Source organism: Pezoporus occidentalis, unplaced genomic scaffold (genome assembly GCF_034315485.1).
Source record: "Pezoporus occidentalis ecotype Australia unplaced genomic scaffold, CSIRO_AGI_Poc_V1 ctg210, whole genome shotgun sequence".
Taxonomy (NCBI): domain Eukaryota; kingdom Metazoa; phylum Chordata; class Aves; order Psittaciformes; family Psittacidae; genus Pezoporus; species Pezoporus occidentalis.
Window position 1 is genome coordinate 1 of NW_026913965.1, and position 288,358 is coordinate 288,358.

At 37.7% G+C, this 288,358-nt stretch overlaps 5 protein-coding genes and 4 long non-coding RNA genes across 26 annotated transcripts in view; 5 read left to right on the top strand and 4 right to left on the bottom strand.

Annotated features, from left to right (window-relative positions):
- Positions 1-590: 590 nt before the first annotated feature.
- BTAF1 (B-TFIID TATA-box binding protein associated factor 1) lies at positions 591-44,934 on the top strand. 2 transcript variants are annotated; one of them, XM_062619399.1, is made up of 38 exons: positions 591-965; positions 8,848-8,971; positions 9,957-10,071; positions 10,576-10,722; positions 13,189-13,352; positions 13,618-13,754; positions 14,392-14,503; positions 15,784-15,852; positions 20,000-20,089; positions 21,583-21,678; positions 21,919-22,095; positions 22,620-22,760; positions 22,879-23,003; positions 23,959-24,079; positions 24,165-24,269; positions 24,859-25,008; positions 25,606-25,748; positions 25,918-26,092; positions 26,586-26,789; positions 28,907-29,336; positions 30,355-30,545; positions 31,499-31,652; positions 31,746-31,855; positions 33,864-34,065; positions 34,465-34,613; positions 37,259-37,411; positions 37,910-38,031; positions 38,116-38,283; positions 38,450-38,527; positions 38,608-38,737; positions 39,353-39,494; positions 39,659-39,789; positions 40,185-40,310; positions 41,058-41,210; positions 41,784-41,995; positions 42,153-42,312; positions 42,926-43,096; positions 43,338-44,934. In XM_062619399.1, the coding sequence occupies exons 1-38, from the start codon at positions 952-954 to the stop codon at positions 43,482-43,484; spliced, it is 5,538 nt and encodes a 1,845-aa protein (XP_062475383.1). In that variant the 5' UTR covers positions 591-951; the 3' UTR covers positions 43,485-44,934. The 2 variants fall into 2 exon arrangements, with proteins under 2 accessions (XP_062475383.1, XP_062475382.1); XM_062619398.1 differs by lacking the exon at positions 591-965 and adding an exon at positions 5,826-5,869.
- On the bottom strand, positions 38,415-41,018 carry LOC134164043 (uncharacterized). Its single transcript, XR_009964977.1, has 2 exons — positions 40,697-41,018; positions 38,415-40,019 (listed from the first exon to the last, which is right to left on the bottom strand). It is a non-coding gene; the product is annotated as an uncharacterized LOC134164043 (long non-coding RNA).
- A 19,967-nt stretch (positions 44,935-64,901) lies between the features above and the next one.
- On the bottom strand, positions 64,902-158,080 carry CPEB3 (cytoplasmic polyadenylation element binding protein 3). 9 transcript variants are annotated; one of them, XM_062619430.1, is made up of 11 exons: positions 157,978-158,080; positions 149,170-150,083; positions 125,828-125,987; positions 113,796-113,852; positions 102,828-102,851; positions 98,130-98,297; positions 96,211-96,300; positions 77,631-77,749; positions 76,230-76,344; positions 73,359-73,540; positions 64,902-70,636 (listed from the first exon to the last, which is right to left on the bottom strand). In XM_062619430.1, exons 2-11 carry the CDS (start codon positions 150,070-150,072, stop codon positions 70,409-70,411), a joined length of 2,046 nt encoding a protein of 681 aa, XP_062475414.1. In that variant the 5' UTR covers positions 150,073-150,083; positions 157,978-158,080; the 3' UTR covers positions 64,902-70,408. The 9 variants fall into 9 exon arrangements, with proteins under 9 accessions (XP_062475414.1, XP_062475415.1, XP_062475411.1 ...); XM_062619431.1 differs by lacking the exon at positions 157,978-158,080 and adding an exon at positions 157,862-157,943; XM_062619427.1 differs by lacking the exon at positions 157,978-158,080 and adding an exon at positions 157,214-157,555.
- On the top strand, positions 96,081-98,379 carry LOC134164054 (uncharacterized). Its single transcript, XR_009964982.1, has 2 exons — positions 96,081-96,418; positions 98,055-98,379. It is a non-coding gene; the product is annotated as an uncharacterized LOC134164054 (long non-coding RNA).
- LOC134164051 (uncharacterized) lies at positions 150,777-152,767 on the top strand. The gene is made up of 3 exons (XR_009964979.1): positions 150,777-150,910; positions 152,280-152,444; positions 152,626-152,767. It is a non-coding gene; the product is annotated as an uncharacterized LOC134164051 (long non-coding RNA).
- An 80-nt stretch (positions 158,081-158,160) lies between the features above and the next one.
- Positions 158,161-188,858, top strand: MARCHF5 (membrane associated ring-CH-type finger 5). Of its 3 annotated transcripts, none has more exons than XM_062619437.1 (6): positions 158,161-158,296; positions 176,723-176,925; positions 181,461-181,591; positions 184,603-184,786; positions 185,206-185,372; positions 186,552-188,858. In XM_062619437.1, exons 1-6 carry the CDS (start codon positions 158,253-158,255, stop codon positions 186,666-186,668), a joined length of 846 nt encoding a protein of 281 aa, XP_062475421.1. In that variant the 5' UTR covers positions 158,161-158,252; the 3' UTR covers positions 186,669-188,858. The 3 variants fall into 3 exon arrangements, with proteins under 3 accessions (XP_062475421.1, XP_062475420.1, XP_062475419.1); XM_062619436.1 differs by lacking the exon at positions 158,161-158,296 and adding an exon at positions 158,599-158,697 and having other exon boundaries at positions 181,491-181,591; XM_062619435.1 differs by lacking the exon at positions 158,161-158,296 and adding an exon at positions 158,605-158,697.
- On the bottom strand, positions 177,957-180,264 carry LOC134164052 (uncharacterized). Its single transcript, XR_009964980.1, has 2 exons — positions 179,744-180,264; positions 177,957-178,267 (listed from the first exon to the last, which is right to left on the bottom strand). It is a non-coding gene; the product is annotated as an uncharacterized LOC134164052 (long non-coding RNA).
- A 17,370-nt stretch (positions 188,859-206,228) lies between the features above and the next one.
- IDE (insulin degrading enzyme) lies at positions 206,229-277,240 on the bottom strand. 7 transcript variants are annotated; one of them, XM_062619407.1, is made up of 25 exons: positions 277,030-277,240; positions 266,263-266,447; positions 264,670-264,877; positions 263,344-263,513; positions 260,079-260,201; positions 255,130-255,242; positions 254,555-254,717; positions 253,884-253,976; positions 253,258-253,349; positions 251,633-251,713; positions 247,116-247,219; positions 237,184-237,286; positions 236,092-236,214; positions 233,610-233,692; positions 229,366-229,510; positions 226,528-226,638; positions 224,378-224,498; positions 221,974-222,065; positions 219,605-219,716; positions 218,363-218,530; positions 215,697-215,969; positions 213,647-213,708; positions 211,960-212,032; positions 209,993-210,060; positions 206,229-208,897 (listed from the first exon to the last, which is right to left on the bottom strand). In XM_062619407.1, exons 2-25 carry the CDS (start codon positions 266,420-266,422, stop codon positions 208,802-208,804), a joined length of 2,937 nt encoding a protein of 978 aa, XP_062475391.1. In that variant the 5' UTR covers positions 266,423-266,447; positions 277,030-277,240; the 3' UTR covers positions 206,229-208,801. The 7 variants fall into 7 exon arrangements, with proteins under 7 accessions (XP_062475391.1, XP_062475392.1, XP_062475390.1 ...); XM_062619408.1 differs by lacking the exon at positions 277,030-277,240 and adding an exon at positions 276,501-276,635; XM_062619406.1 differs by lacking the exon at positions 277,030-277,240 and adding an exon at positions 276,165-276,436.
- Positions 277,241-283,323: 6,083 nt separating this feature from the next.
- The window catches only part of KIF11 (kinesin family member 11), a 16,119-nt gene continuing 11,084 nt past the window's right edge, over positions 283,324-288,358 (top strand). Inside the window, exons 1-6 of the mRNA XM_062619400.1 lie at positions 283,324-283,504; positions 286,010-286,142; positions 286,270-286,367; positions 286,451-286,529; positions 286,866-287,051; positions 287,144-287,268. Of these exons, the coding sequence (XP_062475384.1) occupies positions 283,413-283,504; positions 286,010-286,142; positions 286,270-286,367; positions 286,451-286,529; positions 286,866-287,051; positions 287,144-287,268 (713 nt within the window). The 5' untranslated portion in view covers positions 283,324-283,412. The remainder of the gene's footprint in view (positions 283,505-286,009; positions 286,143-286,269; positions 286,368-286,450; positions 286,530-286,865; positions 287,052-287,143; positions 287,269-288,358) is intronic.

Here is a 288,358-nt window from a genome sequence, read left to right on the forward strand (position 1 = left end):
GCCTTCCGCAGCGCGGCCGGGCCGCAGTACGGCTGGCTGCCTCAGCTGAGGAGACGACAGGAAGTGGAAGGAAACGTGGTCGGTGACAGTGCCGTCACACGACAGCCAGCTGAAGTGCCCCTCACTGCCTGAGGGCTTGTGCCGGCTAACACACCTTGTGAGTAGCTGGGGTGCGCGCACCCCACCGCCTAGCTCCCTGGGGGAGGCGGAGGGACGGCCCGTCACCCCGGCGGGCGGCGGCCGCGTGGCGGATGCGTCCCCTCGCAGAGGGCGCGGAGCTAGGCGCACTGCACGCCGGGAGCTGTAGTCTCCGCGGTCCGGGCGTGCGAGCTGCGGCGCTGGGTGTAAGCTCACTTCTCCGAGTGGGGAGTGTTGCGTGAGCTTTCCGAGCTCTCCGTCGCCCTCTCCCGCCATGCTGGTGGGGGAGAAGCACCATCACACTGTAGGCTGTTAAGGAAAAGGTTATAATTTGCGTTTTCATGCCTCTCCTCTTCCCTTGGGTGGCCGGTCCTGCTCAGTCCAGGCGCTGCGTGCGCCCGCCCTCTTTGCTCTTAGAAGCTCTCTCTCCATTGGCTACGGCTGGACGCTGCTGCCAATCAGGAAGCCGCTATCATGGAGGAAGGGAATAAATACAAGATGGCTGCTCATATAAAGCCAGGCACTGGGCTTCGCCCTGGCGATGGGCGAATAGAGCCTTTAACTCGCGCTCTGAGGCTTGTGCACCGCTCCCGCCCGCGCCGCTGCTGCCCCGCTGGGGGAGAGAGACTTTGACCGTTGCCGGCCACAGCTGCGCTCAGCCGCTCCCCGCGGATCACCGGCGGGGCCGAGGCTGGGTGCGGCGCCCGAGAGGCCTGAGCTAGGCCCCGCGCCCTCCTTCCTGGGAGAGCGGCGCTGGCCCCCCCGCTCACTGTCCCGCCGCTCGCCTCCAGCGAGTCCTAGCTCCGGGCGGCCATGGCCGTCTCCAGGTCGGTAGGAGCCGGGGAGGGTGGGCGAAAGAGGGCCGGCAGCGGCGGCTCGGCGACCCGGGCCTTCCGTGTGGCCTGGATTCGGGGGGTGTGGGGGTGAAGAGGTTCCCCCTCCTCTCGTCTCGGGAGCCTGCCGAGGCTTCTCCGGGGACTCCACGCTCCTAGGCGGCATGGGCCGCCTCGGTGAGATTTGGGGTGGCTGCGTGCTTCGGTGCCTGGCTTGCTTCCTGGCCGGGGGTCCTTCCCGGGCCTGGCGCATAGGGAAGCCCCCTCCGTTTTTCAGGCCGCAAGGGCTCTGCCTGGGGCGCCTCGGGCTTCCTGCTGAGCTCAACGCCTTCGTTTTGTTGGCCAGTGCTTCCTTCGGCTTAAGCTGCTAGGGAATAGGGGGTAATGATACCGAGTCTCAAGAACTGGCAAGAAACCGTTTTGCTTTTCAGAGCCCTTGGTTGTAAAGTAACCGAAATAAAATAGGCTTCCATGAAGAAAAGTGATTACTGTGTTCTGGCTCCGTCTCAAGATGTTGGGTAGTATCTGCTTACACACATGTGCGCTGGGGTGTGCCAGCGTTTAAAGTATTCAGAGATACAGAGGTATGGCTTAATAGAGCTCTTTTATAAAGAATGCTGAGCACAAATTCCTGCCATCTCTTTTTGTGTGTGTGTTTCAAATGGGCACGTTAAGCTTCCCGACAGGATAGTTGAAAGGAAACAATGAATCCAAATTAACCTTGTGATAAGCTTCAAGTCATGTGTTGATAGTATCTCTGTACTTCGAAGTCCTATACCAAATGTAAATTCTGTTCCTGAAACTGTGTAGGAATAACTGTACAATTCTGTAAAATAAAAAGTAAAGGTATGCACACTTATACTGGAAATCCATTGTTAATCAAAATTTAGAACAGCAATATGCCTTTTAAGACTTCTAGTAGCAGGTGTTTTAGCTTTGCAGTTTCTACAGAGTGTCCATCTTATTTTGCTCTTTATTTTTTATCAACTTGTTCTATATTAATTGGATTTGGGTTAAAAAAAAAAAGTTGGCTCTGGTTTCTTTTGTTTGCTTGTTTGGGCTTTGTTTTTTTTCTTTATTCTTCCCCAAAGCTGTCCATAAGAACTGGAAGTAGTAAGGATTGCTGTGACAAGACTACAGTGTATGTGAAAATACTACTGTAAGCCAGCATGTAAAATAGAGTAGCATTGTAATTACACTAGGTGTGGGGCAGTCTGCTTAAGTAACTGTGCTAACATACATGTGATATGGGGGCTAACTGGACTGTCAAGATACAGCTTTCAGCTGTATGCCCAGGTGGTGTGTACTGTAAAGATTGGTTTCAGATTCAGTTACCAGTGTTTCTGTAAAACCACATGGCCTTAGTGAAAAGCAGCAGTGCACTATGCAAAGATTCTCTAACGCCTGTTTGGTCTGGTGACCAGCAGGACAAAAACCTGTGTTTTGGATAAGACCCAAGGTTCAGTGTGGAGCACTAAACAAGTTGGTGTGTTAACCATGATAACATGGTACATTGCTTTAGAGTACAGTTTTAAGATCAAAATATATACAAGTTGAATGCAAGGGATAGAACTTTATTAAAGATGTTGTAATACTTGCGAGTTCATAAAGTGGTTCCAATTCCACGTGTAAATTAGGTAAAAGACACATTTTAGAGTGTTCTAACATCTAGGTTACTCCTGGGAAACTCTATTGTTTCTATAATTGTAAGAAGCGGTACTGTGTAAATGTGGCCTTGCACATGTTTTTTAACAGACACAGCAAAAACAGCTCTTATCCCTTTGAAGTTACACAGCGACTGGCCCAATGAACCTTTTGGCTGATGGACCATAGGAATGCTGATGATATAATGTCAGTGTTGCTTTTGTAAAATAAAAGGTGTTATCTTCCCTTTTTGCTTCAACATTGAATTTCCAAGGTCCTTTCCTTCAGACATACCACAGATAATTTTGTATGCTTACATACTACATATCTCTGTTTTTTGGAGGGTGTAGTTGTTCCAGCTTCTGTGCCAGCTCCACTTAACTGTAGAGATCTGCACTTGTCCTTTAGAAAGTTAGTTACATTTTATGTTTTTGAAGGTCCAACATAAGACTTCATTGTTGTAGAATGATTCTTAACTATACAAGTGTGGAGAGTGTGGGAGAAGATGATTCAAATTAATCTTTCTCCAAGGACCATAGGCTTTGCTGAGTGCTGTACTAAACATTGATATTAATAAAAAGCTTCATTAGGGTTAGTTCTGTATAGTAACCATATTAAATAAAAGCCATTTTTTTGAGGGGTATTTCTGCATCTCAAAGTAGTAAATTTAAGGGTTGCTTTCTCAGTAAAGTTTAGTTTCTGCTGTTTGGCCAGTTTAAAACCTTTCTTAAACCCCTGTTGTGCTCAGCAACATCTAACCAATTATAGTGAATGCTTTGAAATACCTCAAAATCAGATTGAAAATTCAAAGCTTTGCTGTTAATAAGGGCATCTTAAAAATAATTGTCATTGATCTAGAATCTGTTGACAAAGCAGAGTCTGTTTTATTCTGCATTATATGTGTAAGTGTTTGTTTTAGCAGATTCTGCTTTTACATGTACCAGCCTGACTGAAGACCTGCTTGTATGTGCCACTTCTGTGATGATACGCTCGAAAACGGACCCAAAAGCAGAATAGTCGATACTTCATACCAAAAGATGCTGCAGAATAGTTGCTCTGAATATGCTCATGTCTATGGTAGTTCTATGCTGAAACAGTTAGCTAATGAGCACCATCCTCCAGAAGTATGTATAGGTGGGTGGGAAGGTTGGTGTTCTTTCTGCGAATGCACAAGCTGATTTGGTAGGCTTTATCTCCTGTCTCTGATCTTGAAAGTATGAAGTAGTACAGTGTCTGCATAGCTAATAATAAATAAATAAAGTAGAACTGAGAAGGAAAAAGGGAAGTGAAAAGTTTCATTTCAGCTTCATTCCTACAAAGTATGTGATCCAAGTGAATGCAGTGGCTCACAAGTGATCTCTTGAGATGCTTTAGATGAAAAAGTAATACTGCCAGGAAAATGACAACACTCATGGATTACTCAGGGTGATTAAGTTTCAGTAGATAATAAAGTGTTGATTGTCCCTTTCAATATCTAATAAAACTTTTTTTCCGGTTTCTTTAATGTGGTCAAAGGCACCTCATGTATTGTTCAAACACCGAGGCTGTTAATATCTTTCACCTGTTTTTAAGGGCCTTCAAGTATGAAGGAGAGCAAACTTGCTTTAAAATGTGATTAAATGCACAAAGCTGGTACGATGCATTAAGAATAAATTATTTCAATAATATTTTAATAGTATATCTTTAAGTTCACCTTGGAAGACCTTAAAGACAACCTCTTCTGGGTATTTTCAAGTCAGTTCCTTAAGGAAGTATAGGAGAGCATAACAACTGGCTGCTCTTGCAGGCATTCTTGATTTGGTCCTAGTAAGTTTAGTACTAGTTTCTAGAGTCTTCAGTGTTTTCATTTAATTGGAGTTCTATATAATTGTCAATATGTAGATAAGAACCTAGTTTTTAATTTAAAATAAAGTCAGAAGGTTGTGTTAGTAAAACTCCTGGAAAATAATTTGTCCTCACTTTCTTGGTTTTTGACATGTAGGGCTGTGACTTCCCAAGAACAAATGGCTGCATTGGCTGGCATCATTACATTATAAAACATATGAAACATTTCAAGTTTAATACTGCATCATTTGGAGGTTGAAGTTCTTACTAAGATACAAGAATTATCTGACTACCTCTTTTATGGGCCCTGTGTACCTTTTGGAAATGTTCTTTTGGGGTTATCCCAAGCTTTCTGAAGAAAGAATTTAGCTTCTGACCTGTTGGAAACTATTGCTTCATGGCTGCTCTTGCATGAAAAGCAGGAGTTAAACTGAGCAAGGAGTACGTTTCAGTACTGTTTAAAGGCATATGCCTGTATCATTAGAATAGCTAGATGCTCTATAACGAGTGTGATTACAGCAGTTATCTTGCAGACTCAAAAGAGGAGAAGAAAAGTGTAACTCTTCCCTGGTTGATGGAGATGAACTCGCAGACCAGGACAGTGGGCTGCCTTCCCTGTTGCTGTTTGTGGGAGGGAGCGCTGACACAGTCACGGGGAGGGGGAGAGCCAAAGTAGTATGTGCAGTACTGCCCAAATGAGGTAGAGCTGTAGAATTTCTCAGACACCTAACAGACTGAAATGAAAGTTGGAAGTCAGGATTACATTCTGATGAGAAGCTTAACCTGACTCAGCAGCTAGAACTTGAATGGTCACCAAGGTATTCCCTGTGTAACTTGTTAATACATTTCTTGTATTAGTATATTGCAGCTATTTTAATTTTTTACTCTTTGTCACAGTTCTTGTAATGTGATTGGTTGTATGCTTTTGGGCTGCCTTGTTTGATGTCCATACATACGTAATAGTTTACAAATAAAGCTTGTACTGCCTAATACTATGGATTCTATGATATGAAATACGCTAATTTTAGCATTCGGTTGGCTTCTGTGTGCAGCATGCAATACTGTGAGCAGTGTGGTCATGGAGGTCATATTTTACTCAAGGTGTCCCTTCCACTGCTCTGTAGGAAACAAGACTATTTCTCTTGTCCACAGCCCCACCTTCATAACTACTTTGTAGTCTCCCACCTATGAGAAGTAAAATAACAATCCATTCTTTGTGTTTCATCACACTTTTTTTTTTTTTTGGCCTGAATTTTGTTCAGTGATTTTTCTCTTGCTTTCTGATTGTCTGTTGGGAAGTTGTTTATTTGATTATTTTAATGGTTTGTGTATGCTTTATTAGGGGTTTGATTTATTTATTTTTTTTTAGCTGTGAAGCTGACCAAGCTGGAATTTGACCAAATGACAAAACACCACAGAAGGACTATCAGGTCAAGAAGAAAAGCTGAGGCATCTCCTTTTGTACTTAGGTTTAATTTCACCATGGTTGTGAGCCCTTGTCAAGTCTAAATTTTGGTTTATCAATGTCTTCTATATTTCGAGGCTATTTATGTACCTAGAAACCACGCCTGGGAGGAAGCTCCTGGGTGTTGAAATACAATTTATACTGTAAATGCCAAAGAGTATTCCCTTGCCTTCTGATGGGTGCTAGATAACAGTTTTCCAAAGTGCTCTAGGCAGAGTTTGACATTCAGAGTGTTTCAGGGACTATGCTATTGAGATTTTTTTGACAATTGCACAATTCTAATGAGTTGTAGAATATGCTGGGGTAGTTGTGAGCTGTTCTGTACCAGTTGGCATTTACTGTCAGTGACTGCTCCCTGGCCACCTGAACATACTGGTGTACCACAGGTGGAGAGTCCAAACAAATCACTTCACTGGCAGCAGTGATCAGTTCATAGTCCCTTTCAAGCCTCGGCTCACTGAAATCAATAAACTGGAAGCTTCCCCATCTGAAGTTCTGTGGGGACCCAATCCAGTCAGAATGCTTACAGTGAGATGATGAGGATCTTTACACAATTCAGCTACGTATGTCTTCTTTTGGAAACATTTTGGAGATACTGATGATAACCTCTGTATCCTGACCTGGTCGTTAACTATCCCAGTACTAGCTTTCTAATGCCTCTATTAGAGCACTTCACTCTGCCACACTGATTTGCACTTTAGTGTTAGGTTTGTGAACTGTGTGAGCCACGCAGTGCTCTGCTTGTAGCGCTGTCTAGCATGAGAAGCAGAAAACCACATGCCATTAGAAAAATCTTAGTTCTCTTTGGCTTTAATTACTAGTTTAGAGATTGTTAGTCTATTCTGAAAATGAAAACCTTGCAGAACTTAGGAAATTTCTTTCTAAGCTGTGGGTCCTCAAAGTTAATTTGTTTAGTATTTTGAGTATTTTTTCATGTGTAATGAAGCTAAGAATGAAAACCTTAAATTAAAAAAGCCCTAGTGCTGCTTATCAGTGGCAGCTTTCTCAGTGCTACCCTTCCAACACCGAAACCTTCATATAGTGATGCGAGACAATAGATTATTTTGTTTTATTTTGCATTTGTGTGTCAGTTAAGCGTATTGCAATTTAAAACCACAAATTGGAAAACCAAGCATACTGCAGGTTAAAAAAAAACCCAAAGGAAGTAAACAGCTGTGTTTTGTAGGTAATACACCTCAAAAAGTTGTGCATTTTAAGGATTGAAGATCTAGTGTTGTAACAAAGATTGTAATTAAACTAGAGGTTTTTTTGAGGGTAGGCAGTCATAGTGGTTTCCTCCTGTCTCAAAACATGAGGTGAGGAAGTGGTCTAAATTGCACTTTCTGCTTGAGTTTGGAGATGGGGAAAAAAACCCAAACCACCCAACTTTGATAGTTGAAGGAGTGGGTGGTGCTAAATGGCAAACTTGAGTATGGAACATTGAAGTTTCACAGTGAGATGAAGAATGAAAGGGGTGAGAACAAGCAAGTTGGAGCAAGCTGTGGTTGCTCTGCAAGCTGGCATATTTTGTACTGAATAATACTGAATGCTGCAAATCAGGTTGGGTTATTACTGTCAAGTGTACTAAAGAAAAAATGCTGGTAAATGAGTATCTGGTATGTTCCTCCTGACTAGCCCACTCTCAGTGTTTTGGAAGAGTTGGATCTGTAAAGCTTTCGCTTTTTTCTTGACTGTCTAACCACGCAGAACAACTGATGTAGATATGTTTGGGTTTTCATCTTTATGGAACTTGAAAACAATTTACAAATTACTAAATCACAGCAATTTGAAACTCCATTTTTTATCTACAGGAATTGAAATGCGTTCACCTGTTTTAGTAGTAGCAAGAGAATTATTTCAAAGCTGGCCCTTATCAGAAGTGTGTCTGAGATAATAGAATAATTTAAAATACTGTCAGGTTGGGTTTTTTAATCTAATGGAAAATATTGAGTCTAGTACCTTCCATTGTGAGAGCGTTTGGGGTTTGGAACTGTATTTCTGGCATTACTGCCTTGGCTGTGTAGCACTGTTGTTTCTAACGCATTTTAGCACATTTTACAAGATACATGAGTAAGGCTTGAAGGAATAATTCTGATTGTGAGTTTAGAATCTGTCCACCTCATACTGCCCAGTAACTAACAGATAAAGTAGGTACCCTGTGAAGAGAGTTCTGTCCCGCTTAAGTGGAGGTAGTAATGAGCATTTGTTACTTCCATAATTGATTTGATTAGGTAGTCTCTGTTTTTATATGCTTTTTATATGATGAAGAGTAGTTAGCTGTTTCTCAGTTAATGCTTCTGAAAATACATGATTAGGCTCTCTTTCACCAAATACAGAGTTACTGTGAAAAGAGATCTGCTGGTTAAATTTCTGTATTTCCTGGAAAGGCCAGAGGTGTTGGATTCTCTCAAAGCTGTAAATACAACAGCAGGTTTGGTCTTTTATATTTCAGGTAGTTAGGGAGAAAATATGTGAAAAGTAAGAATTTGTGGTGTAATGGAAAAGTGGAGTTTGATATTGTAAATGACAGTAAGTCTTCAAAAGAAATTATAGTGCGCAATACAAGCAGTTGAGCCCTTTGCTTTCTCTGTCAGTCAGAATTTGATGAAGATCATTTGCAGCTTAACAGTGTTTAAGATGGAAAATGTTCTCTATCACAGAGCAAAGAAGGGAATAAGTTAAATTTTTCCCTGTAACTGCAGATTTTAAAAAACTAATGTTTCTAACAATTTCTATTTTTTTTCCCTTACCCAATTAAATGTTCTTTTAGAACAACTATGCTTACTATTAGAAGGAAGTATGTTTGCCACCCTGTCAGTTGACGGTGTTCATGCCAACATTTCTTCTGTTTGCATGCAATAAACTGAAAAATGTGGGGGAATATTAATAGAAATGGGCAGCTGAACTATGAATAGCGTAACGTTTTGGGGTTTTGTCATTTAGGCTTGATCGTCTCTTCATTTTACTGGACACCGGTACAACACCAGTAACAAGAAAAGCAGCTGCACAGCAACTTGGGGAAGTAGTGAAACTGCACCCTCATGAACTGAATAATCTCTTATCTAAGGTAAGCAGCTTTTTTGTTTCATTTTTCTAGTACTTTAATGGTGAGAATAAAACTAGTTTAAAGGTGTGTGGGTTCTGTGGGAAGGAGAAAAAGCATTGTAGTTGAAGAAAATTAAGAGACTAATTCTGTTAAATTTGCTGTTTGGTTAGCCTCCAAAATGGTTACGTAAGTGAGGTTTCTGTTATTAAGTGTTTGCTGTAAATTCAGATTTTTTTCTATAAAGAGAAACTTTTATCGCCTTATAAAAATTCCTGATTCTGCCTTTAAAGATTGTTATTTGTGTGAAACATCATTAAAAATATAGGAGGCTGCATATCTTTAAAAGGGCTGGAAAATGGAAAGAGATTTCCATTAGATTGAGACTTCAATCTGGCCAAGTCTAGTAAAAACAAAAATAGGCTGTATCTGACAGCTGGAGATGGCTGAGTGACCTCAATTCTACTCTTACTGAACAGGTGCCCTCACCAGAATTGATGGTGCCAACAGTCGCCAAGAAATCATTAATAGCAAACCACTTTCAGAGAAAGAAATAGTTTTTCCAGATTTGAGCCAGTGCTGAATTAGAAGAGCATATATTGCTTCAAGTGACCCATGTTGTCCCTCTTCTTGGGTTAAATGACTTCAGAGTTTTAAGGTCTATTAATCTCTTTTTGAACACTTCCTTTTAGAGAGAATAAAAGAAAAAAAAAAGTCTTGTTCAGTACCTGGAGGAAATCAAGGTCGAGTTTGACTTATGGGAAGAGCTATATCTTATAAATTCTTAATGTCTGGCTATGGCAAGATTTCTCCTAAGCAGTGAGCAATAGAGAAGGCTGCTTGCATTTCTGTGGCTTGATTCCTTGTACTTCTTTGTTGTTGTTTTGAAAGTTGTCTTAATCCATAGCATAAAAAGTGAGTGTATTTTAATAAAGCATAATAGCTGATGGATTTTGTGAAAGTATATTTTTAAACAAATAATTATTTATATATTAATCTCTCCTTAAAGGTGTTAGTGTATTTAAGAAGTACGAATTGGGATACCCGTATTGCAGCTGGCCAGGCTGTTGAAGCAATAGTGAAAAATGTACCTGAGTGGAATCCAACACCAAGATCAAAACAAGGTATTTCTTAAATGAATTATACAATTCATTGTTCATCTGATATGGGACTTTTTAAGGCAGCTCTGTTATTCTGTTTCTTTATGAGCATAGACTTTTTTATATGCATGGACTGTATTAAACCTCTTTAGCTTTAGAAGTTCATATTCAGTTACGATGATATGCGTGACCTTGTACTGACTATGTACTTGGGAGCCATATGCAGTTCAAACTGCAAGTTGTCCATGTGTAGAGAGAAGGCCTAGTGGTATGTTAATGTACAAGATTTAAAAAAGCTAGATTTATCAAGGAAAAAAAAATTCTACTCAGCTAAGTGCATTAAGTGAGCTTTTTCAGTCTGTGTTTGTGAAATGAAGCCTTTGAACTTTGTGAATCAAAATGCTCTGTCTGATTCCTTTAGAGGAGAGAAACTACTTCTTCCTCTTTCTCTCGCTTAATATTCTGCCAGAACTTTGTACAAAAATTTCAGTACATTGTCCTTAATACTGTTTTCAATGTCCTATCTAGAACCAGGCTCAGAAAGTCCCATGGAAGATTTGCCTTCAACAGATCGGTTGCGTTTTGACAGATTTGATATATGTCGGTTGTTAAAACATGGTGCATCTCTTCTTGGATCTGCTGGTGCAGAATTTGAAGTCCAAGATGATAAATCAGGTATATCTTTGTATTTTACTTGCAGACAAGACTGATTTGAAAAAGTTTGTGGCAGTCCTATGAGTTTAGTTATCCATGGTTTCTCAGAATGCTAGGAAATAATGGAAGAAAATACTCTCCAGCATAACTGGTTTGTATCGTCTTAAGTTAAACAACCCTTTTGGGGAGTGGGTATTGTTTCTTCATGTGTTCTCTCATTAATTAGTACATGTAGAGTGGTAAGAGGAGAGTGTAAACCCAAAAGAGGGAGCAGAAAAAGCAATATTAAAGACTTCTGTAGAACTTCTATAGACTTGTAAGAGGTGCAGGAACTATCGCCACTTACTCTTCATTAAAACAGCATTCTCAAATGCAGTAGTAGGAAACCTTCAAATTATAGAAAGATTGAATGAGAAATGCTGTGATAAAACTGTTAGAGGTGGAAGGTCAAATATCAATGCCTGTCTGATGTCTTTGGTTTCAAGTGATTTGTCTGAAATATTTCTGTAACTTTTAGCTCAGTTTGTATCAGTGTAGTAGCATTTTAATATAAGGGTTTTATTGCTATTACTATACTTCCTAGCTCTAATTCCAGTCCATCGTCTAGTTTCTGCACCAAATGAAATGATGCTATAGATAAGAATCATCTCTGACTGCATAGCCCTGATTTACTTGTTCCCTGTGTGTTACGCGTTCTGTGCAGTGTATACAGATCCCACTAGCTCAGAGAGGAGCAGAATCTATGGCTGCTGACTATTAAGCAGTATCCTGTCTGTTAATCTTGACTGCTGTTTTATTGCTTGCCGTATTTTATCCTAAAGTGGTGTACAAGTTTCATCTCTTCTAATGAAACTCTACCTGTTCAGAAATCAAGTAGATGCACTAGGACACTTTAGTTCATAGAAGTCTGACATTTATCCCAGTGTCGTATGATTGCACATAAATAATTTTATGAATTAAAATAAATGAAAAAATATAATATAGAAAACTAAGGAAATGAAACAAAAATTAGGTTTAGTTGCTGCATTTTGGAACTAGGTGATACTTAAGGTCCCTTCCAACCTTAACCATTTTATGATCTTCTTTTAACTGGTGGGAAAATGTATATTCTCTTCATTTTGTAGCAGCTTTCCTTTTCAAGTAAGTAGCCAGCATAAATGCATGTAAAGCAAGTTAAATAACCTTTAGAGTTAGCAGTCTTTGACATGTTTTCCTAAGATGAACTTGTGAAGGGTAAAATATTTTTTTAGAGAGTGGAAGTTGTTTGCATTTCTCTGCTTGCCAGTTAAATGTTATTAAAAAAAACAAAGCCAAAAAAAACCCAGAACAACTTATTGGTATAGATATAATTAAGTACTAATTACTGCTCAGCCTGGTGTGTACCCCAAAACTCTGCCAGTATTGTTCACCTACTTGCAAGTTTATGTGCACATATTTGCCCCCAGCCTCCCCTTCCTCCCCCCAAAATCTGTTTACTGGCTTCCATACCACACGTGTAAAAAGAGGGTAAAGTCCAACAGCCCTACAAGCTACAAGTTTTGGTTTACTTGAAGGGTTTATTCTACTCAGGCACTAAAATATTTTTTTATGTAAATGTGAGTGCTCCTTAGTCTAGGTGTTCAGTAGTAATTACAGTGTTGAAGCTTCACAGCATTCTTGAGGTAGCTTCTATTAACTTCCTAAATGAGCCTTGCTTGACATGGGAAGATTGAGGACAGGATTGTAAATAGGCTCCAGCATCCTAGGAAAATCACGCTTATGCTTCAGTCTACATTACAACCAGGAGTTAGTGTGAGTAGAAGGAAAGGAGACACCTGGGTCTGGTGCGTTTTACAAGGAAGAGCAGTCTAAGAAAACAAGTTCCGACTCATCTTAATACAGGGTATTGGATTGAATATTATTTGAGGGTTTTATTGGTGGTTGTTATTTGTGTCTGTGTTTTCCCAACAGAAGGTAAAGGTTAGGAGGAAAATAAACCTTAAAAAAAACCACCCACACAACCAAACCAGACCCGCCCCCCCCCCCCAAGAAAAAAACACCCCAGAAACCAACTGCCAAAATCAGCTGATCCACAGTGATACATGTGCTCAGTAAAAAAGTGCTAGTTCTTGAATCAGTTGCTGGACTTAATATTTAGTGTGTTCATTACTTTCACAATACACTTTCTTAAAAATACAGGGAAAACTTAGTTTTTTTTACTTCTGTCAAACAAGCGTTATTTAATGAACTGCAGGGGAGCTATTGCTCAAAAAATGACCACTGTTTAAGTACTGGTATAGCTATAGCAGCAGAAAAGGTCTTCCTAGGAGTCAGCATGATCCGATTTAAGAGATTGTACTGCTGTATTAGCCAAGTACAATTCTGTAACCTTAGGCTTTATGTTATTTCATTGAGCAAATCTTCAGTAATACATCTGGTTGGAAATATGACACATCTTCCCTTTTTAAAAAACACATTTTTTGGTGTTGGGGTTTTGTTTTTTTTTAGGTGAAATTGATCCTAAAGAGAGGATAGCACGACAGAGGAAACTGTTACAAAAGAAACTTGGCTTAGATATGGGTGCTGCAATTGGGATGAATACTGAAGACCTGTTCAATGATGAAGATCTGGACTACTCTCCTTCTTCAGTTTCACTAGTAAACAAACAACCTGTAGGTAAAACCTCTGGCTGCAAGGAATAATACAATGGGTTTGCTTTATTTGTGCTTCTGCAGTTATAATCTTTATATTTTGACGGTCAACATCTCATATGGTATGCTTTGGTTTTCTGAATTCTGGTTTAGTGTTAGTATTATTTGATGTCAAACTGTTACTCTTGAGTGTCAAGTGGAGGTTTGGGGAGGTTGAGAGCATTGTGCGTTTGAGAATTTTTAAGGACCTTCATTGTAAGAAAGTTGACAATGACTTTTCTTTCAGACTCTTCAGGCTGCCGAGTTAATTGACTCAGAATTTCGAGCTGGTATGAGCAGTAGACAAAAGAATAAAGCCAAAAGAATGGCTAAGCTATTTGCAAAGCAAAGATCCAGAGATGCAGTGGAAGCTAATGAGAAGAGGTATAATAGCAAATTGGTTTGCTTTTATTTCGGTCAAATCACAATTCAAGCTTATCTGTTGAAAAACTTCTTACAGTCTTTGTGTCTTAATCTTTTACGTGCTAACTGTGCTGATGCTAAAAAGCTGTACTTTTTCCCCAGTAGAGCTTTGTTAAGAATGTAGCTTCAGAGAGATCTTGAAATAATGGGTTGCTACTGTTAGTTTGTGGTTTGTCCCTATTGTTAAATAGGGCTTGAGAATAATGCATGAAAAGGGGGGACTTAAGAAGATAATAACTAAAAATTAAATATAACGTTCTGATATATGCTGTGTTTCTCACTGTAGTTTATAGTAACGTTTTACCTACTGTATTTATAACAAGCAGTAAACAAAACTCTCTCCTTGATTTTACGATGACTATGTTTCTTGGAAAAGGCTGAGAATAATTGCCAGTCTTGGACAGCATTCTGCTGTCTCCTACCAGTGGATTTTATTTTTTTTACATGTAGGCTTATCTACTTTATGTATTTCAGTGTTAAACCTCTTGGGTTTGTATTCTTGCCACACTCTATTGTATTTGAACACTGCAGCTGTAGAAGTAATTACTTCCCCATAAGCATACTTTCCCCTTACGAAGTTTTACTTGTTTCTTCTTAGCAATGATAGCACTGATGGGGAACCAGAAGAAAAGAGAAGAAAAGTTGCAAATGTCGTCATCAGCCAGCCTGCCACAGACTCAAAAGCATTGGTAGAAAATGCTCCAGAAGAGGTATGATGTGTTGTTCTGCTGTTAGCAGGAATGATCAGGCAGTTTATCAGTGATGTAAATGAAAACTTATTTGTGCTCCCAAATTCTTTAATCATTTTTATGTTAAGAGAAATGGAGTAAAGGGTGCCATTGCCAGCTTACTTTTATATGTAATGAAGCAAATAAGCTTCAAACTGCGTATAGTATTCATATTTAATCCATTGGTGGCAGTTTGTGACCCAAATGAACCTAAGCAGGTGGATTACAGGTGTCAGACCTGGGTATTAAGCTGTAAAACTGCACTAAACACTTAGATGATGGGATTACACTGAGCCATAAATAATTTGATCTAAATGTTCATGTACACTTTAAATAATCTTTGCCTTACTTTAATTTGGCTTAAGTTAGAATTAAGTTCTATCTTTAGTAGTTGAAGATTTAAATAATTACCTTAGTCTTAGAAAATCTTGCATTTGTTTCAATAGGCTGAAAAACTGAAAAATTGAGAAATGCTAAATCAGAGTGCAAATGGTACATGGAAGCTTATTTATCTTGTTCAGTCTGTATGCTACAGAAATAAGGGCTTTTTCCAGTAATTAAAATTCTTATTAGTTAAATTTTCATTTGAGAAACGATGACTGGAAAATGAATTTGAGAGAGGAATGGTAACTGCAGGCTGAATAGCTGATGGTTGCTACCCCTTCAAATGCTGTGAGTGTGTGAACTTACTCATGTTAGTATCAATTTCCTTTCCACGGCCATACAGTTCCCGTGTAGGAATTTTTGGAAGAGTGGATATGCTTCTGGTTTTCAAAAATGTGGCATGTGTTTTGAGAGGGGTGGTGTTTATTACAGCATTAGTTGACACAATTTGGTTATGTAGTGTATTTTCAAAATGAGACCTGCCAGTTATATTCTTTATAGGTAAAGTTCTTAAACTTACAGAATCACAGGGGAGCATAAGAAACTTTACTTAATATGCTGTCTTAGCATGGTTCCTAAAAGGAGGCTGAATTCAGAACATAAAAATTAACTGTGATAGAGAAGAGGTTACGCTACTAACAGACAAACTTCATAAGCTTTTTAAAAGATCTGGTGCCAATCAGCATAGCTTCTGAAGTGTGGAAGAGAGTTGTTAGGTTTTGGTGTTTTTTTTTTTTCAATTCTGTCCTGTAATGAAGGAAAATACTTAATCTGTTGGAAGTCTTTGTCACCTTCACATATTTGAGTGTCACACAGTATAAGAAGTGATTTCCTGGTACCTTTCTCTTTTAATCTTTTTTTTTTTCTATGATTTTTAGCCAAATGAATGGCCTCTGGAAAGCTTTTGTGAAGAAGTGTGCAATGATCTCTTTAACCCTTCTTGGGAGGTAAGATGTATATGCAGTATCTAAAGTGTAACTGTAGATTAAAAAAAAGGCTTCAGCAGAAGCGCAAAAATTGTTCATGTAGGACTTAAGGCCATTTTGTTAGATATCAAAGATTACATCAATAAATACAGATTACATAGCTGAGACAAATCTGCTTTTAGAGAACTTACAGAGTTTTTAAAGACTCATTTAAAGTATAAATGAAAACAAATGTGTAATGTAGAATCGAGTGGACAGTGAGAGATATGTAAAAGCAGTGATTATAAAGTGAGAATTCTGGAAGTATTGAAGCTCAGGCAAAATAAAAGCACATGAATCTCTGGTCAACAGATGAAGCAACTAAAAGGTTTAGATTCATCAGGAGTTTGAGGAATAGTGTACAAGTGTCGCTGATGACAGCGACATGTTTGTCTAATGCTAAACAAATAGAAAAGGTAGGGGAATCATTCCTTTTGTAACTGGACAGGCTACAAATCATTACTTGCTCTCTTCATTTATAAAAAAACTTTTTTTTTTCTAATGTAGTAAATACCAACTACAAAAACTATGTATTGGGTTGCCTAGACAACTGATTTTCAGGATTCAAAACCTGTTCTGCTCAGCCTTCTAGTCAGTTCTTAGACTATTTTCCACAAACTTTGATACCTGTTCCAAGCAAAAATAGGAGGTAGCTGCCACTAGCTTCTCTTCCTTGGACAGAAGATAGAAATAACAGTTGTCAACTAACTTCAGTTTTTTTAATTTAAAAAGTTGATCTTTTGAATGATCAAATGTTAACACTAACTGTAACATACTCAGGTATATCTGTAGCAGAGTTTCAGTCTGAGTTTAGGTCTGCCTACATGGACCTAAAACTTGGAAACACAGAGCTAGGTCATATGCAGCCAGCCCAATTATTTTGGGCGCAGCAAAAGGATAATTGTATTTGTTTGGCACATCACTGCTTCCGAGCTAATAATCCTCCCCTTGTTTGAAATCCGGCTGTTTGCAGTTGAAGCCAAAGTCCACTTGTCATATGGAATGCAGATATATTTGCACAGCTTTCTTAGTAAATTTGATACAGAGTGCACACATCTTAATTAAGGAAGTAGATCTAGAATCATTATTATGGTATGTTCTGGGTGGAAACCAGGTTAAACTACCTCAAAATACATGTTTATAAAATTGCCCTCTGGCATCTTCTTGCAATGTCTTGAGGCAGTCTTAAATGACTAATTCACATTGCTTGCCTTGCTTATTAGGCAGATGAAGTCAAGCAAGATGAATCCTACTACTGGTATTTCCGTCATTTGCCTTGCTGTTTTGTGTTTGCAAAAGCTGAGAAGTTAAATAATGAACTGTTCCTCTTTTGGCTTGTAAAATCTAGCTCATAAGCAGTCTTGGACCAAATAAGCAAATGATTGGTGTATTATGAGCAATTAAGACCTAAGACTAGGCTTTGTGACTGTTTTTACTGGCTTACAGCTTTTACTAACAGCCACTGAGCAGTACATGTGGGATGTATATGCTAGCATTTTATCTAAAATACTCTAAGGAAGGACCTACCAACTACTTGGTTCTAGTTGTTATTATCATGAAATGACATACAATAATTTTCTGCTAGCAACAACCATGTATGTGAAGTGTCCTTAAAAAAGAAAAGAAGAATAAGTTGTGCTATAACCTATGTAAAGGCCTCTCATTGAAAACCCAGTCCAGAATTCTGCTTTTGCAACTTCTGTGTATCTGTTGAGTGGGCTTTTCTTGATGAGCCAATTACTAGTGCAGGCGTGTATCAAAAGTACCAGCAACCGGTGCCTCTGTAGCACAGATCTGGTCTCCTGCCATTTCTAATACTTCTTAGTGTGTTCAACTGTCTGTGTGTGGTGGGAACACAAAAGTGGCTATAATTTGCTTTCTCTTGTCACTTGTTCACTTCTAGTATTTAGGCAAACAAGGCAGGTTTGTAAGCTGTGCGGGATAGTAATTCTCAGAAGTTAGTTTGGCAGATCCCAAAATATTCAGTGGGGATCCAGGCTCTCTTTAAGAAATACGAAGAGCTCTAGAGAAACAGAAATGTAACACTGTCCTGGGTTCAGCAGTAGCTGAAACATGACTGCTACTGCTGAACCCAGGACAAACACATAATACAAAGAGAATACGGAGTGTTTAAGAAATATAAGAATATTGCTTTTCTTGTAAACTTACTAAAAATGCAATACCTGCTAGTTGCTCTTTCTGAAAAATAATGTCTTATAGTGAGATAAAACTAAATGAAAACTCTTCATTGGTTACATTACTACAAATTGCATTACCACCCAAGTCTTGGAAGGGACTGTGAGAATGAAGAACTTAGGCCCACTGTAGGAGAGAATCTGGTTTGAGACCATCTTAAGAGCCTGAATGTGCACAAGTCCATGGGTCCTGATGAAATCCATCTGTGGGTCCTGAAGGAGCTGGCAAATGAAGTTGCTAAGCCACTGTCCATCATATTTGAAAAATCATGGCAGTCGGGTGAAGTTCCTGACGACTGGAAAAAGGGAAATATAACCCCCATTTTCAAGAAGGCGAAAATGGATGACCCAGGGAATTACAGACCAGTCAGTCTCACCTCTGTGCCTGGCAAAATCTTGGAGCAGATTCTCCTGGAAGGCATGCTAAGGCACATGAAAAACAACAAGGTGCTTGGTGACAGCCAGCATGGCTTCACTAAGGGGAAATCCTGCCTGACCAATTTGGTGGCCTTCTATGATGGGGCTACGGAACTGATGGACAGGGGGAGAGCAGTTGATGTCATCTACCTGGACTCGTGCAGAGCCTTTGACACTGTCTCGCACGACATCCTTGTCTCTAAATTGGCGAGACATCAGTTTGATAGGTGGACCACTCGGTGGATAAAGAACTGGCTGGATGGCCGCACACAAAGAGTTGTGGTCAGTGGCTCAATGTCCAGCTGGAGACCAGTAATGAGTGGTGTCCTTTAGGGACCGGTCTTGTTTAACATCTTTGTGATTGACATGGACAGTGGGATTGAGTGCACCCTCAGCAAGTTTGCCGACGACACCAAGCTGTGTGGTTCGGTTGATACGCTGGAGGGATCAGAGGGACCTCGACACGCTTGTGAGGTGGGCAGATGCCAACCTTATGAAGTTTAACCATGCCAAGTGTAAGGTCCTACACTTGGGTTGGAGCAGTCCCAGGCACAGCTACAGGTTGGGCAGAGAAGAGATTCAGAGCAGCCCTGTGGAGAAGGACTTGGGGGTGCTGGGCGATGAGAAAAGGAACATGAGCTGGCTCCAGTGTGTGCTTGCAGCCCAGAAAGCCAACCGTATCCTGGGCTGCATCAAAAGGAGCGTGACCAGCAGGTCGAAGGAGATGATCCTGCCCCTTTACTCTGCTCTCCTGAGACCTCACCTGGAGTATTGTGTGCAGTTCTGGTGTCCTCAACATAAAAAGGACATGGAACTGTTGGAACAAGTCCAGAGAAGGGCCATGAGGATGATCAGGGGACTGGAGCACCTCCCGTATGAAGACAGGCTGAGAAAGCTGGGGCTGTTCAGCCTGGAGAAGAGAAGGCTGCGTGGAGACCTCATAGCAGCCTTCCAGTGTCTGAAGGGGGCCTATAGGGCTGCTGGGGGGGACTCTTCATTAGGGACTGTAGTGACAGGACAAGGGGTAACGGGTTGAAACTTAAACGGGAAGTTTAGATTGGATATAAGGAAGAAATTCTTTCCTGTTAGGGTGCTGAAGCACTGGAATGGGTTGTCCAAGGAAGTTGTGAATGCTCCATCCCTGATGGTGTTCAAGGCCAGGTTGGACAGAGCCTTGGGTGATACGGTTTTGTGTGAGGTGTCCCTGCCCATGGCGGGGGGGTTGGAACTAGATGATCTTAAGGTCCTTTCCAACCCTAACTATTCTATGATTCTAAATATGATAACAATATCTTCTATGCTAGTAAATAGAAGCAGTTCTTAATTGTTTCATCCACAAGCTGGGAGATAAATAGGGAAAAAATGGTTTGTTTAGGACAGATTAGTATATGAGTTGGTCTGATCTTGAAACATTTCTGTGAAGACTAAAGTAGAAGTGTTTCAGTTACCCAGTGTGGCTTTTATCTTTGTATTTGTTCCTAAGTATTTAAAATTTTACTTTTGATTTCATTTTCTAGGTTCGACATGGTGCAGGTACTGGACTGAGGGAGATACTTAAAGCTCATGGTAAAAGTGGTGGTAAAATGGGAGATAGCTCTTTAGAAGAGGTAAGTTTCCAATCATGTAGACTTAATATGTTTACTTAAATGAAGTTTAGAAAACAGACTTCTTTAAAATACTTAAGCTCTGCAGGAGGTGGCTGATCAGGGAGAACATAAGCCATGGGATTTGTCTGCTCAAAACAATCTGGATGAAATCATTGTATGCACTGTATCCTTTTAGAAGGCCTGTTCAAAAAACAGTACTATTGTATGAACAGCCATTAAGATGTAGACTGTGTGTAAAGTTACTAAACAGTAGCTTCCATACTAGAAAATACTGGTTTTGAGCACACCCTTACTATGACTGAAAGTTAATCGTGTCACTCTCGTGAAGTGTCTCAGGCCATCTAATTCTATCCACTTAACTAGTAAGGTGACTCATATCAATCTGCTTGCTTTGTTAGTATGAGAAAAGTTATTTAAACAGCCTATTTAAAAGGAAAACTCTTTTTCAAAATATCCCAACAGTAACATCCCATTTATTAATAGTGGATCTCATCCGAATTCATACTGACTTCATTGCTGTAAAAGCAGCTTGGAGAGCTTGTGGTTTAGAGAGTGTTAAAGAATGAGATACATTTATCAAATGTAAATCAAGCTACCTCAGCATACTGTATATATAGATAAAGCAAAAGCTACTATCTCTCCTCGCTTCCACATGGACTGGTAGTTGTTACGTAGAGATTGCAGGGTAATAACACATGCTACAATGGTAAGATACTTTAAGCATTTTCTTACCTATTTATGGAAAGAGTATGTGTACTCCAGGCTAGCTTCAAAGGCTGCTGTGCATGCTTTATGCAGGCTGTAATTCTTTGACATGTATGGGAACATGAAATCCATGATATGATTAAAGTTTTGTTTATTAAAGCGATAGCTTTCAAAGGAGCTGGTGATCTAGTAGGCAGGCAGTGGGGATGAGAAAGATAATGTCTGAGCAGTTGCTTCTGTGGGCTTTTACTCCAAGATGCAGAGTTACAGAACTGTTGGGTCTCTAACAGATGCCAGACAAGCTTGGTCTAAATTGTTTGTTAAATCTGGAGGAGACATGGCTTTAAAGCAGGTTCCTTTCACTGAGTCTTCCACAGTGATGTACTGCTTCATAGTTCATGTTTATTTGTAAATTTTCTTCAAGTATATTAATTGACTTGCCTTGGATGTATTGACATTAGTCAGTATGGATTAGCTGAATGACTCTTACCTTTGAGTGCTGTGTATGTTAAATACTAAATAAAATTATCTGTGTACCTTACAAGGTGCTCTCTAGCCTTTTGATAAAGCTACCTTGTGGTTTGTTTTTTTTTTTAAATAAGACGTTTGTAATAAACCAGGTGAGCTGAATTAGTGCTATTTTACTTTGACTATCTGTGTGAGATGGCTATACTTAGTCAGCTTAAACATGTTGCCGCATCTCTTACAAATTTTAGTTAAAGCAAGCATATCAGCAATCCTTTATGAGTAAATACAGTCAAGGTGTTCAATTTATCTCTTTTTTACAGATGGTTCAGCAGCATCAGGAGTGGCTGGAAGACCTGGTTATTAGACTCCTTTGTGTGTTTGCATTAGACAGATTTGGAGACTTTGTTTCAGATGAAGTAAGTTGTCTCTGAGTGAACAGGTCCATCAGTAGGTTTCTGTGGGAGACAATACTACAGCAGGCCAGCTGTGCTTTGTACAGTGCTGCTACTTGTCACTGCTCACAGATGCTTATTACAAAGTAGCTGAGAGATTTCACCTTGTCTGTATAGCAGTTTTGGTCATCTGACTCTACTCTTACTGGTTTCCAAGTCAGGTTTCATGCAGAAGTAACTGTTTTATGATTTACTTTATCCTAGGTGGTAGCACCAGTACGTGAGACTTGTGCTCAGACTTTGGGAGTAGTATTGAAACATATGAATGAGACTGGAGTTCACAAAACTGTGGATGTTCTTCTGAAGCTGCTAACACAAGAACAGTGGGAAGTGAGACATGGTGGTCTCCTAGGAATAAAGTATGCTTTGGCAGTACGTCAGGTAATAACCCTCACAACAAATTGCAGAGAGCTTTGGAACAGAAAGCTCTACTTGAAGTAGAGGATGTGACTGAACAGTATGTAGATATGATAAAGCAAGCTTGCTTGCACTGCAGTCTCGTATGAGTTATAAGATGTGTGACTGCATTTTTATATCCAGGCTGCAGAAATCTTCATGTATGTAGCAAAATTGTACTCTTGTAATGTGCCAAGTTACATTACAAATATGCTTGTCTCATTTTGGTGATGCTTTCATGTGTGAGGTTAACACTGCTACAAAGTTTTAGTGTGTTCATGATACCATTTTGCAAACACTGAGCTTTGTTTATATACAAACAGTCAGGTTACAGTTCATTCAAATTTATAACCTAGGTTTTAGGATATGAATGGTAACTTAAAATATTTAGATTGTTGTCTTGGACCTGTAGCTTCTGGTTTGTGCAACAAATGGATTTATTCCCACATCTTAATTGCTTGAGGTGTTACATGCTTTACGTTCAAAAAAGCTTTTGATCTTTTTGGCAGGATTTGATCAGCACTTTATTGCCTAAAGTGCTGCCTGCAATAATAGAAGGTCTCCAAGATCTGGATGACGATGTCCGAGCTGTTGCCGCAGCATCTTTAGTACCAGTAGTGGAAAGCCTGGTCCAACTTCAGTCTCAGAAGGTGCCTGAATTGTTTTTTATCAGTTCTGATGGAAAAGTTCACTTTTGGTCTGAATGAAGAAAATAATGCTTAGAAACAGCACTTTTTTTAAGATGACCTCCTCTGCTTATTTGTGTAGGTGCCTTTTATTCTTAATACCTTGTGGGATGCACTTCTGGAGTTAGATGACTTGACAGCTTCCACAAACAGTATCATGATCCTTCTTTCTTCCCTCCTGACTTATCCTCAGGTCCGCAAATGCAGGTAACTTTTTCATTAGTATTGCTTCAGTATTGCAGGTGTGACTGTCCAGTTATTTTCAGATTGGAATAATCAAAGTTGCTTTCAATTTGATGCTAAGGAGATGCTTGGTATAAATCGGCTTTGGAATTTTACTCTTGCTTTTCCTTAAAGTGAAAGACAGCACTTCTATTCTCATTACGTCAGTAAAAGGCAACAAAATAATCAAAAGGTACTAGACATTGTTTATATACGATGTGGTTTTTCTTCCTCTCTCCGTTCATCTTGAGTATTTTAGTGAAGGATATCAGCTCCACTCATAGTGATCCTGCCCACAGACTGTCCGCTTCTTGTTGACAGACTTCAAACTGTATACTTTAAAACACATGCATGTATCTGTAGGACTTTGTTATTTGAACAGTTCTAAAGGAGCTACAGATGTGAAAATTCACATCAATAGGACAACCAGTAATTCTATGACTGGTTGAAGATAGTGCCTAGTTTGTATCTGTTTGGGACTCTGTCAAATTAGAGGAATTACATGTTGGTATGTTAACAGTTTTCATAATCCACACGGTAAGCTCACAGCATCTGCACTTAAAGGTAGATACTTTACACATCTTGCCTTTATCATTCTGTATGATTGTCACTGCTCAAGCTGGTTTTTGCCCAAATCCAAAATTAAGAATGAAGTTGTCGCTAATGCCATCTTTAATTCAGCATGTGCTGCTTGTGTTGAGGTGCAAGCTCCTGCAGAAAAGATCCAAGCTTGGTTTTAATTATTTCTAAAATCATAACAAAACCAAAACCCCCATGTTTTGCCAGAATACTTTAACAAAGCCAAAAGTATAATCTGGGAAACAACATCGTGAAAATACATTCTTGAAATTTATATCTAAACAAAATTAACTTAGCTCTGTGTGTTTATTTTTGGGTTTTTTCCCTCTCATGGCTTCCACATCTCCACTTCATGTACTAGTATTCAGCAGTCACTCACAGTTTTGGTCCCACGTGTGTGGCCGTTCTTGCATCATACTATATCTTCTGTGCGAAAAGCAGCCCTGGAGACATTATTTACACTGCTGTCCACCCAAGACCAGGTAAGAATTTAGTGTTACTGGTGTTTTACAATGATATGTATTGGAATCTGCTTGATCATATAATCATAAGATATCCTTGTTTCAGAGCTCTTCAGCATGGCTGACTCCAATTCTGCAAGACATGTTGAGGCACATATTTCAGTTTTGTATCTTAGAAAGCAATCAAGAAATTCTGGATCTTATTCACAAGGTATTTGCATGACTTATGACCTTCCTGTATATTGCTAACATATCCTGCTCTTTCATGTCCTCTGCACTTTCGTACAGATAAAGAACAGTGTGTTCATGTTAATTATTTTGTAGTTAGCCTAGTTTTACTATATATACTGAAGGTGGATAGAATCATTGAATGGCTAGGGCTGGAAAGGACCTTAATATCATCTAGTTCCAACCTCCCTGCCATGGGCAGGGACACCCCAAACTAGACAACGCTGCTCAAGGCTCTGTCCAACCTGGCTTCAAGGGATGCAGCATTCACCACTTCTTTGGGCAGCCTGTTCCAGTGTGTCACCACCCTCACAGTAAAGAACTTCTTCCTTATATCTAACCTGAACTTCCCCTCTTTTAGCTTGAACCTGTTACCCCTTGTCCTGTCATTACAGTCCCTGATGAAGAGTCCCTCTCCAGCACCTTGTAGGCCCCCTTCAGATACTGGAAGGCTGCTATGAGGTCTCTGAGCAGCCTTCTCTTGTATGGTTCATACAGTTTATCAGCACATATATGATCTTATGTACACCCATACAAATTTGTCATTATTTCCACTATTGTTCTTTCCCAAGGTATGGCTGGAACTGTTAAACAAGGCATCTGTACAGTATGTGGTTGCAGCTGCTTGTCCATGGATGGGAGCCTGGCTCTGTTTAATGATGCAGCCATCTCATTTGCCCATTGACTTAAACATGTTGCTAGAAGTAAAAACCAGATCAAAAGTAAGTGAAATGTGAGCTCTAATTATTCTGGGAAAAGTGGGAAATTGATTAGCTGTATATAAAAGTGCTCTAAAGCTGTTAAGAGGGGATTGGTGGTGCCTTTTTACAACTCTAAATGTAGCCTGTCATGCAAACCTCGAGTCTGTAGAGCAAAACGGTTCTTGTCACGTTATCCATGAGAACTCAAAGTTCTAGCATGCAGCATGCTCCCTGTGAATCCTTTAGTAGTTCCATGTAACCATCATGGTTTGACGCATCTGTTTGCAGGACTGAGTTAAGTCTGAAAGCATTGTGTTACTTCTGAAAACATGCTGAAAAAGTTTTCCTTTTTCCTCTATGTGGACTCAGTTTATCAGCCAAATGTTGAGTGTTAGTTTTAATATTATCTTGGAAGGAACCATATCATGCACTTAATAGAACGACAGAAACTACTAGTGGAGAAGTGATTTACAGTGGTCAACTACTTTATGTCAAGTCTGTTATTCCAGAAATGTTCTGGCTTAGTCCAACTTCTGCAGAGGATGTTATGGAATATGAATTAATCTTTTCTGTCACAAATACATTTTACTTCCAATCTCTCCCAAATTTATTCCATAGGAAAAGGCAGGTGCTAAACTGCGTCAAGGTCAAACCCAGAATAAAGAGGTGATTCAGGAATATATTGCTGGGGCAGACAGCATCGCAGAAGATCCAGCAACCAGGGATTATGTTGTCATGCGAGCTCGGATGATGGCAGCAAAGTCAGTTTACTGGAAATCTTAAAAAATATTTTAAAACAATTTATCTTCTTGGTTCTGTGGTGCTTTTGCTAAAATCTAATTATGTAGACATTTTTGGCATCTTCATTTTGAATCATTAATTGCAGGGTAATTGTAACACCGAGGTGACTCTTCTTTCTCTTTTTGTCAGGTTGCTGGGAGCACTTTGTTGCTGCATTTGTGACCCAGGTGTAAATACTGTTACTCAAGAAATAAAGCCAGCTGAATCATTAGCTCAGCTACTGCTCTTCCACTTGAATTCTAAGTCTGCCTTGCAGAGGATTAGTGTTGCATTAGTAATCTGTGAGTGGGCAGCCTTGCAAAAGGTAGGATGTTTCTGCAGCAAAATTAAATTTTACTCACTATCTCAATGCACAGCTTGTCAGCCGCTACTTAGCTTGAAATGAAATTTCAGTTGATAAGCGATAATCGTAATTACGCATCTAAATACTAAAATCTTGATTGTAGGCAATGGGGGAATTCATTACTCGGTAGCTAAACCAACTCTTGGAACTGTGAATCAGTAAATATGCTCACATTTCTTCTACAAATATGTCTGTTCTCAAGAAGCATGTTATTTAAGGTCAAGGCTTCCTTTTGACATGACTGTATTCCCTGTTTTCACTGTCTCTCCTTTTCTAGTGGCAGACTTAAGGTTTTGTTAGTAAGCTTTTATATCTGGATTACGAATATTAATGGTCCCCCTGGAAACTGGATTTTTTTTTTTTTTGTAGGTAGATTGCCCTTTTTAGTGCCCAAAACTGAACAACAGAAGTTATGATTACTCAGAAATAAAAATGACATCTTTTCCTGTTATAGGAGTGTAGAACCGTGGCAGTTTGTGTGCAGCCTCGCTTACTTGGGGTCCTTTCTGAACATCTCTATTATGATGAAATTGCTGTTCCTTTTACACGAATGCAGAACGAATGTAAACAGCTCATCTCATTGTTAGCCGATTCACACATTGACATTGGAAACAGAGTAAACTGCAGTGTATTTACAATAGATCAAGCTAATGAGCTGGTAAGTAGAGGCATGCCTGCCCTTCCTTCAGATCTATTCCTGTCTTGAAATACGTCTTCAGCATAATTATTACACAGATGGCAACTTTCAGAAATAATGTAGTGACTTTACACCTCCTTTGACATGAAATATGTAATGGATACTTACCACTTCCTCTGTGGTGTTAGAGATGTGCCAAAAACTGAGTACAATACAGGTAGATGCTAGAGAAGAGATTGACGGTGTCCTGATCCCAGGTTTTAGATTCACTATTGAAATCTACACAGAACAAAAAGCAGGCTGGAACTCCTTCAAAAAATGCTGTCAAAAGACTAGTAAATAAACTGTGTAAATTGTAGACTTCCCCACCAACTCCCAAGCATGTGGTTTAATGTGGGGGATTTTTTTTGTTTGTTTATTTTTATTTTTTCTTTTTCCTGGCTGTTCAATTGTTTTGTCTTTTCTTAATCTGAAAACATCAGTGTTAGATGTGCTAATGAAAGATAGCTCTTGACATTAAAGCTCTATAACCAAAATAGATCCGATAATGTTGGGGCAACAAATTAAAAGGTTTTTCTTTCAACCAAAAACTGGCCTCTTAAGCAGAGAGAAAGATGGGTACAGACAGATGAGGCAGGATGTAAATGAAGAGCTTATGGGTTTGAGAGCCTGCGAAATAAAAAGGGGTGGGAGAGGTGTGTGGATGTAGGAGGAATGAAGGAACGCTGATAGATTTAGTGCATCTTGGGGAAGGGGATGAGGAGTATTAGGATCCTGGATGTGTTCGTGTATGCAACTTGCATGCTAAGAATTAGGGAAGGTGTAAGTTTGTACACTTATGGCCATGATGACATGACTATAGCATGATAGATCTTGAAATTCTCAGATGGTAGTATTTATGTATAACATGCAGTAGCTTAACTTGGAAATCTCAACATACCTCTAAAGTTATAGACAATTGTGTATATGGGCTGAGGGGATTTTGGCAGCCAGTCTGATTGTGACTACCATCTACAATGAATAAATTTCCAAGGTAAGGCCAGACAGAATAATGTGAGCTCATAGTCTGTGAAGTACAGGAATCTTCATGTACCTCAATTGTTTACTCTGGAGTTTAGTGATAGGGCTGCTTGACCAATGCATGTGTATTTTTCAAGAGATATCCATTGTGGATTAGAAGACTTATTCCATAGCCATAGGAAATAGCAAATAGTTATCTTCTGCGCTCTTTCAGCTCTTCAAGTTTTCTCGCAATATGAACAGCAAACCTGCTCTGCATTGTAGTATGGGTCTTCATGCATTAGATGGAAAAACTCTGTGCTCTTCCTCGCTATTCATATTTTTTGCACCTTTTGGTTATTCCAGTCATCAGGGTCACGTGGAATAGAACTTGAGATACCTATAGAGTGAAGCAGTACAAGTCCTGTCATTGAAAGATATGACCTGAACATTTAAAAGTAGAAGGCAAAAAACAACAAAAACCAAACCCCTCAGACCAACCCTCTCAACAGCTGCCATCATCTTTCCTGTACTTAGAGGCCTAACCATCCTATCAGTAGAATAAGTTTAGCATTTCCATGATTCCATGTTGCTTTTAACTTCTTTCCTGTGAAAGATTTGAGTAACAGTAGTTACCCAGTAGTCAGAGGGTATGGCAAGTCCTGCAACTACTGGGTTTTGCTGTGTTTTTCCTTACATTTTTATCCAAGTTTCTCTTTCTTCAAAAAGAGCATAGAAACAACTTTTTCACACAGGGGCCCTTGCACATCCTTTCTGGCCTTATGAATCCATAGCATATTCTACTTTGCTTATCTGTCATGTGCTTACGTGTTGCCAGAATATCTGGGTATATATGGCAGAAATAGGACAATCTAAATTTGGAGGAGAACATCTCTTTTAGCTTTCAGAATCTACACTCAAAATGTTCATAATATGCCTGATTTTTTTCCCCTTGAGCTGCAGTTGAAAATTCCAGAAACTACTTTTTGCAGCATTTCCTGATATTTGTTGGAAAAATAGAAATGATAATACCTGGTAAAGTGACTTGTATTCTGCCAAAAAAAACCATGGTTTTCAGAGGATATCCCTGTTTACAATAAGTGAAATGGATTTGTAAGTTTTTTCTTCCTTTTTATTAGGTTACTTCTGTTTTCAGTGAAGCGACATCATCCTTTACTTTGAATCCTAAAATTCTACAGCAGTTGGATAGTAAACGGCAACAAGTCCAAATGACTGTTACAGAAACAAATCAAGAATGGCAAGTGATGCATCTGCGAGTCCATACATTGGCTGCATGTGCAGTTGTGAACTTGCAGCAACTTCCAGAAAAACTAAATCCTGTTATAAAGCCCTTAATGGAAGCTATCAAAAAAGAGGAGAATACACTTGTACAAAACTATGTGGCTTCGTGTATAGCAAAGTTACTTCAGCAGTGTACAACAAGATCTCCTTGTCCCAACTCAAAGATTATAAAAAATCTCTGCAACTCCCTCTGTGTGGATCCACATCTAACCCCTCTAGCAGCATGTCCTGCACAGCCTCAGGGCAGCAGCTATGAAAACTCAAAAGGTATGATACCTTAGACTGCCAGTATTCCTAAAAATGCTTGTGCTTTTCTCTGAACTGTTAAAATGGGTATTTGAGTGCGTCTTGGTTTTGGTGTTTTTGAAATGCCAGCAACTGAGTCTTCATGTTTTAGTAATTATTTCATTTAGGTATCGTAAACTACACACTGTGTGCAACTAATGATGTGGATGGTTTTCAGAAAATTTATGTTAAAAACCAGCTTCGTCCCAGTTTTCAGTTACTTGCTGTTATTATCCACTTACGATTACATTTCATTTACATACGTTATGAAGCTTTTCATTGAAATTGAGTAAGTTAAGAAATTAGAGTAGCCTGTTAGAAAAAAAAACCCTGACTTATGTTACATTCCGTGGGCTAATACCAAGATATCAAAAGAGGAGTACAGTCTTTGAAATTAACAAATAATTCTGTGTACCCTGTTCCTGAAAACATACAGATTGAATGAACAATACTAAGACCTTAATACTGTCAAAGATTCTAACCTGCTTTAAGGTTTGACCATTATACATAGTACTTCTTTTGTAAAGTCAGAGTAGGGTAATATCCATGTCCAATTGAAAATTAAGCTTATCAGCATAAATGGAAACATCAATACATCCAAAGACATTGATGGCATGTGCGCTTGTATCATGGTAGAAGTCATAAACTGTTTGTAAAGGACACAGAAGATAAGATTTTTTTTTTAAACTTTAGAACGTAACGTGTTGTCTTGCACAAAAAAAAATCTTGTGCGCTTTTTGTATTTGACTGCAGTTTTGTTACCTGTGTTTCCTGCTAAGTAATTTGTGTAGCAATTTACACACTTCAGTTTTGATGCCAAGGCTGTAAATGTGCTCTGAACAGGCTAACTCTGTACCTGAATTTTCCATCCTTGAGAACGATGACATGGTTTAGTTTTCTAAGGATATTGAGATCTGCAGATGGCTTGTAGCTAGCTATCACTTCTGCTTATGTTTTAAACTGCATCTTAAATTGTCAGCTCTTCTTTCTCTTCCTTCAGGGCCCAACTCTGATAAAGATGGGATGCATCATACAGTTACTAAGCACAAGGGAATAATTACACTGTACAGACACCAGAAAGCTGCTTTTGCCATCACAAGTCGGCGAGGTCCTACTCCAAAAGCTCCAAAAGCCCCAGTTGTAGATCTCCCTCCTGGCAGTAGTGGAAGCATTCCTACAGAACTTGATGAGGTAAAGTTCAACAGCTTGCATTCGCAACTTGCATATCTACACACACCCTCCCTCACATTACTTTTGAATTCACTGGAGTTGACAGCATTATAATAGGGATGTCCAAGATTTATTCATGAGAGAAAAGAGTTCACATAAAGTTTTGATGCAAGCAGCATATGTTTGTTGATAATGAGATTTTAAATCTTCAGTGTGTCATTAAGAATGTTAGTAACTCCTGAAATATTTCATGTTTCGTACAGTTTATTAATATCTCAGTACAAATCCATGCAAATGGATTTCCCCAAACTGCTGTGTCCTTACCCATGTTAGTGCTGATCATCTTGATGCACAATAGGTGCTCTGAAGCATTAAGAACAGTATTTGAAGTATGACTGGTTTTACGATATACGTATGTGTGACTTCCACACTTGATATGCTAGATTTTTTGTTACTGTTTCATCATATAAAATGTCAGTATAAGATGCTAGTCAGGACTGTGATTCCTTAGCAGTGTTGTGAGGTTTCTTCCTAATTGAAGTGATTTTTAACCATTCCATTTTCTGAAGAGTGTGGGAGAGAGGGCTTAACAAAACAAATACTGCTTTTGGTAAGTCTTGCTAGTGTGTTACTGTTTGTGGTGTCCCTATATTGGCAATATCTGAGGTTCTGAAACTGGAACCAGTTGGAAAACCTCCTGCTGAAATGGGCCTGTGTCAGCAAAAGCCTAATCCCAAAATTTACAGGATTTAAATAATCTGCTACAAAACCCCTTTTTTTGTCTGTCTGTTTGGTTTTACCTGTATAAAGAACAAAGTAAATAACTTGCAAATTAAAAAGTGGATCAGCAAATGTGTTGTAAATACCTATAAACATAGTCAGAATAGAATGCTTATGTAACAATGGGAGCCTGTTTGAAAGTAATTGCTATTCCTAAATCTGTTCTTCCTGTTTTTTAAATTGTTTAATTGTAGGCTCAGAAACCTTATGTTGTACAGAGAAGAGGAGCTGAATTTGCCTTATCTACTATAGCTAAACATTTTGGTGCTGAAATGGCAACGGGATTGCCACATCTCTGGGATGCTATGGTTGGTTCATTAAGGAACAACATTCACATAAATAATTTTGGTAATTACACTTCTGATTTAAGGTGGGGGAGGTCTGGTAGGCTGGGGGGCAGTATGTCAGTCTTGAACTGAACACCTTTTCTGTTTTTGACAGACCGAAAGTCCTTACTGGAAAAAGGAGATGCCCCTGCCCAGGAGCTAGTAAATTCTTTGCAGGTTTTTGAAACAACAGCAGCTGCAATGGATACTCAACTACATCCTCTGGTAATTATATTCCAAAGCAGCTTTTTTGTAGGAAACAGTTCAGTCTGTTCATTGCCACTGTTTTAAATCTTTGTTTTGTCAGGCTTCTTTTTAGATGTTTTCTTAATTTTGCTTAAATAGTGTTCTTACTCATTTGCTAGCCTGCCTGTATCCTAGTCTTGATGAACTGAAGACACAGCCTTCTGTCCTCAGCAGTTCAACTGTTACGTTCTAAAGCTGTTTTTTCCCTGTGTTCTGTAGGATGTTAAATTCTGTATTTATTTGTGTAGGGTTGTAGAATAAGCCCACACATAAATAAATCAAGCACCTACCAACAACTTAGCCTTGGCCTACCTTCTTCAGATGGTCAGATGGCCAAACAAGATTGTGTCTGAAGTCTGAATTAGGATAATACTTATGCTATTTTGTTACATTGAAACCAGCATCTTGACTCTGCTTTATCCTAATTCCAGATTTCCTGAATCTGAGGGAACAGAGTGATAATATGGTGCCTTCTCTTTGTTAGTGAAGTACAGATAAAAATGCTGTTAAGCTGCATTATGTGGCTGACTGAAACAGGTTTGACTTAATTGACTGACATGTAGTTTATGCGGCCAGAGTAGTGGGGGGAAATGGTAGTAATAAAACTACACAATTTACTGCCTGACTACTGTGGAACAGGCTGAAGGTTGTCAGAAAGGCTCCCTGTGCAGGCAATGAAAAAGTTATGGGAAACTTCAGTTTACCCCCAAGGAGACTGGATCTTGGGGGGTTTTAAATTATTTATTTTTACACACCACTCAATGTAAAAGACTTATCATCTTGCATGCAGTAGTGAGCTTTGAACTGCCTATTTCTACTTGAGAGATTGTGGAGTTAGGAGAGTTTTGTGAAAGTATCAGTAAAATACTGGTTAAAAAAAAAAAAGAAAATTAGAAAGGAACAGAGCAAGAGGGACATCATTATGCCTGCATCTGAACACAGTTTTCAGTATTAGCTTATCTGCAGTACTACATTTCAGAATAAATATAGTAGCAGTGGAAGAGGCATAAAAGAAGGGCAGCAGGGTAATAAAAATACATGGAAAGACTCTCATGGAAGGAATAAGTAGACCAGAACTCTGGAAAGAATACGATGGGAAAGGATGGGTGTAAGGAATGGATGTAGCGTTCTGAGCTAATGGAGGAGATTCATGTGGAACATATGGAATTGTTTGTTATTTATTTAAATACTGAAGTGATTTTGAGTGAATTTAGCATATGAAATGGAAAGGGTTTTCTAGTACATCTACGTACTTTATACTTATATATGGTCTGTAGTTAATGTGTAGGTTGTTTTGGGGGCTGCTAATACTGTATACATATTTAAAAAGAAAAAAACTTCCATAGGAAGTAAAAGAGGGTGAAATTGGCTCATCAAAGCTAATATTTAAGGACTTCAATGCTAGGAAAAAACTGACCATCTCTTTAAGATATCTGACATAAAAATGTGTTTGTGCTGATGAAAAAGACATGTACATATACACATCCTTCCTTGGGAAGATGGGAATTTCTTTCTAGGTGTCTTTCTTGTCACACAGAGTTCATAAGACTCCCAACACAGAGCTCATCTCCCTAAACATAAATGGGAGGAGGTCAGGATGAATTTGCAAGCTGGAAATTTTTAAATCTATGTATCTGTATTTAAGCAATGACTTTTTTTTTTATGAAGCTCTGAGTACTTAGTACTGTATTTTTCCAGTGTGAAACAATTGCTTAATTACCAAGGACTTCCTTAATTTTCATTTTGTCTAAAACTAAATATTCTGTTACTCAGAATTTTAACTGTACTGGGGAGTAATATTTGTTCAAAGTTCAGTTGTCAGCTTCTAGAAGAATTTTTCAGTGCTAAACAATTAAACCTTGTGAAGGAGCCATTTCACGCATTCTTCGGGAGGCAGCAGAGACTGTAAGACTGTTTAATTGAAAATTACTCAGTAATTTCTTTATAATTCATATTAATCTTTTCTCCACCCTTTTCTTCTGTTCAGTTAATACAGCACTTGACTCATCTTTATATGTGCCTTCAACATCCCAGCACTGCAGTGAGACACATGGCTGCTCGTTGTGTAGGTGTTATGAGCAAAATAGCTACCATGGAAACAATGAATATCTTTCTAGAGAAAGTTCTGCCGTGGTTGGGAGCAATAGATGACAACACCAAACAAGAAGGTGCAATTGAAGCACTTGCATGTATCCTTGTGTGAGCATTCAAAAATGTGGAAACTTCTTCGCAGTTGCTTAATTTGGGGAAACAAAAACTGCCTGAAAAAATGGGAGGAGGAATTAAATAAAATCATAAACTATGTTCCTCCTGTAAGCAAGAAATAGAAGAAGCTTTCATTTCTATTGCCTTAATTTTAATGAAATTTTGGTGGAGATAATTCAGTTCCTCAAACCATGAAATTCACTGGGCCAAGTCTGGGTGGATGAGACCTCTCTCTCTCTCCTCTCCACCCCATTGCTTTGTCAGTAGCAGTCTTGTTCATGTAATGTATTAATGACTTTTACCTGTTGAGTGGGAAATCTGCCAGGTATATATTCATGTCAGACAATCCTGGTGAAAACTTATTTCCTTAATAACTGATCCAGGTGTAATGGAGCAGCTGGATGTTGGTATTGTTCCATACATTGTTCTTCTAGTGGTTCCAGTTCTGGGTAGAATGAGTGATCAGACAAATAGTGTGCGTTTTATGGCTACTCAGTGCTTTGCAACACTAATTAGACTAATGCCTCTTGAGGTAAGCTGAAGTTGTAAGTAGATTGAGTATGTGAACTGTCCTCTGTTCACTGTTTCACCAGCCAAAAAGTCCAGGCTTCTGGCTTACTCTGGCTACTGCTGAGCAAGTAGCTTTTTATAGATGCTGAGTCTGTATCAGATATTTAAAGATGTCCTTTATAATGTAAAATAAGTAAAATTGGACCCTTTGTTAGTAATTTTCTAAATAAATGTTGAAGTAAAATTTCTCTTTATAAGAAACTGTGTACATGAAGTTAAAATGTATACTCATCTTCTATGTAATGCTGCTTTTGCTAGCTTTATCTCAAAAGTCTCACGAGTTACATGTGTGCTCACTATGTATGCCTGGTGTTGTGTATGTGGTCAAGTCCCACTCTGGGGACTAGAAGGTTTCCAAGTAACTTATTTTCACCACCAGATGGTAATAGAAGACAGTTCAGAATTTGTTTGCATGTTTCTAATGAGGAAAAAAAAAATATTGTTGGTTTAATGGATTCAGTATCTTATCGCAAATTTAAATTTAGTATAATAACCTTAGAATCTGATAACTAGCAATCTGCATTAAATGGAGCACTTAATTTCTGTATGTTTACACTGAAATGTCAAAAAAGTTAAAAGTGAGCAAAGTAGATATTAATTTCTGGTATGCTGCTGTTCATACCAGTGCTCTTCATGTGCGTTTGGATAGAGACTTATGGGATACATATAACTTAGGTTATATGGGTTTTTCTTAAGCTATTTTAATAGAATTTAGTGAGCATCTCTTAGAAATGTAGAATACTTGTTTTATTAGTTGCATATGTGTGCATAATCAGTTCATGTTTCTTTTCCATAGTCAATCAAGAACTCCCTTAAGTCTTCACTTTCCAGTTAAGGAAGTTCAGTATTAGATATTGAAATTTATTTAATGTGCAGTCTGTGAGTGAAATAAGCTAATAATGAGTGAAAATACCAGTACTGTTGTGGAACAGTCTTTTGAATGACAGCAATTTTAAATACTAAGCCAAACAAGGAATATAATTTGGTAACTGTAGAGGGGTTGGAGTCACCTCAGTGGAAAGAGCAGGGGGTGGACTGATAGGGACTGGGGAAATGTGTTATGAGACAATACTTTCTGAAAGCATCCTTTTGTGAGGTTGAAATAACTTTATTACTAAGTTTTCATAGTTAAAATTTCATGAATGCTTTGTGTAAAAAAAACAAAAACAAAAAAACAAAACCACAGAGTGGTACTTTAGGGATACAGTTCTACTTTCTTAAATGGGAAGACTTTTTAGGGTAGCCTTGCAGATATTTTGTAAGACAAACTCTTACAGCTTTCTGTAGTTATAGTGGTGGTATAAAAAGAAAAGAAGAGACTCACTCAATTTCGTGTCCTTGAAGCATGACTTTTAGTTCTGTAACAAAACAAAGAGTCTAGTCTTCTGCGTTTATTGCTGGCATTTTATATACTGCCTAAAATGCATGACCTGAATTCAGCTCCTGGATAAGTAAAAGTGATAGAGGTCTGAATAAGCTTTGAGTTCCTAATCTGTATCTTTGTGTTGGTTTCTAACTGTGAGGAATTGGAAACAATAGCAGTTAAATGAGTTGGGAGAACTTAGTTTGCTCAGTTTCCTGTACCTTTATTCTCAATTTCATTATTCATTCAACCATAAAGGTGAAAATATGACTGAGAGAAGGATTGCAAGATAAATGGTTCAGCTTAATTTGTCCTGTTTTATTGATAAGCATCATACTGCAAGTTGACAGTATCCTTGAACAAAATTAACTGGCATGGTATTCACACTTCAGACATGTTATTTTCAAAGAGAGGATGGGAAGAGCAGTTGTTGCCCATGTGTATGTGCATCTTAAATACCTTGTTGGAGCCCTTCTAACATCTGAAATCTGGGTTAGTTTTCCACCTTCCTTATTAATCATGTACACGGTGGAACGGTAAGTTTTTCTTCTCAGCCAGGAGTGCTCCCCAGGTGATCAGTAACTTGGGTTTTGAAGTAAAACTAACTAAAGATGGAGGTGGCCCAGAAAACTGAGATGACAGATGTGATGATGGGAGAATATTACCATCTCTTTTGCTACAGTGTGTTATTAGCAAGCAAGAATGTCTGGGCATATTTGCTGTCCATATACCCATCCACAACAGATGGGTGTATGGCCTGGTAGGGAAAGTATATAGGAAGCCAGTGTCTGCTGCTGCAAATCTGGAGGAGTTTAGGTTTTTCTTTTTCCCAGGAGTTTCCAACTGCCTGAATTCATTCTATGGCTCCCAGTATCACTTTAGATCTAATTCTGCTAATATCTGTGGGAGAAAAATCCATCTCACTTGGAATAGTAGATTTGGCTAAGAGAAATGAGTGTCAAAGAATTCTCTAGCCAGCCAGATAAACTCCCTGATTAGAGGTAGAATAGCTCAATCTTTGTAAAATCTTACAGGCATAACCAAGATTTCCCATCTTCTGTGTGATTCCATCAAGCTTTTCAGTATGTCCTTTGGGGCACTGGGTTTGGATTTACACAACTGAGAAGACTGCAGATCTTTGCCATCTGTTCATTTAAAATGTCTAAGCCAGTATGACTTTTTCTTACTCTCTGTGAATTAAGTACTGTAGCCTCTACATTACTGCTTTAAAAATACTTTCCTAGGCTGGTATACCAGATCCACCAAACATGTCTGAAGAATTAATCCGAATGAAAGCTAAAGAACGTCACTTTCTGGAACAATTATTGGATGGAAAAAAACTGGAAAACTATAAAATTCCAGTACCAATCAAAGCAGAGCTCAGAAAATATCAGCAGGTAATAACTTATACTTTTATTTTAAAAAAGCAATATTTTCCAGTCCAATATGATTTTATGGAAGGGTAGGAGTTGTTTGGGTGCTGGGGTATTTTGCTTGTGGGTTTTGGGGGGGATTGTTTTGTTTTTAGCTGTGCAGTATGTATCTAGTGTTCTTGGGTAAGGAAGAGCAAATCAAGTAATGTGTACCATTTATACAGCTTTTCTTTTCATGATATAGTTTTTTCCCCTCTCTCATCTTTCTCAGGGCATGGCCAATGGGCTGTGCCTTGCTTAGACTGATTGTAGCTGCTCTCCACTGCAAAGCCAGGTCCCCTTGTGCTGTTCAGCCACTTCTGTTTCTCCCTTTATTCCCCTCTACTTTGAGTGAGGGGGCTGTAATGGATGCATTTATGGTGGGAAGCAAGCTTCTAGTTTGGCACTGGTGTATGATAGAACATACAGCTGTTTGAACTGAAGATGAACTAGGCAAAAGCTCTTTCTGTTTTCCATTTTCAGGATGGAGTGAACTGGCTGGCATTTCTCAATAAATACAAACTTCATGGAATTCTTTGTGATGACATGGGCTTAGGGAAAACTTTACAGTCCATTTGCATTCTTGCAGGTGATCATTGCCTCAGGTAAGTGTAAACAAGTAGCTTCTATCTTAAAAGATACTCTATGAAAAACAGGTTTTTATCAGACTTGTTTTTACATTCCTAAAGGGCTCAGGAATATGCAAGAACAAAGCTGGTGGACAGTGTCCCTCTTCCCTCTTTGGTGGTGTGCCCTCCTACACTCACAGGACACTGGGTGGATGAAGTGGGCAAATTTTGCTCAAAAGAATATCTTAATCCTTTGCATTATACAGGACCTCCTACTGAGAGAGCAAGGTAGTGTATTTTGCATTTATGACTTGGGTAGAGTAAAATACAACACAATTTTGCAATTTACTGCTGCTACTGAAGCATAGTTTGTAGCATGGTGAAGCTTTAAAATCTGAAATAATAACGTGTAAGCGATGTTTTAGTTATCTCCTCTATTTTATTTTTTCTTAAGATTACAGCACCAGGTGAAAAGACACAATCTCATAGTGGCTTCATATGATGTTGTAAGAAATGACATTGATTTCTTCAGGTAAGAGTTGGTTTGTTTTCTGAGGTTTTTAATAGCTTAGAATTTTAAATGGTACTTAAGCCTGTATTCTTCTTTTCCAGAAATATTAAGTTTAATTACTGCATTCTTGATGAAGGCCATGTAATTAAAAATGGAAAAACTAAACTGTCAAAAGCAGTAAAACAGCTGACTGCCAATTACAGGATTATTCTTTCTGGGACACCAATCCAGGTAACTGCTTCTCTTTTCCTAAGGAGTTGGGTGAGTGGGGTGAAAACAAGTGAAACAGATATATTTTGCAGTCTGATTGTGCTTTTTATTAGTCGTCTTGTTTGAAGTATATACATTTTATTAAAAAAAAAGAAAAGCCTTTCACTGCTAAATACTTGAAACTGCATCTTTTTCCTTTCCTAGTATACCCATGTATCAGGGAATAGGTGCAAGATCCATGGTACTAATAGGAGCTCAAAAGCTGGCAACAAGACTTTCTCTACCACTTGTTCTATAAGCAGCAGGCAGGGAGGGAACCCCAGACTTTGGGCTTTCTCCTAATGCCTTGTTCATGGAGTATCTGTCTGAGGCCACTGGTATCTCCTGGGGTTTGTTGTTGAGTGTGGCTTAATACATCAGACACAGTAAAAAGTCTTATGTGCCAAAGTATAGGTGCAGGTCTTCTGTAACTTAGTTTGATGAAAAAGCCACCAATTTCCAAGAGCTCAAAAGTACATAGAAATGTTCCATTTGTAGTTTTATGGGCAGTGTTAAATAGGCATGGAAATGTTTGTGATAACTTGTAACAACTCGTTACTTCTGAAAATAATTTAAAAAATGTTTCGCCTATGCCAGAACAACGTCTTAGAGTTGTGGTCATTGTTTGACTTCCTCATGCCGGGATTTTTGGGTACTGAACGCCAATTTGCAGCTCGTTATGGCAAACCAATACTGGCAAGTAGAGATGCCCGAAGCTCCAGTCGAGAACAAGAGGCTGGTAAGGATCAAATGTTAAATTTTTGTTTTCTTGTTTTCTTCCTTTAAATGAGAGTTTCACATGAAAAGAGAAAGTGTGATCAGTTCCAGTGTAAGAACAGGAGGTGAGAGGCGGACATTTCAATTTTTTTTTCCCTAAAATGTGGCTCCCGTTGTCTCCTCCAGGGGTTCTTGCAATGGAAGCACTGCACCGCCAGGTTCTGCCATTCCTCCTAAGGAGGATGAAGGAGGATGTACTGCAGGATCTTCCACCCAAAATTATTCAAGATTATTACTGTATTCTCAGTCCTCTGCAGGTATGCTTAAAACGTTGCTGGAAGCTTAGTGTTTTCAGCACAGTAAAGACCACAAAGGAACCACTTCTGTATTCCTGGGTCAGTCTCATGTCACCTCTGACATTCTTTGGGACCATGGGACTAAAAGGTTTTTTTGTAGTATGTGTTTTAAAACTAGTATCAGTCCAGTTACAATAGAGGATTTCTTTAGCTTAATTTCTGGCATTGTTCTGTAATGATATCTTTCCAAGCTGAAAGAAAATTGCAAGAGATTGCACTATTGATCATGTGCTTTGTGTATGGTTTTCTTGATTTATGGTAATTCAGAACTTTAAACTTGGAACTAAAATAAAAAAATGGCTGTTTGTCTTATTTCTGTCTGGGAAAACATACTCATTCTCTTGTCTGCTGTACAGGTTCAGCTTTATGAAGATTTTGCCAAGTCTCGTGCCAAATGCGATATTGATGAAACAGTTTCTTCAATTTCACTAAATGAAGAAACTGAAAAACCAAAGCTTAAAGCTACAGGTCATGTGTTTCAGGTACAGATGTCTTTTTAATTTTTACTACGTACTTGTAGCTAACTTGTACATTTATGGCCATATGATCCAAGTAAAATACTTAGGGTTTGGATCATACTGCCTGAAAGTGATGTACAGCTATTTTGATTTAATTATGTTCTTGGGGTTTAAGTAATATAAAACTGTCTTACTTCTTAATATGCTGTGTTTTAACTGGTGTTCAGCTGTTTATGGATCTTGGATACTACTTTTGATTAATAACTGATTACCAGAAATGCAAAACCTCAAAGAGAGGGAACTAATTTTGGTTTTACTAGTTGTTACAGTACAAAATTAAGATACTAAACCATGAACAAAATAAGTTAACTTAAAGTTAGATCTGAATTTATGAAGGTTCATGATCTGACAGAATTGCAGGTTAAGTCTTGGCTACTTGGAAACAATCATTCTCAAAGCCTCTGCACAGCTCCCAAACCCAGCTACTGTATCCCACACTCAACATGAAGGTGTGGGAAATGGTAGTATGCATACTTTTCCTGCAACAGGAACCAAGATCATTACACACTTAATAGTTATTTGATACAGTTCGAAATACTGGTCTAGTTAACATAAATGTGTAATGTTACCGTAATGAAAATATATCCTGAAGTCCAAATTGTGGAATGTAGCTGAGTGGCCCCTATATACTTTATAATCAATTTTGTTCATCATTTTTCTATAACTACATTATTACTATTTCTTTGAACTTCATTTCCTAAACAATTCAAGGCACTGCAGTACTTAAGGAAGCTATGCAACCACCCAGCATTAGTGTTAACAACCCAACACCCAGAATATAAAAGAATTACAGAGCAACTCGCAACTCATAGTTCATCCCTTCGAGACATCCAACATGCACCTAAGCTGTCTGCTTTAAAACAAGTAAGTAGATATGCATATTGTGCCTTAATTTCCTAAATGTGTCTTTACTGATGTTAAATTTAAAAAGCTTAAGACTTCATCAATATGAAAATTATCTTAAAGCTTCAGTTAAGTATCAGATGAAATAGAGTACAAGGGTTTTTTAGACATATGTCCTATTTTTCCTGTTCAATTCGAGGGGGAGGGGGAAGCACAAGCTTGCTTCATGATGTTTACAGAATTTTTGCTGCTTTGCCGAAAACCTTACTTTTATTCTGTTTCTTACTCCTACCCCCCTTATTACAGAAAAACATTTATTATATGGGAGACTGTTAGCTCGAAAATGTTAGATTGCAATACATACTTAAATTCTATTTTAAGTAAAACAAAATGAAGAAAGTGACTATTCTGTTGACTCTTAATTTTTCACTTTGACAGTAAAGCCAAACTTTGCATTATCATTTAAATGACTGCCCCAGACTTCCTCTAAAGTTTGTTTCTCTTATTTCTACTTTTAACAGTTCATCAGTGTCAATGTTTACGTGAGATCTACTGTCACTCTGATGATATGCTTTAATGCTCTTTTACTTTAAGCTGCTGCTAGACTGTGGTTTGGGGAATAGTGGATCTTCAGAAAGCGGTACAGAAGCCGTTGTGGCCCAGCACAGAGTACTTATCTTCTGTCAACTTAAAAGCATGCTGGATATAGTGGAGCACGACCTTCTTCGACCTCAGTTACCTTCAGTTACTTATTTACGACTAGATGGCAGCATTCCTGCTGGTCAGAGGCATTCCATTGTTTCCCGGTAAGCATATCCCTTCACAAGCAATACGAGGAACTGTAGTGAGCTATATTATTTATATGGTATGAAATTGTTCTTTGGTCTGCCTCAGAGCAGTTGAGGTTCATGAGTTCATCATTTATATAAAATTTACCATACTTAACTTTTTTTATGTGTGCAGGTTTAATAATGACCCGTCTATAGATGTTCTTTTGCTCACAACTCATGTTGGTGGACTGGGACTTAATTTAACGGGGGCCGATACAGTAGTATTTGTGGAACATGACTGGAACCCAATGAGAGACCTGCAAGCCATGGATCGGGCACATCGCATTGGGCAGGTGAACAACTCTTTAATTTCCCATAAGTTTCTTCTCTTGCTGAACTCCTGGGTTTTTTGAATTGGGATAAGGTTGTAGCATATGAAAACTGATGTCTGAAAAGCTTCCATTCGTACTGCTTCCTTGCAAGTATGCCGGATGAAGTGTATACTTTCTTATCCTATCCTGAACTTGGTATGCCTTCTAATTCTGTACTATCTGAGTTGCTGAGGAGGGGCCAGGGAAGAATCACCCTTCAGGGGAGGAAGGTACTCAACTGAGACAAGAAACTTGAAGGAAAGCCCGCACAGGGTTGTCCTTCTCTGATGCCTGGACAGGGAAAGAGTGACTGCTGTTGGTCTCCCTCTACAGCTGTAAAAAACAATGAATTCTTAACTTCCTGAGTACAGATGCAATTGCAGGTGCCTCTACTGTATGCTGGCATAGTCTCATTCTTTTAATCTGACACCAGTCAGACTTACTGAGTAAAATTACTGACGGGTAACTCCAAGCCAAACTGCTTCCAGACTCTCCATGATGAATACTAAAAAGTTATGCTGTCTTGAATACCTAAATACCTAAGATATTTTTATCATTTTAATTTCTTTTGTGTGCTTTTTTTTTTTCCTTTCAGAAACGTGTTGTTAATGTATATCGCCTGATAACCAGGGGAACTCTGGAGGAAAAGATCATGGGTCTTCAGAAGTTCAAAATGAATATTGCAAATACGGTGATCAGCCAAGAAAACACAAGCTTGCAGAGCATGGGAACAGAACAGCTTCTTGATCTGTTCACTCTTGACAAGGTAAAAAGCTGTTTTACAAATACCTACCGAAAATAGAGTAAGCTTAGGGAAAAGCTTTGCTTTGAAATGTAAAATTTGATCACACGAACACTAGAGGTTGGAATGATGGATATTAGATAGCTCTCCGAAAAACAGGAGGATGTGCTGTTTCCCCGAAAGAACTGTAAGATTTTGAAGAATTTTGCATATTCCTGAAAATATTATTTGGTATTTTAATTGACTTTTTTTTTTTTTTGTGAAGGATGAAAAAACTGAAAAAGCAGATACCTCTACCTCTTCTGGGAAAGCATCAATGAAATCAGTCCTTGAAAACCTTGGAGAACTATGGGATCAAGAACAGTATGACACTGAATACAGTCTTGAAAACTTTATGCATTCATTAAAGTAACGATCATATATTCATAATTCAACTGCTGCTAGTTCACATTCTCCTGCTGATATTCAGCAAACTTCAAAGCATATATAGTGAACCTTTAGCTTAATGTGTAAATAGACTTACTGAAAGAAGAATCTTCAAAAGAGTGGCACTGAGTAGTGTCACCTGTTTCACTGGGGAGTTACTCTGTCTTAAACATTTGCACTGTATAAAAACTGTAAATGTAAACATCGTGAGGTGGTTTGAATTTTACTTGTTCTGAACAGCTACAAATTCTTTCTTGGTAGAAGAATAAATCAAAGCAAGTTTATACATACGTTAACAAGTGTTCCTTCTGTTTGAATTTAAGTCCACCATTATTTCTTTCTGTATCTATAATAGTTTTGTACAGTTGTTTCAGTGAGTACTTCAGGTTGTTCAGTGTATATTTTTCTTTTAAACACAACTTGCTTTATGATGTATTAAGGAACAGTTTTCAACTTCAAACTTTTCAGATCATTTCAGGACTTGTATCACCAGAGGCAAAGCCTAGAAGCCTTGAAAGTATTGAATAATCATCTGGCACTAGGTGTGTGCACCCGCCTTTGTATATTGAGTATAAATATCTTATGCTCTTCAGTCTTTTGACACCATCTCGAGAGAACAGCTGACTTGAACTTTTTAATGTAATGAGCTATATTAAATACAGGTAATGGCCTATTTGAGGCCATGTTTGCATCCTATTAGCAGGGGTGTACTTTTTTTAATTTATCTATAAGGCTAGAGTATAGCCACTTTGAGAGATGCACGTATTCAGTATGTTTCAATCCTATATATTTTTTTTAACTAAAAGAAGAAATGAAATATACAGATAGACGTTTTCCAGAAGTAAATTTTACACTGTCTAGGATTCTGAAATCCATGCTAAAGTGACTGTTTACTAAACTGATGCATGATTTAAAGCTTCTTAAAGGAATAGGGAAGACTTTTTTTCTTTAGGAGAAAACATACATAGAGGATACCTACATTCAATTTGAGGTAATTGAATAGTTTAAATGGTGTAATAAAGATAGTAAGGGACTTTAATAGCAGTGAATGAGAATAACATCGCTGTATGTTACGCAGCTTTTTATAAAAGGGAGGCAGTAGTAAAAGTGTGTTTCTAGATGTGCATATGTACCAGTATATGCACTTTTTATAAATATTAAATTATAGATAACTTACAGCAGTTGTCTGGATACATAGAATATATGTATAATATAAAACCTAAGGTTTGTAGCTTGCTGTGTGCTTAAGCATCAGAGCTTAAAAACCACCAGAGACCTCAACTATGTAAAATAAGATTGTTTTAAAACAATATATATAAATCAAGACTGTTCTGCAGCATTGGAGAAGAATTTATGTCACATTTCAGTAGTTCTGAACTGCCATATTGTAACTAAATTAGCATTCCATGAAAATAAACAAAACTGGGAATATATAACTTGTATGTTGTGTATGTCCACATTTAAGTTTATTCTGTAGTGAAGACTCACTGTAGCTGACTAGGTGTAAAAACTAATGCTTTGGGAAATTACAGTTGGATTACTAGTAGTATTCTTAGTCATTTCTGCCTTCATACGTAAACATTTCTGTTGTGCTTTCAGCTGATAATGCAAGCAAGGGGAGAGACAAGATGGGTTTGGAGTTCTGTTGCAGAGAAATTATAATACTGGAATACTGGGTACTTTTAAGATGGCCTGGAGCAGTAATCTGGTGATAGTGTCCAGAAATAATATGTTTGAATAAAGAAACCTCTTATTTAGTCATAAAACACTGCATATGTTTTTCTTCAAGAGCTTTATAGGAAACTGTGTGGCTCCTGTTGGAAAAGAAATACACAGCCAAGGACTGCTTTAAAGCAGTCATCACGTTGAGGTCGCTATGCAACCATAATACTCGTAGTGATGGCTCTCTTGGATATGATACCAAAAAGACTTCTGCACCTGGAAAATGAGGGGAACAAAACCTAGAATAATTGTTTCAAGATTATTACATGTACTGACTGATCGTAAGTGTTCTGTGAATTAACACTTTCAAAATGAAAACCAGCAGGAACACTGTACCAAGTACATACAGAAAAACATTTCCAGTTAGTTACCTTAATACTTAACTATGAGCATTTCTATGTTTTTCAAGCTGGCAGACCATTTACCAGGATCTGGCTTTTTAGTGCATTTTTCTCACTGGATTCACTTACAGCAAAACCCAAGAAAGAAACGTGCTCTTGGAATGCCTCTGACCTGCACTGACCTGTTTAATGGGTATCCAACTGGACTGGACCAGGATCTGGGCTGAAATAGAAGTATTTTATTTCTTGGTTGAAATAAAATCTTCAAAGATGGTGCAGGGATGCCAGGTTGTCAGCAGCAACAATTTCATTCTAGAGCTCTGCCCCTACTACAGTGTATTACTTGAGGACAACTGCAAATTCAGTCATTGCAGGCCCCAGAAAACATGACCTGTGAATAGAACCATGCACGTCCAAGGCTTGATGAATTGTGTGTAATTTACACTGAATTACTACTCCGTCTCTGTTATTTTAATGGCATCAAAAGAACACCAAAGCCATACCTCCAAATTAATGTAGTCCCAGATTCAAAGTCTGCTAATTTCTGAAAACTAAGTACCTCTCACTGGTGGGCTGGAAGAAATACTTTGAAACAACTGTATTCATAATGGTGCTTTTCAACCAAATTTTTAAGGATGCTTGAAGTCCTACTCGAAACTAAATGGAAAACTACCTTCTTCAAGTCATGCCTTTTGAAGTGTCTGTTAAGCTAAGAATTTAATTTGACAAGTCTGTCTTTCTCCATGCATGGCATTTTTGGAATCCATTTAAGCAGAACGCTGTTTTTCTGCAAATGTTTTCTTTTATTGGGGGGGGGGGAGGGTGTTTGGTTTTTAATCCTGCTCCCTAATGCTTTTGGAGGAGATGGGTGCACCACTGACCTTTCATTAGAGCAGATCTGCTGCTTAGCACAGTCTAACAGGGTTAGACTGAATTTACGCTGACTAAAAAGTTGCCACTCTAAATCCATTTTACTGTGTGTGTATATATATAGATGTGTGTGTGAAAGACTAAACAAACTAATGCTAAACTGCCAAATCTTGAATGTTTTAAATGGAAGAAGCAAAGTGCTTAATAGCGTATAACACTAGGGAACACAGATGTGGATTTAAGAACCTTTTTAGGCTATCTTTCCTTCCCCCAAATCTTAAAGAAGTCACACACTCAAAACCTGTACTGCTTTCTTAGCTTGTATCAATAGCTAACTCAGTGGTTGGGTGTCTGCCATTAATCTATCAAGTAATCTATAAACATACGCTCTTATAGACGATGACCTGCAATTAGTTTCTTTTAAATTCAGACCAGGATTTGCTAAGTTGTAAGAGGAAAATTCCACATACAAAAGGAAAATGTTTGCTCCTCCATTTCCCTTTTTAGATGACAGAAGGAAGTCAATCCAGAGAGCAACAACTTCAATGCCATGAATTCAGACTCAAGTACAAAAACTGCAGCAAAAGTAGGGAGGGGTGAAGTGCAGATATGGGGAGAAAGGAAGAATAATAATCCTGCCAAAGGGCTGTTCTAGGAACGTGGCAAATTGAACTAATCTGCAATTTAGTCAGAGGCTCAGAAATAGCTATCAACACGCTGGCCACGTCTTCAATGCACTCTGGGTCCCGGGGCCTTTGCAGGCTGAAGCTGCGTTGTCCATGCCAAGTCTGTGCCTGCCAGAGATTTCCCATATGTCAGAGTCATTACATTTCATAGTTTATGCAGGCTGGCTGCTTAGATATTCCTCCAAGAAAACAGGAATACTTATCAGTATACTGGCAGCAAGTGATTTGAGTGGTAGCTGTGGTATGCTTTTTACTACTGTTTCTCTGTTACTTCTCTCTGAATAAATATTGTTCTCTGCAGATACACTTTTATGTATTCTGACCCTGTTTCACATGACTCATGCTGCACTTATGGTGATTTAATTATCAATCACAGCCTAGCATCCCAGAAATAAAGACTTCAAGTAGAAATCTGTTAGAAGCCAAGGAAACGGCTACTGCAGATGTTCAAATCTAATTGCATTTGCAAGTTAGTAAAGAGAACTTGAGAAAGTCGGTTGAATTGTGCACAATCTCTGCCACAGCCAGAGAAGGAAGCCATTAAAAAGACATCAACCCCCAGAAAACAACGCAATCTGCTTCCTGCCTCTCTTCTCAATCAAAGCTGTTTCACATAGGAGAAAACTGACTTTTGACTGTGCTACCAAAACAATGTGGCTTTAGGAAAACGCTGCCCCCATCTCCACTTAGTCTAAATTATAAAACACTTCTGAGACATTTGCAACTGTTCAACTTTGGTGCCTCTATCTTACACGTATCACTCACAGAACACAACAATCTTGCCAATCAAGCTACAAGTACTGACCTGCTATTTCCTGTTCATTGGAATCTTTGGGTACACCTATATAAACATTGTTCCTATCCCTGCATAGTGTCAAAATACTGCTCATACTCATTCTCCTAGGAGAATGTATTTTCAAGAGGCTGCAGATAAAAGCTTGATGCACGCTAACCAAACCAACAGTCAGTGCCAGCCCATCAGTATTTGTTTATGATTAATTTACCGCTCACCCACTCAGGCATCATATCAGTTAAATTATCAGTTCATCTGCAAAGCCTGAAAGGAAAATGTGGCAGAACTCAAAAGTTGATACTTCTGTTGATACGTCCTTTGCTCCCCTGTGAAGAGCTGCAAGATGTGATCAGCACTTCAGGCTTTACAGGGCCAGCGCAGTCATCAGTAGTTAATTATTGTTTATAAAATGCAGAACTGTGTGTTCTCGCAGTTACAAGTTACATCACTCTTTTGGCTGTGCCTATTATTTCCCAGCCAAAGAGCAAGGTAGCAAACAAAGCAAGAAAAGTGGGGGGGGGGGGGGGGGGAATACTGTGACAGTTCACATGGGCTGTGTGGCATAAGGGGGAGCAAAGGAGGAGGAAGGGACATGAGATGCGCTTGCCCTCAGCCCATCTTGCAAGACACATTTTGGTTTATTTCTCCCAAGTTCCTACCGTTCAGTATTTTTTGCCTCCAATACAGACGTGGTCAGAGATCCCGAAGCCACCCCAGAACCACTGTGTAGAAGATTGGAATGCCTTACGCCTGGGAGCCTCGTGAACCCTAGTCCTCTTCCCTCTTGAGCAGGAAGAGTAGCTCCAACCACCCAGCGCAAGGCGCCCGGTGTGCCACCACCAAATGAGGTGCAAGCGTAACTAAGCTTAAACGGCAGACAGCTTTATCTTGCACCTGCACAGACACCTGCAGAAACCACACCACTTACACACGGACTGCAAGGCCCGCGGCCGGCAGCACTGCCGTCACACCTTCACCACCCCTCATGCTCCACCGGAAACAAAAGTAGCCATAGGGTAAAAGGCCGCCAAGCCGCGGCCTCTTACTCGCCCTCCCCCGCTGTGCCCTGCGGTCCTCGCAGGCGGGAGCAGGAGCCGGCACCGGCGAGAGGGTCCCCGCGGCCGTCAGTTTCCGTTGGGCGGCACGCGGAGCCCGCCCTGCCTGTCGATCCTTCCAGAAGCCTCCGGCCCCTCCCCGGCCCCGCTGCCTGCCCAGGTAACGCCACGTTCCTCAGGGACAGCGGAGGGATGGGGCAGGGTCCCCCCGACAGCCCCCGCTGCTCTCTGAGGCACCAGCAGTCGCCGCCGCTCGGTGCGAGCTGGCCTCGAACCACCCCAACAAACCCCAAACCACCTCAGAATCCAGGGCAAGGTGGGTGAGCTGCAAAACTGCTCTGCTGCAGCTAGAAAAGCTGGGGAGCAGCTAGCACTCCAGTGGGTTTTCCAGCGTTTTTGCAGCCCTGCTGGTAAATTAAGGGTGCCTGGCCCGAGAATGTGGCCTGTGTGCTGTTGAAGTGTTTGTAGAGCAGCAAAAATGGCCATTTTCTTACGTATTTCGTCTGTTTCCTTACAAGTGAGGATCAGTCACAGTCTGGGGATGTGCTGTATGCTTTATGAGTTTATTTATCTATTCAAAGTCTCTAGAGGTAGGGAGACTTCCTCCCTGTTTCGTTAGCCTGCCGCTGATCTGTCATCAGCCCATAAGACTTGCATCGGTGACAGAGATGTATTCAAGGCACTAAATGGCTTTGGCAATTATTAGATGCCTTTATCAGCTTTGCTTTGGCATTTAATCAGCCACAAAAGCTATTTATTGCCTCATAAACTCCTCTGCAGCAAACATTATCCTTTAATTAATCTCTGAAAATTACAAAGGCTGGTAAGGTAACCTGTTTTTCACACCACACAATGAAGCTTAGGAGAGTTTGTTGCTGTTTTCCCTTTCACTTTGTTTTCTGACACTTGTCAGCTGACCCAGCCAGACCGCTTGCTAGAACAGCTAGTAGCAATTTAACAGCATGGCACAGGTAACAAATACCAGCCACATCACTGAGTTGTGAGCATTATTCACAGCTGAGAAACTTCAGAGATTAATAAAAGTTAAACCCTAATTTAACTCACATTAAAATTGGAAGAGCAATCTGAACAGCATGTGGCTTCAGAACTAAATGATGTTACAGACTCATTGAAAGATTGGAGGACAGCTGCTAATTAGGAGTATTTGAAGCTAAGGACACAATGACAGAAGTAGGTCTCTTGCATACTGAAAGATTTCAGATGCGTGCTTGCTTTGTATATAATGAATTTTTGTATATCAGCACTCAGAGATTCAAAGCAGCTGAAAAGCATCCATATCTATGGCTAGAATAACTCAATACCTGAAGATATCCTAGAAAATGTTTTCTAGCATGAACAGAGGTGTTTTTTTTTTTTACAGCACAGGCACGAAGTTTTTCTATTTCCGCACAGCCTATACCTCTAGCAGAATCAGATTAGTTTTAAACTAGAGCAGTTCATAACAGAGCAAAAATGTTAGGTGTCGAGTTTTCAAACTTCCGTCTGGCCGTATGAGGACTACATATAGCTAGAAGTTCAATGATCTTGTTTAAACTTACTGATTCTATCAGAGAGCTTTACTAGGGGAGAAGGGAGCTAGAAATATTCCCCTAGGTATTTGGGAGTTTGCAGTGCTGAGGCCTATGTCATAGCTTCCCATGAAGCTGCTACAAATTCTTGTGGAATTGCCATTGCCTGCTTGGAAACATGATATCAAGAAAGAAGATATTTTCATACATTTATCCAGGTTAGTTAATGAGTTGCAAAAAGGTGTTGGGATCATGTAATCAGCCTCTACTCTGCAGACCTACAGCAAATGTTTCATTAGTTGTGAATTATATTCTAGGAAGTAGTTAGTGATGCAAGGTATAGACTTTGTAGCTAAAGTAGTACAAATCTGATAGAACACATGACGTACAGGAAGGGAGGTTGCTGCAAAAAATGTTACAATAAATTTCCCCATCAGCATTTAAAGTTTCAAAAGAAAATTGTAAAAGGAAAAAAAGAAAATAACCCTTGTGTTTGGCAAATGGGAAAAGAGAAAGATAAGTGGAAAAAAAAAAGATGTTGCCTCTTGTGTCTCTTATGGCTTTTTAGTTTTCATCACTGGAAGAAAAAAAAAAAGTAAATAAAAACAAAACCTTGACCTTGCTCTAATGCTAGCTCCCAGCTGCTAGGGAATTTACATCTCCTGTGGCAGGTGCTAATTATGGTGAGACTAAAGAGCAGTTCCACTTCGGTGACTCTTTCTATGTGTTAGTAGGTGGTAGCATAGTCAGGACTTAAATTATAAGAGATTATGTTTTCAGAGATGTATTGAAAACTCCAACCTAGTAATTATATTTTCTAAAGTAGTCCACTTGTGCTGTGTTACTGCTGGAGACATTCTGCATTGCCTGAGTGATGTGTTCTTGCTGCCTGAGTTTCTGAAACATACGTATAAAAAAAAAAGAAGGAGGTGGATCCTGTTGAAGTAAAACTTTGGAAGCTAGAAAGTCCTAGACTTTATGTCCCAGGAGGAGGTGTGGTGAGGCAATGTAGTTGTATGCTGTGATAGATGGTACAGTTATCAGCTTGCTGTATTGAGGGGGAATGGAGGGCAGAGCCATACAAAGCTCGGGAAAAGCAGGTCTCTGCAGTGGTGAGTACAGCAGCAGTTCAGGTCCCAGGCTAGTTTGGTCTCAAGAGCAAATACACAGGCAGTTTTACACATCCCACAGTGCAGTAGCACCTTGGTTTGTATAGTCCACAGCTCACTGAAAAGAAAATAATAATAGTAAAAAACTTAGCAGTGGGACTTGGGGAGTTTGTTGGGAAGGTGGGTAACCAAGTTACTCAGTTCTAATTCAAAATACAGCTAGACAAAGTGTGATAGTGAGAAAAGACAGTCAGAGCAGCAGTGTTGACAGCTCACTCACAAGCCTGTATCTTGCCCTTTGGCTAGAGATGAGGGCAAAAGTCCAAAACCTGTAAGCTAACATCAGCTAAGAAATGCTGGCAGAGGTCCCTCATTATGCCAACTTTGGTGTTTCTGAGCATCTAATTTCTGCTTTCTCATATGCCTGTAACTTTTCTGAGCAGTTCTGTTATTTTTGTCTTGCCTTAACCAAAGCTAGATTCAGAAATAAGTGCTCCTCCTCCTTGTTGCATAACAGGACACAAATACCTGGTAACAGCTGCTATGCTTCTCTTTTGAGACTGCAGCTGGAGCACCAGGGGGAAATAGCAGTGCTGGTCTCCCTATTTTTCTTTTTACTGACTTCAGTGCTTGTTCAGCAATGTTAACATAAAGGCAAGCAACTCACTAGTGCAAGAGTAGATCCATGTGGGATTCCTTTCTACGCTGGAACTCTGCCAGAATGCAAAACAAATTCAAGTATCATAAGAGGCTGAGAGTGTGTAGGGATCTCAGACTGCTCTCTGTAGTCTGGCATTTTATGCGCTTCTCAGGGGAGAGACTATAGTTGTGTCTCTGCATCATGGACTGTTCGGTTTCAGCACATTAAGCAAAGCTAAAAAAGTTCTGGTTGTGCAACTGCTGCTTACCGGTAGTTACTTAAAAAATCTCCTGACTGTCTAGTGGATACAGAAACAAAACAAACATAAGGAAGTTTGTTTCCTCCAAAGTACATCACATCACTCAAATTTCTATTAAGCTTCTTTTCAGTGTAAATTAAGAATATTTCTATGTTTCAAAAAGATGATGGCATCGTACTCAGTGGGCCAAAGAAATTATAATGCCTCTTACAGCCATTTGGCCTGCAATGAGGAAATCAGTCTTGTTAACTCTCCTGCTAAGAATAAAGCAAGACACAAAGTTAACACAGGGGTCAGAGTTACATCCTGTAGAATGTAATTCATCAAACATACTAATAAAAACACCACTTTGTTATCATATCGTTAATATACTGGTTGGATCAAAGAAGCTTGAAGAATAGGAACAATCTCACCATATTGACCCTAGGACTTGGCAAGATAAAGAGAAGCTGAGAGGTACTTGAACAGTCTTCATCGCTGAACTCGGCCTGCCCCACCATAAAACCTCTCATGAGCAGGAAGCTGAAGGTAGTCTCTTTGTGAGCACCACCAGCAGGGGGGATTGTCTCCTACAGCTCTAGCAGCAGTGCGGTGCAAGAGGCAGACAAAGGCAATACTATTATTCATGCTTTATTTGCTACAAACAATGCATTTTAATCTGCCCACCAGAAATCAAGCCAGACTGAGTCATAACTTGTGAAGCTGGATGCCTGAATTGTTCCTAATGTCTGAGCAAGCCTTTTTTCCTGCTTCTGCCAGTCTGATTTGCAATCCAAAGGGGTTCATACTGTCAACATAAGTACATTGAATAGGTTTTGACTAATTCAGTCTCAGTTGAAAATGAGCGTGTATGTAAGGGGATATTTCTGAGAAGAAGCCTGTGATGTTGTTCTCTTCTGAGTACAAGGTTTGTTTGAATGCTGTCATAGTCTTTATTGGACATCATAGCTTTGTCTTTGAAGCATTGTCCTAATAAAATCTAGTGCTGGGGGTTGCGAGCCAGTTAAATGTGAAACAAGCATAACCTCTTTACCCAACACAAGTGATTATTACAAGTGAGACCAGCACATTCCTGACTTGCTGAATGATCTCAGACAAGTCATTTATTTTTGGTCCTTCAGTTCCTTCTATGTGCTCTGTTTGTTTTGCCTTCTTAGACTGAAAACACTTAAGGACAGAATCTGACTCTCTGCTTTATGTGATGCCAGACCCAACAAAGCTCTGTTTTACTCTGAGGCCTTCAGACGCTGATGAAATTTGAATACTTCAAAAGACAATTAGCTTTGAATGGGAAGTCATAGCTTGGCCTGAAAAGGAGGAAATTTTACTGCTCTTCCCTATCTGCTGATTAGTACTGTCTTGGAAAGGAGGAGAATGGGAATTTTTCAAACATTGCAAAAGTTCAATATACTTACAAAGTTGTGGCAGACTCTGAAAAAGGGGGATTGTGAGTGGTTAGTTTGCATTTGGCTGAAAATCAAATTAGCTTCATTGATACCTGTATGCCTCAATAACAGAAAAAGCCCAGGAGCAGTTTAATAAAATTTAAAGAACCCTCTGCCCTAAACAGATGCTCAGGATTACTTGTAAAATTTAACCATCAAGTGCCTCAAGGGAGAGGAGTGGTAATACTTAGGCTGTAAACCAACTAATCAAATCAAAATACGCTTTACTCTGAAGAGTTATATAAATCTTTCATTCCTTCCTTTATATTTTTGGTTTTGTTTGTTTTTTTTTCTTCACAATAGCACCTGAGAGTCCCAGTCAGCATAAAGGTCAAGGTACAACCCTGCCACAAAAAGACTGTTGCTCCTCCAAAAAGTAGTTGATCTCAGGGCACAGTGAGAGGGGCAAATTATGTGTTTTAGAGATGCCTGGCCTGACTACAGGTTCAAACCTTTTTGTCTCCCAAAGTTCTTGTTATCTCAGTTCTGCCAGTTGATCTACCTTTTTAATTTATTTATTTATTTTTAAACTTGACTCTTTTAAAAGAGTCAGGTGCCTTCTGTAGTAGTTAGATGAATAGCTGAGATGGGTGGAACTCGGGCAGAGATGTGGGGTTAAGTATCCAGGGAGTGGAAGCCTCTCAACGTGATCAGCAGCAGAAGACACAGCAAATGAACATGCACTGATTAAGTCAGCCATGATCTCACAGGCATGGAAAATAAATGCAGTCAAAAATTCCTTCTCACTGATTTGGTGCCAGGCTGTGATGAGGAGGAGCACCTGCAAAGATAGTCACTGTTGAGATTATGTTGGCCTTTAATTTCTTTTAAAAGCTAAAGGAAGTCCCACCAAAATTATTTTAATTAACAGAGTGACTGATGTAATCACAGAAGGGCACTTTTAAGTGCTTCATCCCACTTGTGGTGTACAAGGAGCTTTTAATGTAGGTGATGCCACTAATTATTCCACAGATGCAACACGAAAGTTGTGTGTGTGTTTTTGTTCAGAAGATTTGTGCCTGCCAAAATGTCCTCCATAAGCAGAAAATATTCCTGTCATGGGAGTGGTCCAGGTGTAGATAACCTGTTGGTATCATCATGATGGATTGTTGTAATTCACCTTCTAGTTCACTAACAGGTATTCCTAATAATTATAATTATTTCAGAAATAGTACCAGATCACTAGACCTCCTGATCTTCAAGGCAGGCTCGCTGTTCACTTGCCTAGAGTAGAGGACCTTTGAAGGTCACTTCCAACCCAAACTGTTCTATGATTCTGTGTAGATGAAGGTAATACCTCATAAATCCAGTAAGTTAGGTGGATGTTAAGTAGGCTGTTAGATACATGTTAGATAGTTGGAGAATCCTGAACCTGTACAGTGTCAAGGGCAGTTAGATGCTTTCATACTTTGCAATGCAGCTTCACTAGAGCTAACTAGCAAGTGGAGAGCACACTCCTGAGATCTTGCCCTTCTTTAGCCTGTGAGGGTATCACTTGGAATTCACACTTGTGTGTCCTTGCAATCATATAATTTTTTTTCTTTTTTCCTAAATACGTCTATGTAACTGAAGCTTTTCTTATGAACTGTGAGAAAAGGCAGAAGGTGCAGCTTCTGGGTTGGTGGAGTGAAATGAAAGTGTGCAGAGGAGGTCTACAAAGGACTTGCTCTTTGGATTTTGTTACTGTTAAAGCAGGTACTATATACTGACCTGCTCTGCTTTGCCAGGACAGGTAATTCTGGGTCTGTGCAGAGGCAGCTTTAGGCAACTTGGCTACAGAGTGCAGACAGCTTCAAGGTTATGCAGCAGCTGAGTAGGAGTTTTCAAGAACAGTTTTGGACTTTAATTTTTAATTACATTCTTTTTTATTTTTTTCAGTTTGGCCCTACAGTGAAATTTGATTAAGGCAGTATTAGTTTTCCACACCAACAATTTCACCTTCAAAGGCATTTGCAGTTGTGACCTCAGACACTGTCTCTGTGTTTCACTTATTTTTCCTTTGCTGACGGAAGGAGGAATTCATGTTCGCTGTTCATAAATAGGATCATGCCAGAGAACATCCTGATTCTTTGTGCAGTCTCTCTACCTGCAGTCTGTCTGCTTGATCTGCCAACCCTGCATTTTCACCTACCCACATGATTTGATAAGGGGCAGGTTCTAGATTTCTTTCTGAAATTAACTACTGAATTAACAACTCTCTCTTTTAAGCGCCACAAATGGAAATGAAGGGCTAATTCCCTGTGCTGTGGTGCTCAGACCTGATTTATGTGGCAGGCACTCTAAGTAATGTACATGATATTCTTAGAAACCAATTTGATGAGGTGCCACTGCATCAGCCAGGAGCAAATGCAGATGAAAAAGCTCAACAGATAACAAACTAGAATTCCCTTCAGTCTGAGGTTCATGTCCTTATTCAGGAGTTAGATTTGGAATTTGCTTGTCCTGGGTATCATCAGAGCATATTTTGAAAGCATGGACACAGCTGTCAAGAAAATCTGAAAGGATTGCTGGCCAGTTCCTTTTTTTTTTTTTTTTTGACAGGTTGCATCCGGCTTTGGTGTGCTGCAAATACACCTATTTGGTCTATATCCAGGTCAACAAATGCCTAGTTTAATATTTAGCACTAGGTCCTTGATAGCCTCTCAGTCAGGGCCTTCAGTTGCATCTTAATGGTACAGGTCTTTGTGCAGGTTCAATAGCAGAAACATTGGTACATAGTGGGGTAGGGACTCTTTCTGGCTCACCATGTCAGATATAGCCATTGGCCCCAGTTTGGCAATTACTTCAGTGTGCATGTAATTCTAAGCACATAAGTAATTCCAGTCAGTCAGCCTTGTGTTTAAAAGTTCATTGCTGACTGGGGAATCGCTGGCTCCTATTGCTCTTCAGATCTTGGCTCCCAGGAGTCTTCCTCCAGATGTAACAGCATTTCTGCTTTACTCTCTTGTGGTAGAAAACTGGTAGCCTGCTCCTCTGTCAGCAAAGACAGTGAATCTGCTTTAGCTACCATCCTGTGAGGATCTATCATTCATGCATTGAACAGATAACTTGATAGGAATAAACACCCTATAGTTAATTTTGAGAGGCTAAGCAATATGTATTGCTAAAGCTGATGCGCTTTAGCTAGTGTGCTTGAAAGTGCACCTTAGCCAATTGGCAAAAATTTTACACAAGCATTTTTGGGAGCTTACTCTGCAAAGTTCAGAAGTTTACAGAACCTAAATAGGACAGTACAGAATGAGAACCAAGAGACATGTTAGAGATGGAATTCTCTTATGCTGAGCTTGGGAAAGAAATGTGTAAGCTCCTTTGAACTAGTTGAACCAGAACATGAAGCTACATCATCTCCATGCTATATATGACATAAATATTGTTTAAGGCTGTAAAGGAGAAGCTATAGCAGAAGATACAGCAGCTTAACTCTTTGGGGAGAGGAATGACTTTTGGGGGCATTTGTAGGGAAGGGACATGTATTTAAAGCTATCTTGCTATTCCTTGTCCTGATCAAAAATATAAATAAATAAAATAATGGATCATTCACTTTACCCTAACCTAGATGAATGAGGGAGTTTCTCCTTTCCTCTGGGCAGTGATGTGTCAATCTTTTTTTTTTGTACTCACTTGTACTAGGAAATGTTGCCAGGCTTTCTGCCACTGGCAATTATCTGAGATGGGATGTGAAATAACGATGCTCATTGGCTGTACAGGCAGCTCCTAAGCTCCTGCAGTACTGTCTGTGCCTTTCAGTTGTTCGTAACTACAGAAGGCAACTTCACATTAGAGGCGGTCTGGCTAGACTGAGCACCAACCTCCCCACTAGGTTTTAGCTTCAGCTCTTCCTCCAGGCACTCGGAAACACCACAAGTAGCTGGGGAGTTGTGGCAGCTGTAGCTAGTGTCTTCTCTGCTGGAAAATCCAGACCTGTTCCCAGGTGGAGCCCAAATATCTCCAAGCAAAGCAGGAAGCAGTAGGGAACAGTTTATGATAGTGTTTTCATGGCTTCTGGTTGGACTTGATGATCTTAAAGGTCTTTTCTAACCTAGTTGATTCTGTGATTGATTGCAAAATGAGAGCATGTAGCTCTAAGGGTTGCATCATACTGGTATTGCTTTCTCGTTTCCTCAGCTGTGCAGTCCTGCAGTTGAGGCTTCTGTTCACATGTAAGAGTGAGGATGGTCTGAGGAGACATGTGTGCAAGGGTCTATAGCATAGCTGGGACTGCGCTCACAGGAAGAGAACTGACAGATGATTTTGATCACCTTCTGATGCCTCAGAAGGGATATCATGTTCTTCAGATCCAGAGAGAAGCGTAGTCTTCACTGATTGCCTTGTCCCACTGCCAGGATGAGGCTATAACAAGTAAATGGCTTGGTAACAGGAGGAGTTGAAGAAGGGCCCCAGGAGTCCAAGCAGGTGGTACAGCTGGTGATGACAGGCTTAGTCTGCAGGAACAGTATGTGTGCTTGTGCTGGAGATAGCCAAGGAGAGCTCATTTTAGCAGGAGCCAGGCAGACTGACAGTCACATGGGCCCTGGCTCAGCTGTACAGCCCAAGCCTTAGGAAGCTGAGAGGGCAAAGTTTTCAGAACTTGCATATTACAGCTGAGTGACTCTACAGCACACTGACTCCCTTTCCTATGGGGTCTGTGGTGTTCTTCTCATAGCCCTATTTCTGAAAGGATCAAAAAAAAGGAGGACAAAACCCACCAAAACTTATAATCTGACAGTGTATTTGTAATTGGTTCAGGAATTGGGCAACGATTCAGTTTGAGTATTTGATATGAAGTGTTCACTTCTGGCTAATGCTATTTCTGTTACATCCTTTCTTCAGAGCTTGATTTAGGAGGACTCTGATAGAAAGGCACTGGCACTTGCTGACTTTGCATTAGCTCCTCCAGGATTTTGAATGCAGCTTAATTCCCCTGTGAAAAGGACTGACACAAACAATCCCCATGAACTCTTCACACTTCACAGAAACACAAGTGAAGAGATTGATCCATAATAATTAGGAAATTGGGATCAAAAGCAGCCAGGCTTAGCCCAAACTGGTTTGCTCAAAGGCAATACTGCAGCTTATAATACACAACTTAATTACTAGAGAACATAATTTCTGCAAGTGAAGACAGTTTCCAGAGTGGAAAAGCTGCTATAAATACAATTCTAAATTCTACTTAAATTAGGTTAGCAGACCATGAGTTTGGATACTATTTAAAAGAGCGAAATGAGAATCTCATGTAATGATCTCCTATTTCAGGCATCACTCCTCTGTGGAAAGGCCATTGTGACCTTTCTGGCCTCATATGTCATTTAGAAACAAGAAATCAAGAGCAAGACAGAAATGGTTTTCCTTAAACTCATTTCCCAAACAGAAATCATGGTGTTACTTTAGAGCAGTGGCAGGCATCTTCACTTCAGAGCCAAGGTTGCTCTGTCAAAGGCATGCTGAACTATGCTTTCTATAAACAATTATTTTTATGCCTTAGATACTGTGTTAACAAAAGGCTAAACTGCAAGACAGATTCATCCTCTTCCACACTTTGCCGCTTTTACTCTTCATACACTTAACCTACATTCTGTGTATTCTGTACAGGGGAGCTCAATCTCATAGGATGGATGTGACTTTAAGATTTAGGGGGTTTATATATTCTATGGGAATGGTCTGACAAATGCAGAGCATTCCATGTATCTTAGCATTTGTTTTCCTTTGTCTCTTACAGCCCCTTGCTTCACTGGGGATTAGCTACCAACAGCCATTACACAGCACTGAGTTAGATGGGTTAGAAGGGTTACTGAGTTATATAATGGTGTAAAGATTTGCAGACTCAGTAAGTCGTATCTCCTCATGACTAGGGATTTATTTTTTTTTTTTTTTTTTGGCCTTCTGGCCATATAGTCTATATTAAACTTTTTTTAGGGCAGTGATTGAAGAAGTATTGCTGAAGGAATTTTAGCACTGAAATTTCCTGGTACCTTAGAGAATTTTCCAGAACTAAACATTACCAAATTGCTGGCTGATCATTGGGAAAGCGTGTCCCAGAATCGCAACTGTGGGCTTTTACTTTGTTTTAACCAGAGAGAAAGAGACCATTACAGTTTGTCATGTTTATGTCCTATGTGCTGGGGGGATAGTGCTTTCATTACATGGATGAAAAGTAATAGTAATTCTCTGCCTCTGAACTCTCTTGGCAGAAAAGAACATTCTAGCTCTGGATTTGCCTTTTTTTTTTTCTTGTTCTTTTCAGGATTGTGTGTGTGGTTTTCGTTATCACTTGTTTCATATTTTACCTCATAGAATGCAAGTTCCTCAGCAGGTTGAGGCTTTACTGTCATTTTCCTCTGTATGGCAGGTATTTTTTCAGTGCTGCTTGGAGTATATTTTTTCTGCTGTGGTCAAGCATCAATACTTAGCATCTTCGACTAGAACAATATAAGCACCTCAATGGAGAAGAGAAAAAAAGGGTCAAGGTCACAAAGCCAAATCCACAGTTACATTGGTGGTGTGAATTTGAGCATCACTGGGTCTAATTGTTTAGTTTGTAGTGGCCAGAGCATAATCACTGTTCTTGAGTTAGGCACTTGTACAGTGATTGTGATGTAGAGGTACCCCAGGTGCTTTAGCATCGGCTAATGAAGTTGCTTTTCAGGGTGCACTATCATGCAGAGCATTTCATGCTCATGACAGTAAAGCTAGCTTGTGTTATGCTGCCTGAAGCTGGAGGAAGGCTATTGCTTTCTGTTGTTCCACTTTGTATAGAACAAATCAAGACTCTGTGGGCTGAGGGTGAAGCAAAGGAATGGCTTACCAATTGAAAGGCTTGAACACTCAGTTGGGAGGGAGGAGTTCCTTTCTACCCTAATTCTGAGTAGATGTCATCATGGGTATCAAATACTTGTACTTATTTCTGCTTGAGTCACTGACTTTTTTCTAGGTAAAACATTAATTAAAGTACAGATAAAATTAACTGTTTAACCTTTCCCCATTCCCCCTCACCTCACTTTCGCTAGTGTGCACTTGCAGGTCAGCAGGTTCAGTTAAGTAAGTGATTTCTTAAGCTAGAACATGTTTAGATAGCCTGTAACACAAGAAAGTGGCCAGAGTAACATTAATGTTTTGTCTAAAGCTGGAATCTAAGAGAACCAGGTGAAAGTTGAAACATCTTCTTGTGAAGTGGTATCCCACTGAAGTCTGTAAGACAGAATTCCATCTTCAAATGAATGGGAACAATATTCTATCCCTGATCTTATATGCATTCTTTTGGCCTTTGGTGTTGCCTAGCATTTCGATGAGCAACTGATTTCACATCAGTGTGTTCGGCATATATAGGGATTTGTTATATGTAGGTAACCTTGGTTGGATGTTGTCTAAAAGTATTTTTTGTAACATACAGCAAGTTCTTAGGGGAGGGAAATGCTTTTGGTTTTGTTCATTCATGGTTGATATTTTCCTTTTGTCATTGCAAGCAGCAGATGAAGGGATGTAAATGTACATGTTCAGAGGTGAAACTGTCCAGGTCTGAGCTGTGAAAAATAATGACAAAAGGTAGTGATCAGGGGGCACACTCCCTCCCCCCCAGCCAGCAACAATCCACAACCTAGAATATGCATCATGGTAGCACCATCTTTTAAATGAGAATTTAGTTGCCTTCTAGAGTAAGTTATAGCTATGCTGAATTTTATCCCTTATGAACGATTGCTTTAGGCAGAATACTCCCCTTTGTGCAACATTATCCTAACTAACATTCCAGTATTGCTTTGGTGCTCTGCGGTAGGTTAAACCTTGAGGAAATGGCTCAAAAAAATGTTACTATTGCTTTTCATCCGTTCATAAACTGGTGACAATTGATGAAATTGGAGGAAAACCCAAACGACAGCATGCAATCTAGTCAGGACTAAGAAAAGTAGAGGCAGAATGAGTAGCAGGATGTTTCTGGCATGTGTGTATGCTCTGATTTTGTGATGCGGGCTCTGGCTACAATAATATGCACAAGGGACAGTCAGAGGGATTAGTTACATTATGAACGAGATTTTGCCCATCTATCTCTTAGAATTTAATGTATTTTTTATTTGATTCAAACTGTGCTGTGTAGTCTGACAATGAGATTAGAGATCTGTTTGTAACTTTGAAAGAAAACGTTGCAGGAAAGATGAGCTCATGAGTTGTATCTTTGCTGTAGTTTGTCAGTGTTTTGCAGAATTATTTTGCATATGAACTGTACCAACTCTCTCTTACAAACTTTTGTATTCAAGGAGCCTGTAGTACATGCTGAAGCTGGCAAGGAAGTCAAGAAGGTGTATCAGAGGGCACTATGTTCTTACATGTAATTGTATGAACTACTATTCTGATTATTTATCTTACTGGTGATACTTATGCTGTTGCAGAGACCAAAGTATGTGTCACAAAATAGTTAGAGTAGTTGCTGCAACAATGAAAAAGGTTTAGTCCTTGCTCCATAGTGCAGGAAATTTGGAAAAAGGAAATTGTAAAAATAAAAAAAAACCATCCTCAAGTGTTTTAACTACTCAGGCTATTGGATAGAGGAGAAATACACCTCTACACCTCTGACTCCTTTATGTGAAACTTGGCCCAACAAATATGTTTGCAAGTGCTTTCTGTGTTTAGGCTTGCAGGTGAAAAAAATTTGCAGGGAACTACCCAGAGAATCTTGGGTTAGCGAACAATTCAGAAGTGTTAAGACAAACAGTTTTGCATATTCCTGCTCACAAAACATAGGCCCAAGCAATGCTAAGCAGAAGCTCAAAGGGCATTTTAGGAAGTTGGTAGCAAATAAATATCACTCAGACACCTAAAAGTAGCAAATGGATGCCTGGGTTTACTGATTCAGCCCCAAGTGCCTACAGTGCCATGGCTGGCTTGGCCACACTGGGAAGTGCTACTGTGCCGTGAGTGAGGCAGCAGGCGACATGCGTTCTGGCTTAACTAACTGTTGCCAAGGGTCTGCCATATGACTTTATACTTGCTGATAGTTTTATTTCTCCTTCCAAAACAGGAAAAGGGAGAAACTGAACTTTTATCATGTTTTCTTCTCAAATTACTCTAGGTACAGTTTGTTATCCCAAAGTAAACTTTGCGAAACCTTGCTTGCCACTGGGGAGAGAGAGGGAATTCATTTGAACAAGCGCAGTTTGTGTGTGTGTCTGGTGCATGGAACTTTGTCCTACATTTGTGATAGAACTGTGTGGCATAAGGGTTTTTTGCAAGTCACTAGTATTGTTTTTAGGAAAACAGATTAAATATGCTGCTCGTTTTAAACCTCATTCTCTTGTTGATTCCTAAGAGAGAATGAAGCATTTCTACCCCTGTGCTCATGCCATTTAGCTTTTGCCAGACACAAGGAAAACAGATTGTGGCTTTTAAGAGCTAATCTTGGGCTTTTCTGCAGGTCTGTATGAGAGGTGACATGTTGTTTGGGTGCCTTGAGTACAAAACAGTTTAGCTTAGCAGCATAGAAGCCTAAATAGATTTAATACACAAGCTTCAGTAGTCATATAGGTAGGTATTTTTGTTCATTTTAAGCCTAGCAAAAATTACACATACAAAGCAGAAGCAAAAGAGGTCATGCAGCTTTTTGTACTTAAGTGCATTGGTCTAAATTAAATTGGCGCAACCTTTTCTTTAATGCAAGCAATGGCTGAGTTAAATGCTGCTGTCAGCTGTAAAAGGCAAATTCTCAGTATCAGCATCCTACAAGTGGCATAGCTTACTTTATCAGTAACATAGTAATGGAAGGATTTTGGATTAGCAGTTCCAGCTTCCTCCCACAGTTGTTCTCTGGTACAGAGGATGTGGGTAAACCCAGACTGAACTTGTCCAGATGGACCTGAACCATTGTATGGTGAGAGGCTACAATAAGCAGTGTGACATTCATTAATGGAAGGTGTTTATAAGAAGTCCCTTCTCAAATTTAACTCTGAAGTAACCAGAAGCCTGCAAGTTCTCATACAGAGATCCTTGTCTTGTAAAACCACTTATCCAGGAAGAACAGTCAGTGGACCATTCTCCTAAGAGTTATTGTTCTTCACTAGCAGTGGCATCAATCTTTCTTGCACAGGGTAATGTTAGGACAAAGTAGTGTAACACAAGCCACAGGGCTCTTCTGCACACTAGGAAAGCATGCACACTACTTAGCACACAGCCTCGTCAGCTTTTCATATTCTTTCCGAAGGGCATTTAATTTCTAGCATAATACCGGGCAGTTCCTGTTTAAGTGAAACATGCACATTGAAGTCAGCCTGTAATTTCGAGTGCTGACAGTTCCAGCAGGGTCATTGAGCTGCATTTATGTAGCCACTGAAAGCAAGCAGCGATGTACAACATGCGCTGTTCCTGTGGTCTTCACTTGCCCTGACAGGGCAGAAGTCACATTTTTCAAGGAAGCATTCTGTAGAGTTCTGAACAGCTGTAACACTGAGCTTTGTCTCCTATTCTGAAACTAGGAACCATTAGAAACCAGTGCTGCAGTGCTTTTTTCTTTTTTAGCTGCTCAGTCTATTCTGTAGCCTGCAGCCATTGCTGAGCTGCTAATAAAAAAGTACAGCCTAAGTTAGACAGCAATTTTTCTTAAATTCAGAGAAAGTGATGTAACAGCTCCTTTTGTTCAAGGCACATGATGCTGCATCTGGTGGGGGAAACCACATTCTCAGAAATATTTCTACAGTGTATATTTTTGTATTTGCCTTTGGCTTAGCATAATGAACTCTTCATTTTAGCATAATGAACTATTTTCATTTTAGAAAACTTAAGTGGCCCATATAGTTGTATTCTAAAATAACTAGAAAAGACACGTAGAGTGCATGTAAGGTGTGCATTTGCTTAACCTAAATCTAGTGCAGACAGTTTTCCAGTAGGAGATATGAGGGGGGTTGTAGCTTGTTTACATTCCCGTAAGGCATATCCCAAGATTTCCTTAGCATGTGCAAAGGATGACAAATATCAGTACTTCATACAACTATATTTAATAAGTTATTACAGAAAAAAATAAAGTCCAAACTACAAAGTTTAAGCAGTTGTAAGCAATAGCAGCATTGAGCTCCATGTTTAGTCACAGTACTGCAGTTCCATACAAGCATTAGTCCAAGCCAAAAAGGAAGAAGCCTTGTTAGAGTTACTAGCAAAAAACAATCTAAGAGAACATGTAATAAAAGATACAGTACATTTAAAATTAGTTGAAAAACAAATACAGAGATCTTAGCTGTGAATGCTCTAAAAGTTATGTCCATTATTTTGACAGTAAAATTACAAATATCTAATACTTTATACCCCAACAGAACTATGTCCAGGAAAAAAAGAAAATAAAACAAAAAAAAAAAAGCCCAAATTACCTCCTGTTAGCACCCTGGTTTTCTACTTACTGCTAAACGTTTGCTCCTGAAAATTTAAGTGTGCCAGAATTGTGTGACCAATGTGATTTCTGACCAGCTACCCATTTGGGGTATAGAGTAGTCACTAACATGAATATAAAATACTCTGTGGTATGATAGAACACTATAGCAGCAGAGATTAAGAAGTTTGTCTGGTTTAAAAAAAGAAAGGAAGGCAGGAAAAGAAAAAGGGGTTAGCTGACATCATACAAACTAGCATAAAAGCAACTACGTACAAGCCAGGTTAAACAAAAGAGACATTTCTACAAATCTGTGACTAATCTTTCACTCATACCTTGCAAGTAGAGATGTCACAATACTGAAATAGTAACATGGGAGCTTTTCCCACTTAAGCGCCTTTTTTTTTCTTTTTTTTCTTTTTTTTTTTAACTACTCTAACAGATAGTGAAATCAGCAAAGTTATTTGCTAACTGCAGAGTTGCAATACAATTTGTTTTAGCCCATGCCTTGCTAGCAGGCTATAAAATACAAGCATTTAGGCAGAAATATAAGCATAAACTTTGTACCACTTAGCAGGAATTTTTTATTCCCTTTTCATTCCTTAATCTCCTTTGTTTGCAATTTGTGTACATTCCAACCAGTAGTACCTAATTTGAGTCTAAATTTTACTTCACTATTTGATCTAGTCTATACATTACTTACAGAACTGAACACACAGAGGATACACAATAGACCAACTCTGGACACATTTCCGCAAGTTACAGATGAGCCACTCTAACACTCTAGCATATGTTGGTCTAAAAGGTCATCGATAACTTGTCCAAGTAATTGTTTTGTCTAGAGAAAGTCATTGTATGCCCTGTTTACGCAACACCAGTTTTAGTCTGGATTGTTCAAGGTGCCAGAACAGAGAGTTGCTGGCTTCAGGAAGGGGTTTCTGCTGGCTGCATAGGGAAACAAAGGTGATGGAAATGGAAGTGAAGTGAAAGGTGTTTCCATACTGGCATACTTGGTGTTGCCAGCACAAAAGAAAAATAAAGGACAAAGACACAAGAGAGGCAGAGAAGAACGGAGAAAGACAAAGAAGCTGAACAGATGTTCAGAAGTGGTGGCAATATGGGTTACTGCACTGCTACCAGGGAATGGCCATACTATATTTTGCATTGAGTGGGCAGCTACCGACACGATGTGGTAACTTCCTTACAAAATGATGTGGGTACCTACAGCCTGCTCCATGCTGCCACCGATAAACATATGCAGGAACGAAGTTGTGCAGGAAAGGGTCAATTCAATAAATAACATGGTGGCAAAATACAATGAAGAATATATATTTTAGGAGGTTCAATCTAAGACTATTGAAAAGAGAGTCTATCAAGTTCATGACAAGAAAAGAAATGGAGCATTATGCTGAATGGGCAGGGTCAAAACCCCGTTGTTTCAATAGATTTAGTTCCTTATAACGGCAATAGTATTTCATCAACACTGGTGGTGTATAAATCTAGACAGCGAACTGGTACTGTGACATCCCTATTATCTCCTTAAATCATTTTGATAAAGGAAAAGGCTTTTCAAAATATCACGTTTTTTTCTGCTTCATTCTGTCATTTTATTGCCCAATTCTTTGTTACAATTTTCCAATCACTTTACATAACCAACCATTTTCATCATTGCCACACTATTGTAAACCACATCAGCAAGTTAATACATAAAGCTTTGCATTTCAAAAAACTAGACACTTTAGTAACAATATTACAAAGATTTTAGCTTCAAAAATAACTGAAAATGAAAAAAATAAACTTTTAAAGAATTAGCATCATAAAATTAATTTATTCCAAGTAAAAATACAAAATAATATTAATGACATTGACCAGATATGAAAGTCTCTCCCAGAAACAACTATATTAATGGTTGAGAAAGCACTCCTTAAAGAAAATACGAAATAAAAATGAAAAATATGTAAATATGTTTAATTTTTTTCTTAGCAAAAAATCTTTCTAAAAATAACAATGAAAATTTGTCTCAGTACAAAGGCTACATTACTATTGAAAAAATACCAGCATGAAGAAAAGGTACATATTTGACAGTAGAAAAATGATTTTAGTGAATCACAATGTCTAAAGTCTGCAATGAAAATAAATCTGCAATAAAGATTTATGCCATTTTTCTTTTCATTTTTCTTTTTTTTTTTATACAAACAGTACAAACAGTATTGCACATAACAACAAATAGTCGAGGTTAGGTTAGCCTTCAAAAAAATCGACTAGTTCAAGTCTCACATCAGAAAAGGCCACAATAGGACCTGTTGTACCCAGGGGCTTCTTAGTCAAGTTGCAGTTCAGAACTCCATATTTTAAAAAATAACTTTTTTTGAAGGACCCTCTTTTAATATAACATATTAACAACTTGGGGGCACATTCATTTACAAAAGAAAAGGGAGCATGTCATAATTTAATAAACTAAAAAAAGTTCTCTTTAAAAAAATACAAACAGAAGAACTCTCACAATTCTGGTCAGTCGTGCATAATCACACTTGATTATAAATATACAAATTAAGGGAAAATAGTTTTTCACCTTCTATTCACAACTTTCAGCACCAAATGGAGTTTGTGTTTACACCTGTTCTTTATGATGATTTTGTTTAGATTTAATCCAACATTATGGTATATTCTACATTTTCCAGCTTCTCTCTCTCTCTTTCTCTCTGGGGGTATTTTTCTACATGAAAGAGGGGAATTTCTTCAAAAAGGTTTAGTTCTTTCACATAATTAGGTAGATTTCTGTAGGTTAGCTATGATCTTTAATATTACAGTTATAAAGCTCTAACTTCTTCATTTTCAAAAAAACTCAAATAAGCATGAAAAAAATAAAGTTACCCATCTGTTAAATCATTTTTCTTGCAGAATTAAATTAATATATATTTTTCTGAATAAACTTACTTAGAAAATATCATTTTCTTTCCTATATTTCAAAATTGAGGTATTGCAAAAGATCATGTCAGTCAGAAAGCATGCCTTTTTCTTTAAAAAAAAAAAATCATCAGCCGACTGTTGAAAACTGTCTAGATACAAAAAGTAGTGCATAACAAAATGTCTTGTACAGATGAAAAAAAAAACAACAGAAAAGACAGCTGGGCTGGGAAAAGCAATATCACAAAACCGCCCAGAAGTAACTTCAAAAGGGATAATTATAATAAGCATTTTAAACCAGTAAAAAACTATTTTTTCTTTTTTTTCTTTTTTTTTTTTCCAAAAACAGAAAAAATCCTTTCAAAGCCAATACTCGCAACTAAACATTGGGAAAAACAAATTACTGAATTAGACACAAACAAGGACATCACAACAAACAAAACCCAGAACATATAAATCTACTATGCGGTGTCATATCCAGTCAGATTGTCCCCAGAACTGCAAAACCAAAGGAGGAAAAAGAAAGTAATAGTGTACACATTCTCACAATCATTAGTATATACCAAGTGTGTTTGTAGTTTTATGCTATCTGCAGCCCCATAGTTCATGCTAAAAAAATGTCCACTGTGTTAGCAGGTCTTAATTGTGTTCAAGCTTCACAGGATACATCCAGGGATTAGAGAGAGAACGCCACATCCACAGAGCAGACATCTCATGTTACTTTTATATGCAGACATTTCTTTAGCACCACTTTGTTTCCTAACTTTCTTAAATGTGCCTAGTTTATTAGTTTGACAGACTATATAATCGGTAGTGTATGTACGCTAGCATGAGCTCTTTGGTTTTCTGGACAAGGTCTGCAGCTACGTAAATGATGCAAGCATTAGGACAGAGATTGTAACTAAGAGCTCATTTCTGTTTATGTACCTGTTATGAACTGTCAAAAATGTGTTAATGTTGGATACAGAGGCTTTAACAGTTAAGTTTGATCACAGTACTAGACATAATCACTTTACTATATAAAATAAATTGCACGATATATAACAGAGCACCGCAAAGTACTTCATCTACCATCCACAAATTTGTTTTAAGAATATCCTACAGCTAGTTTTATATTGGTTGTAATATAGGTCATTCTGTAATGGGCTGATCCTAATTTCAGAAGCATTACATTTACTGAGGCATGCCTTCCTCCAGTCAGTAATCAATTCGTTTTGTTACTGAGCATTTTGTAGCCTACGTAAATTCATAATTTGTGCATTGTGGGCAAGTTTTACGTTAGACATATATAAAATTTATTGCATGCAGCAACCTGATTAAGTAAACATGCAGTCAAAAAATATTGACCTTCCTTGGAAGCTTTTCTGTATGCTATACTGATCTCCTTTCAGCAGCCATCACTATTTTAATCACATACTCATTTTTTAATTGATACCCTATAGCCTGAATAGAGTATTATGGTATTAGTAATACCATTTTAATAGCAGCAAAAGCTATTGCAGCATACATTTACATAACACTAAAAGACCTAACAAAAAAAAAAACAAACAAAAAACCCCCAACAAAACAAAAACAAACAAACAAAAAACCCTCAGCAAAACAAAAGAAAAAAGTCTGATCCAGCTTATGAGGTATCATCCTTACAAGTCAAAATGGAGAGCAACTAAAGGCTTATTTTCTTTAAGGGTTATTACTATTCTAAATGACCCAAACTAATGATTGCTGAATATCTGTTTAAGTTTTTGCTACATCTGCCACCTACTTGTGAATATTAACTTTGGTAAGTCATCTGCTAGGGGCAAGTCTAAATTTCTGAAAATAAGTGCATGCTCCAGTTTAAAAATAAAAATAATTATAATAAAAAAAAATCTTCATCATATACACATCAGCCCAGTGAAGGCTGATGAGAATGGCAGTCAACGTAATGTCACTAGTGACAAGTCTTGTGTAGGAAATTAAGGTACCAAGCAGATGTTTGTGTGAATCAAAGTGCAAAATCAGTACAGTTACACTCTGCCGGTTTGTATTATACTGGACACTGAGTTCAGTAATGTGACTGTAAATAATAATAATAGTAATAGTAATAAAAAGACCCATATCTTCATTAAAGTCGCGGACGAATGCACAGATTTCCAGAACACTAAGCCCTGAGGCAGCGCTCTCTTTTCACACAATTTTATCTACTCCAGTACTTGTTGCTGGGGGAGGCCTGGGGTTCAGCTCCAGCGGAACGGGACATGGCGTGGCCGGTCACCTCCCTCCTTTACCAGTGGTTTGTGGAACTCACGCCCAGCACGAGAGTGTATGCTTGCCCAGCAGTATTCACAGTAATACTGCAAACAGGTAACGTTGGCACAAAAGAACGGAGCAAATTTTCCACCACAGCGAGTGCCCTGGCATTCATCACACATCTGATCATCCAGCACGTATGGCTTCACTTCCACCTGCACCAGGAAGAAGAAGAGCTGTCAGAAGAGTTTTGCTAAGTATGAAAAGAAGGAATGGTATTTTAATTCATTTGACTTTTTTGACATCAGTTGAAGGTTTTCAGCTCATGCTGGATTAACCCAAAGACTTCGGTTGTTAAATTTTCATACCACTTTACTTGTATGAAAACCTCAAGAAAGAAGGATGTGTTTTGGTAACCATTCAACATTTCTTGGAAAATTTAGGTATGCGAAAGTACTGAGATGGAAGTACAGTAAAAATAGCATCTCTAAAGATTTTGCTGCTGTCTAAGAAACCTCGAGGAATGTGAATACAGTTGTTACGGGGGCAGGGTGTGAGAGAGAAAATTTAAGAGAGAAAAATGATAAAGAACAAAATGACACTTATAAAGTTCAGCTGTCTGGTGAGTTTCAGAGGCTTTTTCCAGAGTGTTTAGGGGGCTTTTTCCTCCCCCCCTTTTTTTTCCTTCTTATGAACTGCACAATCTGGGACAAGACTAATAAATGAAGATTCAATTTAAACAAGGTTAAATGCACTTGTGTTAAATACTCTGCCTTATGCTGACAAAAATCCATCTGTGGCATTGCCACCGATTATAAATAGACTGGAGAGCTGCTGACTTTTGTCCTACACTCAGTTGTAAACATCTTAGGACTGGAATTTTTCTTGTTTTTAAAGTGCTTGTGCCAAATCCAGAAGTAGTCTGATACTTGACTCGGCATTTGAAATAGTACTATTACAGAACTTGACAACATATGAGTTCTCTCCTATGTGCCTGCTCCTAAGAATCAAGCCTACACATTCAAATTGAGCATTTATTCATTCTGGGGAAATCATTGGTTTATGCATGTGTAATTCTTATGCTATTAAGGAAAAACAGCATATTATGTTGAAAAACAAGAAACATATTATACAAAAAAGGTTTATGCTGAAATTTACTTCAGCATATCCTGACCACATTTCAGTAAATGTAACTCATTTCAAGTAAAGCTTATAGAGGGAATTCTGTTTCTTGCCTGTGGAACAGCTAGAATCACTACTTCATTTTATATGTTACTTTACGTTATTTTATTTTAATTTTTGTTAAATTACACTATACCACTACTGCTGCTTGGAGCAAGTCTGAGTAATTGCCATTTTGCATATCAGATGCCATACCACTAAAATTAGAAGCATCACATAAAGTAAGACGGCACTGTCTCAAATGAAATTGGAAGAAAGCAGGTCCAACGTCCAGCACATCTCTGGATCCCCACCTACTCACATTTCCAAAGCATGAATTGTGAAGGTCTGAAATAGATTCTCTTTCTCACACTTTTTCTTGTTTTGGTTACTAGTGACACGATTTTAAGAAAGTATGCTGTACAGCTCAGGGTTTTCGATCTATTGGATTTAAAAACTAATATTTAAGGACTGATTAAGGGATTTCATGCTTCTTCAAACTCACAGATAAGCCTGTTTTCAATATAGATAAAAAGATAATGAAACAAATTATCAATCAGTAACTGGGAAAAGTACTGATGGATGGAAAAAACCTACCAGCTAGCATCATTTGTGGCTCTACCCTAAAGATTAGAAAAAGCCCTAAGTTTTTAAGCATGGCTGATATATAAATCTCAAAGGGTTCAACACCATGATTAAGATTCCAAAATTAATCTTCTTAGTCTCTCTGTAAATTTTTTTCAGAATCTAACAGACGAGAAATACTTCAAAACAGCCTTGTCTTAGTTACAGTCATGATGTAGAATAGCACCACGGAAAACAGTTTGAGGACTTAAAAGTCATGATTTTTAAAGAGAAAGTAAAAATAGCTTGGACTTTACAGCTGCGTGATTTTATCTGTACACTGCACGTAACAGACACAGCCAATACCTGCCAATATTATTTTTAAGAGTTTTCTATCAGATTAAGCAGAAAACAAGCCACCTCTATTGTAAAAATCCATAGCAGCAGTGCATGCTGTGTGTTCTTTGAATAATTCTAAATGCCGAGTCCACCAAATCATAGGTGTTATTTGTACAAGTAATTGAGAGATGAAGAAAGAAGGTCTAATGGAAAAAGCATCTTGGAAATTAAGGAGTGTTTTCTTCTAATGTCTTCAATTCAGATTTCAGTAAATTTCACTTGGTACTTGAAAAGCCCTTTAGAAACCAGGATTTCACACTGAACAATCCCTTCTTATTTCCTCCCCTTTTACCTATTAAGCATCTCTTGGCATTTGGGTTTGGTTAAATAATTCTCAAGACTTTTGAGGTCAGCATTACCTATTCTATGTATGATAAAGCTGTGATTTAGGCACCTCGAGTGTAGATGTACATTGTTGAGAAAAATGTTGCCTAATAACAGCAGAAGTGCCAGAAGCTATGTAAGTAGCCACTAAGTAAAAGCTGTTGATGTACAGTCAGCAAACATCCAAAGGAGGAGGAGAAAAAGCTGGGAAATTCTATGGCATTTCACCTTCAGAACTCAAAACAAAATGAGAATAAATGAGCTTACAACCAAATATTTTCTGGTTTTAGGGCTCAACATTATTTCAGATGTTTAAGGTGCATTTTTTCACTCTGCTTTAGCTGCTTAAATAAGCTTCTAAGTAATTAGCAAATGTCATCTGAAGAACAGAGATCAGTGTTCTCCAACACAATATTAATGTAAAGATGTTTTTCATTTCTGTACAGTTTTGTGAGTAACAACTGTTCTGTTCCATGCTAGTTTACTTACCCGTTTATCAATGTCATTATGTTGGAGCTGGACAAAGCGAGCACTGATAGCAGCAATATAGCTCTGCTGATTGGAGAAAGCCACTCTGCCAGCACCTTTTGGATACTTCAGCTCTGGGTCTGTATCAATGCCAGCATAGCAGACACCTCCATATAAACGGTCCATGATCATTGCCAATTCAACTGCAAGAAGTCAAGTGTTAAATAGTATAGATTTTAACATAAATAATAGTATTGCATTTGCTTTGTTGCATAAAAAAAACCCAAACAAACACTGTTTGCCTTAGCTACTTGTCTTCCAAAATGTAAAACAGTACATCCAAACCCTGGTTCTAACAGAATGAACCAATCCTACACAAGCTACAGTAAAATATAAAAGCAAAAAGCAGAATCTGTAAAAAGAAACTTGGTATGACTGAAGTGTGGGGAAAAAATGCAGAGTTACATTGTTAAAGTAAGTATCAGGTCAACTGTTTTAGAATTTATCATACTGTAAATTAAAACTCTGGTATCTGAGATTAGATATTCAGGATGTCCCCAAGCTTCAGCCAGGCTTGTTAATGCTAGTTTACATATAAGATCACTTAAAGATATTCCTGTATTTAGAACCTGGTACACTGCCCTAGCTACTAAGATTGAAAAGACATTAGGGAAGTGTTTTACATTTGCAACAAAAAGCAAGCCTACATTTTAGGTGCAACTTAGTGGTTTTTAGAACATTAACTTGATGGTGGATCTTTTAAAAGGGTTTGGTGCTTTTTCTGACACTTAAGAATAACTCCAAAGAAGTTATAAATATAATTCAGAAAATAAGACAGGCTGAATGCATGGCTGAGAGAACATACAGGAGGAAAGTTAAGGGAAAAAAACTGAAGGAAGTGGAGAAGAGGCAGGTAAACTATGCCAAGACGTGTGATCACCATACCAAGTTCTCTGTAAAATTTGACAGGCAAACAAATTTGTCAGATGGATGAGGGACGGACCCTCACAAAGCAAAGACCTGGCTGGGACCTGTACAGGCTCTGCCAAGTCAGCCTTATGCCAGTGTGTGAAAACATTCAGTAGCAAGTAAAAATTGAGCTGAGATAAAATGAAAAGGATATACTAAAAATTGAAATCCCTGCAGTTCTCACAGAATTCTCACTAGTTCACTATATATAGAATAGAGACAATTTTTAAATAGAGTATTTATGTGTGTTTGTATAAATGTGTGTGCCACATTAAGGGAAGAACATATGCTCATTTGTCCATTTGCAACAAGCAAACAAACGTCTAACTCATCCTACCAAACTAGGTAATATTCTTGCTCTAACCAGGAAGGGAAAACTATCAGCATAATGTAGTGACTAGTAGATTCTTCTACTTTCTAATGAATTGAAGTCATACTTTAGGTAGCGATCTCAAAAAGTGACAGGAATAAATATCAGGAACATTTAAACACCTGGTAGTTCCGGTAAGTCACTCTTGCCAATAGACGAAGACTGTACATGATTCCAGGGCAAGGAAACCATGTAGTGTTCAGACATCTTAGGAAAAACTTGTGTGTCAGGTCTTTAAAGTTGCAAACAAGAAAAGCTGGAAACCATTTGTCTGATTTGGAGAACTAAAGACATCATTTATCAAATATGATGCATTTCAAATGTAATCTATGATGGGCCAAATGAAATAGTTTTATAAAGACTATAATTAGAAATGAACTAATGTTTAATTGCTACTATTTACATAATTACTGTCTTATAATTATGCCTTATTTTAACATGGTGAAGAAAGTGGAGGCTGCCAAGAAACCTGGGCTGGGAGAAATCTTACTGACAGCAATGGCTGGGGGACCCTGTGCACAGCTTTCCAAAAGGATCTGAATTAGGAGAAACATCAAGTGAGGAGCTGAAGTCCTAGTGGGGTGAAAAGTGGCTACCAAAGGAAAGAGAGCTACTGGCAAATCCAATCCAGAAGTCTTTCTTCCAGACAATGACTGAGGGGCCTTGTCTACTACAGCCCTGAAAAGACAGGATTAGATTTGAGAGGATGAAAAAGAGAAACCATGCGGCTGACTTGGAGTGAGGATGGAGAGGGACTACTAACAACTGTCGGCTGCCAAAAGATGGAGCTAGGAGATATGTTTCAACTTACTCCATGATCTTGACATTGGCTCACCAAGAATATAAAGGTTAGGAAGAAAGAGTGTTGGGAGCACTACTGAAAAGGGGCCTTCAAAACAAACAGGGCTGCCAGGACATCTGGACTGGGATAAATCTTTCCTCTGGCCAAAAGCTAAGAGGTCTTGTCTCTGGCTCTGCAAATAAAAGTGAATAAAAAAACTTAAGGGTGAAGAAAAAAAGATACAGAAAAAGAACTACATCTGGAGTGGGTCTGGAAAGTGGTCTTCAGAAGAGCGGGGCCACCAAGAGGCAGGGGCTGGGAGAAATTTTTCTCTGGAGAGTGGCTGAGAGGCCTTACTTGTAGCTCCAAGGGAAAATTAGGCTTAGGGTTGAATAAAAGGGAAAGAGAAATCATAGAACTGCCACTGAAATTGGATTGGAATGGGGCTAGGAGAAGTTTGTCTTGTATTCAAACGAAAGGGGGACTTGTCTGCATCTCAGCAAATCAATCAGATTTAGGATTAAGATGGTATATGTTACAAAACCACAGCCAAGTTCTAGGCTATTATGCAAACTCGGGAAACTGTATCTACTGGAAATCCTAATTAGTAACCTATCTTAAAGATAAAAATTGTTCACAGCTTGTATTTTGTAGACAGGAGACTTAGCAAATGATAAATATTTGGAAGAAACATACAGCATGTACCTTTTCTCATCTTTTCTGCTTAGCCTGGAACTCCCTGCTACATGCCCTATGTTTTCCTTCTACTCACCAGCTCGGAGGGGCCGTGGAACTCCTCCAACAAAGATAGTTTTTCTTGGATCCAAAGGCTGAGACCCATCCATCACAAAGTCACTGTCACTTAGGTTCCAAGGTCGAATTTGCACCTGTATTAAGGACTGGTTTTAGTAGAGGAATTTGGCAACTCCATTAAAATGAAAAAAACAACTGCCAAATCTTTCTATGGTTAAAGATATAATTTTAACTTAGCAAAAGCAGTAAATCAGTGGTATAGGCACCAAATTAAATTTGAGAACATAGCATATCTGACATGTTTGAAACAAAGTGACAATTCATTTATCACCTCTAGAGGCCAGACTTGAGTTAAATCTCATCACTACAAACTCCTACCTCATTAATTCCCTGCCCTTGATGGCCATTATAATAAGAGATCTGTGAAAGGACTTTCAGAACATTTTACTGTGTATGTGTAATTGCAGTTTGGGCTTCCGGCTTTCCTGACATCACATACAGTGATCCACAAATTTTAAAGCACTGACAGAAGTGGAGATAAAATTAATTTCTGTGCTTGGATACAAAAGGAGTTCTTACAATGTGTGAATTCTCACTTCTGTTAAGCAGCAACACAGTTGATAAGAAATGTTTAGATTACAGAGAAAAAATACGTTCGTAAATTGAGATAAAGCTGTTCATCCATCCATTTTTTGATCCTAGAAATCATATAAGCACGCTCACTGTGCTATAATATTGGGTTGTTCATTCATCTGAACTAGCTTTGTAATAGTGTTTTTAAAAGGCAGCATTTTCTTATCTAATCATATTTCTCTGTAGTTTTCATCTAATCTGATGTATTCATAGCCACAAAAAAGACCAGCATTAAAGAGTGTTAGAGATGGTAATCTAGTGTTTCTACTGTTCCCATGTCTTCTATTCTGCTATAGCTGTCTGCATTACTTGTTTCTATGCTGCAGTTTATCTAAGGTAAATGAGACCTAAATTATAATTAAGAAATTAAAAAATTACTAATTAAGAAAACTAAAGATGTACAGGGGTATTTGAAGCTAGCTGGGTTTTAACTGGGGGAGCAGGGGAGTTCCTTAATTTCACTGCATAACGCTTTCTTTTCTTTCAAATAATATAGAGGAAAAAATGATAATCCAATTGTTTTACAGCTAATATTTTAAAAGGATGCATGTTCCTGTGAAATACCAGAAGTATCAAATATAAATGTTAATTGAATATGACATTTCTCAGAGAGTAGCAAATGTTAAAACCATGTTATGCTGATGTAGAAAGTCAAATCAATGTTAACAGCAAGGACAGCAACAGGAAATAGCAAGTCAATTAACTGTAAGTATTTCTTTATTAACTGAGAAGACTAACAGCAAATGGGTTAGCAAGCAGCGTAAGTGCCATGGCATGAGCTACTTACGGGTTTATCCTTGATTGTGGGACTTGACACACACAGGTAAAGTTTCCCATCTTCTTCCAGGCAGGCATCTATCAGAGCTTGTACAGAGCTTTCTTCCTGGAACAGCAGAAAGGCATAACCTTGGAAAGGATAAAGGCACAAGAAAGAAAATAATTTAGCAAGCTTTTTTATAAATAAAGAAAACCCCAAGAACTGAATAAGATACACAAATTACAAATGACTGGTAAGGCTGTTAGTTTGTTTTCATAAATTAAATGCAGTGAGTACCCACATACAGTATTGATTTCGGAATGGAGACAAAAATGTTTGCAGCATAAAAGTGTGTTTATTTAATTAATTAAGGATTTTGAGCAGTGAGAATACAGGCTAGTGAATAAAGGGTTCTTATTATCCAGGAACTGCATCTGAGCTGCTTATCAGCAGTATCTGCTAGTATCAGTGATTATCATCTTACAATGGAGGCACCAAGTTTCTGGTCATTCTATACAATGAATAAATATTAAAAGAAAGTGGACAGGTAAACAGTAAAATAAACTTCTACACTTACGTACTTAATTATGAAAAAAATGTTTACCTAAAACAGTAAGCATGAGCAAAAAAGAATGGCATGCATTGCGTTTTATTATGTGCTTTTTATTTAAATATAAATAGCAACGTGCTGTTGCTATTTCTATTTAAATAAAGCAGTTCAAAAGGAAGAAAGTCCAGTAAAAATTACCCTTAGTGACTCAGAATTTTAGGACTTTAAATTAGCCAGTAAGACTGTATGTGGCATTCAGTGTTCTTTTGAATGCAGCTGGCAAAAAAGCTTGCTTCACTTTTACTTAATGTTGTTAAGTTTGAATGAAGATTTGACCCAAGCAGTCCATGCTTTTGCTACCTCAGAAATGAAACTAATACAGCACACTCTATATACTAAGCAGAGCCATCTAAAGACTGGCTGCTAGACTTGGATACAGCTGCAGAGTTAAGAGGGCTTTCTGCTGAGCATGCATTGATTGTTCTTTTGCCCCATAATCAGTACAACTCAGTTTTCTCACTGAATGTGAACATGTTGGCTTTGACCTTTATAATTTGGCATTTGGGTGTTTTACAGGCTACTTCTTTTCTGAAAACCTGCAGCAATTAGAGGCAGCTGGGTTTTGAGCAGGGACTGCTAGACTTCCTTTGCTTGATAGACTTTCTCTGCCTCAGACTCTTGACACAAACAGTGCCTACATGATGATACACGGTATTTAAATCATGACAAACTTTGATATAGCTTTACACAGTCTATTTGCTGTTATTATTGTAGTGACTTACCCTAATTTTTCAGAATATTGAGTGAATACTATTTTACATGTCCTTTTTAGATAAACACTACACAGACATGATTTATGAAAAAAAAATTAAGATAGACACTGAAAAAGCCATTTTCCTCTGTTTTTATCTACCAAATTACCCCTTCCCCTGCTATCTCTAGTCCTGTGTAACTTCTCAAAGAATATTAAATTCTATGCAGCTGTTTTCAGAGACAAGGAAAGGTTTCCGTTAACAACACAGGCATAGTCCAGAACACTTCTAGAAAGGCTTGCCCAAGAAAACAGAATAGTGTGATCATCACTCTTGCTAGCAAACAAGGAACCTGCATACCTAGAGCTGGAGTGAGTTAAAGACGTTAGTCCAAATTAAAAGTGACTTTTCAAGTAAAACCATTGGTTCCCCCTCTAGCAGATGTATCTTAAAACAGTCCCTAAAGATATAAACACACTTCAACATTTTAGTTTTAGATTTTACAAAGCTAACTACATTAATTGAGTATGAAAAGAATTAGCTCACAGTCACTATCACTTTTAGTGTTATTTTATTTTCCATCTAGGCACTTGTAACTCCTCACTCCATACTGTCCCTTCTGATTACATTCAAGAACAAGAGCAAAAATCTTTACACGAATTAAAGTATCTTTAGCTTAGCAGTTTTTTCAGCCTTATAAAATGCTCCCGTCTGAAAACTAGATACTTGGAAAAGACTACCATGGCAACTACACCTCCAAAGCCAACCGATCACACTTTATGGTTCAGACCAATCCGTGCTTTGTATTTTATATAAAAATGCCTTGTAAGACATATTCCCAGAAGATGCAGTGCAGATGTATGAATAAGAGTATATGTACATTCATGAATACTTTCAAAGAATGTTTTACAATATATTTAAATGAATTTAAACATTTCAGATTTATCTTCTGACCAGACCATAAGATCTGAGCTCTAAAAAAACTGAATTTTGTCTCTTTCAGACTTTTATAACCTTAAAACAGCAAAATACTGGAAATCTCTTTAGCAAAATGAAAACTGAAAAATGCTTATTGTGTCTTAATGACTTAGCAAAAATCTGGGCAACCGCTTGGGATGCTTGTTTCTTCTGTGAAGCTTTTTCATGTTTTTCTGGGTCATGCTAACAGGTTACATCTGTGGAAACTGGAGTTGACAGTCATTTGAGGGTACAGTAAATGGTATGACTGTAATTTCCCAAACCAGTTAAAACTAACTGCTAGATTACAGGAGCAGTCCGTGTTAGTAAGAATTCAGTTTTCTAACCTGGAGCTAGTGCCTACCATGAAGTTTAATAAGTGAACACTTCCTCAGTTCTCTAGACCTCAGTGACTGTAATACGTTCTCCTCCCTGCTATGGAGTCTGGTGTGGCCCCTCTAAAGACACACGGGTAAGCAATTTACAGCAGCAGTCTTCAATTAATCTAGACAAAGTAAGGAGGCTGGACTAGTACAACATGATGTCCAGCATTAATTCAAAACCTGGTGACGACACATCTATCTCTCAGTTATTCAAGAACTTTTGATACTCAAGATTAATGAAGATTACACTGAAATAAAAAATAAGTAACAGAAGCTCTGATAATATAAACATCATGTAGAAGCTGATATTGACATGAAAGATATCTGCCAAAGTTAAAGGCATCTTTACTCATCTTCTAGAAGCACACAGGGATGCAAAAACCTCAAATTCAGAAAGGTACTCTGAACTCAGATTCTAGTATAAAAAATGAAATTGGAAAATACCAAGGTCAGAACTGAAACTGCATAAAGAATTACCTCACACTAGATACAATGTAATAATGAAATAACTTTTCTGCACAAAACCAAAACACTATTTTTAGTATCTTCAGCCACAAATTAAAGAAAAACCAGCACATTAATCTGTGAATTCACAGTAATTCATTTTATTTTTCTGTCGGTTATGTTTAAATGCTATGTTTGGCTGTAACTTAATAAAGCTCTAAGAGTATTCCTTCTTGAAGAGATTCTCAAAAATGTCTACTTTAGTCATTATATCCTGTTCTAACTGGTATTTCTATTCCTATTTGTCCTACAATATGAGATAAGCCTAATTCCCCAATCTAATCCCCAAAGTTTTACTGAAACCAGTTCACTTCCACCATTCAGAATACTGGAGAATTATAAGGGCATCTAGGTTTGAAAGAAAGTTAATCCATGTTTAAAGACAGTAGGTGAGGTAGCATTAGTAAGATAATCAGTTTCCAAACAAAAAACGTATTAATTCAATTAAGTTCAATTATTTAGCAGAGAGTTTCTTCAAATTCCTCAGCATTGTATGCTTCAGCACATTGTCCTCTCTGTGCATCACAGGTATCATGTGACTTAAAACATGCTTTTCTTTCCAAGAAATAAAGACAGTTTGACGAACTTTAAAGCTTTAATCCTCTGCAGCAGAGTCTTGGTAGCATGCAGTGGCAGTATGCTGCAGACAAACTTCAGCTGTGATCCCTTCTTACCTGACTAGGTGTTTTAAAGATTGGAGGGCTCAAAAGACTGGTCCTGACTTAGATTCCACAAAGTAAAACAGGTGAGATAATTAAAGCCCCAGAAAATAGCAAGGTACCTGACAACAGCTGACCATTCTATATACACACAAATACAGCCTCTTGGCAGAGCAAAGGCAATGCAGCTCCCTCTCGGCTGCTGGTACATCACAGTCGTGCTGACAGTAAACACTGCACTTGTAATTCACTGGAAAATAGCAACAACTTATTTTGCTGTAAGAAAAGTCACCACATCTTTTTAAAAGGGAAAGTGAGAAGAAGATTAATCTCCCTGTATTCTGAAAGTGCAGGAGCTCCTCAACCTTGAGCTCAAGGATTCATTACTGGATGGAAAGCAGTACAAGAACTAAACTCCTTTGTACACATCTCATTTTGACATCTAAACAGTGACACAATTTCCATATGAAAGGATAATTTAGCCCGGTTAGTCTAACTTCACTTAATCTTGCTGAGAACAAACTGGAACACCAGGCATACAGACTGTGTCCCACAAGCTTCTAGCAAGGTTGCCACCTGAAATTCAAGATACACTCAGAACTACCATATAATGTTGCTATAATCTGGAAAGTACATTTTTGCCAGCCTAAACTGTCTGGAAGATCTCCAATCCAATTCAACATAGGCCTACCTTCCCTAAGGATGGGACCTTTCTGTATTACTGAAAGCCTATTTTGTAATAAGGCTTCAGTGACCTCTGAAAAAAAACATGCTAGATGGAAAGTTTATATAGGTACCTGTACTGCTTGTTCTTACAATAGCAGAATCTTGATATTCATATACTTTTGTTAAAACCTGGCATGTTAGTACAAATTACAGACAATCACAGAATAGTTAGGGTTGGAAAGGACCTTAAGACCATTTAGTTCTAACCCCCCTGCCATGGGCAGGGACATACTGGAGTTCTGGCCATAAGTGCATCATGCATGTGTTCTACCCATTCTTCCTCAACATAATTAAAGCAAAAACTACTTGTGAACCTTTATTAGGGCAGAATGCATATTAAGTCTATCAGGCAAGGGAGAAAATTAATTTATAGGCCTTGTAGACACCATTCAACTTAGCAAGACATACTGAGAGAATTTATAAGAGAAGACTACCTCTTGTCTAGACCAAAATACTTCTCAAGAGTTAAAGATGACCCAACTTCATGCTTTTCATGGCTCACCAGCGTTTCAGAGCATTCATGAATAAAAGATTGGGGGCGGGGTTGGGGGATGAAGTAGGAGATTAAAAAAAGGTTTTATTCTGTTAAACCTGATAACACCTTCCTTGTACAGCTTCATTGTTAGGCACAAAGTTTGGGGGTGTGAAATATAATCATTGACTGTTCTGTAACCCATGGGAGAAGGTAGGAAAGAAGTTTGATATACCAGAATTTTTGCACTCCTTTCGGTTGAAGTGATTAATTACTGACGTTACAAATGCTAATGTTGTCTGAACAGTCTGTGGTACTCAGTGGTACAGGAGTATTTCAGAAAGGTGCTAATGGAGTAGCCGCACAGATCTCTCCCTTAATGAAGTCCAGAGTGGATTGAATTCAATCAGAAGTTTTTCTTAGAAGTTTCAGTTAACTGTGAATTAGTTCCATCTCTTTATAGTAACTGAAGTTAATGTTCATTTTATGCTCAATTTGTGAATACTAGAAGTAATTCATAAGATCTTGCATATGTACTGCTCTTCAGCAATACATAAACTGCTGTTGAAATACATCCACCATGAGCTGTACCTTCTGGTACAAAGCCAGCATTTTGGCATTCAAATGTTGTATAATCCGTAGGGAAAGATTAACCTATTTCTGGCTCTTAGAAGAGCTACTTAGAGGGGCTACTTTTTAAATAAAGAAAAAAATGTAGCGAAGAATTATATACAAAATCTAAGCTTATTTGAATATTTATGTCAGAAGTCTGCATATCATCTATTATTTCTTATGTAATTGACCTCAAATCCGTAATTCCAAAAATTTCCATAAACGTACTTACAAAACCAGATACAGGAATCATATTCTAAGGGTCATGTGTTTTCAGTTTTCAAGCACTGATGTTGGGTGGCAGAACTAGGAGAATGAAGAGGACTTTCTCTTCTCTTTACGTACTGCATAACAGGTCAGAACAGTCTTTGAGTCATCACACATACCCATTTCATATGCAAAATGGAAGAACTACTTGAAAAAATTTAAACTACCTTTGAAGCACATTTTCTTTCATTCTTTTTAAAGTTTAGACAGTGTCTTCTCTGATGTTTTTATAGGCTCAAAGGTTACAATAAAATCTACCATCCACCTAAGTTCTCCTGTGAAAATATTTCTCTCCCTCTCTCTATATATATATCTACTTCATATTATTATGTAACAAACAAGATGGAGTTAAACTGGCAAAGAAGATGAATGTTCTAATCTCATGTTATTGGGTTTATTGTTAGATGGCTGAGATCACTACCTCCAAAAAGTAGAGTTAAACAGACTTAATTTTTTCCATGAAATAGAAGTAGCACTTCCCCCCCCCCCCATTTTTAAAAATAGTTTTGTATTTAATTGTGGTTGTATTTACTAGAACTTTTAGAATAAATTTGTTTTAGAAGCACTCAACCAAAGGAACATTTAGAAACAGTGTGAACCAGATTTCTAAATCAGTTAATGTGATGACACAAGGTTATTGCTCACAGTTGCCCTTAGTAATCTTATTAGAAGATGCTTTGAATATGAATAAAACGCATTTCTAAACCTGAAGATGAAACAACTATTAAAAATGAAACTCATTTTTGAAAAATAAAAAAAAAAATCTGAAGTGTTAAAAAATGCAGACTTTCTTTTAAACATTGCAGTGACATGACTGGAGTCTCAAAAACATCAAAGGCTTTAAATACTTTAGAAACCTCAAAATAGAAAGGGCTGTAATCTCACTTAGCTACTGCAGAAGAGTGAAATTATGTATTAGTCAGGGCTGCAAAGATTAATTTCTTTTAGTCAGTCTAATTTTAAATAGCAGTGTATGCCCCTGTCAGCTGATTCCTTTCTCTAAAAATCAAAAGGTGTATAAAAAATTTGAACAGTTTCACATCTGCAGTGAGACTCCTATTCATTTTTATGCGTTTTCTCATGAGTACCAGACTAAGTAGTCCAAAATGTAAGAAATTCTCCATATGCCACATTAAAGACAGGTTTTAGGTGAGTTTTGTTTGCTTTTAATTAAAGGTATGTACCATATAATCCTCAGTCCCATTGAAAAATAATGGAGATCATATGGAAGAGTTGAATGAAAACTGAGGTTCTCAGTTTATCAGTAGCTTCTCTAAAATAAACTGCATGTCTTCATAATCTCGATTTTACCATTAAATAGCCCCCTCAATGAGAATACTAGAAGAATGGAAATTAACATTTAACTCTTACTACTAATGATCTTACCATATTACAAATAACAGAGAAGTCAAAAACTTCCTAACATTGTCATAAATATTACGAAGAATTTTCCCCCACATCTTCAATTTAAATGAAACAAACAAACTAAAAAATCCACAACACAACTCCCCACCACAGAATGTCTGCTGCCTCCATGAGGATGCCTGCTCTACGACAACATGGCATTATTTCTGGGACATGGGAGAGGTGCCCCAGTGTTTCCTCTGCAGTTCTCTGCTGCATAGAAAGGACAACATTTTGATAGTGCTGTAGTGAATACATACAGCTAAAGATTCATGAAGTTCTTTCAATTCCAAAACATGTCAAGAAGCAGAAAGGATTTGCTTGTCATCTCTACTTCACGTCTTTCTCTGCTTATGGGGAAAAACCAGTATACACACACCATCTCAGTCTGTCCTGTAGTAAAAATATTCCTACACACCTGTATTGAAAACATTGAAATGCTTTTCCCCCTCCCCACTAAAAGAATATTCAACAAGTGTACAAAAGCTTCTCTTGTCTATCCAGCATTCTACTTCTACACTACTGTGAAACGCTGCAACAGTAAATTTATAGGGTTGTCTCCTCTTTCAAAGGTCACAGGAATTTAAAACTTAAGACTGCAACATGATCTATAGTAGCTATAAGCCAGAATTAAAGGGTATAAAAACATAAAAGAACGGCTGTAATATATAATTTGGTTTACTGTAGTTATAAGAGTAGTCACATGAATTAATCATATGACAAAGACTAAATTTCTGATGAGGCAAGAGCTATCTTTGTCTCTGGGTCAGCATGTCAATGTTGTTATAAATGTGAATACACGTTTTTCATGTATTCACATTCGTAACAAAAAAAAAAACAACTAAATTCAGAATTTAATTTTTCAATTCTTGTTTTCAAGGGCAATAGAAAATGGTGACTGCTCTGGGCAGAGCAGTCTATTGTCATCATCGGGAGGAGGTCAGGTCTGCTGCTGCTTTTACATTGCAGATGGCTGAAAAGAGATCCATCTCCAAGTTTGAACAAAACCTGTTACTCTTCTTCACAAATAAGCCACTTGCCAATTCTACTCCAAGCATCCTAGAGAAATTCTAGGTAACTATAAATCTTCCACTTGATTCCAGCTTCTGTCATGCATAGTGTCAGCATAAGGTAAAATAAATTCAACACAAAGATTGGGAAAAAGCAAAGGTCCAAACATCAAGGCTACATTTTAGCTGAAATCAGTTAGTTTTAGTTAATAAAATTGGATTTGGGGGCTGCAATACCAATGGTTTTAATTTTAAATGATAACTTTTTAAAATTCTTTTTAAAGAAGAAAGGAAACAGCACTTACTAGAGCTGTGATGCACAAAACACTTGGGACTGTTGACAAGAGCTTCATTCAAAGTAAAGGACTTCACTAAGAAAGAGAAGCTACCCAATGTCATTTACATAGACCAAGGCAGGAACTTATTTTCTTATTTTGTATGATTTTAACTATCCTATGAGCAGATAAATAATCTGCACTTCACAGTGAGTGACCCATGCCCAGAGAGGAACTGTAGTTGCAAGACATTTTGTAAAACCAAATGCAGAGCTTCTGCACTAGGCTGTGACTTTCCTTTCAGTCAAGTAGTCAATTTGTCAGTTGCTGCTGTGATGCATTTACGGTTAATAGCTTAATCACCAGGTTAAGTTTTCTGGTTCTAGTTGCTCAAGTTTCTTTGTTGACTATATAGAAAAGATGTAGCTTGAAAAGCCTGCCTTAATAATGGGAGGGGTTTCCAAAGCTTCATTGTTCATAGCTACAGAACAAACTTCTCTGCCTCAAAACAAAAAGAAGTTTCTGGTTAGTGAGAGTATGCATTTTCCTGGGAAAGCAGAATTAAAAACATCACGACAACAAAAAACCGAATTACTGGACTTATCAAATCCTCTTAAGACATTATGGTTTTCACTTTTTACAATGAAAACAGCACAACCACCATTGGTATACAGCAGGCTACTGATGATACTCTATCAGTATAATCAGTGGTATAACCACATCAGTGGTACCAAAACTAGGTAGAATTTGCATGATATAATGTAGATAAAAACTGCCAACCACAGAACCGAGACATCTGAGAGATACCAGTTCTTGACTGCTCCCAGTTTTTGGAATCGGAAAGAGGTATACACACTGCCTTGGGCAGAGGTATCCACAGCATCATTCTAGTACCCAATGCATTCCCACTGCCAGTCCTAACCTCTGATTTGAGAGAACACAGATATAATTGAGGATATTGCATTTATTAAATTGCTGATTTATATATTCAGATGATTTCACACTGATTTTATATTACTGTATCATTATTTTAGGAGTAGAATTGTGTGATCACTGCAGTGATCCTAAGAATGGAATATTTTAAATTTGAAGAAGAATTTGGTGCTTCATTAGTTATTAGCAAGACAGAGCACAAGCTATTAGCAAAGCATAAAATTTTCTCAAGTCCTAGTTATCACTATTGAAAGCACTGCTTTTATCCTGGAGCCTCACAGATCAATTCATACATTTCAATTCACAAAATGGAAGAAAATGCAACATTTAATGAAGTTAGTATTTAGATGGGGGGGGGGGGAGGGACATAAACCACAGTAAAATCTCCTTGGCTTTAAAAGTGCTTCCATCTGACAGCAGTGGGCCAGATGCATCATATAGGTAAGTGATGGAAAGCTTTTTCTGTACTTCAATATGTTCAAATTCCAGGTAATGCTTTCACTGCTGCCTTAAACCTCTTTTTGTTTCTTAGGCATTAGTGGGTTTTGAAAGAAAACTTAGCTAGATATTGTGAACTGACTGTCATTCAAATGAAAATTAGCAGCATTTTCTTAATTTGTGTACTATGAAGTGACAATAATAAAAGGACATATTTTCAGTGTGCTGAAGTCTTTTAGTCATCATCCAATACGAAAATTCAGTATAAACGGTAGCTATATGGAATTATTTAATATACTTCGTTTTAGCTTAAATACCCATTCACTGTTTAAATGTATCATTAATAAGAGACTTCAATATCAGAATTCATATTTTCTTCCCCATACAAACATTTCAGAGTAGCTACAAATCCAGCGGGAATCCATGCCAGACCATATTTTTACCTTCTGAGTAGGTCATGCGAGATGTATATTATAATGCTTATATCGAACTATGGCACTGATTAGCTTCCACAAGTATGTTCAATTAGTATAGCGTTTATCAGACTAATATATTTCTTTACCATCCACAGAAATGAGAGAGATGCACATCCCTAAAAATGAATGATTCAGTACTCTTATTTAGGAAATGTGATGAAGTCAGTCATCAAGCTCTATGAGCTTGTTTCACTAAGTATTTTGTGAAACTAAGCTCTCCTTAAAGCATCTGCATCTCCTGAAGAGCTAAAACAGTTAACAGTTTGAACGTGACCCTGTTCGTGATTTAGATAGCTGGTGATTTGCAAGATTCATCTTTGATAAGATAAATTCATAGGGTTCCCCATTTCTCTTTGAGATCATCTTTAAGACCATTAAGATTTAAAACCTGTGATCACAACCAAGTCCAGCTTTATTAAAATTAATTGTCTAATAAATAAAAAATTCAATTTGATGTAAGTCAGTGTCAGTTACCTACATACTACAGAATACCCAAGATATACCCCTGAAATGCATCCTTTTATTAATTCAAAATATGATGTCCAAAAGAGGCATTGGTAAATTTGTCTGACATGGTTTTGGGTTTTCTTTGGCCAGCATTAGTTCATCAGATGACTGCATCATTGAAGCAAACACTTGTATAGTTTCCATTTAAGCCAGAGGTATATTTAGGCTAAGTAAGTCAGAATTTCAGGAAGTTTTGCAGCTGGTAACAGCTGCACAACAATGAAGAAAACCCATGGGCACTATACACAGGTAAGTCACAGTGACACATCCCAGTCAATTATTTCAGCATCTGCCCAAGCAAATTTACTGCAACAGGTAGTCCAGGAAGTGGATGCTTGGAACTGCTATTTAGACAGAACCTACTGTATTAGGCATTTGATAGAAAAGCCTGTGATGATGAACAGTGATTAGCAGATGCATGAACCAGACTCTAATCAACTGTTTTTAGATTTTGGAAGCATTGAGAGAAGCCTTAAATATCAACTGTGACTTAACTCAATGTACCCTTAATAACATAGATAGTTTGTGTGAAATGTAAGAAATTCCACTGCAATCTTAATGCTTTCAGGCAGGGAGAGAGAGAAACCAGCCTGCCTTGTTGGCATATAACCAACAGAAAAGCATATAGCTGATTTATGGAAACACTGTTCTGGAAAAAGAATATTATGCAACTCCGTCATGTGGCCTCCTGCCTAGAGTCAGGAGGCTTATAAAAAAAAACCCCACCTATCAGCAGGTAGAGATGTAATGCATATAAGCTTCAAAACTGGCCTTTCTGGAAGCAATGGATGTTGCCCAAGTATCTCTCCTCATGTAACATACTACCTAGCACATCAGACCACACAAAACTGAGAGACATTAGATACAATTTAATAGAAAAGGGATACATAATACTGCAGGCCAGGATAGGGGCTCCCAAAGTGCACCTTCTTTAATTGCCACCAGACAGCCAATTGGGTCTTTTAGAAACCTGTATTTTTTATGTGGGAAATTCGAGGCCTTTTGCTGAGACTGCTGACTGAGTTATGAGACACCCCATCTTTTTCCAATGACCACAGAGTCCAGCAGAAGAATCTAGAATGTAATAATGTAATATAGCAGAACAACCTTCTGTATTGACTTCTGGCTGCCTCTCAAAAACTTCTGAACAGCCTCTGAACAGTTACAACTACAAAACTCTTCTAGCAATTCATTACTAATGCTGTAAAATGAAGATGCATGGTTAATTGCAGTCAACCCCCTGATTAGATAAAACACTTTCCAATACTGTCGGCTAAGAATGAGGCTCCCTGACAGACCCCAGACACATAAAGGCTGAATTTGAAAACATCACACAGGATTGTCTTCACAGGTTTTTTTCTGGAAACTCTGGGGACTAGCACATTAGTGAGGAAGACTGTAAAAACAAGTTGTTTCTCTAGCAAATTGGAAGTGCAGCCATAAGAAACTAGACTTCATCTTCAGATATCAAATACTCTTCATTTCATGTGGCTAACAAGCAAGTCTGACAGTAAAATTAATCATATAAGTAAACTTTATCATATTAGCACTGGTAAAACTACTCTAGGACTATCACGAGCTGTGAACTCTCAACTTTTGAGGCAACAGAACTTTTCCTACTTAAATAATCTACTTGAGCAATACTGGAATGTAGGTGATGGAGAGCTACTGAAATTATTTCCTGTATGACACATCAGCCCCAAATGTGTATTACTTGTTCAAAAACCCAGACAAGTTAGTAATTTATTTGTCGTACACATACAACATCATACAGTACACAGACATCGTATTATCCATTGCGATTTAACTGTTCATCCTAAAAATGTTATTCATCTGAACAAAACTACCAAAAATGGTGGGACACTGGTGGATGAGTGTCCTGTAGACTAAAAGTCAACTTGAGGATAACTAAAAAAAAACCCCACACTTAAGAGAGGGATAAGTTTCTTGATAGGACAGAGATCTAAATCTGGACAACAGCTGCCTTTTGTGTTGTAGCCAGAAAATAATTTGCTTTGGGCCTGTTACATAAAATCTCACAAGAGACTATTCCACTTAGGAGAATGTTTACCTCTAGAAAAAGAAATTGCATACAGCATAGTTTTAGGGACAAAGATTCTCTTACATGAAGCAACATAAGAAAATTCTATGCAAAACCAACCGGCCTTATGTTGCACAGCCACAGAAGAGCAGATCAGCATGTACTGCATTTTGCTACCGTACCTTTCGTGAACTGCACTGATTTGAGATTGTACTGCCCTACTGTGGGAACACACAGGGACTACAGATTAGAAACACAGCCCCAGATGTCAATGGGTGAAAGACTGATATTGCACACATGCGTGTTGGAAAATACGTAAACAAAGCTTAAAAACTATCTTGCATCACTATTTGCCACACAATTTATTTCTGGAAAAGGAATATCAGTTTCCACTCTTGCAAATGTTTTGTATGGTTTTTACCATACAAAAATTGGCTAAGCATTTTATGCTGGACTTTGGTGGTAAATTAAGTCAAAGCAGTTAGTTTCACTGCAATAGACTGCTGCGTTTGGACAAACCACATGCCTTCTTGCTAACATGGCTGATGAAATTAGAATTACGACTCCATGCTCCTGTTGCCACTGCAGTGGCAATGGAATTAACAATGCAAATGGTCCTCATCCATGAAATCAACATCAGTCAGAAGACTACCAGCAATGGTGTTCCCATCTAGTGTTCCCTTACAGATCATCAAGAAGGCTCATGAAGTTTGTCCCACCAGCTGTTTTAAAGTATGAGAATCATTTCATAATGTTACTCTGTGAAACTCTGCATACACTATTCTCTTCTTGTGATTCTGTTCACCTTTACTGTCCCCTGGAGCAATAGGGACAGGAGTGCTTATTTTTATCAAATAGCAGGGTAACTAACCAGAGAACACAGGAAACACACAAGGATCAGACTGCTGCACCACATATCTAAATCAACTGCAAGGCCAAAGCATTCCTCCTGCTCCAAATCCATCCTATCTCCAAGCTCTGCCACGCTTCATTTTCTCACTCTAAATCTCATGTTTATCCAAACATCAGTCCTCCTAAATTCAAAGGAACAGTGAGAGACTTTTGCATAATTTTTGTCATTTTAAAATACATTGTGCAGCTTTTAGTGATTGCTAGAAAAATCAGTTACCACAAAGCAAAATCAGTAAAGACTTTTTTAAAGTCATTGTTAAAAAAAAATAAAAGAATGGTTTTGAAACAGTTGGCACCATTTGTTTAATAAAAAAGAGGAAAAAAATGACTGCAGTGAGCATAAGCATTGCTTAACTCAGACAAGCAAATAAGTAAAAACCCCATCGATTTCTGTTTCAGTAAAATATGATTTTTCTGGATTTTGCCAGAGAGAAGTAAGACTGTGCCATGGTAATGTGTTAACTCCATTTGATAACATTCTTTACTGCATATTTCATTATTTCTCAACATCTCACAGGTACTCAAAAAATACTTAGCCACAAACCACATTTAATTTCCAAGCCCATATGTTGAAAGCCAAGTAAACACATCACAAACTGGGCACCTGCTTACCCAAGACCAACACATGGCATTTATAATTTTACCAGTTCCATTACTAACATATCCAAACAGTGCCAAAGGTAGTAATCCAAAGACTTTTCAGGCAATGGGAATGAACTGGCTTTTTCAGAATCAAAGCATTAAAATCACCGCATGGATGATACCAACAGAAAAACATAGTGCTAAACTTTACAATGCATTGCAGGGGGTGGGGGATACAGGAGTTGGGGGGTGGTAAATCATAAATGTTAAGGCAATAATACAGATGCTCAGAAATAGAAATAAGAACTCTTATACACATTGTCAGCTGTTATCAGCTGCTCCTGCCCAAGTGCATAATATACACTTTCAGTGACAAAACAGCTGGGTACCACCAGTCCTTCTTCTCCCAGCAACCTAAATACTGAACTCTCTGGCAACCAGTGCATCCTGTAAGGACTGCCTGATCTATCAGGTGATTTTGGTTTTGTTATTATAATAACCAAAACTCAACCACTGACCAAGCCAGAGCATTTTCCCAAACATGCTCACGGTGTCAGGCAAGATTCAATAAGGGTAACAAAAACCTAGAGTATCTGGGAAAACAGGAAAACATAATACAGACAGTACAGACATGTTTGAGGGATATGGTGTGGACACATCCATGTTGGCCTGTGAACCCCCAGGGTCCAAAATCATAATGCTGGCACTGCACTGAAATAAGCCTTGGTGTATCTCACCATGCCAGAGATTACAGTTCCATGTATTTCACACACAACTGTACGTCCTTCAGGTCAAGCACTAGATCTGAGGTAATGTGCCTAAACACAATCTCAGGTGACACCATCCTGCTCAGGATGTGAAACGGTAAATCCAGGAAAACCTTTGTTCAATCTCAACACTGCAGGAATGCTTCTGGACTCCAGCTAGTCCTGAAAACAGGTTACATGTGCTGCACCTAAGGAAATCAACCACACCAACTAATGAATTAGCTAAAGCAGCATGCTAGAAATCACTACACATTTGTGGCCTAACTTACTGAACTAGATAAAGACCCTGGTGGGGTGACAGTGGTGGGGAAGGTCTCTAGACTGCAAGCAACATTTTAACCTTTCAGATTTCATTCTTGATCAGATTAGCCACAGCTAATAGGTCCTGCAGCTTTTTGTTCCTAGCCCTAAGAATATCAACAAAGTGCTCCTAATATAGGGTAACTATAAGGGAATTCAGATATTGCACCAACACAGTAAACGTTCCACAAATACAATAAAATAAACCAGTAAGTGGAAACTGCAAGTCTGCATTAATACACTCAGGACTGTGAGGGATGTCATCACCTGGACGTAACCATGAAAAGAGAAAGACATGATGTAAAATGGCTCCAGTGTAAAACTTAGCTGACTATGCTGACTCTTGGCAGCAGCTACTGATGCTGGCCTCTCCAAACCTCTTTCCGAATGCTTATCAAAGCAAACAAACAAGAAAATATTGAACTTTGCTGTAAGTGCAGACACTGCCCACTGGCTTGACCCTACAGACATGAAGGAGTAATGAAACAGGCTGTCCATCAAAAGGGCACAAGAAGTCTGTCTGGAGGTGATGGCATACTTTCAGAAAGAGCAGGCTTCACTTTTATTGCCAGTGAGCACATCCAAGTAAGTGCAAGAAGCCTTGAAGGCCAGGCTTTATTAATGTGTAAACAAAGATTAGCCTCCCCATAATCTCCCCTGCATTCCAACAATCCATTTTTTCTCATTTTCCTTTGAGATTGCTAGCACACAAAAACCAACTCATTCTGTCCTCTATAATTTGTCTTTTTTTGGGGGTCATATTTTCCACTTGAATCATATTCAAAATGTCAGCAAATTTACAGACTAGCAATGCAACATGGAAACAAAGGTATCTAGAAAAAGGTAGGGAGAAAACATTTGAATTCAAGAGTATTTGACAGCTGAATAAGTCATGTCACTGAATTTTGCACCAAGCATAATTTCAGGTATCTCTTTTCATTTCATTCTGTTTTTTTAATACATGGCTGATAATGCATCAAACCAGCTTAAAATAAAAAAGGTTGTTTTGTTTGGTTGGGTTTGCTTTTTTTTTTTCCTAAAGACAATTTTAGTTCTAAAGTAACTTCTAATGAAAACCAGCAGTGGAGACATGTTATTGTGGTGCTTCTGTCAACGACTATGTAACAGCTTTGGAAAATAAGTGGTCCTTAAAAATATAAAATAGACCAAAGTGCTGTGAAAAAAATATAACACATTCAAACTTTACTCTTTGACTGCTGCTCAAAGACATTCTGTCTTCTACAGAGATGCTGCCTCTTTGGGATCAGAGTAAATCAAGTACATTTGACCTCCCGAGCTTAACTCGACTGTAAGTGAATCTCAAAGACAGGAACGCAGGACGTATGATGCTGCAGCCCCGATTGATAACTAAGAAGTAAGTTATAAATAAATCTGGAACAGTTGGGATTGACTGATGTTTAGCACTTTCAGACAGACGTTCAGGACAACTGGCAGGGGCTTTGAAGGCTGTTTCCTATATTAGAATCATGACAAAAATAGATGTGAGGCTGCTTTCCCTTGTCTTCTGCTAAAATAGATCTTGCTCAAACACATTTTTACATGTTTGGAGAGGTATAACTAGTCTCCTGTCAGATACAGAACTAGATCATAACTGTAAGTCCCATGTTGACCTACCATGAATAGTTAATTATTGAATTAATAAGAAAAAAAGTGGAGATTACTAGGAGATATTAGGGACAAGAAGAAGCTGGGTTTACTGTTTTGGTTAGGTTTTTTTAACTTTTAAGTGCAGGTACAATCCAAACTCATGAGTCAGGAAGACTCTAAAGACCTCTAAAATTAAAAGGGAAAATAATGTATTTTACCAATTTTACTTAGGATTATATGTGGTTTTTTTGAAGTCTGGGGTGTTTTCTTGCTGGTTTGGGGTTTCTTTTTGCTTCTTCTGTTTTTAAACTCAAGAAGAGATTATGCATAATAACTACTCTCAGCAAGGCTGAGCTGTGAGAACAGAACAGGAAAGAGGCAGCATGGATGCGGTTTTGTTCTGGTTTTAAGTGCCTCAAATACTGTTTGTAGGGCAAGAGTTTGTCACAGTTATCTTGCCTCCAGCCCTCCAGTTTCCAGATAAATTAAGCTGGCTTTTATTTGTGTGGTTTTTACAGTCAAAATACATCATCAAAATACTGTAGTATTAGTTAGTTCACTAACTGAACAGGCCACTGTTCTGCCAAAATAAGCAGTGTCCTTAATGAGCAATCTGGAGCTTTCAGGGTCAGAGAGAACAGAAAATATTAACATATATATCACAAATGCTGATTAACTTCATGTCACAGTTTCAGATCACAAGTGAACTCCCAAACTATATGCAAGAGGCATGTGTGACTGAGAATAGAACGTCTACAGTGTAATACAAAATCATACAAGAGACTAGGATACAGTAAGAACAATCTGATCTTGCATATATCATGATCTCCCAAACAGGTTTCCCATAAACTGTTCTTTCTCAACCAGAACAAGTCTGTATAGTGTTTTGCTGACGCATGCGAAATTGCCTCACCTGTACACACACTCTAAACCACCCTGAAACGAATCAGCTCCAACCTACAAACTCTGCAACTGTGGTGCACGATGCCGTCTCTCTCAGCAGAGTTCCTTGCTGCAGTTCAGCTCTCTGTGAGCCCTGCTGCAGACTTTGTGATTCTGAGCAGCATCACAGCTTCTTGGGCTGGAGCACATACAAGGTGGATTCATACTTCTCTACAAAATACTGCATACCCAATTCACCAGTGGCTTCCAGCTACTATGCCTATAGTTTCTACAGGATGCAAACTGCAACAGAATCTGCACTAAGAAATTTGTGCAACTTGCCTTCTAAAGTAAGCCTAATGTAAGTTAAGGCATGATTCAAAGACCGCAGGCTTGCTGAAAAGTACACACACAGGACCACATTTCACTGAATTGTGTTTTTTCCATCATTACAACTGCTGAAAACATGCTTACTGAAAGAGACAAAATTCGTCATGAAGAGTCAAACATTTTCTTTGTAATGGATTGCCACATTGCAGACATTGTTCCCTTTCACCAGAAGAGCCTGCATAAATGTATTTTAAACTAATTACCTTTAGGTGGAAAATATGACTTGCTTTCAGCTTTGTGAGGCCAGTCCACCACAAGAGGTCCAAACCTACGAAAGCTGGCAGTGATCTCATCTACAAAAAACAAATGAGGCACCTTAGAGAATCTGAAGACTGACAGTGGCAAGTAAAAATTCTTACTTTCAAAAATTCCCAAAACCAAACAAGCTATTTTCTACACTTATGAAGAAAAGTAAGAACTGCAGTAGTGTACACAGAGGATTACCTAAATATTCTTCCCTCTTCATGCTATACACAGCTGCTTAAAAAAAGTAACCTTACATTCCACTAATGCAAGTTTGCAACAGGATTAAATGCAAACATGATCTATCAGAAGTGAATATGCTTCAGCTGCAATCTATTTCTAATTATAGCCACAAAGCAGGGTCAGATGCAGCCACATGAGACTGACAGAGGAGCTACACGTCAGCATGGCCACTCCTTGCAGCATGCCCTAGAAAGCAGACTGTGTCAGGTCATGTGACTGTGTGGACTTCCCCTTTCTCATCCCCTCTGGAAATCTGCCTTGAATTACCAAGTTATTTCTTTGCTTTTTAAACATCAATTTAGTAACACTGAGGGACACACATCTCAAACTATCCTGTAGGGCAATTCTGTTCTACATGCAAATGCTTTAGAAACAAAGAAGTGTTTGATGTTCTTTTTTAAAAATATTTTTTTTTCCATCAATGCATTTCTTTATGTACTTTAAAGAGAGAATTACTTTAAAACTGTCTCTAATGTGATGCTAGAGAGATCAGAGCAACAATCTGTCAGAAGAGTTTGAAGACTAAGGCAATGGTTTTCTAATTGTTTGCTTGCTGTTTGGGATGTGTTCAGTTTATCTCACCCCATGAGCTGTTCACCAGATTTTCCAAGTGATTACAGCCACAAAACACATATTGCGTAACGCAGGAGCTGAAGGAAAAAAGGTGTTATTGCTCCCAGGAGCCCATGTAACTTCCTCACAGGGTAGGCTGGGCATGTATTTTTATTCTGAGCGACCCAGCAACATTCACATCAATTGTACCTGTTGGCCTCCTGCTTCTTACAGCTGGGGATCCAGATTACCCAGCAGACCCTGTATCAACAGTCCTGTAACTCACCATGTGACAGGGGAACTGTATTTGAGCTGTTTGTAAACCACCGATTGGCAACTCATATAATTTATTTATGAAAATTGCATGTCAGTTAGGCCTCAATTTCATAGATCAGATTCAGAGATCCCTCTCTTCATTACAAGGCCTCCTCAAATTCCCTATATAAGCCAACTGAAGCCAGATAATGGTGTACTCCAGCTGTACTATGAAAAATACAACAAAACCTGTCATTTTGGTCTGGGAGTCAGTGTGGGTGAGGGCACACATAAATAGAGCAGAAATTGACTAGGATGGAGAAAAAAACTGACCATACCTACTGAGCTCGTTATTATTTTGTAACCATATTAAGTGCACTACATTTGTCAACTGAACACTGCATATATGCTGGATATAAGAGCTGATTAAAACCTGGTTTATTTTGGTAAGGACTGTATTAACAAAGTCCTTAAAGTCAAACACATCTTTTTAAAAAAAACTGGTAAACACTACAGAGTGACAGTAACCAAAAAGTTCCCTTTTTCAGCTTTCCCACTTTACATACATGGGAACGCTTGCTGCTATTGCAGATTAAATGACCTGCTATGAAGGCATTTCTGTCTCCATCTCCTCTGATCTACAGCAGAAAAGAATGTCAGTTAAATTCTGAGGTGCTGCAGGTGGTGGTGTTTGCTTTAAATAATGCCAGGAGCACTACAAGCAACATACCTGTGAAAACACATTTCATTTTAGGAAAATTGGACCTTTTTAAAGTAACTGTATGAAAGCCAATTCCCACACCTCACCAATGTAACTTGTTCACAGTACCTTCATCAATGTCAGGAGGAAGACCTCCAACAAACACCTTTCTAGAATAGCGTTCCACTCTTTCACCATTCTGACATCGTGTTGGAGAGCTGAGACCCGATGATAAAGACTGATCACCATGACTGTCATCTAGGAAGCCATCTTCAAAAGGAAAGAGTGAAGACCGACCTGTAACAGATTTTGTAGTATCTATAGTTAACGCTGTTTCCTGGAGAATTAAATATTTCAGTAAAAATTGTTATTCTTTTAACGTTTTGCTTTAACAGAATTTACATAAAGGGGCCCAGCTAAGTGGTCCAGTTATCCAAATGATGTTCGTTAGTTTTGCTTCTATTTTTCCAAGACCATATTATTCTTAAAGACAATAAACCTAATATAGCTTTAAAACAAACACTTGCAAATGACTAGCAGTGAAAACCAGCCAGTTATCTGATGTAATTGTGTGTCATAACTATGGAAACAACTTTTGTAAGATTTAAATTTAAAAATAGTTCTTATGGATTTAAATCTTCCATAAAAAATCTTGAAGGAATGATTTTTAAGTGCACGACAATTTCCTTCAGAGTGCTTTACAGGGTCCTAGCCGCAAGGGCTGCATCACTTCCCCCTTGAGTGAATAGAGGACCAGTCTGAGTAGGGGGGAAAATGGCAAAATAAACGTAGAAGAGCCCTGTGTTGTGGATATTAAACATGTAGGTGAAGCAAGATGGTTATCTAACACGAAAAAAAATATCTTTAAAATCTTATTAAATAAATTGCACTTGAAGATGAAAGTTGTTATCTAGGGCAGCCTGTCAAGTGTTAAAACACCCTTTCAGTAATGAATTAATAAAAAGCAATTTAAATGGCTGCTATTCAGTTTGTTAATGAAAATTAATTTAATTTGTGATCATCTGATGCAATTAACTTGTTGCTTGCTACCAAAGTACACATACATTACCTTAAGAACAGATTTATTAACCAGAAGATTAAGAAATATTCAAAGTTTCTATATAAGCAACACTAGAACATGCCAACTTCAGAATACAATAATTCCCTATAGCAGAGTTGAAAATTAAATCCTGCAATGTATACAGATGTCTAAATGGGAACCCCATCTCAGCCCTGAGAATGCCAACTGTCCCTTCATGTCATGGAGGATTGCTCTCAGGGATGGAATTATAATTACTTGATACAAACAGTTTATAGGGGCACAGAATTTAATTCAAAGTTAATGGATCACATGAAACTGACTTCCAGCAAGACCTAAGAAAGAACTAACGCCATACTCCTATCAACAGCAAGGGGCATGAAGAAAAATCAAAACATGCAAAGGGACACTATTCAGAAAAATGTATACATTGAAAATATCAGTAATAGTCTCCAGCAGCAAAGGACAGATTACAGAAAAGCAGCAGCAATCCACTATATGGAAAAGAAGCTAACAAACAAAAACAAGCAAAAATGTGATTGACACAAAACATCAGTCTGATTTTTTCTAAGCACCAAGCACTGGGAAAGTCCTGATTAGAAAGAGTATATAAAATGCACAACACTGAGAGAGATCTCGGATACAAAATTCCACTGAAACAAAAAAAACCTACTGTGCCTTTAAGCACCGACATTAAAAAAGGTAAATGCCACAATCAGAGAAGGATCCACATTTTAGTCTAGTATAATTAGTTGTAAAAAATGGTGGGATTAGAGCATAAACCAGGAAAGACTATTTGATGAATATCCCATTAATGGACAAACAGGTCATGCACATTTATAAACATGAGCATTTCAGCTTAAAAGAGAACACATGCGTGAGAGAAATAATAATTAGGAAGGCTAAAACTGCATAAAAATATTGAATCAGAAAACACACTGAAAAATAAGAAATGAGAAAACATCCATAAAAGACTGACATTACTAAGAAGCTAAATAATCTTTTAATTCCCACACACACCCCAACCTACTTTCTTGTAAAAAATAAAACAAACATGAGCCATTAATGGAAGCTGACACATGAAATTAACAGATGCTAGAACAATGTGTTCAACTAAAACACAGGTGCACAGAGGAGGCTGAAGGAAATAATAAAAATGCACAGCAGCTTAAAAACCAAAATTTCTCCTCTTATGCCAAATGACTGACAGCCTGCAAGCACTGTACTCAAGTAAATGCAAAAGATGACCTAAAAATGTATAATTACATGTATGAAGTATATATTTAAAATAATGGAAAACATACAGACAAGGGAATAGAGAATAACTGTTCACTGTCTCTTCCAGTAAGTGGAAAATAAAGTGCAGTGGATACAATCAACACGTGGCAAGACTGAAAGCAAGTCAAGCTGTGGAACCCGCTGTCATAGACTTCTTAGGATGCTGGAAAGTTTACGTAAGTTCAAAAAGTGAATGAGCAAGAACATTAGAAAAACCCATTCTGAAGCGATTAATACCGAGACATCACCTCAAGAAACCCTCAGAGGCAAATCTCTGGGAGAGTAATATGGGAAAACCACTAGATGCCTTATGTTTTAGTTGTGTGCCCTTGTCAGTGCAGCAGAATAGATTTTGCGTTGATTTCCCATAGCTGTGCTGATATCTATACCTGAGAAACTGGTTGTAAAAGTTAAAAACCAGGTACCTAAAGCAACATGACTCAACAGCTCTAACCACGATACCTACAAGGAAATGCTCACCTCTACTCAAAGAAAACTGGGGATCAAGCAAAGAACTGATAGATCATGGCAAGCCCCAAGAAATTTCTGACGAAACCTTCCCACTGAAGATGCTTAGTCACAGTGACATAATTAAATGCTAAATACAATATCCACATATAATAAACATGACTCCCTGCACAGATTTGCCTGAGTACTTTGCATATTGCAACAATGGAAATGGAAAAAACAACAGTAGAGAGAGATATATGAGAATATTTGATATACAATGAATCATGTTTTTAATAGACTGTTGTAGAATTTCATGTTTCTTAATGTTAAGAAAGCTCAAAACAGCACTCTAAAATTCAAGGTAATGAAAAAGCATGAGTATCACAGACTTTCATATTGTACAAATAACGCAAGTCACAAAACCCCTAACATTAATGACAAGACACACACACACACGCACACATAAATCTATTTATTGCTACAGAAAAGCCTGATTTTCACACAGGAAACTTATTATGGAGTGAAACATGCTTTTTGGTAGAGAAAAAAAAAAAAATCTGAAAGCCCAGCACATTCAGAACTTGTTTGCCCTGTTTTGTCATCACTGTAATTTCTATAAAACAGCCTACACTGTATTCATCACAGTTACTGCCACACCACTGTATTTCACTTCTACAAGTAAACATGTGCTGCAAGCAGGTAATAAATGTCCCACTGATTCCCACCTCCTTCCCTACTTTGGTGCCATTTGATTAACCTGGAAAAGCTTGCCAAACCTTAAAATCAAATTAAACTGCTTACATGCACAGGGAGTATACAATATTATATACTCCACTTACTTGCCAATTTGTTTCAGTACCATAAGAGCACTGAAAAAGTAGGAGTATTAGGATGCTTTCAACATCGAATCTGTTATCATCAACGTCAGCATCTGTTAACAATAGCCTGTTCTATTGAGGCAGGGAAAAACAGGAAGGTAAGTTTGTGGGGAAAAACTATTTCCTTTTTGTTTAGCTGTCAAACACTAAAATCAGCTTTGACCAAAACCACCTCAAATTCTGTATTATTATCTGTGCTAGTGTAGCTTTTATAGCCTACTACCATCCATACAGATGTATGAACTAAAAGATACTCGTATGCTATTGGTTTGCTTGTACAGCTAGGTTTGTCTCTAGGTTTCTTCACAAACCTGGTGCAAATTGTACATTTTAAAAAGGCAGCAATGTCACACGCACAGCTATCACAGAACACACATGAAAAAAGACAATAAAATGAAGTTTAATGCCAAAGTACCCCAGACAGATGGCACTGCCCAACTCTGATTGTTAGAAGCTGCAATCTTCACTGCTATTTTCTCAATTAAAAACCTGCTTGTGTAACCAGTGGCACATAAATGTAAGCTACATTTGTAGCTTTCTTGGTAGTCAGCAAGCTTGCTATTGTCCATGTTCATTAATCTCTCAGAATAAACTTTTATGCAGCGCTGAACGTTTGTAAATATTTTCAGTCTGCTTTTATTTTTTAAGGCTTGTCTATGATAAAGTTAAAATGTGCTCAAATGTTGTGTCTTTTATTACCGTCATCATTAGTGTTCACTCTTGAGGACAGTTACTAGTATTGGTATTCACAATGTTGTATCTAAGGCTGATTCTACCTCCAATATAATACTCAAGTGTGATATTCAGTGAAAGATGTTCCATCTAAGAAGTATTTTTGAAATGTTCAATGCACTAGTTAAACATTGCACTTACACCAAAAATACAAAGCTGAAAATAATCTGTCCTTTTTGACCACTATGCATTTCAAGTCATAAATGTGTGTCATGAAAGAGTTTTTACATTCAGTCATCCTCCAGTTCACTAGTAACACACTTGAAGTTATCAGCTCAAGATCACCATTGCTTTAAGCTGCTATTAAAAGGGAGATGTTTTGCAAATGAAAAACATAAGACTGATTTATACAACTGATCAAATAATGTTAAAATCGGTAACATCATAAGAGAACTAAATATTTATTTCTCCCACTATTCAGCAAACAAAACATTTAGTAAATACTTTTACCTCTTCTCCGCCCATAGCTCCTGGCTGCATGTAAACACAGAAGAAAATTGTCGGTACAGCTGTCATTAGATTTAGCTCCAAAAGCAAAGAAAATGTAGCTTCTACCTCTTCTCTTTTCCCCTCCCACCATAAAGAAGGAAAAGACATTCAAGAAGTGCAAGATGAAATTCAAACAACCCAAGACAAGAGAAAAAGTCTGAAGATGACACAGCCAGGGGGAAGAAAAAAACAAAAAGGGAACATACCTGCTGGGCAAGTTTTCTACATAGCAAAGGTATTTAAAAAATCAGGCATATCAGGCTTACAGTACTATAAAATAGTAATTTAGGATTATGGTTTTAAGAAGCAATAAACATAATAAACAGTAATCCTAATTAGAAAAATTCATTTTGCATTTTATTAATTAGTTGTGGAGAGCATATCTTTTGATTATGTTTCAATTTAATTAATTAACAATCTGTAAATATCAAAATCCTACCAAAGCAATATGAACTCAATAGTCACAGTGTTCAGACAAGTAAAAACAGATTGACAAAACATCTTTGTCACTACCAGAGTTAATACAGCATTTCAATGAAACATGCATTAATGGCAAAGTCCACAGTGCTGTCATAAGTGCAGAAGCTATTTTGTAGTTCCATGGGAAATGAAAAAAAAAAAAAAAGCATTCTTTTATCTGAAATTTCAGAATACTAAAAAATAATCTGTAAAACTGTTGTCTTCTACACAAGGACCTTGATCTGTTACAAAAGGTATCTGTGGCCTTCCAAGGTAATCAAATGTGGAAGGTTAAGGATCAGGTAGAGTTTTTCAACAGAAAGTGGTCTGAGGCAATAAGTAACAACAGAGCTTTGGTTTCTTTCTTTCTCTTTTCATTGCAGTACTATTTGTGTGCTCCTCTTTCCCAACCCCATCTCTTACTTACAAAACTAACACCATGCCTTCTGGTCTTGCACAGGTTTTAGGTGTGATTCCTTCAGCTCTCCCTATAATCCCCCTTAGTCCCCTTCATCTCATTCCTGCTCCCTCCTTCTATATCCTAAGTGTTCTTTACCATGAAACTTTCCATTTTTCTACATCCATCTTCAAAACCATGTCTTGTGGTGTCCCACCATACCCCTCAGCTTTCCCTACCCACTTTTCTTTGCAAGCAACTACATGATGGAGCAATTGCAGATAGTTGAGAACTACTCATTTGCTGACTGGAACCCTGGCTGTCACTGCTGAGTGGCCTCGGGGCGACCCAGAGCAAGGCTGACTCTCCTTCAGCACAAGCATTAGTAACCTCTCGTCCACCCAAGCAGCTTCATCTTCAAGCCCTGAAGAAACACTGTCTCAGATGCCATACACCTGCATCTTTTTATCCCGCCACTGAAAGAGCAAATACATGAGTATTTCATTAGGGGGATTAAAAACTTTCAATGGCTATTGCGTTAAACATGATGCAGTAGAAGCTGTTTGTGTGAACAACTGTTCAGCCACACTGAAGTAGTTCGCAAGTCCTGAAACAGACTCTGACTCTTGCACAGCAAGCAGTAGGGAGAATTAGTACTAGAGTTGGCATTGCATCAAGAATAAAACAATCCTTCTCCTTTACAGTCACTGCTAAAGCCATATTACTTATTATGATGGCAAAGAATCACTGTCAGGCATCATACAGCAAGTCCTTGTCTTGATGACTGCCCATACACCAAAACACAAGCACGTATCAAGGTACAGCTATCAGCATGTTTTGAGAGTAATTTATTTGAAGGAGATCTCTCAAACAGAATGCTACCAATATAAAAATCAAATATAGATGCATTACTTCAGTATGAATGTGTTTCTGTTTAAGAAAAGGAAACTATATGCTGAATGTAAACATTCAGGTCTGAACGAGATAACAGTACATGATGGCAGAAATCTACCATGGCCGCCTGTAAATTTTAGAATAAACTGTTGCCATTGATGTATTATAACACCTCTATGTTATACTGCACTGCATAATATCACTTTTATCTTAGGCACTCACACACATAACCTTTATGTCCATAAAAAAAGTTTTACTGAAGGTATATTTACAAGTGCCTGTAAATTCTAGAGGGAAAATATTGCAATCCACTGAAGTAGGAAAACAGCCTAGTTGCAGCTTTTCCTGATTTAAAAAGACATCACATTTAAACACCAAAAGAAGGTGAAGTTTCACTACTGTTGATTAGAATTTTTACACATATATACCTATACACAGACACACACATATTTTGAACTCTATTTTACCTGGTGTTTACATTAAAATGTTATTTTTTCCAAAAGCTGACAGTTATTCAGCACAGTAACTGAAGAAGGTCAACACACACTTATGATGCTGCTTACACAGGATGCAATATAACGGTGTGTCATTTGAGGCAAGTTAATAAAAAAATACCCACTGTGCTCGTAAGCCAAAGTTGAGAGCACAAGAGATTTAAGAGAAGGAATGGTTCCTCAGGTAAATTTCATAACTCCTCCATTTTATTTTAGAAAAATAAATAATTTAGCCATTATTCTTGAATTAAGACATTTGGGAGCCAATAGGAAAATTATTGCACATTACAAACAATGAAATTACCAGTGTTATTATATCTGAAGTTACTTTCTCTCTTGCGCAATTCCAACAGAAGACAAAAGAAAACAGACTGAGAGGTCCCAAAATTATACTACCTCAAATGACGCTACTCCCATATTCTGGCATTGGTGCTGAATATGAATGTGATTTTCACAGCAAACCGTCTCCTGAAATGTTTAGAAACCTAACGTAAAAGTGATTCCTTCCTATACCTCACAGGGCATGACGGTATTAGTGAAAACAAAGCTGCTGTAAGAAGCGATATGCACATTTTCCCATGTAAGCTGTGAAATTGCTGCTAGCAGGCACAGATCAGTTGTGCAACTCCCAGGAGGATCACCACCCTGTTAGTGTTTCTCCACCCCTATGCAACTTTCTTCAACTGACAGGTAGAAAGTTACATAACCAATGTCCCAAATTGCATGTACTCAAATACAAAGGAACAATACATTCTTTTCTACCCTCTGATAACTCTCCCGGAACTATTAACTCATTTCATCCCAGAGACTGAGTTGACTTTTACGAACAAGCAAAAAAGCCTCCCCAAACCCCAAATCTTGCAACGCAATTAAGTAAATTTAGTGCTAATGTTACTGGAATTCCCAAAAGCCTGCATCTATGATTACCCATTTTTGCAGTAAATCAAAACGCACTCAACTGCAATGCTCACATTTTAACTGTGCCTCAAAGTTATATGAAACTGATGAAATTTTTCCTTTTTTTAAAATTGCCTTTTTTAATGCTTTATTATAATATGGGATTGGATTTGAACATTGTATATGAGTCAAATAGCATTTCAAGGAAAAATATTTATTTCCGTGTCATAGCTAAAAGTGAATCTGATCAGGGAATTTCAAATACAGAAATAAGGGACACCCCTTATTTGTATTATCACATTTTATGGAAGGCTTAATAGAAAGCATTTTGAGATTTTAAAAAACATTCTTTCTTCACTGATAGTACTTATCTTGTTCATGCAATAATGAGTCCACAATATAAAGTACACACTTTTCAAGGAAATCTTAAAGACACATCTTAAATTGACTTAAAATAGCATTAGATTTGCAATTTTGGAGCTAGAATGGCTAAACAAAAGTTTGTTTGACAAGACTGAGAACCACCTTGATTTATGAGGTACCAGAATCTTATTTCTAACTTGGAAACGTCATTTGTAATCCCGAAGCAATCAACAGTTCAGAACAATACTCACTTTAGTACACTGAGTTGTCCAATTATTTTCTAAGATCAAAAAGGAAAATATGTCAAGCTTTTTCTTTTGAATAGTGGGTCTCTGAAATTTTTAAGAGATCTGGAAGTTTACAAGTGAACTGCAATGCCAGTGAAAATGAATTAATGAACTGAAAGGTGATAAAATCAAATATAACTATGCAATGTATCTTTGCTGTAACAGTATTTCTGTAGCACACACTTTGAACTCACCAAAGAACTCTTTTGCTAAAGTAATGAATAGGAAATTACCAGAATAAACTAGGAACTCTTTTTATATCATTAAAGTACATTGACTGACACCAGGTATTCATGTGCATACAGCAAGAAACACAAACACAATAACTGCACGCAACACGATCGGAATTTTTATCGACTGACTTGAAGATTTCCTTTGGGTCTTAACAAAATTTTGAGATGAGACATAGGAATATTGTATCTTTGTAAAGTACTTGATTGCTTTTAAACTCTGGGCCACATATTCAAAGTTCCTTTAGGAAACATTCTTTACTTTGTTCATTTCAGTCAACTCATCTGCTATAATGTACATAAAGTTTATTTACATCTTTATGATTTTATAAGTACCTACCATTCACCAAGTGGTCTCACAGTACCTATGTGGAAGAATTAGAATTGCAATTCCAGCAAAACAAATCAAAAGGTTTATCTTTGATCACACGGTCAGTCCATGCTACTCTGTCTAAATGGTCAAGGTTATCTGACAAACTGTCAAAACTTGGTGGAGGTGAGAAAAATCACTGAATAACAACTAGGTAAAGAAAATTCTCTTCAAAAAGTGGCTTTTTGCAGTTGGAGGTATATGAAAGGAAGTAGCTAAAGCAGAAGCAGTTTGAGTAACTGAATTTGTAGCAGTCAATGTAAAAATTATGGGCACATTACAATAAATCCAACATTTTTACTAATTAAATAAACTAAGAATCAAGCTTGACAATAACTGCTTGCATACAAACATGAGGCCAATGTTTGAACCCGCATGAATTTACTGCATATAAAATACTATTTATTGAATAATAATTTCTGGATTTATCTACATAAGAGGCAAACTGATAAATGAACATGATATGCTAAAACTCATTAAGTCATGTGCACACAAGTATGGGGAAAATTAAGAACTATCTTTGGGAGAATAAAGAATTAAACTTGGTTCAATATGTTAACTTTTGGGTTCCTTGCCATGGTATGTATGTACTGAGATTTATGTGCATAGAAATCCATTTGCTTCTGAAGAAAGTTTTCTATATATCAGTTGTTTGCAGAATATTAACCCCCCTTTTTCAGGGTGTAAAAATAATTTGCAATTATTTGCAATTATTTTTACTTCAGCATATTTCAGCATTTGAGATTTGAGGGGCTATTTTTCATGATGAGCAGTGCAACAGAATAGCTTAAGAAAACGCTCGCTCTTCCCCATTTTCTGCAGCTAGAAAAACTGTACACAACGAACAAGACTTCTGTTCTCCAGTCTTTTTAAAGATATCTTCGAAAGAAAACATATAATCCAATAATTTGGATTGGGATGAATTATTGTTCATCTAAGAGTGGCTGAAAAGGTGGTTCTCAATTTCCACTGATTGATGGGCCCTGTGATAACTTGGTGATATTAGCCTCAACAGTCCTTTCTGGTTCACCTTTTTTTTCAGTGTTAGCAATGCATTACAACAATCTCCCTGATAACATATGCTGACATACACATACAAGTGAATCATCATCAGAAAAATCTACATGCAAGCTGTATGCAGTTAAGGCCTGGACTTAACCTCACTGGACCTCAAAACTCTTGATCAAACATGTGAATTGCATTCAATACTCAAAACTATTGTTTAAACACCTCAGGCCTTCCTTCCTTAGGCATACTGAGCACGCAAGCATCTGTGCAGGAGGGAAGGCTTATCTATTTTCATTTTTATGTTTTAGTCTAAAAAACAATTAAAGATAACAGATTTCTAACAGCCAGGTCGATAGGAACTACCTTCATATTGCTTCCCATCTACCAAACCTAATTCTGGATTGCTGCCTCATCTCTTCCAGCACCATATATAATGCTTGTGGAACAGCCTGGCAAATCTTGTTCTTAAAATTCTGCAGAAACAGATGGCACTCAGCCACAATAGAGCATCACATAGACGAAAGGAAAGCACATTCACTGGTGAGGTTATGAAGCAGAAAAAGTGGTGGCAAAAAAAAAAACCATAAAACCAACAAACAAGAAGGTAATACAAAGATTAAAAGGAAGACAATTTAAGAAATCTTGCTCTGTTAGAAAAAGACTTCACCAGTGACTGATAAGAGATACTGTTACTTAAGGTAACATTCAGATGTTACCTCAGAAAGTGCAGGCACTTGGATAAAAAAACTGAAGGGAAGAAAAAGCATGTTTTATTGCCCCTCTGCCTCCCCCCCCTCCCCTTTATTTTAATTAAACAGGTATAGAAGGGACTCCGTGATATCAGCTAGCCTGCTTCACAGTCCCCAAGGCAGCACCAATCCTAACTGCTTGTACAGCTGGCTCTGAAAAACTTAACAAGGTTATGTGTGAAGCGACAGTTCACACATGCCGAGACTCTCATGAACACAGCTGCCTTTGCTATGTCATGCTTTACATAATTTTTTCCCTCCAGTTAAATACTCTGATCTCTTCACAATTAAATGAGGAGTAGTTTTGCAAGCTTTATTAGCTCTCTCAGTGCCTTTTATTCCTTTCTGATACTCCTTATATATTAATAAGCTAGTAATACATTAGCCCAATTCCTAAATTGTTTTGTTAAAGAGCTCATCAAGTTTCTATAGGCAGGTACCAAATTATATGAAGATACTGATGCCTCTCTAAATTTAGCCACTCCTTTTCCCATTATATTACCACTTTTATTGGCTTTTATTAGCTATTAAACTGCCAGCCCAAGATTTTGCAAGACAAAAATAATGTAATAAACCTTCTACTTGGAGCAGTTCATTTCAAGGTATAACAATAGCACTGGCAAAAATTTAACTATAAAATGCTATGTCAGCAGCTTCATTATATCTAAACACTGTATGTGTTTGAAAGCAATATATCAGAATACAGGAAGAGCCAAGTACAATCACTCATAAGAAGACAAGGCAATTTTAAGACAAACAGAAGCATGAAAATTAAAAATTAAATTGTTTTGCTGCAACTGCCTTTTCCATCATGGCATAATGACTTCCCCGCATAATTATTAACTCTATTACTAAAACAAAACCAAAATGTCTACACAAACATCTAACAAGGCGCCCCAAACCCTTGTCTTAATGTATTTTTCAAATTATTTTACCCAGAACAAACAGAACTGAATCAAAAGGAACATGACCAGCAGGTTGAAGGAGGTCATCCTACCCCTCTGCTCTCGCAAGACCTCACTTGGAGTATTGTGTGCAGTTCTGATGTCCTCAACATCAAAAGGACATGGAACTGTTGGAACAAGTCCAGAGGAGGGCCATGAGGATGATCAGGGGCTGGAGCACCTCCTGTATGAAGACAGGCTGAGGAAGTTGGGGCTGTTCAGCCTGGAGAAGAGAAGGCTGCGTGGAGACCTCATAGCAGCCTTCCAGTATCTGAAGGGGGGCTATAAGGATGCTGGGGAAGGACTCTTCATTAGGAACTTAGTGATAGGACAAGGGGTAATGGGTTAAAACTTAAACAGGGGAAGTTTAGATTGGACATAAGGAGGAAATTCTTTACTGTAAGGGTGGTGAGGCACTGGAATGGGTTGCCCAGGGAAGTTGTGAACACTCCATCCCTGGTAGTGTTCAAGGCCAGGTTTGACAGAGCCTTGGGTGACACAGTTTAGTGTGAGGTGTCCCTGCCCATGGCAGGGGGGCTGGAACTACATGATCTTAAGGTCCTTTCCAACCCTAACTATTCTATGATACTAATGAAAAGACAGATGGTGAGCAAATAGTACCAGACCTCACAGATGCCACCATTTTCATATGAGAAAAGAATGAGCATTGGAAGTAGATGGAACATTTGAAGCCAAACAGCAGTGCAAAGTCACGATACAGAGAAGCTTTAGGAAAAACAGAACTCCAGCATTTCACAAAGGTTTTTTTTTTTTCTCATTTGTTGGTTTAACTACCTTTAGACTAAAATATTTTTTTCACAAGTTTGTTTTACAATCCCAGCACTACGGTTCAGCACTTTCTTAGATCACACACCCTGGTTTATTCCCTATTTTTTCGCCTGCTATAATTCTCTCCCACTGAAGTTTATAATTGAATTTCTGGAGTTCACAAGAAGCATTAACAATAACCCACAACCTAGCACATATGTCACTGTCTTCATTCTGATCATTTCATCCTCTTCATACAGCTAATTAAAAAGGAACACATATTAACTTCAAGACAGCATCCGGTGTTCCTCAAACAGAAGCAACAGCTGTAAGAATATATGACTGCAAATACAAGTCAATATTAGTAAGACAAAACGATGGACACCTTTGCATTAATTTTGGCAAGCAAATTATTTTATTTTCAGGTTTTGCTTAGTATTGTGAATATAACTTCTAATTTGTACTGCAAACCTCTACTAAAATCATCATCAATAGCTGGCTTCTCTTTAAGTTCAGACCTGAATTTGCATAAACAAAATCAATAGTTCAATTTATGCCACATTTCCCTAGAAATTACAGTCTCGGTTGTATTTAGTAAGGTGCTGTAGATGAAAAATTACAAAAATTCTTCTACTGTTTAGCTCAGTATGAACAGCATTATTAAAAAGTTAAAACTGATGTTGACAGAACATGCTATTTCAATTAGAGAAATTTCTATTAGAGGTAATACAGATAAAAGCTATAGCTTTTGTCCTTTGCACAGTGTTTCAAATCTAAGTATTTGCATCTTCCACCTGCTTAAATGCTCTTTAGGATTATGCTCAGATCTCTCTGAGTATTTTAATATTGCATTCCTCAGTAGAATGCCTAATTCTGACAGAGAACTTCAAATGCCTCTATAACAGAAACATGCTTATACACATGTGCAACAGTTTGCATATGCACACAAGCATAATGCCATTAATGGCAAGAAGAGATTCATGATAATATGCATTTTAAAGTAATCTCAATGGATCACACAGGAATTATGTAGTTCTAAATTCCTCACTTTTAGGTATACAAAAGAGGATTTAAATCACAGAAAGTAATTTTTAAGCTTATGTACTTGAATACTTGCTTTAACTCTCAAATCTTCAAAGATTTAAGAGCAAAATCCAACAGGTTTCACAGTATAATAATTCTAGCTTCTGGGCTCTTAGTAACGGCCAAAAATGGTGTGGCTTCATCTAGTAAGCATGGGGGGAATAAGAGATGCAAGAAAGGGAAAATACATGGGAACTTATCTAAGGCTTTTGGTTTATGCTGAATTTCATTCAAAAGAAAAATAAGTACTATATTCTGCTTATGCCCCTCATAAAGCTATGCTAGTACTTTAGTCATGACCAGGACTATAAGTACAAAGAATCATTATTTTTTCTTAACAACTGGATTACATAACTGTGCAAAAATTTCAAAGGAATTAGGAAGAAATATCTTCTGGGATTTTATTTCCATTAAAAAGGCAACTTTTTTTTTTTCCTTAGGTTTATCTAGCAACAACAGCAATCAAAATAGAATTCCTCTATTTAGGACAAAAGTGAGTTGCCCCAAAATGAAGCAACTCTGATTTGATATAGTGCAATATACATACGTAGCATTGCTTTTTGGATCACTTTTTCATTTTTGTCTTTCAAATATCTTGGTAAGACTTTGTAAGAAGTATTCCTGTATCTTCCACAGTAACTGTCAATTTTTAAAAATAACTCAAAATTCAATCATAATCTCCCACCTTCACAATCATATTACTATTACAATCAGCTTATTGAGCTCCAAAGCTTAGCGCAATAAATACATTCAGAGAACAGAATTCATGTCAAACAGCAAGAGACTGTACTGTGTAGATCTTATTTACACACACGCACGCTCACATGAACACATAGTCTTTAACTGAAAGGAACACTTCTCTCAGTTGATTACGTATTTCCCATAATCTCATGTACCCATAAGAAAATGGGGTATATACGCTTTACTGTCACAACATACTCTGCAAAATATCTCCTCATTAAGTGTATAACTAAGAAAAAGAGCACAAGCAAAGTCTCATGGGTTCCAAAAGGGGGCATCTAAAGCCAAATGTTAAAACCCTTGCATCCTGCCTATTACAAGGTTTCAGTTCTTCATATTTATAAATTATCTTTTAATTCTGTTTGGTACTACACAAAGGAATGTAGTTTTCAACTACAGGCAGTATAATTTATATAGACGGTGCAAAGGCAAAAAAAAAATGAGGTTAGACAATTAATCCTATCACCTCTAATACAACACTGCAAGCAAAACCAGACATTTCCAAATAGTTTGCATTTTTTAGGATTAGATGGACAAAAACTATGCTTTGATTTGCAGAGTTCACTTCTACATTATGCTGGTGATGCCTAACACCCACCCCTGCCCTCTACATGCTACAAGGCTGTCTCTAGACCTTTCAGAACCATTCTGGCAGGTTTTCTGAATCTGCATATTCATGGCTAGATTTTTCATTTATTTTCCAACACAAACAAAACCAATAATCTTTCAGTGAAATTCAGCCCCACACTTATTTTCTCGTTACTTAGGTGTCTACACATTCTGCCCAGTGATGTCTACATAAAGTTTTAGGGAAACCAACAAAGTAAACTCCATCAGTCAGTGTAATTGTATGCAAAACTTTCAACAACTCATCCCATCAAGAAGAAATACCTCTGGAGAGATATAAAAAAAAAAAAAAAAATCAAAGTTACAGATTTAACATACATGCATGCCCACAAAAGAGAGAACAGACTGCTTTGCAATGTTATCTATAGCAGGCATTATGAAGCTTCCAGTGGAACGCAAAACTATAATAAAGTTGATATAAAGAATTACAAATGTGACAAATAAAATCAGAGATTTTGATTTATGAAAATAATTTTGAGAGTGTACATAAACTTCTATGCAAATATTACTACATATTTATGTTGGCTGCATGGCTACATAATAAGTCTAAAATAATATTCAACATTACAATATTAGTCATCAGTTATTAATATTAGTCATTAGATATTAACTACTTACTATTAAGAGCCATGATATTGTCTGTTCCTGGATGATGGAAGTTTATTCCCATACGCCCTGCAATGTAAATAAAAGGTATTTTCAATGTTTTTCTGTCAAAACAGAAATCCAGTAATACAAAAAAATTGCTAAAGGGGATGAACAGTCAGGATAGCTCAATCTTCCATCTACTGAAGACAACTTTCCAAAAATACACATTTACAATATTTAACATTGCAGTACCTTTATTATTATGTACTTAAGATATTGAAATTCACAAAATGAACTATGAAAATTATTATTTAATACAACCCTTTGCTTTGTATTAGGAAAGTATTACGCTTACCCTTTCAAAACAAGGCCTCAAAGTTCAGCCTTGCTGCAGTTATGCCATTTATAGTATGCTTCAAATAACAAAATACAGTATTTCAAAACATCCACTTAATTGGTAAAAATAAATCACTGTTTTCCATACTACCTGTGATACCAGGAGCTCCCAAGTTAATGGATCGCTTGAGACAGAGTGCTTACACTGGTTTTGTATTATTTCCCTAAGAATGTGCTATGGCTTACTGTTTGAGGTAAGACACTGGGCTGGAGGGACCATTGTCACAGAGTACATTCGCATGTACTTTGAAAAATACTGATTCTTGACCCATAATATGGGACTATCATATACAGAAGGTCCACCATGACATCCAAATAAATTCTGCCTGTGCCAGTTTCCAGGAAGCTGGAGAGATGCAAAATAGCACTTATTTTCTCAAGTGAGATCTAACAATGGAAAAGATGGCTTAACAAGATCTCTGATGACTTCGGGAACTGGAAGTAGGAACAAATTCACACATGGTTACTTTGATTCAAAGAAGACAGTCCCCAGAAATCTACTTTTACCATCAAGCCAAGAAATGAGACAACTATATTAACTGTTCAGATTGGTTTTAGATAGTATTTAGCTGAGCTGAACTATTAAAAACTTTACCTAAAGAAACTTCATAACAGGACTTTAAGTAAACCACCCTCACCCCCCCCCCAAACCAATCTGAAATCTTTAACTGGTGTTAGTCCTTGTTTCAAAAAAGATACACAAGGATCATTATAGCCACATAAAAATGATTTCAATTAAGTAAAGTAAGTAACTTAAGTTACTTACAAATGTTGTAATCCATTTCATATGCTGTCTGTATCTCTAGATTTGCGGCTAAGTTTCGGAGCTAAGGAAGAAGGCAGTTTACATTGGCACTCAAATATGGGAGGTCAAGACCCCCAAACTATACTGAAGAACCAATATGTAAGTTAAGTTCCTGTACTTCTGCAAAACCCTGTTTTAGCAAAAAAGCTTCTGGAAAGCAGAACTAAAGCCAATCTTCTCAAATTAGTTCCTATCAATAAGTTAAAGCCTTCTATTTCTAGTCACAGAGACTGCTGTGCTGCAGTTAATATTCTTTGTGAACAGATTCAACATGAAGTTTCAGTACAATTGTGGAACTAAGTCACAAGCAGTTTAAGAAAAACATATGCATTTTCTTCACATTATAGTTTTCTCATTCTTTTAGAAAAAAGTGCCACCACAATAAGACTATGAAGCAAACAGCACCTTCAGAAAGAAGTGGGGGCAGAACAAGGTAAATAAAACCTGAATTTTTACTTCCCAATTCCTTGAGCAAAGCTTTTTAAAGACATCTTCATTAACTAGTTCAGATTTCCTAATGATAGGCAAAATTCTCCTATACACGTTTTCACATTAATCTGGCAGAAACATTAAAGCTGCTATCATTTCAGTTTATATAAGCTTATGCTAAAATATTTCCAAAATCTTGCCAGATGGACATTAACTCCCTTTTCCTTAATAGCATATTAAAAAACATAAGGTTACAGGTATTACTTGTACAGAGAAAAGGTGCATATATAATAATCTATACTTGTAACTAATACTTGTAAAAGGAAAAAAAGGAACTGCTATTAAAAAAAATAGAGCAAAATTTGAATGCCTAATGCTTGGATGGGCTCTTCTGTTTTCCTTTGCTGAAGCTGAAATTCTGCTGTTTGACCAGCTTCAGAAATAGAATCATATCTGTGACATCTGGGTTTGTTTTTTCATCTCCCTCCAGGCTGTCACTGGACCAGGTGCTGCTTATGTGACATTTTGTCACCTGCCCTTGGCCTGCTATTTTTAAACAGTTCTTGTCAGCTCTCTTTTAAGAGGAGCAGAAAATACAGAGCAGCACAAGCAGAAGGACATGTTGCCACACTGACCTAAGCAACGGTGTGGGATAATTCTGTGCATCTTCAGAGGTTCCCCAATGCAATTACATAGAAACAAATTAACGGAATGCTTTCAAAACACACCTGCATTAAAAGCATTCAAAACAGACTGGTAATGCACCAATCATGACATTTAGTTACCAATAATTATATAGCCTTTCATATTAGCTACATTTTAATATCTTGCTGTTTGAAGCAAATTCTTCCATTGAAAAAGAGGCCATATGCAGATTACAGAAGTGCATAATTATCTAAGGAACAAGAAGAGAGCACAAAAAGGAAATTATGCAATGTGAAACTGTGAAATATAATTAAGAATATGAACTTTCAAGGACATACTTGGGCTAAAACCAGTAATTATTATCAGAAAACAATTTTAAGAAAAGCGCATGTATGTTACCTGGACCTTTACAAAGTCTCTATAAGCACATATTTCTAATTACAGTTTTAAAATGGAATCTCTGCATAAAATTTCTGCTTTTTAAGAACTTTAAGACACAATAAGCAGAAACACAGAGAGAGCACGGAAGTCACGGACTCCAGCACTTCACTGAAGTCATAAATAGGAACTCTTCCAGTAACAACATCCCAGTACTTGTATTCAGTGTACATCTGCCATTTTCAGTTTGTTATCTTGGTTTCATAATTAAAAATATAGTCAGTAGTTAGTTATGTGCTTTGACAAGACACACTGGTATTACTGCAGTTGGGCTGCAATAACAATCACTACCTTACTTTATGTCTTCTCAATTCCCAATTAAAAAAAAATAATTAACCTAGTTCTATAATTCTTGATCTTTAAACGCTTCAGAATATAAATAAGAGCTTAACGATTCTTGTATAGACCAAGCTGCTCTTTTGCATATCTCATGTCATTAAATTCCTTAAATTCTCTCTCGTAGCAGCATTTGGAGAGACTTTTCTCACTGGGCTGCCTAAGTGCTCTGCTGCATGTCCAACATCATGCTTGCCATGGCTGAGAGCCCAGTTCTACTTCTTAGAGCACATGTCAAACATGTGCATCTTCTTCTCTGTATTATACTGGAAATACAATGATGTTAAATGGAATTTAACTTCACCTCATTCATTGCAGAAGAAAGTAATGATTTTGAAACAATTCTGAAAGCTTTCCAATAACTTCAGGATGTACACCCTTTCCACATAAGAATCTCTTTATTACATCTTTTACAAATAGATAACCTGATTTCTTCTAATTGCTTAGATAATTTCAAGTTCCATGAACACTTCTGAGAAAGAATGTTACTCCAGAAACAACAAACCTGGATATCAGCACACTTCTACCACTATTCAGTTTCTTAACAATATCTAGAGCTGGGCTTGTCTATAGTGGTCCCCCTAGTCTCTACTTTAAAATCCACTATTTTTAGCAGATCTTGACCCTTATGTGCACAATCTGTTTACACCTAAATATAAAACCTATCTTTGATTTCATCTTTCTATATGTATGCTGGTATTACCATTATTTTCCCATGTCTGAAACAAACACCAGTGATTAATCAGTTATATCTATAAGTAGTGCTTTTGCTTTCAGAGATTTCTCAATTAATTTTCTCTTTTTATTAATTTTCTCAAATGCTCTACAGTTTGTTGAAATCAAACTTGTGAAACCCTAATCAGCTCCTGGACATGAACACTCAGTGAAGGATTTTTAAGATTACAATTACCTATTCTCATCATTTTCATGTCACAATCAACATTCCAAGAAACAATGTTCCTTGGTTATATATTGAGTAAAACTTCTTGCACTGTTATACCTCATGCCTTTCTCCAAGACAAACCACTCACGAATTCAGCAACTGGTATTTGGCATGAGATTTGCTAGAAAATGTCCTGAACATAGTTGGAATGAGAACTTCCTCTCACATATTCCTTAAGATCATTGTTGGTATCAATTACAAGTTATGACTACAGACTCCAGTGGCAAGGTCAAATGAAACTGCTAACAGGACTAGATCTGCTATTCTTCCCTAGTAATAATATCTTATCATTCTTGTCTATCTAATTATTTCAAAATTGGTGCCAACAAAATGCATTACAAAACAGCGACAGTTATTTGGATGGATAGGTAGCAAGTGGGGTAGTGCAAAGACCAGACAAACAAAAATGTGCAAATATCCAAGGAAGACCAATATTCCCTCAAATATCTGAAACAAGATGATTATTTTGACCCACATGTATTTGGGGGTCTAGTTCACAGCACAACCTAACAGCTCCCCACACATACACCCATACCCCAAACCATGAGTCTTGGCTCCATGATTCACAAACGGCACAAGATTCAGAAGCATGAAGCATGTGTGTGTATATGCATGGATATGTGTACACAGGAATTTTAACCACTTTTACATGACTAGACCTCAGACCATTCTCTCTCCTATCCTTTCAAAAATAGACAGCTGAAAGTGATGCTACATTAACTCAACATAAATACCCATACTTGTCAAAACATTTGAAAAGCAAGAACTGTGTAAGCAAGTGTCTGCATAAAGAATTCTAGAAATAAAAGGTAACTCCCTGAAGAACCTTGTTAGTTCCCTCCCTCCCTGCTTACTTTTAAGTCTATCTGCTATATGATCATATCCATAATTTAAGCACCTACTTGGGACTTAAATACCTTACCATACTCAGCAGAACAAACATACTATTGTTTGCCAGAAAGGAAATACAAAGCACTATTACTGTGTTTACACATACATATTTTTACTGTGCAAGCACATATTGCGACAATGCGAACTAAAGTGTATAATCATCAGCTAGAATAACAGCTGATAGTAATAAAGCTTGCTGATACTTCTTCCTATCAGTGACTAAACAAATATATGCCATCAGTAGAGAAAATAACCGATAAAACGTAACAACAAATACACTATGAAATGCACTCTTCATAATTACATTGCTCCAATAAAACACAAAGTTCTTGCATATATTTCAGTAGTGCAAACATTTTCAGCTTGAAAACAGTTACATTTCCAAAACATTAGTACTTTAAATGCAACACGTGATGAACATGAAAAGAAAATTGGCTTTACTTGTAAGGGGCAGACAACCATATGTACACATATTCCCATACTACAGATAGTTCTTAATCTTTATTCAAAAGTGGTATTCTTATTGGCCAGTTTGGGGGGAATAAACCAACCCAATATGATAGAGCCTTTCATTAGCAATCTGTTCTAAAACACACAAACCCTCAAACAGTAGAGAAGTGAGAAGGAAGAAGTATATAAATACATGAAAAAAAAAAAAGGAAAAAAAAACCCTGGAAATAAGGAGAAAGAAAAATTGATATCTGCTACCACCACTCCTTAAACTAAACAAAGCAAACACAAATCCCCCACCAATCTTGTCCAAACGAGATTCAGCAGGTCAAAGACAAGGACAAGCTGGGTGCCCGCAGCAAATTAGTATGATCATACTACGTGATCACGGAAGAAAGCACTTAATTTAAGAAATACGAACCATTTAATGGCCATTTTGTACTGAATCAAGAAAAAACAAAAAACATACACCAACAAAAAACAAACAAACAAACAAACCCCCCCCCCCAAAACTAAAGAGGATTTTCTTAAATAAGCCGTTTCAAATTGATAGAAAACAGAATACATTTCCTGTGAAAGGATTAGCTTGAGTGGCCTAATTTAGCACACAGAGATGTGCAGACACATCTGTCTGCTCATGCTGGTTTTCATGTGCATTTACAGAAAGGTGTCTCATGAGCACCAAGATCCTCAGAAATGCTGTCACAATGCACTTTTTCTAATGACAGTGTTGCAAAAAGCTCTGACTGGGGAGCACCATTTCTAGGACTGAGATGACAACATTTTTTCTATTTGCACGACCTTTGTGTTCAGCTGCTGACTGCAAATACAAATACAACCTGTTCACCTTCACGTTCCTCAGGTCATATCGCAAACCTACTGCTTTGCTTACGAATAGCTTATGAACAATTAGAGCTGAACAAAATCCGTTGGCATACACTGAAGTTAACTGAAGACAAAAAGTTCCATTCTATATGTATTATATGTATTGTATGTATCTATAGGTATTATAATATTGTCTAAACTGCATACAATCTTCAAACACTGCTGTCAAACCTCATAAACAAATACAGTTAAGTTAAAGGTAAACAGGACATATTAAATTTTACTTAAGTTTTCATATGACCTGATACAGTCTTTACGACAGTTAAAAAGTAGTAACCCCAGTAACCTCGGTTTCCTGCTGTGCAAATATATGGGTGTCCTTCATATTAAGTATTGAAAATTTAGATAAAAAGTTTCCCCACAGATGCTGTTTCCACTTCCGAACTGCTGTATATTTATATTCAAAGTCTCCAACAATCTCATAATAACAAATACTTATATAGTCATGGAGTATGTACTTTCTACTGAAATGACATAATTAACATATATTTTATGTATCCTTCTACAGTAAAACATCCATTAGTTTTAATAAAGCCTGCTTCTGAAATTCTTGTACCTGTGTTGTCTCCAAATATTCATACTTGAAGACGTGTCACATTGATACTTTATGAAAACCTCAGATTTTATTGTTAGTTGGGGATTTGCACATTATGAAGTTTGTTTCGATTCTGATTTAGAATAAACCCCAAATATTTGTTACCTTCTGTAACAGTAAATTTAAAATAAATATTTCAAAGGGACATGATTTCTCTAGTCAATTTAATTTCAATTCAGTTTCATGACCTATCAGTAGCACATGTGCATAGCATATGATCTAACACAGCTGAAATATTTTATTTGATTATTTAAAAATAGAAGAAAGGCAGCTGCTAGTTACTACTGATCAAAATATTTTTTATAGATCAGAATGCCTCTGTTTGTGTTGTAATGCAATACTTTGACATGGATAAACATATTGCAACAGTGACATATTACACCATAGACAGGAGACACTTTGATGTAGGAAAGAAATGTTTTAGTCAGTAGTAAGTAGCATCTACCCAAAGTTATCCTGATAATTCAGTTCTGCCCTACAGCATTAGGTAGAAGTAGTACATACACACGAACAAGTTACAAAAGACACCCTTTCCTTGCTAAAGCAAAACCCTCTCCCATGTTTTTGTAGCGTATGATATATATTACTGGCAACTCAGAAAATAAATAAAACAGTTCAGGAAAACATCTCAGAAGACACTGCACTGTTCTGTCACATAGGCCTGGTTATGTGACAGGGAACACGGGGAAGAATCGGATACCCTTCGCCACATACAGTAATTTGCCTTTAGTGAGAAGTTTAACAATTCCCTTACTGCACTTTTTCCCTCCTTCTGAAAGGAGAAAGGGATTTATGAGTATTGCCTCAAGGAAAAGAAAGATGTTGAAGCTGGTCTTGATGGCAGAGAACGCAGGTAAAGTCTGCCTAACTGTCTTGGGAAAAAAGAAAATGAGGCTTCCTTTTTAATGGGTTTACATTCTTTAGATCTCAAAGAATGAAAATGGCAAACAGTTTATAAAGTTACACAGTTCCCTGACTACAAGGACAGAAAGATGGAAACCTACAGCAGGGTACCCCTATCTTGCAGAAAAAGACGAGGGGAAAAAAAAACGGTTTTAGACAAACAAAATAAGAGCTGACACTGAACAGCTTCTCCCAAGATGGGACTCAAGATAAAATGCAACATGGATGGATAAGATGGTAATTTATCATAGTCCAGAAGCCCCAGAGCTAGGTATCAAATCTCTCTTACTGCAAGAAACACCCAAAAAAACCTAGGTGACCCTAGCTTTCCTAGCTGGAGAGCACCACGCCAGCCTGCCAATCAGACTGAGTTAGCACTCACTCAATGTAAGTAATTCAATATTGCAAGACGGAGGATCAGTTAGTTTCTGCTGCACTAACAATCCTTCAGCCTTTCTCTTGTTCCACACTTGAAAGTAACACCCCCAAAAAAGTTGCTTAATCACATGCCCTCTCAAGGCCAAGTGGATCATGCTTTAAAAAAAGTGACCTACTCTGGTGACCTTGAAATAAACTGAATTTCCATAGCCTTCAGGACAAAGTCTGATCACACCTCAGATCCAGAGAAAGTGTGAAGCTTCAACTACTTTGAACAAGAGGATAGACTCTTCCTCACCCCGAGCTTCTTCACTACCTCCACTGAACAATGCAGAGCATGAGGAACTTATATCCCACAGTCAGATGAAACACATCACAGAAACATTTTAATTTGGTCTTCACATTAGAATCTGTTACTGTTAACCCCCATCCACATTCTAATCTGAAGCCCTTGTTCTATATCCAAGATAGTTACTTTTTGTTTCAAATATCTGCCGAGATGTGAGTAGGCACATATGCCAAGAGGGACTATGTTCCAAGCAAAGTTTCAACCTTCAGATAAACCACCTGCAATATTTTACTAATAAATACATATATGCCAGTACTTCTAAAAATACTCATTTGCTGAAGACTTTGTTGCCAGCAGCAGGCTGAAATGATCCTGAAATAGCTGCACCGGCTTTGTAACATGCATGGGAGGATCCAAAACATGTATAGCTTTTCTACAATTAAACCTTCCTGTGTTTTTAAGATCAGAGGTTTTTCATACTGATCTTTTCACCCCTTTTGCTTAAAAATCTGGATAGTAAATACAAGGCCAACTGACATGCAAGTGTTGTTAGCTAAAATTGTTTGACAAAACAAGGCTTGTTTACCAAAAGGTGAACAATTTAAAAGGTCATTTGAAAGCCATCTCATTTTGTCTGATCACTTGTTAAACCAGGGCTTTTGTGGTTCTTTTACTTTCCATCTATGCAAGAAAAAGCTGCCCCTGAGAGACAGTCACAGATGTCAGCAGAAGGAAAGATTTAAAGGGAAAAAACCCCATACCTAGCTTACTATGAAAGACAAAGAAGGTTAAATGAGGAGGAAGTAGCTCTGAGAGTTGGTTAAGTTAGTAAGATTCCAGAAAGAAGAGCTGAAATTTTGCACAAGGTGCATCCACACAGGAATGTCTAGAAGGAACTGAAAAGCGAAAAATCAAGCTGAAGTACATAACAATGACTTAAGAAACAAGCAAAAGCAAGCAGGGCAATAACTTACTTTCACAAGGTGATTGCAAACTAAAATGTGCTACTACTCTAAAGAGGAGAGCCAGAGGAGAGTGGGATAAGTAAGAAAAAAAGCAAGAGAGCTTAGAAGACAAGATTAAGTGAAATCTGAGGAAGGGACAGAGAAGGACAGTAGTTGAAAACCTTCTGCATCTTCAGCAGAGAAAATTGGAGCTATGGGTAAAGAGTCAAGACCAATTTTCACGGAAAACCCAACAATAAAATGCAAAAGGAAAACAATTGGACAAGTGTATCAATGTTTGCAGAAAAAATAGGTTTTTCTGAAAAGGATTCTTTTGAAATACTAATACTGTTTAATACAGAGGAAGACAACACATCTTGGAAGGGAGAATTAATATCCTGGAACAGTCACTGCTATGAAAGTTAGCAGTCATGCTGCATAGTGTGAAAACTGGAGAGGAAAGTGCACAGTATGTCAAGGCAAAGCTGGAGGTTAGCAAAGTAAGCTGTCTAGTCAGAGAGGAGGAAAAGAAAGCAAGAGAGAATTAACTACATCAACGGGAAAAAAGACAGCTGGGGCGAAACAGAGAGAGGTAACTAACAGCAAACAATATTTCTCCAACAGTTACTGGACTGGAAGCTGAAGAAGAACTAAGTAACAAGGCCAGGCGGCCAAACAGGTGAGCAGCACTGAGTGAGAAAATGAGATAGTTAAAAAAAGCACATCCAGTAAGTGACAGAAATGTTTGTTAGAGCAAAAACAGAGCTAACAGTTCCACTGGCAAATGGAACAAGTAAACTCAAACTTTCAATTAATATCCAACTCTTTGGTTTTACTTTCTGAGCACAGACAAACAGTTCCTACTGCTCTCAAACATCCATTTAAGGTAGGCAGTTTCCTACATAAATTGTTAACCTAGTAGAGATGAAAATATTAATTTTGCTTTGAAAAGTATACTTTTTTCAAAAAGTAAGAAAATACTTTATGAAACTAAGAATTTCATTTCTACCTCATGCAAAACACCAACATTAAATAGCATTATGACCCACAGATGCAGCTGTGGAATATGCCACTTGCAACACTTACACAGGTTAGCTCAGCTGAGTACTGGAAAGTATTCTTGATAGAATGACCCAACAACATAGAAGAATTAAATATTTTCACGCACTATTATTTTATGTGCTAATATTTCTATTAAAAAAATGAATTGTTTTAAGGAAACAAAATTGCACTTATATGATGTTAAAATCTTTTTCTAGAGTCCTACTTTTCTAACCCTATCCTTCTCATTTTCTTCCACATCCAGGTTCATATGGAAATTCATTCTTAAAAAAAAATAGTCTCTATTAGTATATTTAAATAAATACCAATTTAAAAACAACATGGGAGTTTTAGGTAGAATTAACAGGATACAATAAGTGCTTAAATCTACTTACTAGAAATTGGGATTTATTCCTGGTTTTCTTGTTTGTTTTTTAAATACCAGCTATATGAAATATATCCAGCAGAAATCTCAGTTTTGGTTTTTGTATATTTCAGGTAAACATTATTTTGGAGAACTAAGGTCAGAATAGACATGAGACAGCATTTCTTGCCATTTTAGACATCTGAATAATGGCTAAAGACAGATGAAGCATACAGCACAGCAAATTTCAAGGTAACAGTGGAGAGCACCACCTTAAAAGAACTGAGAGCACAGAATCCAGTTTGGTATGGCTGTAGAAAAAAACACCACCACAAAAAATCTGTATCCAGAAAAACAGTGAAAAAGGCACAAAACCTCAGACCAAGAAAAAGTATTTTTCTATGTAATATGTAAATAGAGAGGGAAGCAAATGAGGCAATCATGACATTGGGAAAGTGTGTATATAAGCATTAGCATGGCCACACACAACTGGATTTCTTCTCTATCAATTCCAGTGTCCTGACTTCTCAGTGTTTCATAATCATATTTCCTTTGTGTACAGCTCAGTATTAGCTACCATCTTCAAAGTGAGCAAGAATGCATGTAAGCAAGAATGTCTGCCTATTTTTAAACTTAACCAATGAAAGAATAAGAAGAGGAGTGTGCAGGTCAATCAGGAATATTTGTTCATTGAAATGTTGCCACCACCTTTCACTATTCAGTATCAGCTGAGTATTAGAAATGGTTTGTTTCATCTCCAATGCCACAGCTGGTAGAACAAACACAGTTTAGTAGCATAAATAATCAAAACTCTCCCGCCATTTAACAACATCCTAATAGCTTTTGGTTCCCCTAACAGTTTGAGATCCAAATTAAGATACTTAAAAAAAAAAACCAAACCCTAAAAAAAAACCACAACAAAACCTGAAACATCTGTAGAGTGATTGTTTTAGAACCCTGTATACTACCTGATGATCCCAAAATAAGTCACATTAACTTGAATAAGGTATTGAAGAAACAATTGGACTTCAGTTTCACTACACCTTTTCTGAACTGAGTGACTGCAGCAGGAGACACAACTGTGCTATTTGCTGTTACACAAAACCAAGTTTCAGAAATGCCAGTTAGCTTTTATAATGCTTGTGCACTCACAAGAAATGTATGCAGATTTTACCTGATCTTCCTATAGTACAGATAATTATCTTAAGATGTGAAAACAGAAGCTTTTCATAACTGACAACTCATTCATTAGCAAAAAATTTATAGCGAAACTGAAAAGCTGATTTTTGTTTAAACACCAAGCAAGCATGGACATATGAATATTCCTAACCTGTAAAATGATTCCTCCACATTATATCAGCGAAACTCATTGGTGGGCCACTGGGAGGGTAGTGTTTACCTTTCAGAGGCTCATGATCAGTCCTTATCATATCCATTAAGGAATTTTCCAAAGAGTGCAAGTTAAAAGTGTCATAGGGCCTATTCCGGTCCTAGAAGAGAAGGGAAAAAAAAAGGAACAAAAAGAAAAGAAACTGTTTTAGAAAAAATCATTTTCTAACACAGGCTCATTTCTTATTTTATAAAACTTCAGCATCCAATTCTACATTTCTTCTGGATAGAACTTTTTATATTACAAAAATAATTGATAAATACAAGCTTACGGTTGTGAAACTGATACCCTTTCATTTCGCAATTTTCACTAGTACAGCTATGCAGGAGGCTTTTTAATATCTTCAAAATACACATACAAACATTAGTTAATTCTAAATATCATTTAAACAGGAACTTAGACATAAAGCAACAGTAATGTTTACATTTGAGAAGTTAAACTGTTTCAGAGTTCAGAGATTTTTGTTTTACAGCTTCATCATCTGCATCACAGTGCTACCTCCACATCAGAGCAAAAGCAAGCAATGCTCAAGATGCCAGCAGGCACATTTATTCCAGAAAGTACCAAGCAATTTTTCAGACATCTAAAATGAATCTCACAGAGTTGAGGAAAGTACACCAGATGCAAAACAAAACAAAAAGCAAGCTAGGATATGCAACACTTTCATAAGGGCACTCAAAAACCTGAGCAAGGGTTGATTTGTACTCAAATCTCTCATTTTAAATTCACTGTAGTTCTGTTTCTAGTTTTCAAGAAAAAGCAAAACAGAAAAAACAAAACACCCTAACAAAACACAACAGACAAACCCAAAACCCACCAACAAACAAACAAAAAGAAACAAACCAACCGACCCACAACCAACCTTTAGCAGGCCTATGAAAATAACCAGTTTCAAAGGTCAGGAACAACATTATAGAGGGAGTAATCTCTTCATGCCCATGTACCCACAGTACGGTACACAATGGAGGAGCATAAGAGAACAGCCCCTTGTAGTCAGACAGTTTCTAAAAAACATTAACTATCTTATTCTTATTACTACTACTAAAAAAACAGTAAAGAACAAGTATCTAAAAGAGCAGTTTGTACATTGTAGTAGGCTACAATTAATCAAGAGTGGTATAACATTCTAGTGTGTAAAATGAAACCTTCATTGTAAAATGCTCCCAAAATTATGGAAAAATGTTTTCCACATACTGGTTTCTTCAAGATAATCTTCCTGCTTTAAAGAATACAATTTAAAAATCCTCTGACAAAAAGCAGCAGCATCCACTGAAAGTGTAACAAAATTTTTCTCTTAGTATAATTTCTCTTGAACTCTCTTTCTTAGGTTGTCTTTAAATAAAACTAAAGAAGATAATAAGTTCACTGGTATAATTCAGCTTTCTTTTAATACTCCTGTTCTGGAATTCAAATAAATGCACATGTTATTAAGTTAGCTGCTACAGAAAGCTCCAAAATACAGATCATCTTACCGCAAAAATCTCATATTCCCACAGTCTGCCTACTTTAAACTGAAGATTCAGCTTCCCTTCTCCAACATGTCAATTTTCTATAAGTGAACTAGCACTGTACTCTTCACACATTTCATCTATTACAGCATTTTTTTGGCAGTCAAATATGATGTACAAAGAATAATACTTGATTTCTGTTAGAAGCTATACTGAGCATTAAAGTTGAAATGAGTTCACTGATTCTCAATTTCATTGTTGACGATTTTTAAGTTTTCTTCAGCTGCTTAGAATGCCAGCATTTGGATGCTGTATTTAAAAGTGTACTTGTTCATCTATCCAAGTGCATCAATATATACCGAATATAAAGTCAAATTGATGCCCAGGAAATCTAAAACAGATATTGAGGAAAGAGCCCTCCAAAAGAAAACAAAGCAATGTATAGTACAAAGGTTTATTTCATATTCACTTCCTTAACAAAAATGCAAGGGTAGATAGAAAAGAAAAAGTATAACTTAGATGTAAAAACATGCCATTCTTGTGCTATATTAGTGACTTGATCAAATAGGTTCTGTATTACTCCCTCAAAGCAAGAATTTGAGTTGTCTTTTTCTATTTGTTTTTTACAAATACATTTTATATACCTATACTGTGAATACAGGTCAGGTGTTACAGTACTGAAGTAGGGCACATTTCTGAAGAAAAAGCATGAAAGCAAATACACAGTTTATATCATAAATAGGGGTGGGGAAGTATTTTTCAGTTAGATCAGTCCCCTGATCTGGTTTACTATACAGCTGTAGCAGAGCTGAGCTGGCAAAACCAACACTTGCTGGAGAGCAAAAGGGCAGGATTGCTGCTTTTGCCACAATGATAGTTTGTTCCAGCATCAAACATTCCAGAAATTACAGTCTTAGAGGTCAGAAGGAGTGAGTTCAGAAGAGGACACAGCCTGCAAATTGAATGTAACTGTCCTTTATTAACATACATATGCTATATTTTAAGTATGCCACTATAGAAGCAAATGCCTGGGACATCCTACTTTGTTTTAAAGCTTCCAATAGAACTGTGCACATGGACATGTGAAAAAAAGGGACAAAAAAAGCATAGCAATGAAGGCAAGGCTATACTGGATGGGTTTGCTAGAATGCAGGATCTTTCTAACCTTGTAAGAGTCATACAAACCTGCAACATTATTAAATTAGACCCACATTGGACACAGGAAGATCAACTGAATCAACCCCCTTTACTTGGGCAACTGGAACACTTCCCACCATAGTACTCGAGCAAATAAGTACATAAATTTAGTAAACGAAATTTAATAAAAGAAATTCAGTAAGCAAATTTAAACAAGAAATTTAGACACAACAGATTTTTACAAATTTGTTGTGGCACATGCAAGTATAATGCATGCTGACTACAGATTTTGTAGTGTGGATGACAAAATGAACAAGTCGGAACTAACATTCTAGCTCCTAAGTAAAAGGGCTACTACAATTACTCTTAGTAGGTTTCATTTCAGTAGGAACTCATTTGTACTTGGCAGATTTCAAGATTGTTTCCTAAATTCTGCAATTTCTTCCAAGAAGGCTGGTGCTTCAGCACACACATGCACAGGATGATGCTTCCTTATTTGTCCACATGAACAGGTTCTCCTGGTTTTGTGAACTGATACTGTTCCTTTTCCCAGATCTGCCTTTTGCATTGTTTCCACAGGCTACCGATATACTGCCAAACAATCCCAACAACAGAAACGATTCATAAGAGTCCTTAGTAGCACATGAGAACTTTACAAGGAAGTTCTTCAACTAGGACCATGAATGAAAATAAAAATATAAAATAAAGGATGATAAAGCAGAATAAAAAACCTTGGGAAGAAGTTTCAAAATCCAGCAAGTCTGGAAAATCTGCTGGGATCATCCAGATAAGACCAAGATCCTAAGACCTACTTAGATAAACTACATTATGGATAAAAGATGTTTCCAGCTACAAGGCACTGCCTTTGGCTACACAGCAATCACTAAATTAGCGAGAGATTAAGCCCAGTCCATCCATGTTGAACTGTGCATAGACAACAGCTCCTTCCTTGTTAGCTGCTAGTGTATATGGCAACATATTTTAGTTCTTATGATACTCTAGTCTTGAAAAACAGCTTAGTAATAATAACTCTTAGAGAATATATGGGTCCCAGAACTTTAAATCCCAGGCCTTTGGCTGTTACCTGTATGTTCATCCATGACACAGACTTCGTCAAAGTGCATAGTGCAAAGTTAAGCATAGCGAAAAATTGCAAATGCATATGCAGGATCAGATTTTTGAAGGATCACAAAACAAAATGGAGCTTTAGTTGAAGTTTACCTTTAAATACCTTAGTTGTAAAAATGTCACAAAATACAGTGTCTATAATCTGTCTTTTAACTTAAAAACTCCCAAACAGTAACTCTGCCAAAAAAAGTTTAGAGTCAATATGCTAAAGTACAATGAGAAAATACAGCAATTTGCATTTTACACTTTTCTGCGTATGTCTTATGCAAGGCTTTAATTACATAACCATAATAATTTTTCAGAGGTCTCCAATCTCCATCCAATACACATAATGAAGCAGCTCCAGGAATGAATCAAAACAGTGCTTTGAAGAGGTCTGTTTATCTCTAGGCTTATTCCAGGAGACAGCTGAGGTGTGATCAGTGTGTCAGCAAATCCCAGGAGGAGAAAAGACATTCTTAAAGTTATCTTACTTATGAAACAAAGATTACTTAGCAGTACCTTAAGTATGTAATTGACATGTATGTGTATCATCTGAAATCAAAAGAACTTTTTCCCTTTTTCATACCCTGTAATGTGGTGTGCTTTGTCCTGCCCCCTTTAGACTCATAGCATGGGCATGTAAGGGCAAGGCATACCTAGCATTACCTCAGTTGCCTCCCAGTAGATACCAGTAAAGACATGGTTTGTGTAAGAGAGACAGGTAAAGAATGAGAAAATAATATGACTACATTATGAATGACAAAACCAAGACCAGATCTATAACTAGAGCCATAAAAAGTATTAAATGGACCTTAATACAGCCTGCATTCCTCACTACTTTTTTTCAGCTTGAACAGGTAGCCCAAAGTAACTGGAGTTTATGAACTAAAACAGGAAATGACCAACATATCCCATAGCAGAGACATCGGAGAACATGCACCTTGTTCTAAAAACTGAAGCTGTGTATTTGTGTTTTGTCTCTGCAGAGGACTATGGCAGCAGAGACATCTGACCATTCATTAATTTAGCTACAGTTACAAAGTGAAAAGTCTTACTCTGAGAAGGCATGTCAGGAATCTAACACGTTGCCCAAGCCTAGCTACTGCCCATATTCAAAATCCTTAACCACATATTTTTGAATGCACTGAATCTTTGTTAGCATGGTCATCTGTATCTGAAGCATAAAATAGACATTGAGCTGAGATACACCTGATCTACCTATTTTTCAGAGTGCAAACAGCATACCAGACCCTTCCATAAGTTACATTTTCCTGTGTCTATGTATTTCAGTCCATCTGCTGACTTCCTATTAACTTTCCAAGCAACCTACATTCTTAACAATATCTCAGTTTCAGTAATTTATTCCAGTGCTCTAGATTTTCATGCTGCCCTACATTTAAGCTTCCTGCACCAGTGTGTGGCACAACACAACCCAACTCTGCGAAGCAACAAGATGGCCTCCACTCACTGAATATTAACTGTTTCCAGCAGGATAACAAAAACTTCAGTTAGGCTCACAGACATCTCAGTTTGTTTTTTTTTACTTACTAGGTTCTAGGATATTTTAAGTAGCATTTCAACCTGAAGGAAGAGATGACATCCTGGGGAACAGTTAAAATTCTTACAGCTTAAACAGCTTTCCTATGACTGCAAACTTCTTCACTGTGGTCACTGCTGTTTTTCATTCTTCTGGGCCTCACATAAGCCTGGATTTAGCTGCACAGGACTGCTAAGCATTGCCAACTAAAGCTGAAGTCAACAGAAGCACAGCTTTGAATAAATAGAAGGTAAAATGCCAGCACTGTTTCAAACTGGGCTCACTCACTCTGTTCTAGCACCTGCAGCACGGGTCAGCACTAAGAACACAAGGAAAACCAGTTTGTCTTGCTCCAACACCCCAATCCAAAGCAGTAAAAACAGCAACTGCAAGAAAAGTATTATGGAAGTTCCACTTGGGACATGCTCAATCTGCCATGATGGTGCACATGAATGACTGTACATAGCAAGCTCTAAATACTCCCTGAGCAGCCTTGAGCTCCTAGCATCTTTAGCAATCTCACTTGCGTTCTCAGTAAATTATGAAAAAAAATCTGTAAAAAAATAAGAAATCTGAGGAGTATGGTCACATGGTAAAGTAAAACGATTACTTTGCAAAAGAACTGAAAACCTGTAAATAGCAAGCATTACTTCCTTTGCAGCTTGGAGCTGGAATGCTGCCAACAGCAACATGACTGACAACACAGACGCATGCAGAACTAGAATAACCAGAAATTTCAGTAATTTTTTCTTTGCATTGGACTTCATAAAAATATAAAATAAAATTACACGAATAAGAAGGCATAAAATGCAGATAGGAGAGAAAAAACAGTGAATTTGTCTATGCCCATGATAATGATTAGCACAGCAGAGTTACTGCCTTAATGGAATTTTAATTCCACTTTCTTTTTTGATCTTTCCAGTCACTTTGGGATAGTATTAAAACTAAGCTGGATTTATTATGTTCCTTTACTGGAACAAAAAGGGGAATGTTTTCTCATGTTCTTATTGCTCTTGGAATGCCCACAGAAGAAATACATCAACTTTTCACAGATTTGTCCCTCCTCACTACTGACTGTAGCACATTTTACTTTCACAGGTGTTCACAAGCTCACTGGGCAAAAAGGGAATTTTTTTAACCTTGTCCAAAGAGCTCTTAAGAAAAACAAGGAAGTCTAATACAAATATAAAACAATATCTGATTGTGTACGGAAGAGTACATAAGCATTATAATTTGAAGAATAACATTTCAGAACTCTAGTTAACAATATTTAATAATCTTTTCTGTGCTAGAAGATCTTTCACAGCTAACATGCAAGAACTCAGATTGAATCCAAAAGCCTTGAAAATTACCTACTCAAGCAATTTTTTCCACAAAGAAAGGTAAAGGTTGAATTCAAACTTCACCTCCTTATGAACTCTGATTTCTAAAATGTTAAAGAAAACTAAAATCTTTCAGAGAAAAGTTTGCAATTTTTATTTCCAAATGAACTAAAAAGCACCGAAATAGGAAGAGATACAACAGGCTTTGTACTTCTATATATTATTCAGTTTATGGTTGTTTTACTTTGCAATTAAAGATGAGATTCCCTTTTTGTACACACTTAATATACGCTCCAAATCTTAATATATGCTCCAAATCTAAAAATGTTAAGGATTTATAGCCTTAAGATTTGGCATCGTAACTGCTTAAACAGAATATCCTGACTAGTTACTGAATATTCAATATTTGATGGCAAACTGTGGCAAAGAAAGTAATAGAATTTGCATTGCCTCTTCCTAAATAAAGAAGGTAGCTACGTGGCAGACTGAGAGGAAGACATTAACTTTTTCCCTGATATAGGCAATTCATGTTTCGGAGTTGCAGAGACCAAACCACAATATGGCCCTAATGGATGCAAAATTAATGCAAAAAAGAAAAAAAGAAGAAATGTATATGAATTTCTGTATTATATTGTTCATTTCTTTCATGAGAGCCTTACTGAACAATATCCAACTTACTGTGTTCTTTGAAACACCCACAGCTGTTCTTCCAATACAGACTTTTATAATATGCCAAGCATTCCCCTTACATGATCATTACTGTTCTTTCTCCACTTTAGATTCAAAGAAGTAAAGCACCTAGTCAAATGCTTAAACCTCCTAACCTAATGCTCAAATAGGGAATGCTGTTTATTACCAGCAAAGAAAAATATAATATTTCAAACATCTTCCTTTTGCCATCAAAACAATTAGACAATGTGTTTAGAAAAACCCTCAACAAACAAAAACTCCACAACAACCAGGAAGTCAAAAGAAACTGCAAAACAGCTATTATTCTTGCACCTATTACACTACTGTAGGGAATGAACAGATGACATTACAACTGACTGAGCACTCAATGACAGGATTTATGTTTAGTCATATTTTGTACAATGTGATGCTCTAGATAAAAATCTGCTCATCAGTCCTGCTGCTGAATGCATCTCAAAAAGCTGATGTATCCACTTTCTATTATAGTTACTGATTCCAACAATAAATTATTCTAACACTTGTAAAATACAGGATTAAAGTAGTTACACCCAAGATGATCATCAATTCACAAAAACAAGCAAGTGGAAAAAAAAAAAGATGTCAGCAACAGAGTTTACAAGGCCATTCATTATACCCTTCAGCTATTACAATGACATAATTTAACTGGCTCATCGGCCTGCTGTGCAAGAGTTCAACACTGGTAAGTTACCTTTGGGCTTCTACCACTCTGGTCAGTAGAATGATGCCCATGTTCCGTAGCAAGGAAAAACTGACATTGGCCTAAGAACACCTCACCAGCTAAATCAGCCTGAGTTAAGGGCAAACCTCAAATCACAAGATGAAAGCACTACAAAAATGCAAAGACTGCAGAGAGGAGAAGGGAGCATTGGGGACACTAGAGCACGAAAGGGTCTGAATGATTATGCATTGCACTCTGAACCACATAATGTAAAAGACGGTAGAGACATACTGTATAAGGTAGCTACTGTCTCAGAAAGATTTACAATAGGAGCAGTCTGTCTCATAATATTACAGGACAATGAAACAAAATGGGAGATAGAATAGAATACAACTAATAAGTGTCAAATAGATGCCTGAGCACCACTGTCTGCTGTCATTTACTATAGCCACCACAGTGAAGGAATCTCAAGGATTTATCTGAAACAGAAACAGCGACTTTGTGTACAGTTACTGTACATCGGGGACACAGGATATATTGGTAAGCTTACAAAAAGTGTCACAGGAATGTTCAAGCCTTATGACAAACAAAATACTGTCCTGCTCCCAAACTCACTGTGCTTTCAAGAACAATGTGACCAAAATAATACCTAACTGGCATATTTCAAGTCAGGCTCCTGTTCCATTTCTGTTGGGCTCAGGAAATAGTGCCTTCTCAGAAAAAACAACTTGTAGGTGCCAGAAATCCAAATACATATTTCAACAGAAAAGGGGTAAAACATTTCATCTGTTAACACAGGAGCTTCACCTATTGGTTTGGAAAACTACCCTCAGAAAGGACAGTAATTTTGCCATTTCAATGACAATACAACCCTTTACTTTTAAAAGGAAATCAAGATAATGTATAGTGGGAATAGTTGTTCAGTAAGGGGGGGAGGCAAGATGAAAAGTAGGGTCCTTTACCAGTATCTACATACATCCCTAAATGGCCACAAGTACTCAATTAAAAACTGCTCCCAGAGAAGACAAGGTGACCTTTTCAATGTAATGTCACTTGGCATCCAGCAGGATTTAAAGAAAATGTTTAACCTATTAGCTGTCATATACTTTTAATTACTAAAATTACTAAGTTGTCCAAGTCATAACTTTACATTATTACAGAATTATTAATACGCATGACAAATTGTGGCACAAGAATTGTACCTTTAAAGAGGTACACATAAAATTGCACTCTGACACCTTCTTCCTAATGGGGATTGAGAACAGTTAGGCAGCAAACGTTCTGCATCCTGAGACTTTACCAAGAACCTAATCTATCATAGAATCCCAAGCATTATAAGAGCTAAACTGATCAGCACAGAGCAAATTTAGTAAAGATTGCTCCAGACATGAAAAAAGTCTGGAGAGAAAAGCCTGCCTAGCTTGCAATAGAATTTTCCTTTTCTGCACAAGATAATAAATATTGATAGGCACCTTAAGAAATGTTGCGAGAAGGAAAGAACCAGGATGATCAGCTGCTTAGAGTACATTCAGGAAAACCGTAAGAAGTCAGCACAAATATGTTCAACAATGAACGTCCAGGGAAAAGTCTATCACATGGGATAAAAACAAACAAAAACATATTGGAAGCCAGGAAAAATAATGTAGCCTCCATAATCACTCTTCACACTGGGGAAAATCAGGTAAACAGGGGTAAATAGTAAAGACAGGCAAACAGTAAGAGACAAAGCAGTATCATCTATCCAATTCAATAATATCGGGTACATTTGAAGCCTGTAATCAAAAGGAGCCAGTCAGTAAGGCACAGTCACTGGAACAACTAAAGCTAGTCCAAGAATGTCAGTACTGTGTATATCTGACCACCAAAAACAAAACAAAACTAGAACTGCAATAACTGAAGCAGGATATGGAACTACATATGACAAACACTGTTTCTAGTTTTTATTACTGAAATTCAGGGACTGCTTCTCTAAGAAATACAAAGCTGAGATAATGCATCATTTATGATGCAATACACTGGATTTCTGGTTCTTGAAAGAATACGATACAGTTGCTTTAACAAGGACTTCAAATACAGCATTTCACAGTGCTACAAACAAACTACATAAATGGGTAAAAATGGTAATGAGTGCAACTCAGGTAAGGAAAACGACAAAAAGGGAAAGAACTGATAGCGCTAAATGAGAAATCTGCTGAAGAAAAATTACTAATGGAGTTTGCCTTTAGGCAAATCATAAGACCAACTTTATCAGTAAGGCTGGTTAATAAAGTAGGAACATTAATAATATTTACAACATATGTATCATCAATGCAGAGCAGATCAGCTCATCATACAGAAAGAACTGACCTAATCTGAAGAACTGCAGCAAAGCAGGATGATACTTAATAGCAATGACTACAAGGTCATGACCTCAAGGACTCAATTTTCACTACAAACTGGGACCTCATTAACCAGAAAGAAAAAAAAAAGGCAAAACACACAGAAAGAAGACAGACAAGAATTAGTTAATATCTGGAAAATTAATAAACCACAAGCATAAGTGTTAAGTGTGAAAAGGTAAACAAAATTGCAGGTTGCGTGAAACCTGATACTTCTGTTTGGGGGACTTTAGCATCTATCTACATCCATATTCATTTTAAAAACAAAACAACAACAAAAACCTCACACCAACTATTTTCATTATATTTATTCTTTTAAATTATTCTCCTTCCTCTACATGCCCAATACAGCCAAGGACCAAGAGAGCTGTATTTTGAAACACTGGCCAGTTCAATTTTATATTCAAACAAGGTTGTTACGCAAGCAAAATAGCAAGAAAATTTTCCGCTTTCTCTAGAAAGTGAAGCCTTCCAAACAAACTGTAAAATCTACTACAATCCACTTTCAAATCACAGGTACAGCTTCATTTATTACCACGCAAAAGTAACAGGAACCACCAAGCTGGGGACCCTTACCGCCAAAAAGTCAAACCCATCCTAAAGTTCACAAGATTTTATTTGCAGAAATTCTCATCCACAGAAAGTCAACGGGCATACTGTCATCTTGGATTGCTGCATATGAAAATGCCACAGCTTCATCCTACTTTTTCCTATCCCTGACTTTTTCATCCACCCTCTCGTTCTGCTTTAGTCTTCCTACTGCTGCTAGTTAGGGCTTTCTGTATTTTAGGAAAAGCCTTTGCAGTTACCGTGAGAGGTTTCACTGTTTGGGAGGATTTTGTTGTTTGGTAATTTCTGTTGCTGGTGGTTTTGGTTTCATTTGTTTGTGTTTTTTGTTTGGTTGGTTTGTCCGGTTTTGTTTCTTTATTTAAGTGTGGCAGGAAGAAATAATATGATCCCAGAAAGAATATGTAAGAGAATTATTGAGTGAGATGAAATATTAGGTCAGACTGTTATGGCAATCATAATTTAAAGCTAAAAGGTATCTTTATGAGTAGATGAAAGAAAATTTAAAACCCACAAAGTATGTTATAAACATTTGACAGACTTGGTTATTATACATCTTAATGGTTACTAAGCATATCAATAGATGGCACTAGATTTGGTTATAAGCCATCTGTTAATCTGCTGGACCCCAACAGTCAGTTTATACATTAATCATTTATTAACTCTTTACAAATGTATAGTTACTGTAAAGGTCACATAGTAAATGGTAGTAACAATAGCTACCTGCATGTTAATTCATTAATGCTTTTAACAAATCTCCACAAAAAGTAAAAATATGTATTGAGGATACACCTAAAAAAGCTCTAGTAGTACTCTGGAAAACACTTCCTTGGGAGACCAGAGGGAACATGGGAATTTAGTAGATTTAAGGTTTCTGAAGTATGATCGGTTGACTGCTGTAAGGTCATATAACATTTCATGACTGTCTGTCACATGCTGCTAACTCTCTACCTAGTTTCCAGCTGCTTAACACATGCTTAACCTGACAAAGAAGTTCAGATCTCTTTTAAATTCTAGGTATCTGCCTGAAAAACTAAGCAGATAAAAGCTCCCTTGGACCTCAATCAATGCGCTACCAGTAAATATATAAACAGGAATTGCTCAGAGCAATTCAAGAAGACCTTGTCACACCTCCATATGAGATTAAAAAACAAAGGTATTACACAACATGAGAAAAAATGTGTTACTTGAACTAAAGCACAAGTACTTTCTTATAAATAAGGGTTAAATTTTCCAGTAAAATTATCTTCATCTTAGCACTGCCTATTTAATACTTAATTTTATGGTCTGAAAAGAGTGATTTATATCTTTTTTTAGGTTAATAGGAAAGAAGTAGCAAAATTTGAAAGTTAGAAATAGAACAGAGAAAAAGAATGACTGGATAATCTTGGTCATGTCAGCCTTAAGGTGAGGCTTGAAAAACAGATTATCTAAAATTTCATGAAGCATCTTGCAAAAGCACTGTTCTTGGATACTCTAATTTAACAGAATGAATTTGTAAGCCAAACTAAATGTATTTTTTAATACTGTCTTAAATATCATCAGAAAAAGCAATTGTAAAATAGGGCATAAAGAAATAAAACTAAAATTCCATAAAACACCATCCTGGGGGGAAGTAAAAATACCTCTATAAAGGATAACACTTGGCATAGCTGAGCTGAGAAGATGGTCCAACAATACCTAGCACAAGCTCCAAAACTATTCACTCATTCCATGCCTTTTTTTTTGTTGTTGTTGTTGAACAGTCTAAACGCTTTCATGGTAAGAACTGTTTGATACATACAATGTCTGTGATGTAACTAAAATGGCATTTCACAGTTAGATACCAGTGAGGTTTTAATAAAAAATGATTACTGAATTTACCAGCAAAGCAAAAGAACTGTCAACTTGGGTTTAACTTTTTATTTATTATTATCTGGGGTTAGTTAAAGAGAGAAGCATGATAAGTTTAAGGCTGAAGAAACATCCAGGAGACCTTTTAGGAGGTTAAGACTTTGTAAGAGGTAAAAACCCTACAATTCACATTTTAACACACACCCACCATTGTATCAAGAATTTAGAACATACACAAAAATACATAAAAATTGAATTTTTTCACTATAACCATGTAAAAGAATAAGCATAAACACTAAGACCTTTGAAAATTAAAGAAATAACTGGGAGGAGAGACACACTAATTTAAAAATTAATAAAAAATTGGAAGAAAATTAGTTTGGTGGTTCTAGTTCCCGGTTGCTAAATTTAGTTTATCTACACATACAGTGTAAGCAAACTAGTCAGTAGTGATAATGTAGTAGTATTGATGGTATAGTGATGATTTAAACTTTATCCTTCAAAATCAAGCCAAAATCATTGGGTTGGCCTTTTTAAGATTTATCAGATAGGAATGACATAATTGTTCAAGGACATATGGCAAGTCCCTTTATTTTTTCCCTTGCTGATAACTACCAGACAAAAGCAGTAACAGCCTAAAACATTTCCACTGCTTCAACCAGAATGAAGCAACTACTTCCAGCAAGAAATTATGACCTTTAATTTAATCCAAGTATTTTAGCATTAAATATATTTTCTTTAAATAAATGTTTGCTGTGTTTTATTTTTACCAAATTTCCTAAGAAGCCATAATTCCTTTAGAAAATAAACCTTACTCACAACAAAAAAAAAAAAAACACATTTGCCACTTGGAGAACAAAACAAGAATGCTTCAGTGGGTGATTTTCTTTGTTTTGAAGAGCCATTCCTGTATATAGAAGAGATTAATTCCAAAATGTAATGCATTACAGATAGTATCACTTTCTCAGGTTGCCTGACATTTCTTATTAAAAGGTCAGCTTTAAGGTGCTTACAGTGCTGCCAAAAATAACTTTTTAGGGTGAATTTTTTTAAGATGAACACCTTCACAGTAATTCTCCCATGTAGGAATGATGAATTTCACTGGAACATCCACTTAACAATTATGACATAAAAGAAAATTACATATACGCAAAATGTCCACATTAATGACATAATGCTTTTCTCATGTTATGTCAGAAATGGTTTTCTGTCAACCCACGTGAAAATCCATCCCAAGTCATACATTTTGAAAGCAGGGTGTGGGGATGGGGAAAGAAAGTCGGTTCAGCATGTTCAGACTAAGTTATCACATGGTTAAAATTCCTAAATTTTAGAAATGTATAACTTCTAGATAATATTTCTGACAACTTCATTCTCCCTGAATTTATTTAAACCTACTTAAAACCCCTAATGCTCTTAAGTTTGCCCAGAAGTAATTCCCACAGAGTAAGTGAACACGATTCAGCTGATGACTACAGGGGTTTATTGGGCCTTCCCCTGTAACTTGAAGCTTTGGGACAGGAAGCGGAATAGGGAAGGCCAACTCAAATGGGAAGCCTCAGTAAAAAAGGGGATCAAGAAGCAGGAACAGAAAGAACTAGAAGGGAAGTTTGAAAGGAGTGGAACTGAACTGCTCAAGACTGGACAAAACAAACAAAAGGAGCCATGCCCACAAAATAATGCTTCACCCACACCTGAAACCCATTGACAGTACGTGCTCTGTACATACTACTTTCATTAACTTTGTTAAATCAAGAACAATCTGTAGAGCTGATTAAAAGAATCCAACTTGGCTGATGAATCATGTGAAGGTCATCACCCTAACATGTAATAGAATCTGTGGTTTTGCTTAAGTATTTTCCTTAAGGTCTTTGAATTCATAAGAAAGCAACAATTCTTGCAAGCTTTGCAAAGCCATGCAGGAAAAGAAAAGTTAGGAAGTGCAGAAGTAAGACTGCCTGTGCAATTTAAATTCTACCATATGCTCGAGTGAGTCCAGAGGAGAGCCATGAATATGACCATAGGACTGGAGCACTTCTCCAGAGAAATTGTGGATGCCTCATCCCTGGCAGTTTTCAAGATGAGCTTTTATGAGCAACCTGGTCTAGTGGAAAGTGTCCCTGCCCATAGCAGGAGGTCAGAACTGGATGCTGCTATTGAGACCAGCTGGAACTGGTCTCTCCAACCCAAACCATTCTATGATTCTACAAATATAACTACAGCTGTCTAAGTTTCAAACCCATTTTCCTGACAAAACCCTATCTCATCCAGTGCCTATCAGTGATGTTTTTGAACAATTAAGATGCTGTTTGTTACAGAAGTTCTACGTTGTTTCTTGCAGGATTTGGAAGATGTACACAGAACACCACAGTTGAAAGAAGTCTTGATCTCAATTAAGGAAATAAAATATTTTGCTTATTTTACCTGATGAAAAGTTCTTAATTCCTGAATAATTGGCACATAACTTGAACTAAAACTTTTCATAAGTGAAAATTTGTTTTCTTCACTTTTTGGTGCCTAATTTGAGATCCACACAAACAGCAAACTTAAGAGACAGCCAATGGATGTTCTGTTTTCAAAGAGCTATCTATGAATGCTAAATATTTCATAAAAAACCCAACTTTTTAGTCTTCTCAGACTGAACACTGAGAAGAAAATGAATTCTTGAAGCTTCATGCCTCATTATTTACATTCATAGGATGGAGACCATAGCACCTTTTCCTAACACCGTTGTAACAAAGCAGATCAGTATCTATCACAATAAGCACAATGTTTCTCTTCTACATGATCTTAGAAAAATTGCCCATTTTATCTCTGAGATGAGTCTGAAAAGTAAAGAGACAAAGCCCCATTAAATGACGGAGAAAAGAAAGGTTTCAATTAGCTGTGTTTTATAAATGCTACTGGGAACTTGCAGGAAAAGACAATCATATAACTGAAACTTAAGAAAATGAAAATGTGGACCAAGTTTCTGTGACATTTCAGAACTTGTATTTTTAAAATTCTAAAATTTACAATAATAAAAAGATTACACAAGTGAAGACCTGTTTCTAGACGCAAAAATAGTACAGTTATCTGACTGCTGAGACACCTGCTTATTATTATCAGTATCTATAATATTCTAATAGTTGATTAAAAGCAATGCTTTGACATGTCTCAGATTTTCTAGTTAATGAAAGAAGGAAGAATTAAATAAAGACTGAAATAAAACATGGTACCCTAAATTTAGTTACAGTATGTATAAAATGTCACAATAGCATAAAAACTGTGAAGTCTAAACATGCTGTTAGAAAAGCAGAATGGAAAAATATTAGATTTCAACTCACAGAGCTGCTGACAAAATAGGTTTAGCTGAAGTGTGGTAAAAAGGCAAATAATCTTAAATTATCTCAACAGCAGCCAAAGCTACTTTGTCAAATTAGTTCTAAAGCAGGTGTTATGGTTAATTACAATTCTTTCCTGAAGAAAAACTGCTTATACACAGATAGAGATTATAAATGTACATACCTAATTTGGCTTTATATTCAAAATGCTACTATTACTAGGAATGGATAATTTGCCCACAGTTTTGAAATATGCATAGTTTATTTCTCTCATACTACATGTTTTATTCCCTCTTGCTGCTGACTAGTGGAGGAAAAAAAAAAGTCTCTAAACACATCTGAACACTTAGGAAATTTCCCTACAGAAGGGACGCTATTAGCCCACACAGCGCCAGAAAGAGTGCGACGGGAAAGTTAGCTGACCTTATACTGAGTAAACAGAAATTAGAAAACTTTGTTTCCTGCCCTTTCTGAAATTTTATTTCCACCTCACCATACCAAACAAGCAGGTTGAGATGAGAAATTGTAAGAACGACTTCACGCAGCATCTTGCTAAATTAAGCACTTAACTGGGTTTGCAACAGGTTAGAAGAGCACACCACCTCTGAGAGAAGGCAGTAACTTCCACCTACTTCTATTGTTCCTCCCATTTGAAGATCATACAGAATTTCTTTACCTACTTTTGACACCTGACAACAAAACATGATTTTTCTGAAAATATGGAATATGAGTAAACAGCCCTCATTCATGCGTAAAGAATACAGTGTTCCATTTTCAGCAATTAATTGCAACCAACAATTATACACAAAAAGCTTTCAATATTGATTTCTGAAAGTTAAGAAAACAAAGTTGGGAGAAATAAGGAAAACAAAGAGAAAGGAGATACTTCTATCTAGAAATTCTGCTAACTGCCATTATGCTAATGGTCTTGAACAGATCCTTGTCCTTAAATAACATGTTACTATGATAAAAAATATGATGGGAAAAACAGTGAATTTTGTAAAGGCCTCTATTTCTTGTGTGAGTTTATGCAATAATATGGAATAATGTTTTGAGTAAATTTCTATAAGCATCTTTTATTTATTAATAATATATTCAAATTTACAACACTATCTCAAGTGATCAGTAGGAAAAAGTAAAACAAAGACCAGAGAGCCTTAGGGCCTCTCTTAAAGGTCATCACTGGATAGTTTTGGTATGATGTTTTGCTTTTCAGAATAATTTAGAAGGTTTTTAAAGCAGAGTCTTCTTAAAGACTCTACCCAGTCCAAAACTCAGATAAAACATACACATTTTAAGATCACTACACAACTTTAAACGAAGCAGTGCTATGTTTTATCTTCCCCTTGGTATGCTTCAGCCAGGAATCACTCATAAGTGATGTTAATGAAAGGAGAGCTATTTTATAAACTTCTAAGAAATGGAAATGTCCACCATCCATTCAGCAAATGCATATTTTCCACTTGAAAATCACCTGGAACAGGAAAACAACACTTTTCCAGGTCTCTCTTCCTCTTACATTTAGTAATGCCCCTAGGCAAAAAAAAATTAAAAATGAGAAAGATGATCCAAGGAGGGAAATATTAAAATAAATTGCCATGCCCTTCATCTTCTCTTCATCCTTACCTCCCACAGGCAGATAATTACTTTACCAAATCTTTAAGAAAAATTAGTTTGTTGTTCTATATTAATACCTTTAATGTTTTTAAGGAAGTTCTGCCTATATATGGCATTGCTCAGAATACCAACTGCATACTAAACTTACACCTTAGCTCTACCTTCACTGCTTTTGAGGGCTTATCTATGATTCAGTATAGTGGTAGGACAACAGGTAATGGCTTTACTCTGAGAAAAGGTAGATTTAGCTTAGCTATTAGCAAGAAGTCCATTACTGTGAGGGAGCTGAGACACTGGAGCAGGTTGCACAGAGAAGCTGTGGCTGCCCTGTGCCTGGAAGTGCTCAAGGGCAAGTTGGACAGGGCTTGGAGCAGTCAGGTATAGTGGAATGTGCTCCTGCCCATGACAAAGGGGTTGGAACTAAATGTTTTTTAAGGTCTCTTCCAACCCAAACCATTCTATGATTCTATGGTTACTTAAAATCAAGACAATAATCAATAAGTAACTGGTGCTCAAAGTACCATATTTTAAATATGAAAGTTGTATGTTTTTTCTTCTGTACTGTTACTGTATTTTCATTAATTTGAAAATACAAATATTTAGAAGTTCAAACACAAACTGTAAAATACTTCACAACCCCTAAGGCTAGAACATCATGTATTGCTTGTATCCGCTATACTGCATGACTACTGAGATACCATGACATGCATTCTCATGTTACTATTAACTATCACAATAAGTAGCAATAGAAGCATGTAAGAAAGAATAAGGAAAATAAGTAGACTAAGAGCAGACTAAATTATTTCTGTAACAACCAGGTTCTTTTTTGTTGTTTTTGTTCATAAACTTGCAGGCTGCCAATACTTGTGTGTCACCATGTAAGAAAAATTAAGATTAAGCTACACATTAAGGAACAATTTTCAAGATACCAGTAATGATCCTAAGCATGGTTACCTGCTGAACTATTAAGAAGCCAGAGCCCAGAATGGCAAATTCAGACTGAGGAAATATAGTGCTTTAAAAAAAAAAAAAAAAAAATCTTCAAATATTTCATATAACTACTTCTGGTTGAAGAAAAAACAAAAATCTAAAATTAAACACAGGTTTTGAAATGACAGTCACCAGAGTGTATTAGCCAGTAAAACTCCTTTACTCATAAATCTAAAACCATATATTATGCTTGTGAATGTTCCAGTACTTGAACTCATTCTAATTCTGTCATAATTTTTAATAAACGCACACATATATATGAGATATGCTAACATGCATTTCAGGTTACTGCAGTGTTAAGAAACAGGACTATGACAAATAAGCTCCAGCCAATTCATTGCCTATGAAGAAATGTATATATTCATCATATGTGCATGGATGCACATAATACGAGTATCAATCTGTATTAGCATGGAGCAAGCTAAGTATGGACTAGTATCACAAGCCTGAAGAACTTCAAAGGTTTAAAGAAAGCAGCTTCTTAAGGTAAGAAGCTGTCTGTTAATCATCAGCCAAAAGTCACACTGGAATTATAAATACAGTGGCCATTCCCTTGCCCTTCATTTCACTCAAAAAACAACACAGTGTGCTTAGTACAACACTTAGTACTTTGTGCCTGCTAATGTGTACCTATAGCTAAGTGCATAAATATATATTCGTACAAACATGTATTTATGCATATATACTTACACACAAACACACTGCGTGTTTGGGTTTGCATTTTGTTTATGGATGAAATATTGAAGTTACATATAATTTCTAAATTTAGCTTGTAATTTTACCTGGGCCCAGACTAATTCTATTGAAATCAATGAGGAAAAAAAACAACACCAAAACACCTCCCTGCAAATGACAGCATGTTAAAACTGTATTTATACACAATAAATACCATCTTATTTATTTCTGCTAAAGAATTATCAGTAAAGCTGCCAAGAATGACTTGATGTATGCCAGAATCTTCAGAGCACCAAAATGCTATTCTTTTTTAATAAAAAACTCGCAATTGCGCATTTTTTTCCCTGTTTCTAAGGAATGTTACTCAGAAAGCAGCAAAATTTCAAACAATTTCTGGGAAATTGTTATAGTGTTATTACTATTAAAAATCCACAGGGTGGGCTTTCTTAATTAGCAAACTGGTATCCAAACATTTAATTCCTTTTTATCTTCTCCACCATTAAGAGAATTTCTCATCCATGCTTCCAAGTGTCTACTTCAGGCACTATGAATCCTCCTAACCCCAGTATCTTCACATGGCTAGAAGAAACACACTATATACCTAAGACAAGTGAAGGGGAAAGAATTCTGGGAGCAGCTCAGAAGCACAAAATAATAGCTCTCTTCAAGCCCCACCACTCTGCTGTAAAAAAAGAGCTGAACCATTGCCCAGGTCCCAGGGACAACCAGGTTGTACCACTCAACCTCAAACGCCAGAAATGAGGATCACCTAGCATAATGGCATAGCACTACTGCTTGTCACATGACAGTCGCAACAGAGGACCTTCACCTGAACCACTCAGAAGCTGAAGAATGTTAAGAACAATGAACTGGCCACGCTTCTGTATTTCATATCTGGCCTTATTCCATATCTATTTCTGAGATCTTTTCTCCAGCTCTTACCTGTTACACTACATTTCATTCCAGGCTGATTGTTTCTTTTCTATTTCCTTTCAATCATCAGCTTTGTGTCTTCATTTAGTGCTATTTTCCTAAGTATATGAAAAACGTCTCCTTCAAAGCATTTTTAGTTGCCTTTCAACACCAATCACAAGGCAGATGCCAACAGAATTTCCATCAATTTATATTTTAAATGTTCTGCTATGTTCTGCAGCACAGCTCCTTGGGAGAGCTGCCGAGTGGGCTTGACATGCAAGGTACACTAATGTATTACACAAATTCAGGGAAGAAGACATGCAGCATACTGCTTTATGTGCATACTCTAATATGAAACATTTTTCCAATTCAACATTCTTTCCTAGAACTAGATCTATCAGTAGGTGAGTATCAGCTGTCTTCAATTATTACTTACTCAGATAACAAATTTTGATTATACAATTTTTCTGCTTAAAATTTTTTATCACTGCAAAGACCTGAATTAAAAAAATCAGTATCGCTGATGTTAATTCAACCAGTGAACATACTAATATTTTATTTAGAACATCTTGAGCTTCCTATCTTCTTAATGAATTAATTAAATATAAAACAATTTTTTAAAGTCTTATAATCGCAACATAAAGGAATGGGTTAACACAAAGAATTCACTGATGACTTGCTAGCCAGTTTGAGAGGTATTTCTGAAGCAGATCAAAAATGCTCAGTTATGAAGGGCGGCAGATGTACACGGATAAACCTGCCAGAATTTCTTGATAGTGCTGACAAACAGAAGTTACTGTGTCAACATATTGCCCAATATCTGAAGGGAAAGGATGGGGGGAGGAGGGGAAGGAGAGATTTAAAAAGAAGGAGAAAAACAAAAAAAAGACAGCCAGAACCCAGGCAGCACTAAAGCCTGATACGAATTTGAATTTCATTTTTATCAACGTAACTAAACAATTGCCTATTGATAGTAGAGTTTCAAGACTTCTTTGGCAATTTGTTAAGTATACAAGCAATCAACATCACCATATTATAACCCTGTGTGCAAAATTCAGCAGCTTACATTAAAAACAGCCTAATAGGAAAAAAATCACAAATTTTCAGAGTGTCTGAAAGCAGACTGTTATTCCAGCTGGTGCTGAGAGTAGTCTAAGTATTTGATTTCAGTTGAACAGGGAAATACCTGGTTAAATTCACAGAGAAGAAAACAAGTTTCTGGATGTACATGTTGGCTAATACCTTAGCTTTTCAAAACCTTAGTTTTAAACTCAAAAGAACTTTAAAAACATTTATCTATTATTTTTTCCCTAGTGATAAGTATCCACTAGTTGAATTTGTGACAATTTAGTCACAATAATAAAGTTGTGTATTCCTTAAAGATGCATCTCACCAAGCAAACCACAGAAATAAGACCATTTACTGTTGTTCTCCCTACTAATTCAATTCTATCAGAATTTGTAATGTCTTACATGTAGACAATTGAAATAAAAGAATAATTGTAAACTGAAACACATTTCCGACTCCTAAAAAATGACTGGGAGCTACATTAATTAGCTTTTATGTTGCTATGCAGCGTAGCAGCTTTACCAGGCATACTGTGTCTAAAGTATAATCTTTCTCCAGACTCCAGTGCTTCGGAGACATTGACCAGCAGTTCACCAGAAGCCACTCCGCCTTCATTTAAGGTAGCCAATAAAAAATCAGCAACTCTCCCTTTAACCAGAATGAAGCAGCAAAATGAAATTTCAAGGCTGACTATAAGGTGCCCTCTTTGAATGGGACTGGAAAGTGCACAGGAATGCATATATTTTATTTCAACAATCTCACAAAGTGAGGTGGGGGTGGTGTTTGATTTTTATTTTCTTTGTTTCTAATACTGTCAACCTAGATGCTGTTCTTAGCATACTGATAAGTTGAAAATGTTTGAGTTAATACTTTGTTGAGAAAGTGGTTACCTAAAGAGAAAGCATACAGAAATGATTTCACTACATTTCAAAACAGAAAATTTTGACCTGAGACTAAAAATACTAATCTAGAAGAAATTCTATATTCCCTTCACCTTGTATAGACAGAACTGCAAGTGCACACTCTGCTTATTTCAACTTAAAATGGATTTCACTCCATGACAGGTTTCATTCTGCATTAAAATTGCAAATCTTCTATGTGGCCCAGTTTCAGCTGCAATTGATCTGCTTTGTCGTCATAGATAAAAACAGCGAAGGGCACTGCAGCTTTAAATATTTCAGAGCTATGTAGCTAGTAAATAGACTCCATTGCAATATGGCTCTGAAGGTCGTGTCCTATTGTCTCTTTTCTGTGCAAATATTTTGAACAGCATAAAATGCTTTATTTTATACAATACCTCCCTGCTGTTTCTAAATCATGTCAATTGTATTAGGCATTTCCTCACTGGAAAGGACAGATACGCCACTCTTTCCATACACACCCACGCTCCTTCTAGATGTATTCAAAACCTCCACTGTGAATATAACAGCAGAGTGTACATATCAGACATATACAGCTTTTCATATGTATACCTTATGCTACCAGACTCCCCATTAAATCCCATCACAACATAAGCACAACTAGTTTTTTCAATGGTGGTAAAATAATTAACTGGATTTCAGGTAAAGAAGCATCTTTAGTGAAAAATAACAGGTCTCTTAGAAAACCAAAGCTAGCAATTTTAGTATCTCCTGTTTCTCACCTATGGGAGAATATGAAAAAAAGAAAAAAAAGGCACATAGCACTAAGAGAATGTAGTCTGCCAAACGCGGTTTTCACAAAGGAAGGCTACTACCAAACAAAAAGACACCCAAAAAAAACAAAAGCCCTGTCATATTTAAGTTACAAGAAAAACAAGACTAAACCTTAAGCCAGCATTTGGAATCTTTGTGCATCCACTCCCTAGGATCAAACCCACTTCCTTCTTATAAGGTTATTATCTGATGCAAATATGAGTTATGGAGATGCCTCTCAGAACATGAAATACAACCCTGTAAAAAATACAACTTTGCGATAGCTGTCACCATTGTAGAAGGTGCATGTGGTCATTTACCTGAAAGGGCAACAGATTGTTGCCATTGTCCGTCCTGAACGCGTTGTCTTCCATCCAGGATTTGGGGGTTAAGGGTGCAGCCCGTGGGAACTTCGGAGGGGCAATGACATTGCTGGAGAATGGTTTTTTAAGGGGTGAAATGGGATTGAGGGGAGAGGGTACACCGACCCCCACTCCCACGCCAACCCCCACTCCAACTGCCCTTCGAGGGTCCCTACCAGCCTGCAGCCCACCCCAAGGATTGGAAGGTGTACTCCAAGCCGCATTTTGATGGTTATTCCAGCTGGAGGAAGAAGAAGAGGAGACAGAGGAGGAAGACGGTTTGCTGGTCATGATGGGCTGATGGCTGTAAGCAGCATTTCTCTGGGCGAAAGGTGCCTGATTAGGGCTTACAGGTGACCTCCGCTGCTGCTGCTGCTGCTGAGCTTGCTGCTGCTGCTGCTGATGTTGGTGGTGTTGAGTCTGAGCTAGGCCAATTTGAGGCGAGAAAGTGCCACCGAATACAGGGTTGACATGGTGTGGAAAATTCTGGAAAAGCATTGTCCCATTGACTGGAGTAATCCCTTGGAAAAAGCTATCATCCACCGTGTTTGTGGTCCCTGTAGACCAGGTGCTGCCGAAGGAGGGAGACAAGGAGGTGCCGGCTGCAGGTTCTTGTTGAGGCTGGTGAAAGCTTAAGCCAGGCAAAATGGGAGACTCCATCTGCATCTTCTCCTTGCTATTTTGTGAAGGAGCTGATGTGCCGATACTAGTCACTGAACTGCTGTCTTCTGGTTTCGGTGTCTCCGACGAGATGGGTGTAGAGGGGGCTTCTGCTGAGTTTGGATCTTGCTGCTGCTGCTGCTGCCGCTGCTGCTGCTGGGGCTGGGCTTTGCTTTTGTCCATCAGTAAATCATCCTGCATGGTTTGCGCAGCTGAAACAGTAGGGGAAAAAACCACAAAGACAGATTATTAACGTTGTCATTCATACCACAAACCTGGCTGTCTTAATCATTTGCCAGCCAAAAATCTCATCCTATTGCTAGCGCTATGCTACGGCAAATTACCAGGCAAACCCGTAATCTTCCCCCTCCCCCAATTAGGAATATGTAACCTTTGATGGTGCTAGATTGCCTTTAAAATATTTTTTAAGATGCTTCACCCTTTTTGATGCCTTGTTTCCCTTCAGTCTAAATGAGATGTGCTTATAGGGCAGAGATATACAGCAATTTCGCCACGTCTCTTTTCTCTTACACCGGAACTCAGAGCTCTCACCCTGCAATGAGAAACTGATTCTGGTTCCTGTTTTTCCAAGCACCCTCCTCCTCCTCCACCTCCTCCCCCTGGTTATTTGCATACGTCAATAAATACTGCTGCGTCCTTCAGCAAGGTTAAAAAGACACCAGTCTTCAGTCTTCTCCACCCCCTTTTCTATTAAGGGACCTTTAAAGGAGCCGGGTACCGATTTTCCCTAATTAACAAACAAGCTTTCAGTTACTGAAATTTATCAGAGAGAAAGCACACACGAAATCTCGCACTGATGCTGGAGCGGTTCTGAGCTGCACAATCGTTTTCCGACCTATTTCTGCCGCACAGCTCGCTGCCTGCTTTAGGGCATGAGAAGCGATCACAACGGCGGGGAGGAGGTTGGGGGTGGGGGGAGAGACTCTTCATGTACAAAGCCACCGACGGGTGTTACATTTGCTTTCAGCGACCTCACGATCTTCCCATATAAAACATCAAAGCACTCCTTTGCTTAAAGGTATTTCTACTCCCTGTACTTCTACATATATTAAATCATTAGTGATTCGTTCATTGGAAAAAAAGAAAAGGTCCAAATGCACAGATATTGGAGGTATTATCATACTATCCTGTTTCTGATGCTTTCACAATAAAAAATAAAAATGGGGCAAATTGAAATACTTAAAATACAGACATGCCACATTTTAAAAGCCATCTTTATATGCACAAGACAAACACTAGTGATGCAAATTATTTGCTAAATCAATACATAAGTTTAAACTCAAAAAAAAAAAAAATGTATGTAGAATGGTTGAGTTGTATCTGCTAGAACAGGGGCTTCGTATGAAATAGAACATCATATTTGATTTTTGAAACACAGTGATACTAATGCATGCGTAGCCAGCAGTGAACAATTGTATAAACTAGAATGGGAACCTCCACATTTTGAAAACTTTTAGTCAATTGAAGAGATCATTTTCAGTCTCATAAGTATTTTAAATGAGACCAAAATTACTTCAATTAACTATGTCAAAAATAGTAATTGCTGCATACCTAATTGCATTTGAGTTAATCATATGACATGTACATTCCTAAGATTGCCTTATTTTAGGGTTGTTGTTTTACAAAGTAAAGCTAAATCAATTAACTGTTTAAGAAAGGTGGCAAAGACTGAAATCATCAACCCTCTCCCTTCTGACATCAACAGTTTTCAGATGGTTCATGTGTACCTTTAACATTTTATTTTTTTTTCTTTTAAATCTCCTGAGCCCTATACACACTTTCTAGTTAAAATAAGTGTCAGGACAGGTTTCTGCTATTAATTAAGTTACTGCTCACTTTCCCTCTTATTTACCTGTTCAATATGTAAACTGAACAGCAAGGGATCATGAACAGACTACACAGTGAGACAACATGAAGGCAAGTTCCTATGCAGAATGGAGCAAACTATTGCATCTGTAACAAGAAGCTCTGCTGGTGCTGGGGGTGCAGAAAACCTTGCAAGGCAGTTTAAAGCAGTACTGCAGTAAGCCATAATATACCAAGCTCTGTGTAGCTTTCCGTTAGCTTCATTTCTATCAAAATCACTATTACTCTTAAGGTTACATAAAATTACTGATGATTCCACATATGAGAGAGAGAAAAAGATTATATGTATCTGTTCCCTGGTTCTGAGCTATCAGTATAAAAATATATTTAGCAAGAAAAGCGTAGCAGCTGAAATGAAAAAATCTGTTGTCAATAAAGTATATTTAAATCAGTTAGTCACCAGGTTATCTATAGTGGCTAGCACAGCACTAGTTTCAAACATGTACCTTGCCTTAGCTAGCTGGTTCTGAACTTTATCCTGAGGATTGTAACCCACATTATTTTCATATTACCTCTTAAAGGTAAAAATCACTGCACAATTCAACCCTCTTGTCAAGGTCAAGACCTACCTTTAATGAATGAAGCCAGTCTGAATGGAAAAACACTGGATAATAAATGACTTTGAAAGACAGGCCAGCCAATGTCTAATGTTGGACTAACGCAGTACCTCCTGATTATTTGCTGGTGTAAGTATTTGTACAAATTTAAAACCCAGTACAGGAAATCCCTGTCCCCATAACAATAGCAGCTCCGTTTGCATGCAGTAACCCATGCAGTCAACACAAAAATTTGTAAGGAATGTTTACCTTTGGATTTTCTGTATTTAAAGATCAACAAAATGACAGTATATTTATTTTCTTCTTTCAGGTTTGGTATATGACAAATAGTCGACCACACTGGCAAGAGCACTTTGACAACTGGAAGCTTTCAGCGCATGCTCTCCCAAGGAATCCTGGGGGTTGAAGTCTTAGCTATAGATGGCATTTCACTGCTGCCTATCCTGAAAGGAAGAGGGCTCTAAGGGGAAAAAAGTACGCAAACACTCTCTCTTTCCATGGAAAATTGCTGCAGTCTGAATCACCAGCTCTAAGAAAATAAATATCTGTCAGATTGAGCTGAACCCAAGCAACTAAATAAGAGCTTTTAACAGTTTAATTTATTAACCCTGATCAAATAGCTACCTATTTGGAAGAGCAATAGCTACACAAGAAATAGTAGTAGTATTTCCAAACTTCCAGTATAAGAAGTTAATTATAACCTCATACCAGAGATTGCATCATGTTGCTTAGCTGAAGAAAATATTAAACAATAACCTGCCATAATACAATTCCTAACAATATTCTGAAACTCAAACATTAATAGGTAGAGCGTGAAAATTTAAACCAAATCAAAATCAGCACACAGACAAAATGTTGTATTATTTGAATAATTTCCAATTTCCAAATTACCACTTTTTCATTACTGAGTTACTGTTACCACACTGAAAACTCTACCAAAAAAAAAAAGTGGAAAAAAAAGGAAGGTGCAAATTTTACTATTTAACATTCCATCTGCTCTGTCCACTGTTCCACATTTCAACTACCTCCCCTCCAGTACCCACATATGTCCAACCTCCACATCAATACACAGCCTGACAGGCATTCCTCTCGTATTAATATTTTGATGATTAATATAGGTCAGGTAAAGTTTTCAGAATTCCATTTACTGGCATTTGTGTTCTGTCTTGTACTGTTGCATGAATTATTTTCAATATTTATTATGGATAATTATTCATAATACTAATATGCAGGAGTAAATACTAATGCTTGTATAGAAATTATATAGTTGAAATCAGAAGTGTGAAAATATCAATATTTAATAAAAGTGCAAGCTGATTGTTTAAATGATGAAATACACTTAGCTTAGCTTTATCGGTGAAAAGACATGACTAAAGCTAACAAAGGTACATTAGGGCAGTTGAAAATGGGCTGTTAAACACACATTACTTTCTAGCTTCTGTTTATGTTGGACTGTTATGGTCTACCTGCCTTAAATCAATGCTGTAATTAAGCATTTCTCAACACTTGCTCTAACCTGTTTGTGCTACTCTGAATCATTATGAGAAGGAAAACTGCTTTATTACAGCAGTTGAAAAAACCTCATTTGTTGAAATATCCCAGCTATCACAGAAGTAGCTCTAGGCATTCCATACCCCCCCTTTACATTCCTATTTACTTCTGGGTTATTGCTTTTCAGATGATTTGAAGATTCATGTGGAAGGGACCACACCCTTATTGTCAGTTTTCCCCAGGAGACAGCTTCACTTTATAGATCAATGGGTAAGATAAGGAAAGTACTTCTTACGATATTGACAAATGGAGCAGCACTCCATAAACAAAGAATATCAGAACATAAAAACAGGTTTTGATCAATTGGCCACTAGAAGAAACTGTTTTTTGTTTCTACCAGGCAATTCTTTCATAACTGGAAGTTAAAAAATAGTAACAACAGCTGTATCAGAACACAGGAGCTTAATTCTATCTGCTATCTGCATTACTTGACCTGGGCCAGTTCCAAAGAAACAACTGTAAAAAAGGCCCAAGTAAGCCTAGCTAACTCAGTTAACATTGCATTGAGTGTGTTTTTATTTTATCAAATTCATTATTAAGTAATTTAAGCCCACTCTAACAGACCATGATGGTGTTCTTGCCAGAAATTAATATTCCAACTAGCTTGAAGATTAAGTATTATGTTACTGAAAAAAAATAGTTTTATTGTAGAAACATTTTCCTCAGTTTAGACTTGTTTCATTTTAGTTTAATTGAGGGCTCCTTTTTTTTTTTTTAAGGTGGAATCAGCTAGATAAAAAATGCCTAACCAATCTTGTAATTTAATTCTACACATTACTAGCATAGCAGTTAAAAATGCAGTTTTGCCAAAATAGAATATCCATATTGCTGGGGTACTTAGCTTTATTGAAAACAGTGAATAATTCTTGTCAACTTCTTTCTTAAGTTTAAATCTCTATAAATTTGTTAGGAAATGATTTAGTATTTTCAATGCTGATATTTTGACATAAATCTGATAGCCAAATTTAGGACTCAATCTTAAACCCTAAATAGCTGATACTGGTTTTGGTGATTTTCATTAAGATCTATACTTGCCTTCAGACATGCAGTTTTATTCAATCCAAAATGTCTGCCACCTCCAGTTAGCATCAGTGAAGCTGAGCCTTGTCAAATCTCAATTAATAGCAACCCTTTTACCTCACTTTGCATTGGAAAAAGGGAGCATTCTCAGGAGAGTTCACTCCGGGCTCAAATGCAGCTACCATCAGGTGAAGGTAAGAGAGGACAGAGTAAGACAGTGCAATTAACATCATGGAGACAGAAGGAACAAAGAAGGATCTATTAAGGGATGATATGGGAAACAACAGTTTTTTAAAAATGAAAAAACTGCCAGAAGCAACATGAAATTTATAGTGGAAATTGCCAATGCAAAAAAAGGAAGCATAAAGAACAGAAAGTGGAAAGAAAAAGAAGACACAAAGGGGATGAGGGAGAGTGAACTGAAGGAGGTGATTATTAGGGAGAATAAACCAGGTATTTGAATAAAGCAGCTGCATATCTGGTCTTGTTAAGGGGAAGAGATGAGGATGGAATGACAACTCATGCTCCGTCAGGGAATAAGGATTTTTTTTCCTTAAATTTAGAAATGGTTATATATGTATTTTAGGACTTTGATTCTGAGAAGAGCAGACAAATGGAGGACATACACACCAAGCTGTCCAACAGGCACAAATCAGTCTGTAGATTTCAGGATCTTTAAGCTTTTTATGGAATGATAAGAGGTTTGCCATTACAGGGTCACAGAATTACAGAATCTGTGGGTTGGAAGGGACTGTTAGAGGTCATCTAAGTCCAAGCCCACTGCAATAAGCAGGGATATCTTCAACTAGATCAGGTTCCTCAGAACCCTGTACACCCTGACCGTTAATATTTTCAGGGATGGCGCACCTACCACCTCTCTGGGCAACCTGTTCCAGGTTTTCATCACCCCCACAGTAAAAAATGTCTTCCTTATCCAGTTTAAATCCACTTTCTATTTGTTTAAAACCATTACCCCTTCTCATGTCACATAAACCTAAGGATAAAACCAGATTCCCTATTTCCATTTGTAACATTTTAGAACAAATATATAAAACCTAAGCATTTGGCCAGTCTAGGTGATCAGTGCTCTGGCCAATAGACAATGCACTTATTCCAGACCAAGATTAGGAGCCAGAAACTCTGGTATATAATATTGCTCTTACATTTCGCAAACAGCTGTAATTGGGACAGTGTGTATTAGGCTGTCTTCCAGGAAATCATGACCACATGGTTTACTCAAGCCACTGTACATCCAAGACTTCTTAGCAGTACAAGCAAAACTGAATTTTACAGTCCTAAGAATAAGTACTTAATAAGTTTTCTGGGACAGGATGTCAGCATGACACCTTCTTCCTACTTGCTTCTATACATACTTCTTGTATGGAGCATTTACATCACTGTAATTACTTTAGCATTCCTATTTATGATATTTGTAGCAACTAGAAAATAAAATAACACCCTCCCTACTCCATAGGTATAATATAGCCATTAAGACCAAGTCCTGATACTCACACACATTTTTACAATACATTTCTCTCAGTAAAGACTCTGAAAACCAGACTGATTTTTGCCTGTGGCAGCACAGCCAAAGAATGCAGTATATTCATTAAAGTCTCCTTTCTATTCTACCTGATCTCTATAGTCATGTACATCCACCATACAAATACTACTTGTCCTAAGCAAGAACAGATGTAGGTTGATGCAGTTGCACAGTTGTGGGCTTGGCCCTGTAAATTACTACCTTGTACAGTAACTACAGCGCAACAAAGTTGCAATTTACACGAGGTATCCAGGACTAGTCACATGCAACAAAAATTACTACAAGAACTATTAAAAAATACTTTTATGTATATCACATGAAAAGGAAAATTCAAAGTTGACCTTCATTAATCAGCCTTCCCAAGAATCTGGAATGTCACAAATGCCTTTGAAAAGTAAGGTATCAGCCTTTGCTAGGGGAACGTGACATTATACAGAACCTTTACATGCAAGCATACACTCAGACTGAAAAGTAAGAGCAGGAGACAGACACCCAGAATGGAAATAAATAGAAAGGCAACTTCTCTCCAGGTCCTATCCACCTCTTCTATAAAGAATTTTCAGCTTCTAAATTTCCAAGACTCATGGACTGATGGAATGTTCTAACTTCAGAACGTACAGTAAATTTTAAAAGCACTTCAAAAGGATTTTTTTTTTTCCATTAGGAAGCACGCCTACAAACCAAAGTGAGAGCAGCGTCATTACCACCAGCCGTCCCACGCCTCACCCCACTTGCGTACAGAAGCTAGTAGCCACCAGGCCTCCACCGAGCACGACGGGCCACTTACAAGGGCGCCGGGTGCTTGTGCCTGTCATTACCAGCAAGCCCACAAAACCGGATTAATTTCCCTGCCGCAGTGCCAGCCCCCGCCTCTCTCGGCAGCCAACTGGGGCAGGCACCTGGCAGAGTCACCTCTTCCCCCGGGCCTCTCCGCCCCAAGGACAGGTCCCGGGAGGCCGGCCGGCCAAGCAGGGGGCTGGAGCTGCCTGGCACCTGCTCGGGAGGCGAAGGAATGGCGAAGGTGCTGCTCCTGCCCCGCAAGCGTCCCCCGACGGCACAGAGGAGGCGGCGGCCCGGCCTTTCTCCACTTCCCTCCTCCCATGAGGCGGGACCCGTGCTGCGCCTCTCGCCTCACCCGCCGCCGAGGGCAACGGTCGCTGCGCGAGAAGGGCGATGGCCGCTCCCACTGCTCCGTCCCTTCAGGCCCCCAGAAGGGCCGGGGCGGTCGGCGAGCACTGTGTGTTCGGGAGTGGCAGCCACCACAGCGGGAGCGGGGCCAGGTGCTGACCTTCCACCGCGTACCCCCGCTACCCTGCCCTGTTCCCTACCTGCCCGCGCAGTGCCGGGCAGCGACTACACGGCAGCAGCAAAGAGAGACATAAGGCAGGGAGCGGTACCGCGGGAGGAAGAGAGAGCGGAGCGTGCCCACCCGCACCTTTAAACTCCCGGCGGCGGCAGAACTACACTTCCCGGCGTGTCGCGGGGCGGCCGCCCATTGCCTGGCGCAGGCGTGTTGTGGTGGGTGGGAGGTGGTGACGGGCTGGCGCTTACCTCACAGAGACTGCGCTGCATGTCTTGCCCCGCCAGCGCGGCGGCCTGGGACGCGCAGCTTCTGTGGACGGCTCCGTGCTGCCTCGGCGATCGGCTGTCCGCTGCGTCCCCGCCTGCGGAAGGAGGGGCAGCCCCGCAGGACGGTGGTTTCGCTGCCCTTCCTCTTGCTCCCCTTTCTCCACCTCCACGCGTGTGACGTGCGGCTTTGTCGTCGTCAGGGCCGCCTTTGTCAGGCTCCGGGCCTTCTGCTAGGCCCGCTCTTTCTCCTAGGAGCCATGTCCGAGCAGACAGGCTTGGCCCTGCCTCAGTCCATGGACAGGTACGGGGAGGGTTCGGCGGGAGGAACCTTCGGGGTAGGTGCGTGAGCCACCTGCGTCTCCTGGGCTGCGGGGGGCTTGGGGTGGGCCTCTTGGGCGCGGGGCTCCCGCAGCTGCGCTGGCGGGGGTCCGAGTCGTGACGGCAGCGGGACAGGGCCTGGGCCAGTGGCGCTTGTCCGGGTTCACTTTGTGTTCTTTGGGAAGTTTGGTGGTTGGGGGGAAGTCGTGCAAGCTCTTTCGTGAAGTGGCGTAAGGTGCCGCGGTCACCGGCGTGCTCTCCGCTGGGTATGCTCCCCGGGGTTTGCTCAGGAGGAGGTGTGTCTGGGCTGAAGTGGGTTCTGGAGAGAATGGTGGAGGTCTGCAGAAGGCTGTCCTGTTTCTGTGGGCCTGGGAGATACTGCGGGTATGGAAAGCACAGACATGTACATAAAATAAAGCAGCAAAAGATGACCAAAGCTTAACAGGCCCTGACTGTTTTGTTGCTGATCTTATGGTTAATGGGGAAAGGCTGTAATTGCTTTTTGGAGTGGTGTTAAAAAGTGCAACCTAAAAACTATTTTGACTGGAATGTAGGGGAGGAAAGACGATTGTTAACTCTTATTTTTATCTTTATGCATTAGTTTGAATACGTAGCGCTTTCACCCTGTTCTGCTGAGAGTTTAAAATACTTAGCTATAATTTTGAGTCATGCAGAAAGTCCTTAAGACCTGTCCCTATAAACAGCAAAAACAGGTAGCCTGTTATTGCTGCATTTGTGATAGGTTGGTATCTCCGATGGTGCATGGGCACCCAAACAGAATCAGGCTCCTGTTGATGAACCTGTCATGCTTTTATCATACAGAAGAAAAAACAAAAACCAACCAACCAACACCCCCCCCCCGAACAAATCAACAACAAAAAAAAACACAAACCAGCAACAACAACCAAACAATCAACACCCACTCCTGAAACCCTGGTGTTTTTCTTTCCATGTCACCAGGAAAGAGGGTTTAGTGAAATACAGGCTGTCATCAGGGGCAGAGCTTGTGCAGCCTGGAAGGTGAGGATGAGAAAGTTAAGCTTGATGTAGAAAGAGGATAAAAGTGAGTTGGGGAAGGAATGAAATAAAGTTGTGTCTGTTTAAAAAAAAAAAAACCTGAAGAAGTAAGAGATGACAAGGGCGTGATTTAGGTTATAATTTACAATGATGCCTGTCAAGGAGGCTAGCAGCCAGGAACCATTAGTGCATTTCCAAGAAGTAACAGGAAGGAGGTAGGCTTTTGGAAATACTATCAGGAAAATAATTCAGTTTGATACGCTTCCTGTGAATGTAGGGAATAAAAGGGAAGAGTTAAGGAAGACAAAAGGAGTTGGGAGAAGGATGACAGGACTAATGAGGGGATGGAAAAGACCTGGAAGAGTGTTAAAGATTCAACTCTTCTGAAACTAAAAATAGAAAAAAAAATCTGCATCCTGACATTTGTAGTCCAGTAATATGTAATATTTTGTTTTGGAGTTCTAGGAAACCTTGATATTCAGAGCAAATTCTCCGCTCTCTGTGGCTGTTATAGCATGAAGTCCTAGTTCATCTTTTTGGGAGATCACTGTAAAGTTCTTTCTATAATCTGCGTTGTGAACAACTGTTAAACAGTTAATTAAAAAAAGGGAAATAACTACTGCTCAAACCAGTTTACTGTTCTGCAGTTGTTATGTGTAATGGATATGTGGGTTTGATGTACACTTAATATTATTATATCCTTGAAGCTTTGTGAAATTGTAATTTGTATCTCTGGCCCTTCTAAAAGACTTTTTTCCAGTACCAGAGTTGATACAATTTAGACAATTGGAAAGTGTTCCTGACTTAGTTAATAACAAGGGACGGTGTGGGGGGGGGAAGTTTTAAGTAGCTAGGTAGTGTAAAATGAGGTATGAAGAAAGACTGTGGCTTTTATGTAAGAATTTACAGGGCTTAATATAGGAAACTTTAGCAACAGTAGTGTGAGAAGTGGTGAATGGAGTGGTAAGAAGGAGCCAAGTATTTAGGATCTCAGTTTAATTCAGAGTGTAGTACAATACCAATAGAAGGATCCTGGGAGTAACTGAGCCCTCAGAATGCAGTCGGTGTAAATATTTTTTCTGTTACATATTAGGTTTACAGAGCAATGTTACACTGGAAGGAATTAATTTTCATTCAGCTGGTATTTCTGAATCTTATACATAACTATTTTCATGTTGTATGTACTGATGATCAAAATAAACTTTCGCTGTTTCACCTTAAGGAACGCAACCCATGGATGAATCATCTGTAGAGATTCTGAGGGGTTGAAATGGCTCTTCTACCCTGTTATCTTTATTGCTAATGACAGATGGTTGTTTTCCTAGGTAAGAGGAAAAATACGCAAAGCATAAGAGTAGCTGTTAATACATTATAACTTAACAAAAAGCGCATACTTTGAAATCAAGTTTGGATTGTTTAGCGAAAGATGAGAATTGATTCTAATAGGTAAAAAGGGGGGGAAAAATAGGGTTGTGTGTTTTGTTGGGTTTTTTTGTTTGTTTCTGATACCTAGATGGTCACACAGAGAGTGGTGGTGTAGTTGTTACTTGTTTCTACCAGGAGTAGAACCAGGTTCTGCCAGGTGCAGATCTGAATGTATGCACTGTTCTGTATACAAGAGTCAGAGCTCTTACAGAAAGTTCTTTAGTTTTGTATTTGTGAGAAAGAACAGTTGACTGCTTCTCTTGACTCTTGCATTCTACATCTTTATGGCTCACAGTTGTTGTTTTTTTTTTTATTTCCCTTAATAAAGCAATTTGGATTTCTCCAGTGTAAGGAGTGGCTTGATAGGACCTTGGCATCGTTGCTTGGGGTTAATCTTTCTTTTGTACATTTTGAGCTTTATCATCCTTTATTTTCCCTGCATAATTTCAGACTGGAAGCTAACCATGCATTTGTAACAAAGAAGGTAAATAGCTGTTAAGGTATTTTAGAAGTTTGTAGTTCGATTTTTCTAGCTATGGATTTTATACTTGCCTGAAGGACTGGCTACAGCATAAAGAAGCATGAGAAGTAGCTGTGACCATGAAATGACACTACATTCTGGATTTCTCTTGTTGGCACCATTTAGGAAACTAATCCAGATTATTATAATGATCCTTTCTGGCCTCAAAACTGGAACTGAAATTGAAATTTGAATTTCCATCCCTCTTGTAATTTTTTTCTTCCAGCTCATGTTTAAATAACAGCCCTAGATAACAGTCATAAGGACTTTTCTGCATGCAGAATTCTTTGCAGTTTCTGGTAAAGGGCCATATTCCTGGACTAATGTCTGCATTTGAAGGCAGTGGTTAGTGGTCAAAGTAGTGAGGTTGTATTATTTTTAATCCCTTAATTTCTGTTGGCTTAATGTATAAGTGACGCAATGATAGGAATTTCCATTTTTAAAAAAATGAATTTTTTTTGTGTTTTTTTTTTAATTTACTGTTAATGAATGTAAACTAATTTTTCAGGATTTATTTAAATAAAATTGCCAAATTATGTGAAAATATTTTGAAATTATAGCAATTACAGTATTGAGTGCACAGGGCAAAATTTACTTGAAAGTCAATCCTAATGCATTTGTTGAATTTTAACAGGCAGAGGCCATTTGATATGCAATACATACTTTCAGTGTAAAAGCATTTTTTAAGGAAATACTCAGAAATATTCTGAATGGTATTAGGATGTTGAACCTTTACAGTGAAAGTCTTGTGCTTACTATGGCAGGACTGTGAACTGAGTCAGTCCTCCCTGTAGTTTCAAGTATCATTTTGGAGATGCACAAAAACCCCTCAAGCCTTTTGTGGGCTTTCTTGTTTTCTATTCAATTAGGTCCTATAACTTTTCTGTCTCAGAGCTCTTTGACAATAGTATTTCCAATTGAACATGTTTCATCTAACTACCCTGTGTACCACCTGCTATGAAAGGTATTCTGGCCTCTTAAAAAAATTTTCAAACGTTTTCATTCTTCTGGGTAACTTTCATAGCATGTTTTGGCTCGGAAGGGATCATCTAGTTCCAACCCCACTGCCACAGGCAGGGACACCTTACACTAGACCAGGTTGCTCCAAGCCCCATCCAGCCTGGCCTTAAACACTGCCAGGGGTGGGGCAGCCGCAGGTACTCTGTGCAACCCGGGCTGGGTCTTCATCATAGTAAAGATTTTTTTTCTCATATCTAAATCTACCCTCTGTCAGTTTAAAGCCATTCCCCCTTATCACTATATGTCCTTGTCGCTCTCCAGATTTCTCATATACCCCCTTTAGGTACTGAAATGCTGCTCTAAGGTCTCCCTGGGGCCTACCATTACTCAGGCTGAACAAGCCCAGCTCTCAGCCTGCCTCCATGGGAGAGGTTCGAGCTCTGCTAATTTTTGTGGCCTCCTCTGAACTTGTTCCTCCAGGTGTGTCCCTCTTGTGTTGGGGACCCCTGACCTGAGTACAGTACTCCAGGCGGGGACTGAGGATAGTAGAGTAGAGGGGGAGAATCACCTCCCTTGACCTGCTGGTTACACCCCTTTTGATGCAGCCCATGTATAGTTACCTTCCTGGACTGCAAGCACACATTAGTGGGTCATGTTGAGCTTCTCATCAGCACCACCACCAAATCCTTCTCCTAAAGGCTCTTCTTAATCCAGTTTCCACTCAGCCTGTATTTGTGCTTTGGATTGCCCCAGCCCAGGTGCAAGACCTTGCACTTGAACTTTCTAGCATTTCTTGGTGCTGTACTTGATAAAAAAATTAATCCTTTAAATACTGACTTTTTCTGGTGTCATTAGCTTGTCAAGTACAATTTGACTTCCATTTTTTTATAGTTATGTTTTTAAGCGAACTAATATGTAAATTTAGTTTGGTTTTAAGTTATGTCTATAGGTATGTCTTACCAGTTTGCTATTTTATAGCTTTATGTAATAGCCTGTATGTTGTTGCCAAGACATCAGCTGGCTGTGATCCTGTACAACTAACCCTTCTTACAGAAAGAACACTTAAATGGGTCTTGCCAGAGTTGCTGTTAGAATACATATGAGAAAACAAAACTAGTAACTGTTTATTTTACTATGCAGTCTTTTTGCTGTGTTGCTTGAGCAGTTGCTTTCTGAAGTGGTAAGATTTTTGAAGAGTAGTTACAAGAGTCCTTGCCATAGTGAAGTCAGTGGCAAGCCCATATTGATAGAAAACCCAGATAATGTAAATATTTGATTAAAAAAAAATCTTCAGTGTGGTCAATTTGAAGATACTTTATTTGTTTGTAAAGATAATCTGTTCAGTGTGCTGTTTTCAAATAAATGCTTAGCCACACACTAGCTTTTTGCTAGTTGTGTCACCTTAACATGAGCTGGAAAATGTATTTGTATTTTTAAGCTATATTCTCTTGACTTTAGCTGGATTTTGTGCAGATTGCTCTTGCAATTGCTTATGCTAAGGCTTCAGAATGGTGGGTTTTGTTTTGTAGGGTTTTCTAAATGCATGTTCTGTGGTAGTAATCTGTGGTAATCCGTTTACTATCTAAATTAAAACCAACTCCTGCTCCTTCCATCCCATTTATTTGCCAGCTGACCAGACTGTGGTCACTTTTGCCTTCTGTTTTTTCAAGTATACAAAGATGCTAGTCAAGTCAGAATGTGATATATAATCTGTTAAAGGCTTGTGCAGGTACATGCTGACGAACCAGTGTAGTGGCAGTTTTAGTATGGTTTAGGTTTTGAATTGGCATGTTTGATTTTCTGAATGGATAGTAGTTGGTTCAACTGTGGTTGATACGCACCCCCCCCCCCTTGATAGAAACTAGAGGAATGTCATGTGACTGTTTTGTACCTTGCCATTCCTTATTTAAAGGAGACAATAGAGCTGAAATTGCAGGTAGACTTAAAAAGCAATTAGAAGATAAAATGCAGAATTGTGTTTGTCTTAACAAATTACTTACTCCATCAAGAGAGGAATTTTCTTACAACAAATATTCTCTTTGCCAGAGCACTGGTTTGTCAGAAAAATGGTAGCAATTAAGGGTCAGAAGTTGCAAAATAGCAAATATGTAGGCTATTTCAATTTTCTGAACTGTCATCTAACTATTATCTGGTAATTTTCTTTTTTGTTTTTAAAGAAAAAAGCATATGCAGTGCTTTTGTACCTCATTTTTAGTTGTTATTTTCATTCCAGTTAGCATGTGTGGTGGTGTTTGTGTTGGTATGAATCTTTTCCCTCTTTGGAAGTGTGGGCACTGGTTTAGGTCTGTTCTCACAATTAACTGTTGCTACTTCAGTAACCAGACATCATTTCAGATTAAGACCTTACTGCTACAACCTGGACAACTCAATTAGTGCAGTGAGGTCCTTGATTAAAGACCTTTGTCCTGAACTACTTAAACTTGTGCTGGATATTGTGTGCTATGAATAATCTCACTGACTAAAGTTGACACAAGTATGTCTTTGTAGGAGTGGAGTGAACTACTTAAAATATGCAGAGTAATAAACAACATAAAACACTTCACAGGATTTATGTAGTATTTTTACTTTTCACAAGCTATTTACTATCTTTGCAGTTACTCACTCTGTCTGTTCTACTTGTGCTGATTAAGCACACCTTTCTTCATTGCCATACCTGAAGGAATTGTTTTCTTTATTTCTTAAACACAGTTAAACTCTTTTGAAAGAGGACTTTCCCTGACCTGTGGTTGAAGTTGATAGGCAACTGGAAGTATCTGGCTTACTGTTGTTCCTCTAGAGTAGGATAAGCATTCTTAGAAGAGAGTATTAGAATAAAGAATAGGCTGTGATGACTTAAACTCTACTAGAAAGAGAAAAAGGTGTGTTCCCTGTTCTTCCCAACTGATTGGAAGCTGATGTTGATACAGGACCGAAAAAACAAAGTTACGTATATCTTGGACTGGGTTTTAAGAATAAAAGTTTGAAACAGGAGTAACTTTACAGGAGTAACTTTCTAATAGCTAGACTTTTTCATTATTGCTTCATCCCAGGTACATCCCTTGCTATTTTGGTTCTCTTTATGCTGAAGGACCTGCATAGATTGAGTTCTTCCTGTGTTTTATCAGTAGAAGTGATTAGTGGAGATTACTGCAGATCTACAGAATGCCCATTTGTAGTATGAAAGTGTCAGCATGTTATTTATAAACCTTTGGCCATCATCTTCCGTGCACTGTATTTTTGACGCCTACTTTGATATGCTCAGGAACAAACATACATGCTTTAATTGCTGCTTAACTGTTAACGTCTGCCTGCAGACATGAGGCAGTTATTCCTCCTGCTTAAGTGTGGGGAAACTGCTGAGAGACTATTTATCATTTTTACACTAAGTATCTTGTTATTCCATGTATTATCAAGGAATTCAAAGAATATTTTCAGCCATTGTATCTGTTTCATCTAAAAAAAACTATACAAAAACCTATTCATTGATATCTGAAACGTAAAAGTGCTCAGACCTCTGTAGTAGTGCTTAACTGTGATTGTTTCCTGTGGCATGGTGCCTCCAGTGCTTGCTGAAGTTAAAACTTCTGACAATTAACGCAAATGACTTGAATAATTATATGCATAGTTTACAGAGCAAGATCAGTTAAAATGTTCAGGTGTTAATTTTTGAACATCTTTTTAAGTAATACTTAAAGTGGTAATGAACATGCCAGCTGTTTAGGATTTGTTTGCTTGGTGCTTCTGACAACCTGCTTTTGGACTTAACTGTTCTGCAGAGTGGGTGGGAAGTTCTTTGTGTGAAAGTATAAGAGATTTTTGATACATCTTACTATCCTCTCAGCAACAAAATGACTTGGGTACTAGCTTGTTACAGGATGTAATGCCTATCTTTATCGAAAGTGTGCATGACTTGCTAATTTTTTAATGGCACATGTGGTTTACATGAGTAGCAAATCCAGTTTTAGTGCAGAAGAATAAGACCCAATCTGAAGTGGTTAAATTCTTTAAAGCAAACTGCTTCTGGCTAATCTTTCTAAATGAAATTGATGTTATGGTTGCAGAGAGAAGATGGTCAAGGAGCTGGAGCCCATGACTTGCTAGGAAAAGTGAGATGGAACTGGGCCTGCTTAGTCTGAAGAGATGGCTTGGGGAAGACCTAATAACCTTCTAGTACCTACCAAGGAGGTTATTCAAAAGTCTGACTCTTTTTGGAGGTTGTTAGCAGGATGATGAGAAACAATAACTGTAAAAATGAACAGAAGGTTTCTGCATGTGGGGATGGAGAGCGATGTAATTAAGCTTTAGAATGTTTGCCCAGGGCAGCTGTGGATCTCTGTCCATGGGACTTTTCAACACCCAGCTGGAGAAAGCTCTGACAGTCTGGTCTGAATTCAGTGTTGCTTTCGCCTTGTTCAGGAGGTCTGACTAGAGACCTGTGGTCCCTTCCAACCCAAATAATTTTACAATACCAGGTCTAGATGCAATCCCAATTTAAATAGCACAGTGGTAAGGATTTATTCACTGCATGATGAACATGCTGTGATGGAGGTGCCAGTACAGGAGGTATGGTCCATTAATATCTTCTGGCAAATCTGTACTTAGCCTTTTTTAGCATCAGTTCCAAAATCTGTACCTAAAAGTTAAGATGAATTCTTTTCAAGTTGGACTAGGATCTTATTTTTTCATTTTCTCAGAAATATTTTTCTTTCCTGTTATATTAATGCTACTATGAGTACTTTTCTTCAATAGCTTTCTGCTGTTCAATGGAAGTGCTTAGGCTCAGGATTTTTGTGTCAGTGATTCTGGGGCAAGGATTATACACCTCCTGCCTAACACTAATACAGGATAAGAAAAATTCCAATCAAAAGCTCTACTTCTGAATGTTGGGTTTAAAAAAAACGTTTGTGCTGAAGTTGTGTTATATCTGGGACTAGCTGTTCATTTGTTGTAACTTTAAATCTTAATTATCTAACTATGATGAAAATGAAAATTAAATTGGCCTGTTTATATGAGTTTCCTGATAATAAGCAAATTCCAATTGATTTAAGGGCCAACCATGGAATCTTTGCATATTTTTGGAAACAAACCTTTTGGTTAAGTGTAAGTTAGTGCTTCTAGTCTTTAAGGTGATTGTTGATGAGTGTTCTCAGTTTATGTATCTGTGCCTGTTTCTCCCTTTGGTGATGCGTCTCTTGAAGGTGTATGTATTAAAAGAAAGTGTTACCACAGTGTGAAGATAGTGAGTAATAGTGATTGTAGACAAGAGGAGCTGGCATCCAGTAATTTATCTATTTTTTAACAGCCATTTTATTATAGTAGACATTTCTTCACAGTCTTGCTAGAAAAATGGTTAGACCCTCTGTTTTAAAGCTGCAGTGTTGTCTTTATATACTTTCCTGGTCTCCCCTCATTTGTTTCTCCTGTTATAAGTGTCTTCTCCTGGGATCTAAGTATTGCTGTTTAGATGTGGTTATTTTATATTGGACTAGGACATGCCTTCTGTGAAGGCTATAATTACAGCAGGCCATGTGCTGGGTGCTTGTGACTGTTCTGCTGGTGAGTCATGCTGTCAGTTCTAGAGTGCTGAGGAGAGTTAATGTCATCAGACACCTTGGAGTTTTGTTTACATTCATTCAGAGTAAAGACATTTCCAAATCTGCAATGTCTGCCGCATTTGAGGGGTTGGTTTTTGTTGCTGAGGTATTAACGTCCCAAGAATGTATCTGCTTGGCACTTAATTTTTTGGGGGGGTAGTTTTTAGGGTTCAAATTGTTCCAGTTTTATTATGTATATTAGGAGGATACAAGATGACTGACTTCAGCAGAGCTTTTTGGTTTGCTCTCTTTATACTGTAAATTATCTGTTAAAAATAGAAGATATAAACTGAAAATAACTTGAGTAATAGTGTCTGTTATATAAACTCTTGAGTTCAAAGCAATTTGCTTGCTTTGGAGTCTTCCTGCCAATTTTTGCAGCTTTAGGATTACACTTTGTATTTTTCTTCTCTCTTGGAATAGCAACAAAAAAAATGCTTACCCTGTATGGTCAGTTTAACTCTGAAACTCTCTATGCACACATTGTACAAAAGTTGAACTTTTATTTCACAGTTACCTTGCCTATTAATGGAATGTTAAGTGAGTAGCCATAACTTTGGTTTCTAACAGATTTAAGTCTATGTTAGCATACATGCACTTTTGTGACTAAAGACATGGTGTCTAAAGATTAACTTGTATTTTTATATTACCTGGATATGATACTGGAAAATTGCTGCAGGAGATGGAGTGAATCTCTGTGAATGGAACATAATTTTGCATTTCTTTTATCCTTTGTTTGTCACAGTAACCATTTAATGTCAAGATAGTTACAGTTTTAGACAAGTCAAAGTTGGTGTATTCTATATGTATGCTGTTCCTGATATTTGTGACATCTGTCATCTACTCTCTACACATACCACAAATACCAGTACTGCTATTTTTCTGATGCAGTTCTCTTTGTATTTCCTCCAGTGCAAAATAACATTGTTTCATCTTCTTTTTGAGACTGGGTATTGTATTTTTACATTCCAGTTTAAAACGGCAGATTAGAAACATCTTGATACCAATCTTTGAAAACACAGATATGGTTAGTGTTTGATTAAGGAAGCTAGTAAGTACGTGTTAATCTTCTGCTATAGAAAAGTAAATCTTCCAGGAGATATGAAGGACTAATAGTGCTTGCTTTGGAACTCGAAGGATTTGAAGGTTAAAGCTGAATTCCTTTAAGTCAACCAAACACTTGCACCTTGGTTGATAGAGGAAAAATGGATGTAGTTTTGCTCATCAAATGGCACAGCTAATTACAGAATTCCTGACAAAGCACTAAATCAGTTGTGCAGCAGTTCCTAATCTTGATCCATGGGCAGCATTTTCAAGCAGGCAGTATGCTGTAACCAGAATTGGTCTGATGTCAACGTCAGCCTTCATACTAGTATTTTTAAATTCTTAAATAATGTTGGGAAGTTGTTTTCTGAGAACATTGACTGAGGAATCTTTTGTATATGTAACTAAACTATCCCATACTTTGAGTCTCTTTTTACTAAGAAGCAACCTGCTGTTTTCTAGAGCTTTGGATCAATTTGTTGATGCCTGAATTGATACTTTTCACAACTCTTCTATCCTCTATGTAACTGTCATCATTTAACAATATGCTGGAGAGCCAAATAAATAATTTTCTGTGCACAGTTCTTGATTAAATGTTTTTGGTTTGTTGCTTTCTGGTTTATTTCCACCAGCATTTTGTATGCTTGGGTTTAATTTAAGTGTCACTCTTAACTGGGGAGGGTATTGACAGAGCTACTAAAAAGTGCGCTTGCATCATTGTTCCTCGTTCCCAAAGGAGTAAAGTTCTGGTTGCAGTGACTGAGATCAAAGGTATAGTTGAAGACACTTTTTCCAGGAGGCCTCAAATGACTCGAGTTTTATACTTCTGTTGTCTGGCAAGTAAATCTGATGTATTAGAAACCATGGAGACACACAAACCCCAAAGTTTAGCACGTGGTGAAATGTGTAATATCCCTAGGGAGTGAGGACTGCTGTAAGGATTTAATACAATAGATTGCAAATGAATTACAGCAAGAGGTTTGAAGCTGTCTTCCTTTGCTGAAGCTGGCAGTGTTGAGAGAACTAAGACAATTTTTTTAGCCTCAACTAATAATCCATTCTCCTTTACATTTTATTTGTGTATAAATCTGATAGTTCAGTTTGTCAGTAGCTGGATGTCCTACGACTAGGTCGTGTTACCTCTTAGGGAAGGCTGTGTATGATCTTCTTGCCATCTAGAGTTCTTGCAGATAGTTCAGTTTGCCAGTAGCTGAATGTCCTATGACTAGGTTGTGTTGTCTCTTAGGGAAGGCTGTGTATGGTCTTCTTGCCATCTAGAGTTCTTGTGCTATCTTGGAACATGCTAGCAGCTTTTCTTTCTTCAGCCAGTGTAAATATTCGTATATGAATTCTAACTAATTGAGCCGCAGTTATAACTTCAGTTATGCTCCTTTGCAATTGGATATTGAGAGAAGCTAAGCCTTAAAGGAATTTCTTCTTGTTTTCATCCTCCTCATCAGGAGGAACTTTCAGACACCCTGCTATATATACAATTTCATGAGTATTGCAGGCAATTAATATGTTTAACCTGTGTAAAGAAACATTCAAGGAAGTAACTTTAAATAGCCTCTAAAATAAAATTTGCTAGTTGCTTTTTATCTGTTGCTTTCTATGTTTGTGATTATTGACAGCTTTGTCAAAAAAATGTTTCCCCTGTACAGTATACTAGCTGCATTATAAAAAAAATTATGAAATCTTTAAGGCATTAACTTAATGCTATTAGAGTTCTTCAGTGTCTGTTTTGTATGTATATACTCGACTACTTGTTCAACTGTCCTTTTCAAATCATGTTGTTCAAGGTATAATTCTGTTTTGGAAGTAAAGTTTGTGTGTGTATGGGGTTCTTGCTTCTGTTGTTTGTTTGGTTTTTCTTTTTCTGCTTGATTTTTAGTCACTTCTATTTTGTTTCCTAAACATGATGGTAAGAATCGGTGGTAGTGCCCCCTAGGAGGCACTCGGTAGATGAAATGGTTACTTAAAATTGTATGCCAGGCTGCTAATACAGAACAGCAGTTCAATTAGCAAAATGTGTCATGTTTTTACAACATGGTGCTTATTGTATGTGTAATCATTTTACCTGACTTGTCCTTTGCATATTTTTAGGAGGACTCTGTTTTCCCTCCCTTAAGAAACAAAACAGATGTTTGTAATAGCAGAGGTTTTTTTTATATTTGGAGGCTTACAGGAAGGCCACTGAGCCTTGGTGACTTTCAGATTTTCCTTTTGAAAAAGTGAGAGTATGGTAATATCAAACAAAGCCTTTAAGAGAACAAAATTTATAAGTCTTTTGCAAAAAGGATATTCCTGAATAACTGGTTGAAAAACTTTAATTTGTGCAGAACGAAAGGCAGATCTGTAACTAGTTACAAATGAGAAAGCTAAACCCAGGGAAGGATTTCTTATTCTAAGTTGGATAGAGCAAAGGCCATGGCAGCCTTGTAAGGCACAACTCAGCACCACAATAGGTGGTGGCTGGCAGTCAAAGGTTTCATTTTATCCATAAGCTAGAAAGTTGCCAGCAGGATTCTGAGAACTGCCCTTTACTCATATGTCTGCCTCTATGTAGTGTGGTTAACTCAAGTGTAAAGTATTTCTCCTTCATTGGAGCTATAACTGAGAATATATAAATAAATTTAAGTTTTAGTAATGGCTGGATCTTTCTGGTACACATTCTAATTCATTATGTTTTGTTTTAATTTATTTGCTAATTGGGTTTTAGTCATCCATGGGCTTTCATTGAAAGCTTTTTTAAACAGTTTGAACAATGATGTCCTGTGGTTAGAGGAAGTCAGAACCTATGTATAGATAACGTGTGTGGCCGTATGGTCACACCAATTAAATTGATAATCCTTTTAACCTTTCCCTGTTGTTTTTAATAAAATCACTACTTCTCTAGTAAAGTCTAGTTACTCTTGTTTCTAGAGTCTCATTAACTTCTTGTCAGCATTGGACCCCATCCTTGATGACTGGGCAGAGCAGGATTGGGTATTAGGTTAGGTGACTTTCAGGACTTCCTTTGAATATTTTGGACTTCGAGGTGACAGCGTGTTTTCTAGTTGATCACTGCAGTCTGGCACACAGCTGCTGTGCCATGCTGCCTTAAAAAGGATCTACAGAAACCATGATGGGGCATCTAAGAGTACCGTTTTGCGCTGCTATCACTGTTCCTCACTCTGTGTCTATTTTTTTTCCCTTTAGGATAGTGTAAGGACTTTTTCAATTTGGTAGGCAGAGCTTGGATTGAAGACAGAAGTATTTTCTGCTGTGTGTGATAGCCAGGAAAATACTGGGGAAGGAGTGGTGTTCCCTCTATATAATCCTGTTGCAGTCTTCCCCTGCTAACACACTTCCACCATTGTGGTAGATTGGTCTGTATGCATTCTGCTGTTGAAGTCTTTATGATGCTTTAGGCTTTGCTATTGCATTCATCTCTTCTAGTACTAAACCTCCTCTGTGAAGCATGACAGAAGCTAGCATTTCTTGGGTTATGTGGTATTTGCCTCTTTGTAACTTTTACCAGGGATATGTAGGCTGGGCTTGCCTTCTGTTGTGACCGGGTGGTGGCCCTCTAGCATGAGGATCTTATTTCTGCTGGTTCCTTCAGATTCAGGAAAAGGAAGTGCTTGGCAGTAGTATTTGCAGTGTGTTGCTTCTCCTGCTTCTTGAGAGAACGCATTGTTGTGCTCCTCTACTAAAATCCTAGCCAGCTCCAAAGCAGCCCACCTGTTGTATGCTGCTAGGTAACCCCCTTGACTTTCCCTACATCCTAGTCTTCCCACTTAAACATGATCTTACAGTATTTGAAGTGTAGTTGGCAGGTTTAATGGAAGCTTATTACAATTCTTTATCAAAGATATTTTATCTGTCAGTATAGATTATGCATAAAAATGTTACAGAAGCTTATGAAAAATTGCCTCTTCCAGACAGCAGACTTGTGGGTCATCCTTTGGAACAGTGCCTTTTCACAGCCGGTTATTGGAGTGATTTCAGTCATTTCTTCCAAGACATGTTTTCACCCCTTGCTGCGTTGGCTTTCTGTGCTATTGTTGCTATCAGTTATGTGTCAGCCTTTTAACTGTTTCTTTTTGGATGTGAAATTCAATTGCAGTAAGCCACCTAGTTACTTACTGCCCAGCAGAACAAGGATGCTTTACTCAGATAGCAAGATGTCAGCAAATTCCTGCAGATTTGGGGGAAAGTGGTGTGCTGTGATATGGGAGAAATACAGAAAAGTTTTCTTAAAAAGATTTTGCAGAAGAGAGTGATGGCTTTAGAGCATGTCATGCATGTTCAAATTTGCATTTACCATGGTAAGGGTTAGGTCCTGCTAAAAGCTAGCTGCTGGGGAACTGAATTGAGAAGGCATTTGTAACCCTATATTCAAAGCCGAAATAATGATACTGGTCTGGGTTTTGTGTATGTTTTGTTTGTTGGTTTGTTGTTGTTTTTTTTTTTTCCAGCCAAGGAAGTGTGGAAAAATACATTAGTGTTATCGATTTGGCTCTCTAGAAAGTCATCAAGGAAAAAGGTTTGAGTTTCTATCAGAAACAATGCTTTGTTCTACCTTGTCAGCCTTTTCTATTTCAGGCTATCTGAGCAGCAGTCTGATTCAGTGGTAAGAATCAAGGTCATATTTTATTCAGTACAAGAAGATGGAAATTCTGGCAAGAGCCAAGATACTTGTTTTGAAATGGTTTTATTTAGCCCTTTCTGCTACAGCTGCTGTCAAGGGAAAGAGATAAAGCTGATGACAGACTACAAGGAATTTATTGTTCATTATTCATGACTTGATAAAGGTTTAAGTCTGAAAAGATTTTTGTTTATTTTTTTCATGGGTCTTTCAGGTTTTCAGATATGAATACCTGGCAAAAAATTGGATGAAGCAGTTAAAGAAAAGATGCGTATTTTTCTTGACTTATTAACCTTAACAGAAAACTTGAACGGAATTTAATCCACGGAGATTACATGGGGAAAAAAACACTAATTAAAACTGCTGTGCAGCAAGATTATGCTTATGCTTAAATCAGTTGTTACTTGAATAAGCTTTAGACTTCTGTGGTGTAGTGGCATCTGACCTTACTGGCTCCCACAGGCCTAACTAGCTCTATTGTGAAGCCTTTACTTGAAAAATAAAAATCTAAGTCACAAAGCTAGAGCAGTTCTAGACCATGCAGGTAGTCAGGAATTGCTCTAAATTTGTAACTTGGACTTTTGTTTTCCAACTAAAGGCTTCACAATAGAGCTAGTTGGGATGTGGAATGACTGTTTACCTTTAATGCAGCAAAACAAATTATCAAAGAGAAACAATTATCAGTAGTGCCGTTTGTTCTTACAGTGAATTTGGGGTTTCTTGATGTGAATTATAAAATGGTTTGTGTTGGAAGGGACCTTAAAGATGATCTAGTTCCAACCTTCCTGCCATGGCAGAGGTGCCTTCCACTAGACCAGGTTGCTCAAAGCCCCGTCCAGCCTCGCCTTGAATGCTTGAAAAAAGAGAATAGAATTTTAATAAACATTGCAAGAACTTGTGTTCCTTAAGAGCGCCTTGATACTAAGTGTGGTCGATCAAAATGTCTGCCATACTCTAATACTTTCAAATCTTTGTGGTGGTCTCAGCGTTTTTATCTATATTCTACTAACTTGTGGCTTGGCTGTCTTTCCTCTTCCTCCTCCTGCTTAGGAAGGTTAATGTGTCCTTTCATTTAGGACTGCTACAGGTGCATAGCAGGAATATGAAGGTGATAAGAGGGATGGTGTTACAGGAATGCATAACATGACCATTCTGATTTGAACAGGTGTTGTGGGGAAGGACAGAAAAAAGCAAAGTCTGACTTTGCTATTACCTTGCCTTTAAGGTAAATGGAAGAAACTGCAGTTCTTATTCAAAGTATCAGTCTTCTTAAGTGCAACTGATGCAGTTCTAGTTCTAGAGCACCAATGCTAAAAATTTTAGTGAGGCCTTTAAAGGAAGATGTGAGACAACAATATTTTTCATTACTTCGAGCCTGAGCATGACAAAATTCAAGTTTCCCATGGTAGGTTTACCTCCCTTTTTCCTCATAAGGGGTTTTAAAAACAAAACCAAACCAGACCCCCCAACCTGTTTGCAGGTGACATGCTAGGGAGAAAATACTGACCTTTTAAAGGAATAATTGTGGCTTTGCTGCCTTGAAAGTGGCTCTAGTAAGTTGGCCCTTGATGTGTGTATAATTCTCTTCTAAATTTTGCCTGATGAGCTTTCATTAGTTACAGCTGTTATGGGGGGGGGGGTTTGGTGGCTTTTTTTTTTGGTGGGTTTTTTGTTTGTTTTTGTGTTTGTTGCTTGTTTTTTGTTTTTTGTGTTTGGTTTGGGTTTCTTTTTATGGATGCAAAGGAAAGATGTTCAGTATGTGTATGTTCAAGTATAAACTTGTCAAGATCTCTGACAGCTATTTAGTGCTGATTTCCATAGGAGATTGAGGGGACTTCTAAACTGCAATTTCTCTGTTTGTCTGAGAGAGGGGAGATAAGGAGTAGTTGAGAAGCTGAAACAAGGAAAAACTTTGATTGAAGAGTATAAAAGGCAAGGAAGAAGGTGTTTTTTTTATGCAAACATCAGAAGCTAGAGGAGGGAGAGGAAAAGCACTGTGAACCCCTGTAACATCCCCATGCAGAGACTGAAGTTGTGATTCTTGAATCTTAATGTTGTTTAGCAGTGCCAGAGCATTTCTTGGCTTTTTACTATCTCAGTTACTGTTAGTGGTTACCTGTAAGAAGCCTTTTACTGTTTCATCTTAATGTTGTTACTAAATTTAAGAGAACAGAATTTACGGATCAAAATAGTGCTGCTTAGTGTACAGTCTCTAATTCGGTTGTGTTTTGATAGGTAAATTACAGGGAGGCTGTTGCCATGCACTCTTAAAAGTTTAACTATCACTGCAGTGTTTTGTAAAATGTTTCTTAAAAAAAAATACATCAAACCAGGTTGTAGTTGCAGTAAGATCCTTATTTTGTTAGATTCTGGTTTAGAAGCTAAACTTCAGTATCTTCATTATGGGAATTAGGAAATGGTTTCACAGCAAAGCCTAAATTAATGGGCCAACTGTATTTTAGTATCTCTTGCATGTTGTAAGGTGACCAAGGGGTCCGGCCTAATCATCAGATCCCAGATCCCATCATCTGGGAATTACAAGATGTGTGCTCTCTTCAGGTCAGGTCCTGTAGCCTGTTAGTCTTGTATTTTGTCCTTACAGAATTAATATTTGAATTTTATATATCCAGAAAATTCTTCAGTGCAGAAATTTCCTCCTCTGCTGTGGTACTTTGTAAAATCCACTGACCTGCATGAAGCACTTTCTCCTTTCAAAGAAAGGGAATGAGTTTAATTATTTACAGTTTGTTTTGTAATATGTTGTATTATTTGTGTTATTTTGTCATTTAAGTATGTTGGAGTTAGTTTCCCACATAGCAGACTGCTGTATTGATCTTACATTCTTAATGTTAAAAACTTACAGCAATCTCTGCTGTAGGAGAGAGAACACGTTTAAAAATATATGGAGTTTTCACATGTTGAATTATTCAGAAGTTGAACTGTAGTCTCAGTAATTTTTTTTTTTTTTCAGTTCATAGATTATTTAAAAGTTAAATTAGTAATCAAAATGTGTTGAAGGCAGTTCTTTAGCTGTCTGTAGTATTATGTTAGTACCAGAACAACACTGTGATACAAACTACTTACATTTTTGATGATTAAGAATGAAGCAGCAAGCATCGTCTCCTCTAGGCACGTGTTTTCTGAAAGTAACACGTTTTCACATGGTTTATTTTTAAGCATGTAAAAGTAGCAAAAAATATCATCTTCTTGTCATTACAGAAGCTGCTGGGTTTGTTTTGCTACTGATGAAGATGATCGGACAGCAGAGTGGGTGAGACCTTGCAGGTGCAGGGGCTCCACGAAATGGGTTCATCAGACTTGTCTGCAGCGCTGGGTGGATGAAAAGCAAAGAGGAAACAGTACTGCTAGAGTTGCTTGTCCTCAGTGCAATGCAGAATATTTAATAGTATTTCCAAAGCTAGGTAAGATACATCATTTAAATTTTAAACACAACGGGTTGTTTTTTTTTATATTGTTCCCATTTCCTTTTCCATGCTTGGAGCATCAGTTCTGTTGAGAACTTGTCTATTCCCTTTTCCAGATGTTAAAAAATAGCTTTATATTCTGCTCGGATTTTATTTGGTGGCATAGTTAAATACCTTCTGATAATTTTGGATGTGTTCCACTTGGGTATATTGATAACTCTTATAAGTGATTAACCTGTAATTAATTCATGGTTAATGTGTTGTTTTGGGGTTTTTTTTCCAGTTGAGCAGAGGGTGACTTATCTTGGCAATTGCCAGCTATCAGAACATAAACACATCCTTTATTTTTAACTCGTCTTGCAGAGAAACTCATCAAAGGAAATTCAGAGAAAAGAACCTGAGTAACCTGTTGCGTTAGCTGAAAAATACATTTTTACTTTGTTTTGGAGCTATTCATGAATTAATATTGCCCTGTATTCAAAAGGCAGAATATCTGTGGTTGCAGGGCACTGCTGTAGTTCTAGTTGTCAAGGTGAAAGAAAAAAGTTGGAGATGGTCTTCCATAGTCTAGTCTAGAGTAGCTGAGTGGGACACTGCACAGTATGTTGCACATATTTAAATTAGCAGTGGATGCTGTTATTCCATCCCTTATTTGCCTCTATGTTCTATGGGGTATATTAAGTAGGACAAGCAAATGAAATGTTGCCATGGAAACTTAAATTTTGTTTAAAGGTAAAACTGCTTGTTAAAAAAATGCTGATACAGCATGGGAGTACAGGAATTTGGAGCATCTTAAGATTTTTTTTTTTTTAATATCTGATTTCTGTAATGAAACAGCTGAAAATAACATGCTGTCAGTTCTTTGGGACGGGACCTCTTTTCCATTAGTATAAGGGCTGACAAAATCAGGGTGGGAAGGGAATTTTATATAGGTGATGATGTATTTCCGTGGTACTCCACTGAGTAGTGGGAAAGAAAATATGGACTAATGTATTGTTGATATTGGTAAAAAAACACAAACCAGCATGGAACTTACTACCAAGTTATTTATGTTATCAACCACAGTTCAGCTTTGCTACAAGGATAAAGTAGAAGGAAATCTTAATCTCCATTACAAGGAGGGCATCAAACTGTAACATTTAGCGTTGGCTTTGAGAGAAGAAATGGGTTTGATATCTGGACACTTATAATGTGCCACAGAACTTAAAGCTTAAAATCATTACCTGTGTCTTGAATGATAAAATTGCAATGTGAGCTGCATTTGCATTTTATTTTGGCAATGGGGAAAAAGGGGAAGTAACTATAGTTTGGAGAAGATAACGCATATAAACAACAGGTACTTTCATTTGCTCCTGCAGTGTGTGGCACCTTTATTTGAAAGCTAAGATTCCTGAATTCCAACGTTCTTAGGTTCTGAAACTGGCCTAAAATTCTTGCATGAGATTGTTCAGCTCTTGCATGCAAGAATATTCTATTTTCCCTCACATTACTATCTTTTTCTATTTTTAAGCATGAGAAGGGTATAAAAATTCAGAGTGAGTAAGAGTACACAAGAGCAGGGCAATGAATTTGGTTACATCAAACACCAGTCATGAGCTTATAGTGCCTTAAACTAGTGAGACAGTCTTGCCCTTTTGTAGCTCTTGTTGTAGAACAGTTTTGGGTACTAGAAAAACTCAACTGTAAGTCAGTCAAGGGCACACCAAGCAGAGTGAGGACAGGAAGATGTTTTCAAGTAGTTTTGCCAGTAGCTCCATCATTGCTGCAGCAGCAGCTGTCTTTTGAAGACATTACTAGTCATACCATTCAAGAACTAAAATTACCTGAGCAGGGAAGAAATAGCAATTGTCATTTCCCTGAGGTATCACAGTTCAGAAACTGCTTTACATTAAAACTTCGCTAATGTACTGCTGGAAACTTTTTTTCTAAAACCAGACATCTGGGAAAGGGCATTCCCTACGCAACTTTTTATTTAGTTATAGTTCTGAAGTAATATCAACTTGAGGAGATAATCAACAAATAGCTTTATAAGTAACAGAGGGGGTCTTTGAATATATTTGCCATCCAGAGGAGCCTCCCTAGTAATGTTTCTTCTTAAAATGATAACTCTACTTCAAATTTGACAGTGCATCTCAGTTTTAAATGATCACTAGTAACTATATTCTTACTAGTGTTTTTCTCTGAGGTGTTTTTTTTTTTTTTACTAAATAGAAAAATATTATTACCACTTTGAAAGTAACTGAAATCTCTTTTAGGTTATTTCAGTTTAATGAATAGAAAATGGAGTTTGGCAGAAAAAGCTGTTAAAGCATGACAGCCTTTACAAAACGAAAACTATTTTGTTTCCCACTTTGTGTGTCAAAGAGTTACATTTACTTCCTGAAGGTCTAATAAATAAAAAAAAACAAACCCAAACTGAAATTGTTTTTCTAGTCTTGTCTCAAGATTCTACACCTAATTCTGTAGCTTCCTTTTTGTAATTATTATTATTAGTAGATGCAATTTGCTAGTACATTTAGTGTTAGACTTCTGTTGTGGTATCACCTTGCCAAGATGTAGCAGGCAAGCTTCAGAGCTGTGTGTTGGCTTTAGGACTCACCAAATAGAACATTTTTTGAGTCTCTTGTCTTCACCTTCTTTGAACAAATATAAGTTTTCAAAATGGTAGAACTGAACAACTTTTCCAGTGACTCTGGGGGAACAGTTAAGATATGTAAAGTACTGTGCATTTAGTACTTGCAGTTATGAATTTGTTGATATTTGCAGCACACTAATAAACATCCCAGCACTTTAAGTCTGTCCTGGAAAGTTAAACATAATACAGTTAAACTGCTTGTTCCAGTTTGTATTTGGAGTAGAGTGTTCCTTCTTCAGAAACCCTTTAATTCTGGTACCTAATCAATAATAGGATACTCAACTTGAGAATAAATTAACTCCATAGTTATGCTTTGTCAGTTACTTAGGCACTAATATGTATCTGTTGGTGTATTTGAAGCAGGGTGCTGGTGAGGTGTTCACTCTCTTACAAGTTACATAGGAAGATATTTCCTGCTGTTAAAAGTAGAGCTCATTACTAAAACAGAGAATGCATGCTAGAAGATGCACACAAAGATGGCTAATTTGAAGTATGTGAGTAGTAGGTGAAGAACTAGATGCTCCAGCAGAGCTACTGTAGAGAGTACATTAAGCAATATTCTGCCCAAGTTGCTTAGGGCTGCCCACAAGTCTGATACATAACTTGGCAATATTTACAGTGACATCTGTTAAGGCTGCATATAAGCTAAGAGAGAATGCTAAGTGGAGAATTAATTACTTGACGAATGTGTGCAGAAATCATAGAATAGTTAGGGTTGGAAACGACCTTAAGATCATCCAGTTGCAACCCCCCTGCCATGGGCAGGGACACCTCACACTAGACCATGTCCAACCTGGCCTTGAACACTGCTAGGGATGGAGCATTCACAATGTCCTTGGGCAACCCATACTAGTGCCTCACCACCCTCACAGTAAAGAACTGCTTCCTTATATCTAACCTGAACTTCCCCTGTTTAAGTTTGAACATACTACTCCTAGTCCTATCACTGCAGTCCCTAATGAAGAGTCCCTCTCCAGCATCCTTGTAGGCCCCCTTAACTTTAATATTTGCACTGATTTTGGTAGGAGAAAGTAGTAGGAAGCTAACAATAATATTCATGCATATGAGCTGCAGGAGGACAGTCTGTGTAGAATTTGTTGACAAATACAAAAGTAACCTGCAATCTGACCATGGTGATGACATTTTTCACTTCAGGACATGTATTTCGGACTTCAGCTTCTGGCTTTTGTTTTGCTGGTGCTCTTGCAGTATCACTAAGAAAAGATGCAAGCATGCCCTTGTTTACCTCATCAAAGCAGGGTGATGTCTTGCTCTGTGTAAGTCTGGAAAGTGCAGTTGTTCTTTGAACAATGAAACTATTAATGTATTGTTGCCAAAGGCACTAAATAGCCTGAGTAGGAGGGGGTTTTCCTCCAACATTAGAGAGGTAATTAATCTCTAATACTGAATGTATCCTTTTCCAGTGAGTGAAAAGAATTTTTCACACTGACTGTGCTACATTTTATTGTAGAGCAGGATAGTTTAGTGACAGAATCCTCAGGTGGAGCTATCAAAGGTAAGCACATAAAGTCCATTACAACTTTTCTTTTAAAAACTTATATATTTTAACAGATAAAAAAGTCACTAATCCTAAAATTCAGATCCAACGCAAATGAAGCTAGTCAACTTTAGTGGGTAAATTAGTCAGTGCTCTAACCAGTATATTAATCTCTCAGAAAGACATTGTCGTGAATGAAAAGGTAGATAGAAGTAAGCTACAAGCTTAGCTTGGTAGCTTTTTAATAGTATGTTCTCATTTAAATAGCATGTGTGGGATGACAGACATGTATTTTGCCAAGTTCTTTCCTTCTTATCAGTGATAGATGCTGACAGCTTTCTTCAGTATGCTTATATATATATATATGTATCTTGAAACCTTACTTTTCCTTTATCATAGGTCCAGTTGTTTACGTTTTGGATCTTGCAGATCGACTGATCTCAAAGGCATGTCCATTTGCTGCAGCTGGAATAATGGTGGGCTCTATATACTGGACAGCTGTTACGTATGGAGCTGTGACAGTGATGCAGGTACACATGTATTTCTTCCTCTTACCAGCTTTTGCAGCAAGTCTTTTAAAGAAAAAAAGTCAAGCAATTAAGACTCCTCTTTAGCTGGCTTAAAACATGCTTTTGCTGCTTTCAGCACTTCCAGGGTAGCTAACGAATGAATTCAAGATGGGTGGATAGAAAGGTTTTTCCTTTTAACTGATCATACTGCATAAACTCAAGTATGCTTGTTCAAACGTGATTCAGTCTGCAGCTAACAAAATTCCCTACTATGCTAGCTGGCTACCCTTTCTCTGGCAGGCTGGTGAACCCACTTCTGTTGTTACAGAAAAGGTACTACGACCACCTAACTACTAATAATAGATAGTCTGATTCTTCAGAAAAGACATGAGACTTTTCTGAATCTCTTCTTTTACTTAGAGATAGATTCTGCTGGTAACATTCAGAGGGTTGAGGCACTGTGAATTTTTCAGTCCTACCACTTTTTATTGTATAAAGGAAAACGCATGCTCTGAATGGTGCAATTCATTCATAAACAAGTGCAGAACACTGCAAATTTATTGTATGCTTTTTTTAATTACTTCAGACTGTGTGGTTAATTGAAAGGGGGGAAAATACTTATTTTTCCTACTTTTGTTCTTGTAAGCTTGCTGTTTAAATACAGAAATACTGTTGACAGGTGGTAGACTTAACTGTGGAAAGAATTGTTCATTGCTGGGCAACTGAGACAAGAGTTTTCATAGACAATTCTACTAGAAGAACCTCTGTTAATATTTGTTGTTGATTCCTGTATCAAGTCCATAACCTTTGTTTTGCTTGAAAGCATGAAGTATTTCTGACGCTAATTCAGTTCTAGACAGAATTGACAAATCTGTATGCTAGTAAGTATTCCTCCACAGTTGTTATATAAACATGCAGTCTAGTCCTTATCCATGTCAAGCATATGGCACTACTTTTTCTTCACTTGTGTGGTACTGCCTTCAGTTCTACAAGTCACACCAGCTCCTGTTCTAGTTCTGTTTGTACATGCGTGGAAATGTATGTAACAGCTGCTTGAAGTAGGGCGCACATGGGCAGATGCAGTCTCCCTGGTACCAGTATGGCCAGGGTGAAGCGGCTCCATAGGTGATGTGTAATGAGTTTCAATACCTCCTCCAGTCCAGTGGATAGTTCTCTTTATTACAGAATGTTATACTTGAGCATTTCTTTATCTGCTATTTTGTGTGGCCCTTACAGGAATGTTGCAACCTCGTGTAATACTATGACTAGACTTCATGAAATGTACCAGTCCTTAGCTCCTTGCTCACTGCTACACTGAGCCTTTTCCTGTAAGAACTTGTGTGCTTTTTAGCTTCTTTAGAACTACATAACCAAATGGAAAAATAAATGTTGCTTTCTGTAGTTGTTTCACTTTTGAAGTGAACCTATCTAAACATATAGTTTAGGCAGCTAGTCAAATCCTAGGTATGAAGAATTAGCTATTTTCCTCTCATTTAATGGGGGTTTTAATCATATGGTTGGCATACTGGATAAGAGAATAATTGCTTGTAATAGAGGTGATTAAACTGGGAGTGGATGGAAATGTTCCATTCCTTTTGCTGCCCAGATTTGCTAGGTTTAATACAACTTGTTTCCTGTTGCATTTCAGACTCCTTCAGTTGAAAGGCCAGAGAAGCACAAAAGCTATTTTTAAAGGTTAAGCTTCAGATGGAGAAAAATAATACAGGATTGACATTGTGACTCCAGAGGTAGCTAAGTCAGTAACAAATCATGTAAGGTTACTGAAAACAGACAGAAACCATAATATAAAGCAGAAGACAAGATAGGCTTTTTTTAATGGACAGGGACTGTAAGAAAAAAAGGGTAGTATCAGACATCACAATTTTGGGTGGAAGATAGTGAAGAAGCTGGAAGACAAATGCTGAATTATTTTTTTTTTTCAGGAATAATCTTTTGGTGACAACAATATCAGTTGTTTATTTTTTGAGGCTGTAGTATATAACATAACTTCCTGTTCTAGAAGAATAAAAGGGAATGGTTTTCAAAGCAGGGCTAAAAAGTACAATTTACTGTTGTGGTACATTAACACAGCTTCTTCCCTGTGTCCTACCTAGTCCAGAAGTACTGGGTTTTGTTGGTCTGTGTGTGTGTGTGTTGTGTTTTAATTTTGCTATGGCTGCATGTTCTTACCACTCAATTCTAAGGTTTGTGCAATTGAAAACTAGGTAGCTGTTGCATTTGTGGGGAAAACAAGAAGTCAGGGAAAACACATGAGAAAATCCAGTGCCTGACAAGCAAAATAACAGTGGTTTTAGTCTTCCTGGCTTGTTACGAACATCACAGACATTTTATAAACTGCAAAGTCTGATTATTTTTTATGTGCCAGTAGAAAGATTTAGGCACATTAATAATGACTGTCCTTTAACATCGTAGCACTCGCCACATTTAAAAATAAGGTGCAATTGAAGAAATGCTATTTCCACTACAGTTGAAAATAATGCACCTCTTCCTGCATTGACTAGAGAAGCAATACTTCTTAATACTGTGATCTCTGTTGCATAAGGTATTCCTAAATAACAGAAAACTTTGATTAAAATATCCTGTGAGATACTTGCTATCAATTTATCCTTTAAAGAATAGTATCTAATCAGTTTCTGAATGTGGAATTAATGATGCTGAAGTTGTAAGTTCTATGCATTTTGAAAGCATGCTGTTTTGATGTTTCAGATGTTTAGGCTTTTACTTCCACAGAACCCTGTGAAACTTTTCTTGAGATGGTAAGGAATTGTGTTACAGCTCTCTGCAAGATTTATGACTTGCAAAATAGGGCTGGTAGCTTGCCTGCATTACCCTTGATAAGCAATCAAGGATGCAAAGGGAAAACCAAGTATGTTAGGGTACAACGGTATTCTTTTTTCTCCTTTAATTTAAAATGTGTGGGCAGCCCCAAACAAACTAGACTTTTAAAAACTTATATTCTGTGTTCAGTTGTGGCCTTTGCTATGTTTGCCAACTGTATACATATTTACCAGGTTGTGGGTCACAAAGAAGGTCTTGATGTCATGGAGAGAGCTGATCCTTTATTTCTTTTGATTGGACTTCCCACTATCCCAGTCATGCTAATACTGGGCAAGATGATTCGTTGGGAGGACTATGTGCTCAGACTGTGGCGCAAATACTCTAATAAGCTACAAATTTTGAACAGCATATTTCCAGGTAACGTGATAAAATTTAAAAGGAGTTATCAAGCTTGAATTTGTGCTGTAGGAGATGGGGATAGGCAAGTAGTTTTTGCCATTATTAAGTAAAGGTGGTTACTGTCTGTGTATTTTATGTTCCATCTATTTAGTGTTTGTATAGTACATGATAAGAACGGTGGGACAAGAGGAGCAGGAGCATGGTTTCAGTTAAGGCCTTGGTAACAGAACAATCATGGGTGTTATTTGCAAGTAAAAATGAATACAGTCATTTAATGGAAACAGAGTATTCACTGAGAAGGGAGTTCTCAAAAAAGTAGTTGGGTTATAGGATTGCAATGGAGTGGGGGTGGGCACTAATGACTGATGTGCTTTCTATGCTCCTTTTGAGCATAGAAAGGTTTTGTGTAACCTTTTCTTCCAACGCTGTCCCTTCAGGCATTGGATGTCCTGTTCCTCGTATTCCAGCAGAGGCCAACCCTTTGGCAGATCATGTGTCTGCTACACGTATTCTATGTGGAGCTCTAGTTTTCCCTACTATTGCCACAATAGTCGGCAAGCTGATGTTCAGCAGCGTTAACTCAAATTTACAAAGGACAATCTTGGTAAGATTCAGTATTGCTTGTGTCATAAATGATCATAAAATGTGAATATGAAGTGCTGTGGGGGAGGGAAGGAAAGTAAAAAGAACATTAATTGATCTAGTCCTTGGGAGTGGCATTTGGTAAGGGAAGGGTTTTTTTCTTAAGGTTGCCTATCTTGGCAGCGCACAAGCATCAGGTGTGTGAGACGTCCCTGTGACTGAAACTAACCTCAGTTCAAGGCAAGCCTGAACATTTTACAGTGATAGGCAGAGCTCAGCATTAATTAAGGGTGATAAAGATGATGACGCACTAGCATCTTCTAAGAATGCTCTCTATAAGGGAAGGATAGTGTTTATATTATGGGCCTTTTCATATTAGCTTCTGTTCTTTGAGATAATCCCTTTGTTACTTATTTTAATAAGGAGATAAAAATAAACTCTCCATAGAAGTTGAATGGAGGGGGGAGGGCAAAGTGAGGAGGCATTTGTGAGTAACCTCTCTGGCTTGCAGCCTTTCAAGGGGAATCACACTGAGTTTAGTAGGATGGTGTCCCTGGTCATCTGTTACTTCAGCCCCTCTTTTCAATTCCAACATGTTTATGCATCCCTCTCTTCCATATGCAGGAAACAGTGATATTGCAGCTGTTCACGCAGACTAAAGGCTTAGTGTCTCTTATTTGAATAAATTCTGAAGACTTGAGATAAACATATCGTAAAAGTTCTGAAAAGGAAAAAATGTTGGTTTTACAAAACCCAAATTTTATTCCACCACTGTGAAAAAGTGGCCTTTCTCACAGCCTGATAATGCTAATGGCAATTGGCATTATTCCTTGGGCCATATATAGAGCATATTCAGAGAAGGGACGAAAGCAGATGCATATCTACATTTTGCTTTGTTCTTTAAATAAGATGTATTTTAATTTTATTAGAATATTTGTCAGACTTCCAAGCAAATAAAAGCTTTCAAAGGGTTTTACAGATCCAGTCTGTAATCCCTTTAAGTAACATTAACCCCTGTAATAGTGCATTGTGACAGAAAACCTCGAGATACTCATTTGGATTGTCCTAATTAGCTAAACTTCAAAAGAAAGTGCTGTGTAATTGGAAAAATATCTTCTTTGACCAGAAACTTTTAAAAAGAACATTTGCAATGCTGTGACACTGAACTGTGTGGGGCTTTCAAAATATCTTTTTATTTCAGGGTGGAATTGCTTTTGTTGCTATAAAAGGAGCTTTTAAGGTTTACTTCAAACAGCAGCAGTATCTGCGTCAAGCTCACCGCAAAATTTTGAATTACCCTGAGCAAGAAGGAGCATAAGGCTGTGATCTCTGGAGCTTGGACAGTCTCACCAAACAGGTTTCCATGTTGTGTTGGTTCCATCTTATTGCACACTAGTGGAGAATTGTGATAACTTGCTGCTCCTGTTTGTTTTTTTTTTCTTTAATAAAGCACTGTCTTGTGGCAGGGTAAATTCTTTCAGCAACCATTGAACCTAAGAATGTGACCTGGGTTTCATTATTTTGGGGTATTTCTGTTGGGCAACAGGCTTCTGAATTACTTTGAGCCAATATGCTGAATGGAAAAAGCATCAACTACAGAACAGTTTAAGTTGTGTAGTTAATGTAGTCTATTTTCAAATGCCTTTTCTCTACGTGTGTGCTCATACCCACGCTACCATCCAGTTCAGCATTTCACACAACAAAGGGATATTTTTTTATTTTTTTTTTAGAAAGGAAATGTGAGTCATTACCAAGGAGAAGTAATTGAGGGACATCAGTCAATAAAGATTTCCTTGGGTTTTGCTGGTAGCAAACAAGGAGTGTAAAATGTTCAAATGACCGGTCAGAAAGCAGAAGACAGATCGCTCTCTCCAGGACTTGCGTGTCAGCTTTAGGCACCGGAGTAGTAGGTGTTGAAATCAGGATGGCTTCCAGGTGACTGCTTTATTACTGGTAATTTTTACTGTCCTGTTGTATCTTCTGCAGTGCCTAGTGTTACTTTCTTATGGCTCTTTTACTGTTTTGTGACTGGTGCCGGATAGGTTTTTTTTTTTTTTCCTCCACAATAAACTAATTACATGGGGGGAAGTAAATTTCAGTTGCTTATTTTGTAGCTAAGTATTTGAGCACTTGTTTAGTTTTCATGTCCCTTTTGATTATGTAAATATCCATACAATACAAAGAGCAGAAGTGTGAGGAAACAACATTGGACACTAAAGCTACATTTAAACTGACAGATTAGAACATCCTTCTGAACTTCCAGACCTGGGTGTGTAACTCAGCTCTGTACTAGGACTGGGTTCTCTTCTGCCCACACTGGCCCCAGTGGAAGGACTGGCTGGAAGGGGTGACACTACACTTTGGGTACCTCATCTGAGCATGATACACACCAGTGAGCTCAACACTCTCAAGACACCCTGGCTCTCATCTGTAAAGAACTAAAGGATAAATCTTCAATGTATAATAAACTAAGTTTATTTATAAAGTAAGCTTTATTGTTACAGTATGTTCCAAGTAGCCAGCGGAGGGAGACACTAGCACTTCAGTTATCTGATGTATTTATAAACTTAATTTCAACAGAAGTTTTGTGAAGTTACATTTCGACAAATGTAATACACGCAGTTAATATTCATACCAGACCTAACCTAGCTTTAGTGCTTGAAGATTTTTCTTAACAACAATTTGTTTTTCTCAACATTGGTTGTTGTTAAGGGTTTTTTCTTTTTTCCTTGCTCATATTAGTACATCAAATGCATGGAGAAAGGATTAAAAAAAATCATTTAGTGGAAGTATTCATAAGTAAATATTTCTTTTCATCACAAATGAAGTAAATACAGAATGAATTTTGTATTTGACTGCAATAACGTATGTAAGGGAAATTCAAAATATGGTACCTTTTCTATAGTATCTTTATCTTAATTACTGAGATGTAATATTTTAGAACTGTACAGACATGTATATATTGGCCAACTAGTACTCAAAAACTCTACAGGTATTGAAAAGTATACATTCAGTCAATACCAAATACTTTTGAGGTTCTTGCTGTAGCTAAAGAACTACTATAATCTTTTAAGTCTGCTGATTATATTTGAGTGGGCTCACTTTTATATAAAACTCTATATAGAGTCACAACTTCTCATGGTTGCTGCTTTCTGTAAGATAGTCTGAAACAATGTAATATGTGTTTCTTACAGAATCCCTCCTTTTGAGAAAACAACTTTTCGGTGGTCTTCACTGTATATATTTCCAACCAATTTATTACTGTTTTTTAAAGTTTCATTAGTTGAATGATGCAAATTAGCGGATTTGAAACTTGTTCCATGGGAAAGCTCAATGTCTCCTTGGGAAGTTTAAGCTCTTGTAAAAATGCAATTATAAAAATGTTGTATGGACTATAAAATTATTTCACCTGAGTGCCAGAAGGTCGTTATTCTGTTGTAAATCTTGTTTTTAAGTTTTGCAGATTATAGTTACGTTGAATTAGGTTGAATAAATATTTTTTACAGTCCTTGGTGTATTTTGTCAGTTGAACTAAAGGCCTGTAGCAAAACTTCTGAGTGAAAAATGTGTTTTGTTTTAATGCCTATCTAAGGATTTTAGATAAGCAATTTAGGGTGATAGCATAAAGAAATACCTTTGGGATGAAGGAGGAATTATTATAAGACTTTAAACTTATATTTACTTTCTCTGCCCCCCCTCAATAGTGATCAATAAATGTAGGGGAATGCATTTCTCAAACACATAAAGTTAAAGGAATTACTGCAACATGACCAGCTGCTGGTTACAGAATCAGGGTTGGGAATTACTATGTATCTCTGGGGTTGGCTGATGTGCAGCCTTTATTTGGGGAATACACAGATCCGTTTTCATTGAGAAAGATAATACTAGCTGTAGGAAGTATTTTTTTCCCCATTAATGGCCAATTTACATCCCATTGCTTTCAGAACAAGAAATATGGAATATTATCTAGCATTTCTAAGCATACTTTCTTATCAGCAACTTGGTTTCTCTTAGCCTTCTGTTACACCAACAAAAAGGCTTAAATCTGAGCCCTGATTATGAAATACAAAGGACACACTTCTCCCATTCTTTCTCCCTGCCTATCTTAAAGATTTAGATGGAGCCCTACTACACTTTTCACTATTTATTTTTTTTCATTGAATGGTGGTTCGTTCTTTATCCTCTTTCCCCTGTAAAAGGTTTTGTTTGTAACAATTTACATGAGTTGCCTAGTTTGAAGTATTAACTCCCTCCTCACCTGGAGTTGTTTTTCAAAGGTTAGCCATCTCCTGTGGTTATCAGAGCAGGATCCAACCGTGCTGCTATTTAAAGCCCCTCCAGCATTTAGAGCAGTTCTGTGCTTGTGAGAAAAGATATGCTTAGCTGTTGTGACTGCAGTCAGAATTACCTATTTTAACTGAGGCCACAATTTTTACTTCAATTTCAGCTGCAGAATGTTTATCGCGGCAGCTGTTAGGATTCCCCCTTTTTAAAGGCATACTGTGGAACTTGGACAAGTTTATGGAGTAGGTGTTTTGAGGGTTGTTTGGAGCAGCTTTCTTACTAGCTGCTTCTTGCAAAAGTTTTTAACCACTGACAGGTATGTCTGTTCGCATAGTGGTTTTTACTGATGGAGAGAACTGGGATAAGTTGAACTACGAAGGTCATGGACCCATTGCTGTTGCAGCAGTCATCTTGCTTGTGGAGCCCTCTATTTAATGTGCCATGTCTGTGAGTTTCTCTTTGTGTATGTTTTCTGTTCTCATAAGAAATGCTGTGCTAACAATTCCTGCTTCCCATTTTAAAGTGCAGATGCCAGTTTCACTAAGAAGTCTGCTTTTGGAATTCTTTTCTACTAGGCAGCTGCCTCTGGAACTTGTGTTGATCTGAGGTTTGGCTGTTGGTTTTGTTTTCGTGTTTGGTTTTTTTGTTGTTTCCTTTGTGCTTTGGGTTTTTTTTTAAGCATGCTGGACTGGAGGTTGGTAGAGGGAAGCATGAGATAGGATCACATCTAGGAAATTCTGATAAACAGTCTCACCACTTGTCCTCTCATTAACAGGCCCCTTCCTCTGCACCCTTGCAGAGTCAAAGGGTCAGCACTCTGTTGTACATGGTGCGAAATAGAACTCATGCCCCCCGTACCTCAAGAAGGCTTGAAGATCTGTGGCCTCTTTGTCCATTCTTGCCTGTTAGTTACTTACATGCTCTGGGTATCCAATTGATTTTGCACCTCTGCATTATTGCAAACGTAAACCTGTTGTTTCTGGTTTACTGTACTAAGTGGTTCAGTAGACAAGTTCCATTCCAGCACCACTGAAAGCAAATAGCAGACATGACTCGAAACTGCCTCAACCTAAACAGCTGAGCAGCACCTGTCAAAACATATCGTGCAGGCACCTCATTTAATGCTGGATGACTAAGCCATGGAAAAGCAGTTGCTGAAGCAGTGGGCCTCCATGGGAAGTCTTATGCTGATTTAAAAAAAAATTGTTCCAACTTCCTTCTACCTTCAGAGCACTCAGTGACACAGTATGCACAGCTTTGTAATGCTTTGTGTTTTACAACTGCTCCTCCACTCTTAACTACACCTCGGTAACACTTGGCTGCAGCTAGTGGGAGCTGATGAAGGAACACACCGATCCGAGTATTTACTGCATGTCAAAGGACTATTTGGTGAGTCACTGTCGTTTCTCTGACATGAATCATTACAAGAAGCTAATGCTCTTACTAACTCTGGAAGAGCCTCTCCCTACCAATTGCCCCAGTACTTCCCATGCGCTAAAGATAGAATATGTAAGAGAGCACAGAATCGGAAAGTTTTTATTTTGATTAAAATCGAGTGTGTGGTATGTTCTGCAGCAAAATGGTAGCTGGTTCAGAGGACTAGATAGAAGAAAGTCTCTACCACCTTATCTCCCCTGCATAGTTCTCGGTTAAGGTAGTAGTTCTGAGTTTACCAGTCACAGTTTGCAGCATTACTCTGTTTCAAACAAGACCCCCCAGTGCAGGAGGACAAAGAGGACAGTCCTTCTCCAGTACCCCTGTGTTCTAGTTTCAGGGATTTTTTTTTTTTTTTTGATTTTTTTTTTTTAAATTTTTAATCCAAGACAGACGGTGGTGAAAGATACATAATGTTATTGTACCTCCCCTGGATGAGAAGCACTGCAGAAGCTTTATGGAATTCAAGTTATGCAATGAAAGCTTTTTGGAAAGAGGGGATTGAAGGAATAAAAACTCTAATGAAAATCATTTCAGAGGTAGAAAAAAGTGCCACTGTGACAGACTCAATCTGAGACTTGGACCAAATTCCCTCAGTACCAGGCTTGGAAAGGCTAGTGGGATTTCTCATAACCACCACAGTAGCAGTTCTTCTGACTGCTGGGAGGGGCACAGAAAATTGTTGCTAAGGTGCACTGATAACTCGGCCTGAACTTTGTTAAACAAAAGTTTTTTCTCTTAAAATCTTTGGTACCTTTTAAATGCAAAGCAATGGGTTTTTTTGTTCTGCTGATGGTTTCTTTTGAAAAAGCAATGTTCTCTCTAACTGCAGGGTTCTCTACCCCAGTGTGGTTAAATTTCAAGGTACTGCAAGAATGAAAGTGCTTTCCACTTAGCATCAATTAAATGTCCTGCAATGCAACTGACCTTCCCACAGTACCAAGGCCTGTGTCACAGACAGAATTGTGATATGTTTTTAAGTTGCATAGCACCTTACTGGGATCTAGGCTGCTTTTTCTATCTCATTTCAAGGATGAACAAAAATGAAAATTAACTTAGGGAGTAAGTTCACAAGTGATTTCATAAGTACAGGTGCTTGATAAACAGAGTTCTATTTATAAAGGGGCTCAAAAGTGCAAGCTCGTTTGGTCAGTAGGTGGTAAGACTCCTTACATAAATTTACTATTTGAAATACTTTTATAACATTTACGTATAGCTACTTATATGCTTGATGTCAGAAAATCAGTGTCCGTTCCTGAGCCTTTGGGTCTTAAGCTCTTTTGGATAGAGTCAGGGTAGGTGATCACAGGCAGTCCATCATATTCTCTCAGTATCTCCTGCCCAAAGCATTTCAGTTCTTGCTGAGCTAAATTACATACACTGTGTATTGGAATCCCTGTATGTAACAATTTACAGAGTAGAGTCCGTAGCAGCCCACAGAAATATTTTTACCTGATCTACAGATTAAGAACAAGAAAAACAAAAAACAGCTTTACTAGTGGCATCTGTGGAGACATTTTGGAGATGATTCCAGCAATACAACCATGGAAATTGTCCCAGGTGTCAGAGGTCATCTTGTCTCCTCAAAAATCTGAGCATCATGGGGCCTTTCTTGACCAAGCATGAATCCTGAGTACATTCTCTGCAAAGGTCAATACTATGTGGCTTATAGCACTGAGCTGTCTGTGCCTCAGCCGTTTTTTAACTAAGTACCAAGATGGGAAAGAAATCTCTGTATGGAAAACTGCAATTGCAGATAGTGTAATTATAGGGGGTTGTTAGAATAGAGAAACAATCCTGCCTGCACCTCCCAGAACTTCATGAGATTCATGTACTAACTTTACTAGCTTCTTACTGTCAAAAAGGTAGCCAGTCTGTCCTTAACTGCAGCTGGCATTCAGTTACATAAGTTAACTATTTGCAAACCTGCAGCTGACCAGCAGAATGCATCTTCCATAGCTATTGTATTTGTCCTTGTTGCCACATTAATTAAATCCCATAAACCTCCCTCTCTTAATTGAGGAATGCAGCCACATATGAAGAGCTTAAAGAAAGTCAAAACAAATCATTCTGTATAATAAGCTGGACACCTTCAAAAGTCTGTTAGTCAGTTTTAGGAACCTCATTACAGGGTAATTAGCTGTGTCTGGATAGTCCTAAGAAGCAAATTAACAGTGTTTTAAAAAGCAGTGCACAAGACTCCAAGTCATCCCTTTTGGCAGCTGCATAATCACCATGTAAGATTGCCATAAAATCCTTTTCTTGTACCTTAAACATGTTCTCATGACTGGCAGCCACTGAGCCCATGTTAAAACATATCTGCATACATATGAACATGACCAAGAGAAACTTGAGTATTTATGCATCAGCCACTCTGTGCAGCAGTTTGTTTTGGTGCTATTCTGTTTTTAAAAGAAGAAAGCTTGTGATAACTGTGCACTGTGGGAAAGGCATAAAAGGCATAAGCAAGCCGAATTGAGCATGTGGCAGTTCTGCTCCTGTCTGACAGCAAATAAATACACTGAAAAGTAATTAGGGTAAATTAAATATGCACGATAATTACATGGCACATGGTAAGCAGACTCCAAAAGTGAGTGGTGTATTTTTACATCCTCACATTTCCTGTATTTTCAAAGCAGATTCTTTCCTTATTATTGCGTTTTTGAGATGTAATTAGATGGTCTCAAAATATCTTTTTTCTGTAACAACCCTTTTTTGAAAGTCAAGTCTCTTTCTTTACTAATTGACTTGCAGAGGAACTGCACAGTAACATCATCAAAAACCAGTTGGGACTTAATATTCCCTGTCTGATGGGTAAGAAAGCAGAAAGATGGGGAGAGTGTACCATGAAGTTAAATTCTGGTACTATTCACTACTACTATAACTTGGTGCTATGCCTGGAATAATACATTTTGTCTGTTAAAATATATTAGCATTAAAAAAGGAAACATCTAATCAGTTTATACCACCCCCTCATGCGCAGAAAACAAAATTTGCCTTTTTTGCTCAATACTGATGCCAAAACAAAAGTGAGATACTAGGGTGGCAGCCTATGGTTTTGGCCATTCTGTTCTCTTCATCCTGTGCTGGGGCCTCACCTGGCTGGAGATAGCACTGCATGCTGAAAAGCTAGAAGATACGAAGAACTACTTGATGAAACAAAACCAGCCAATGACTGAAGTGTGATGGATGCTACAGGCAATGACCACAGGGTCATTTTTTATCTTCATGACCTGATTTTTCAGTTCCAGAAGTCCTGTGAAGAAATTCACTTTTCCATCTATAGAAACACAGCAACCACTTGACAACACAAGCTGTCAATCCCAATGGAAGACTGGGGTTTCTCAAGCATTATTTGACAAATCTGTCACAGCTGGATATTCTTGCAGATCAAACATCAATGGGTTTAAAGTCCAGTTACACAGCTCAGGTACCTGCAGTCCACAGCAGATAACCCCTGTCCTGGCTCCGAGCAGCACTGGTATAAAGACTACTGGGAGAAAGATCAGAGCTGGGCTGAGACCCTCCTTCCCTTACTCTTATTTAATGATACATACAAAAAAGACCTGAGATGGTGCCAACTTACTGCATACCTGCACCCTATGACCAAGACAAGGCTCTATCTTGGGACACAGAGCTTTTGGCTGACCTGAAAGGCATTACTTTGTATTGGAGCCAGGCTGGCAGAATAGTACCTCTCTCTTCCTCTGGGAGGGAAGCCAAGCCCAGTTCTAGAACATGTGAAAGGCCCCTGAGTCAAAGGCATAAAGGGCACTGTGTGCCTTGTGCCATCACTGTACAGTGAAAGCACAGCTAAATGAAGCCAGCTGAGTTAGCTGTTCCTTGCTTCAACAAAGGATGGGGTTGAGATTACTCTGCTCTGCTGAACCAGATTCATGCACTTTTTCCTCCCCAGCAGGTACAATATTTTTATTTAATAATCCTCTAGTGGTGCATTATAAGGCTCTGACACAAAAATGCAGACAGATCACAGTACAACAACTTTCCAGAGGCCAGGTCAGCCTCAGAGTCTGCAAAATAAGGTAGCGGCAGGATTCGGGAACCATACCAAGTGCTGGGAGAAGAGAGGTACAGATTTCCTGTCATGTCTAGAACAAGATCATCCCTCTTTACCACTGCTGTGGTTGCAATATAAGCCTAGAGCAAATGCTGGAATTCTAAAATTGTGCATTATCTGAAAACAGATGTAGGCCCCGGCAGATAAAATACTGGGGCTTGACAGCACTTTGTTTTCTTCCTGCTTCTGCTGTTCCTACCAGTACATGCAGTGGTACTGAAACATTTCTTTTACAGGTCACAGATAAAGATAGTTGTATTTGAGAAGATGATCAGATCTCATATTCTGGTTTGGTCCTTTTATAGTTAATCTCCCCACTTTACAACTGTGTCAGAACTGTAGATTTTGGCTAATCTGTTTGTCTCTGGTGGTTGGAGCTTTTTCCATTGACAGCAGTTCATCAGTACAGCTAAACAGAATCACTGTAAACTGTCAAACAGATGAAAAATGAGAGCTTACAAAATAGAATACTCGCTGAACTGAGAGAAAACTTCCAGCACCAACAATGATGATGGCAGGGGAACAGAGACTATCTGGTTTTAATTGCCAATTTAGACACAGCTGAGCCTCTACTTATCTGAATTAGTACTTCTGCTAAATTCATGATGGTTTTGTCCTGTGCTAAGCCTTGATGTTAGCAGACCCAAATGCAAATGCAGTGTTCCAGGGATAACTCCTCTCTCAGACACCAGCAGGTGGTGGTTAGTCTGAGGACTGACTCCTCAGGGAAGATTGCTTTTTCCCTCATGTGGGCAACTCCTGCTGTGCTGAGAATTTTTTGACCCTGCCTGCAAGCATCAAGGTGATGAGCATGCAGTGGTTTTTTCAGTAGATGTTTGTGATTATTCTCAATTCCAGGCTTCCTCTTTTTTTCTAAGCCCAAAATTAACTTTCCTTTTTATTTAAAGCTTGCTTCAATTGCTCTTGAAGTTCTGTCTAGATAACAGCTTATCTCTGTATTGTACCTCAGAAAACCAGCATTCCATTTTATCATGAAGTGGCTGCCACCAAACACTGATGAATAACTGTCAATATGCCTTATTCTGTCAAGGATAGGTGATTTGTGGGAGATAATTCCTGTTTAGCCTGTTGATTTGCTCTCTTATCAAAAGATGTTTCAAGTAAATGAACAGCATATAAAATGATATATAAAAATATGTGAGAACCATTTGTCTGAAATAAATTTTGTTCCAATGCAGTGAAATGCAGACAAGACTGCAGTAACAAATGCTCTTGCCCTTTTAAATGAAAACCAGTATATCAGGGGGATTTATACACCACCAGTAACTCTCTCATAATCTAAAAATAATCACCAACTATAACATTAGGCATAGGCAGTCCAAGTAAAAAAAGAGCATGTTTAGTGTACCGATAATGTGTAGGTCAAGGGCATGACTTTAACGGAGCCAATATAATGGCTCGTACTGCCCTTCCTGTTAAGAGTTGTTTCAGTTCCCTGCTCTCAGCTCCTGACAGGGGCCCAACAGTGTAAGGTGGGTGGCTGTGAAGGAGGATGGAGATAGATAACATACCTGCTCCTTTCCAGCCAGCCATGAGACTGATGCGAACACCTCATAAAACTCACCTTCACACTCACCTCCACTTGACTACATGAATTCACCTTTTTCTTTGCTGCTAGATTTAGATTTATATTTATTACAGCACTACATATGTGAATCTGAGCTGATCTCCATGAATGACTGTAGCAGAGGGGGTCAGAAGAAGAGGGCTTAGCAAGGAAGCTCCAGCTTCCTCAGTCTTGCTCTTTAATGTGCAAGTAACATCACTTCAGACTTGCAACACAGTGGTTAGTAGGCATAAGTAGGTCTAAGGCCATTGAAGCTGACAAATCTGTGACTCATCTCTCCTCTGTATCGGGGTAATATGCTTTCTGCATTAGCTGAGGTCTTTGAAATAAAAAACTGACAAAGGAAAGACAAAAGGAAACTTAACCAAATGTCATAATTAATTCAACAACATTTTAAATCATCAACTGCAATGTTATTCAATTTTGCTGAATGGGAAATTAAATAATTCAAACCATTTCAAATCTCACAGAGCAATTCTTCAATTGAAAGCTCAAAAGTTCAGATCAATCTTCAGAGGGGTTAATTTCTAATGGACAGGACTTCTCTGAAGCCAAGAGCATGCATTATCTCTGCAATGTTCTTTTCAAGCTTACAGCTCTGCAGAGTACAATTTATTCATCTGTCAGACTTTATGCACTTCTTGCCAGGGAATCATTTATATATTATTTCTCCAAACCATAAAATGAAAATATTTTTTAGAAAGAGAACAACCAGAATAAAGCCTTTAAATAAAAATCAGCTGATTCAGAGTCCCTTCTCCATTTTCTGTCTCCTTCAACCACATTGCCTTGTTATTTACCCTTAAGTTAAATCAGTCGGATGAGCTTTTGCTCTCTGTGACATTATTACAGAAAACAGGATAAGCAGTTTATCCTTTCAATGTGCAAACCTGGCATCTCTTCCAAGCAGATGCATTAGCAAGCCACCACAGCAGGTGCAGCCCAGGGGTGCTCACACCCAGCAGTAAGCCTGACTCAGGGGGAAGGGAAGCTCCTGCTGTACAGCAAAGAACAGAGAAAAGGGCAGACAATTCCTGTATTGCTGTGTAATTCTGGTCTTCATCCACTGTGCAAAGTATGCAGTTCATGAGTTACCTACTGCTGCCAAAGCAGTTTCTCTTGTTCTCTGTAACGAAGGCTCACGCTGCTCTTCTTTCCCCAGCACTCAGGTGCCTTCACATACCCCCACCTGAAAGTCTAGGGACAAGGGGAGACTATCAGAAGTCCTGGAAGGCTAATACGCATGATCCTCTCTGGTCAAGGATATGCCAGCCTTAAGTTACAAAGCTCTGCAAGGAAATGTTTCTTCCTCCTCCATTCCTACGTGACACAGGAAGGCTGCTACCGCCACCAGGTTGCCTGATACTTCCTTCAGTAAGACCGTGTTTCCAATTTCTAAGAACCTTATCAAGTTTTAAGCACCATGCTATGTTCACCACACTGAGTAACTATGGAAGATTTCTTCCATGTTAAGTTCAGTCACTTAATGGGAAATTGCAACAAGTCTCCGACAGTCTCAAAGTTTGAAGCAGGGAACTGAAAATCAGATGGACCTCAGGTGGTTGAGGTGGTGGCTTTTATGATTCGTATAAAGAATCCTCATGAACACCTTGAAAATTTGAAGGTTGAAGCTGCTTAGTTGGGATTTGATTAAGCTGAACTGGAATTTCCCATAGGTTTTTTCATGCAAGGGCCATGTTAAGTGAAGAAATGGGTCTTGGCACCTTGTGGCTACCTGCAGTACTGTAAAACCAGGCCTAAAACCAGAAAGCCTGTCCTCCAGAGCTCTCAATTTCCATGCTTAGCCTATCCTGTTCAAAGGCAAAAAGGTAAAATGTGGATTCAGTGATAGGTGTAGTGAATGAAGGACAAGGAAGTTGGGGACTGAGCGGTCACTGAGAAAAATGGGTAAGACTGTGGCATTAATCTGTGACACAGAGCGCAGGACCTGCAGAAGGGCTGGGGGTGCAGGGGGCTGTGGGTCACAGCTTGGGTGAAGGCACCAGGTGACAATGGGTGACGAGATGAGGACTGAGACTGGCCAGGGGAGAAGGATGTGGATCCAGAGACAGGAGGTCAGGAAGAAGGTCTGTCACCATCAGAGGCTAGAGCAGAGTGTGCGTTGGCTCCTTCCTAGCTCTCCAGCACCTGGAAATGCCAGTGATGGGGCTTATCGCACAGACACACATGTCCTCACTGCTAGTACATCGAACATGTGACAGATCTGGTGGCTCTACCGCACGAGATAATGCGTGCCCATGTCACTAAGGTGACACATACAGAAAGCTGCCCTGCTCCCCTCGTTTTCCCTTGTGTTTGCACGCTTGTCCATTACACCCCAAGTCTGCGCTATCAGCACTTCACTGTCAAAGCCCTCCATTGTGTCAAATGCTAGAAATACCAGAACCACAGTGACCTATGCAACCTTATTTCTTCCCTCTTTTGTGAAAGGGTCTATCTGTGATGAGACCATTCACTCCCCAAGTCTCCTGCATGACACTCTCTGAACCTTGCTCCAAAGGCAAAATTGCCATTTTCCCGAGTTTCCCTGTGGTGCCTGTTGTTACAGCACCAAGCACACCACAAGTACAGCCTTCCCCATGGCTGGGTGGGAAATGGGCAGCGCCAGCAGCCTACAGTGCTGATGGATTTAGATCACCTCACGCGTGATGCCTGTGACCTGATACATGTAATCTTTTTCCTCAGAGTAAGAAGGACCGCATCAATCACAGGTGCCATGGACAGCTCGGTGCTGCTGCAGATTAACCCCGTTAATTCATGGACACGACCCCCTTAATAAAAACAAACAAACCCTCACAACAAACCAAACCAAAAGGTGCTGCTGTGATGTAACGCGGAGCCTGCGGCGCCCACCGCCAGCAGGGGCCCTGCCAGAGGCCGCCCGGCTGCCCCGCCGCCATATTGCCTCGCTGTCCCCACCTCCACGGCAGCAGGGCAGGCGGCACTCCCGGCCGTGGCTCCCGTACGGGCCCCAGCAGCGGGATACAGGTTCCGACATTCGTTCTCATCTCCCTCCCTTCGCCGAGCCCTCTCATCACTCTCCGCCGACCCGCTGCCTGCCCCCCCGCGGCAGACGCCGGACCCTGCACGCCGCCTCACGATGCCTCGGCTCGGCGGCACCTCCCCGCGGCCGTCGGCGCCGCGTTCGCGGCCCCGGGGTAGCCCTGGTCAGGAAAGCCTGGGAAAGCCGTCGGTTTTGGGACGCAGCCCACCTAACGATACCGAACTTGCAGCAAAGACCGCATGCAGTCTTGTTCCTTATAAAACACACACCCAGGCCGCTCCAGCGATCTAAAAGTCATTTATTTTCTCCAATTAAGCATTTAAAGTCTTCCTTATTATCTGTAGAATCGTACAAACACGATTTTCCTCAGAACTTAGAAAATCTTTTTCATGCATAAAGATGGGGCGCACAACTCTTCACATTGTTATAGGGAATACACAGCAAATGTTGTCTTATATAGCACCAAGAGGAACTTTAATTACAATGTGAAGGAAAGACACCACAAAAGCTGCTTTTTTTGTGGTGAATCGTTTTAAGCTGACATTTTTATTCTTAAGTAGATGGCATTTTCCAAGCAATGAAAATTAAGTTTTACATTAAAAAATAAAATATACCTGTTTAACAAAATTCACACTCCTACAACTTAAACTATGAAATTTGATTTATTTTCTTGCATAGCAAATTCTCTTTCAAACTTTGAAACAGATAAAAAACGAAACAAAAATGCAGTGCTTCCTTTCCTGGTCTTCCCTTACCTCAACCTGGTCAAACAGTAGGAAGTAATCACTGAATATGCATGACTACATCATGAACCTGAACATTCCTCTGCAAATTAAACATACAGTCCTACTCTTAAATTTATTATGTGGAAATGGCACTAAAGAGTTGGCACTAAAGACTTCAATATTTATTGTCAATTAAGTCACTTCTACTTGACTTTCCAGATAAGAAACTATTTTGGTAAGTGCTAGCTCTAAATACTCAACAAGGGACTGTAAATCACCATAAATAAAACACCCAGTTCATTCCAAGATGAGGGACTAGATGTGATGGGTAATCTCAGATACATATGCATATCCATTAACTGGAGGCCCAGGTAAATGGTGGAAACAGCACTGATTAGCATAGTATAAATACTACAAAAGAGGAGATGTAATCGACCTCCCTTTCTTACATGGAAAAGATGATAGTAACATTTAGTATTAAAACCAAAGGAAAGACCAGTTGAGTAAGCAAATATGATTGATGTAGCTGCTTTCAAGAACAGAACTTCACTGTTTGCCCAAGGCATCCAAGAATGCAAGGGGCCAACAAAGACGGGACCACTCTCCTTTCCCAATGCATTTTAGCCATGCTTTCAGGGCCCGGAAGAAACATTACAAATTCAGCTTTTAATATTGCCGAGCTGCTGCTGGTGTGTGGATACTGCAGTGCCATCCATTCTCACTGTATCTCTCAAATTGTGCAGTCGCTCTCCTCCACCACCAGCATACCACAACTGTGACGTTGTTGCCTATACATTTCTGGTTTACCTCAGTATGTTCAATGAGCCAGAAATTACCAACAGAATAAGTAAAAGAGTTTTTAACCTTACTAACTGCGCTATCCTGTATAGTCTTATTTAATCATACATACAAATTTAAGCTCAGTTTTGTTTTGCAGTCCATTTTCTGCACAACTGCCTCTTCCCAAGCTGCTGGACAACCACACATACTCAATCTTTCCACAGAGTTTCCACAGACTCTTTACTTCAGCTTTAAAAAAGTATCAGATTAATTACAATGCAAATGCATACTTTACAAATGCAGATATCCATTATCTTGGGGTTTATCTTTTTGCTTGCATGGTGTATGAGGACTTCAGGTAAACACTGAGGCAGCTCTTCCAGCACCTTTGTAACAGATCTCTCTCACAAAAGATCTCTGTAACACCATTGCTAAATTAAAGCTCAGTCCAACCAGCTATGAAACTACAGGACTCTGTTTATTTCTATACAAGACTAAAACCCTATATCGATCTCAAATTAAAGACAAAACATGAATGTTACAAGACTTTCAAGGCCTATGAAGCTATTCCAATAGTATTTAAGATTATTTTAAATAACTAGTCAGAATTTATGCCAAAACCATTAAGATGTATGTTTTATAATCTGGGGCTATCAATAATTCTACAAGGCAACACATTTACTCCAGACGTCAGGCCAGGTTAAGTATTTAGTTAATTATCTCAAATGCCTTTTTTTGTGTCCATTTAGTAAAGAACACAGAGGTAATAAAATTCATGAGACATTCTGCTACTTTATGATGTTGCTTTCAATACTCAAAGAAACCTAGACTGTTCAGACACTACAAGATGTCTGAAACTGAGGTCTTATATACACTCTTTATTACTCACAATTCAACATTTAAAAAAGCCTAACATATTATTAGCTATACAGCACCACAGTTGTGCATTGGAAGTTTACAGACATAACACATCACCCTTTTTCACAGGAATTTATACACAATGACACAACAGATAGGACATGATTACCAGACAAGAAGTGCAAAATGACATATAACTAGTTGGTTTCAACTCATATGCATTATCTTCCATTTCCACATTATTGTTAAGTGGCTCATGAGCGAGCACCCCAGCTCACACTTACATTGAGCTTAATACAATCTTCTGTAGTTTCACATTCATAACATCTTTAAACTAATGATTACTGACATTTAAATTCAAGTGTAAAATCCAAACTACAAGCATTCTTTGTATACGCATTCTTCAATTTACACAAAACCTACAAGCTATTCTGCTCTTAAATATACCTACTTCCAGGAAAAGGCTGCGTAAGGTACATTTTTATTAGATTATTCACAGCAATAAAATCATATTGTGCATACAACAGCAGATCAGTCTCCTGCTGCAGTTCAGGAGCACCTGTTTTTAAATTATTTCTGAAATACTTCTACTTGCTTAAACCTCCCCCTGGGCTGAGCCTCAGCAGCAGTCCAGTGTGGCTGTGCAGACTTAGCCATACTGCAGATGCCATTTTGTTTTACAGATACAGCTCAGCATGATTAGAAGGTAAATTCTAATCACAAAAAAAAAAAAAATCCTAGAACATCCAGTGCTAAAGGGACATCAGTGACACTTCTGGCTGATGTGACAATGGGAGTTATGTGGTCATCTCACTTTGGAAACAGAGACACGATGCAATGCGAGATGAACAGTGGGTGACTCTGCCCTTGAAGATGACATGTACCAGAACTAAACAATCAGCTTGTGGAGATGCCAGATCCACTTATACATACAGATTCCTGCATTTCTAGAATACACTTTGATGCTGCAGAATCATCAGTTTCTTTCTCTTCCTACAATTTGATCTGGAAATGAGGATTAATCAAATCTGTGAACAGAATTATCTTCGTATACCTTTTTTTCAGATTCCTGAAGCTTCATCCTTAACAGGTTTGTGCCAGTAAATGACACTGGTATCTTGCAGTCAAAACACAGAACTTCACTTGCAGTAAATGGTCCTAAGAAACAATTCCGCTCCCTACCCAGCCACCCCCCCTTTCCCGGTACTGCAGAAGGTTTGGAATGCACAAGTATTAGCAGGCTAAAAGTTACGGTAATGACAGAGGAAGTGGGGAAATGTTGAACTGTTTGACAGCTTACTGACTTTACAGCACTGATGGGCACTAAGCTGTGAACTTCCCTGGCTTTTACACACATATGCAAATAATCATTTGGGTTGAAACCTGTCCTGCTAAACTTACTTCCTTCCAAAGCAAGCTGGAAAGTTTGAAAAATACCAACTGAACTCATTTTTGAGCACTACTGCTGTGAAATGTTTATGTATTTCTGGTGTTTTAGACTAGCTCCAACACTGCCTTATCAAATGCACCAATTTTAATACTATTCAGCACATTTTTAAGACCCCTGTCCACTAAAATCATCACATCCAAGATCTAGATCTTCAAAGTCTCAGCCTCAGCTTTCACTAACATTTGTACACACCCACATTTTCTACATACCATCTTTGTGCCTGCTCTGAAATGACTCAGCCTTAACCATGACGAATGCATTAATATTGATCTGCATCTCCCTGGAATTCACAAGCAGGTTGTTTTTTAGCTCTCCCATCACAGGAGTTCATCCTTCACAGCAGACTTCACATAAAAAGCGTGTTTTCCTATGCCACAACTCAGTGTTTAGTGCAAGTTATCAAAAAATCAGCTTCGTTTCCATCTCCTCTTAGAATTCCTTTACCCTATTTTTCTCACTTACCAGGAAGTCTGTAACGTAGGTGGGGACCTCCCCGTTCCCTTCTGTTGAAGGTGTTCTTATTTTGTAGAATTTAAGCTCAAAATTCTGATTTTAAGCATTCACCACCAGAACACGTGCATGTATGAGCCCATACGTACCACGGGACAGGGTTGAGGGGAGGGTGGGAAGGGGGTCCCGAGTTCCAGCTGCTTTCCCATGGAAAATTTTCTAGTAACTGCCAAAGATATGTAAAGTACTACAATTCCTTACTCTCCTTCCCGAAATGGAAGCTGAGCAGGCAGTGAAAAGCTGTAATGGAATCTGAAGCAGAAGAAAGCACAACTAACCCAGAGTAAGGTGGAGGTAAATCCTTGGAAAAATGGAGGATTTAAATTTGGATGCCTCGCACTAGTTTCCTACTAGCTAAGCCTAGTCACTTCCTCGCTCAGTGCAACAGTAACCTGAAGTCCACTCAGAGCTGTGTAGCTTCTCTTATCCACTGCACAAACAGTCCAGAACTTAATCCAGACTTTTTCACTGCATCACTGAAAAGGGAGTCCTGAAAGTTAACAGCAGCAAAAGCTCAGCAGTGTCGTGTCCACATCTTTTAATGCTGCACTTAGAGTTAACAGCCTTAGGGGTGGCTTTGAAATAATAATTTAAGAATCCATAAATATTTTCAATCTTAAATTCCCTTTAGATGCTAGAGTTCAAGTAAGAGGATTTAATTGTGACATCTCCCATTCTGCTGAGCCTTTGCCCTTACACACTTTCTTCCTTTGAACTGCAATTCAGATTTCACATACCATTAGCATTTATATTCTACCAACAGCACATACTGTAACTTATGGGTATATTCTTTGAATGGTAAATAGCAACTGAAATGTTTCAAATAGAAACCTCTCAGCAGAGTCTACATAGGCCAAGCTTCTTTTGATATTACATGAAAGGTAAGAAAGGCGCCTGACTTTCTGATCTCTTCTGCCTTTAAAATAGCACAGAGGTGCCTTGTATTGTGCAGCATGCAGCAACAATATTAAAATCTCACTTGAAATTAAAGTATTTCAGAATTGGATCTGAGTATCAAATTAGGGATTAGCTCAAGAGAAGGGCCCAGGTGTCACTGCAAATGACCGTATCAGTTCAGTGTTCAGCTACTGAAAAAATATGGAAGAAAAAAAAAACCTGCATGAAGAAAGGTATAGAAGATAACTGTTTTACAGCACACCTGTAGCAAAAGCATTCTGACCAGAAATGGCAGAGAGAAGACAAAGATTCTGCTGACCTTGTGTTAAAACAAGAGCTAGAAAATAATACATGAAGTTAAAAAGGTGTGTAATGCTTTCTCCACACATTACAATTACCCTGTGGAACACATTATGGGTAAGAGCTGTTCATGTCCAAGTGTCTAAACAATGTTCTGAAAAAGCTCTAACAATAATAATTTTATTCAGAGAGCTTGATTTTTTTGATAAAAACCAATAAAGCCAGTTTATCAAGATTTACACCGATCCCTAATTATTGGGAGCGGAGAAAGAGAGCCCTGATGTTGGGGACAAATAATTTTCCAGGTGGGTTGCAGACATTTTGTTTCTTTGCTCAGAGTACCAATCACTGTTCCCAATGCCAAGGACAAAACCTGTCTCTTCTAACACTGCTAACTGCCAGGTAATTACTTCAAGGAGCAGAAGCGCCTGCTGACATATCTTTACACTGTCAGAGTTCAGAACTCACACTATTTACTGTTCTAACAATCAATCACACTTAATTCCTAACCTTTAGAAATGTAATCTTTTGGCGTGCATAAAACAAAGAAAATGGGCAAGGAAAGTAATTTCTCAAAAGCAACACTGTAAAGCTGCACTATGCGTGATTCAGTCTGGCTGCAGTGATGCTTCTGAATTTACAGTTTCAGATTTGGTAATTAAAATTCTGTCTTGTGCAAATATTCCTACCTTTCTATTATTTAGTTTTCGAGAGCAACAGGGGTGGATCTACCTATATTGGATACGACACGGGGAAATCCTGGGAAACTTGCCCAGAAGTGACTGGGAACACTTCTCCAGCAGCAATGCTATTCAGCCTAACTAGTCCAAGCAACTGGCTACCAGAAAAATCACAATCAACATATAATAAAACACATGCACAGACTGATAGATGTAACATTACCAGTATGCAAAAAAATTAAAATGAAACAAATTAAGAACTCCAAACATTAAATTCAGATTGTTTATTGTAAACAGAATAACTCTAGCACTCTGTCATACTGGCTGTGTCACATGCACCCATTTCCACATCAATTGCTTAAAATAGCACTTGCAAAAATTACAGTTATGTAATAATAATTTATGGTTTCTTACATAAACTAGTTAACAAGCACTAAAATTGAATTACAGTGTATTCTAGGTAGTTTTTTATTGCTTGTAGACACTGCAGCTTTGGATCCATTATAATGAACCCATTAGTATGCCTGAGTTTATCAAAATTTACTGCTATATCAAACTCAGAAACTGTAAAATGCTGGAGAACACTTAAAAGTAATTAAGAGTTGCTGGAGAACTACATGGGTTTCCACATCCAGTCACAGAACTTTGAAATTCTACATTTTTTCCCCTGGAAAGCATGATTTGTGAGCTAGTGTTAAATACACTGCTATTCCAATTTATGTATAGAATTTAAGAGTCAATAGTACTTCCATGAATATATATATATATCTATTTATTTTTACACACAATAAAAGCCGTTTCATTTTATTCACTGTAAGAGTGGTATGTTTAAATACTAAATCCCAAAATATATATTTTATAATATGTTGTCAAAAATTTAATATATATATATAATACAAATATTTTGACTAAAGAAAAACTATAAACAAAAGCAAAATGCAAGAGGGTTAAAAAGCCCATTTTATGTAATGGATCCATGAAATATGTGGTGAACACAGACACCTTAACTGGTTTTGCTTATATTATGTTTAATATTTTTTCTGAGACTACCAAAAAAAAATGCTAGTGGCCTTCCCTGGCAACAGGTTACATCACAAGCTACAATCAAATTTATTAAAAAGGTGTTGACACGTACTGATAACCTTTAAAATAACTTTTAAATACACTGTAATTATTCAGTTAAAAGAGACTCTCAGACAAACACAACTTAAGGCCCTTACCCTGTCAAGCATTCATATAATTTGGCTTCAAAGCCAGTGTAAGAAAAAACATTACTTCAATTACAAAAACACCCCTACCAAATATACCTGGATTCTGACACGTGACAACACCCATGTCACATCAGGGCCTTAACTTCGGGTTCTTTTAATAGGAACCAAACTCTCAGTAACACCCCTGATGAGCAGATTTTATATCTTCAGTGCTTTGCATACTCCATACTGTCTGAAAAATTGCAATCAATTTTATGCATTAAACAGGCAGAACTTAGTAGGATCCTCCCTTACCTCCTTCTGTCTTGGGGCTGTACCAAGCAAAAGACCACTCTGCAGAAGTCAGTATACGTGGTGAAGATCAGACATCATATATTATTGTTTTGCTGTTCTACTAAATTATGGAATATATATACATATATATGTATATATAATTTCAGCACAACTCTTCCTCCTTCTAGGTTCTGTACAGCCTTCTTAAAGAAGTAGGAAGAAACATTTTGTGATGTAACCTGAACCACCCCCTGGTTCTATGCCAGTACTGCACTGTCCCAGATGCCTTTCTGAAGGAACAAGAAGGACCCCCACAGATGTATCAGAACTATAATGTGTCTGATTGGTTACAGGGCCCCTATCTGACATTCACCTGTTCTTGAGTCAAGAACTAACGTGTGCTTAAAGTTAGTTGCACTATTAAGTGCTTTGCTGGACTGAGACCTAACATAACACATGAGGCAAAATAGACTGAGTTCTCCCTCAGTACATGCGCAACTGAAAACAAAAAAATTACAGCAAATAACGTGTTTTATACGCCAAACGGAAACAATTCACAGTAACCCTAAAAAACTGAATGCAGTGTTGACAGTATCAACAGACTGGGACAACACTTTTGATAACAAAAATACGATGCACTATTAAAGTGTTTCCAGCATTTTACTAGTTTTAATATAAAATGTCCCCCAATTTGTATAGAAAGATTAAAATCATGCCCATATCTTCAATTATTCTCATTAAGACAATTCTCACTTACTACCATGTTGTCAAATTTCCTTTTCTTCACCCCCCACTGGTCTTCATAAAACTTAAATAGAAAATATGTTGGTTGCGTTAAGGATCAATTAAAAAAGTATCATTCAACACATCCCTTCAAAAAAATGTGAAAGTCTCTATTTTTAAGAAAAATTGTTGCCCACATCCCAAGAAGGACCTTCTTTTCCTCACCCCCTCCAGTCCCCAATAAGGTAAATTATTGGGATACTAATGGTGGTTTTCAGGAGTAACAAGGATATTTCAAGCAATTTTGTCTGGAGGGTTATTTTATCAAAATGAAATTTTGGAGGGATATACTATTTTAAAAATATACTGCATCTACAAGTTTTTTATTATTATTGTTTCAGTCGATTTTGGTTTTCAACAGGTTGTCTGTAATATAAATGACACATGACCACAACTGATTTTTATATACTCTCTATCCCTAACACACAGCTAATGTCAAATGAACCAAGAAGGAATTCAGGACTTTCATAACGGACAGAACCATTTATCCTAATGATCTTTAATCATTTTGTTCATCATGAAGTCCCCTGAAACCATGTCAGTACTCATCATTTGCATTTCTTCACTGGGGTTCTTCACAGTTTTGCAGCCATGAAATTGATATGTGGTTTCACCAGTGGGAAGAGTGGCAGACTGCGCTTGAATTCTGTCATATTTTCTATCACACTCGGCTGCAAAGAAGCATATGCAAAAAACAGCCTGCTCAGCATCTTTAATCACAAAAGTGAGAAATTCCTCGCTTCTAACTTTTGCTACAGCTACATATAAACACATCTTTCTCTTTTCTGCAATATTAGTGATTCACACTTCTTTATTACAGGATCCCCCAAAGTACAGTGTTATTTTTCGTGAAATAAATGGTTTCATGTTTCCTCTATATAATTTGAAACAGTAGCTATAATGCAGTAATTACATTACTAATAATGGCAGAAACTTCAGTAAATGCAGAGCTTGTCTTTTCATTTACAAATTCTACTTCAGAACATCCCACCTATCCTTTCAATATCAGAGGTAAGATTATAAAAACAATAGCAATTCAATGAGTTACTACTTTTAGCAGCAGTAGCAAAGTACATTTTTAATATTTCAGTCATAATGGCTAATACATCAACATATAATTCATACAGATGTTTCCACCATGGTGATTAGTTCACCTATAAGGGCTGAATAAGAACATAGATCTGCACTATGAACAGTTACTTATCTATTGGGACAAACACTACCATCCTACTTCAAGAAAATTCATTTAAGGGCTAGCCCTGTGCTATGGTATCTAACCACACAGTGAAATATGTAATACTTGTATGAAGGGAATTCAACAAATCGCATCCTCCACAGGTTACACATTGATGGTAATGCTCATTGATATTTTAGGCTTTAAGATAATGACCAGACAGTTGGTTTTCTTTGGGTGTTTTTTCTGGGTTTTGTTTGTTTTAAACAAAGTTGATAAATTTGTCAATGCCTATTCATCTTTCTCTTGACACTTGATAAATCTGATCATATACAATCAGTACTTTCAGACAACTATAATCTGTATTGACTCCACAGTGCAGGTATTCAGTAAAAAGAAAACAAACAAACAAGCAAAAAATAATCAGGAAAAATCCCTGTTGTTATTGAGGATGACAGGGCATGTAGAAGAGAGCTGAAATGTCAGCCCCACAACAGCATGAATTTCAGTAAGTTTGCTTCTCCCTATAAATTTATACTAAATTTCCATATTAAGAATACAGCCTGGATTTTTTTGTGTTGTTTCTTTTTACCTGTGGTAGGGGTGGTGCTGGTGCCAGGTTCACATCATTTTGGCATGGAAATTCTCCAACAACAGGGCCTATTTAACATCGTCAAAATTAATTCAGGACCATAATTTAATCAGTAACTTTTACATAAGAAAACTCTTTTCTCTTAAAAGACAGGAACAGGTATCTATATGAAAAAGAGGTTATTAATTTTGAAGTAGCTCTAAATAAGATTTTTTGAACATTTGTCTTTAGAATTACAAAGAGCTTAATCCATTATTTAATATGAGAACATATGCTGAGGCAGTGGCTTTTACTCATTTTACTTACACATAAACAGAAGGTAGAAATAAGAAGTGCTAACCTTCTGGTCAATTAATACTTCAAACTGTTTTTCAATACAAATTATGAGAACAGTAGTACATGCCAGTGATACATACAATAGGAGCAGTGCAACACATTTCATCTTTTAGTAATGACATGCTTATGGAGGTGTGGGGGTTACTCCATGTACCAAAGTTCTGGATAGCAAACCTGCCTGTCCCCATCCATTCCCTACTCTAGTCGCCCCCAAAACTTTCTGCATCCAATCCTCTTGTCCATAAGAGCTTCTTGTCTTCAAAACTTTAAACCTCCCTTCTACCTCCATACTTAAATTTCAACCTAACCTTCACGCTAGGAGTTCAAGTGCTTCACTCTCTGAAAATTCTTCTAAAATCTCTACTGCTTCTGATTCCTTTCCACTATCAGAGAAAATTATGTGCCTCCAGGAGGATGGGTTCCCTCTGGGAACCTTTTTAGTCTTCCTGCGCTTGGCAGAATGCTCATTTGGACTCATGGGAAATGCATTAAAGTCCCAATTTCTCCTTCATGGCAGAAGAGAGGCCACATGCCAGATGAAACTGTTTAGGACTGGAGTGTATGCAGAGATAATACCTTGCTATAATCTCTGTAAGGATAACCACTTGTGAAGTTGTCTCCCATGCTCACCTTTTTCTTAAGATGATACCATTTCAAGCAAATAATAAACCACTCTGGCAATGTTACCGCACTTGAAAAAGTTTTCTCTTGGTAAGAAGTATTAGAGCTGTTTCTATTTAGTAATGATTAGTCATGAAAACTGAAAAGATTCTTTGAAGCAAGTCTTCTTTACTCAGCTGCAGTTACAATTTCCACAGTACCATAAAAATCAATCATTCTGAGACTGGAAGGAATTTCATGACAGGCATACAGCTATCTGCTTCTTTCTGTTCTATAGAAAGCCTTTAATGTCCTTGATTTTGCAACCAGTTATATGCTGGAATTTAAGTCCAGTATAAACTGGTGAGAAACCCACACAAAACAACACAAAAGTTTTTAATCTCAGTTTAGTTATATTAAGCAGAAACACTTTTGACCTTTTTCCCCCTTGAATTCTAAAAATGTAACAAAACAGTTTACAATGCACAGCTAATAACAATTTGAAAAAAAAACCTAAATGAACTTAGACTTTCTCAAGTTTAAGTATGTTTGACATTCCCAGAGGGTTGGGGCTTTTTGTTTGTCTGGTGGTTGTTTTGTTTTTTCCCCTTTGAGTGTGCTTGAATAAAACTGTGGACATTCATTGCCTGTCAGGTGAAAAAAACAGCCACCACATTGTACTGATAGCTGCAAATCTTAATTTCGTTTTCCCTGTAGGGCTCTTACAAAGTTTTATGTTTGTTTTAAAATATCCCATTGGAAACATGACTGCTACTTTAAGATACGCTGTTTTAATATCAATATACTTCAAAATGGACGTGTACTTCACAATGAATTTTGTGACCAGAAGAACTTGGTTTGAAGCATGCATGTAAAGAAAACCTGTCAAAGTAGTTTCTCCTCTGAAAGGTATACAACCTCCAAAGCTGAGTTTTTCTTATAGTGCATTTATATCATATAACACGGTTATCTTTAACTATGACTTGCTTGAGCAGGAACTGATGAAGTACTATATTCAGCACAATACTTACAGGAATCCATTTCCCTTGCAAGGACATGTACTGATACCTTATGTCTTCTGGGAGCATCTATTGCCAACAGCACCTACAGTATAAAACATCGAGTCCTTCAGGTGTGGGAAGTGTCACTCACATTATAAAACAGTAAAAGAATGAAAGCATTTACATTTTAGTTTAAGCTTTATAATGAAGGATGAATTCTGGCATATCACCGAATCACTGAATGCTCTGGGTTGGAAGAAACCTTGAAGATCCTGTAGTTCCAGCTTCCCTGCCATGCGCAAGGACACCTCCCACTAGACCAGGCTGCTCAAAACCTGTCCAGCTCAGCCTTGAGAACTTCCAAGGATGGGGCAGCCACAGCTTCTCTGGGCAACCTGTTGCACCACCCTCACAGTGAAGAATTTTTTCCTAATACCTAATCTAAATCTCCCCTCTGTAAGCTTAAAGCCCTTCAGATATTATTAGAGGTCATCCATACAGTATTTTGAATTATTTCACAATCAAGTTAAGAAATTAATGCACTGTTTCAGGCTTAGAAAATCTGGAAGTAATAGGAACTCGGCCATTAACTATCACAGTCTCAGGAACCTAAATCTCTGCAGAATTGCTAATCCCTAGCAGCCTTCTGGAAGCAGATCACCCTGAACACAATTATTAAACTCAGCTGGGCTAGCTCACTCATCTAACCAATTATTTTTCCTTTGAAATACCAGATGATGATCAAAATAGTACAGATTCCTACATAAACAGAATGCGGATACTTGATCAAGTTATCATTTATTAAACAACAGCTACTGAAATTCCATTTACTACATTTGTACTTGCTGCATATCTTCACCCATGCCATTAAAAAAAAAACAAAGAGAAATAAAGAACACAGATACACACATATGCATGGTTCTTCATGGGCAGAACTTTTTCCATCCAAAAGCAAGTCCCTAAGACACATCTTCATTACTTTTCAAAGTATTCCCATAGCTGTTAGCTGCTCCTTAAGTAATACAACACTGCATACACTTTGTAGTATAGCGAATTATCATTGCCTATGAAATTTGTTACAAACCAGAAGGAATGAAGCCAAGTTTATTGGGGGGAAGGGAGAGGACCCTTATTATTTCAATTGCTTACATTAGATATCTAACAACTTCATGCTGATCTGCAATGTATAATTATTGCATCATTATACTGTTCCTTTGTTCTGCCTAACTATGAGAGAAGGAAAAAAGCACTGATTTACAGTGAATGAAGCTTTAAAAATATCCATTTCATTCACAATTCATACACACAAAATAAGCTGAATCATTTATTATAATTTATTAGTTGAAGAAAAAAAATAAAAGAATAAATTTGCAATTTTAGCCAAATTTGGTCATAGAGCAGCACATTTTTTTAATTCATAAAGGATGGATAAATGAGACAAGAGAAGTGTTAAGAGCTGGTAAGAACAGAAAAAAACAACCCACCAACCAAAAAAGCCACACAAGAAAACCCAATCCTTTCCCGCAATTTTTACAGTGTGCTAGTTGCCATTAAACTAAGTAAGGTTCAGGAAACAGAATTATTATTAAGGTATCTGCATCAATCATATCATCTACCTAAAACAGGCGTAAGTATATGCTTTCATATCTATCCAGATCACATCCAGTTTTAGCTACATCTCCTTCCACGTAACACTTCAACTACATGACTGACTTACCTTGTAGAACTGTATAATATCATCCTTGGTCAGAGTCTTTAGATAAGCCACTTCAATGTTATCTGCACAACAATAGTAAAAATTAGAACAAGTCTGCAAATCATAGCTCATTATTAGCACACTACTTATTCAAAGTACATTTCTTTCAAATTCAGATGCTATAATTGACTGCAAATGATATGCTTTTCATTGTTAACTTTCAAGCTAATACTTGCATGACTAAAAGTGTCATTGGAAGCTTGACAGAAAAATTATACTTCAGTAAGTCCATTTGATTGGACTTACTAAAAAAATGCATGTTTGAAGAATACTGATTGCACTTTATGTTACTCAGTAGCTGAAAAAGATATGCCTACTTCTGTATATTATCTTCAAATCAATGTTACACATTTCTAATGCAGACTGATTAACGATGGCTTTTATTCACAGTTAGGAAACAGGATGGTAGGATGTACTTTGGCAGGATGTACTTATATTAATAAATGTAAGGAACAGTGCCTACATCACACCTGTTAGGGAATAATTACCTTTAAGATATCTGGGGACAATGTGTCTTAGTAGCTACACTGCTTCATATAAATTTAATCATAAGGTAGTATCACTTCTGCATAAGCAGGAACATTTTTTGTTGTAGGCATGCTTGCTTTTCTTAGGGTTAGCAGGAAGAGTAAAAAATAAATGTGTGCAAAAGAACGAATACACAGCTAAGAAGTCTGTGAGGCAGGCTGTAAGTAATTTATGTGAAGGTACGAAGTTTGACACAGTTTGGAAAATTACAAGACATTTGGGAGAAAATTTTTAAGTGAAGTAAAATTATTATAATGATAAAAATGTAAAAACCTGAAAAAAACCTTTCACTTCTTAAGGCTAGAATATGAATTTCTGGTTTTGACAATTCTAGTCCTATTAGAATCATTCATGAAATAAGATTACCAGTGGGTAGAGGGGAATTAAAGATATAAAAGTCAATGGAAATAATGAGTAGGATTCAGATGTTGAAGATATGGCTACAGCTAGCAGTAAGAAATTCCAGAGAGACAGTATAGATCCAAGTATGGTAAAAAAAAAACACTGAAGGCAGAGAAAAATTAAACTGTTTCATCAAACATAAAAGAAGTACTTGAAGGGTAAGTTTCCTTGCAACTCCATATACTCAGGCATGAAACCTTGTCAATAGCTCTCATTCTCTCGAGACCAAGATAGATGACAACTCAAAACTCTTCATTATTGAAACAGTTCAGTTTCTGTCGACCAGAAAGCCTGTATTTGTTACTGTTACTCTGGAAAGCCAATATCGTGCATGTAAAGCAGGAAAGTCTCAGGACACAGACTTTTATGTAAGTAACTGTCAGCCCATTTTCAATAATAACACTTGAACTTGGATCTTATTTGATCTTCTGCAAGTTTATATCTTCACAGTATTGTGGATGAATTAAAAATGAGCAGTGTTTCTTCAGGCCTACTCTGAGCTGAGACAGGTCACATGTTAGATGCGATACCTGCTATTGCCTCTGCCATTGCTCCCCCAAAAGAACTGTGCAACGGGAAAAGGAATCTGGTTCATATGAACGTGTGCACCATCAGGAATGTCAAATTGCATTTGAATGCATCTCAGTCAAGCATGAGGCACATATGTAATACAGACATCTGAATATCACAGAAAGAAATTTGAGCTTATGTGAGATTAATATTTGAATTCAAACCACTTCCAGTCTTTGACATACACTACGTCTCACTGAGCCTTAAGGGAAAGAACAGAAGGGCAATGCATCATTCACCAACCCCCATCATCTGGGGAACATCACGGAACACATTTATCCTTGTATTACTAACAGCTCCCGCAACAGTGAGTGCGCAGGCTCCACAAATGAGTTGTTTTCTCAAGGCAGAAGGAAGAAATAGAACTTACAGAACACGATCACAAAAAATATATTAAATTATGCACAGGCTATGTGAAAGTTTAGGTTGTTTCCAAATGAATTTGACACAGCAATTACAAGTGCAGCCAAACAACAGCATTCAGTTTTAAAGGAACTGTAATTTCTCTTACCTCTGTCAAAGTTATACTGCTGGGAAATGATTTCACCCCAGTATTTAGCACACTCTGCAGACAGCTTCTTTGGTTTGTCTAGACGACGAATTGCTAAAGCTTGTATGTGTTTTTGGAAGGCCTCTTCTGTCATATCCTCTATGCATTTCTCCATAGTTTTTAAGAATGCTTCAACTCTGCTTTCTAAATAGTGTGGTGGCTTTTCAGATTGTATAATAAATCGCAGTCCTTGTATGCCATTTGCCCGACGTGGACCACTGAACACAATGTAACCTTGGCAAAACAAGAACAGTCACAAATTAAAATTATTTAAAATTAAAATTATATCATTTATAATACAGAATTAAACTTAGCATAAAATTGCATTCCTGTCAAACATGACATGTTTGCTGTCAAACATCGTTAAGTTTAATTTGGTATTATAAATGAAATAATACATGTTTCCAAAATAAGCCACCATTATTTTACAGATTTCTAATCATTCTTGGATGCTCATGTTAAAAGTTGACACAGTATTTCAAAGTTCTTACATGAACAATACTATTGTGTGTGCATCTTGGAAGTTCCCATTATAAATGGCAATTGTATCCCAGTATTATACACAGCAGCATGATACTGATAATTTATGTTCTACTTCTGATCCACTGTAACCTGTAGATTGTTTTCTACACAAGTGTTACCTAGCCAGTTGCTTCCTAGCTTGTATCTGTGCCATTGATTATTCCTGCCAAACTGTTCCTACCAAACTGCATCTTACTCGTGTTTCTAAAATGTCAAATTTTGAATTCTAATTCTACCTTCCCACACACTTGCAGCCTCTCCCAGCTTCGTATTATCTGAAGATTTAGTAAGTATATTCGCTCTTCTATAATCCAGAGTTTTGACGAAAATACTAAATAACACTGGATCACAATAGAGCTCTGTAGAACACCACAAACAAACTATTCTTGTTTATTCCAGTCATGACTTTCCAAACAGTCTTGTGTAGCACTTCTACCTAGATGCTATTTAGCTTCTTTGAGAATATTATGCACCTTTCCTACTAGCAAGAGGAGACGTACGACATCATCACTTCCATCCATACAGCCAAACTCTATTTGCATAAAAAAGTTAGGTGTAGTTTGACCCGTTTGTCCAGTAATAGTTTCTGAGTTACTTTCTGTGAATTCAGAACTGGTTTGATAAAACCTGTGTTTTACAGGATTAGAATTAAGCTGACTGATCTGTAGTTTCTCTGCTCCCCTTTTTCCCTTTTTAAGGAAACATTTACCTGTGTTTATTTTTCCAGTACCTCACCTATCATCCACAAATTCTTACTTATAAAACTTCTAATTCCAAGATTTCATAATATTTTTTTATGTAATTTACAGTTCATCATGCCTGAACTTTTTAAAAGCTTTTAATTTGCATGAACAACCTTTAATCTGTTACTTTCCAGTTCAAAGGTAAGGGTTGGACTTTAATCACTGGTATTTATTTTCAAAATCACCTGGTTACAGTTGACATTTTAAGTGAAACTAAACAAAGCCATCCAAAACTATTTTGACTTCTTTCTTCCACAACTAACTACTCTTCCTCTTTCTTATCCTGGTAAATCATTTATTGAATGAACTCTTGGTACTACTTTTACTGTTTAGCAAACTGCTCAACTTCTTTTCCCCCTTATCTTTCCAGGAATCTTACTAACAGTTCCATCAAGTTTACTGAATTTTGCTGGTATTTCTATTGTCTTACTTCCTAAATCTTGTGAACTCTACCATTTGGCAGCTATGCAGTGCTGGACATGCTCACATAGTTCTCCTCCCTGGTTCTCCCCCTCTTTAATTGTTACCTCCAATCTATCAAAACCTGCCACAACCACATTCCAAAAACCTGCTAAATAAGCTGGGTCCTGCCTATTTTCAACAGCTATCTAGTTAAAAGCCCTATGATATGGCTGATTCTGCTAGTTGCTCACAAAACATCTAATCTTGCCTGATATCCCTGGTATTTCATAGTCATCACACTGAGACGTTTGCTTGTCTCTCGCCTTTGGGAAATACTATCCTCCTCATCAGTACTTCAGTTATGCAAAGTCTCTGTCTATCCTTGTTATCCTGTTTGGAACAACCTTACCAGTTCTCAGTCCTACTGGTTCAGGTAACAAATACTGGTACTTATTGATGAACAGCTGTATTTGAAGTTTGAAATGTATTTAGATCTTCACCAACATGGCAGCTTACCTATAGAGCAGTATTCTTAAAACAGGGCTTATGATTCAATCAACTGCACCTGAAAGTAGGATCACAAGCAGGAAAGAACATACTACTGCTGATTCTTTAAAATTATCTAAAATTTAGGAAACTGATCTAATCTCCTTTTTGTAAAAATTCTAGATATGAAATTCTCTGTACAGTGATCAAACTGTATCTTAAGCCAGAGTTGGTTTCAGATATTTCAGACTTATCTTAAAAATCATGCTTGCTTCTTCTTAATTTAGAGTCCATGTATGGTAACACTCCTTTGAGTCACCAGCAGTTAAAATGATTTACATTTACCCAATGCCCTTTAAATGGCATTCACTAAGCAGAGAAAGAACACCTCATCATGTCTCATGTAAATGTGTGTGTGTGTGTGTATGTGTGCATGTGTGTACTCAGACACATAATCACTATGGGGACACTTACCTAATTGTTCCTTGGTGCGCAGAGTATTGAAGCATGGTTCTGAGATTATTTGACAAAAGAGCTCCAGAAACATATTCTCAGAAGTGCTTTGCATGTCTGTCTGGTAATATATTTCAATGCCACAATTATTATGAACTTCATTTCTCTGTTGATATACAAACCAACCTCCTAAAAGACAAAGTTAAAACACTGATGTTCATAAAAATGTACATTCTTATTATCCACAATTAAAATGATAATGGTCAATCATTTGTGGAATGGAAATAGTAACAAATGGTTTAGGACTGTTAAAGCAGAATTTCCACTAACAGCATACTTTTCACAAAACAAGTAAAGAAAAGATTATTTTAACACATCGAAATGTCACAGCTTGAGCATTATCAGCAAGTAAATTGAAACTGTCTGCTTCTCCTCAAGCAATTATTTTTGGAACTGGAATGGAATTCTGCATTGCCTCTACTGTGTAAATAGCTTCTAAAGACAATTTGTCAGAAACATTTATGAACATTAAAAATAATCCAGCATTTAATATCAATAGCTTCTTTGGTATACAGTAGTTTCCACAGGCTGATTATCAGCTATGGGTGACTTGCTTTACATCTATTGTCACTCCTGTACAACTCTCAGCAATTCCTTGAATCTCCTTTCTCACACATAATATGTATTTTGTTTTGCATAATAGAAGTAAAATCATATACAAACACCATGAGACCAAAAGAATTTGTGTTGAGAAAAAAAAGAAGTTACCAGCATAACAGCTTTTAGTTTTCTCAAAAAATAGGAGTCATTTAGGATAATCTGTCAATGAATGATCAATTAATTCTCAATAGTGTTCAAGAACAGTGCTTATTCAAATGTGCATATTAAGTGTTGTAAAGAGTGGGACAGGGCTCTTATTTCCACAAATCATATTGAGTGAATTAGCACTGGATCATAAAATGGTTTAGGTTGGAAGGGACCATAAAGATCTTCCACTTCCAATCCCCAAGAGGTCCAATTTACATTCACAGATTAAAAATGAAACCAAATTCATTTTCAAGTATACCAGAAAGATGATTATTAGTGTATAATTGTATTAACAAAACCAGACCCTAATTTTATTTTAAATTTAAAGGTTAAAATAATTTGTAGTCTGATTTTGAAACAAACTCCTAGCAACAAAGTAGTTATAAAATGCCAGTAGCAAACAGAGAATCTCAATGTAATGTATATTAAAAAACTGAAATCAACCATTTAACTTACTGTCAGGAAGTTGCACTTCTCTGTATCTCACTAGTTGACTGGGAAGGAGTGGCTTTGTATGAGCGTGCTCAATCAGAGTGTCCTCAACCATCTGCATAATTCCTAATGCAGCCTGGAAGAGGAAACGTAAGAGGATTTTTAACAATAATTGGTCATTCTGTACCTAACAGCAAAATAAGACTTTTCAATTACTGATGGTGACGTGAGAGAAAAGAAAAATCAGGCATAAAAGTAGGGATACTGTAATTTAATAAAAAAACAGCAGAAGTTAAGCAGACGGGAGAAAGCGAGGGCTTCAGGAGCAAGGGTTTTGTGGGCATTTTCTATGTTTATCTTGTCTATATGTACAACTACTACTGCTCCTCCCCAACACTTGTGAAATTGAAAGTTCAATGGCCTTCTATTTTTAACTTTCTCTTTACCACTTTGATGAACTCATCTTTCAAAGTTTGAAAATAAGATACCTACGATACATCTCAGCAGGTGGAATTTTAAGAAAACAAATTTAAATTCAAACACGCATTTCATTGATGTGCTGGCAGTATTATTGCCCAGATACTTTCTTTTATTTGACGGATTAAAATAATAATAATTTAAAAATCATAAATAGTGAAAAAATCATTTGTTTCATTCAGTGACTTAATTTTAAAAGCTTTACCTGTTAAGGGTTACGTATTCTTGTAGTCTACATATTGGAAATTACAGCAACTTGCTACAAAGCAGTTTTGGCTGAAAGCCAGAATCTCTTAGTCTGCGCTGCCACAAACTCACAAGTGATCTTATAAAAAGCATGGAAAGTGCTGAAAACTTAATAAACACACAGCCCTTCAAACACCCACACCCAACATCAAAGACAAAAATAATGATGTCTAACGAAAGGCAGTTTGAAGGGATAGAGAAAAATACCGCTACATAGTCTTCCAATCAAGTCACTATATTAAAACAAAATATTTACAAGACCGTTCAGACGGATGTTCTGAACAGGATTAGTTTATTATTCATCCACTTGCAGCAAACAAATAAAACAAACAGTAAAAAATCAAATATCAAAATGAAATTAATTCCAGAAGAAATGGGAATTTTAAGCAGCTAGATAGGTCTAATTTTTAAAAAATCACAGACTTGCTAAAAAATTTTTCAGTATTGAAAAGTGTCATAAGATTATGTAAATTTTTATTTAATTTTAGTTGGAAAAAATTTAGATCCAGGTTAAAATTTCCGAGATTTGTCAGTGTTGATGACAGAAGCTTTCCTACCTGCATCTATTCAGGGAGGTTTGCAAATCATCTCTAAACATTATATTGCTATGGGCAAAACAGTACAACTTTTCCAATTCTGTGGCTGTAGGACTCTTCAATAGTCACCCATAATGCCAAACTAAAGAATGCATTTCAGTGGTATGACTGCATCAGCATGGAAATCTATAAACTCTGATCATTCAGTTTCACTTCAGAAGGAAATGACTTCCAGACACAGATGTGTAAGAAATATGGAAGGTAAGAAGTGAGCATATTTTTCACATTTCTCCAAATGAAAAATAGACTAAAAAATTATTGAAAGAGGAACAAGAAAACTATGCTTCCAGTGCTATTGGCTCCTTCGTCTTTTTCTTTTTCCCCTTCTTACTAATTAACTTTTTTCTCTATACATTAAGCAGTCACTAGCGGTGTTTAGAACATCCACTAATAAAGCATCACAGAGCTGGTATAACACAGAAATAATGCTATGCCAGCCCTACAAAACAAAACAAAACAAAACAAAACAAAACAAAACAAAACAGAATGAAAACACGTACAAGAAAAGTATTACATTTTGTATTGGTCAAATATTCAAACATTTGGTTATGTTTCCTATGCAAATACAAACTGTTACTGTTTTAATGGAAGACAGAACAAATGCTTTCTGATTTTTATTTCCCAAACGAGAGAACTGACACTTTATTTTTATGGCCCGCCGTTCCTCTCTAGCTTTCTGCAAAGTGCTTCATTTGGAAGGATCTTGAATTCTTAAATCATTGCTAGTTAGCCTGAAACTTTTAAATGCAAAAGCAGGATCTGCAGCATATCGTTCCTTGAGCAGCTTGATCACATCACAGGAATGCTATGCAACACAGATTTTTAAATATTTAGATCATAAGTTGTTTTTTATTAAATTTCCAAGAGCTATACAAGGGCATCACTTAGCCTAATAAATCTGAAGTAGAAAAAGTGACACCGTGATACTCCCATAAAGATAAAAATGTACGAAGTCAAATTATGAAATCACCTTTGGCAAAACTGCTTTAAGATCTGAAGAGATTAAACTAGTATTCCATTTTTTATGCTGCTTTTAAATAATAATTGTTTTATTAAAGAAGGTATCACACCAACCTGTTTTGTTATATTGCCATGGAGAAGTGCTTCAATGTGTAACCGTGACAACAGTTGAGCTATAAAGGCCTTGAGGCGGGGAAGAGTGACATCTAGAATAGATATTTAGACAGTTAAATCACATGTATTTTTACATTAAGTACCACCTAATTCATCATTAGGTACTGTGCAATGCACAGGAGGAGAAACTCATCATCATGAAAAAGTGAATCTCCATAAAAATGCAACATTGGCAAGTTCCCAGGTCTAAATAGCAGCACTCATCATATAGTTTATTTCACTTAGAATTCACATACAGTCTGACCCAGATTCCAAAAAGAAGAAAAAAGCTTCCTTTCTAATCATGCTGAACAAACATTCATTCTCCAGAGAAAACAGCTGCAATCATTCAGGTGGTGTTCCAAGATAAAGCCGTAGCTATTAACTAAACAAGCAGCATGTAGTTTATAATACTCAAGAAACACACTGTGCATTTAACCATCGAGACTGAAAAAAGAACCTCAACTCAAATATGGTGTTTTGATAGTATCTTTGTAACAAACAATACACAAGAAAAATATTTTTGCAATATATCTCAGAATACACATACACACATATTCTATGCTAGCTTGTCTTAGCAAAGTAGTTTGCATATATAATGCAAAGTATAGTTTAGTATACTGAATCGACAGAATAAGAGGGAAAGAATGGCTGAATGGGTGGGGTGTTCATCCCAAAGTGAACATCTCCATTCTTAATTCCCTGACACTACCAAGAATACCCACACTATATCACCAAATCTATTAATTTCTCATTTTGTCACTTTCTCAACTAAAATAAAACCTAAAAATACTCATGTATTTCACAGAAGTTTTGAAAAGACAAATGCAATTAAGATTTTGAGGTCTCTCAGTTATTCAGTGGGGGACACACATATCTAAAAGACTTGTTAGCTGTATTAGAAAAACCAATACCATGCTTATCAGTCTTTCCCTCTCTTATGAGGGGTAACTGACCACCAGTAAAAAAGTTAATTTCCACATTTTTCTCTGATTCCAAATCAACTTTTCATTGTTGTATAATCCTAATTTAATTTTTACCTCTGGAACTGCTTTTTAATAGTGCAAAAGATTATGGTCACACTGAGTGTGAGAGAGGAAAACAAAAAAATTAAAATCATGCATAAACTCCCTGAATTTCAAGCAGATTTCCAGCAGTGCTAAGTAGACAGCATTCCTCAAGAGCATTCAATTTTCAGCCATTCTTATGCTGAATACAGTAGTATTAACCTTATAAATACAACTTACACATGGAACCAAAAATCAGGAGTCATTCAAAAAGCAATGACCTACATAAAGCTGAACCCACTGACATGAACATCAGTGTTAATTTTGTCATTGACTTCACAGGCAGCATTAGCACCACTGCTAATCTCAGAGATACCTGTAATAATTCACGAAGCTACACAACTAAGCATTTATAATTCTACTCTGGAACAATCCTGCAGAAAAAACACACACCCTTGTGCAGCTGGGTCAGGGCATCTGTAGAGTGTGTCTTAATGAAGCAGTTTTCAACATTCCAACCTCAAACAATTCATTCTGAATCCACCCCCTCAAATATATACAAAAGCCAGGTGTTCTTCTTGAAAATAATGTCTCAGTGTATTCTAAGAAGATATTACAAGATATTTTGCAAACTGTCCCAGTAACTACCTTTTGTTATAACACAGTCAGACAGAGGTAGGGAAGAATTCTTCAGATAATACTAAAATAAATTACAATCTCTTAATTTGAAATTTCTTCTTCCTGCAAATATAGCAAGGCACTTGCTCTTTGTTAAGAGCCACAATGTTCTGGAACTGTAAAACTATTATTATTGCCTACAAAATGTATATAAAATATATTATCTACAGAAACAGGAGTTAAGATTCCCTGATAATGGAAAAAACAAAATAGTGTGCACATTGGGAAGTACAATGCAGGAATATTCAATGCTCTGCAAGATGTCAACTAAAGCCAAATGATTTTAGCGGTGTTGGTTAAGCACTGGATTCATCATACCCAGAAAATTATTTTAGCAGCATTGGTTGAGCACTGGATTTGCCATACCCAGGCTCATAGCCATAAAGCCATGCAAGATTTGCTTCAAGTTTTACCTGCAAATTTAGCCACTTAAGGCCTTTACCTGAACTACTACTACATAGAAACTGGAAGAAAAATGCAAAGGAATGGACATCCACCTGCATCAGCTCAGGTCTGCCACTGCAGGGACTTCACTTGAATAACGGGCAAAGTTGAAAATAGGTACCTTCAGTGGTTTAGTAAAGAGATATTTTCCATAAGGAAAAAAGTGAAAAAAAAAAACAAAAACAAACCAAAACAAAAAAAAAAAAAGAAAAAGTTTAAAACTGGCAGAACATTACCATCTAGAGCTTCTTTTAATTCATCTTTGGTCCAAGCAACTTCTGTCATCAGGAGTCGGAGATAATACATTGCATGCTGGTGAGGCTGCTCAGCTCTGAAGTTGTTCAGTGATCTCATGTACTAAAACAAAATAATGAAGTTCCAGTTATAGAACATTTCTAAACATAAAATATTAGCCTTGTACTCAACAGATTAATGTACCATCGAACCAATATATTTCAAATGTTAAGAACATTCTCTTGCTTGTTAGACCTGTTAAAAAATTGTTTAATTACCTTAGAAATAATGTGGGCCTCTTAAGCCTACAGATTAAGAAGTAACCATTAAGATAGTTGAATGAGCATGAAATCAAACTTCTCAATAAAATTAACGACTGGAATTAATGACCTAAATAAATCCTTAGATCAAGTTGCTCTACCCAGGAAATACGCATTCTGTGACAACTGTCCAGGGATGGGGAAATATCGCTAACAGAAAATGCGGTTTTCTCCTAGTTGCTTCACTGTGCTAACTTGGTTAGAAAAATACATGAGAACCTGGGAAATTCTCTGCATTCTTTGCCTGGATAAAGCAAGTACAAGAGAAGAATCAGTGAGTTTCTCCAAAGAAATTCCTTTGTAGTCCAGCTGCACCTTTACAAAATAAGCAAAATCTTTTTCCTCTACCTGAGGAACTGGAAAGTACAAACTAATAGTTTTGTCAAGTTGGAATCACTTCCAGTACAGGAGAAGAGTAACTTATTTCAGGGCACGTGAGTGAGAAACAGCAAGCATGCTTTTTCTCACAATATGCAATCTTTTATCTGTTCCAAAAAGAAGCTGGTATCTCCCTTATCGGTTAGGTATAGACATGAGGGGAGAAACTGCAATCTCCCCATCCTATTTGACTTTTTTGTATTTTGCCAGTATTTTACGTACACAAAAGGCCTATGCAACAGAAGTCTGTAAAATTACAAAACGTGCGTACTACTAAGTTCTTGCAAACCATAAAGACAACAGGGAAACATCTTAAACTAAAAGAGAATAATCCAAAATGAGTCATTCAGAGACCTGTGGGTTGGGGTTTTTTACCTTGACGTTTGTCACACCCAGATAAAACTTTCCAAACAATTAGTGTATGTCAGGTACACAGAGCCCTAAATAAAGTTCTGTCACAATAAATCTACCTTGTGTTTGATGTCCACCTGCTCAGATTTTCCTACTGAATACTAGCGAACTAAAGATGGCCCTAGCGTCTGTCTAGACCAGTCACCTGTTCAAAAGTCACCAGCAGCAGAGGATTAAGTAAGGTTATACCAAGCGTGGAGTGATATTCCCTGTAGCCCTCACTCTCTCATCTACTGCAGACTATTTGCAAGCTTTCTGGGACAAAAGTCAGCCTGTTCCCTAACATCAGTCTAACCCTTGTGCCCTCACTTATACCCCCCCAAACAACTCATTGCTATGAGCGCCAATATCCAATTTCTTCATTTCCTTTGTCCAGCTTCTGTTGTGCTCTCAATAAAGGACCAGAACAATTATGTATTTTGTTTGGCTTAATAATTGTTCATAAATTTACTTCAGGAGAAAAAAAATAAATAAATCCAATTAATCTAATGTACATTCCATATATTTAGATCAGTCATTAAATTTAGGAAGTGAGGCTTAAGAAGTCAGCATGTATTTAGCCAGCTGGGGTTACTTTTGCACAGAAAGATTTTGGCCCAGGAGCAAAGCTCCTCTTCCTATCTGTGAAGAAGAAATGTTGCAAATCTTCACAACATTTCCTTTCCCCTTTCATCCATTTCACCCTTCTATTGCTAGATCCCACTGAGGCCTTTCCAAAATGTAAAACAGGATATAAAGTTAAGACTTCCACTTCTGTCCCCCTTTTTAGATTCCTACAACTATCAAAGCAAGCTGCAATCCCTTGATCAATCCTTAGAAAGATTGACTTACAGAACATTCCAGGGCCAGTTATATTTAACCAAAGAATATAATATAAACACTCCAGGGAACTCGGGGCCACAAAAAAGACGAAATAAAGAAAATTATGCTGTCCCACTGAGGAACAATTTCACTCTCTGTTCCTATGGATAATCAGATTTCATTTCAAGACAATGCATTCAATTTTAAATTACTCCAAAATGCAAGTTTCTCACGTAGCTTACCGCTTCCTTGATAATCTCAAATCGTTTTTCATCGATCTCAAAAGTAGCCATTTTCTCAATGATCTTCTTGAGCAAGATATGTTGCTTGTCATTATAACCTTTTACAGAAAGCTATGGAAAAAGTGCATAATTTACTTTAAATGTGGAAGATAGAAGAATAAAAAAATTACCAAGCCTTGTATAATTCAAGGAACAATACACTCTTCAACACTTAGTCTGAATTCACCATTATTCAACATTAATTCATACTGAAAATAAAATCCGTTTACCCATCAAAAAATAACTCACAACAGAATACTGCATATTTGCCCAGGGGTTATGAAAGCAAAGAATTAATGTAATTTCACAATGATGTAAGCAAACGGTACTCAGAATACAGACTTTGAATGACTAAAAGTATAAAATCCAGTCAGTAAACTGTACGTTTGAAATACTGAAATGGTTTTACACTAGGGTTCTTCTCTTGGTAATGAAATCTAGATTAACAGCCTTCTTAAATATTCTCTCCAATTTACTTTTTACCTTGTTTTATGTTTATCTTGTTGCTCAAAAAAAAATTTTGTGTAAGTGAAAGTAAGCAGTATTGCAAAAAAGGGGTACTGTCAACAGCGAGACAATTCATAACCAGGATGATGGTGGGCTGAAATATCTTCTAATGCCTTTTTTCACTAGATGAAGTTTCTGTAGCTTGATGTAATCATACAGTAATTTTTAAGTTTCTGTGTTGTGCTTTTGTGTTTTGCTTTTTTTTTTAATGACTGATTTCATGTATACTTTCAAAAGAAAATGTGTATGATCAGGTCAATATCGCTGGAAAAAGGAATTAAATTGGACTTCTGCAGTTTAATTATTAAGGGTGAAACTAAATTTTAGGACACAAACCAACATACAGGGGAATTCCTGCTTTCCAGTGGAAAGAATCTTTTTCTTCTATAGCTGCTGAAACATACCTGAACCACAAATTTGAAAGAAACAAGAGCCATCATAAATGGATTTACAACAAAGGCTGATATCCTAAATCAGCATAAGAACCCAAACTGTTCAGAAAACATCATGGGTGATTGTTTCCAGTGTGACATCTGTCCTTCCTTTAAGTATCAACATTGTATAGCTACACCTATTAGCTATAAAACTTCTCACAATATAGAAAAGAATATTAGGAGTTCTCAGACATCAAAACAGAGTAAACTGATTTTAATGCGTGAAAATTTACTGTGGAAGAATATAAAGACCCTATAAAAACCTTATATTTGAAATAACTTTATAGACTCTGACTAAAAATTAAGAAAACTACCCACACACTCCCCCCCTCCTTTTTTTCTTTTTAAAGGAATTAACTCTGACCATGGAAACACCAGCAAGCTTTGAAACTAAGAATAGATAACTATGTTTGCAGTAAGTTAAGTGAATGCTACCAGAAAATGAGATTTGCACTGGATTAGAAAAACCCAGAAACTGCAGCACTCACTCTCATATAGAAAACATAGACAATATGCATTATGTTCTCTTACTAAGATACTTTGGAAAGTAACGGTTCTACAAGAAATTTCAAAACACATTTCGGTACAAAATGATGGTTAATATAAGCTTTTAACAGAACTTCAAGAGAGACTATTAAAATCTACCATGAATCTCATAGGAGAAGCTGAGTAAGAAATATTTATTTTGTTATTATTATCAAGCAAGTACTGTCAGCTCTTTAAAACAAATTATAAAACATATCACTACAGAAAAGCCATAAATATCCAGCACTGCATCCTAATAAACACATGCACAATCCATTTCCATAACTCACTACACCAGAATTAGGAAATTATAACGAAATCTCTAAAGTTGAGATTCATTCAACAAAGGTTAATTACATAGAAAAATCAGCAACAATACTCTCAAGATTACCATGCAAGTAAGTAAAAATGTGAACCAGAATGCAACAACTGCACTGCACACAATGCTTACAAGACACTGCAATCTGAACAGGTCACTCACTACTGATTAAAATACAGTTTTGCTTTGCCTTTAATTCATGAGATATGCAAGGGGAAAAAAAAGCATTAACTATCTCATTTGGAAATGCAGAAGTCAAATGTTTTCTCCAAGCTCAACAACTCCCAAGCTGTTTCATTTCCTCCTGCGTTTTTTTCTTACTTACAAGTATTGCATTCATTCCTGATGCAATGCCATAGATCAAACCTGAGAGGCGTGCTGCATATGTATACTCTTTTAAATCATCCTTCAATAACCTGATAAACAGGTATGTCATGTTGCAATGGAGAGGATCAGCATAAATGTAGCGACTAACAAAAAGAAAAACAAAAGAAATGCTTTGATACCTCAAGCAGTGACAAAGTAATGGATGAAGAAATATGACTGAAGAGTATGTATATGCAGCCTCATGATCAGTAGTTCTTGAAAAGGGAAGTTGAAGCATACCATTGATTTAATAGCATGAAAAGGGGATCTTCTACCCCATCAGTCAGAAACTTTTTAGTAGCTATCTGACAAACTGAAATAAATATGTAAGCTTGGATTAAGGTTGGTTTTTTCTTTCTCTTGTTTTTTTTTAATGGAGGAACAAATTTTACAACTAATTAATTTCATGAATGATATAAAAATAAAAAAAAATTCTTTAATATGAATGGAAAGACTGTTGGAAGACTTTGAACAAAATTCAACTTAAAATTCAAATTAAAGAAAGGATGGTTAATAATCAAGATCAAAATGAGTAACAGCCTTAGATCCATTTTTTAAATGAAAGTCCTTCCATCAAATCAATATAAAAATGTTGATGAGTGGAAGTAGTTTTAAGGCTCTAAGCTCTTCCTTGATTTGGGTACTTACATACATCCCATAGATGGTATTTTGGAGATCATAGTTCAAGCCAGCTAGTTCTGCTGCATATGCATACTCGTTGAGGGAGTCTTTGAGTAGCTCAAGGTACAAATAGGCCATGTTACAATGCAAGGGATCCACGTAAGCAAATGGGCTGGAAGAAAATGTTGAAAGTAAAATATGCAGTTTAAAATGATTTTTCAGTTTCTTTTGGCCTTTTAAGTTTGACCTGAAGGAAGCAATATTCTCTGTGAGTATGCTGATGGATCCCATTATGAAGGATTCCTATTTTGAAGCCAAGAATGAACATACCTGAAAATAATAATTTAGCTTGCTTATGGTTTAAGCAAGGCCTAAATATAGTGAAGATTCCAGAGATATTCTCTTATTTGTCCTTCTAAATCAAGACACCTTATATTTACTTTGCTGAATAGTCAGAATTCACCAGGAATAACATAAACTAAATACAACCTGAATAACCAATATAATTTAATAGACTGAAATGAAAGCCCACATGCTGACCATTAATTTAATTAATACTTCTTTTTACTAATTTAATCAGAAAACAATGTAGTGTCTATTCTAAAAATTAAAAGATTAGCAATTTGTAATTTGAAAAATAAGCAGCAGATGCTAAGTTCAGCACAGGAAAGACGTCCGGCCTATCCATTACCATATCACCGTAATTTTTGTGTTATCTTTTTAATGCAAACGACTACGCAAGCTCAAGGTTTGCATTAGAAGCATCTGATCACATACAACGTCACAAATTTCTCAAAGAGGAATGCAATTCAGACTCAAACTGTGTTTCAACTGCACTAATTGTTAAGTATCTGTGTGTTTTAAAGATCTGCAAAGTCAAGACAAGTTATCTGTCCTATGACTGAGGATTTATTTCTGAAGTTTCTGAAATGCATGTGAAGTCAGTATCAATTTTACAGAAATAATCAGCAGCATCTAAAACAGTTTCCTGTCACGATACGGCTTACAATTCAAACCCACACCATTTTCATTTATTTTCCCTAAGCAGCAGCAATGGTCATATTCAGAGACACATCAATATATATGTTTATGCCTACACAGGATGGTGCTTCATAGTGTATACCGACATTAATGTAGTAGAACAAAGATCACATTGCCACAACACACACACTGGTAACATTAAAACAGGTATTTTTAAGAAGGTTCCTAGGCCATGACTTCTCCTTCCTTCTAGATAGGAAAGGAAGCATGGGAAGAGATTAAAAAAAAAAATAAAATCTATTAGACAAGTAGAGCCTGCTATAGTCTGAAATCTTAGCCAAGGATATGCTTTTTTATTATCACTGGGATAATTAGGCTGGGGTCGGACTGTTCTATTTGCATTTCTCTCTACAATGAGAATTTCCCAAAACTGAGCGACTTCAATATGCCCAGTGATGCAAATCCAATTAATACTGAATTTTTTAATTAAGACTGAATTCAAAGCAAGATGTAGGTCAATACTATGTTATCATAAACCTTCCTCCAAACTCATTATATTCTTTTCCACTTTGATACTAGAACAGAGACTTAATCAGTTTGAATGATTACTGTATTTGTATTGGTTATAAGTTCTACATACTCATTAGCTGGCAAATGCCAACGGGGAGTTTTGAAGACTATTACACCATTAATCCTCAAGTAAAAAATAACAGAAAACAATTATGATAACACTGTTCTGGGAGCTGCATTCTATTATTGGCAGCTTTGTAAATAAATGCTTGTTTCTAGTCTTCCTTTTTTTTCACTAGATTTGAAGAAGCAAAACAACTTGATCACTGACAGTGTATTTGAAAAAAATCTTAGAAGTCTAGCTTCTTCCCCTTTCAAACAGAACTAGAAGTGACATAGTTGAAATCAACACTGAAGTCTTGATCCTGGGTTACCTTATGAACAACTCGTAACTCAAGTTGGTTGAAATATTTCTTAGACTGGAGGGTAACAAGTATCCAGTTAAACATAATTAGCATTTTATCCTTAACACCCATCTCACTAAACCTTGGGAAACTTCAAGTTCAGTGTTTATAACCACCTTTAGATGATTTTCAAAAAAACCACATCATGTTGTTTTGCCTCCTTTTAAAAAACAGTATGTGTTGAGTTCTGAAGTCATAATTTATTCAAAAGCAAAAGCTTAATCATCATCCTTTAGGCTGCATGATAAATCCTGTGTCAGAGGTTTTTACTGTGTGGTTTCTTTAATACATGTGCCATGTAAGAATTTTCAGGTTTGGAACAAGGGGACTCCAGAAGGTTCGCAGACCCAGATTGCTCCTACTGGATTTGTATGTTTGAGGGAGAAACCACCCTTATCAACTTCCTCTTAATTTATCAACACAGTAGTTGCTGCTATAACATCTGGGTTAGGAATTCTTCTAATGATTTGTGATGATCAGGGCTACACGCAGAAGAAATCCTCCTGTTTTTTTCTGTCTTTGAAAGTGGTCTGTAATGTGAACAAATTCTTGTAATCAAAGCAGCACAGTCATCATATTCTGATCTAGAATTGAGGCTAAAACTTTTTATGAAAACTCATGTTATTAAGAGGGCTTTTTTAACTTAATTCACTCAGCCACAAGAGTTATGGGTAATTTCATCAAGTCTCTTGACTAAACACTGTACATTTCACTATTTCCTCCAATAAACATCAGCATGACCCATCTTGAAAGAGAAATTCAGTAAGAATCTTTTTTAAATATCAAAACTAGACAAACCTGCTTACAACTTCTTTTGGAGATGAGGTACCCAATATTGTCAACATCACATCTGTTCATATACAATTAACTGTCATCTTTTAAAATAAAAGGGAAGAACCCTCACACCCAATCCCAAGAAAAAAAGCCAGCATTCCCCCTGCAACTATCCCTAGGAGGAAACAGGCAAATCATTCCATCAGATTAGCTGGCAAAGCTCAAGTACTTCTGGCTTTTTAAAAGGGCTCACTGAGATGAATGTACAAATTTAACTGGAAAAGATTATCACCACATAACTAGTTCAAGATGTCTCTGCTCACTGCAGGAGGGTTGAACTACATGACATTTAATAGTCCCTTCCAACCCATTCCATGACATCATCCATATGTGCACAGAGTTACTATACTTTCGTGAGTTCTATATAAAATCAATTATTATCTTTTAATCATTCACAAACTGGTATCGAGATTGTATCACACACAGTTAAACTGGAATTGATTAAAAAACCAAAGCAAAACACGTAACTGTATGACAAACTCAGTATCCATCAATAAAATCCTATTTTGGATTTTGGCCAAACATAGTACAAGGGAAAGCCACCAGATGCATACAAAATATTGCAGTTGTTGTTTCTGAATAAGAGATTTCAATCTTCTACTTCCTGACATGTCAAAGTTGTAACAGTTGTAATGTTTGCCCTGTGATTTTAAAAAGCAAAAAGAAAAAATGCCCAGGCAACCTATTTTCCCCAGCTAGTACCAACATCAATACCAAGATCCAACACTATTAAAAAAACCTCCATCTAAAATTCTTCAAGGAAAAATTTCAAGTGGTTACTCAAAAGAAGGACTCAATGTACATTATGAAGTTACATCATTGTCATGCTCACTTAAAAAAAACAGATAATTTTCCTGTGATGAAAATAATGCAAGACCAGAATTAACATTACAGCACTTTATCATGCATCCTGAGGTGAGAATTGCACATGCATTGATAATACAGACAATGTTCTTGTAAAATAAAAATAATCAGTTGTTGGTGTCAGTTAAATAAAACCCCACAATTTTAAGCACTTAGGATTTTATACTGGCTTGCATTATGCAAATTAAAACAGAACTTTAACCTAATATTATTATCAGAATAGCATTTTATAAAGAAAACACTATCTAAAAATGGTTGCAATTTAATTATTAATTTAAAATAATACCCACTTTTAAAGAGGTGTTTTGCAATATACAGTAGGTACTATTGGCAGGCATATCTTAAGTACAGAAAATAAAACACAGAAGAAACCTGTTTTCAAAACATTTTTAGATTATTTTTTCCTGTTAACGTAGATGGAGCACTTCAAACTGCTTGCCACTCAACTACTGCATAACTTACATGAGTCTTCCTGCTATCTGTACCTTACTGCAGATTCCCAGGACAAAGGTTTTAAAGCCTCAAAACACACAAGAAAGTTTTTGCACAGAAGTGCACATTCCAACAAACAAGAAATTTCTGGAGAGCAATTTCTGCAATATATTTAACACTGCATACCTGAAAAATTCAAAGTTGAGACAAGCTTTTGGCAAAAAAAATTTGTCATCTTGCTTGAACCACAGTTTGCTCATAGCAGTGTCCTGTGTCAAGAAAAGAGGTTTTGTTAAGTCACCTTTTAACTGTAATATGTTATGCCATTTAAAAAGTCTCCACCGCTTCAAAACTCAGTTTAGTATTGTTTCCTTATATCCACAATGTTGTGACTGCGTGTATACCCATCTATCCTTATGGAGACTCTCTTCTCATCATAGATCACCTTTAACAAGCAATTAAATAGCTGCAGCACTGTGAATGAGCTTATGACCAAAATGGGAACTACTTTTCTAGAGCAGGAGTGATCAAAGACAAATAATAGTTAGCTGCACAAAACACCCTGCCAAAGCTAACATTAAAAGATGTGCCATTATGCAGCACTACATCAGCATATAGTTACATTTGCAGACTAAGAATATAATTGCACATGTAATGCTTTTAGTAAAAAATATTAATGCACTGTATGTTGTTTTAAAGTAACATTGCAAACATGACACATTAAGAAAAAGTATTAAAACCAGTTGAAAATGAGTTCAAAGAACTGTCATGAAATTTTTCTAGAATAATCTCCTAGTATGAGAAAGATTCCAAACAACCTCCCATATTGCTTTTTCTCCTATGAAAACTGTGAAATAGATACTCTTTCTCTGTTCCAACTCTAGTTAACTTTATCCCAACATCTTTTCTTTGAATTGCTGTAGATCAGAAGAGAGAACTTTTAGCTGTAAAATTATATCTCTTTCTCATGTTTTTGAGCAGAGGTTCTTTGCTTTTCAGGGATCTGGTGTGGTGCATGGTATTCTCTTCCTCCTCTTTGCATAAAAGAAATAATTCCTTCTCTTAAAGCACACATTCCTTTACACAACATTTGACTCATACTAAAAAGCCTTTTTACAGCTTCTCTCCAAGACAATAAAATTTTTCTTCTGTTAAATTGCTACTATGCAGTTTAGAATACACCTTACACCAGGGACAGTGTGATAAACAGTAGAGCCTGTGTGTAGTACTGGAGACCCAGCCCGGTAGCTGGAGACTGCTAGCTGCAGTCCATAGTATACTGGCCCTCAAGCCAAAGCCTGTATCTTAATTGCCCTCTTTCCCAAGGGTTTTTCAGAGCAAGATGTGCCATTACAACAGAGGTGACACAGTAACATGCTGCCAGTGAAAATGGCCATCCTGTTCGTGTACTTATGTTCTGGTTTGTCCCTTTCTCCACAACACTGGTCCAGTCCACAGTAAGCTCATGCAGGCATATAAAATGCAGAAAAAATTGTTTTGGTTTGGTTTTTTTTGTATAGGTAATCTTTGCTAACTTAGTTCTTGCAATGTTTTGCTGTGGACAAATGCCGGGGCCCACAAAAAGGAAAATGGCACAGGCATACAGATGGAGAGAAAATAAATGAGATACACGCAAAACAGGTAATGTCTATTTCATCAAGTACAAAAGATTAAAAATATTTTCCCTCAGAAAACATATTTTAGGGGGAAAGGCAAAACTAAAACCAAATACATTTCTAAATCAGTGATGCCTTAAAGCATAGCTTTTGTGTGGATCAATTGCCTAGCTGCTACAGAGACACTGAAAGACCATACAGTTTCTGTAGTAAACCAATTAGTGTTACTTACTAGAGCTGTAATATGTGTCCCTGCTGAGGTTTACAATTTCAGTTCAGGATGAATATAAACCTGCTCAAAGTCCTCCTATGTTAATAATACTGCTTGAAGTACGTATCTAAAATGCCCTGTGCAAACAAGTATGTTTTTCTGATGGATGCCTTTGCACTGAAGTAGACATATTAATCTAGTGTGCAAAAAGTATTCCTGAATTGAGTATTCAATGTAAGTGCAGAAGACTCTTCCTATTTGTCTTCCACTAGGCCTAGAATAGAGATGAGCATTAGCAAAGATAACGATGCTTTAGCAGTGAACAATACTTTTTAGTAAATTTTAGGTACTTGGAAAACTGAGATTTGCTAAATGCACTGAGATCATTAAATGGTGCTGCCAGAAGACTGGAGAATGATACTTATTTACATGCTTTTATCTCTCTCCTTTTTTCCATGCAATCACAAGCTTTACCCATACACAGTTACAAAAGAATAGCCTTGTCTACACCCTTGATTTACTGAACACAGCTCAAAAAAATATGAGTAGCAGTCACCCTTCTGCTGAGTAAACAGCTTTAATACTATTTCTATCGACTCTTAACACACTTTCAAAAGGGCAAAGAGAGTTCAAGCTGCTTGTAGATTCTTTTTTGTGGGAACCCAGTCATAATCCAGAGCTCAGCAAGAATGAACTTTCTACTGTCTTTCTAGCAATATCTTTAAATTTTGTACACTTTTGTTATTATACTTTAGAATATGACAGATCTGTATTTAAAATAACACACAGGAATTAACTACGAACTTCCCAGAAGTTTAGCTAGCACATGGAAATGGCTTACCTTTACAAGGGCAGGGTACTGTGTCGCATCTTTTTCCAATGGCAAAATCTCAAAGTTAGTAGGAATGAATTCGTTCTTCATTGGAAGCTTGAATTTCCCATTCAGGTCAGCATTTTGCCATTTCTAGACAAACAGGAGAAATAAGGAGGCTAAGGAGAATGTTTGCTTAATCAATGGTTATAGACTTATTTCTCTTATACTGTAACAAAAGTTTTAAAAATGTGTTCCACTAGCTTATGTCTAAAATACCATTAAGATAATAGGGAAATGAAGATAATAGGGAAAGAGAGAAGTATCTGGCAAAACAAGTTGGAGTAGGCTATGAGCAGCATGAAGTGCTCCAAGGAGGAAGACAAAAAGATATAAACTAATTTTGAAAAGTTTACAGTAGAGTGGAAGCTCAATGTCTTACCTTTTCTGCTACTGTGAACTCTATAGGAAGGTATTAAACTAAATACATAAGCAAGAATTCTACTCAGGAACATAGGTAAGGATAAACTAAAGGAAATGAAGTGTTCCTGTGCAATGTCTTTCAAAGCATGCTCAGCAGGTCCGGTTTAACTCTAAGCCATCTCTTCTTAGAAGAATAGATCAATAACAAATTTCGATAAGTATTTGTCTATCTCCTTTGCTGTAGTTTTGATTTTTAGAAGCTCATTTAATTGGTAAAATATACTCATTTTCTAAATTGCAAATACCAGTTTCAGAAACAGTTACATATAGCACTTGTAAAAAGATTCCTTTCTTAAGAACAGATTAGCTCATTACCATTTAATAAAGACTTCAACTTTGAGAAGTTAATGCTTACATTTTTAAGGAGACATTGCATATTTTGGATCTGTTGCAGTAAAAATGGCATAACATTCCCTTCACTTAACCATGAAAATGTATCTGTCTTGTGTAATAAATATTTGAAATCTGAAGACTAAAATAAAATCTTCTCATAATATCCAACAGTCTCATTGTACAATTTTAATGCTATGTGCAGCAGCAAATTTAAGTTCTTCCTTCAATTAAATGGAAAATCTGACAGAGAATTTACCACTGCCTTTTGCTTGCAGAGATTAGGATATATTGTAAGTTTTAACATACCTTAATAACTTCATCAGAAATTGCTTCTTGCTTGTACTGTGTTCCATACCAGTCTTCTGTTCGATCAGTTTTTCCTTCAAAAGACTTGGAAACTATTGCAACTCTGAAAACAAAGAGACAAAGCACTTTGGCATGAATGCGTCTGAGAAAAGATTGTGAGAAATTATTCACACTGTTCCATCACCAGAAAGCACTGATTTCTGGAAATGGTCCCTGAACAATTACAGAGTGTATGTGGACAGCAAGCATACATATATTGAACTACAGAATAAGGCTAACCACGAAATCAGATTATTGGCATCATTTAATTTTACCGATTTTCTAATGTGGTACAACCTAAAGTTACATGCAATCATTGTTGCACTCAATTTCGATTTTTTAGATTTTGTCATTGTTCCAGAAAACACAGAAAGCCGCACTTGAGATCTTCTATGAAATTACTGAAGTGACTACATTTTTCATACAACCTATACCAACACTGAGGTATGTGAAAATACTAACTACAGAAATTTTATTCCAGACCTAGTGTTTTAGATGATGTTATTGCAGTTTCACTCTCGCATTCATAATCTGATAGTAAAAGTTTCTTCATTTTGTATACATGGTCATTTCAGATTAATACCCATTTCTCTCCCACCCCCTCCACCCCCACCCCTTTTTTTTGTTGATTTGGGGCTTTTTGAGGAGAAGGCAAGAAAAGCAGGAAGATTAACATCTTTTACAGTCAATACAACAGAACTATAACCGATTAGAAACCTCAGTCATAGAATCATAGAATATCTTAAGTTGGAAAGGACCCATAAGGATCATCCAAGTTCAATTCCCTGCTTCTTGCAGGACTGCCTAAAACTAAACCATATAACTAAAAGCATCGTCAAGATGCTCCTGGAACTAAAGAATACATCTAAATAAGAGGAAATCCAGAATAAAGAAAGTTACAAACGTCACAGTATTTTTTCAGTAGTCTTCATAATAGGTATCATGAAAACTCCTTTAATTAGTTTTAACACCCAACAAGATGAAAGAGTATTCAATGGAAATAAGTAGCTAGCTCTATGAGTAAATAGATGTTTACAAGAATTTTGAAATGGTCAGAAAAGGTAGCACTATTACCTCCTGCATGTATTTAACAATCCCTGGATGCTGAATAGCACAGCAATGAACTCTGTCAAATCTTGTGCAGATGGCTAAAATGCACATTGAAACATCAAAATATATGCAATTCAAGTGTTCTTTTTTAATACAATATCTTCAGGCCAGGAACATTCTGTTTTGTATTTCTAATGTGCATGGCAAAGTGGGGCTTTAATCAAAACAGCCATATGGACGTGCCTCAAACTATAGTCTTTTACTTTACAAATACTTTACTGGAGAATGCCCTTGGGATGAGTTTTTGAATATATTTTAAAAACACCAAAATTAAATAAGTGGACTATTAATATTTTAGATGCTGATGTCCTTATCCCTCCTTTTTCCTCTAATGTTTACACATAAATGACTAAATGATCCAAGAAGGCTGAAAAAACCCCAGAATTCTGCTATACTCGGTTCTAGATTGTCCTATTATGAATATTTTCAAATTATTAATAATTTGATCTGTGCATTGTATTTCAAATAGTAGGAGAACAGTGGGGTGAACTGCTAGCATTAGATGCATTTAAACAAATTACAAGTGCATCTCAGTCACATCGGACTGTAAAGATACATTCTCAAGCATGATTTAAAAATTGAAGCAGGATTTGACCACACTTTGAGACAGTATTTTAAATCATACACACTGAAGAGAGGCAATCAAATCTCATGGTTGAGGGATGCAGACTTCCTCGGGGTTGTGGAAGAAATTTTTACTTCCCAGCCTTGAAAGAACCATGCGTAGCATGAACACACACATGCATACACAAAACAACCCCTGCTCCACTGCAAAAGTTATGCAATATTCAAACCAGCATGAGAATAGTAATCTTGAAGAGATACATTATTTCATCTCTCATTGCAAATGGCAATAGAAATGGTTAACATTTTTATTGTGACTCCTTATAAAATGGTTTCATACCTGTTTGCCTGTTACATCTATTTCATTTTTTATATAGAAGAAACAATACTAAATAAATATTCAACAAAGAACTGAGCACTTCAATGCTAAAGAATATTTTTTTCTTGCAACACAGCAGACACTAGCTTGGTCAACAAGGTAAAATCTATTACAGACTGTTGTTTGCATTAAAATGAGTCATAGCAGTATTCTGTTATGTTTTGCATTTTAACTCAAGACAGTTGACGAGCAAAAGCTTTATCATGTACAGATGAAGTTGCTAAGAGACTATAAAAAAACCATAAAATTATTAGAATTTCAGTGCAAACTATCAGGCCTTTTCAAGCATTAAATAAAAAATAAAATAGAAAAAATGGAAAAAGAAGAAAAAAAAAAGACGCCTTAAACAAAATTATTATCCTGATGAAATTCCAATAATCACACAGTCTGAGAGCAAGAGAAAGGTGTTTTAGAGTATAATATACAAATGTCTGTTATTTTCTGTTATTGGATATCCCTCCTTCTAGCCTCTCCAATTCACCAATGCTCAAGCAGTATTGACAATCCAAGCACCCAAACAGTTGCTACAGGAGCATATAAAAATTAAATAGCTAAAAATAATTCTATCTGCTCAACATATACAAAATGAAATTGTGGAAAACAGCAATTCTTCAAGCAGTTCTGCTTCAAGAGATCCTCCTGTCCGTTCTAAACTTCAAATCACCACTGGAATGGTAACTTACATTTAGAACTCCTGGAAACATACTCACAGCAACATGAAACAGACTACAAGACATTCATTCTGCCTGAGACTTACAACCTAAACCAAGATACAAGCACCAAGAGCAATGAACACCAGGACAAGAAAAGAAGAGGGGAAAAGAAGCACCACAGGTAGAAATACAATGTTATGCAGTTACTTAAATGTATTGTGATGCATATTTAAAATTCCCAGTTACATAATGTTGCTTCTGCTTTTCATTTCTGTGCTGTGCAGCACTATGAACATCCATATGGTTTAAGACAGAATTGAAATAAACTGGAAAAGTAAGACAGGCAATCAGGCAAATTATGATGATCTGCTTAAAACATATTTAAATTCAACCAATGCAGTTCGACTTCTGAGCCATTCATGAACATAGAATACAGCTGGAACTATATGCAATTTATTTCTATGTGTATATTCTTGTACATGCAAACTGTTTCAGCCCTCAGTTACGGTCAGTTTTCAAAAAAGAAACACAATTTCTGTGATACCTGTTTACTAGAGCCTATTTATTTATTTATTTAATATCTTCCTGAAATCTAAAATGAAGCTACAAGTCACAGATCCACAGAAGGGTGTTATTTGGGAAGATAACCTGTGCTTTAAAATCAATGTACTTCCAGGAAAGATAATCAACTTTTATAGTCTACATTTCTGTAACAAAACTCTAACTTCAAAGGGTGAAGAAGTAATAGGCCTTGAGACCACAGTAGTTGTGATACTAGTAACAGACATGACAAAGCAAATTTGTTGCAAAAAAATTAAATTATACTTAAGAAGGAACAATTGCTGGTTTTAACTAACTTAAACTTTGTCTTCCAAAACATGCTATTGTCAAACAAGTGAAAAATTACACATATCTATTCAAATGAATAAAATGATCGAGACAAAACCAACAAAAGCCTAGCTTTATTTATAACTTCCCCCAAAATGATCAGTAAAACTGATGCGAGGCAATATAGGCTGTATGAAGCCAGGTCCACACAACTGTTATTAGGAAATAGAGTAAGAGGGGGAACTACATGCAGAGAGATGTTGCTGGGGTGTAGCATTCCAATCATCCTTCAGAAGCACAAATTATTTCTTAGAGTTCAATCAAACTAAGTCTCTACAAACACAACAGGGGTGGAAAAATGTGAACAAATTGTGATTTTCAACATCTTTACTCAGATACAATGCAATTAAAAATAAATACATACATTCCAAAATTGTAACATGCTTATCATCAGAGATGAGCATCAGCAGCTGCATTAACTGTTTGCTCATTATCTGTGAAATTCCAGCCTTCAGAAATTTCTGTATCAACCTTTCTGGCACTCATTTTAGTTTTCTTCCTTCTAGGATAGTACTAGTGATACACTTCAGATACCAAGAGAGGAAAAAAGTCCATTTACTATCCAGGGGAAAATATTCCTTGGTTGCTTAATTTGATGAGTCACTAGCTTCTTAAATTTTAATAAGAGCATTTATTCTGCAGATGGGGGGGGGGGGGGACGGGGGACTACTGGAAATTACATTTTTCAGCTAAGAGTGCAACACATGCCAAGTCCATTCCCTCGTCTTCACAGATGGTTGGCAAAACCCAGCACAGTTTGAACGAGTAAAAATGATACATCTTAAAAAGGTTTCTCTCAGGGAAATTAAGCCACTAAATGCAACAAGTAGTGTTTGGGGGTGGGAGGGGGGAGAATAATATCAAAACTTCCTGTTATGGCTCGGTCAAATAGAAGAACATATGGATACTTGCTACCATCTGGGAATAAGGATATTTTTCCATACTTTCAATAAAGACAGTTTGTTAAGAAAATAACAGTTGAAAAGCTAAACTTTTTAAAAAGACATTGAACAAAAGCCTCTCACTGTGAATGCAGCTACCCCCATATAGATATATAAGCAATTACAAATAAAACCATTATACAAAGGAAAGATTCAAAATCATTGAATCATACTGTGGTTTGGCTTGGAAAGGATCTTAAAAATCATCTACTTCCAACTCTCGAAGGGAAACCCACCCCTAGACCAGGCTGCTCAAAGCCCCGTCCAACCTGGCCTTGAACACTTCCATGGATGGGGGATGGGACCACTATAAGAAACAAATTACACAAGACATAAAAAGAAAAACAAAAGAAAAGGGACACCCCCCCACCCCCCCCCTAAACAAAACAGACAAATAACAACAGCAGAGTTGGAATGATGTGGCACATATGAACTCTTTCATTAAAGGGATAATAGAAAAGTGAATATGAACATAAATACCAGTAAATGGTGCGTAACCAGAACATATATAGATACTTAAAAGCACATGTCCACAGTATTTTATTAGTCTGTAGAATTCGCTGAAGACAAAATAAGAAAACAACCTACTGGATTGCTAGATGCACATGGATACAGATGTAATTAAAAAAGTAAACCACAAGGGGATCTTTTTATTAGCATTTATAATCTCATTCTTTCAGGAGAGCCTTGAATCTTTGTATCATACCATGGAATCACAGAATCATAGAATAGTTAGGGTTGGAAAGGACCTTAAGATCATCTAGTTCCAACCCCCCTGCCATGGGCAGGGACCCCTCACAATAAACCATATCACCCAAGGCTCTGTCCAACCTGGCCTTGAACACTGCCAGGGATGGAGCATTCACAGCTTCCTTAGGCAACCCATTCCATTGCCTCACCACCCTCACAGTAAAGAACTTCCTCCTTATATCCAATCTAAACTTCCCCTGTGTAAGTTTTAACCCATTACCCCTTGTCCTGTCACTACAGTCCCTAATGAAGAGTCCCTCCCCAGCATCCTTATAGGCCCCCTTCAGATACTGGAAGGCTGCTATGAGGTCTCCACGCAGCCTTCTCTTCTCCAGGCTGAACAGTCCCAGCTTTCTCAGCCTGTCTTCATACGGGAGGCACTCCAGCCCCCTGATCATCATTGTGGATGATAACACTTTTAGTAATATTTAATATTGCCAGGGGTTTTGTTCCCCCAAGATATTTTACCTTGCCAGCAATTTAAAATAAAAGATACTCTAAAATTATATCTCTTGTTATATTTTACTACACTCTGAAGTATTTTAAGATAAAAAAAAATCCTAGTTCATTTCATTCCACTTTTAATTCAAAGTACTTAAAATGTTTATAGAAGTAATACAGTATTATATACAAGTTAGTATTTTGCTTTAGTCACATGAAAATAGAAAAGCCTAATTAGTTCAGATCTTTAAACACCTGTTGCCCTGAATATAAACATTTAATTCCCACTAAAATTGAAAGAACCTAAGACTTTTATACCTGAGAAAAAACAGCTTGAATTATTATCATAGAAGCTACACAGAAGCACAACTTCTGAGTGTACACTGAAAAAAATGTATCATTTCGAGAAATAGGAAAAAGCAACATGACACAATCTTAAATTTTGATTATTTGGGTTTATTTTGTTACAGTTTTGGAGAAGATAAATAGTCTGAACAAAAAGAGAACTAAGATGTAAATGTATAGTTGTTACGGCGATAGCAAACACTGGCGTGGTTTTAGTCTACACTTTATAAACAATACATTTATCATTACTCTGACCATATACCATTCAAACTCAGAGTATGCCTGCTGCTACATCATTACAGGCTTCCTCCAGGCCTCATTCCATCCATGTTAGAATATCAGTGCTTTGTTGAATTCCACTGTTCAAACTGCATTTAATCAGTCTTTGGTTCCTCTCTAGTGTGCATGTATTTATACTTAAGCTTTAACAGGACATCTGCAGGCATAGCTGTACCTATTTAAGCTTCAGAAAACTAACCTGCTCATACTTACTATCTTTAAGCCCTACTAAAATCTATGCAACAAAAAGAAGCTACAATTTCTTTAACAATACACTGAAGAGCCCATAAAATCAGATATATTCCAGTTTTGAAAGTCTCTTTATATCCCAATATTTAGCTTTCTTAATTCAAATGCTTACAACTACATAATCATTATAATCTATTTTTTATGCCAGGTAAAGTGAAGAGGCAATGTGGTTAGTCCTAAGGGAAGATTAAACACAATGTATTTCTTCCAGTAGCCAGAAAGAAAGCACAGTAACAGGAAGCCAGAAGAAAGCAGGGTGAGACCCAAGACATTTAAAGCCCAAGAATACATGGAAACCCAAGTACACAGAAGTTACTAGATGATCATCCCTCTCTGATGATATGCTTTATTCAGTCACGAAGCCACCATCACTTTTCCATTATGAAAACTTTGAAGCTTTCCTGTATAGAAAAGCATACCTATTCTATCAAATTTAGCTTCCAAAACACCCCCACCACTATGCCACTCCAGTCTAAACATACTACACTTTGCTACTTAAAAAGTCATATACAAATTTGAAAAGCTGAGATGAAAACACTATCTCCATTATCTGAAAGATCAATGCTTCCCAGTTTAAATACTAAAGTTGATCATCTTCAGTTGGCATTTGCTCTAGATGTGTCCCATCTTGAAAAAAAATCCTTTTATTTAAAATTAATCCACAACTACCAAGCTTAAATATATTCCCAGCAAGTCACTTTGATAAATGAGAGAAAACTGATGTAACCCTACAAAATTACTAGAAATAAAGATACATATAATAGTAAACAATTATTTTCTTTGGTTACTAATGTTTCAAGTAACAGCCAAATTCCATGTATTTTTTTTTTCTCTCTCTCTGATAACATTCTTGCTCATCTTACTCTTCCCCCTCACCCCATTTTTTTTAAATCAAGGACAAAGAGGAATGCAAGATTGCAACTGCAAGTGAAAATATGGGCTTATATTAACTAAAGAACATTATGAAACTACTACATATTTGAAAAAAAACACAGTGTGTAACATACTAAATTTTTCTAAAACATGTCACCACTATTCCTGTGCTTCCGACCACATTCTGTAGACCTGAATTTTCTCCCTCTGCCTGCATTCTCTGCACTTTCCTTTGTCACACTAGTAACTTTTGAACAAGGTTAATTATGGCTACTTTATGCTCAAGTACTGTCAGCTGGAAGGGAGGGTGAAAAGGCTGGCAAAGCCAGAAACAGGAGTAACAGAAACCTGATGAGTGGTCTGTGACATCCAGCAGCTTCTGATAACCTTAAAGAGTGTTATGAATGTATTGGCATATATTAATTTCCTCTAGAAATTTTTGAAAAGCAAGCAGATGCTTTGGAAGTTCTCTGGCTAATAACAAAGACCAAATTTAATTATGAAAGGTATTCTACCCTAAGTCAATATTGACAGTTTTCTTGCAAAGTTAACAGCCACATTTTATGTGAAGCTGTAATAAACATCACATCTGATTAAGCACCTGTAGCTTGTTTACTAAATCAGTATTAAAATCAGGATTAAAAAAATGGTTTACATATTTCTTGTGAGCAATTCTAAAACCAGTTACAAGCTCAAATTTATGTGGAATTTGGTTAAGCTTTCTTCAGAGAAGAAGTAATTATATATTCTCTCTTTAGTTATTAAAACCAGTCTTTGTGTTAAAGGTAAGCTCTTGTACCAAATTTCCAGGAAGTTGGGGAGTAGATCAACATGAAAATGCATTCAAAATAGACGTATTTAACACAAAAGGAAAGAGAATCTGGAAATTTTTTTAAAGTAGTGTTTGTTCAAAATATGGTCTGGAAATATTCAAGCTTCAGCTGCAGTATCCCACACACATTACACATGAGATGCACACCCACACACAAGGATATACGCTCTTCTTTAAAGGGCATTAATTACTATGGCAACTACTGTGACTGACATAGGCAGGTTCACTTACTTTATCATTACTTGTATACCCATAGAAACACCAGAACCCCATGACATTTATAAATACAGTTCCACTTTTATCCACTTTATCCAGTATTGGAAATATACCATCTTTTGAAAATGAAGTTACACGCATCTTAAATTAAATGAATATACAAACAGATCTTGCCATGCAAACACAGTGAAGATTCGTGCCCAAACTTTTAAGTAATTCACAGTAATTTCAGAAGGCTGAAATATAAACTCCAGAAATACACGAATGTATGCCTCACTGTCTTTCTACAGCTGACACTGACTGAATACTTCAGTTTGGAACACAGTCAGAAACAGACACACACCACCAAATCATTATTTTTCTGTACCATATACCTGGCTTACAGCACGCTGTCTTCAGATACAGCAAGACTGATACAGAATCACAAGCAAGAGCTTGTTTCTGTGTTTTCATCCATTTTAATAATCTCTCTATGCCACTAATTTAATATTATAATATACAAAAAAGATACATCAAAAGAACCAAGTGGCAGGAAAAAAAAAAAAAAAAAATCAGGCCAGAAAGTACTAGTATAACTGTTACCCATGCAACATTCTAGTAATTGACTGTGCCACATGATATATGCAAATACATACATACACCAATTTACATACTGTTCTACTCAACCTCTGCCCGGTTCAGTGCACAGAACAATTAAGAAACACTTATTCAATATTTTACATATTTAGTTGAGTACATGACCTGACTTCTCTCTTCCAATATTCACCTCTTTTTCTAAATAAACAATTACTAAAATGTCTCTCACACAATACTCTGTGTTACAGGAACTAATTTCATATTTTAAAATATCCCAAGAGACATTATTTTCATAGCTAGGAAGGTAAACTTCCATTTCTTTGCCCTTTGTATGCTTTACTGCATTTAAGCCTGCAGAAGTTTTGCTGCTTAGCTCCTTCAGGTTTGGTCCCATCAGTTCTGCTGCTGTCCTACCACAGGCTCTTTGACTCAAACCTCTTCTCTTTGTTTCTTCTGTTTGCCCCATTTCCATGATTCAGGACTCTCAATTGTATATCCTTGCTAAGCCTGACATAATCTTCCCTTCTTACCTCCAATCTGCCTACTAGTCTGAGGAAGACATGGTGCATAGAAAGGACTGAAAGGACATTTCTGTCTGAACAGGAAGAGCTGCATGCACTCTTATTAGAGTGCTTATTTTCAATGGGGAGCAGAGACATTAACACATAGAACAAGCTCTTTTTCAGCAACATTTACTTTGGAGTTGTAAGAAACACCTAAGGACTTGTGTTTCCATTAGTTCATCTGCTTTCTTATAATGTTTGGTTTAAAATACCAGTTATTGCAGTTTAACTTACCGAACATTTTCTGGTCTCAATTTATCCAGTACCATCTCTATTAAATCAGGTCTAAATTCTTCGAGCAAATATTCAGCAGCCAATACTTCTTCTATAGGGTAATACTAAAAAAAAAAAATAAATATAAACACGCCCAGAAGCATGTAGATGAATTAAACAAAAACTAAGCATGCAAGAAATACTGTTTTGTAAAGGAAATACAAGCGTATGTTTCTGGTCACGAGATCTGTATTAGCATTGTCATTTAAAGTTAGAAGTGTACAGATGTCTTAAAATCTTTCTCTTAAAACTAAACAAGAAAGAAATACTGTTTTGTAAAGGAAATAAAAGCGTATGTTTCTGGTCACGAGATCTGTATTAGCATTGTCATTTAAAGTTAGAAGTGTACAGATGTCTTAAAATCTTTCTCTTAAAACTAAACACGATGAAGAAGTAGTGAAACTACGCAATCATTTCTCCTCCATTAGGTAATTTTATATACAACATATTACCATTCTCTTGAAAAATTTTATGTCCCAATATAAGAAGTCACCCACCTTTAAACACTTTTGAAATAACTGAAGTAAAAAGAACATAGCGAATGCTGACCCCTGGAGGATATTTTCAAAGATACCAAAACACAAAGTACTCATTAAAGTGCATTTCGGAAAAATGAAACATAACCAAAACAGAACAAACAAAACAATAAACCAAACTGCAAACAAAACAAACAAAACCCATCACCATTATAAAAAACCAAAACCCACAACAAAAACAAAACCAACAAACCACTAAGGGTTTTTTTTAGCATTCTCTAAGAATTCAAAATTTTGTTTACAGTAATTGAAAGTATATTTCAGTTATCTGACAGCATAACACAAATTTAGATATACATAATTCCAGTGGGTTTTTTTAGGATCAAACTGTGAATCTCTTACAAAAAGTCACAATTGAAGAAGAAAAAAAACAGTTCCTAGTTCCTCCAAAAATTCTTAGTACAATTGATAGGAAAACTTTATTAGACCAGTCAGTTTCACCTCTGTGCCTGGAAAAATCTTGGAGCAGATTCTCCTGGAAGGCATGCTAAGGCACATGAAAAAAAACAAGGTGCTTGGTGACAGCCAGCATGGCTTCACTAAGGGGAAACCCTGCCTGACCAATTTGGTAGTCTTCTGTGATGGCGCTACGGAACTGATGGACAGGGGTAGAGCAGCTGATGTCATCTACCTGGACTTGTGCAAAGCGTTCGACACTGTCCCACCCAACATCCTTGTCTCTAAATTGGAGAGACATCAATTTGATAGATGGACCATTCAGTGGATGAAGAACTGTCTGGATGGCCACACGCAAAGAGTTGTGGTCAATGGCTCAATGCCCAGCTGGAGACCAGTAATGAGTGGTGTCCCTCAGGGATCAGTGTTGGGACTGGTCTTGTTCAACATCTTCGCTGACATGGACAGTGGGATTGAGTGCGCCCTCAGCAAGTTTGCCGATGACCCCAATCTGTGTGGTTCGGTTGATATGCTGGAGGGAAGGGATGCCATCCAGAGGGACCTTGACATGCTTGTGAGGTGGGCTGATGGCAACCTCATGAAGTTTAACCATAACAAGTGCAAGGTCCTACACCTGCGTCGGAGCAATCCCAGGCACAGCTACAGGTTGGGCAGAGAACAGATTCAGAGCTGCCCTGTGGAGAAGGACTTGGGGGTGCTGGTCGATGGGAAAATGAACATGAGCCGGCTTCAGTGTGTGCTTGCAGCCCAGAAAGCCAACCGTATCCTGGGCTGCATCAAAAGGAGCGTGACCAGCAGGTCGAAGGAGGTGATCCTGCCCCTCTATTCTGCTCTCCTGAGACCTCACCTGGAGTATTGTGTACAGTTCTGGTGTCCTCAACATAAAAAGGACATGGAACTGTTGGAACAAGTCCAGAGGAGGGCCATGAGGATGATCAAGAGAATGGAGCACCTCCCGTATGAAGATAGGCTGAGAAAGTTGGGGCTGTTCAGCCTGGAGAAGAGAAGGCTGCGTGGAGACCTCATAGCAGCCTTCCAGTATCTGAAGGGGGCCTATAGGGATGCTGGGGTGGGACTCTTCATTAGGGACTGTAGTGATAGGACAAGGGGTAATGGGTTAAAACTTAAACAGGAGAAGTTTAGATTGGATATAACGAGGAAATTCTTTCCTGTTAGGGTGGTGAGGCACTGGAATAGGTTGCCAAGGGAGGCTGTGAAGGCTCCATCCCTGGCGGTGTTCAAGACCAGGTTGGACAAAGCCTTGGGTGATATGGTTTATTGTGAGGTGTCCCTGCCCATGGCAGGGGGGTTGGAACTAGATGATCTTAAGGTCCTTTCCAACCCTAACCATTCTATGATTCTATAAATGTTTAGCATAGAAAAACCACTAGATGACCTAAGCACTGAGTACCTGCAGTTTGCCATACAGTTGTACTTTTGACCAGAATTATTATAAAATGGCTTTCTGAATTACATACATTATACAAACAACTACAGTGGAATGACTTCCAGAACACAGTATAACACACAGAAAATTTTGGAAAAGAGAAAGGGCTGGGGGAAGGTGTGGAGACCAAGGGCAATGTACCAAACCTGTGTTACAAAAAGTTCAAATGCGAATGCTAAAGATCCAGAATTTGAAAGGTCTATCCTAAAAGATTAATTGTACACTGATGAATTCTCATTTAACTACATTCTGCATAAACAGCTAAGCAGACTAAGCAATTTGAAGGGGAGATGTTAAATAATCTCTTCTAACACTCTTCTAATCTGAAATTATCAGGACAATAGAGATTTAGAGACCTGAAATCTACACTTTATTTCTTTTACAGACACATGCCACTGTCTGCTCACCAAGTGGAATTGAACATAAATTTTCTTTGATTACTTTATTTCTGCATTGCATGAGCAAGAGGATTGGACAAGATAACCTCCAGAGGCCCAGTCTCAACTATTCTATGATTACTTTTCAGCAAGGTCAGAGCATAATGTAAGTAAACCAAAACAGACTAAAACCATCTACATATGACAATCAGATTGAAATAAATTTTTTAAAATTACACAACTAAGGAGACAAAACACAACAAAAGAAAGAGCACTGCAGACCAGGGAACAATTACCTGGAAAGCATCAAGCCTACACATGACAAATATGAAATATAATTTGACAGCAAGACCTTTGTGGCGACTCCTTAGACCAGCACAAAAGTGCTTTAAAGATGAACTTCTGCTTTGTCAAGTAAAAAGGTTTTGTAAAGCTTTTTGGTAAATACGTAACAACCAATGACATTCCGTTTACTCATGCTAACTTACACAGATGTTCTTGTCCAAGTTATGAAAAAACAGTGAGTATTCATAAGCGCGGGAAATCACCAAACAATAATTCTAGCTCAATTAATTCTAAGTATAGACTTAGTATGATTTTGAGGCAATAAAGAGAACTAGAAAAGTTCTTTTTCCATTAGTGTTTAAGCAACTAACAGCAGAATCGGAATTACCATTCATACTGCAAAGCACAGCAAACAAAAGGCAGTGAAAAAAAACCTCCTGAATCAATACCCTGCTCTTTAGAACACTGCTGGCAACTTCCTGGCCTCATTTTTGGAGACAACAATTGTAATCGCGAATGATCCAACAAATACAGACCACTGAAAGACTGTTTCAGAAGTCCATTTGTTAAAGAGATTTTATGTATTTCACAACAAAAGCAAGAGACAAATCAGAGCTCCTTTAAATACCCATTTAAATTATTACAGTTGTCTAATGTTTTTTAGTAAACAGCAAGACAATATCAAGGTTTAAGATCGTTATTTTAGACTTCACAAATCAAAGGCGTAGGAGCATTAACAAGAATTCTGGCCAGGAAAGCAAAAATGCCTCTGAGAAGATGTAGACATTAGCTGTGCAATGAAGAATGGCTGCAATGCACAGAAGTTGTAAGAATTTAACTAGACAAAAAGCCCTGCCTAAATCTTCCTTTAGTGCAAAATGAGGGAACTGAATTTTGCAAGAAGTATAAAAATTACGTATAAGCTACATGATTCTTTCCGTACCAGTACATGATCACATTAGTAAGAGTCAAACATTTCTAATTTCCTCTTAAAATGAATGTTTATGCTTACTGCAGTATTTCAACATTGTTCACTATAGAAACATTTAGAAACATAGTGCTTGTACTGATGATAAAATCTTAGTTTTCTAATATTTTCCTAGAGAATATGTAGCTATCAGGTAGACACAGAATGACATGGCACATATGTCTTAAGAAACACTGAAACAGATCAAATGGCAACTCCAGTCACTGTAAAATCAGTTCTACCAAGCACAGAAGTATAAAATAGTAGAGACTGAAAGGAAATCTCACTTATTGACTGCCAAAACTAAGATTTGTGCAGCATAATATTGACTTCCTAAGCTCCAGGAGTATATGGGACCTTTACAAACACCTGTATTCACTAAAAGTATAATCAAACATAGCACTAGATGATTACTGTATTGTAAACAAACACCAAAAACAATCACTTACATGCAACATTCCTCCAAGCTTTGATGTATAACCTCGTGGTCGTTCCTTATCTTTAAACCTGAATGCCACAGCATTTAGGTCCTAGGAAACAATGTAGGAAATGGTTGAAAAGTGTATATTAAGGATGATTTTAAGAATAATTATTGGTACTTAATTGCTTTTTATAAAGTAAAAAAAATTAATGAGTTTTGTTGTAGCCATTTTATAGTAATCAGACAGGTATCTAACACAAAAGTTCTCACTAATATTCAAGTTGCACACTACTCAGAAACAATGTGAAGTGTTATACAAGTCCTGTACGTCCTGTCTCAAAGCTCAGATATTTAAATTTCCCAATAATTTGAAAACACACCAACTTTGATACAACCAATGCATAGTGTTCCAGTGCAATTACTGTTGTTATGTTAATGAAGCCTTTCCCTCTTCCTTTTTTGTTCCTTTTGTCAGCCAACAAAAAGGTACATTTAGAGACAGAATTGTATTTCTTTATGCTGTCTTAGCCACAGAACACATCATTCTTAGAATTCAATGGCAAGAGTGAATTAACGAGATCTAGGACTACAAAGCAAATGAAAAGGACAGTCCATCCTTCTCTGAAACCATGCTGTGAAACTCATTCAACAATTCAGCTGAAAATAAATTCAAAAGATTATTTTCTGACTGTTTTGCTAGCTCTTGCTGACTCACCTCACAGCCTCAGGAATATCTGGACTGTTACAAGAGGAGCAAGGGAAAAACACCGCGATGAGACAGGAGGATGGAACTGCCTCTTTAAAATCCTGTATTTGCTTACAATGGCAGTGAAAAAAATTCCTTTGGGACTTTTAGCAGAGGGTAATGAGACTTCTTTTACAGGTATACAGTGTCAAAATGCAAGAAAAGTTAAGGCATCTGCAGAATTTCCTATGCTTGGAACATACTCAACAGTTTTCACCAAATAAAGCTAAAATGAATCAAGAACTCTTTAACCAAGTATTTGTAGTGAACTAACAAGTCTATACGCAAAAATGACACTTTCACACTGTCATTGAGGAGTGTAGTAACAGGATACTTTATATGTTTTGCTCTGTGCACACAGAACCACACAGACTCAAAAGAAACACAAACAGTTCTGCAAAGACTGAAGTGTACAGCCAAGTACTCCATGAAAAGTTTTAATTCACCTCTCAAAAAGGTGAGAGAATAAAGAGCAGATTGATGTCCTACTGCCTTTACAGTCTCAACTATATGATTTGACATGTGAAAGAAGACAGGGGTAGAACAACAGCCATTTCAATTTCCAGTTCAGTGTTACCCTCCACAGCAAATGTTTCTCCCTCTCCACTTTCAGTGAAAACTAAGGAAGGTTATGTAGAGTCCCTGTGGACAGATTAAGATTTTTCTTTCTCTACCTCCACTATGCTATTTTAAAACATCAGCTCACAGCTCTGTAAGAGCATTCCACAACAACATTAAGACAGTATGTTCTGAATGTACTTGTCATTTGTGTCATGTTGCACCTCTAAAATTAATAAACTTTACCATGCAATTATTAAAGATTATTTCCACAGCCAAGGAATCTGTTAATACTTATAATCCAAAACTCTAAAAATACAAACACGTATTTCAAGTACCAATCACTCTACCTTGCACTCTTGGAAAACCCATTCCTGAGGTCCTTCTGTACGTAGCTTTTGAATGTATTGAAACATGTGCAAAATTATATCTTCAACATGCACTGGAAAGAAAAAGACTTGCTTAGTAATTCACTCAGCTCTGCACTAAGAAAGAATTCTGATGAACACAAACATGCAATCTTATATTTTTAATTACACCCCAACACATCAAGACACTCAAGTACATATGCAATCCCACTAGGCAAAGTTAAACACTTTTTCCTCAGACATGCACTTGTTCCCAGCTAATTCTGAAAACTGTAGTAAACATGTCTTACATTAAGATATTGATGTATAATACAATTTAACCCAGGTCTAATTAGCATGAATAAGTAGCACACACAGGTATTAACAGCTTTTACAACCCATTTACTTTAAAATACTTAATGAAATATTTTAATAGAACCTCAACTAAGTTGGTCTCTTATGTTAGATGAAGCGTGCTAGCATACTCAAGAGATCTAAACACAGAGTAACAACAAGTTAATTAAAATAAACTGGCTTTCAAGCTATAAACACATTTAGTCTCTCTGGATACAAACACAAACCCATCGGATCAGGAATAACAAGGAATGCCGACATAGTGCTTCACTTACAAAGTCCTTCTTCTGTTAAGTCCACATTAATGATGAAAAACATGAAACCTCTAGCACCTTCCTTCTGTCCTCCAACAAGAGTATTTACCCATCCTATGAAATAAAGTAGAAAACATATTACATAAAGAAATCTGTAACAATATAGGCTACATTTTCTTCCTTTTTCTTTTTTACATTTTGACTATTTTACACGTTCTCCTCTTCCTTAACTCCTATAGCAATGATGCAAGTTAAACATCAGACCTGTCTGATTTTCTGCTCAGAGTGACATGAGAAACTCAAGATAATTTGATTACTGGCTAATTTATTTCTATTTGCAAACAGCAATATGAAGAAAACTAGGAAAGACACACTCTTCCAGACATTAAGGGACCTGACTATTCTCTAAGTCAGTGACAGAATAGGGCCAAGATCATTATGCCAAAGTTCATATAACCCTCTAGACAAGGGCAGATAAAGAGGAGTGCAAGAAATAATAGCTACAGTAGTCAGAGTGCCTGTTAGTTATTCTTACCCACCACAGAACAAAAATACAGCGCAAAACTACTTACAACCCAAACTACTCAAACAGTTGGAAGCTCTAACATAGGGAGGTCAATTTTAAGTGAACTGTAGCTTCAGAAAAATGTGTAATAAACTAATTTTTAATTTTTTACTTTCAAAGGTCTTACCTTTGGCTTTAAGCTCTGATAAAAGACTCCCCGGGCCTTCATGCCCAATCAGATGACCAAGGTAATGGCCAGGGTTTGATTTATAGTACTTCTGAAGGTCTGGTATAGGAAATGTGACATAAAGATTTCTAATGTCCTTGATGGGTACCACTTTGTAAAGTTGCTGAGGGGGAAATAAACAAGGAGATCCATAAACAAAAGGGAACTCTCATTATTTTATTAATCTCAGGAGCACCTATGTTCCCTTCACACATGCACAGATATATTATTACAAACATATCAACAAAATCTGGAAAGTAAAACTTAGGGCAATACGTCAGTCATTCATGATGCAAACACAAAAAAAGAATTATCTCAGTTACTTACAGCTGCAACCAAATATACAACCTTTACTATAAACTACATAACACTGTACTCAGCATGGAAAGAAAGGTAGGTGGAAAATTAATAAATAAATATGGAACTTAACAGGGACATTGATACTAAAGTAATGAAGTGCACAGTGCACTACTGAAACATGAAAAGCCATCATTTAAGATATACACTCCTGACAGAAGATATATCTCTGTACATACCCGGAGGTGTTCTTCTTGGAAAGGATGTTCAGGAAACTCTGGTATAGGAACATTTTTATTCTCTACTTCGGAAAATAACTTTACTACTAAGCAAGTCAGCTCATCCAAGGATTCTAGAATACAGAAACATTAGAAAAAGCATAATCATTATCTGAAGAGTCTGGCAAATTTGGATTTTGTATATCCTTTGGGGGAGACATGAATTCTATAGAAAACTAGTTTTAATGATATGATGATTATTAATTTCAAAAAGGAAACCTATATTAATTGAACTCTGAACTATAACATGCTTCAAGGACCGTGGTTATTAAAGGAAGGCTTCAACCCTGATTAAAATAAATCCAGTAACCAGAAAAAACATATCTAAATTTTACTGACGAAGCTAAGCTGAGACCAAAGAAAAGACACATCAGATATTGTACATTTACAAAATATAAATATTCCACAAAAAGGTTAACAGACATAGTATCACAGCTGCAAATTTTCCAGAGTGAAAGCACCTTTGCCAAAACTTGGATTTTCTTCAGCCTCAGTTCACTTCCAGTACTTCACGTACCCTGTGAGCCAGGGTCATCTGTCCTCAGTGCTGCAAAATTTCACACACATCTGTGACCTGTTTAAGCACTTCAACTTTAAAATCCACTCTACTTCCAGTCCTACTCTCCAAAAAGAACGGGTAGTCCACTTGCAGACAGACAGAATTTGATGTTCTGCATGAATTCACCTAAATTGACCTGTACCATTTATGTTGAAACACTGCCTTCAAAATAGCTATCTGCTTAAATAAATGCATTTTGGAGCCCTTCTCAAAGTGAGAATAAAATAAGAAAGACACATCCATCAAATTTTTTACCACACGCCTTTCAAGGGTGGGCGTTTCTTGGATTGCTCAAAGTACCTTAATCCTTGAAAAATTTAAAAAAACAGTCACCTAGTTTGATTTAGAATCCCAGTTGGATTTAGAAGGCAGAATCTTTCCTACCCAACACATGTATGCTCCTGCACTTAGAGAACAGCTCAGAGAAAAAAAAAAAACCTAAGAAGTAAAACACAACCCCCAAAAAACAATGCAAACTGAGGTGAGTCACTGTGCAATAAAGCTCTCTGAATGGCATGTACATCTACTAAGAGACCATTATTCTTATCCACACCAGCAAAATACAGTGAGTTCGACACTGTCCCCCATGACATCCTTGTCTCTAAATTGGAGAGACATCAATTTGATAGGTGGACCACTCGGTGGATAAAGAACTGGCTGGATGGCCACACACAAAGAGTTGTAGTCAATGGCTCAATGTCCAGCTGGAGACCAGTAACAAGCGGTGTCCATCAGGGACTGGTGTTGGGACTGGTCTTGTTCAACATCTTCATTGCTGACATGGACAGTGGGATTGAGTGCGCCCTCAGCAAGTCTGCCTATGACACCAAGCTGTGTGGTTCGGTTGATATGCTGGAGGGAAGGAATGCCATCCAGAGGAACCTTGATACACTTGTGAGGTGGGCTGACGCCAACCTTATGAAGTTTAACCATAACAAGTGCAAGGTCCTACACCTGCGTCGGAGCAATCCCAGGCACAGCTACAGGTGGGGCAGAGAAGAGATTCAGAGCAGCCCTGCAGGTTAGGACGTTGGGATGTTGATCAATGAGAAACTTAACAAGACCTGGCAGTGTGCGCTCACAGCCCAGAAAGGCAACCATACCCTAGGCTGCATCAAAAGGAGCGTGACCAGCAGGTCAAAGGAGGTGACCCTGCCCCTCTACTCTGCTCTCCTGAGACCACACTTGGAGTATTGGGTGCAGTTCTGGTGTCCTCAGCATAAAAAGGACATGGAACTGTTGGAACAAGTCCAGAGGAAGGACACAAGGATGATCAGGGGAATGGAGCACCTCCCTTATGAAGACAGGCTGAGAAAGTTGGGGCTGTTCAGCCTGGAGAAGAGAAGGCTGTGTGGAGACCTCATAGCAGCCTTCCAGCATCTGAAGGGGGCCTATAAGGATGCTGGGGAGGGACTCTTCATGAGGGACTGTAGTGACAGGACAAGGGGTAATGGGTTAAAACTTAAACAGGGGAAGTTTAGATTGGACATAAGGAAGTTCTTTAAGGGAGGTGAGGCACTGGAATGGGTTGCCCAAGGAAGTTGTGAATGCTCCGTTCCTGGTGGTGCTCAAAACCAGGCTGGACAGAGCCTCGGGTAACACGGTTTAGTGTGAGGTGTCCCTGACCGTGGCAGAGGGGCTGGAACTAGATGATCTTAAGGTCCTTTCCAACCCTATTTATGATTCTATGTTCATTTATGCTTTACAACAACAGTGAGGGTTCTCTTTAGGTCAGATTTCCAGTTGCCACGGTGCTTCTTACTGAAAAAGTTTCCACTTAGAATTCTGTATGTAAACTGCCATGCTAAAGCTGTTCTATGATTACTCAGTGAATTTTGCTTTTGATAGCTAAAAATAAGTAACTGAATTCCATTATTTAACTTTTAGCAAGCTTTTGAATATCTAATACTATTTGCTACAGAAATTATATTTTGGTTCCCCCACCACTTTTTACTGACACTGGTATATTTTTATTTGTTTTACATTATATATATATAGTGCTGGGAAAGCAAGAGAACTATATAGGCTGTGCGTAACTTTAGACATCCATTTATTTCAGAATGCCCAGGAGTGAAGAGAGACAGATCATGGGGGACTTGCAGTGCGCAACTCAACCTATTTTTGTTACAGGACTTCTAACTATCTATGTATTAATCAGCAGTACCGCTACATTGATAGCGACATATTTCAGCAAAGAATTTATGGAATAATGCTAATGAGGTATGTTTTCTACAGTTTGCTTTCTGTGGGTGAAGCTCCCTGAAAATAATTTTTAAATACTTGTAAATTTTCAAATTTGATGCTACAGGCAAGCCCTCAAATAGCCAAAGCAGTCACGAACATAAAGCCTTCCAGAAAGTAACTGCATAACTCTCTTGCTTGAACAAATAACAGTGTCTTCTCAGGGAAAACAACATGCAATTTTTGTCCAAATAGCACTTCACTATTACAGTAACAACCACCTAAACACAACAAATAAGGGCAGTTGTACAGCATTTCGTATATAGGCAAACAACCCAAGTTACCTTTCAAAAAATTCTTTTATGAGATTGAGAGGAAAAGTCCCAAAGATTGTTTCAAAGGCTCTATTTTTTCTAAATATTAAACTATTTACAAGGACAACACAAACAGAAAGAATTTGACTGTGAAAAATGACTAGTAAAACCACTTAAATTCAAGAGTTTAATGAGAATGATTTTTGTATTTTGCATTTAAAAAAAACATATGTGCAAACTGCAGAAATGTTTGAAAGGAACAGATTTTAAGACTATTTTTTACACTTTATTGACACTTGAAATGCAAATCTTGTCTGTCCTGGAATATTGCCTGTCCAGTAAACAACTAGTTGAAAAAAAGATGCCTTAAAACCTTCAAAACAGAACTGTTAAATGAGGAAGAGAATTTTAATTCAATTATTTTAAACTCTGATCACTATCTACTTACCTTTAATTAATAAATATTTTTATAGAAACTTTTTTTATTTTGCTCAGATAAAACAAACAAGAAAAACCTGAGAAGGGGGAAGCACTCTTTTAAATAGCAATAAAAATAAAATCACTATAATGAAAAATATTTACAAGCTATCTTCATCAGTATTACTGTGTTTACTTGAAGATTTCCACTACTACCAAAAGGTTTTTTAACACGACATACATTATGCCCTATTGGTATTGCCTGCATACCTACCAGTAACACGACTGATACCCCACCTTTAAAAAAAATAAAAAATACATATAGCACAACAGCTTGCAACATATAGCTTGCAACAGTGAAAAAAAACCTTCACCATAGTCAAATCAATGTGTGATGTTACAGCAGGTGAGATGTAATAATAAATAGATTTGAAAGGAATTAAGGAGCCTGGAACTGATCTGTAGTGAGTATATGCACAAAACTTGGATTCAGTTAACAAACTGAATGCTCATTGTGTCTGCACACCTCAAAAATCTACAATAAAAAATAATTCAGGTATATGCTATGATTGAAATTAAACAGGTACATTTTGTTAATCAACTTCATACTCAGCATTCTGTAAACAGAGAGTAGTAAAGGAAGATTTCACTTTGCTAATGAATTTTACTCCACTCACACTCATCATCCGAGCATTATTGTAAACCACCATGCAAATACCAGTCTGACAGCGTATTTTCAAAACGCAAACACTTTTCAACACTGTTATTAAGCTTTTGGCAAGCCTATGTAAAATATCAACTCAACTGTGGAAAATTTTAAGCAGTTGGAACCTCTGTTAAGTTAGTTCAGAAGCAGAATCACAGAATGGTTTGGGTTGGAAAGGACCTTAGGATTATCTAGTTCCAACCCCCCTGCCATGGGCAGGTATGCCTCACACTAGACCATACTGCCCAAGGCCCTGTCCAACCTGGCCTTGAACACTGCCAGAGACGGAGCATTTACCACTTCTTTGGGCAACTGTAAAAAGTAAACTGAAGTAAAGCCTTTTTATCTGAATGTTAGGTCAGATTTATCCTTTGATAATACAGAAAATTTTGTAGTGGAAATATAAGTCTAAAATATGAAAACAGTATGGAAAGCCCTCTCAACATCAGAAACCAGACAGGTGCCAGTCTTCACAAGACAAACATACAAAGACAGGAACTGGTGACTCGATAATAGATTTAAAATTTTCAGTTCATGTTTCCTACAGTACACTTACAAACATGAAAATTCATACATTGCAAGTTACTTCACTAAACATAAAATTACGTTTGGTCAGCCTGTACAAGTTTTACTTTCTTCCCTTCTGTAGGTTTTCCAACACTTACATTTGCTTATATTTTCTTCAAACATAAATACACGTAAAGTCTTACTCAACCAGCAGAATAAAACTCACCTCTTCCTAAGACACAAATAGCCATTAAATTTGATGAATAATAAGTAGAATGGAACTTCAATAGCTCTTGTCTTACATCTATTCCTTCTTTGGTTGGTCTAGTTTCCAGAGTGAGTTTGTTCCCTGTAATTTAAAAAGAAGTTAACTACATTTGATGTTTATGAATTTAAAAATGAAAAATATAAATTAGTAAGTCTGCTTTCCTACAGATGGATAGTAATTTGAAAAACAAACAACAACAAACCACGTATAATAAGTAAATTGGATCAGTGCTGTCTCAGCATATCAGAGACAATAAATACTTCCACTCTCAATCTGCACATTCCTAAAGAACCAAAGACGGTTTAGTCTCCCAAATTAATCGTTTTAATTTAAATGGGTTACTTAAAAGCAAGTAAGCCCAGGCTCTACTTCAGAGGTTTTTAATTTAGTACATTTACAGCAGGTTTTTGCTCCAATATACATACTCCTATCATAGGAATCACTGTGTGAAATTACTTGTAGCATTGTGTGACACAAGTTATATTAAATTAAATATATATTTACTAATTTACAAATATTAATTATAAATTCTGACTGTTCTGCTTCAAAAACAGCTGAGCTGTTGCTGCAGTAGGGGAATAGGACTAGAGAGGAAGAAAACTACAACTCTTCCTGAATAAGCCCAAAAGCAGGAGATACCAAACTTTCTCCATTAAATTATTCTCCTGTTATTTAGTGCAATTTTGACATCAAGATTTCAATGATTTATTCTAAGGACACACTCCACATTTATAATCAAAACAGAACTCATGTTTAGTAAAGGTTAAGAAGAAAATCAGAGTCTACACTGGATTTTAATTGACTCCACTTCTCACTACTACGTGGACACACAAAATGGTCAACAGAATCTACAGATCAGATGTGCAAATACTCTGTTAACTCTTGTGAACCCTTAAGCCACAATCAGACCAGGTACAGAAGAGAGCAAGGGATGCAGAAGAAAAATAAGGCAAGAAAGTGCAGCAGAAAAGTTGACTTTTGTACATACAGGAAAAAAACAGCAAGAGAGAGAAGACAAGAGAGCATGCCTGCCATGCATGTATGCCCTGTGCACAAATCCTACAATCACAACATAAGTGAATAGAAATCAATGAGGCAAAATGAGCTACATAAATAATATATGACAGGTATATTGTCCAGATGTTTGGTGATTAGATACAAGTCTAATTAGAATTGCAACAGTCAACAAATCATCATGAAGAGCAATACATTCCTTTAATTTTCAAAATTCACATATATGGTAAAAGCAAAGATTCTTAATTACACCTAAAAAGCATAATTAGGGTATTATGTTTAAAATATTTTTGTCTGTATTCCTCAATATCTGCAGACAAATGAAACGTAGGTTTTCTTACCCACAGGATCAACACATAGGTTGAAACAAAATACAAACAGAATAAAATACAAAAAAAATAAGCTAAAGCTTTAGCTCAGAAACTGCACTGTTACAATACTGGAGTGCATTAAGAGGCAAGAGTCTTGTAGATGTAAGAAAATGGACTCTAGACAATGCAAAAGTACCTAGGAAAGTACTTGACACTGGTGAAGGTACTGACAGAGAAGAATTACCATCATAGGCATCAACTCAGGGAGATGGATGAAGGGTATGTGGGACAAAATGCACATCCTAACAAGAAAACTGGAAGATTAAGCTGAATTTGTTTCTCTGGACAGACAAAGAGTAATAGAAGGTTTGCTGGAAAACAGGCTGCTACGAGGAGTGACCTGAAGCTTCAAATGAAGTCATTCTTGTATTCTGCTAGACTAACATTTGAACCAGTCAAAAGGGAACAGTAAGAAGGATGCCACCCACACTTGTCATGAAAACCCTACCACAGCTGTCATATGTAAATAAAAAACATCAAAGCTGGGCTCTACATCTGCAAAGTCAAATCTACAGGAAGGCTACACGCTATAATTTAATTTCAGAATCAGAGCCTAATGTAAGAAAAGGTGAGTATGACTACTGCTATTGAATTTGAGCACGTCAGGTATTCTCCCCGTGAAAACATTTCACTTGTATCAGCTATAAAACCTTTAACTGCAGAAAAACATTCTGCAACTTTCACTTCCATTTTCTGAGTGCTATAGAAAAATTAAATAATCTCTTCTGTAGCAGAGATTACAGAATGTACTTTAGATGTTTGCCTGCCCACATTTTCAAATTTACCTGTTTGGAGAATGTAGTTACAGTTTCCCCATTTCAGACAGCCTGTCTCTCTTGGTGAACAGAGCAAACACGCTCCTGCAGCAGCTGGCTACCAGCTCCTCAACTATGACCTACATCAACAGGTGCAAAAATACTCTTTCTTGAGACAGAGGAAGAAACTAACTAACTCTTTAAGCCCATTATCTGCCCTTTCATCATCCTACTGTACCAAATATTTTCATCAACTATTCATTCAGCAAACCAACCCAGTCACAAAATGCATTCATGCTCAAGGATCGAACAGTGCAGTGCATGAATTAATAGCCCTCTCACTTTGATAGCTTCAAAACCAAATTCATGTAGAAAATAACTTTGACTAAAAAAAAATAAAATTGAAACTTCTGCCAACACATCTGACTTTTGTGGTTTTGACCATAAATACAGCATCTTACTTTAATGCTTTATAAATTGAGGTTTTGGGGTGTTTAAATTGTTACTAAGCATTCTGTGAATAATAAAGCCAGAAAAAACCCTACAACCATAAGATCAGGATTTGTCCAAGACCTTTTTATCTGTCCATCTACTACTGTTGTGTTCTGTGCTTACGATTTTGAGTTTTATATTCTTACTAGTAATTTTCACATTAACTTGCTCATCTTTGCAACTTGACCTAGCCACTGTCATGTGGTCCTAATGCAATACTAGCTAGCAAAACCAGCATGTGACTAACAACTATTTAAACACAGTTCATTCACTTTGTTATGCACAAAGACTTAACAGTACCAAATTATGACAAATCCAGTAAGAGGAAAACAGCATTCACTACAGTAATTATCAGAATCATAAAGGATGCTTCATCACTGTACTGCAAGTCTTGGATCACTCTGTTTCTTATGTTTTTGTCTAGCTCTGTTTGGTCTACGATGTGGAAAATATGATAAAGCACCATAATAAACTTGTATAGAAAGGGGGAAGAAGGCAATTGTTTCAGTCTGCCTTTAACAATTTTATATAAACAATGCTACTGTGCGTTACACAGAACTCCAATGGATGAATAATTATATTCTGACAAACCTGTTCCAAATTTACTGAAGGGATGATTGGGATTCCCAGTAGCCTTCTCTAATTGGAACAACCTCCAGGCATCATTCATCAGGTTCTTCTCATGCTCAGAATCAACAGCATTCACTTCCCTGTCTTTGCAGCTTTCATCGAACAAAGGGCACAGGAAAAACTGGGCAAATCTAAACAGAAAAATTTAAATTAAAGGCAAAAGTACTGTACATAAACAGTAACAGAACACTATGAAGTTTATGTACCTCCTGTAAGCACACTAATATATTATTTCTGTAATGCAAAAGTTATAAATTATGTAACAGTTCTGACACTGATTCACAAATTGTATTTCTCAGTTTCTTTATTTATAAATGCAGACAACAATATATTCATCATATAAGGTACTATGACGATCAAGGACCTTACATCATAATTAATACACTGAACATTTCTACTGTTTTGAAGTTTAGCTGCAAGAGACTCTTTTAATCTCACAAATCAAGTCAGTCTAGTCAGACATTAAGGGAAAATCCAAAGGGGAAAAAAAAAACACTCTTTACCTCACTGACTACACATCTTTCAATTTCTGTCCCCTCCCGCAAAAGGCAAGAGATTTCAGTGAGTTCCCTTTACTAAAGGCATCCTAATGTATTTCTAGACTTCATCCTTCTTTTGCTATCAATGAAATAAGGATCCTACAGGAAGCATAGTATTTGACTGTAAGCGGGAGGCCAGGCACGCACTCTGCAGTGCGGGGCGAGCCGCCCGTTGGTGAAATACCACTACTCTGATCGTTTTTTCACTTACCCGGTGAGGTGGGGAGGGAGAGCCCCAAGAGGGGCTCTTGCTTCTGGCACCAAGCACCCAGCGAGTGCTGGGCATGACCCTCCCCAGGGACAGCAGCAGGTGGGGAGTTTGACTGGGGCAGTACACCTGTCAAAGCGTAACAGGTGTCCTAAGGCGAGCTTAGGGAGGCTGGAAACCTCCCGTGGAGCAGAAGGGCAAAAGCTCGCTTGATCTTGATTATACAATCAGAGTATTTGCACAATGCAGAAGCCCATAATCATATTCTGTGTCCCACATGGACGGAAATATTAATATTTCCAGAAACATTCAGTGTAAACACAAACTTTGAACTTCAAAAATACTGCCTCAGCAAAGAACTCTGCTAGCTGAAAAAACCTGAGCAACTTTTGTACTGAAAAATACCTGGTATCAGTTTTAACAAAAGATGGCACCTTCAAGCATTTAATATTATAACAAACAAAAAACAAAAAAACAAAAAAAAAATCACAAACTTTTACACAATTTCAAAGTGCACCCATATCACAAAAACCTATTTACCTGTCTAGTGCACCTTCCAGATGTTCATGTGATACATCAAAGTAATAGTTGGTATGTTCTCCACTTGTGAAAGCATTTGAGCTCCCGGCATGCTCACTAAGAAATTGGCTATACTCATTCTCTTTTGGATACTTCTTGGTTCCCAGAAACAACATATGCTCACAAAAGTGACTAAGCCCAGCAATGTTGGGGGGATCAGACAAGGATCCTGCAGGATGAAAAATTCCATGTAACCATTCAGAAAGTAGTATTAAATTGTTAAGTCTTTTAAAGTGCTTTATATTACAGTGTGTTGCCTCAGGCAATTATATCAATTCTGTAAATGTAAGCAGACACTTGAGCAGCTACAGTCAACTAAATTCAATCTTAAAAATAAAATAAAGACTTAGTAACTGAACCAATTAGTGTCTCAAATTGCCTCTCCAAATCAGTCTGTACTGCCTTACAAAGGCAATTTTTTCGTTGAAGTCTATGACTCATATAATCGGTAAAGAGCTGGCAGATCAGTGTTCTGACTTCTATACCTTGACTTTAATAATTGCACTGTGTAAAGGGCAGCAATTGCCAACCACAATTAAGGAGGTATTTATCCTGTGGTTTATAGGATGACTGATAACCTGTAATTGCCTGAACGAAAGCAGCTACTGATGACCCGCTAGTAATTATGAAGGCGGATGGATTAAGAGACAATAATGATGTGCAAGAATGGAAGCCAGAAATGTGGAAGTTAGAGTGACCTGCTTTGGAGTATGCAATGATGTGCAATGGGAGAAATGAAGGCAACAGATACATCTCCTTCAGTACATGTGCAGGAACTGGATGCTGCAGTTGGCTATTACTGTCACAGTACCTAACAAAATCACATTTGGCATCCTCTGAGTGAGATAATGACTTGTGACAGCTATTTCCATAATAAAAAAGGCCAGAAATTTTCAAAGCTGCTCTACTATTTCTGTCCAAACACCAACGGTCATAATTCCCAACTACAAACACAGCAAGAGGATCCTTATGTAATGTGTGCGCCCATCATACTTTCCAAGCAACTGAGAAACTACACAAGCTTGAGAAATACCTCAGATCTAAGAAAGGCTTCCATTGTTCCAAGGAATCAAAGTAACTACCTTCCCTTCTATTTCCAGTGTTTCTATTTGCACACCTAAGCATCACTGGAGTTAGGGAGTGCCCTTCCAACTCTTCCAGCACTACAGCATTTTCTCACCTCTACACATCAACAACTTAACATGAAGGAAAAAAAAAAAGTCTGACATAACAGATGGAGATGTCTGAAATAATTGCACTCACACCCACCCCTTTTCTGCTTACAAAAGATCTTTCATAACATGAAACTTAATGGTTAAAAGAAGTCTTTCTACTGACTGAGCTACACTTGAGTAAACAGAGAGTACAGTGAGAGTATTTAATTAACTCTAATAATTTTCAACTTTATGTGTCAAAGAATTAAACAAACTCTAAATGACAATAAAAGGTGAAGCTGCCAACTGGATACCATGCCTGCCAGTTTATTTCAATTAAGATACCAAAACTTGAAGCAATTTTATTAATGCCATAATGAACACAACATGCATTAAATACCTATGTGTACATCAAGTGCTGCTGAAGATTTATCCGTGGTGGGGTCACTAATGAGAAGAGCTTTAATGCCATTTGCCAGTTCCAGTCCACGATACTCTCGTTTATCCTCAGGTGATTTGATAATTTCATTTGTTATTCGCTTTATAGCTGGATTGTTCATTTTGTTGTTTGTCTCTGTCTGAAACCTAGAAGAAAGCAGAAGAAATGTCACTTACTATTTTTACATAGGCCCTGATAATATTTTAATATTATGATAAAGAATTCTGGGCAATACTGACATCAAGAAATTGAGTTCTGAACAAAATTCATAGAACTGGACTAAAAGTTTAGTTCAGATCCTGAAAGATATTGCTGTTAGAACAAAACCACAAAACATCAAACCAAAAACCAAGCAACATTATACATTTGTAGACCATGCAATTGAACGTTTCAAGTTTCATACTAACAGTAATTTAAGAAAGAAATTTCATCCCCTTATTCAATTATGATAAAAACTGAATTAAATGAAGCATACACTGCTCTCTCAGGTGTACTTTCAGGCTTCAGAAAAGTATTTAATATGTCTGAATTGGTGGTTATGTTATAAATGTTGTAACTTTGTAACTCTCAGATAAACAAAATTTTAGTAAACCACTGGATTTGTACACTCCAGCATGAAAGGGTGACACCATTTACCATAAAAATACAAACACACTGTAATGTTGCCCTGATAAGCAGGAACAGATTCACATGTTTGAACTTCTACTATTAGTTTAACAGACATACTATGAGACATGCTTCTTTAGTGGCATAATTTTGAAATTCTAAGAAACTAAGAGTGAATCTGAAATTATAAACTCTGGTTATTCATTTTTTTTAAATGCCAAGTGAAAAGGTGAGCCATTCAGATTTGGATATCTGGGAAGCTCGAGTAGAACCACTTGGCTGCAAGTTAAAAACAAGCAAGCAAATAAAAACCACACCAACACACACAGAGGGGAAAACAAAACAAAACAAAACAAAAAACAAAGACACACACACACAAAAATATAAGCAAATCCCAGAAACAGGAAATCAAAGAGCTATGCTCTAAACCAACCATGTGGTTTATTCCAGCATGTAAGAGCTACTGAATTCTAACCCTGTTTTCTCAAAAGGGTTTTAGAACAGGGCCTCTTATGTGGTACCAGCCAAACTCAAATCTCTTCCTGTGATGAAATGTTGCTTGCTATATTGCCAAGTAACTTACTACATAAGCTTCATTAGTCACTGGTGAACTAATTTCACTTACAAAGAAAACCTGATCTGAGTCTAATTGTACCACAACACAGACAGAGGCATGAGAAATTCTGCATGATCTTGTTGGTATCACACAGATAACAAGGAGTTGTACAGTATTTACTTTTCCATTTTCAGGTTGTACAGTTCAAAGAACTTTACCCAAGTTTTAAGACTACACACAAGCTTTAAGACTGTATGACATGTGGAACATGAAGGACTGCACAGACCACAATATACTTACTGTTTCAGATCTTCAGTCATAACATTTTAACTAACTCTCTAGCTAGCAAACCAACCGCACACTCAGTGTTACCAGGAAACAAAAAACTTTGTTTGGAAAAGAAAAACTGTTTACATATTTTATTTGCAGCTTAAAAGTAAAAATTAAAATGGGAGTCAGTTAATAAAATCTCCTTCCTAAAATTCTCTATCATTCTCAAAATGGGAAAGAGTCCTGAGAGCTCCTGTCCCTCTGTATTATCTCCTTTCCATTTATTCATGTGATTCTACAGTATAAAAACACCAGCCAACTTGAAGTCAGCAGATGCAGAATCATCAGTGTTGCTGTTATATATTACAAAGAGGCTAATAAAGAGCTCATTATTAAGAGCATGTTAAGGACAAAAAAGTTTATGAACATAAATGTCTACAGCATAATCAGTGAAAAACAGTGTTTCGCATACAGAAAAATAAGATTTTATCCGTAGCAGAGTGAAAGTTTGTATAAGACTGTATTTATGCTTGAGGAAGGAAATGCAAAGTGGAAAAGATATTATTGTGAAAAAAAAGCTGTAAAGTAAGCATTAGATCTCTGAATGCTTTTCAAAGAAGTAAAAAAAAAAAAAAAATTTACTTTGGAACTTTTAAATAAACTTTAGTTCTAACATGAAAGAAATAGTAAGAAAGCAAGCAAAATTACAAGCAGGAATTATAATCCAAATTAAAACAAAACAAAACAAAACACAGAAGTGCTGAACACAGCATCGATGAATAATCAGAATTTGAGTGTCTCTGAGCAAGTAACTTTAAAATGTGCAACTCAACACATTTCAGAAGGAACATGGTTCTCACACTCTGAACTACTTCAAAAAAACAGTGCAATCAAACATAACCACTAAACAGTAACCAAAATGCTAAATTGCAATGTAAATATCTATACTCTCATTTAAACCTGTTATTTATCCACTAGTTTAACCCTGTACTTAGGCTAAGCCTGCCTGGAGCACCTACAGACTTTCTTCCTATGCAGAAATGCAGAAACCATTCAAAACCAAAGGATACTCCAAGCACAGCAACATTCCCATTTCTCTGCATCAACAGCACTGATATAATCCATACCTATGATTTAAAAAACGCCTCCTTGTTCAAAGTTAAATAGAAATACTCTACTAAACTTAAGATACTGTGTAAAATTTATTTAGAGAGACTAGATACCACTTTCCATAGATGAAAATCAGTAACTAAACTGTTCTTAACTGCATTTCACTTGCATACAATTCTACTGGATTGACCAATAAAAGCATGCAGGATACCAAGGAGGTCTCAACCTCCTGACTTCACTTAAGTAAGGAGCACCTCATTAAGACACTAGCTGCTTATCATAAGATGCATATATACTATAAAATTCTCAAGGCGTTGTTGTTTTTTTTTAAATGTTAAACAATTTCCTCATCCTCTCGTATCTCTTTGTTATTTCTACACCACATCATTAAGTCACAGAACTTTACTGTTTCTTCAGATGACTCATCTTTCCAATGTGATTCATCAAATTACGCAGCTTCTATGAAATCTTATGAGATTTCAATTGATGTCTTGTGAAGCTGTACACCTCCATTTTATTATCATTCCCTACTTCTGCCTCCTTCCTAGGCTACTTCCAGCTGGCAGTCAAATTTCAGTACAGGAAAAACCTATAATTTTCAAAAAGGTCAAAACTGGCAATTAAGCTTTCAAACCAAGGACTTAAACTTGTGTCTCTATCTTTGGTGTTATTTCAATGGGCATTGTGAATACAACCTTCTCTTCAACTTCAAATGGGTTTGCAAGGTTAACTCACAATTATTTCCCTTCTAAACTGCAGTACCAGACAACTCAAAGCAAAGCAAAAGCAGATCAACTATGAAATATTCCTGAAGGGCAATGTGTCAAAAGAACAAAACCAATACCTTCCTGCTCAAGTGCCATTCCTCCTGGTGCTACAATACAAAAGGTAGAGAAGAAAATTTCACTTATTTACACAGTGATTTTTTCTTAAGGAGTAAATTGTAAGATACAATATTGTACAAATGACTGCTTTTACATGCAACTTCTAAGCTATGTACAATTGCTTTATAACAATACTACATTCCATTCTTTCACAAGGATCCTAAAACCCCTACAAACCGCTTTTTGACAACAGACTGCTTTTGATCATAGCAAAAAAAAAAAAGTAATGGGAAGAAAGGATTCTGTATTTCTTGTAGTTTCTTGAAAAAATAGCTTAATTCCTGAAGTCATGTTCAGATGCTGTCCTGAAATGTAAGAGCTCTATCTACTTGCTCTGTCATCACAATGAGTATTGGGTGCTGATGGTCAGTAGTAGTAAATTAATCCACAAACTAGATTCTATATTTATTGCAGAGCTAATATCCTAACAAAAAATGTCATGAGAAGAAATACTGTCCTACTACTTTCACAACACAGAAGCAACAGAGAAAGACCCAGTAAAACAAAGGAGGCAAGAACAAATACAAAGCATTACTGTGGCACTAGCAATTTTTCCACTGGCCAAAAATTACAGGTGGCAACATCATAGAGCTAGACAGAAACAGAGAAAAGAACAGGGATGTTGGAACTGAGAGCAGTGTCCCTATTCAATGACTACGAAATGTTAAGACAATCTTCCTCATCAAAATTACTTCACTTGTATGAGCAAAGTATCAACTAAAACAGATGCTGAATTATAAGCTACATCTACTTGAAATAAATTATATTCTACTCTTTGAGGCCACATTTTTTAATGATTTCCAATCAGGCAGTCTCTTCGAACCAGCAAGGTTTCACCTGCAAACGTATTACAGAGTGGGACTGTGATACATGATTCTGCCTAACTATTTTAATCTTTCAAAGTTATTTCAGGAAACTTACTTTAATTAAAAATTAGCCAGTGTAGTCAAAACTAAGTTCAACGTTTGAACAATTAAAGGACCATATTTGAAAACCAATTAACAGAAACTCCTGAGGGTTGCTTCAACGCAAAAATGTAACTAGCTAATAAAAATATGACCCCCAAAGCACAAATGCCAAAGTGCTTTCCTAGATTCTTTTGCCATGACAGACTCCATGTGTTTAAGCCAAATGTGGGTACACAGGTCTGAGCCAGATGAATGGCTATAAACACTCATCAGCTTGAAGTAACCCAGATGAATGGCAACACTTACCATTTTGATCCTTGCTTTAAATTTTTATCAGCTGCCTTAAAATTGGGGTTTGCTTAAAGCTTTTATGCAACTGAACCCAAATTACTTCTCAGGGCATTACAATGTACTCACTTTAAGCTTACACTTCTGTACACTAGGATCTGAACTGCTCCTCATGTTTAGCAACTCATGTTTCATGCCTTTTGCATACACTTGGTTTGTTACACTATTGTAGTACAACTGTCAAAGTTCTAGCAGTGTCTTTGAAACTATACAAAGACCACAGTAATGTTCAATCTCGCATTTTGCACCTGTCCCAAGTTCTGTATTTTATTTATATCCATTTCCTTTTACTTCCTTCCCCATCCCACCCCCTCCACTTAACTGCCTACCATTTACCAGGGTGAAGTGAAACCTCTGTGGAGCCAAAACCCTTCCCTGCTCTGCCCTGCAACTGAACTACTACTGGTAACTGTGCTCACTGTATTATTTACTGATCTATCTTGGTTTACAGCTCTTAGTAACTCACGTAATGATTTCTTCAGCTGCAAATGCATGGAGTGAAAGAAGCGTTGTGTGCTTCGGCAGGAGGCCCAGTGCTGCGAAATCACCAGCCAGTTTCCTTACCTCTCTTACCAGGAAAACAGCACTGAATTGAGCCCTCTGGAAAAGTCCACGAACTTCTTCATTTGCAAGCTCGTGGCTTTGCAACAATAAAGTAAGTCTCCATTTTTCTACAGATCTTCATTCCTCCTCTTCACGTCTTGTAACTGCCTCTCCTCACAACAGCAGTAGAATTCAATGGCATTGTGACATCCTTGTATGTGTAACAAGTGACGTCATCAGTAAGTCACCTCCTCTCTTCTTGATTCAGTAGTACACCATAATTAAAAATTATTTTTTAGACTAAACTATATGCAGTACAAGTCAGAGGAATGTTTTTACTAAGTTCTGTTACCAAGAATGTAATAAAAAAATGGAGTAGAGAGTCATCTCAAAAAAAAAAAAAAACAAAATTAAATCAACTCCGGCGACCATTACCATAAAGGCTATTTCAGGAGACTATACATAACTTTTTCAGATTACAGGTTCATCAGTAGACAAACCTAGCAATCTTTCTTTTACATATTTAGAGATTAAACAGTTCACATTATTCAATATCCATAAAGCATCAATCTTCTGTAAATCTACTTGTCACGAAGCTAGAGAATATGTAAGATCCCAACACATTCCTGATGCTGATCTAAATAAATCTGATTGCATACACAGACAGACAGACTGCATAAGTAGATAAACCGCTCAAAACGTTATCATGTTTTATCACTTTCAAACTCCTTACGAATTCAGCATATTACTCCATACATAATAGCTCCAACTACAAAGGCCCACAATGATTTAATCAGGGCTACCAAGTTATTAAGAACAACTAATCATGCCAAATTAGGCAAGTTTGAAGATGATGAATATTTATAAGGTTTTGTTATGGAGTTTCTTTTGAAGAAATCCTGAAGCTTGCTACAATTAAAGCATTTTCAGAACCTCAGTGCGCTGCTTTTTGCCAAGTCTGTAACTGACTTGCAAAATTCCCTCCTAATGATGGTGGCCAGGGCAGAAGCCTGCCTTTCTCTCATTCCCAGAAGGGTCCAGTTTCTACAGCTTCTAGATCACAGCAGCAAAACTTGGTCTGTCACAGCTTCACTACCAACACGGCAGCAGAAATACTGGTGTTACATGCCAGTGTACAGGAATTATGAGTAGCATTAATGAGACAATACCATGTGTGAACTTGGCCCTGGCAGCTTCATATGTAAAATCAGCCCCCGGCTGAATAACTAGTAAAATAATGCGTGTGGCTCATGTCAGTCCAAAAAGATGGGATAAACACTCAAGACACCAAAATGGCAATTTACTGCCCTGAAGCTACATTTCTTTACTTGACCATTCCAGAGTTTCCAAAGCACTAGGTAAAATGTCAAATACAAAGGCAGGATTTTATACAGTCAGATTTCAGAAACAGCAATAAAGCATATACAGTTTTTAAAAATTTCTACATTACTTCAGCTTACTTTTCCTATTTCTTCAAAACTTGCCCCAAACAACTAATCAAAATACACCCTCCATGGTAAACAAGTTTTATCCAGGTTCATTAGAAATAGAAAACAATTAAAATTACTCTTTCCCTACTGCTTCTTCATTCTTTTTACAAGATTGCTGAAAATAGCAAAAATTCCAAAAGGGTTTTGAAGCCTTTCATTACATGAAAGATTAGGTCTCTATTAAATATAAATAAAATTATCTGGTTTTGATCTTTAGACAATATAGGATCTTCAGAATGACTTCACAAATCTGTCATAGTATTTTGGCTTGCATTATTTTCATCAGTCTGCTGCATGCTAAGAACAACACTGACAAGACTAGTTTGTAACACAACTAGCTGCTTGGAAGCGTATTTTACATATTTCCTTCAGAAATGTACTCATTAATCCAATTAACTGCTTTATGCATTGAAGACTCACAAGCCAGTGCTTCTTATTCTTCCTCCCTCCCTGACGTTTTTCCTCCACCACCCTAGAGCTGCAGGGCTTTGTCCACAACCACAGTGCAGCAGTGGTGTCTAGCACATGGCCCTGCACACACTAGGAAACAAAACTGGATGTTACAGGGAAGACCTCTGTGGTTTATTCTACTGTATTTTGATGTGCATTTTAAACATTTTATCTCCAAGTAGCACATCAGATTGCCCAACACTCTTTGTAAAGCCAACTCACTTAACACTTTATGCTACCATCTGTTTCTTACCCTCAAAAAGAAAACTTGTGAGGTCTGAATTAAAAACTTTAGTTATACTGCATAACAACAAGAAATACACAGAAAGATGAGAGAACTGGCAAGAAAATCTGATCTACCAACAAACACAGAAAGAACTTTAGGATTCTGAATCATGACAACTACTGTAATCCTACATTAAAAGCAATTGCTTATCTAATACTAGCACTTTAATCAACTGACCTATAACAAGCAGCAGTGATGTGTTGCAACAAAGGAAGTTCTGGCTATTTACCTCTTCTGTTTTCTAGTTATTATGATTTTGAACAATTCTAGCTCTACTGTTAACACTGTAGGTAAACTCTCAGTTCTACAGCATTTTTTTTTTCATCTGAATTTCTCAGGCAAGCTATAGTTCTGACTCATTCCAAAAACAAGCTGCAGAAGGTGAGATCTAAACAGAAAGCTACAGTGAAGCAACTTTCAATCAAACTCCATCAAAAATCACCTTATTACATATACACAGTGCTATTTCATATTGTATCAACTTATGAACATCATAAAAGCTGAAAACATTCACTGACACACCTGCATATACAAATGCATAACTGGACACAAATCCAATTAAATTCCTCCACAGACATTTATTACTACAAACTTTTTGATTCTTACCTTGTTAAAACTATTATGAAAGAATCTAATACAACAGAATTAATATATCTAAAATATCAACTTGTGATCTCTCAAATGGTCTGACAGTATTTTTAGTAAATGACTTCTACAATAACCTACAATGACCCCCAGCTAGGAGCCTAACACCTTCCAGTCTTCACACTGAGTGAAGCACTGGAGGTAAAGAACTTCTTTGTCCCTTCCCGCTTTCTTCTTCTAGATCTAACAGGGTAGGGAACTACTTCATGTGCAAAATAAGCTGTATCCTTCACACTCTGATCAAAGTCCCAAAGGCATGGTTTCATCTAAGGGACTAAACCGCAGCCTTACAAGCGACTGAAGGCAGAAAGGGAGCAAAAAAACATGCAAACATGAACCTTGTAGGGACATCCTAACTAGAACAGGGGCGATAAGAAGTTCTGAGAAATTATCTGAGAAATATTATCTGAGAATATTATCTGAGAAATACTTGACATGCAGATGAAGGTTAAAAATTCTACGAGAAGAAAAAGGTAAAGCTGAAAAAAGGTGAAGAATAAACAAAATTCAGAAACGGAAACAGGGTACATGTAATTAAAGAAAAGGTTATTAATTTTCACGTTTGCCATCTTCAAAAATATGTGAAAGCACTACGCCTGCTCTCATATCATTATTGTTTATGAAAATCCTAATTCACAATTAAACAGATGATTAAATCATGGCTGTAGGCAGTATGAAAACACAACAGGCCTACTCACACGCAAAGTTAAGTCCAAATACTGCATATTTTCACAAGCTTAAAGACAAGTAATCTAGCAAGACAACCTACAGCCCAAGAAAAGCATTAGCTCCAAACATACACTGTGGATCACCCTTACAATACCGGAGCATTCGCTGCAATTATGAACAATAACGGTACATCCGAATTTTGACACACAAGCATTGACAGCATGAATCACCGTAACTCCCCCCCCCTCCCCTCCGAAAGATGTTACTCTTGATATGTCTTGCTTTTGCAGTGTTAAATATAGGTTTTGCTATTAAAATAACAGTTACGGTGCTAAAGAAAGAAAGAAAACAACTTTGCCTCTTTCCCCTACCCAGCTCCCTTCCTGGAAAAACTTTACCGAGTTGTTACGCAGTTTAATTTGCCCCTAAAGCGAACCATGCCAAGCCTCCCGCCGCTCCTCCCTTCATCGAGGTTACTTAGTGTCTCCACTGGAACTAGTAACACACACACAAAAACAAGACACACACAGTGCCAGTACTGGACAGCTTGACACATACTGAAGAGACCGCTGCCATCAACCCTGGGTAACTCTCATAACAGTTTCTTTGCAAAGAATTTAAACTTTTTTTTTTTTTTTACCATTTATGGCTCAGGAAGACATGTCAAGTTAAGCAACATGCAAATTCCGGGGTCTTTTTTTTTTGGGGGGAGGGGGGAGGTGGACAAACATAACAAAGCGAGCACACCGGGCAGCTAAAGCCGCGCCATAGCCATGAGGCTGATGACCAAGCCTGCTTTGCCAGCCGAGGTGCTGCTAAAGACACACGGGACACCGGGCTCGGGCAGGGCAGCGCAGGACACAGGCCTCCTCGGCACACACGGGCCCGCCGCCCCAGCTTCCTCATCACTCCCTCCCGAGCCCCGCGTTTCCGCTGCCCTGGTTGCTCCCCTGCCCGCGCAAGGTGCCCCGGCCGCGCCGCCACCTCTTACACAACGCAGTGGGGGACAGGAGGGGGTCTCCGACCTCACAGTGCGGGGACCCGGGGGCCGGCCCCAACTCACCCACTCACCCGTCCCACCCGCCGCCAAACACGCACCGTACCCGAGAAAGCTGCGCCGCCGGCACTGAGGGAAAACCTGGGAGGCCGGGACGGCGCAGGGGCGCGCTAAGCCCAGGAGAGCCCGCCTCAGCACAGGAAGCAGCCGCTGCCGCATATCCCGGCCCCACCGTCAGCGCCCGGCCTCTCCCCGCCACCGCCGCCCGCCCCGGCCCGGCTCCGCTCGCCTCAGCACGCGCCGCTCCTCGGCGCCATCTTCTCCGCCCGCCTCCCCTCGCCGCCTGGCCAATCCCTCCCCGGCGCCCTCGGGGTCCCGTCCGCCCTCCGCGCCCGGCGGGGCCGCCACCACCACGCCAGGCCTAGCGGGGCCTGTACCTGGGGGTGCGAGAGACTGTCCCTGCTGCCGGGAGGGCCGGGGCTGCGGCTGGGGAGGGGGCAGGGGGCCTCTGGGAGGAGGCGGAGGTGGTGGAGGGGGTGGATGGCTGGGCGGAGAGCCGGGGCGACAGTAGTCGCGGCGGGGCAGGGGGGCGGTGGAGAGTAGCGCCCGGCGGAGGCGGACGGGGCTGCGGCGGGAAGAACAGCGGGGCGACCACGTTGTTGCTGCTGCTGCTGCTGCTGCTGCTGCTGCTGCTGCTGCTGCCGCCGCCGCCGCCGCCGCTGCTGTCTTCGCGGGGCTGGGTTAGCGCCCGCGAAGGGACCGTGTTGCGGCCCGGCGCCGAGGGAGCGGCCCGTCCGCTTCCTGGCGGCCGGGCTCTGCGTTCCTGCCGGCGAAAGCCAAGACAAAAGGTAATTAGGCGCCTCGTAATTTGAGTACAGTGGGTGCGGTGCCGTCCTGAGTGGCAGAGATTTCAGATCTCCCCGTGCAGCGGGTGTCAGTCTTCCTTTCTCCGGGGAGAGAATTTACCTTGTGGGAGCTCTGCTTCGGGAGCCTTCTGTCTGCTGCTCCCCTGCTGCGGGAGGTCTGCGGAATCGCGGCTCACCCTGCTCCGAGCGCGGGGCTCTCTTTGCAGGATGGGCCTGAGAGATGGAAATGCTGGATACGGTTGAACTTCTGTTATAACTCCATGTATTTGGTTTTCTGGGGAGCTTTTTTTTTTTTTTTCTTTCTCGGTAGATTTCCCTGTGGGAAAGTTGTGGTTGTGGCAGCCTGCTTTAATTCCCTTCTTGAAAAAAAAAACCAACCAACCAAAGCAAAAAAACACTCCAGAAAACCCCACTGTTTGCAGTTCTAGTAATGTTTTCTTCAGACGTATGTATTTTCCTATGTCTTATTTATCAAAGAGAAAGAAAAAAAAATCTTCATGTGCTACATTTAATGCCTGATTTTAGCTTCCCCACTGCTTGCCTTTATTACAGGTGGTATCTCATAGCTAGAAGCTCCGCCTCCTGTTATAAAAAGGTAAAAAGATGTGGCCTGGCGAGTTAACTAAGGTTAGTTCTGCATCCAGAGGTGGGACTGAAGATGTATTTGCCATATTAAACTAGTCAGCTTTGGTCAAATAAGATGTTAGAGAAGTGGCAACACACTACTTTGTATGGTCAACAAAATCTGTCAGGGGATTTGGGTAGACATTCAGCTGCTGGTTTCTACTGAGGTCTGTGCTGCTATAGAGACGCTCTTACCAGTACCTGCGCTACCCAGTTTAAAACGTCTGTATCTACATCAAGTACACCCACACTTCGGGCCTCAGTTTAGACACAGAACGGTCTCTCAAGTTACACTAATGGTTGGAGCAAGACAGTTGGTAGTTTTCACCTAAATTAACTGGATTTAGAACTGTGTGGGAGCCTAATTATAACACAATATGTTAACTCCTGTGAAAATTAAGGATATCTTTGGTCCTCATGGGATTCTAGTTTGAGGCAGTCTGGGTTTTTTTCCATTTGCCTAGTGTATGCAGAAGTGAAGATGAGGCCACAGAGAAAGAGGACAGGAGAAATGGTGAAATCTTAAATCTGTCTGTTGCCATTGCATCAGAGAGGGTAATACCACTGTGGCAGAAAGCACACTGCCGGGTGAGTGCCTCTTCATGATCTGTCTCCTCCCTCTCTGGAGCAATTGGGGACAAGAAGGTGAATTAGAGTTGCTTTCTTAAATTGGATGTATAGTAGGAATGCTTCTGCCCTTACTGTTAACGCAAGTTGAAGTATGTTCTATCAGTTATTATGTAGGGGTGAAAGCTATAGAAGTATACAGAGTTTCAGGCAGTTTATTCCTTTTCAGGTTCTGACAGAGATTTTGCTAGCCTGATGTAGCCATACTTCCATATTCAGCTAATGCTGGCCTGATGTATGTTTAGCTGCTCTGGTAAATCCTGCCTTTCACTATAGATCTTGCCTAGGGCATGCACAGGGGCAATCCTGGGAAAGCAGACTGCACCAGCAAAGCTGTGGTGGTCTGCTAATAGTAGCATCTGCAGCCAGCACTTCTGCTTCTGTACCTGTGGTGATGAAAGAGCACACCTCCTCATGCAGCTAACATAACTATTGCAGCAGATGTTACACCTACTGTACTTTATGCCTATTCTATCCACAGTAAACTTATTTTGTGGGTATTCAATGGCACTGATTGTGTTCTTCTAATCCCTCTCTTGTGTCAGTTTCTACTAGACAAAATTACACTCATCCACTATTTTGGATCTTTTCCATGTTTCAAAGATATTTTCATCTTTTGATGACACCATCAGCAAAAGTAAAGAAGACTTTAAGTAAAATTCCTTTCTCAATGTAGTCCAGCAACTAAGATTCCTTCCCTGCAAAATTTTAATTGTTCATAGACAACTGGTGCTTTCAGTTCTCCCTTCTTCATCTGTCCTAGTGTTTTTCTAGTGGAAAAGAGGTGCTGTCCAAAAGATCAAATGAACCTAAATATGATCTAGCATAAGTGTGGAAATTATTCAGAAATTCCCATGAAGAAGCCCTATGGAGTAGCAGTGTGGAGACCCCTCTTCAGGTTATGTGACATAACAGTACAGTGCAGGGAAACAGATCCTCAAAGCAGGAAGGTTACAAATAATTTAGAACAAAACTGATATATTACTCTTGAAGGCTAAGAGGCAGCAAGTATAGAACTCTTAAGTCTTGATGTGCTTTTAATGGAAGCATTTTTCCACCTAGCTCACATTCTGGATTAAATTCAAATTGTAATTGTATATAAAAGGCCGTTGTAGAAAACTGGCCTCAGGCTGAAAAAAACACGTATCTTATGGTTGTTTCCGCTCCAAAATAAATAATAGCAATTTCATGACAAGGCATGTATGAAAAAATATTGTCTGTTGATTGCTCTCAGTTTAGAAATAGTGAATGAATTAAATTTTAAAATATTAAAGTCAAAATATAATAAGCCAAGGAGACATTTCCTGTTGACTTCAGTTGGTATTGTCAAGTCTGTAAGTTTCTAATCTTCCCGTTCAGTGTTTCCTTTTATGTAAAGGATGCCATACAGCTACGTTCCTTAACTGAAAACAGGTAAATGTGTAGAAAACTATAAGCTTGACTCTAACCTAATTACACAAATGCATATACCCACTATGTGTGCTGTTAATTTTTTATTATGGTGAATAAAACTATAAATTAATAAAACTATGTAAAAGTTCTTATGTGTCTGTGTCAGTGATGTGGCATACATGCAGAAAAAGGAGATCCTTTATTCTGTGTAGTTTCCCTGGTTAGTTGAAACCGATTCTGGTTTTAATCATTTTATATATGCATCAAGTCTTTAATTTTTAACAATAGTTATTGCATTGCATCTTTAATTTTTAACAGTGAAATAATTATCCTGTTATTTGAAGGAGAACTCTGTCCTCAGCTGAGAAAATACCAGTACAGCATCTGTGTGTAAGTCCTGATTGTTTAACTTTCTGTATGTGGACAACATAGAGGTTACAGTATTACTGGCCAATCAGGCTGTTCAAAGGCTAGAAATTGCTTTATGTTTATCAGAAAGCTGTAGGTAATCTCCCCTTTAATGTAAATATGCAATTTATCAGTAAATTTTTCCTGTGTCACTGATAGCATTAAACTCTCCACTTGTTCAGTACGGCTCATAACACTGTGTAGCACGTTGGCAATCAAAACAGGTGTTACTAAGCCTTGAAGAAGTCTCACTCAGACTTATAATTTGTATTAATTATCTTAAGTCTTTCCATTATTATAACCTTTCTTAATTCTTAGCTAATTGTGTTTAGGTGTTCAGTGTCAATAGTTTTATTACTGGTTAGGCCTCCATACCTATGATTACCCAGGTCATCTGATACGAATCCTAGGAAAACACTGATCTGTTTTTTTGTTTTGATACATGCATTGTCTATGTTGCTATAATACAGTGACTTCTTCTTGGCAAGCTTTAGTGAAAAGTTGTCCTTTTTGATGAGTAAATGGGGATTAGTAACCTCTGCTGAAGTCAATTCACTGGAAATTGTGTGCATTATTATATAATTTTCTGTAATTTATTTTCTTTCTTTAAAAACAACACAAAATCCCCATATTTGTCACAGATGATGTACGTGCCTTTTTAGAGGTCATTCTCCCCATCACTGTTAGGACTAGCCTAAGTATTTTTGTTTCTTTTGTTCTCATATTTATTGCTTGTGAAAAGCTAGCTCCCTATTACTCAGTTTTTGTTTATAGGGTAGTGGTATCGTTAGGCTCTACCTAGTCTAAGAAAATGTATGCTATAAATTGACCTTGTAAAACAGAGCTGCATCTATTAAACTGTATGCGTTCTTTAAGCTAACCTAATTACCAGAAATACATATTTTCCATTTACCACAGCTATGGCAAAGGTAGCTATCAGCCAGATTGAACTCCCAATAATTAAATAGATTACTCTTGTTTAAATGCAGGTTTGAATGATCTCTTCTTCTGTGGTTGCGAGAGATATATTTTGAGCAAGATTCTGACTAATGCAAGTTAACGCTTTCATACTAGAAAAGAACAGGCAGAAATACTGGGAATCTTGTATTCCAGTGCTGCCTTCATTTGTATGATGCATATGAAGTAGTGTAGAGTAGAAGGTAACAGTTCAGTATATTTGCATACATTTGGCTTTTCAGTCTAACAGTAGCCTCTACACAATTGTCTGTATGAATTATTTTTGCTCTTAGCATGTATGGAATACAAAAAGCAAGTAGAAATAAGGGCAGTTTTGGTATGTTTGCAATGGATATTGCTTTTTTCTTAATTTTCCCACTTGGTTAAATCTTGACATAACTGAAAAAAACATGTTATTGTGATTCTTAGTGTTTCATTAGAGGGAAAAACATTAGCATCCAATTAGCACCAAACTCCTTTTGGTTAGAAAGTTAAGCTCTAGGACTGTTCAAAAATACAGGTCCTTAGTTGTCTGCATATTAATTTTAAGTGTTTTGTTACGGACTTTTTCTGCAGAATCATTGCCTTATTTCTGGGTTTGAGGCCAATTAAAAAATTATGTCGAAGGACAATAATGCATCTGGCAGTTACTAACTTCTGAGTGTCTGTCCTTGAAAAGCAGTTTTCATATATTTATGTGCTATATAGACTTTAAGGTTGTATTGTTTTCAGTGGCATGCAAGCAGTAAAGTCTTACATGCTCAGAAAAACTGAAAATTAAAATTGTTACTAATCACTGTAAAGATTTCATGGCTCTTGTCCTATCTCATCATCAGTCAGTATTTAAAATGACAAATTTGTTGAATGTTAATGTTTTCTGAATGGATTTCTGGTCTTAGCAGACCAGGAATCCAACACTTCATGTCATCTGTAAAAATAATGTGTGTATTTCTCAGATCCTGTTTTTCCTGCCTAGTATAAGATTGATTGGCTCTGACATTGTTCTAATTTTGGAGATAAATGGTAGAGGACCATAATCTGATGCTGCTTCATGTCACTGTCAGAAAAATTACCACGAGCCTTGTGGGTTAGGATTCATTTGTTACTAACTCCAAGAACTCATGGAGGAGGCGTAAGTTTCAAAGTAGCCAGTTTGGGGGAAGAAGGGTATAAATGTGTAATCAAAATTTTAGCAACTGGGAAAGCCCTAGAACAACAGCAGCAAAACACTGTAGCACTGTAGACCATAACAGGCGGATGACAGTCTGTAGGAGTCAGAACAGATTTGTTGAAAACAAAGCACATCAGACCAGTTAAATCTTCTCTAACACCTGCTTCTTCCTGTCTGCCCACAAGACCTGTTACCCTGTCATAGATCTCCACCTAGCAAAGCTTTTAATACCTTCTCAAAGGAAGCTCTTGCAAGAAGTGACATGAACAGCTGGTGAGAGGATACAAACTTGTACTTCGCGTGGTTCACGTGATCTAGTTTCAAAATAAAAGACTGATGTGCATGCACGGTGCTTTATTTTGAACCTTTAGCAATTTATTTTAATCCTAATGTAGGACTTTCCCACTTAACTGAGTAGGCAACATCAACCTGTGAACATGCTGAAAGGTGTTACGTGTAGAATTCATTGTGACATTGCTGAATTGCTCTGGAGACAAGCTCGGGGAGCCCTGCTGTGAATTGTGAACGCTGCGCCCCGATGGCTAAATAGAAAGGTAATCCTTTGTTAAAGCAGGCAAAGTAATGCTTCCACTCCACGAACACTGTCTCGGTGGTGGTTCCTGATTTTGAACGTGACGTTTAAAGGAAACGTGGCCTAACTGGAGAGCCAGTGAGGACAGAAGGATGGGTAGCCAGTGGGCTTGGCCTGTGAGGGAAGGTTACCTGGACGATGCGCATCTTGAAGAACGGTAACGCTGGTGAGAAATTTGGGTGCTCTTAAATCCACGGATGTGGAGCGGCAGCTGCCAAGGAGGCCGCGCGTTTCCCGGCTGCTCTCTCGTGAGCGCCCGCAGTAGCGGTGCCAAGAAATAACTTCGAGGTGGACATCAGGTGAAACATCACGGCGGGGCGGGCTGCGAGCTCGGCAGCACCAGGACTTAAGGAGCCAGGTCAAATCCGCATTCCTCTGCCGTGACCGGGGCGCCGCTCCCCACCCCGCTCGGTCACGTGGTGACAACGGACCGGGAACTACAGCTCCCAGCATGCAGCGCGCTCACGACGGGGCAAGTGCGTGCGTTACCACCAGGATTTAAAAATTGGTCCCATGGTGCCCCGCGCGCTCCCGCTGATTGGCTGGGCCGGGGGGAGGTGCGTGGTTCGAAGTAACCGGCAGAGCGCGCGCCCCAGCCGAAGTGCGGTAGCGGTTGAGGCGGGTGGTTGGCAGCATCCCCAGCGGTCCCGGTGAATCGCCCTCAGCGCTTCGCATCGCTTTCCCCCCGCCACGCTTGGCGCCGAGGCCTGCCATGGCTTCTTTCGGCTTCCAGGGAGGCGGCAGCAGCAGCAGCTCTAAGAAGGAGGAAAAGGGCAAGAACATCCAAGTGGTGGTGCGGTGCAGGTAGGCGCGGCGGCCCCCTGACCCGGGCGAGCGTTGAGGACCTGCCAGCAGCACGGGTAAACGGGCAGCCGGGGAGGTCCCTCCGGAACCTCGGCCTGGAGCGTACGCTGCGCAGCCTCTCGGGGGACCCGCTGTGCTCGGCGGGCCGAGGCCGTCTTCCTGTGAGGGGCTGTAGGGGTGCCGCGCTGCCTGCGGCCCTGACTCCTGCTGCTCAGTGGCCCCTAAGAGAGCTGCGGGATGTAGTTTTGACGTGACTTGCTCACTGATACTGGATCTTAAAGGTTCTTAAAAGTATTGCTTGTTAAAACTGTAATGCTGATAATTGCTTAAGAACAGTGCTCAAAATACTTTTGGAATTTTTTCCTTTTGTGTGTGTGGTTTGTTTAGGGTTGGGGGGGGCGGGGAGTGGTAAAGGGTTTGTTTTCCTCTTTTTTGAGCCAGAGCTGCAGATGTTGGCTTATTGTTGTTAATGCCTTTTGCAATTATCTTCACGCTTGGACTTTCTATTTTTACAGATGCACAATGATAATAGAAATTAAAAGCGATTTTATCTTATTTTTTAAATACTACTAAAAAGCTGCTGAAACCAGTGCTATAGAATGGGTGAAAGTGTTGATGTGAATCATTGCAGTTGCAAAAGAAAAATAACGTTATTGAAGCAACTGAGTGTGAAATGCTGTCAGGAGTGATCATTTTCTTTTTCATCTGATTAGTCAGTTCTTCTGGAATAGCCTCACTAAGTATCAGTGCATATTTGAACTAAATACAGTGTATTTTAATTAAATATAATGCTCAATATATCAGTAGCATCAGGATTGTCCTTGGTATAGTGTTTTACTTTTGTTGCAACTTGTAGACTGTGTCAACATTCAGTTCTTAACCCTTAAGAACTTTCTAACTCGCCTTTGCTCTTGCCTGTTGTACAGCTTTTCTTTTTTAATAGAGCTTCAGTGTGTTTGCACTAGTACATGTTCCTCCCACTTTGCCTTTTTGGTTTCTTTCCTTCACCAGTCAGGTTCTCTTTACCTTACAAATTGGTAGATAGAGGCAATTCTATTAATTTTATTTCAGATTTGCTTCTAAAACCTTATGTGTCAGAGCTTTTCAATAATACAATCATAGAATGGTTAGGTTTGGAAAGGATCTTAGGAACATAGAGTTCAAAGCCCCCTGCCGTGAGCAGGGACACCTCCCACTAAACCATGTTGCCTAAGGCTCTGTCCAGCCCAGCTAGAACACTGCCAAGGATGAAGCATTCGCAGCTCCCTTGGGCAACCCCAGTGCCTCGCAACCCTCACAGTAAAGATCTTCTTAGAATCATAGAATAGTTAGGGTTGGAAACCCCTGCCATGGGCAGGGACACCTTACACTAAATCATATCACCCAAGGCCTCGTCCAGCCTGTTCTTGAACACTGCCTTATAGCCCCCCTTCAGTTACTGGAAGGTTGCTATGAGGTCTCCATGCAGCCTTCTCTTCTCCAGGCTGAACAGCCCCAACTTTCTCAGCCTGTGTTCATAAGGGAGGTGCTCCAGTCCCTGATCATCCTGCTGGTCATGCTCCTTTTGATGCAGGTTGTGGTTTAGCATATCGTTAAGATGCCTGCATTTGTTTCACTGATGTATATAATTATAGAGCAGAATATATTCATTGTTCAGTCTCCTGTAAATTTAAAAGTCACAAACCAAAGCTGTAACTTGGCCCTGTGAGTGTGTTTTTAGTGATCATCTGTTGCCACCAGTCTTGCAGTAAAGTGTCTAATGGTAAGTCTAAAATCTAACACTTTGGCCTCAGTGCTATGTTGGGGAAGAAATGTTAGCCACAAGAGTCAGGAAACTCGAGATGCTGTGCAATTGTGGTATTTTTATTTTTTTTTAACATTATTATTTAAAGAAACAGTATCTGAAGTGCCTCTACTGTCAAAATATTTTAAAGGTTACTAAGGTTCTGGTATTGCTTACTGTTCTACAATTAGCAGGCCCTATTGATATTTCTGGTGCTTTGAAGTATTGTCATCAGTGTGAGATGCAGGCTTCATTGCTTGTGTAAATGAAAAAGGAAATTTTAAAATGTAATTAATTGAATTTGCTACTGCCTTAACTTTCATGTGCAACTTTTGCCTTTTTTGAAGGCTCTTGTTTATACAACTATTTGGTATGTTTGATCTTCTACCACTCCTGCAATTGAACAACATTTTCTAGTGGAAGTTAGCTGTGTAGGCATGTAAATGATCTTAAAAGTATTTATGGACTTGTTGAAAAATATATATGTAAACAAACTAAAAGCTGTAGATTCTTGAGTTGTTCCACAGTGGGTGGAAGAGAAGCAAGGTCTGGAAACTGCCCAATTGCAGCAGTTTTTCCTTAATTATTAAACAAATTAAGTTAAAAGCTTTATGTCCCTTTTACTCAATTACACTATTCTGGATCTTTAAACTGGGTGACATTACTGCATTGTCAGTTTATGTTCTTGTTAGCAATCTATATTCTTAACTCCTGTCTTTTAGGCCTTTTAATGCTTCAGAACGTAAAGCAGGCTCCTATCCTGTTGTAGACTGTGATCAAGCAAGAAAGGAAGTTAGTGTCCGCACTGGAGGAGTGACAGATAAGACATCAAGAAAGACTTACACATTTGATATGGTAACTGCTTGTCAAGTTGGGGACTTGTAGAAACAAGTCGATACATTTCTCTGTTATGGTCTGATTACTGTGTGATGCTCTACATTACTGTAAAGATAAATGGGATGGGTTTTCTTTGTCTCAATAGATTTTTGGAGCTCAGGCAAAGCAAATTGATGTATACCGGAGTGTTGTGTGTCCCATTTTGGATGAAGTTATTATGGGCTACAACTGTACAGTGTTTGCGTAAGTAAGCCAATAATAATTATAAAGAAATTTTCTTTTAATTTTAGTTTATTGATTACACTTTAACTTTTTTATTCTCACAGTTATGGCCAAACTGGTACCGGTAAGACCTTCACAATGGAAGGAGAACGGTCACCCAATGAGGAATATACTTGGGAAGAGGTATATTTTCGTTCCTGAGACTTCTCTTCTTTATACATTAGTTCAAATATTAGAAACTATAGAATGATAAGGAAAACCAGAAATTGATGCCTTTCAAATCCTGAAGTTGACTTTCCTGAAATATTTGTAAATTAATAAATGGTCTCATTCATTTATATGAGAATCAAACCTTTACATTTTTAATGCATGTATGCAAGTCTTGGTGATCATTATATGGAAGATTATCTTTGTCCAAGGCATTTTTGCTTATAACAAATTGTGACTATTTAGCTGTAATTCCACCCCCACCCTCAAATCTCTCTCAGTCCATTTATGTATTAAATATTTAACTTACAGGATCCACTGGCAGGTATAATACCCCGTACGTTGCATCAAATATTCGAAAAACTGACGGAGAATGGTTCTGAATTTTCTGTGAAAGTCTCTCTTTTGGAAATCTATAATGAGGAGCTTTTTGATCTTCTGAATCCTACTCCTGATGTCGGAGAAAGACTGCAGATGTTTGATGATCCTCGAAACAAGGTTAGTGCTGTCTTCCAAAATTTGTTATCGTAAAGCTTTCAGGATTGTTGAGTTTGAGAGATGTATAATAAGCTTGTATTATTTTCTGACAGCGGGGTGTAATTATTAAAGGCTTGGAAGAAATAACTGTACACAACAAAAATGAAGTCTACCAAATCCTGGAAAGGGGTGCAGCAAAAAGAACTACTGCAGCCACTTACATGAATGCATATTCCAGGTACAAATCCTCACAGTTTCAGAAACTTTTTGCTCTTGTTTTATTAAACAGGATCTTGCTGAAGGAGTAAATGATGTTGAAGCTAGTGCAGACCTGGCATGATCTTGAGATTCTGTATCACAGTTTAGATTGTCAAATGTGCATCAGAAAGCCATATTTACAATTTCCTTATCACATCCTGTAGGGCAATTCTAATAGGTGTGTGAAGGGGCATTATAAAATCTGAATGCTTCTCATCTTAAAAATAGGCAAGCTATTTCTCTCTGCGTGATTCTCTACACATGCTTCCTGTTGTTCACAGTTTGCATGCTTTGTTATGAATATGTCCCATGTTAATATGCAGTAGGCAGTAGCCCTGGCATTCCACCTAACTCTAGCTGAGATATAAGTAGCAGAATGTTCTTAATCTGGCATCTAGAATATTGAAATTTAATTAAACCTCAAAGTTAACTTTTTCAAGGCTTTCTATGCCTATGGAAACCAAAAGAACTCTGACATACTCGTAAGTGATATACATTGTATGTTGTATCATGCAATTAATTTTCTCTGCAGTAGATACTGTACATCTTCAAAAAGAATGCTGTAGTCCGCTCAAAGTTTGGAAGATACTCAGCTGGTATACCTGTATTGCAGAGATGGGTTGACTTTGTTTTAGCTGTTATAGGTAGCTGGGTTTGTTTGTTTTTTGTTTTGTTTTTTTTTTGCCAATCCTGTTTACTAAATAAAAACTTGTTGACAGCATTTGGGACTCTTGCACCACAATTCTGGAAGTTGGACGTAAGATTGAAGAGGGTAATGTAGCAATGCAGGCTACTTAATATGATTGCAGTTCATTCAGAATCTAGTAGAGACATCTTGGTCAAAAATATCATCGTGTATTACTAATTTGTCATTCTTAAACTGCAGATGTGATAGCTATGTCACTGAACAAATAGTCATCCAGTGTTGTAATAAGCAAGGAACACCCTGCCCAAGTCATCATTTTATTTTAAAATAAGCTGAGCACATCTGTGTACTAGTGCAGGGGAATGGGTATTTGGTTACCACAGATTAGAACACAGAACTAATTAAATCTGAAATTACAGGGAAT

Bases quoted from the DNA above. Each gene is read 5' to 3' on its own strand.
- BTAF1 (XM_062619398.1), top strand. From the start codon at position 5,841: ATGACAAAACACCACAGAAGGACTATCAG. The intron at 29,337-30,354 runs GTATGATACCTT...CTCTTCCTTCAG, and splicing joins CAGCTATGAAAACTCAAAAG to GGCCCAACTCTGATAAAGAT. The intron at 34,614-37,258 runs GTAAGCTGAAGT...ATACTTTCCTAG, and splicing joins TTAGACTAATGCCTCTTGAG to GCTGGTATACCAGATCCACC.
- CPEB3 (XM_062619425.1), bottom strand. From the start codon at position 150,505: ATGCAAATAACCAGGGGGAGGAGGTGGAGGAGGAGGAGGGTGCTTGGA. The intron at 102,852-113,795 runs GTAAGTAGTTAA...GTTTACATGCAG, and splicing joins CAATATCATGGCTCTTAATA to CCAGGAGCTATGGGCGGAGA. The intron at 77,750-96,210 runs GTAATTAGTTTA...ATCCTTTCCAAG, and splicing joins GTCATATTTTCCACCTAAAG to GTTATGCCTTTCTGCTGTTC.
- MARCHF5 (XM_062619435.1), top strand. From the start codon at position 158,642: ATGGTGGAGGTCTGCAGAAGGCTGTCCTGTTTCTGTGGGCCTGGGAGA. The intron at 158,698-176,722 runs GTATGGAAAGCA...TTGTCATTACAG, and splicing joins GGGCCTGGGAGATACTGCGG to AAGCTGCTGGGTTTGTTTTG. The intron at 176,926-181,460 runs GTAAGATACATC...CCTTTATCATAG, and splicing joins AATAGTATTTCCAAAGCTAG to GTCCAGTTGTTTACGTTTTG.
- IDE (XM_062619402.1), bottom strand. From the start codon at position 276,282: ATGCGGCAGCGGCTGCTTCCTGTGCTGAGGCGGGCTCTCCTGGGCTTA. The intron at 226,639-228,676 runs GTAAGTAAGAAA...CTTTTTCCATAG, and splicing joins CAGGAATGAATGCAATACTT to CTTTCTGTAAAAGGTTATAA. The intron at 208,898-209,992 runs GTAAAAAGAAAC...GCTTCTTTGCAG, and splicing joins CAGCACCACCCCTACCACAG to CCGAGTGTGATAGAAAATAT.